The 288,358-nt window shown below is 38.2% G+C and overlaps 6 protein-coding genes across 14 annotated transcripts; 4 read left to right on the top strand and 2 right to left on the bottom strand.

Annotated features, from left to right (window-relative positions):
- Positions 1-5,434: 5,434 nt before the first annotated feature.
- Positions 5,435-20,012, bottom strand: slc22a5 (solute carrier family 22 member 5). The gene is made up of 10 exons (XM_063012119.1): positions 19,620-20,012; positions 18,133-18,236; positions 15,172-15,326; positions 14,514-14,685; positions 12,194-12,317; positions 11,664-11,761; positions 9,396-9,610; positions 7,508-7,690; positions 5,682-5,817; positions 5,435-5,507 (listed from the first exon to the last, which is right to left on the bottom strand). Exons 1-10 carry the CDS (start codon positions 20,010-20,012, stop codon positions 5,435-5,437), a joined length of 1,653 nt encoding a protein of 550 aa, XP_062868189.1.
- A 31,403-nt stretch (positions 20,013-51,415) lies between these two features.
- Positions 51,416-54,473, bottom strand: irf1b (interferon regulatory factor 1b). The gene is made up of 9 exons (XM_063011655.1): positions 54,387-54,473; positions 53,637-53,728; positions 53,415-53,514; positions 53,115-53,326; positions 52,908-53,025; positions 52,650-52,769; positions 52,500-52,525; positions 52,219-52,351; positions 51,416-51,891 (listed from the first exon to the last, which is right to left on the bottom strand). Exons 2-9 carry the CDS (start codon positions 53,721-53,723, stop codon positions 51,758-51,760), a joined length of 930 nt encoding a protein of 309 aa, XP_062867725.1. The 5' UTR covers positions 53,724-53,728; positions 54,387-54,473; the 3' UTR covers positions 51,416-51,757.
- Positions 54,474-70,626: 16,153 nt separating this feature from the next.
- On the top strand, positions 70,627-115,854 carry acsl6 (acyl-CoA synthetase long chain family member 6). The gene is made up of 22 exons (XM_063011950.1): positions 70,627-70,666; positions 70,797-70,823; positions 83,485-83,705; positions 87,275-87,383; positions 87,712-87,776; positions 88,971-89,072; positions 89,181-89,280; positions 89,364-89,542; positions 94,107-94,139; positions 96,134-96,185; positions 97,729-97,802; positions 97,933-98,010; positions 98,688-98,822; positions 106,175-106,309; positions 106,473-106,568; positions 106,673-106,745; positions 110,539-110,627; positions 110,826-110,942; positions 111,260-111,403; positions 114,780-114,881; positions 114,968-115,039; positions 115,145-115,854. The coding sequence occupies exons 3-22, from the start codon at positions 83,502-83,504 to the stop codon at positions 115,283-115,285; spliced, it is 2,100 nt and encodes a 699-aa protein (XP_062868020.1). The 5' UTR covers positions 70,627-70,666; positions 70,797-70,823; positions 83,485-83,501; the 3' UTR covers positions 115,286-115,854.
- Positions 115,855-121,700: 5,846 nt separating this feature from the next.
- On the top strand, positions 121,701-132,220 carry LOC134330606 (uncharacterized). 2 transcript variants are annotated; one of them, XM_063011803.1, is made up of 11 exons: positions 121,701-121,897; positions 122,153-122,228; positions 123,650-123,701; positions 127,459-127,504; positions 127,611-127,724; positions 127,878-128,006; positions 128,282-128,360; positions 129,681-129,733; positions 129,828-129,913; positions 130,107-130,388; positions 132,014-132,220. In XM_063011803.1, exons 1-11 carry the CDS (start codon positions 121,771-121,773, stop codon positions 132,056-132,058), a joined length of 1,089 nt encoding a protein of 362 aa, XP_062867873.1. In that variant the 5' UTR covers positions 121,701-121,770; the 3' UTR covers positions 132,059-132,220. The 2 variants fall into 2 exon arrangements, with proteins under 2 accessions (XP_062867873.1, XP_062867874.1); XM_063011804.1 differs by lacking the exon at positions 130,107-130,388.
- A 2,783-nt stretch (positions 132,221-135,003) lies between these two features.
- Positions 135,004-188,808, top strand: fnip1 (folliculin interacting protein 1). 2 transcript variants are annotated; one of them, XM_063011414.1, is made up of 18 exons: positions 135,004-135,181; positions 144,442-144,571; positions 147,363-147,485; positions 147,814-147,917; positions 148,060-148,134; positions 148,211-148,302; positions 151,511-151,594; positions 152,910-152,981; positions 166,945-167,080; positions 167,482-167,683; positions 168,902-168,987; positions 171,937-172,083; positions 172,378-172,547; positions 176,266-177,595; positions 181,360-181,525; positions 183,804-184,001; positions 185,804-185,919; positions 187,521-188,808. In XM_063011414.1, exons 1-18 carry the CDS (start codon positions 135,093-135,095, stop codon positions 187,597-187,599), a joined length of 3,399 nt encoding a protein of 1,132 aa, XP_062867484.1. In that variant the 5' UTR covers positions 135,004-135,092; the 3' UTR covers positions 187,600-188,808. The 2 variants fall into 2 exon arrangements, with proteins under 2 accessions (XP_062867484.1, XP_062867486.1); XM_063011416.1 differs by lacking the exon at positions 151,511-151,594.
- A 12,192-nt stretch (positions 188,809-201,000) lies between these two features.
- Positions 201,001-283,437, top strand: rapgef6 (Rap guanine nucleotide exchange factor (GEF) 6). 7 transcript variants are annotated; one of them, XM_063012239.1, is made up of 26 exons: positions 201,001-201,461; positions 211,686-211,814; positions 242,035-242,166; positions 242,413-242,593; positions 244,154-244,290; positions 244,729-244,887; positions 245,285-245,437; positions 246,816-246,980; positions 247,206-247,313; positions 250,265-250,468; positions 250,709-250,817; positions 251,007-251,250; positions 257,494-257,651; positions 259,223-259,237; positions 261,344-261,584; positions 263,054-263,434; positions 265,019-265,230; positions 265,989-266,112; positions 268,938-268,961; positions 271,885-272,102; positions 272,813-272,980; positions 273,997-274,122; positions 275,832-276,045; positions 276,270-276,670; positions 277,028-277,294; positions 281,436-283,437. In XM_063012239.1, the coding sequence occupies exons 2-26, from the start codon at positions 211,812-211,814 to the stop codon at positions 281,456-281,458; spliced, it is 4,167 nt and encodes a 1,388-aa protein (XP_062868309.1). In that variant the 5' UTR covers positions 201,001-201,461; positions 211,686-211,811; the 3' UTR covers positions 281,459-283,437. The 7 variants fall into 7 exon arrangements, with proteins under 7 accessions (XP_062868309.1, XP_062868310.1, XP_062868305.1 ...); XM_063012240.1 differs by lacking the exons at positions 201,001-201,461; positions 211,686-211,814 and adding an exon at positions 224,908-225,678; XM_063012235.1 differs by lacking the exons at positions 201,001-201,461; positions 211,686-211,814 and adding an exon at positions 230,136-230,219.
- Positions 283,438-288,358: the final 4,921 nt, after the last annotated feature.

Below are 288,358 nucleotides of genomic sequence, written 5' to 3'. Positions count from 1 at the left end.
ATTAATAAATAAAATTAAATTTGTAGTTTATCTCTGCCTGTGAGTCCTCCTTTCTCCCACATTACAGAAAGGTGCGAAGAGTTATGGACTGAGCAGAGCCCCAACCACTCGCGGACGTGCTACGCCACCAAGGAGTGGCGTTGGGCAGGCATGAGGTGGCCCTTAACGAGTTGGCACAGCGGATAGCAGCGCTCACCCGGCATCCGCCAATCTCGGAGCCCAGCCCGAATCCCGTGACCCACTCTCCGCGACACCCCCATCCCTCCCCCCGAAAGATTTTCGGGGGACGCGAGGAGGTGTCGCGGCTTTCTCCTTCAGTGTGCACTAGCGTTCGAACTGCAACCCTCTCGTTATCCCACTGAGCGTTCTAAAGTCGCCTACATCATATCTCTGTTAACTGGTAGGGCACTAGAGTGGGCTACTGCCCTTTGGGAGCAGAATGCCCCCGAGTGCTCCTCTGAAAGCTCTTTTAAGGAAGCCCTTAAGGAGACCTTTTTTCACCCTTCGGGGGGCCGCGAGGCGGGCCCACGCCTACTCGAGCTCACCCAAGGTAGTCGATCAGTAGCGGATTATGTTATTGAGTTTCGAACGCTAGCAGCAGAGTGTGGTTGGGATGAGGGAGCCCTTACCTCCATTTTTCATCGTGGTCTCTCAGGTAGGGTTAAGGACGAGCTGGCTACTAGGGACCCCCCTACTACGCTTAAGGCCTTTTACACGCTGGCGACGTCCATCGACACTCGCCTTCGCCAGCGTGCGCGAGAACGGAGTACCTGTCCTCCATTTGTTCGCGCGCAGGCCCCTCCTAGAGTCTCTCCACCCGAACCGGATCCCGAACCCATGCAGCTTGGGTCGACGGGACCTGATGCCCTTCCGGCATCAGGCTCATCCTCCCGACCCAGACAACCTTTAAAAAGGTAGGCCGCTCTCGTGCCAGGGAGACGAGAGAGGGCCTAACTAACATCCCTACTCAGGGCCTGTTCCTATCGGCCCGGTTGTCTTGGGGTTCGGGAAACACAAACCTTAGGGTTTGTGTGGATTCGGGGGCGGTAGAGAGCTTTATGGACATCAATCTGGTACGCAGGCTGGGGATAGAGGTCCAACCGCTAACCAAGCCGGTCTCGGTCCATGCTGTAGATGGCCGAGCCGTAGCGGGCAGCCCGGTTACCCATCGGACGCAACCCTTAACGTTGCGTCTAGATGACCACGAGGAACGGATCACCTTTTTAGTGACTCACGTTCCTCACCTCCAGGTGGTCTTGGGGCATTCGTGGCTGCAAAGACACAACCCCCAGATCGACTGGGCCTCCGGGTCAATCTTCATCTGGGGAACACGGTGCCGAGGTTCGTGCTTGCTTCAGGCTGGCGCGAATCCCGACCCGCCAGTACCCAAAATGGAAACCCCGGATCTGGCCACAGTTCCTCCTGTGTACCATGATTTACGGGAGGTTTTTAGCAAGTCCCGGGCGCAGGACTTGCCCCCCCACAGACTGTTTGACTGCGCCATTAATTTGTTGCCCGGCACTACTCCCCCTAGAGGGCGCCTTTTCTCGCTCTCTGGCCCAGAAAAGGTAGCTATGGAGGAGTATGTGCCTTTAAACAGGGGTTCATCCGTCCTTCGTCCTCCCCAGCCGGGGCAGGGTTCTTTTTTGTGAACAAGAAGGACGGTACTTTGCGCCCCTGTGTCGACTACCGCGGTCTGAATGCCATAACGATCAAGGATCGGTACCCGCTGCCGCTGATGGCCACGGCTTTCGAAGCCCTTCAGCGAGCATCTATTTTTACGAAGCTCGATTTACGCAGCGCGTACAATTTGATCCGGATCCGGCAGGGGGATGAATGAAAGACTGCGTTCATTACGCCCACTGGCCACTATGAGTATCTGGTGATGCCATTCGGGTTAATAAATGCCCCCGCAGTCTTCCAGAGGTTTATCAACGAGGTCTTGCGGGAGACTCTTGATAAATTCGTCTACGTTTATCTAGACGATATCCTTATCTTTAGTCGGTCCATCGACGAGCACATAGGGCATAGAAGTCTGTCTTTCACTCCCCCACGGTTTCGTTCCTGGGGTTTGTAGTGTCAGAGGGCACCCTTCGCATGGACCCGGCTAAAGTTGTTGCTGTGGAGAAGTGGCCAACTTAAAGTTCTGTATGCCAGATGCAAAGGTTTTTGGGCTTTGCTAATTTTTTCCGGCGTTTCATTCAGAACTTTAGCTCTGTCGCTGCACCGTTAACGGCCCTTACTGGTAAGGGTTCTTTCAAGTGGTCGGTGCAGGCCCAACAAGCTTTTGACAAGCTAAAAGCTCTCTTGACAACTGCTCCAGTTTTGCAGTTGCCTGACCCTGAGGAAGCCTTCGTGGTCGAAGTGGACACCTCAGAGATTGGGGTAGGGGCAATCTTGTCCCAGAGAGTGGGGCCAGGAAAGAAGCTGCATCCGTGTGCCTTCTTTTCGCACCGCCTGAGCGGAATTACCCGGTCGGAGACAGGGAACTTCTAGCCATTAAGTTGGCTTTAGAGGAGTGGCGACACTGGCTCGAGGGGGCCAAACATCCTTTTCTTGTCTGGACAGATCACAAAAATGTGTCATTTATCCAGCAAGTTAAGAGGATGAATTCTCGTCAGGCCCGGTGGTCCTTATTTTTTGGTAGATTCCACTTCGTATAGACCGGGATCCAAAAACACTAAACCGGATGCCCTGTCTAGACAGTGGGAACCGACTAGGCCGGAGACCGGACCTGATCCCGTGATCCCCTCGACCCAGATAGCTGACCATTTGGTGGCCGGGGATGGAGAACCAGGTACGTGACTTTGTCCGTGCCTGCTCTGTGTGCGCTCTGAATAAGAGTCCCAGAGAGCGCCCGAGGGGCCTTCTCCATCCGTTGCCGATACCTACAAGACCGTGGTCTTAACTGAACTTGCATCTTTTTCTCTTGTTTCAGATCGGTGTGCTTCAGCTACTGCGACCGTAAGCTTGTCGCGCGCCGATTGATATCTACGCTAGCCTACCGCTGTGCTGGGGCTGTTATTCAGCGGAGGTTTTTCTCCCGCACCTGCTCACCGTAGCGCCTTCAGCGTCTACGTGCTTTTGTTAACCCGTGCCGTGTTGGCGCGGTAGTAACGCTCCCGGTTCTCACCTGAAAGACCGGGGTTCGCGTCCGCTCTTTTGATTTTCCCTTTTGTCAATTTTTGGTTTGCTGCGTAAGCAGCTTCCATCGGAGGTTCCGATCGGTTTTTTGGTTTCTCTTTTTATTTCTCTGTTTATTTTTCTGTTTGTTATTAATAAATAAAATTTAATTTGTAGTTTATCTCTGCCTGTGAGTCCTCCTTTCTCCCACATTACACACCTCACATTAAATATCCTCCTGAGCTGTTACACAATGCATAAGCGGCACCCTAACTACAACGCCAAATCAGAAAAAAGTTGGGACAGCATGGAAAATGCAACTAATAAAAAAACACTTACATTTCTTACATTTACTTTGACTTTAATTTGATTGCAGACTGGATGAACCTGAGATATTTTATGTTATGTCTGCTCAACTTCCTTTCATTTATTAATAAACATCCATTCCTGCCTTTCAGGCCTGCAACACATTCCAAAAAAAGTTGGGACAGTAAAGCATTTATTACTTTGTAATGTTGCCATTCCTTTTCACCAAACGTTTTGGCACCGAGGGGACCAAGCAATTTAATGTTTCAGCTTTTATTTTGGTTCATTCTTCATGCAAACACGTCTTAAGATGTGCAACAGTACAGGGTCGTCGTTGTCGCGTTTTTTGTTTCAAAATTCTCCACACATTCTCTATTGGGGACAGGTCAGGACTGCAGGCAGACCAGTCCAGTACCCGTACCCTCTTCTTCCACAGCCATGCCTTTGTAATGTGTGCAGCATGTGGTTTTGCACTGTCTTGTTGAAAAATGCATGGACGTCCCTGGAAAAGATGACGTCTTGAATGCAGCATATGTTGCTCTAAAATCTCAATGTACTTTTCTACAATAAAGCTGCCATCACAAAGGTTTAAATTACCTTTGCCAAGGGCACTGACACAGCCTCACACCATGACAGACCCTGGCTTTTGGACTTGTTGCTAATAACAGTCCTTTTCGTCTTTGGTCCGGAGCACACCGCATCTAGTTTTTCCAAAAAAGACCTGGAATGCTGATTCATCTGACCCCAAGACACATTTCCACTGTGTGATGGTCCATCCTAGATGCTTTCGAGCCAAAAGAAGTCAACACCACTTTTGGACATGGTTAACATAAGGCTTCTTTTATGCACAGTAAAGTTTTAAGTGGCATTTGTGCATGTAACTCTGTATTGTAGTGCTTGACAAAGGTTTGCCAAAGTAATCCCTTGCCTATGTGGTTATATCAAAGTAAATGTAAGGAACACTGCATTTTTATTTTATTTGCATTTTCCATACTGACCCAACTTTTTCTGCTCTGGGGTTGTACACCCAAACTAGCATAGGATGGCATTATGTAGATGTATGTGTGGTCCACTCTGAAAACAGGGATGTCACACCACCCCTGGGGCAATTTGTTCTCCCAGGGCGGTTCTAAAATGCTGCAACACCAAGTATGTAGAAAGAGCTAAGTGTGCTGGTCTCATTAGCCAGCGGAAAACTAGACCTAACCAAACCTGGCACCTTTGTTCCAGAAAAAGACGGTTTACTAGACAGAAAAACTGGCAAATCTGTGAAACAGAAATTGTTATATATAAAATAACTCCAACCTGAAGCCAGTTAATGCTAATAAGGTGCAGATAACTTAAAAAAATTAAAAAGAACAAACACATAAATTATCTGCGTCTTTATGCCCCCTTTGCTGGAATGCAGAAGGACTCTGTAGCGTGGCTCAGCTGCTAAATGAGTTTAGCAAAAAGCCAAATTAAGAGATGTGTCATTCTGCATGTTTTTACACAGCAAAGTTAGATTAGATCATTTAGATAATTTATTGTATTAAAGACTTTTAGATCATGTTGAATACAGAATTAATTCAGTGCAGTACATGAAACTAACATAATGTCCAATTTTATTTAGGTTAGTTTTTGTAAGGAGTTACAAAGTTTTGGGTTTTTCATGTCCACAGAATAAACATTTTAAAGAAAGCAACTAAAAGTTAGGCAGTTAAATAGGTGGCATTATAAATAATTTATTGTGAGAATTATTTTTCATAATTTATATACTGTAGTACAATTTTATGCTTTTTCTATGAAAACAGTTACTTTTAACAAAATCATGATCTAAACTTTTTAGGCTCCAAAACTAAACATTAAATGAAGCTATATTTTAAGTGCAAATACTACTATGTAAGATGACTAAATGATGTACAAATGCAGGATTAAAATAATTAGCTATCAATAATTTATAGTATTTTTTTCACAATGCAGTGTGCACACCAAAGCACACAAATGTTACTACAGTAAATACTTATTAGAATTCAGTCCCTCGTTCTTCTTCACCTTTGAAACAGGCAAGATCGAAACACTGGCATCTCTTTTTACAACTGGAAGACAAACAACATGTGTTATTTAAAAAAAAAAAAAAAGTGCAAAAAGAAACTAAAAAGAAACTTCAATCACGTTTCTGTATAAAGCTTAACTTGTATTATGTAACTCATGAGGTTTAGAAGTTAATGGATTATGCACAGTTTTTTGCCGTGTAAAGCATTAAAGCTTACCTAGTGACTTTCTGCATGTGATTAATGGTCTCAGGCAAAGGCATACCAAAGCTCTCTGGAATCAGGAGGCTTAGCAACCCAGACAGAACACTTAGTGTTCCTATTAGAATGTAAGGCAGGGCTCTATAATATCCTCCTGTCACGGTAAAAGAAAATAGAAAAAGTAAATCCTGATGTGGTCATACTGGCTTGTGTATAATGCATTTTTATTTTAGATTTTTGTTAGCTCATGCTGGAGGTTTACTTCTATTTAAGGATAGTCACAATTACACAATTAACTTATAAAATACAGCTTTCAAATGCTATTTCATTTTAAACAACCAACAACTGATATGAATTAGGAGCAGATTCAGCACCAGCAAGTGATACTTAATGAGGACAAATTAACTCCCTTTCATATGCACAAATGTGGCACAACAACAGTATTACATCAGTAACAGTATCAACATCAGTAACTCCAGAGTAAATATGTTTAGCCATTAGTCTATTAGAAAACCAACTGCCGTGGCTATGTTTCTTTTACTTTTTCTAATATTTTTTTAGGTTATTTAGACACATTACACAATGTCTTAACATTATATTAGAAAAATGGATTCTTCTCACTGTACATGTGGTCAGTGTAAACAATTGCTCTTTTTTTGGAAGAATCTTAATTTTCTAGTTGCTTTAAGTTTCTTCATTATTGGCCTGATAGTGGAAATTAGCATTTTTAAAATGTTTAGCTATTTACTTTTCTAATTTGTAACTTAGTCAACTTGTTGCACATCACTGCACTGGTCTTTTTAATAGTAAACACTGAGTAACAGAATTAGGTTTTTACTCATCAAAAAGTCATGGCTGATCATTTGGGCATTCATAATCGATCAGAGAGCACTTGGGTGGCACAGTGCTAGCCCATTACTACTGGGATCCAGTGCTTGAATCCCTAGCAGTGCTATCAGACAGTGGTGATTCTAGAGAAACCAGGCCCAGCTTAAAGTGGTAAAAAAATAAAATCAAAAAGATGTGATTGTCACAATCTGGGATTTTTATTAATTTGACTAAGTACTTTATATTTAATTCTAATCATTTTCATCAGAAACCAATTTCTGTAAAAACCAATGCAGTATGTTCAAAATGTGTATACAATTGTGAAAACCTAAATGTTAAGAATATATAAGTAAGTATACCCCTTGTTTCATATTTGGCGTTTTAGTCTGTTATTATAGGCTTATTTGCTAAGTCTTAATTAATTTTGCTCAATGTGATAAAGAATTTTGTCAAGTGGAAGGAACCAAAATTTCTGGCAGGTAAGTTGGGCAGTTATTGTATATAGCAATATTAGGGGTTACCACAGATATTTGTTTGGGTTAAAATTAGGAACTTATCTCAGTTTCCTACACTTTTAACACATCCCACTGCATCACGGTTAAAATTTTCTACCAAAGGGTAACAATTTCAACCAAGAACTTCATGAATCGTGTTAACCTATTAAGAGCTGTGATCCCTGCCCCTGAAGCATCTCTACAACATAATGCTACCACCAAAATTTACAATAAAGCCGGTGTTACTGGCTAATGTGCCTTGTTAACTTTAAGCCAAAAATTCACTTACAAATAGAACTTAAAAGTTCATACTTTAGTTTCAGAGCACAAAAGTTATTGTCACTTCCTTGTGAAGTTTTCAAAAAGTTTTTACCTACAGCTATTTCAAAATGGTATTTAATGTTATTTAGTTTTACCTTAAATATGCTTACTTCAGTTAATAGTGATAGTCTTTACAGTAGTCATTCTAACATGTGCCCTTTTATTAACAATATCCAAATAAAGAAAAAAAACTTTACTGACCCAGATAGATGAAATACGGTGCAAATATGCTGCCCAGTCTTGATGCCATAGAACAAGTTCCCACAGCTGTGTTTCTTAAGACAGTAGGGTACAGCTCAGCAGTAAAAGCATACACAATTGCAAAGGCTATGGTCACTCCAAACTTTCCTAGCATTTCCAGTGAAATTGCAACATAATTCATATCTGTGACAGCAAAAAAAAAAAAACACATTCAAAACATTATTACAAATGTCAAATTTTACCCTGGAAATGCAAATGAGCTACTTAAACATATAATGTTTTGTTTCTACATTGAGATTGCTGCATTTGTTTCATTCTGTTGTTTAAAATAATCTCATACAATTTGAAAACATCTTGTTATATCTTGTTCATACTTTCAGTGGGTATTTTTTAAGCTGCACCTAACATATGAAGAAACCTAGTGGGTAAAGATTCACTAAATGTACCTCAGCTGTAGCTTTGTGCACTTTGTCGCCCATATACAGAGACCCATATACAATCAGTTACCTGATTCAGTCATTATGTGTTCAGTCATTACAATAAGTTATTATGTGGGTTATGCTCCAATCATAGCACCTTAATAATACTTACATTGTAATGTATTGATAGTGTAGTGTGTAAAGATTCACTAAATGTAGCTCAGCTGTTGCTATGTGCACTTTGTCGCCCATATACAAAGACCCATATACAATCAGTATACACCGATCAGCCATGACATTAAAACCACCTCCTTTGTACTTTGTAGTTCTCCAATTACTGACTGTAGTCCATCTGTTTCTCTGCATGCTTTGTTAGCCGCCCTTCACCCTGTTCTTCAATGGTCAGGACTCTCCCAGGACCACTACAGAGTAGGTATTTGGGTGGTGGGTCATTCTCAGCACTGCAGTAACACTGACATGGAGGTGGTGTGTTAGTGTGTGTTGTGCTGGTATTAATGGATAAGACACAGCAATGCTGATGGAGTTTTTAAACACTGAGAATAGTCCACCAACCAAAAATATATCAGCCAACAGCACCCTGTGGGCAGCGTCCTGAGGCCACTGATGAAGGTCTAGAAGATGACCAACTCAAACAGCAGCAACAGATGAGCAATTGCCTCTGACTTTACATCTACAAGGTGGACCAACTAGGTAGGAGTGTCTAATAGAGTGCACAGCGAGTGGACACGGTATTTAAAAACTCCAGCAGCGCTGCTGTGTCTTATCCACTCATACCAGCACTAACACACCACCACCATGTCATTGTCACTGCAGGGTCCTGATCATTAAAGAACAGGATGAAAGCAGGCTAAAAATATATGTAGAGAAACAGATGGACTACAGTCAGTAATTGTAGAACTACAAAGTGCTTTTATATGGTAAGTGGAGCTGATAAAATGAACAGTGAGTGTAGAAACCAGGTGGTGGTTTTAATGTTATGGCTGATCAGTGTATACAACCTGATTCGGTCATTATGTGTTCAGTCATTACAATTTACAAGTTATCATGTGGGCTGTGCTTCAATCGTAGCACTTTAACAATACTTACATTAATGTTTTGATATTGTAGTGTGTTTTTATATACATATGTCTGTATAAGGTGCAACAGGGTTGTCTGGCTTTTTAACCACTTTAATGTTAATTATGAGAGGTATTTAGAGGTTCAACAAACATCTAAAGCATATATAGGGGTGACAAAGTGTACAGAGCAACACCCAACACTTTTATAACCACAAAGTAATTATGTATGACAGGTGTAGCTCATGAAATAGCCAAAATTTGTGAATACTGCATAGAATTTGTGCATACTGCATACCTAATAAAGTGACTGGTGAGTGCATTTTCTAATGCTACATTTGCAATGATTGTTCAACAACTTTCAACAATTTAAAAGATTTAAATAATTCTCACATTCAGGTACTAGGTGAACAAAAAGCAGCACCACTCCCCCCAGAGAAAGAGTGGAGAAGAGACACAACCTTCTAGGCCAGTAGCAAAACATGAACCAGGAAATAATATAAGCAGGCACTTCCACAGCTGCTGAAAGGAAGCAATTAAGATAGGAGTTCCCATGCAGGTTGGAGGTGTTCAAAGATAAGGCAAAGTATCCTATAGAGAGTGTCGTCCTAGAATAAGGGAAGAACAAAGTTATGTATATGTAACATATAGGGTTTTGTCTATGCAATGTAGACCTAAAGTATACTGATCGTTTTTATAGCTTGTGTAATTAAGCAATTTTGGTCACTCCTCAGGAGAGTGTGTGAGTGGTGTTTGTTATTCTTCATTTTAAATCAATCGGTGTTGCTTTGGGTGTAAGCTTTGGTTCTTTGTCTTAATTAAAGACAATTCATTTCTAAACTTTAAACTTTATATTTTTTAACTCTTTCTACATGTAACGAAAGTACCCATCCTCTGATCACACATACCTAAGGCTCATCCCACAGTTTCCTCCTCCAGGGACATCTTGCACAGCATTGCACCCTTCCATGTGCTGTTATTCGGCCCTTTCCATGTTCCTACTTCCACTTTCTTTTCTTGCAAATACTGATATAGTTTCTTTCTTGGTCATATAGTTTGTTTTCATGTTCCTTAGTTTAGAAATTAACATAGCAATTAGCCTGGATTTTAATTCAGTGTTTGTTACTTGGTTTGCTCTTTTAGTTAACTCTTAGTCTTGCCTGTTTATTGGTGTGTATGATCAGTGTTTCTCTCCTGTTTTTGCACTAGTTACTGCACTGGCACTTAACACCTTAATCTTAGTTAGCATATCCTTGGTATTAGCATTAATAGCATTTACTAGTATCATCTGTTGGCGGGTTTTTTACTGTTAATGTTTTGCACCACACACAGTAAATAAATATGTTGTACTACTGTTCTACAATCTGTCTAAGCATCTTTACTCCAGAATGCTGGGCCCAGAACTGTCAACAGCCCCAGCCCCATTAAATCAAGCACTGGATTGTGAACAGAGACAACTGTGTTTCAGCATCTTTTAATCCAGGCAGGTCTAGACGACATCTGTGCAGCTCTGTTGCACAGTTGATTGGGTGTTGCTCAGAAACAAGGCTCCAAAGGCCATTCTCTCTGAACCAATCACTGTTTTACTGTTCAGTGTAAATTTATTTATTTGCTTATTTCTGATAAGCCCTTAGATAGTGGCAGCTAATCTCTGTTAGCTTCCCTGTGACTATCATTAAAGTAACTTTTTAATTATAATAACACATTTTTTATTTCATGCATTTTAGGTTCAGGAGATGGCTTAACTTTTTAAAGCTGATCCATGCTTTTGCTTTCCATGTGGTATATTTGTGGACAAAATGATAGATTTAGCATTCACAAAGCAAGGATTTACAAACTAGAAAGCTGCATTAGACACTGTTAAAAGCTTTCAGAGGCACTTTTCAGAGAAATAATGTAGAGAATCTCTCCTCAATTATCAGGTTCATCTATAATTCTGTTTTAAGTTTGTAAACATGTCTAAAAAGCTGAGTTTAAGACTAATAAATAATTCAATTAGATATTGAACAGAACTAGGCTATTCTGGACTATGAAGAACACGCTAATCACTTCTATTATTATATCTGTCTCTTTTAGTCAACTTTCTGTTGTTTAAAATCTTTATTTAGCCTTATTTTTGCTCTAAATTATAAATGTATCCCTTTAATTTTTTATTTACCTTGTCTTGCTTTAGTTCTTTCATTTGCTTTTGTTCCTGATTTGCAATTTCAGTTGTTAGCATTTAAGTTTCGCCTAACTATGCCTATTTATCAGTGTTAACTAGAGGTGGAAAGAGTACTAAAATATTGTACTCAAGTAAATGTACTATTACTTTGATGAATTTTTAATTAAGTACGAGTAAAATTACTAGTCTAATAATCTACTCAAGTAAAAAGTAACTCATTTAAAATTAACTCAGAGTAAACGTTACTTAGTTACTTTTTAACAGAAGGAGGGGTGTCTCCCCTGTGTAATGAAAACAAGACAAGTGGATATAAATCTCACAATAGTTGTTTTTAATTAAAATATAATACTGTAGAAAAAAAACATGGTGATACAACATTTAAAACATTTAGGGATGTGTAATGTGTCATTTTAGTACAGACCATCAGGGGCATAGACATGGTCTTTCTTTCTGTATTTGGTCTCAATATTTATATAAATACATAGATGGACACTTACCAGACTAGACACAGCAGTATTGTAATTGTACGGATGTTGCTGGTCCTCACCAGATCACAGAAGTTATGAGACTCCCCCCCTGCAGTTTTCTCCCCAGACTACAAAGCACATGAAGTGTGTTTTAATGCACTGCAATAAACTCAAACCAAGTACAGGGTACCACCTGATGATTACAGCTAACAAAACACACTTTAGATAAACACTGACTTTGTGACTTTGTTTATTTAGAAAGTTTAATAATAACATTGCTGGCTTATTTTCTGGATGTAACACATAGAAAGATTTGACTGTTATTTGACAAGAAAAAAGATTTGACTGAAGTGTTATTAGAGAATTCAGATAACTTTTACATTCACATTTTGTAAGCATAAACAAAGCATTGATAAACAATCATGAGACACAGCAAAAAGAGCAAAAAGAGAAGTAATTTAGAAGTAATTCAGAGTAGTTTTAGGTGCTTAAGTTCAAACAATGCAGTTACAGCTCACTAAGTAACATTATTGTGCTTTTAGAATAACGATATATCTAACCTGGATTGGAAAAATGATTTCTGGGGCTTGGATCCCATTTATCCTGGCAGCGTGTCTCAGTATAGACTCAGCTTCTTCTACTCGTCCCTGAGAAAGCAGCCACCTTGGAGACTCTGGAATAAACCTGTATTGAAAAAAACATCAAATAAATTATGTTAAACATGTCAAATAAATTTCTTATGTTTCTTATGGTTTATTAGAAGCATTTAAAAAGACAACTGAAAAACCCAAATAGTCCATCGTTTCATAACTGCTCTCTGTTGTTAAATACCTTAGTCAATTTTATAAACATCTACAGGCACTGACTTCTTTTTTGTCAGTGATAGTTCTTGACATCACAAAAAAGATGGTGAGTTTACACAAAATGTTATCATAATACAATAAATTGCATTTGTTTTTTTGTAAGAAAAACCTGTAGTGCAGTGCTGTCCAAAATACTATTCTGCAAACAGTTTAGTTTTGCACTGTTCCATAAACAAATAAAAGTAATTTAATGCAAACCATTGTAGTGATCAGTGTGCAGTTCTATTCAAAGATTTGTGCACACCTGGCCAAATAACATACAACCCCATTTCAAGATGGGATATTTTGTAAAATGCAATAAAAACAAGAATGAGTGTTTTGTTAATTTTCTTGACAATTTATTTAATTAAGTACTAAGAAATGGCTATGTTTTGGTTGTTTTGGCAAAAAAAGAAGACTCTGAACAATATGAGTAAAACATTAATAGAATATTCAAGTTACATTGTTTTCAAACTTTTCACAAAAAGCTTGTGAGGGTATAATAACTGGGCATAAAGGAGAATTCACCAAAGGCTTAGTCTTTGCAAGCAAAGATCGGTCCTAGTTCATCACTTTGAGCCAGACTTTGTGAAAGAATTGTCACTCATATCAAAACAAACATTTTTTAAGACAAGATTGCAAACAGTTCAGATCTTTTACCCTCTTTTTTACAATATCAGACCGTGTTGCATTAGAAATATTGAATGTCATTAAAGTAAGCCAAAGCTCATCTCAGATAGACTGTACGACTGGAAACGTGTTGTGGTCTAGCTTTTTTTTTAGAACAAAGGATGTCTAGACTGTTAACAGCAAAAAGTGCAAAAGCCAACATCAGTCATGGTATGGGTGTATTAGTGCCCACAGCAAGGGTAACTTGCATTTATGTTGAAAGTTACACTGATACAGCACCATATATTAGAAAAACATGTTGTCATCAAGGTCACATCTTATCCCTGAAAGTCCATGGATATTTAGCTAAACAATGCCAGACCTGTTTTAACACACTCTACAACAGAGTGACTTTGTAGACACAGAGTGTGTGTGCTTGACTGGTCTGCCTGCAGTCTAGATCTGTCTTCTATTGAAAATGTATGAACAGGAGAGTTAGACAATTAGACAAAAAAACACAGACTGTTGAGGAGCTGAAGTCTTATATCAAGCAAAATGTGTTCTTAGTTCCCAAACAGCTAAATAGTGTAATTCTTATTAAAAGGTGATGTAATAGTTGGATGCAAACCTCTACAAACAATCTCAACTTTTTTCAGTGTGTTGCAGGCATTAAATTCTAAATTAGTTTATTTTTACAAAATACAGTTAAGTTTGTTAGAGAAAACATCTGATTTCTTTCATTTATACTTTCGTCAGATAAATGTTTACTTCCCAATATATCAATGGTATATCAATGGTACCCATTGCTTGGGCACTTTCTCTCTAACCATGACAGATGTTGGCTTTTGCAGCTTTTGGTGACAAATGTCTTAATGGCCCTCTTCGTCACTGGCATGGAAAACTCAACTTGTATTTTTCCAGAAAGCAAGCTGAAACATGGACTCATCTGACCACAGCATGCATTTCCATTGTCTTTCGATTCAGCCGAGATGAGTTTGGGTCCAGATAGCTTGGTGGCATTTCTGCATATAACTGTTGTATTGCTTTCTCTTTACATAACAGAGTTTCAGGTTGCATCTCTGCATGACAGTTACAATAATATGTTTGATGGTAAAAGACCTCACTTTGTATTTTTTTTTTTTAAATGTTCCCCTTGAACTGATTAACAAATGTTTTGGTACAAAATGGTGAGCCAATACCTTAACCTGCAAAAACTGAGCCTTTGGTGGATCCTCCTTTAATACCCAAAAATTCTCACCTTGCTGCTAATTACTCTATTAATAATTGTTGCAGTAGCAACTTTTGACTTTTTCCATCAAGTATTGAATACTGTTTTGTTACTTTTGGTAACAAAAATGTATTTAAAAAATCAATAATAAGTGCATATAAAAAATTGTTGCTGACCACATATGAAATGTGATGCACCTACCACCAAAGTGGGACGTAGAAAAAACCAGGTATGGTAAGGGTGAGCAGTAGCATCCTCCAGTCTCTTATGAAGTAGGCCACAAGAGGAAGCACCATATAACCAATAGAGAAGAAAATGCACACTCCAACGGTTGAATAGAGGATGCGCACGCGAACGCTGAAAATCTCCATTCCTTGTGACAAAAGTAATTTGTTAATAAAGCTGCAGCTTTTACCTAAAGCCAAGATATGTACATAGAATTCATGTTTGAGTTTTAAAAAAGCTCTGTGTATGGCCAAAACTCTACACGTGTATGGCCAAAACTCCAAAAAAAACTATTTGTCATTCTGAATATGTACTTTCTTAGAATAATGTACTGTATAATGGAGTAATTACAGCAACATATACTGTGTAGCATTTAAGTAAAAAAATTAAACAGTGCTTCTTCACATTAGACAACTTCATTCCTGACTAGACATTACACATTCCTGGCTAGTGCAAGCTTTCTTAACCCCAGTCCTAGTGCCACTCTGAACTCTGGTTTTACCAGCTATAAAAAGACTTTATTTTGGGCTATTATTATAAACTTTATACAAGTAATATTTAGGTGTAAGACCACCAACTGTCCAGAGCAATAATTCTATAACAGAGATGAGAATCCACAGTGTCCCTTGCATACCTAAAACAAATGCAGCCACATAGTTCGAAATCTGTCCCAGCCCAACAACAAAGAAAAGTGAGCAGAATGTAATCCAATGTTGTGAGAAGACTTGAATTAGGGTGAAAATTGTCTGAACTGCCATGGTTGAAAACAGAACAATTTTCCTTCCAAACCTGTTAAAGAGTGAAACAAAAGTAAAAGTAAAAGTATTAAAAATTGTATTTGGTATATGTAAAAACCTGGTCTTTAAAATGTTTATTCATGTTTAGGTTAGCTAAAAACTACATAATACACAATATATATTCTGCATGATTTGTCTATTTGATGTGCAGCCTGTTAAAAACAAAACACATGCTCTGTTCCCTCATACAATAAAAAATGATAAAAGCTCCTTTACTAATCCCATAGTTTTTCAACAGTAATTAAAATCAGTGATAGAGATACAAGAATGTCATATCTTTCACTCAAATAGCAAACATGGCATTGTTGTGGCTTAAACTTGCAACCTTCAAATGATAGGGTGAGTGCTTTTTGCTACATCTTTGGGAGGCACATGTAAACATTTGTATTATCCTACAGCAGTTACAAAAACATCTGTAAGATCCAGCTGCAACTTTGCACATTGTGTGCCATCACATCTTATAGTTGTGTGGCCCTGAAATAAACACTAAATTAAATGAAATGTACTCTTATGCTCTCACTTTTACACATAAACTAAGAAGACATTTAGCCATATACAGTGTATCACAAAAGTGAGTACACCCCTCACATTTCTGCAAATATTTTATTATAACTTTTCATGGGACAACACTATAGAAATTAAACTTGGATATAACTTAGAGTAGTCAGTGTACTAGTGTCGTTGTCCCTCCCTGGTGTCATGTGTCAAGGTCCCAGGTGTAAATGGGGAGCAGGGCTGTTAAATTTGGTGTTTTGGGTACAATTCTCTCATACTGGCCACTGGATATTCAACATGGCACCTCATGGCAAAGAACTCTCTGAGGATGTGAGAAATAGAATTGTTGCTCTCCACAAAGATGGCCTAGGCTATAAGAAGATTGCTAACACCCTGAAACTGAGCTACAGCATGGTGGCCAAGGTCATACAGCGGTTTTCCAGGACAGGTTCCACTCGGAACAGGCTTCGCCAGGGTCGACCAAAGAAGTTGAGTCCACGTGTTCGGCGTCATATCCAGAGGTTGGCTTTAAAAAATAGACACATGAGTGCTGCCAGCATTGCTGCAGAGGTTGAAGACGTGGGAGGTCAGCCTGTCAGTGCTCAGACCATACGCCGCACACTGCATCAACTCGGTCTGCATGGTCGTCATCCCAGAAGGAAGCTGACGCACAAGAAAGCCCGCAAACAGTTTGCTGAAGACAAGCAGTCCAAGAACATGGATTACTGGAATGCCCTGTGGTCTGACGAGACCAAGATAAACTTGTTTGGCTCAGATGGTGTCCAGCATGTGTGGCGGCGCCCTGGTGAGAAGTACCAAGACAACTGTATCTTGCCTACAGTCAAGCATGGTGGTGGTAGCATCATGGTCTTGGGCTGCATGAGTGTTGCTGGCACTGGGGAGCTGCAGTTCATTGAGGGAAACATGAATTCCAACATGTACTGTGACATTCTGAAACAGAGCATGATCCCCTCCCTTCGAAAACTGGGCCTCATGGCAGTTTTCCAACAGGATAACGACCTCAAACACAACCTCCAAGATGACAACTGCCTTGCTGAGGAAGCTGAAGGTAAAGGTGATGGACTAAACCCAATTGAGCACCTGTGGCGCATCCTCAAGTGGAAGGTGGAGGAGTTCAAGGTGTCTAACATCCACCAGCTCCGTGATGTCATCATGGAGGAGTGGAAGAGGATTCCAGTAGCAACCTGTGCAGCTCTGGTGAATTCCATGCCCAGGAGGGTTAAGGCAGTGCTGGATAATAATGGTGGTCACACAAAATATTGACACTTTGGGCACAATTTGGACATGTTCACTGTGGGGTGTACTCACTTATGTTGCCAGCCATTTAGACATTAATGGCTGTGTGTTGAGTTATTTTTAGAAGACAGTAAATCTACACTGCTATACAAGTTGTACACTGACTACTCTAAGTTACAGTATATCCAAGTTTAATTTCTATAGTGTTGTCCCATGAAAAGTTATAATAAAATATTTGCAGAAATGTGAGGGGTGTACTCACTTTTGTGATACACTGTATATTAAAGTTTGTTTTACAGACCTTTTTGTTATTCACACCTACTTACAGCTTTGAGCAATAAAGGGTACTCTGGCAAATGCTTGGTATGAAGGGAAACCGAGTTAACAGGATGAGAACTGATACCGGCACAATGGGAGAACATGACTCAGACATTGTTTTGTGATTAATAATGTTAGTTGTTAGTACTTGTGGTCATTTTTATAATATTTAAAAAGACATACTATGCTTTTAGACTTTTCTTTATTAGAACTTTTTGACTCTGTCCCTATTTGCCACATATTTTTGTATTTGTATCTTTTCACTCTGGTCAAAAATCTGTTTATTCTGTCAGCTGGTGAATTTTTATCAGTCTGTCAGCTGTTATTACCACTGGTTGGAGCCACGTGCAATACTGTACATGATTTTGCACCCTGTTTTGACACTTAATTGTAGCTAAATAAATTAATAAATAAAATGAATCTACTTGTTTGAACACCCACAACATAAAATTAAATAACTATAATTTAAAACTACATTTGAAAACAAAATTCATCATCACAGTTCCACAGTATTACTGTTATTATGCCCTAGTTCTTACTGTCTATATCACTATTCTTATAGTTCTTACTATACTATATCATATCTTATATAATTTTGTCGTTGAGTTACTACTTCGTGACACAATTTGTGATGTCATGTTCCACTAACAAAGTTTAGGTTTAATCCTTCAAATCAAATAAGACTGAGCTGTAATTTGTTATACTGTGTTGTTTCTTAATAATATCACCTGTCAGACAGTTGTCCAGAGATTAAGGATCCAAACAGAACACCAAAGAAGAAGAGAGAGGAGGTCAAAGGTGCTTTCCAATCATCTGAGCACACAAGATCCCACTGTCATTGAACAAGACAACAGGATAATTATTGCTTAGAAATTTATTGACACTTTAGCTGGTCAAATTGCATTATTATACACTGTATCTCCAAAAAATTTCCTTGAATAAAATAAAGAAGCTTAGCCAGTCAGATAGCAAGTAAGGTTAAATCAAATACAGGGTCAAGCATGCACATTATGGTCATGGCATTGCACATTATGCAAGAGATGATAGTCATTGGCCCTGTGCTAAACCTGTTAAGTTAAACCTGTTGCCGTTTCCTCTCAACATTTTCTTTGTAAGAGAATGTGTTGCAGACACACACCAAAAGGTATTTTTAAATAGGCTGTCCAACAAGCCTGGTGCCAAGTCATGACTAGGTGTCCATATACTTTTGGCCTTATAGTATAGTACTATAATATAGTACTGTAAAGTCAACAATTAGACTAACAAATGTAAACAAAAAAAATAACTACAAACACATTATGACAAACTGACTGGACACCAGTACTTTGTCTGGTAGAGATAAAGGTACAATTGTATAACATTGTATTACATTGACAATGGTCATAAGATTGACATAAGATCACAGCCATTTCCTTATATTTACTTCTGCAGTCAGAATTTAATCATTGATCATTGCTCTACATATCGCTGTCTGTAGAGGGGAACTTTAGAGGTTGCCTCATGTGCAGTTTTTCCTTGTTGAACTTTTGCATACTTTTTCCAGCAGTCTCAGTTGTTATTTACATTGAATACATACCAATCTTGCAAAGGACTGCATTGCCACTGTAGGGGCTGTCTGCCAACTGCTCCGTAAATTAAGTGATGTAACAGCACCTGAGACTAATGCTGCTAATAAAGTACTAAAAATCATGTACTAATTAGCATGGTATAGGGCACTGGTCAGGTTTAAAGGTCTGAAAACACAGGTTTGTTATATAATTATTTTAAAACTTACCTTGTTTGTTTTGTTTAAAATAATTAAATTATGTTTTTGGTTGGTTCATTTTAGGTGATTAAAGCATAACGTGTGCAGCTTCTTGTAAAATACCTGATTAAGGGATCAGGGACATTTTTTTATTTTTGAGTATATTAGTGTGCCAAATATCCAGCCTGTAATTACACAACATCTCAATAAATCCAAAATGTTTGCAAGCACAATGTTCGTTTTGTGCAGGGCACTCTGAACTTGCAATACACACTGCACGTTTGATTATTATTAAATATTTGCTTCAGGAGATAACAACCCACACCAAAGAGCCAGACATTGTCATTGACTTTTATGTGGAGAAAAACTAAAGTCTGTTCATTACACACTGACTGTTAATCTACTGACCTGGATACCATTAAATTCGAAACTCAATGCTAAAGTCTGTTACTGTTATTCTACCTAACGTACCTCGGTGACGATAGTAGACAGATATGTTTTGCGGTCGTATTCCCATCCATCCTTACAGCTCTCTGTTCCTATAAAAGATACGTTCACATCAACCCATGGCACCAAACCTCGATCTGAGTAACTTTTTATTATGTCTAATTTGTATCGCGTGCATCTGCTAAAACGTGTGGTTCCGTCCTCGAGCGGAATAGAGACGTTCCTCCATTCAGCAGTGATATTCACACTATCCGGAATGTGACAATGATGAGGCGGTGTGTCACCCAGGAAAACAATGGATAAGCCGGTGAAACCGTTCGGGATAATGCTCGAGCACAGTAAAAAGAAGACGGTCTTTTGAAAACGACCCCAGTCGCCGAGGAACGCTGTGTTTTCGTCGTACTTTGTAAGCGACATAGCGCGGTAAGAAAAGCTACAAAAAATAGCCGTCAGGGATGTGAGACCCACGTTCTACAGCTCGTTGTTCATATAGTGAGAAACACGCCAGGGGGAGCAAAGGGGGAATAAACGTGTATCAGCGTGTAATCACGAGGAACAGCGTGTTTCAAACTACTCGTTAAACGTGACGCAAGTTTTAACTCATTTAATTAATCACTGTTATTACCCTGTTTCAAATCCGTTAGAATTAGTAAACTCAAAAATGAAAAAGTTACAAACTTCAACTGTGTACTTGTGTACAGTCATCATTTTTGACGTATCAAATCAAATAAAAAAAACATTTCACATTTCTTATCATCATCAATAATAATAATAACAACAACAACAACAACAACAACAACAACAACAACAACAATAATAATAATAATAATAATAATAATAATAAATTCTCTGCTTTCGGCTGTTCCCGTTAGGGGTCGCCACATCGATCATTCGTCTCCATCCTGCCCTGTCATGAGCATCCTCCTCTTGTTAGTCCAGACCCTGTATGTCCTTCCTCATCGTATCAATAATAATAATAATACAACCCCAAATCTGGGACAATATGGACAATGCAAATAACAAAAAACACAGTGTTTCTTAGATTTACTTTGACTTTTATTTCATTGCAGAAAGTATGAATTTCAGGCCTGCAACTGTTATTTAGGGTTAGTAATGACACACATACAGTTGCATTTGGAAATATACAACCCATCTTACCTCAAAATGTATTTAAATAAAAATTTAAGTAATTTAAGTCTCAGAAATCAGTGACAGAATATTAATGCATGCAGGTAACTTTGATAACATACATTGACTGGAATTAAAATAATTGTAAAAAATAATATTAATTTTTTGTATCCTTGATTTTTAGGCTGCGGCACGGTGGGTAGCACTGCTGCCTCACAGCAAGAAGGTCCTGGGTCCTTTCTGTGCAGAGTTTGCATGTTCTCCCCGTGTCTGCGTGGGTTTCCTCCAGTTTCCTCCCACAGTCCAAAAACATGCAGTCAGGTTAATTGGAGACACTGAATTGCCCTATAGGTGAATGTGTGTGTGTCTGCCCTGTGATGGACTGGCGCCCCATCCAGGGTGTTACTGTGTGCCTTACACCCATTAAAAAGCTGGGGTCATCCGTGACCCTAATTGGATGAGCGGTTAAGAAAGTGAGTGAGTGAGCGCGATTTTTAGGCCTCTTTTCCATTGTATAATACAGTACACATTCAAATCCAGAACTTTCCATGCCATACTTACTGTGCTAATATCCATTCCAATTGCACAAGTTTAATGGTAAGTAAGAGGATTTTACTGAAGGTGAGGCTGTGACGGCATTCTCCACTTAACTCTTGATAGACAATATGCCACAGTAACTGTAAAGAATTAATGACAATTTTTGGTTTGTGTTTTATTTATTCTTTCATTGTCTGTTTTATCACCCCTTTATACTGGTTATGGTTGCAGTGAGTCTGATTAATTGAGCAAAAGGCATGAAACACCGTGAGGAAACCAATGCAAACTCCATACAGAATGGACCCTGGCTGCCCGGCTGGGAAATAAGACCTAGGTGCATTTTGAGTGTGTTGATAGAAGTCTTTGAACATCTGTTGAGATAACATGGTTGACAGTTGACCACTAGTGTCTGCTAACAGCCTAGCAGCTCCTGTTTACAACCTAAAGAAGGAAAATATGCACACCAAAATGGACTCATCAGATCTGCTTAAGAGAAAAATTGTTTAATTATTAAAATTCTAACTAAATATGTGAATACAAAAATAGATTTTTGCCACACAATTCCTTTAATCCTGGGTCTGTGTATGTATATGTGTCTGACAAAGTAAATATTCCATTACGAGCGATGTGCTTACATTAACAGTTACTGCATTCAGCAGACACTTTTATCCAAAGCGACTTACAGTTATGACCAAATAATAATTGTAGCAATTAAGGGTTAAGGCCCTTGCTTTCGAGCCCAACAGTGGCAACCTGTCAGTGGTGGTGCTTGAACCACAACCTTCTGATTACTAGTCCAGTACCTTAGCCACTAAGCTACCAATACCACATCAACAATGATGAACAAAAATAAATTATTTCAAAAGATATGTCTAAAAACTAATATAAACCAAAACGTTATTTGCCTAAATATTTGAACCAAAGCTATTTGGGTTCAAATATCCATCCATGGTATTCTGTCCTTGCACTCAGTGATTTCAGCCCTTTAGGTTGTGTGGCTTTTCAACCACAGTATTGTTCTTCCTTGGTTAAGTCTCCCACAAAATTAATTATTCCCTTAAAAATATCAAATATTTGGGTACCTGGTACCTCTGTGACAAGGCGCTCATTACACTGCGACAGTGTGACTCACTCAAAAAGTCAGTCCAGCAGAGCTTAACCAGGACAAACTGCTAATCTGTGATCAGGGGGGCATCCACTATTTGAGAAGGTTATCACTGCTGTCAGGCTAGTTGCAGATGCACCCGTTGTGTGAGCGCATGGCCACCTAAGTCCTCTGATGTTCACTGGGGACAATGTTGGTTTATGTACCTGTGGGGCAAACGTTCCCTTTTTTGGTGATCATGTAGAGTGTGATACAATAATTTTGTGAAGCAGCACTGTCGCCTCACAGCAAGAATGTCCTGGGTTTCATTCCCAGGTGGAGCAGTCTGGGTGCTTTCTGTGCATGTTCTCCCCATGCGTGTAGGTTTTCTCCAGGTGCACCGGTTTTCTTCTCACAATTCAAAGATATTCAGTTAGATAATTGAAGATACAAAATTGTCCTAGGTGTGAATGTGTGTATGAGTGTGTTTGCCCTGTGACTGACGACCTGTCCAGGGTGTTTTTGCCCAGAGAATTGGACCCATCTCAACCCAGAATTGGATGAATCGGTGGTAAAACAGACAATGAATGAATGAATAAATGAATGAATTCTAAATACACACAATTCCCTGTTTACCTTGTACTCATAAATCTGAAAAAAAAAAAATTGTATTTATAAGCATATGCGAAGTTATATGTTTAATAAAAAGTATATTTACTAACGTTTCTTTGTTTCTTTGCAAATTACACATGTTGGTGAAGGTTAGCATTCCTAGCATTCTTTAGGACATAACTAATAGAAAACAAAAGAAATACAGAGCCATGACAAACACCTTTGTAATCTCGGTAAATTATACACAATTTACCAGGAAAATGAAAAAAATTGAAAAACTATTCTAAAATGCTCATTTTCATTTTTCACGTGTTTGGATAATTTTACATTAGATTTTAGATCTCATTTTCCTGTACACTTTGCTACCCTCTGCTGGCTGCACAAATACGCCAGATTCACATGTATTGTACTTTGTTGAAGTGAGAATAATGATTTTCACCACATTAGAAAATCACTTATGGTGCAAAGTAAACGTACTTTGAAAGGTTGCATTGATTGTAGGTATAAGCAATACCAATATGTTGTATTTTTAAATAATATTTTGCAGTCAGGGGTAAATGCTGCTTTGTGATTATGACAGATGTGTAAATGAGTAAATATTGGATTTAAAATGTATGTATTTTTGGAGCATTGACTTTTATGTGAGTTTAAATAACGTAGTACTAAATTTATAAAATTAATGCTCTTAAACCCAGACATGTGATTTTAACACAACAATATTTTATTTACAAGATTGATAATGTGGTTTATATTGTTTACTGTTATTTTCTTTATTCATTCACGAGTAAGTGCATAAAATGTCTGTATATATTTATTGGTTTTGCTGCTAGTTAGGTTATAATGTATAAAATATTTGACATAAAGACGAAAAACTGTGCCAACAACACCGCTCCCTACCCAGTGTAGTACTGCTGTCATAGATTCCACGAATACTGAAAGGACAGGACGTACCTGGTGCGTCATTGCTTTCTTTTAAGTGTGCTCTGAAATAGCAAAGTGAAAGTAAAAGCCCTTGTGTAAAAATATTTCGCAAATCATTTTACGCGGAACCTAAAAGTGTATTGTGGTGGATTTCAACAAACATGGTTTTACTAAAAGTTACTAAGCTAAGAGATTTAGGTAAGTAATATTTTTATAGCCTGAATAACGGGTGTTGAACTTCTTGTAGTATAACACAGCATGTCTTTGTGATGTTTCTAGGCTACGTTTGCCTTGTGTTGACAAAATGTTCTGTAGAATGGCAAATACTTAATTGGCTTCAAAGAAAATACTTAATTTTGACATAGCTTGTAGAAATTATAGTTCGTTACAACGCGAAAGTAAATGCCTGAGACAATTCTTCTCGATCTTTGTGTTGTGAGAATGAAGTTACACCAGTGCATTTGTATAAGCTCTATAGCCTACTTGTATTATTCATCTAGTTTTCACTAACAGTCGCACTGGATAAATACAATACATTAATTAATTAATGTTCATAAAATGATCTGCAGGACGATTATAGAACTAGGGTTGTTTGTAAGTTTGTCTATAAATATGGTTTTAGTCAAAAAGCTTTAGATGCAGCAGTTCCTATCACATTTATGCAGCCCTCTGTTTAACAAAACCCATTAAAACACAAACACACACTTTTATCCGAATTAAAGTTGTACAATTTGGCCGGCAGATGGCGCTAGACGCTATGCTTGCATTTATTTGTAGCCTGGGAGGGACTGCGATTAATCATATATTAATATATATATACAGTATATATATATATATATATATATATATATATATATATATATATATATATATATATATATATATATAGAGAGAGAGAGAGAGAGAGAGAGAGAGAGAGAGAGAGAGAGTATATATATGAATAAAATTGTTGAGGTTGCCCACTTTTTTTTTTGCACTGGAGCCCATGAACTGCTAGTTACGCCACTGCACACGCTTACACCTAGGTCAATTTCTAGTAGCTCTAGTTGGACTGACTGCATGTATTTGGACTTGTGGGAGGAAACTAGAGCACCCGCAGACACAGGTCCACACAGTAAAGACCCCGGCCGCCTGGCTGAGGAATCGATTCTTCTTGCTGCGAGGCGACAGCGCTACCCACAGCGTGGCGCCACTATGCCGCTCGGATTGCAATTTAGACATACAACCCCTGGCAAAAATTATGGAATCACCAGTCTCTGAGGATGTTCCTTCAGTTGTTTAATTTTGTAGAAAAAAAGCAGATCACAGATATGACAAAAAACTAAAGGCATTTCAAATGGCAACTTTCTGGCTTTAAGAAACACTAAAAGAAATCAAGAAAAATTATTGTGGTAGCCAGTAACAGTTAGATTTTTAGAACAAGCACAGGGAATAAATTATGGAATCACTCAATTCTGAGGAAAAAATTATGGAATCACCCTGCAAATTTTCATTACAAACACTAACACCTGCATCAGATTAGTTAGTATGCAGGTAAAAAGCAGTGATCACACCTTGGAGAGCTGTTGCAACAAGTGGACTGACATGAATCATCGCTCCAACACCAGAGATGTCAATTGAAACAAAGGAGAGGATTATCAAACTCCTTAAAGAGGGTAAATCATCACGCAGTGTTGCACAAGATGTTGGTTGTTCACAGTCAGCTGTGTCTAAAACCTGGACCAAGTACAAACAACATGGGAAGGTGGTTAAAGGCAAGCATACTGGTAGACCAAGGAAGACATCAAAGCGTCAAGACAGAAAACTTAAAGCAATATGCCTTGAAAACAGAAAATGTACAACAAAACAAATGAGGAACAAATGGCAGGAAACTGGAGTCAACGTCTGTGACCGAACTGTAAGAAACCGCCTAAAGGAAATGGGATTTACATACAGAAAAGCTAAAAGAAAGCCATCACTAACACCTAAACAGAAAAAAACAAGGTTACAATGGGCTAAGGAAAGGCAATCGTGGACTGTGGATGACTGGATGAAAGTCATATTCAGTGATGAATCTCGAATCTGCATTGGGCAAGGTGATGATGCTGGAACTTTTTTTTGGTGCCGTTCCAATGAGATTTATGCAGACGACTGTCTGAAGAAAACATGCAAATTTCCACAGTCATTGATGATATGGGGCTGCATGTCAGGTAAAGGCACTGGGGAGATGGCTGTCATTACATCTTCAATAAATGCACAGGTTTACATTGACATTTTGGACACTTTTCTTATCCCATCTATCGAAAGGATGTTTGGGGATGATGAAATCATTTTTCAAGATGATAATGCATCTTGCCATAGAGCAAAATCTGTGAAAACATTCCTTGAAGAAAGACACATATGGTCAATGTCATGGCCTGCAAACAGTCTGGATCTCAATCCAGTTGAAAATCTGTGGTGGAAGTTAAAGAAAATGGTCCATGACAAGGCTCCAACCTGCAAAGCTGATCTGGCAACAGCAATCAGAGAAAGCTGGAGCCAGATTGATGAAGAGTACTGTTTGTCACTCATTAAGTCAATGCCTCAGAGACTGCAAGCAGTTATAAAAGCCAGAGGTGGTGCAACAAAGTACTAGTGATGTGTTGGAGTGTTATTTTGTTTGTCATGATTCCATAATTTTTTCCTCAGAATTGAGTGATTCCATAATTTATTCCCTGTGCTTGTTCTAAAAATCTAACTGTTACTGGCTACCACAATAATTTTTCTTGATTTCTTTTAGTGTTTCTTAAAGCCAGAAAGTTGCCATTTGAAATGCCTTTAGTTTTTTGTCATGTCTGTGATCTGCTTTTTTTCTACAAAATTAAACAACTGAAGGAACATCCTCAGGGACTGGTGATTCCATAATTTTTGACAGGGGTTGTAGTATTATGCAAAAGTGTGGACGCCTCTAATTCCCTGTTTCCTTCATTTTCTGACAATTGACAATTTCTTTTTGGGAACAATAAAACCTATTTATGGCATATTCAGCCAATTTTAGCGCATTATATTTGCTAGTTTTAACAAATAGAAAAAACTGTTAAATGTGTTTTAAACTTGTGCACATGCCATATTTTATGTTTTCGTGACATGTTTAACTAAGCAAAAATGTGCATTTGGTAAAATAGGTTCTGGTAGAGTATATCTAGCCTTACAAAATTAATAAAACATAGTATTAGCAGCGTATCAGCAGTGTACACACTTTGTAAAGTACTCTATTTTTATACATTTTGAAAAGTGCATTTTAAAAACTACATTTATATTTTTAAAAAATCATTTTAATAACATAATAAACATTTTATTATTCTGTCACTTTTGTGAATACAGAAAATAAAAGCACCTTTTGGCAGTTTGGTGTAGGAATTTACTACGAATTATAGGTTTTGTCAAATGTTAAATCCATTAACATTAAAACTACAATAATAAAATGTAAAGTTTTGCTTCAGAACATTCTGCCAGGATTCTGCCACACTAAACATGACAGAAAACTGACCTCAGTCGTATTCATTCAAGTGTACCAGAATTATTCAAATTGCTTTAGTAGCATGATGTCTGTAATAGAATTAGTGGATACACTCCTCAAATTAAAGGCAAAACAGAAATTTAACTATCCCATTGCATCATAATATACTTACAAAAAGCATAATTAGTGTAATTAGTGTACAGGCCTTTAAACATTTCAACGTTTATCAGCTTTGCAATGAATTACTATTTAAGTTATAAAGCATATTTAATATTCTACATCACTTGAGTCCATCCTTTTTTGTTAATTAACATAAAGTCAAAATAACTCAAGACAGGTGCTTGACCTAGCCAATCATTAATTTCATTAAAAATTCATAAAGCAATTCATAAAGAATTTTACAATTGCATATTTATCTGAATATTCAATCAGACTCTAATTAACTAGGAATTAGGGATGCTATACTAAGGAAAATGGTCTAAAATTTACCATTAGCTAAAGCTAATCAAATATTACTGTAAAACTAAAACTAATTATTTATCATTATTAAACTAGCCCATAGTTCTGATTCTAGCATGAATACATTTAATTGTCCTATTTGTAACAGCCAATTAACTACACAATAATTAGTTAATTGTCTGTTTAATTCCCTGTCTCTTCTTAAAATGTAACTTTTCACTTAGAAAAAAAGTCTTTAAAAGTTTTAACAGCTGGTAAACAGAAATGCAGTTGTTTGTTTAAGTTGGTGAAATGCACGTCTTCCAAAGTTTGTGCATTTACATGCACCTAATTTTCAGCAAAAAAGTTTTTTACTGGGCTCCTATACCGTGGATTCAAATAGTATTCAGATCCCCTGACTTTTTGCACCATTTATTGCGTTGTGGATTTTAACGTTTCACTGTAGGAATGGTATCAGCCAGGTGATGTGCAGTGCATTTTTTTCAGACAGTGTTTGCTCTGCCCTTGAGAACAGAGAATCTTTTTGTTCGGGTTGCCTTGTTGCTCATGAGTCCTTTACATGCCATTTAGCAAACTCCAAGCATATATGCATTAAAATTATTATTAAAATGATTGAGGCCACTGTGGGTTGTTTCTGCAATGCCTTACTTCGATTAAGTTGAATAACTCTGGTCTACCCCTTGAAATGTAAGGCATGGCGACTGTAAAAGGTGCTTTGGGTTTATCCAGTGTACAATAGACCATTTGTTGAATGAGATATGGGAATTCCAGCGCTGTAAGTACAGTAGATAATGTAAAATATACCTGAACTATAAAGGATATAAAACAAATGCCAGTACGTCAATGGTGGTATCGATAATGTGGGTTGCTCATTGTGGATGGATGGGTTACTGTAATAGTCATAAATGAATTAACACCACAAGATGGCACTAAATGCCTTTGCTATCTCGCCTACAAAGCGCTTAAACGGCTGGTTTGTTGTGGTAGCCATTTTGAGCGCAACATGCTTCCCATACTAGTTGTTTAACGTTTATTTTGATTCTACTGTGGTTCCCAAACTGTGGTTAAGCTTACTCATATGGTAATCCAGACGAACATTTTCTCTATTATTGTTGTTGTTGTTAATAAAATAATAACAATAATGATGATATTAGATTAGATTAGATTTAATTTTAATACCACTGTGCAGAGTAACGGATACAGAACCAATATAATACAGTTACATTTTACATCATGTATTTTATTTAACATTGCATTAAAGGAAACTGATGCCAATAAGAATAATGCCAGCTTCTTTAGAATAGACACCAATGGTCAACAAACATGGCTGGGCATGTTTGTAATTGCTCACTGTGCATACAGGCGTTGTGTGTAAGTGTTTGGTAGGTGTATTTCCTTGAGAGAACTTAAAAGGAAGTTGGATATTTTAGATTATGCGATACTTGGTCTCAAAAGTTTGTAGGAGCTACATCAATAAATTGCTTGATTTATTGTCAATGAATCCTTATATATATATATATATATATATATATATTAGGGCTGTCGAAGTTAACGCGATAATAACGCATTAACGCGACCTCAATTTAACGCGATTAAAAAAATTAGTGCCATTAACGCAAATTCTAGTTCATGTTGACACTTGACTGGTAGAACAAACGTTTTAATGTCGGACTTGCCACCGTTTTTCATTTGCGGTTTGTTAACATAATGTAACCGATCGTGGTAGTGATGCACTTGCATAATAAAGAAATAAATACACGCTATATTCACAAGTTGTCGGGAGCAGAACACTTTATTACACTTAATTAACTTCTTCTTCTGTACCGAATACCGGAAAGCTGAGTCGAGCACGTTAGTTCATGAACTATGGAAGCCCCAAAGGGTCAAAACACACTCACTTCGTGTAGAAACGTCCATCAAACCATCGTCACGATACAACCACAGACAAGTCTGATACAATAACTACGCCTTATCCCACCTAAAGCACCGCTGATCTACAATGTTTGCTGATGGAGAAATTCTAACCTACAATCTGACATTTACTGCCTAGTATGTGAGTGAATAAAACTCCCTTACAGTTTTCTCTTGTCCCAGCAGTTTTTAACATAAGTACATTTAGCATAAAATGTGTTCACCATTTTAATTGTAACATTTCACTTAAAAATCCTTGTTTTCTATAACATTTACACAGATTTTTTTAAATGCGATTAATCGCGATTAACTATATGAAATTCTGAGATTAATCGCGATTAAAAATTTTAATCGTTTGACAGCCCTAATATATATATATATATATACAGTGTATCACAAAAGTGAGTACACCCCTCACATTTCTGCAAATATTTCATTATATCTTTTCATGGGACAACACTATAGACATGAAACTTGGATATAACTTAGAGTAGTCAGTGTACAGCTTGTATAGCAGTGTAGATTTACTGTCTTCTGAAAATGACTCAACACACAGCCATTAATGTCTAAATAGCTGGCAACATAAGTGAGTACACCCCACAGTGAACATGTCCAAATTGTGCCCAAATGTGTCGTTGTCCCTCCCTGGTGTCATGTGTCAAGGTCCCAGGTGTAAATGGGGAGCAGGGCTGTTAAATTTGGTGTTTTGGGTACAATTCTCTCATACTGGCCACTGGATATTCAACATGGCACCTCATGGCAAAGAACTCTCTGAGAATGTGAGAAATAGAATTGTTGCTCTCCACAAAGATGGCCTGGGCTATAAGAAGATTGCTAACACCCTGAAACTGAGCTACAGCATGGTGGCCAAGGTCATACAGCGGTTTTCCAGGACAGGTTCCACTCGCAACAGGCTTCGCCAGGGTCGACCAAAGAAGTTGAGTCCACGTGTTCGGCGTCATATCCAGAGGTTGGCTTTAAAAAATAGACACATGAGTGCTGCCAGCATTGCTGCAGAGGTTGAAGACGTGGGAGGTCAGCCTGTCAGTGCTCAGACCATACGCCGCACACTGCATCAACTCTGTCTGCATGGTCGTCATCCCAGAAGGAAGCTGACGCACAAGAAAGCCCGCAAACAGTTTGCTGAAGACAAGCAGTCCAAGAACATGGATTACTGGAATGCCCTGTGGTCTGACGAGACCAAGATAAACTTGTTTGGCTCAGATGGTGTCCAGCATGTGTGGCGGCGCCCTGGTGAGAAGTACCAAGACAACTGTATCTTGCCTACAGTCAAGCATGGTGGTGGTAGCATCATGGTCTTGGGCTGCATGAGTTTTGCTTGCACTGGGGAGCTGCAGTTCATTGAGGGAAACATGAATTCCAACATGTACTGTGACATTCTGAAACAGAGCATGATCCCCTCCCTTCGAAAACTGGGCCTCATGGCAGTTTTCCAACAGGATAACAACCCCAAACACAACCTCCAAGATGACAACTGCCTTGCTGAGGAAGCTGAAGGTAAAGGTGATGGACTAAACCCAATTGAGCATCTCTGGCGCATCCTCAAGTGGAAGGTGGAGGAGTTCAAGGTGTCTAACATCCACCAGCTCCGTGATGTCATCATGGAGGAGTGGAAGAGGATTTCAGTAGCAACCTGTGCAGCTCTGGTGAATTCCATGCCCAGGAGGGTTAAGGCAGTGCTGGATAATAATGGTGGTCACACAAAATATTGACACTTTGGGCACAATTTGGACATGTTCACTGTGGGGTGTACTCACTTATGTTGCCAGCCATTTAGACATTAATGGCTGTGTGTTGAGTTATTTTCAGAAGACAGTAAATCTACATTGCTATACAAGTTGTACACTGACTACTCTAAGTTATATCCAAGTTTTATTTCTATAGTGTTGTCCCATGAAAAGATATAATAAAATATTTGCAGAAATGTGAGGGGTGTACTCACTTTTGTGATACACTGTATATTGATTGAAACACATTACATAAACTGATGATTAGGGCACACTGTTTTAATACATAGCCTGTACAAATATATATATATATATATATGTATGTATGTATGTATGTGTGTATATACAGTGTATCACAAAAGTGAGTACACCCCTCACATTTCTGCAGATATTTAAGTATATCTTTTCATGGGACAACACTGACAAAATGACACTTTGACACAATGAAAAGTAGTCTGTGTGCAGCTTATATAACAGTGTAAATTTATTCTTCCCTCAAAATAACTCAATATACAGCCATTAATGTCTTAACCGCCGGCAACAAAAGTGAGTACACCCCTAAGAGACTACACCCCTAAATGTCCAAATTGAGCACTGCTTGTCATTTTCCCTCCAAAATGTCATGTGACTCGTTAGTGTTACTAGGTCTCAGGTGTGCATAGGGAGCAGGTGTGTTCAATTTAGTAGTACAGCCCTCACACTCTCTCATACTGGTCACTGAAAGTTCCAACATGGCACCTCATGGCAAAGAACTCTCTGAGGATCTTAAAAGACGAATTGTTGCGCTACATGAAGATGGCCAAGGCTACAAGAAGATTGCCAACACCCTGAAACTGAGCTGCAGCACAGTGGCCAAGATCATCCAGCGTTTTAAAAGAGCAGGGTCCACTCAGAACAGACCTCGCGTTGGTCGTCCAAAGAAGCTGAGTGCACGTGCTCAGCGTCACATCCAACTGCTGTCTTTGAAAGATAGGCGCAGGAGTGCTGTCAGCATTGCTGCAGAGATTGAAAAGGTGGGGGGTCAGCCTGTCAGTGCTCAGACCATACGCCGCACACTACATCAAATTGGTCTGCATGGCTGTCACCCCAGAAGGAAGCCTCTTCTAAAGTCTCTACACAAGAAAGCCCGCAAACAGTTTGCTGAAGACATGTCAACAAAGGACATGGATTACTGGAACCATGTCCTATGGTCTGATGAGACCAAGATTAATTTGTTTGGTTCAGATGGTCTCAAGCATGTGTGGCGGCAATCAGGTGAGGAGTACAAAGATAAGTGTGTCATGCCTACAGTCAAGCATGGTGGTGGGAATGCCATGGTCTGGAGCTGCATGGGTGCAGCAGGTGTTGGGGAGTTACATTTCATTGAGGGACACATGAACTCCAATATGTACTGTGAAATACTGAAGCAGAGCATGATCCCCTCCCTCCAGAAGCTGGGTCGCATGGCAGTGTTCCAGCATGATAATGACCCCAAACACACCTCTAAGACGACCACTGCTTTATTGAAGAGGCTGAGGGTAAAGGTGATGGACTGGCCAAGCATGTCTCCAGACCTAAACCCAATAGAACATCTTTGGGGCATCCTCAAGCGGAAGGTGGAGGAGCGCAAAGTCTCGAATATCCGCCAGCTCCGTGATGTCGTCATGGAGGAGTGGAAAAGCATTCCAGTGGCAACCTGTGAAGCTCTGGTAAACTCCATGCCCAGGAGAGTTAAGGCAGTTCTGGGAAATAATGGTGGCCACACAAAATATTGACACTTCAGGAACTTTCACTAAGGGGTGCACTCACTTTTGTTGCCGGTGGTTTAGACATTAATGGCTGTATATTGAGTTATTTTGAGGGAAGAATAAATTTACACTGTTATATAAGCTGCACACAGACTACTTTTCATTGTGTCAAAGTGTCATTTTGTCAGTGTTGTCCCATGAAAATATATACTTAAATATCTGCAGAAATGTGAGGGGTGTACTCACTTTTGTGATACACTGTATATATATATATATATATATATATATGTATGTATGTGTGTGTGTGTGTGTGTATATATATATATATATATATTGGTACAGGCTATGTATTAAAACAGTGTGCCCTAATCATCAGTTTATGTAATGTGTTTCAATCAATCCGTAAATAATGACAATGCTGCACAACTGACCAAAAATATTTTGGGATATCAAAACGTGTTGCCTTTAATTTGAATTGAATTTGTACATAATTTACATTTAAAACAAATCACAATATAGCTTATAATTACTTGTTTTTTCAATAATTGTGTTGGTATTGTGTTAAAATTACTTCGAAATTCAAGGTTTTTGGATTTACTGTCTTTAGCTTAGGGTTTTGCACCACATAAATATTAAATATGTGACCTTGGAGCAATTCCATATGCCCATCCACAAATATGAAAAAAGTCCTTTTGAAATGTTTTGGATTGTACAGATAAACATATCTGGTGGTATGACCAGGAATGTTTAATAGATTTGTGAGATGAAAAAAAAAATCCTTACAGACAATGGCTGTAGGTGAAAATAAAATCCAGAACCAAGTACCCCCCTTTCTTTTTGCTATTTTAAATTGTAAAAAAAATTCCTAACATATGAGATACCAAAAAAAAAAGAAATTTATAAAATGTTATGAATACAATATATATCATGTTATGAAATAAAAAAAATTAAGTACACCGTAGTTGTAATTTGATGTCATTAAAAACATAAACACTAATTTAACAGTACATTTAGATTTAACAATAATAAACATACAAGTTTATTTTTTAAACCAAAAATCAGAGGACACTATGGGGTTGATTCATTCTTTTCCTTCCCAAGTTCTGAAATTTTTTTTGTTGTGGCGATCATACGATTATTTTACTGATTGTTGTTGTTAGGTATGTTGTAATTGCTAATTCTGTAATTTTGTTTATATATATATATATATATATATACACACATATATACATATATACAGTACATACATATACAGGGGTTGGACAAAATAACTGAAACACCTGTCATTTTAGTGTGGGAGGTTTCATGGCTAAATTGGACCAGTCTGGTGGCCAATCTTCATTAATTGCACATTGCACCAGTAAGAGCAGAGTGTGAAGGTTCAATTAGCAGGGTAAGAGCACAGTTTTGCTCAAAATATTGCAATGCACACAACATTATGGGTGACATACCAGAGTTCAAAAGAGGACAAATTGTTGGTGCACGTCTTGCTGGCGCATCTGTGACCAAGACAGCAAGTCTTTGTGATGTATCAAGAGCCACGGTATCCAGGGTAATGTCAGCATACCACCAAGAAGGACAAACCACATCCAACAGGATTAACTGTGGACGCAAGAGGAAGCTGTCTGAAAGGGATGTTCGGGTGCTAACCCGGATTGTATCCAAAAAACATAAAACCACGGCTGCCCAAATCACGGCAGAATTAAATGTGCACCTCAACTCTCCTGTTTCCACCAGAACTGTCCGTCGGGAGCTCCACACGGTCAATATACACGGCCAGGCTGCTATAGCCAAACCTTTGGTCACTCGTGCCAATGCCAAACGTCGGTTTCAATGGTGCAAGGAGCGCAAATCTTGGGCTGTGGACAATGTGAAACATGTATTGTTCTCTGATGAGTCCACCTTTACTGTTTTCCCCACATCCGGGAGAGTTACGGTGTGGAGAAGCCCCAAAGAAGCGTACCACCCAGACTGTTGCATGCCCAGAGTGAAGCATGGGGGTGGATCAGTGATGGTTTGGGCTGCCATATCATGGCATTCCCTTGGCCCAATACTTGTGCTAGATGGGCGCGTCACTGCCAAGGACTACCGAACCATTCTGGAGGACCATGTGCATCCAATGGTTCAAACATTGTATCCTGAAGGCGGTGCTGTGTATCAGGATGACAATGCACCAATACACACAGCAAGACTGGTGAAAGATTGGTTTGATGAACATGAAAGTGAAGTTGAACATCTCCCATGGCCTGCACAGTCACCAGATCTAAATATTATTGAGCCACTTTGGGGTGTTTTGGAGAAGCGAGTCAGGAAACGTTTTCCTCCACCAGCATCACGTAGTGACCTGGCCACTATCCTGCAAGAAGAATGGCTTAAAATCCCTCTGACCACTGTGCAGGACTTGTATATGTCATTTCCAAGACGAATTGACGCTGTATTGGCCGCAAAAGGAGGCCCTACACCATACTAATAAATTATTGTGGTCTAAAACCAGGTGTTTCAGTTATTTTGTCCAACCCCTGTATATATATATATAAAAGAAAATGTTACATAGAAAAGCTTTCATTATAAATGATTTGGCCATTTATTTGGAAGATTTTTTTATTACAGTTACAAATCATGTTGTAATGTTCTCAGGAACAAAATTATTAAGCAATACTTAAATACAAAAAAATGTAAAAATTCCTGTCAGTGTAACTTGTTTGATAATAAGCTAATGAAAAGTTCATAGAATCGTATATAGTACGCCAACGTAACCTCACCTTTCTTAAGGAATGAAATACTCTAGCCACCCTTGTTCCTTTGAAAAACCCATCAGGTTTCTTTGCCCCTGTTTAATTGTATTAACATAGTACAATATTAGCTTTATATCACATTTCCAGTGTAATTGTTAATGCTGACCTGCAAAGCCAGTTTTATATAATTTTTTCCACAGGTGCACATTTTCATAATGTGTCTACAGGTCCAGGTGTTTCTGATTTATATTTATTTTATACGTCCAACCACCCTGAGGCCATAATTATGTCAATATAGGAGATGAAATGCTTAAAATAAGACCACAAAAGATTTTTAAGCTTTTATTTTTGGGTCTATTGTCTATCATTCCATCTAGTCTATCTAGTGCTTCCAATTTCCTATGTACTACTATGTACTTGAGCAGAGCTTAAGAGTGCATCCTGACAAATAATTCACCTTATTAACATATAACTCTACATGTACGATAGCAGTAAAAGCTTTCTGATCTGGGTCAAGACTGTCCTGGTATAAGTGACATGGTATGTAAGGGAAAACTAAATTAAAGTTGAAAATTCTATTGTCAGTATACAGCTAAATACAAAGGTTTTGGTTTTTTTATCATGACAAGTAACAAAATGGTGCAATAGTATGTATTAAAATAGATATAGCCACTATTTTACCAAAAGTATGTGGGCATTTGAGAGTCAGTGCTTGAGTTGAAGGTGACCCTAAGATCTAGCACATAACACAAACACACTCACAGCTAGGGGGAGTTTTTCAAGATCTCGTATTAATTAATTAATAAATCTGACTGCATGTCTTTGGATTTTGGGTGGAAACAGGAGCCCTCGGAGGAAACCCATGCAGACACGAGAAGAGCATGCAATCTCCACATAGAAAGGACCTAGACCACTCCACATGGGAATTGCATCCAGGACCTTTTTGCTGTAAGGCGGCAGTGCTACCCACCTTTTTGGAAGGTGGGATAAAGCCAGAGAACCTGGTTGAAACTTACATGGAATCCCACACTTTTACTAAGTTTTAAAAAACATGTTATTTACAAAAGCATATGGTACACATACAGTAGCCTTCCGGGTACAAACTCCTAGTTTAAAACTCAGTTTCATTATGAGGAACTGCTGATTGATTTGTCTTTATGTGGTTTAGGGAATGCATGTGATCTGAAAATAATGGTTAGTATAGTTGGTGCTTGGTTTTGAAACAAACTTAGTTTCAACCACCAAAGTGCAAAACTCTAGTGGGATAACATTACTCTAAACATTAAAAAACAAAGCAATCATCTTTATAGACATGTTATATTTATGCTGTGAATCACCAGTAAAAAGTTCAAAACAGGCACATATACACTAAAGTATGTGCACACCCCTTCAGGTGTTTGGGTCTTTCAGGAAAACAGGTGTAGAAAATCAGTTATAACAAAGAAATAATATGCTTTCAAATTTGTGCCAACAGTTTGGGTAAGGCTTTCCTGTTTCGGCATGACTGTGTCCCAGTGTACAATGCAATGCCCATAAAGATATGTTTTTTTTAGTATGGTGTAGAGGATTTCCAGTGCTCTGCCCTGACCTTATCCCCACTAAAAATCTTGATGAATTTGAATGTCAATTGTAAGCCAAGCTTTTTTGTCCAAACATCATTACCTAATTTTTCAGTTGTTCTTTTGAACAAATGGGCATACGTTCCCACAGACACACTCCAAAATCTTGTGAAAAGCCTTCCAAGAAAAGTAAAGGCTGTTATAGCTTTAAAGGGGTTTACTTTTTATTATTTGTCCATGGTTTTGGAATTGGCTGTCCAACAAGCATACATTCCTTGCAAAATATACATATTAAAGATATAAAATATGTATATTTGGGGGTATCACCACAGTGACAAAAATGTTTTTTTCCTCCAAAGTATACTATCAAGCTCAGACTGGCGTGCAGAGTCAAAATAATGAATCCAGGGACGCTGGGTGCTTTCCAACTCAATTCAGGGAGTTTCTTGTAAATGCCTGCGTTTCTCCTCAGTGGCGACTCCGACTGGTCATGGTGCAGTACTGCTGCTTGCAAAAAGTCACGTGATTTACAAGAAATTCTATCGGTGTTTAGAGCAGCTACTTGTCTGGGAGCAGCATGTGAATCTCTGACAATAGGAAGGGAAGTGTTATACAGCTGCGGTTACTGACCTAAAATAGATCAGAAGCAGGTCACTGATCCAGTCTTAGATTGCACTTAGTTTTGTGCAACTTTGATTTATGTATTATATATATCTATATATATATATAGAGAGAGAGAGAGCAGGTTGTCTGACTTCAAATATGTTTAAATATTCTTCTGTAAATCTTACTGATGCAATTTTGAATGTATTGTTTTCTTTATGATTTCAAACTGTCTAGGCCCGGACGCTTACTGTCCAAACAAACCCAAACCATGATTCTCTGTCCACCATACTTCACAGTTGGTGTAATGTTTTGGTGTCAGCATACAATATTTGTATTCCAATCCCTTTACTGCTTTTGTATTATCTGTCAACAAAACATCCAGTCTTTTGTAAACTTTACATGTGCAGCAGTTTTTGTTTGTAAGTTAATTTAAGAGCAGTGTGTTTCTTTGCGCTGTCATTTTATTAACACCACTTGTTTTCAGCATATTGTAAAATTGGAAATAGCAAAGGTACTTGTTAAGTACCAGTTCAACATACATGCTTTAGTAGCCTTCTCAAGCTTCATGCATTTCTACCGCTTCAGGTCATCTTCTGATGTCCTCTCAAGTTTGTTTTGATTAGCGCAGGCTTTAAGTATACCAGTCTTCCTTGTGTTGAGCTGACTTGAAGCGCTTTTCAAGAGACCCACACCACCAAAGCATTAGCTTAGAGATTCCGGCTTGAATAGAAATTATTAATTAATGTGTTCTATACAAATATGAATTGTAGCATTATTTGTAGATTACTAGCTCCGGTAAAGATATGGCCATGTTTATACAATAATCATGTAGAAATCAAGATCATTCTGAATGGTTTACAAAGTTTTAAAAGACGAAAAAGATGCATCATATGAGCAGCAAGTTGCAAATACTGTACATGCCTTAAAAATAAGGAGGTCAAAGGAAGTAAGTGAAATGTCGTGATATGGCATACTACTGAAATAATAATTAACTTAACCTGTTGATAGCCTTGCACTGCTAAACCATACAGACAGTTGCACAAACATCATCAGTCAGCACCTATAGACTGTTGTATGTAATTTTAGGTACAATTTTGTCATGTGTGTATATACTTTAATTTGACTGTACACAGTAAAATTGTAGCTTTGTGTTTTAGTTAGCATTATCGCTGTCCCAGATTTCTATGAGGCCGTTGTAATTAACTGCCCTTTCTTTTTATCAGCATGGCCACAACAATTGGCAAAAACTTTTATTGTGGGCTGCATACATGTAGTTGACTGCTTAATATTGCAAACCAAAAAAAAAAATTTAATTGTGCGTTGACTTTGTGTTACAGGCCGCAGTGTGAGAACCCTTTTGTAAAGTTTCAAAGGCATGTAAAGGGTAAATATGCATTAAACACTATATGGCAAAAAGTATGTGCCTACTCATCCTTTTCTGAGTTTAGGTGTTTCAGCATCATTCACTTCTAACACATGTATAATATCAGTTATATAAAATAAATCATGCGTCTAACTTTATAACAACAGTTTGGGAACAGCCCTATACTGTTCCAGCATGACTGGGCCACTTCCATATTAATTAGGTGACCAGTGTCTTTAATGATCTATTTTAGTATTTGTAATATTTCTCTTAAGGAAGTTACCAAAGGACTGATCCTGTTCACATTCAGTCATATGGCGTACTGTGTGGACACACAAGCGCTTCCTTTTTATCTTCCATATCACACTAACACAAAGGCATTATGGTCATTGAATGTGCACTTTCAGCTGCACCAATTGCTAAGCAAGCTTATTGACTAAAGCTCTGTCATCCATCTACAAATAATGAACTCTTTTGAAAAGTTGTCATAAAAAACTTTTGTATGTATGTATGCTTGGATGTGAACTGTGTAATCATATAACGCAATCATGTTTCTTACAGTTAATAACAACAACTTAGAATAGTTGTTATGCCAATAAGGCATAGTATTACATTTAGCTAGATTAACCTGGGTTTATGGATAATCAAATTTAATGTTATTTACAACAAATTTTTTTGTAAATTTTATTTTTAAGGTTGTTTTTAAAATGTCACAAGCTGCTGTCAGACAAGATGTCAGTTGTGAATGTGACAAATAAATGAACGAAAAATCTTACTTAAACCTTAAGGCTTTTCAAATAGCTAAATTCTATTCTTATGCGACATGTGAAAACCAATCAAACTTGCTACTTTTTTGCTTAGAAAGAGAAGATTCCAATAATGAAACTAATTCTGAAAAATCTTTACATACCAGGGGAAACATCATGCTTATCAGATTGGGCAAGTGGAATGCTGGTCAGAACTGTTTAGAAACATTAAAACTCCAGGATTTATGTTAGAAGGCAAAGATCTAGCAATTCAAGTTAGTGCATGAAGGTGGATTGTGTGAGAGACGTAGTTGAAGAGAAACATTCCTGAGTTTCCTGTAAATACAGCAGTGTCTGAGCGAGACTTCTCTTTATTCTACTAGGCCATGTAATATGCATGAAATACTGTCATATAGAAAGTTTTGGAGTTCTGCATATCCTCTGCATATTTTAAGGTTTTTTCTTTGCCAGCTTTAGTCACTGGTTGCTGATTATTTCATATTAAGGTGCAGTGTTGTACTGCATATTTACAAAAAACACCAAATTCTACCAAATACTTGTGGACACTTGGATCATGGGCTTGTTGTTTGAATCTACGTATATGTGACTTTGAGCCTCAGAGAAAGGAAAAAACATATGCAACAAGTTGCATTGCTTATTTGTTTGATTGCTTTTAATGAAAGGCCAGATAGGTTGTGCTACAAGTTTTATGCTTTTAGTAACCTGGCTTGGCTTCAACAATCTGGTATTCCTGTCTTTGTTTTTATCTATGGCTGTCTATTTCAGTTGTAACACATTACAACAATGGTCTAGTGCCAGGGTGTGTTTTGCATACAGGTTTGACGTGAAAGCTTTTAATGCCAAACTAAGCAACAATCAAAAAAATTGTTGGCAATGCCGGGTGATCAAACCAGAAAGTCAACTTCACCTTCATTTACAGTAAGAGGAGAGCCATTATCGGTGGAATGGTTCTATGCCTCTTGTCTTAAGTCTATTTTTTGTTTTGATTTTTATTTATTTGTTTTTGTTTTGATTTTTTCCTTATTTTTTATTTGATGTGTAATGTTTACAAATGGAATACTGTGCATGGGATTAATGCTACTATTTAACTTAATATTAACCACTGCTTGAATTATTGCACTTTTTCATTATAGTGAGGCTCTCTTTCTCTCTGGGTTGTAATAATGTGATGCCAGAATTTGTATATGAAAATAAGGCTTGATGCCTTTTGCATTTAAACCAGGTCAGATCCACTAACATACTCTAGTACCAAATCTGGCTTTCTAAATGTGATTTGTAGAAAAATAGGCCAAACATTCTTAACCATGTCTTACCATAGCCTTAAGTAGATAGTTTTATAATTAAAGTTTAAAGTGTTAAAGATTTATAGCTTTTAAGGTTTTCTAAGGTTTTTGAAGATGCCAGTTTAAGTTGATGAATTTGCAGCCATTGTTTACAATTACATTATGACAGTGGAAAATATGGCATCAGAATAAAGTGAAAGGGGTCAGTGCACGGGATTTGACTAATCATGGTATAGATACATTTATAGATACATTTATATAACTATTAAGCAAAGAAAAATGTGACACCATCAGAAGACTTATACATAAAGTCCTCTTTAACATAAGACAGAATTTGCAGAGTGTCTTGACATTAACATTGAGTTTGGGTTTGTGAACACTCATTGTTACCAGCTATTTAAATATATTAATTATATGCTTAAATCTATGTGGTGACACAAATGTGGGTATATTTCCTGTTCCAGCACTGTGTCACTGTGCACAAACAAGGTCTATGAATACATGATTTGACAAGTTTGTTGTGCAGGAACACCAGTGTCCTAATCTTAACCTTGTGTACAAGTTTGGAATTAATTTGAATGTCAAAGCTAAAGATCTACCATTCACAAATACCCTTTCCTAACTGGCACAAATGTTCATGAATTCATTTAAAGACTTTGTGAAAAGTCTTTTCAGAACAATTAAGACTTATAGGGAAACTCCAAATTATTGGCCACGGTTTTGGAAGGGGATGTCCAACAAGCATCAGGTGGCCATGTAGTGTATAATCAAACAATAAAGTAATACTCTTGTTGTCAAAAATGGGCCAATGACAGTGTGATGGGCCACACCTGACATCTCTTTACACTGTTAGCAGACAGCAAATAGTAGCATTTTATGTTTTAAGATGAATGTGGGTGTAATAATTAAAGGGATTTGCTGGTATCATGGCATTCTGGTCTTAAAATGTCACTTTAAATAGCACTCAAGCTAAATTAAATAGCACTCAAGCTAAATAGCAAATAGTTTATTGTATGGTACAATAAACAGAACTTTTAGCTGTGACATTTATTTAAAGTAGTTACTTGTTTTTTTGTACAAAGGTAATAAAAGCAACATGGTTATTAAATATAGAATAAACAACAAAACTCATAATTTTGAATGTAAAAGTAAATGCTGTTCTATTTCACTTTTTCTATTTCTATTTGCACATTTTTAGATGTATAGCAGGTATGTGTGTATACTAACTTAAACACACTGGTGTCTACTAGGTATGATCATTGTTTTATCTTTTGTTGGTGTCCTCAGTGCCTATCACATAAGGATGGTAAAATCCCCACCACAACTCACAAGCAGAGCTCATTTTCACGTGATAACTTTCAGGGAGTTACCAGTGTGGTTTTCTTTTTTTCAGTCTTTGTTAGCTTGGTGGTTTAGCAATACTAATATTTAGTAAGGAGCTTACTTGTTTAGCTAGGACATGGTATGTAATAGAGAGCTATATAGACAGCTTGACTGAAAAATATGAACTTGTTGGTTGTTTTTTTTAGTTAATTGCAGTACTTTTTTTAAAATAATTTATGTATTCTAGCTGACTTTAAGCCAACAAAAACCGTTTGGAAAGAACCCTGCATTACACTAGGTGTTTTTTAAAATGTGGATGACTGAATACGTTTGTATATTAATGTTTTTTCGTGTTGTAGTTATAGAATGTATCTATAGTGTATGTATGTATATATGTATGTATATTGATTGTTTGTTTATTAGGGTTTTAACATCATGTTTTACATGCTTTGGTTACATTCATGACAGAAACGGTAGTTACTCATTACACAAGGTTCATCAGTTCACAAGGTTATATCGAACACAGTCATGGACAATTTAGTGTCTCCAATTCACCTTGCAAGTCTTTGGACTGTGGGAGGAAACCGGAGCACTCGGAGTAAACCCATGCAGATGCGGGGAGTCCCTTCACACAGAAGGGACCCGGACCGCCCCACCTGGGGATTGAACCCAGGACCTTCTTGCTGTGAGGCGACAGACACACACACAAATACACACACACATGACATGACATCACAAAACCCTCTACAGCACTGAAAGTCAATAATCTAAGTTTCTGGACAAAGAATTATGTGCTTTAATCATTCAGCCACAGAACGCTTGCTGAAATCAATGAAATCCCAATACTGCCTCAACATGTCCCTTACAAGTGAATGTACTTTGATCTTTTTGTACTTCTTTCAAATATGTAAACTGGTATTGGGAATCCACCCCCCTTTCTTCAATGACATACGCAGTTTAGTGCACAATTTTGCAATTTAGTTACTATTAGTTGTAAGAAGTAAGAAGTTTATTTTAACTCATAACACACAGTTTTACAGGTGTCCCATCATTATAAGTGGCAAAAGCAGTCAAAATATATTTAAGATTAAGATTCCTTTATTGATTAAGAAACCAAGAAGCAACCTTCTTTACTGATTAGGGAATTTATTTGGAAATGCAAGTGAAACATTTAAAATATTTTTTGGTAGGCTGTGATTGAGACACTTACAATCCAAACACCAAATACACTTACAACAGCCTTAAGGGTTTTTTTAGTTTCCGTTAAGCCATTTCAACTAGATAAATTTTCAGCTACTATTCTCTTAGTCCTGGAAATGGATAGGGCAATGGTTACACTGTATGTTGTTCATGGTGTATTAGATTTATTTCTCACTATGCTTGAACTGTTGTTTTTTGAAGTATCTCTCCATATTTCATGTGAAATACCTGTAGTTAAGAGGCTGTTCTCCAAAATCTGTAGAAAACCAACTGCATTCATTCTACACTTTACCTCCCATAGAATTCCAGTGAATAAAAGACAGGCATTCTTTATCATGCATGGCTGTGTAACTGGCATTCTTTTCCTTATAGGTAGTTGTTGTTTTTTTCCTTGTCAGACATACCGCTGCTGATTATGATCAAAAATGTTAACTTTTATGTCAGTAGATCACACTTGCCTTGCTCAACTAACTTTTTGTTGATGCCTTCTTTAGCATATGCCAGACAAGCTGAATGGTGTTATTAGTTACTTATGAGTTGGTTTTGCATGTTTAAAAAAAAACTTTTGGATTTAAGCAGCATTTAATTTACTTTCGAAAAGAAAGCTTTTATTTGTAACATTTGTAAATGTTTTATTATATCAACTTTCTTGTTTTTGTCATCAATAATCCCTAAATTCCTTACATTTCTAATTTAATGCTTGAAACAGTTGGGATGAGGCCATGTAAAGTTAGGAAATTTGTGGGATTGTCAAAAACACCTGTTCTGGAACTTTGGTAACAGATGTCGTCATGATTGGGTGTAAAATGAGCATTAACAAAAGGCTTAGTTGTTTACGAGAATGAATGGGTTGAGATTTGTTACTATGCAAACTGCGTGAGTGAATTGTTCAACAGCTGTGAATTGCACAACTGCAAGGAGTTCAGGGGTTTTAAAATTTACAATATATAACATTAGTTAAAGATTTAGATAATCTGAAAACCAAATTCAAATGCTTATGAACTTCTATCCCTCAGGCAGCACTACATTCTGCTACTCGAAGCAGAAGACAAATATCAACGACATTCAGAGACTTCTCTGGGTTTGATCTAAAATAAACAGACAGAAATGGGAACCGTCTGATGGATCTACCAGTGCACATCTGTGAAGGCACAGTTTTTCTACAGTTTTCCTCCCAATATTTTTTTTATTGGGGTTGTAGAATTCTTGTGTCAATTATAAAGTTTTGTTTGTTTGTTTTATTCTGTACATTTGTCAATACATACATTTTAATTGTGATTATAGTGGCTTCCTAGAAACTCTGCATTTGGCCTAAAAAGATTACTCCCATGGTTACCTTCCTGCTGAACTGCTCATACTCCCACGGTTACCTACCTGCTGAACATTGTTGGGAAGGAGCAGAAATACATGGGTTTGATAAAGAACAGTGTTTAGTGTGAAAATCAAACAAATTATGCAAAATCCCTTCTCTCTCATCTTTTGTAAAAGTAACAGGGAGTAACAATTAGAAAAGACTGTCCCTACAAAACAAGACTAAGGTAAGTACAAATACTCCTTTAGTAATAGGCTTAGTTGTACTGCATTCCTACTAATAGTGATAAGAAATAAGTCCTCCGGCTCTGTTACAGCAGATTAAAGATTATCATTGTAGCACTGTATACTGTTGTTTTCACTATTTTGTATTTCGCTTTTTACAGTACAGTTACAAAACAAGTCTATTACAGTTATCTGATATTTATGTGTGCCTCGTATGACTATAACCTACTCAATGATGTTATTTTTATTGTGCTTTTAATGCAACCTAAATGATTATCGTGTTACTACTGATATATTTTACTTTTGTGCATTTAAAATGTTTTAATATTGCATGCTTTTAATTATTTTTTCTTATTATTGCTATTCTTTTACGAGTATTATTTATTTTTAAATTATTTATTTCTTTTATTTTCTATGCTGTTGTAGTGTTGTGGCTATTATAACAATTTGATTTTCATTCCAATTAATAAATTTAATTAAAATCTTAAGCTGTCAACTTGATTCATTTGCATTTAGTACTTAGATACTAGTACTTAGATGGTTGTTGCTCAGTGTATGATTTTGGTCAGTGGGCAGAGCATCTTAAGTCTCTGTTTAAAGAAGCTTCACTTCAAATTTAAATTATTTCATTTAAATGTAATATAAATTTAAACATGTACATAAACATCAAGAGTAAAGTTGCATCTTGGATATAGCTCTAATCACATCAAAATACAGCTGAAACCCACAAGACTGTTTCTTTGAGTAACAGAGCTTTCTATAATAAACATCATGCGTAAAAACTGCCAAATCAGGTATGCAGACCAGATGTGCTGTCGTGACCCCTACATACAAGAGCAGCCGGAAAAAATATGGTAAATATGCTAGTTATGCTGTAATTAAGTATTTTGTATTGTGTTCAATAAATTACAATACACATACACTATATTGTCAAAAGTATTCGCTTGTCTGCCTTCACACACATATAAACTTGAGTGTTTCTCATCCCATTCTTAATCCATAGGGTTTAATATGATGTCGGCCCACCCTTTGCAGCTATAACAGCTTCAACTCTTCTGGGAAGGCTTTCCACAAGGTTTAGGAGTGTGTTTATGGGAATTTTTGACCATTATTCCAGAAGCGCATTTGTGAGGTCAGACACTGATGTTGGACGAGAAGACCTGGCTCACAGTCTCCTCTCTAATGCATCCCAAAGGTCTTCTATAAGGTTGAGGTCAGGCCAGTCAAGTTCTTCCTCACCAAACTCGCTCATCCATGTCTTTATGGACTTTGCACAGTCTATGGACTTTATGGACACTGGTGCACAGTCATGTTGGAACAGGAAGGGGCCATCCCCAAACTGTTCCCACAAAGTTGGGAGCATGAAATTGTCCAAAATCTCTTGGTATACTGAAGCATTAAGAATTCCTTTCACTGCAAAACAACCCCACACCATAATCCCCCCTCCACCAAACTTTACACTTGGCACAATGCAGTCAGACAAGTACCGTTCTCCTGGCAACCGCCAAACCCAGACTCGTCCATCAGCTTGAGTGATTTGTCACTCCGGATAACACGTCTCCACTGCTCTAGAGTCCAGTGGTGGCGTGCTTTACACCACTGCATCCGGCGCTTTGCATTGTGCTTGGTGATGTAAGGCTTGGATGCAGCTGCTCGGCCATGGAAACCCATTCCATGAAGCTCTCTGTGCACTGTTCTAGAGCTAATCTGAAGGCCACATGAAGTTTGGAGGTCTGTAGCGATTGACAGAAAGTTGGTGACCTCTGCACACTATGCGCCTCAGCATCCACGCTCTGTCATTTTACGTGGCCTACCACTTCGTGGCTGAGTTGCTGTCGTTCCCAATCGCTTCCACTTTGTTATAATACCACTGACAGTTGACTGTGGAATATTTGGTAGTGCTTGGTTTTATACACCTGTGGCCATGGAAGTGATTGGAACACCTGAATTCAATGATTTGGATGGGTGAGTGAATACTTTTGGCAATATAGTGTACAATGCAGTGGACTGGCAATGTAGTGGACTGTTTCTAAGTACTTTTTGCAAGTTTATTGCAAGAAAATTCTATTGGTCAGAAATTGTATTTAAATAAAGATTATACTTCTCTATATAATGTGTACAACCCTGTTGCAATGGCAACAGCTAAAATCAGAAGATTTTGGGACATTATGGAAAATACAAATTTTAAAAAATACAGTGTTTCCTACATTTACTTTATTGCAGACACTATGAACCCAAGATATTTCATGTTTTGTCAACTTAATTTTATTTATGAATATACATTCATTTCTACATTCAGGCCTACAAACACATTCCAAGAAAAGTTGGGACGAGGGCAATTTACATCTAGTAATCAGGTAAACACATGTGATTTCAAACAGGTTATTTTACAAGGTGATTGTAATTATGATTTGGAACAAAAGCAATATCCATGAAAGGTGTTGAAGGAGTCTTGAAGGAGCAAAGATGAGCAGAGGATTTCCAGTTTGTGAACAAATGTATGAGAAAATTATTTAAATGTTTTTAAAAATGTTCTTTGAAAAGATTGGAAGGCTTTTGCACATATCTTCCTTTACAGGGCATAATATCATTAAACAATTCAAGGAGTCTGGAGGAATTTCAGTGAGTAGGGGAAGAGCTCAAACCTAATCAGAACACCTGTGATCTTCAAACCTTCAGATGGCACCGTATCAAAAATCATCATTTATCAAGAGCTGATATAACCACATGGGTAAATAATTACTATGCAAACAAAGTCTTATGTCTAGAAGCAGCGTCGAGTTCTCTGGGCTAAGAGGCATCTGGGATGGATCATTGTGTTGTGAAACGTGTTGTGACTCTTTGATGGAAACATGTTTTAGATGGAAACGTTACAAAGTGGTACAAAGCTTTACCGTAACTTTTTTGGTATGTGTTGAAGGCCTGAAATGCAGAAATGGATTATAATTAACAAAATAAATGTAGTTGACCAGACAAAACATGAAATATCTTGCATTCATTTTATGTCAAATTAAGACAGTGTCACTTATTCAACAAGCCAAAACAGAAGCCACCTTACTGGATAACACATTAAAGTTTCCACCAGACCAACATGACATAAATAATTGGTGTACTTTAATAACTGGTTTAGTTAAAGATTGATGTGATGTGCACCCAGCTACAGTAGGATGCTGTTAAGAAAACAGTAATATTGTTTAAACAACAAAAATGATTTACAAGTAAGTTTAGATGTTGTGAATCAGAACAACTATCACAGAAAACTACAAAGTGTGAATAACCACACCAGTAACTATTGATTATAAACAGAATGAGTGGGTTCACCCTCTTTGCCGTAATCCAGTGCACTTTGGTCATGAAATCAGGGAGGGTTTCAGGCTGCCAAACCAAAATGTATCTGTAATGGCGACTACTGAAAGCAATAGAATTTTTAGAACATAGATAAATGTCTGGCACCACTAGTCCTATTTCATTAAATTTAGTACAGTGTGTGTTTTACAGTACAAAACTTGTAAAATAGGCTTAACTTTTAAACAAAAAGCTATGCCTTTTAAAATAAATACTTTTGCCATTTTGGACTACTGAAAAGCAAGTAAACACATTAGCCATGTCAACTGCTTTTCAAGTTGATTGATTTGCAGCTATTGTTTACCTTTTATAAATATGGCTATACCAAATACTATGTATCACAAAAGTGAGTACACCCCTCACATTTCTGCAGATATTTAAGTATATCTTTTCATGGGACAACACTGACAAAATGACACTTTGACACAATGAAAAGTAGTCTGTGTGCAGCTTATATAACAGTGTAAATTTATTCTTCCCTCAAAATAACTCAATATACAGCCATTAATGTCTAAACCACCGGCAACAAAAGTGAGTACACCCCTAAATGTCCAAATTAAGCACTGCTTGTCATTTTCCCTCCAAAATGTCATGTGACTTGTTAGTGTTACTAGGTCTCAGGTGTGCATAGGGAGCAGGTGTGTTCAATTTAGTAGTACAGCTCTCACACTCTCTCATACTGGTCACTGAAAGTTCCAACATGGCACCTCATGGCAAAGAACTCTCTGAGGATCTTAAAAGACGAATTGTTGCGCTACATGAAGATGGCCAAGGCTACAAGAAGGTTGCCAACACCCTGAAACTGAGCTGCAGCACAGTGGCCAAGATCATCCAGCATTTTAAAAGAGCAGGGTCCACTCAGAACAGACCTCGCGTTGGTCGTCCAAAGAAGCTGAGTGCACGTGCTCAGCGTCACATCCAACTGCTGTCTTTGAAAGATAGGCGCAGGAGTGCTGTCAGCATTGCTGCAAAGATTGAAAAGGTGGGGGGTCAGCCTGTCAGTGCTCAGACCATACACCGCACACTACATCAAATTGGTCTGCATGGCTGTCACCCCAGAAGGAAGCCTCTTCTGAAGTCTCTACACAAGAAAGCCTGCAAACAGTTTGCTGAAGACATGTCAACAAAGGACATGGATTACTGGAACCATGTCCTATGGTCTGATGAGACCAAGATTAATTTGTTTGGTTCAGATGGTCTCAAGCATGTGTGGCGGCAATCAGGTGAGGAGTACAAAGATAAGTGTGTCATGCCTACAGTCAAGCATGGTGGTGGGAATGCCATGGTCTGGGGCTGCATGAGTGCAGCAGGTGTTGGGGAGTTACATTTCATTGAGGGACACATGAACTCCAATATGTACTATGAAATACTGAAGCAGAGCATGATCCCCTCCCTCCGGAAACTGGGTCGCAGGGCAGTGTTCCAGCATGATAATGACCCCAAACACACCTCTAAGACGACCACTGCTTTATTGAAGAGGCTGAGGGTAAAGGTGATGGACTGGCCAAGCATGTCTCCAGACCTAAACCCAATAGAACATCTTTGGGGCATCCTCAAGCGGAAGGTGGAGGAGCGCAAAGTCTCGAATATCCGCCAGCTCCGTGATGTCGTCATGGAGGAGTGAAAAAGCATTCCAGTGGCAACCTGTGAAGCTCTGGTAAACTCCATGCCCAGGAGAGTTAAGGCAGTTCTGGGAAATAATGGTGGCCACACAAAATATTGACACTTCAGGAACTTTCACTAAGGGGTGTACTCACTTTTGTTGCCGATGGTTTAGACATTAATGGCTGTATATTGAGTTATTTTGAGGGAAGAATAAATTTACACTGTTATATAAGCTGCACAGAGACTTCTTTTCATTGTGTCAAAGTGTCATTTTGTCAGTGTTGTCCCATGAAAAGATATACTTAAATATCTGCAGAAATGTGAGGGGTGTACTCACTTTTGTGATACTGTACTTTATTCAAATTGTTATGCTGATTATATGATTTGTAACAAAAAAACATCAACATTAAAATTAATTAATGCTAAATAGAAGCATTTCCACTAGTGGCCTTTGCCCCACTATTTTTTTTATATAATATAATTAAGTAGGATGGCACAGTGGTGCATTGGGTAGTGCTGTCAGCTCACAGCAAGAAAGCTCTGAGTTTGATTCTGTGGCTGGCTGGCCAGGGTCCTCTCTGTTTAGAGTTTGCCTGTTCTCTCTGTGTCTGTATGGGTTTTAATCCACAAGTCCAAAGACTTGCAGTCATGCCAATTTGACCTGCCCTAAGTGTGAATGTGTGTGTGTGTGCATGTGTCTGCCCTGTGATGGACTGGTGACCTGTCCAGGGTTTTGTCTACCTTTCACCCAGTAAATCAGACCCACCTTGAACCTGACCAGGATAAAGCAGTGGTAAAACAGACAATTAATGATTGAACATAATGAGCAATATGTCTTTTTTCATTATTTTATTAAAAACTAAATATTTACACAATATATACATACAAGAGCTTTTACCCAAGACATAATAAAGAGCTTAGAATAGTCCATTTTAAATGTTATACAGTTTTGAAGAGAGATAATGCATTAAAACCCTGATGTTTAGATAACGGAATTTGTCAAAAGTCACATTAAACATGGTCATACTTATAATTCAAAGAACCATTTAAAACATAATATCTATTTGTGCACTCTTGTCTGTCCATAAAACAAAATCAGCAGGGGTCCAGATGTTAGGTTTTCCATACCAGCCTTTGGGCAATTAGAGCTTGTGCTCAGGGAAGGAGGCTGTCTTTTGGACCTAAAGTCCGAGGTAAAGTTAAAATATACAGGTAGATCGACCACGAAGTAACTCTCAAAGGAGACAGCTGATTTGTGGAAGGCCAGTTGTGTGCTGGTTGTTATTCCATGCATCTGTGTAGCTGAGCAGGTCTTCGCTGGGCAGGCCAGGGATCAGTTCGGTATAAAAACGTAGCTCGAGCTCCTCTCCTAAAAGAAAGCAACATAAAAATTAATATCAGGGCAGCTGAACTGCATAGGCCAAATACTTTATCTGCTTTTAACTCTCCTATCAGTCAACATTATAATTTTATACATGCAAGTTAAAAGATTGCATGAAGTATATGTAAACTAATAGTGCTATGGAGATGCTTTGTATTTTTGTGTTTTTGTTTTACAAGTTCATAATTCCATGTAGAATAGATTCATAAATTTTGAGTATTTAATTTTGGTATATAAATCCACATGCTAAGAAAAAAACTAGCTATATATGCTTTATTTATGAAGCTACCTTTACAATGCCACATTTTTATTTACCTGAGTTGTCACTCCATTGACTCGCTGGACTGTGGTATGATTCTGTCATGGTTACTTCATTGCCCAGGAACCCCTTTCCACTGCTATTGCTTTGTAGCCACTGTAAACTGTCAAGCTCCAATTGTTGTGTGAGCTGCAGAAGCAAAACAAAAAATTTGCTGTTGAGTTTTGCTTACATTTTGCCTAATGTTTACAAATCAGTTGCAGAAATAAGTCAGGGTATTCCTGAGAATGAAAAAGCACAACAGAACATTTTTATACATAATTAAAGTTAGACTCACCTCAACAATAGCTTTTTCCTCATAGTCTGTGAATTGCAGAAAAAAAGAGGAAAAAAAACAATAAATACAAATTGCCACTTTAATGTGAAATAAGTAAATGAAATCCTTCATATTTTAAAAAAAGTTAAATTAAAAAAGAGTGTATGTTACCTGTCGTGTGAAGTGGTGAAACCTGGAACCTGCCAGAGTAGAGATCGTTTGTGCTGTCAGGGCCAATTTCTTCTTCATAACCGGAGCAGTCAGGAACATCAAAAGTAGGGCTTGCTGTGTCTTTGAAAAAAAAAACACAACAAATATATTACAAATTCATGACATCTATAAACACTTAACTTTTAAAAAACTTCTGCAAACTATAGTTACAATGTAGGTAAAAGAACTGAGCATTGTGCAGTAACTATAATAACTTACTCAGATTTTCAGTGCTGTCTACGGTATTTTCCTGAGTGATTCTGTCTTCATGGTCATGAGTGTAAAGATGTTCTTCAGTTGATGTCTCGTCTGCATCAATTTTTTTTACTTTTGGTACCTATCAGAAATTAAACACACATTTTAACTTTACAGTCTATAAATTTAAGTGTGTCCTTTTCATTCTTTATTTTGGTAGGCTCGCCTCACCTTTCTCCTCCTTCTTCCATCCTGACTCTTTGATGACCTCTTGGCCTTGTTTTTGACAACCTGAAGCATACGGTAGACACGCACGGCTGCACATCCTTTGTTGATACTTTTGTCCTTTACTTCTTCAATGTCCGGCAGTGAATTCATGGCACAGCGGAAGTTGGCTTTCCATGTTTTGGGGTCTGGCTCACTAATTCCTGGCTTGAATTTGCCTGCAAGTAGAACATTGTGTGATGCCATTGTAAAAGGCTGTTATCTTATTAAACACGGAATGATATTAACTTTTTCTTAATTCCTTACCTGTGTGTATTGCCCACTGTTTGAACAGACATGCATCCTTGTCCATCTCCCATCCATGGCGTGCAGCATGCTTCCAGGGAATGGAGAACATCTTTTTCTCCTGAACAACAAGCCAGAGACATGTTACATTGTCTTCTGTTTAGATGAATAAGTATACATGTAAATATTTTACATTTACTTAGTTGGTGTATAGCAAGTTGTGTAGTTGTGCATCAGCCTTACCTTGTCAACCCAAACAAGTCCAGCGATTGTGTTGGAGTCAATCTTGCTCTCCAGCCAGGGTCGCATGCGCATTCTTGACACCGGCATGTTTCCTGGATAAACACAATTAGAAATTTCAGCTCTTAGAGTTTTTCATTTTTGGTTTTTGCAGTGTCACTTGTACCTGCACAATAAGTTCATTGAAACCTCTGTAAACTTCCTGTCTTCGCATTTAAGCGGTACTCTATGACAGTCTAGCTCTTTGCGTGGCAAAAAAAAACAACAACCACAATTTGCAGAATTTTTTGCGCATTTTGCAAGATTTACATAATTAAACAGGGACAGTGATAGCTCAGTGGTTAAGGTACTGGACTAGTAAACAGAAGGTTGCCGGTTCAAGCCCCGCCACCACCAAGTTGCCACTGTTGGGTCCCTGAGCAAGGCCCTTAACCCTCAATTGCTCATTGTGTTCCACTCATTGTGTAAGTCGCTTTGGATAAAAGCGTCTGCTAAATGCTGAAAATGTAAATGTAAACAAACAGACGTGCGCTCATACATTTACGTTACAAATAAATGTAAACTCTGAAAGCACACTTCAAAACAGAGAAGCGTGCATAAAGTACGCAAAAAGATATGTATCAACAAAACATTAATCAAACAAATAAAAAGTACATTTTTGAAATATTATTAAGATCCGCATATTATAAAATCATTTGCTGTGCAATGTTGCAAGAAATACATAATTTAAAATCTTTAAGCGATAACACTTACTTTTGGTACGTTTGTATTATCCAAAAGAGAAAACGGCAATAGATGAGCGTTATTCCTGTCTATTTGATGAAAACCCGAACAGTCAAGGTTAGACACTGCTGGATCACATGCGTAGTCTGCTTTTATACAGCGCTTCGAAGAGAGGCGGGGGCTTTCCCAAAACAATATTTTGGCTGGTTTTATCGCATGCGCAGTAGGGCAGAAGTAAGGCGCGCTCAAACTTAAGTGGCCTGATTTCCGAGAAATCATGCTGCTGTGAGCTATGCAGGTTGGCTACGTGATACATAACTGTGAGGGCAATGCTGTGGTTTCTGACTGTCATTGCATCGCACATATGCACACAGACACAAACACACATATGCAGTCGTGCATGGGGCTCCAAACAACAGCAATGTAAACATGTATGAGTTTGTAGCGGTTGCTTGTTCTAGTGCGTATGTAGCGATTGTCAGTTATAATCAATGTTTATAAATATACATGGTGATAACTGATGTACCTTATATTTGTAAATCAATAGGGTAAACCAAACAAAACACGCATTAAGCGCTATTAAACACCATTAAAATATATTATTTTATAATATATATTATAAATGTTATATATGAAGCATAACTTATGTGCGATAGTACACTTATTTTTCCAGACATTTTATTAACATATATGCAAAACGTAAACAAGTATCAAAGCAGGGGTGCATAACACTCCGGTTTTGTTTTGTGTATTAATCTATCACATCAACGATTTTTTTTATTAAGGGTGTCAGAGCACTGAAATCATCCACAAGAGTTGCACACCCCTGTCTTCAGCGACTCCATCACGTGGCTCAGGGCATATTACAGAATCCGGCAGTGTAAGAAACCATTGGCTTTCCGGGAAATAGTAATCTGTTTCAACTATAGAGGGAGCTCTTGAGTCCCAAATATGGGATTTTCTTTAAACCGAAGTGTTTATAAGAAGTCACAATGGCACGCCATGAATCTTTTAATGGTGTCGCCTGCTCGTCTGTTTTTCAGGAGGCCATGATGAAGTGAACAAAAATGTGAGCGAGCGGGTTATATATATCAAACTTAATCTGCACACCTATTAAACAAACACAACAGTAACCAAACTGTTTCAGCAAGTGTAAAATTAATCTAAGTAGTTCCTGTTTAGAAATCACTCAGTTTAGCAGCGCTGTTTTCGGTTTACATACATCATGATTCGACTAGTGGTTGCCAGATTGGTTACATTTGTGTTCATTTTAAATTTTAAACTTGCGGTTATTGTAATGTAAATGACAAGCAAACATAAAGGAACTCTGGACTGTTTAACAGTGCAAAAATAATAAATAGAGGTAAAAAAAAAGAACTAGAAATCAAACGAGACAATGGCTTTACATTGTTAACCAATATGTGATTATTAGACGTAGTAGTCTTAATGGCAGGCAATTAAAATAATCCAGTAGGTCAATAAATTTGTTTAAAATCTATTGTATGTGTATATGTAATTAATTGTAAGAGGATTAAGTCAAGTAAAGCATAGCAACAGACTACTGTTGGGAAGTTCTAGCTTAGATTTCTAATTGCTTTGAGTAATATTTATACTATCACTATATTTGCCGTGTTTTGATTGGCAAATAGGTTGGCATTCTCTTTCCAAAACTGCATGGTATATAATGATAGTATATATTAGTAGTAAGCAAACAATCACTGAGTACTCCTGGCCAGGGACCAAGCATACTGAATTGGGCAGTTGTGTGGGCCAGGTAACACTGACTGGTCAAACAGAATCACCACCAGTGTGAGACAATAGAATTGCCATTTTTAAAACCACCCTGCAATTGATTTTACTATGGCAATGTAATAAAAAAACATTTAAAAAAAAACATAAACAAGAAAACAAACATTAAACATCACAACAACCACAGCAGGGCAAATCTAAAATCCACCTGTTATTGCTACTTCTATTGTTTACAGATACTCCTTCTACTGTCAAAGATAGTGATCAAATGATCAATGCCTGCACAGAGACTGGGGATAATAGGGATCAGTGCGTGACTCTCTGCATTCCATACTGAGCATCATGTAAACTCGCTCCATGCAGGTGAAATACAGCAGTTGGCACTGCCCATGTATCAGTTCTTCTCGGTCCGGAGTGGAGGTCAGCAGCAGTAGAAAGGAAGCAAATTGCAGTCAGGTGATTGGTTATGACTAGATTGGCAGGTAACACAGATTTAAAAAGTACCGTACCTGTGAAGTGTAAAATGACCTTTAACGTTGTTTTATTATCTTTATCTAATCTATATAATAACATAATAATATTGGCAAAATTAAAAACACTTTAAAGTATTATGTATTATTGTAATTAATTAACATTTAAAAAAAAAGTTTATGCTAAATGTTAGGGATCGTTAGGTGGTTTGTTTAAATATTAATAAGCTATTCTATTTATTAAAATTTCATTAACCTTAAACTTTAACCTTTCATTAAACTTATATAATCCTTACAACTTAAAAACAACTTTATATACACACATCCCTATATAACACAGATTAAAATATGATTTGTGCAGTGATTTAGATTTAAAATCCTTTATTTTACTTCTTCCATTGCACAATCAATTGGTAATAAAATATAATAAACCTCAATCTATTAATTAAAAATGTGTTTCGGGATAATTTGCAGGAAAATCTTAACATCCATATCCGTGATCCACATTAACAAATTAATCAAATGTGTGTGCTGACATTTATAACATTCTTAACAATTAAAAGAATTGCATGGCCAGGTAAAATAAAGCTTTGATATAGCCGTGCCGGTACAGAACATTTTCCATCCAATCTGGCAACCATATGTAGAATCCGAAGGGATATGGGAGGGGCCTTACTCTGGACATTTTGGTGCGTAAGCCACTGGGTTTTCCCAAGCGTTCCTGGTGATATTCCCCACTATCCCGTGTCTCCTTTCAAAACAATGAACTCCTGCAAAAAATAAAATATAAAAAAATCCCATTACGCAATAGTAAGTAAAATCGGGCTATATTTCGTGGACTTTATCCACTCGCACTACACAAAAATGTCATAGAAAAACTAAAGCTTTAAACTGTTAAACTCAAAAACACCTTACATTATAGCGGTTTTGGTAATGGTAATATTATATATACAGTGTATCACAAAAGTGAGTACACCCCTCACATTTCTGCAAATATTTCATTATATCTTTTCATGGGACAACACTATAGACATGAAACTTGGATATAACTTAGAGTAGTCAGTGTACAGCTTGTATAGCAGTGTAGATTTACTGTCTTCTGAAAATAACTCAACACACAGCCATTAATGTCTAAATAGCTGGCAACATAAGTGAGTACACCCCACAGTGAACATGTCCAAATTGTGCCCAAATGTGTCGTTGTCCCTCCCTGGTGTCATGTGTCAAGGTCCCAGGTGTAAATGGGGAGCAGGGCTGTTAAATTTGGTGTTTTGGGTACAATTCTCTCATACTGGCCACTGGATATTCAACATGGCACCTCATGGCCAAGAACTCTCTGAGGATGTGAGAAATAGAATTGTTGCTCTCCACAAAGATGGCCTGGGCTATAAGAAGATTGCTAACACCCTGAAACTAAGCTACAGCATGGTGGCCAAGGTCATACAGCGGTTTTCCAGGACAGGTTCCACTCGGAACAGGCTTCGCCAGGGTCGACCAAAGAAGTTGAGTCCACGTGTTCGGCGTCATATCCAGAGGTTGGCTTTAAAAAATAGACACATGAGTGCTGCCACCATTGCTGCAGAGGTTGAAGACGTGGGAGGTCAGCCTGTCAGTGCTCAGACCATACGCCGCACACTGCATCAACTCGGTCTGCATGGTCGTCATCCCAGAAGGAAGCTGACGCACAAGAAAGCCCGCAAACAGTTTGCTGAAGACAAGCAGTCCAAGAACATGGATTACTGGAATGCCCTGTGGTCTGACGAGACCAAGATAAACTTGTTTGGCTCAGATGGTGTCCAGCATGTGTGGCGGCGCCCTGGTGAGAAGTACCAAGACAACTGTATCTTGCCTACAGTCAAGCCTGGTGGTGGTAGCATCATGGTCTTGGGCTGCATGAGTGTTGCTGGCACTGGGGAGCTGCAGTTCATTGAGGGAAACATGAATTCCAACATGTACTGTGACATTCTGAAACAGAGCATGATCCCCTCCCTTTGAAAACTGGGCCTCATGGCAGTTTTCCAACAGGATAACGACCCCAAACACAACCTCCAAGATGACAACTGCCTTGCTGAGGAAGCTGAAGGTAAAGGTGATGGACTAAACCAAATTGAGCACCTGTGGCGCATCCTCAAGTGGAAGGTGGAGGAGTTCAAGGTGTCTAACATCCACCAGCTCCGTGATGTCATCATGGAGGAGTGGAAGAGGATTCCAGTAGCAACCTGTGCAGCTCTGGTGAATTCCATGCCCAGGAGGGTTAAGGCAGTGCTGGATAATAATGGTGGTCACACAAAATATTGACACTTTGGGCACAATTTGGACATGTTCACTGTGGGGTGTACTCACTTATGTTGCCAGCCATTTAGACATTAATGGCTGTGTGTTGAGTTATTTTCAGAAGACAGTAAATCTACACTGCTATACAAGTTGTACACTGACTACTCTAAGTTATATCCAAGTTTTATTTCTATAGTGTTGTCCCATGAAAAGATATAATAAAATATTTGCAGAAATGTGAGGGGTGTACTCACTTTTGTGATACACTATATAATATATATATATATATATATATATATATATATATATATATATATATATATATATATATACTGTATATATATACAGTATATATATATATATATATATATATATATATATATATATATATATATATATATACAGTATATATATATATATATATATATATATATGATACAACTATTTTTGCATGCTTTGAATATGCAGTGTGTGAAGACACTAAATGCCAAAGGTGCATTTGCTATTTATTAAACAACAACTCAGCTTAAAAAAGTATTATAGTGATATACTGTGTAAAATTTAATGAAAATATGCAAAGCAACTTTGATAATATTTTCAGTTTTTTAAAGAAAAACATCTATTTATTTTGACAAATGTCCATAAGCACTATTATTTAACCTCCAGCTTCAGTCCTTTTGCCTTGATAACCTCTAATAAACAATTTCAGTAGGTGCTAACAAGCTTCTGAGATCTCTCTTGTATGATCTTTGCTCATTCTTCTTGCGCAAAAGCTTTCAGGTAATTGAGGTTTGATGGTCTTTGTTCTGTGACTGCTTGCTTTAAAAGGTTTTTCATAGAATTTAAATCTAAACACTGACAGGGGCACTTCTGGATTTTCTAGGACTGTTTCCTTAACCAAGCTTTGGTTGACTTCAAAGGATGTTAGGGATCATTGTCTTGTTGAAAAGTCCAACTATTACAAAGGTTCATTTTCACAAAAGAAGGCAGAACATTGCTACTTATAATGGCTTGGTATTTCTGTGAATCTATAATGTCAGTGACATGGTCAAAATGACCAGTTCCTGCTGCAAAAAAACATCTTCATATCTTTACTGACCCACCTCAATGCCTGGTAGTGCATGGGATAGTATTGTTCTGGTCAAAAGCCTTGCCATTCTTGTCAGACAATGCGCTGATCTATGTGGCCAAATAGTTTCAGTCTGATTTATCACTCAATGGAACTGTGTCCCTGAACTCTGCAGGCCTATCCCAATTACTTCTGGAGACCCTTCCTGTATTTCGTGGTCAATACTAGTGTGCATTGTGGAGTCCAAGTTTGTTAAGGGATCTTTTTAAGGTGGCCATTCTTACATTTGTCTCAGCATTTATCAGGTCATACTTTAAATCTTTTGCATTAACACATGTTTTTTTCTTCATTGTCTTTGTAAAACTGCTAATGCCTCTTTTCACATGGGGCATATAGTCTGTGTGGCTCTCCTTAGCTAGAACGTGGGTGGTGCAAGAGGCAGTGAATCTATAGTGGGGGAATTGGTAATATCTAGATTGGGTGAAAAGGAGGTAATGCTTTAAAAAAAGTATTGATATAATCAATTTACTGTTTATTTGTGTTATTACTGTTATTATGTTAACTTGCTGTTGCAGCTGTTGGCCACAGACAATTACCTTATCTTCCTGACAGACTTTTTTGCACAGGTAGTCCAGCTCCTCCAGGATGGACAGTCATATGTGCCATTGCAAGGTTTGCTGTCTCCCAGCAGAGTCTCAAGAGCATAGAGGACATGGGCCACTACACGACGAGAGCTGGAAAGGGCCACAGACCGGTATCTGCTCTGTTGGGCGAGTAGTCACAGGAGGAACGCTGCCAGAGCACTATAAAATTACCACTTGGGGCTACTTGTGTGCATGATTTTGACAAAACTATCAGAAACAGACTCCATGAGGGTGGCATGGGGGTACCATGCAGCTTGATTGCCATTTGCCAGAGAAGAAAACCAGAATTGGCAGGTCTGCTATTGGTACCCTGTTTTCTTCACAGATAAGAGCAGGTTTACACAGGAGTACATAATCCATCATAACTGGTTTGGCGATCTGGGAAGGCAGATCCCTCGAAGTTCGCACAAACCTCTAGTACAGAACCCTGGGTTCATCCTGGTTCAAAACAATGCCTGGCCTCATGTGGATGACAAATGTATTGATGGAATGTTTTTTTGGAATGTGTTGCAGGTCTGAAATGCAGGAATGGAGGTATATTAACAAATGAAATAAAGTTGAGCAGACAAAACATGATATATCTTGGGTTCAAACTGTCTGCAATCAAGTAAAAGTCAAACTAAATGTAAGGAACACTGCATTTTAATTTTATTTGCATTTTCCATACTGTCCCAACGTTTTCTGATTTGGGGTTGTACTTGCCATGTCTGAATTGATTTGGCTGTATGCTTCAGGTCACTAACATGTTGAAAGACGAACTGTCACCCCATTCTATGCTTGCAGGACGTTTTCTTTAAACGTTTTCTTTTATTGTTGTCCCTACAATAGGCTGCATTTATCTTCCCCTCAACTGTCCCTGAGAAATACCAGTCTCCTTGTCAATGCCACTGTGTAGCAACCCCATAGTATGATAATGCCACCACCATGTTTCATTGTAGCGATGTTACTAGCCATGTGATATACAGTGTCTGTTTTTCAGTGGACACAGAGTATACTTATAGACCCAGGTATGTGCCTTATTAACTGCAGTTAAAGGCTTTATATACACCTAGGTTGAAGTTGTTAAAACTTATGTTTATCCCCTCCATAGATTCCATGTCAACAAACTACAGTTTTAAGCAAATTATCCATCAATCCAGCTTCTGATAGGCTTATTGTCATCTTTTGAGTTGATTGGAGGTGTAACTGGAGCAGTATTTTAAGGCCTACCCTCAAAGTGTACTGCCTCTTTGGTTGATATCAACAACAATAAATAAATAAAGAAATAATTGTGGACCTCCACGAAGCCCTGAAGCCAAATACAAAATGTAAAGACAACTGAAAAGTATGTGTAAGCAAAAAGGCCTACAAACCTGACTCAGTTACAACAGTTCTTTTAGGAGAAATGGAACAAAATTCCAGCAACTTATTATGAAGTTGTGGAGGGCTACTCGAAACCTTTGCCCAAGTTAAACAATTTAAAGGCAACGCTACCAAATACTAATCACGTGTTGCAACGGCCAGTAAAATGTGTACTACATCTTTAAGATATGCCCACGTGACGTGTGCAGGCTTGCGGTTCTGTTGCACAGCAGAGTATTTGTGCTTTGCAGGATGAAGGCCACTGGACCTAAGTCTTCTTTTGTTTTACCTTTTATTTCTACAAGTAACTTCATTAAAGAGTTTTGTATAGTTTTTTTTATTTATGAACTAACTAGTAAAGCTGTGAGACCTTTTACAGACAAGTGAGTACGAGTTGTTCTTCTCCATGTGCCTCGTGTGTCCTCCGCCTATTTCTCATTCCAAACCTCTCTACTTTCACTAATTCACTAACGCATTAGATGAACTTACTTTTTATTTTTTTTATTTTACACTTATAGCTAATAATGTATCGTAATGGCAGAGATAATGGATTAATAAAGTATACCCTTAATTATATAAACCGTAGTCTGTGTATTGTTATATAAAGCCAAGTGCAGCTATTGTGACCAAGGTTAAGGAACTTAATTACGTACACTTGGGAGGGCAAAAGAGACATCTGCTCTGTTCTGCTCTCCTGACAATTCTAATCTCTTCTTTAACATTTTCTCCTTTTTAGGCTGTTCGAATTGTGATTGCGGTTTGTACGAATTCCGAATCAATTTTTCCCAATAGGAATAATGTAAATAGGACTAATCATTTCCAGACCCCATATGCTTTCTTTGTAAACCCTTGTAATAATACGTAATGTGTAAAATGATACATACAAATTTTTAAATCAGTAAATGTGTATAAAATAAATAAAAATTAAACTTAACTTTAGCTGTACTGAGAAGAGCTGAGGATATAAATGGAAGGTGGAGAGGAGGAGGGATAGAGGGATATTAGAAACACTGTCACCATCCAGTTGTTTTTCATTAATCCAGACTAACAAAAGCTCTTCCCTTTTTTGATTTATAGGTGACCTGTTCACACCAGAAACAGTGACACTTTTTGTCACACTAGCCCCTTTTATTTCCTATATTTTTCAACATAGTCTATCTTAAGAGATGAGCTCCACTTTAAAACTTGGCAGTGAGTTCTTTTGTTCAGTTGTTGTTCTGACTGCTTTCATTTTAGGGTTGGTTGAATCACTAATCTTTTTGGACCCAAGATTACACTTGTTTTATGGAGCTTGTATAAATGATGCTTAGCAAATGAGAGCCATACATAAGACTTGGATTAAGTTGTGATGGACTGTGTGGTTTGGTTCGAATTCTGGGGCAAATGCAGAGTCGAATTGTGTTTTAAAAGGGTTGAAAAAATAATGAGTTGTTCAAATAGAGGCAGATGAATGTTAGGGTTTTACTGTATTTATGTTTTTTACATTGGTATATTAGGGGATTATATTATTCGGCCAAGGTAGAACAATACTGTAAATAAAAAGTCACTAACAAAAAAGGGGATGAATCACAAATGATTAAGACAAAGTAATAAGTGAAATACACAAAAACATTTGAATTATGCACAAAAGTTTTTTTTTTCTGTTAAGGCTTGGGACCCTAACCTATCTTATGTATCTAACTTTACATTCTTACTCTCATTTGTTTATTACAGCACATTTATTAGCCCTTAATTCTGGGCTGAAAAAAATGACCAGACCACATCAGATGTCCTGATGTTGTGGACCATCCCACCAACTCCTGGTTGAAAGCTATACTGCATGATGTCACAGTCATCTGCAGAGACTCCAACGATGATGAATACAATGTCTGTAAACCCACTATTAGCTTTAATTTTTTAATTTACTGAGCTCTGCTATTACAGTGAACTATTACAATACATACACTAAATCACCAGAAGTATGTGGAGGTATGTTGGACTTCTCATTCCAAATCCATGGGCATAAAAATGAGGGGGCAACAATGTCAACCTGGCAGTGTTGGGGCTTGAAACACCAATCTTCTGATCACTAGTCCAGAACCATCAACATTTCAATTGATCCTTAGTATTCAAGTGTCTTTATGGAGCTCCTTTCATGCAATGTTCTATAAGAAAAGTCCATGTAATTCTGTTTTTAAGTATTATTGTTTTTCCACAAAATTGGAGACATGTAATTCATTTTATATAATTGAATGTATGCATCTGTTAGCAATTGGTGTGGCTAAAACACCTGTTGTTAATTAGAAGTGGAGTCTACATACTTTTGTCAATTTGGTGTTTGTTATACTTGCAATATACACTGACCAAGCACTTTATTAGGTACACCTATATATTTTCTACATGTATTAATATCATACATATGCATTTTGAGGATATAAAATTACTGACTGTAGCCCATTTATTGCACTGTACACTTTGTCACTCCCTGTACCCAATTTATCAATCAAAAGCGACCCCTCATAGGACCACCCCTAACCAGTGATGTCTGAGCAATGGACTATTCATAACAGTGCATCTGGTAAGTGGAGGTCCAATGGTTGTTCCTTTGGGTTGATAAATGGGGTAAAGGCAATGACAACTTTAGGTTTAACTTCTGCTTTTTCTTTTTGCAAACATTATCCAACATATTTGTGAACTTTTTTGTTATTTTTTAAATTCATTTGTAAATTTTTAATTTATTTAAATATTAAGTATTATTTTTACTCCTTAAAGTAATTCATGCACATGGAGAAACACCACCACCCACAAGTCTATGTTCTTAATTTGCAATTAACCATCTGCTTTGACAGCCCAGTGACTACAGACTGACCAGAAAAGCTGCTCATTGTCATTACTTTCTTGTACTTACTACTGTTTTAAACAAAAACATTTTCTATGGCTTTACACTATTGTGTCTGCTGCAAGCCATTATCCACCAGTACTCACACACAGAAAAAATAAGGTAACATTTCCAGTGTAACAGGTAGTAAATAATAAAAATCAAATAAAAATATTAAATATGTGCACCATTGGCTTATTGTTTTGTCCTCTTCCTTTTTGTTTATTTAAAGAGACGTTGAATTGGCTTGACAGGGTAAATTTACACAATTTTATAAACAAAACCAACAATATCAACATTGTGATATTGCACCACATTTAAGCATTTAACCAAACTGCAACTCACATCCAGTTTACCAAATGTAATTAGTCATTTTAGCTAATGGAACACAGCCCTGTGGTATATAAATCTCACCCCTTTAAACCTTACCATCAAAGTCAGGCCGTCATTTTACAGTTATGCCACAATCTCTCACCCCTTTAAACCTTACCATCAAAGTCAGGCCGTCATTTTACAGTTATGCCACAATCTAAATATTAAAAGTATTTGTTTTTTAATTTATGTAATAATGAAAACAGCTTAAATGCATTTCTAAGGCTTAATTTACTGACAAAAGTAAAATGACCAGACAGCACTGCATGGCAAATGTCATTGCAAGTTTAGACACATGGGATTGTCACCACAGTCTACCACTGCATAAACAAATGCAAACTGAAAATACATCAATTCTACACAAAGACAGTAAAGCATGTGCTGTGGACAGATCAGTCCAAGTTTCAGCCTGTCTTCATAAAGTTCACTTTGTATTATTGAATCTTCTGTTTAATCAAGTAAAATCATTCAGCCTGATAAATATGCTACAACAGAATAGGAAAGAATGCCATGACAAAGTTATTGTTTTTACCATCACTTATTGTTAAGGCCCTACCTAATTCACAGCCATGAAAATTGTCTCACGGATTGTGAAATGAGCTATTTTCTTGTAATATGCAATTTGCCATGAAATTCCAAATTTAAGGTTTGTGTTTAGCGATTTCATTTCATTCATTTCATTTTCAGCATTTAGCAGACGCTTTTATCCAAAGCGACTTACACAATGAGCAATTGAGGGTTAAGGGCCTTGCTCAGGGACCCAACAGTGGCAACTTGGTGGCGGTGGGGCTTGAACCGGCAACCTTCTGTTTACTAGTCCATTACCTTAACCACTGAGCTATCACTGGCCCGATTTAACATTATTGAGTAATATGAGGTGCAATATGAGGGGTTTCTAGCAATCATACTGCAATTTAATTAGTGTAACAGACTTTTCTGTGGTGTCGTGTGCTGACAATGTTTGATGTGTGTGTGTTTACATATTGAATGCATTTTGTCCCTTTTAAGGATTCCAAAATCAATAGAAAAGTGTACTTCTCTACACACGTGATTATCTCTCTGTAGTCTGTGCTGTGACTCAAAAGAACAAGCCAGTACAGTATTATGCTCCTGAAGGTTTGTTTATGTTTCAAAACATGAAATATCTTTGGTTTATAGGGTCTGCAATAGAATAAAATTCAATGGAGATGTAAAAAAAAAACTGCATTTTTTATTTGCCTTTTTAAAAATATTTTCTAAATAGGGGTTGTAGAAAGTTATGTAACTTTCTAGTTATGCATGGCTTTTAACTTTAAAGTGAAAGAAAACCACTAATTAACCAATGTGACTATGAATTTGTGCTCATTATGTCCAACGACCACTTGTTGAAACAAGCATTTGACAAATAACTCACTACTACTCTTGGAGCTGTAGAAAAATGAATATGTTTATTAAGGCTTTCACATACTGAGCTGGCTCCGAAAGCAACTAAGGAACACATAAGAATCTGCAGGCTTGTACCCAACTCTCCGTTTATCAGTTACAGTGGTGTTCAAAAAAATAGCAGTCCAACACCATTAACCTGATAAATCACTGTTTTTAGTAGAAATGCTATTTCTACATAGTAAAAAATTTACTTGAAAGTGTAGTAGAGTAATGAAAACAAAACAAACCCAACAATTAGGACATGCATGCCGCTCATTCTGAGTAATCGAAGCATTGATTGAAAGGGGGTTGTTAAAAATAATAGCAGTGAGGAGTTCAATTGGTGAAGTCATTCATTCTGCAGAAGAACGGGTGTCAAATGTGGCCCTTATTTAAGGTAGGAGGGTGGCAAATGTTGCACAGGTTGGTCATAGCACATTTCCTTTTGAAATACTGGGTAAAATGGGTTGTTCCAGACATTGTTCTGATGAACAGCGAGCTTTGATTAAAACGTTGATTATAGAGGGAAAAAACATACAGAGAAGTGCAGTGAATTATAGGCTGCTCAGCTAAAATGATCTCAAATGCCTTGAAGTGACAACCAAAACCTAAAAGACGCAGAAGGAAGCGTGGAACTACTGTTCGAAAGGATCGAAGAATAGCCAAAATGGCAAATACTCAGCCAGTGATCACCTCCAGAAAGATCAAGGAACATCTGAAGTTACCAGTGAGTACAGAAGATGATTAAGTGAAGCCAATTTACCAGCAAGAACTCCTTTCAAAGTCCCGTTGTTAAGAAAAAGACGTGTCCTGAATGGGTTAACATTTGCCAAGGAACACATTGACTGGTCCAAAGAGAAATGGCTCAACATTTTGTGGACTGGTGAAAGCAAAATTTTTCTTTTTCGGTCTAGTGGCCGTAGACAGTATGTCAGACGATCCCCGAGCACTGAATTCAAGCCACAGTACACTGTGAAGACAGTAAAGCTTGGTGGTACAAAATGATGATATGGGGATGTTTTTCATACCATGGTGTTACGCCTATTTATCACATACGAGGGATCATGGATCAGTTTAAATATATCAGAATACTTGAGGAGATCATGTTGCCCTATGTCGAAGAAGAAATGTCCTTAAAATGGGTGTTTCAACATGACAATGACCCAAAACATCTTGGTTACAGACAAACAAGATTGAGGTAATGGAGTAGCCAGCACAATCCCCTGACTTCAATCCCATAGAGAACTTGTGGACTGACATCTGAAGCACGTTTTTTTGAGGCAAAACCCAAAATTGCAGAAGAACTGTGGAATGTAGTCTAATCATGCTGGACTGGAATACCTGTTCAGAGGTGCCAGAAGTTGGTCGACTCCATGCAACACAGATCTCGGAAACAATTGTTATGCCACTAAATATTAGTTCAGTAATTTAAAGTAAAGTGAAACCTCTAACATTTTTTCATGTTATAGATACATTTTTTGAGTTTTTAAAGAAAAATGCTGGCACTGCTATTTTTTTGAACAGTCTAATATTCATTTTTCTTAATTTTCTGTAAAGGATGAACACAAACAGGCAAAATTTTGTTTATGTTTTGATTTAGAATTGAAAGTGTAGTATTTTCAGGGCATTTGCATTTATGGAAATAAAAGTTATTATAATGATTTTGTGCTTTATTTGCTTTTTTAAAATCACTGCTATTTTTTTGAACACCACTGTACATACCATTATTTTATATTTATCATCAAACCTATCAAACCATGTTTTATGGACCTCACATTGTGTCATGTCATGTAAGACCAAGACAGTGCCTTCCCCAAACTGTTGCGACAAATTGAAAACATTTTATTAATTGATTTTATACACCTGTTAACAATGAGTGTGGCTGAAACACAAGAAATAAGTGGGAAGGATGTACACATTATATTGTTTATACAGTACATTCACTGCCTGGCCAAAAAAAGGTCACCCCCTGTATTTAACTAAGCAAATAGGTAAGAGCCTCCCATTGGATAATTACTGCATTGGTGAATATGTTTCAGCTGGCAACAAGTTATTTAACCCTAACTGATGCAGTGAGTAGCTTCTCATTTGTTAAACAACCATTTCGAAAGACACATCCTGTGGTCGTGGAAAAGATGTTAATCTGTTTCAGAAGAGTCAAATTATTGGCATGCATCAAGCAGAGAAAACATCTAAGGAGACTGCTGAAACTACTAAAATCGGGTTAGAACTGTCCAACGCATTATTAAAAAGTGGAAGGACAGTGGGGTAACATCATCTTCGAGGAAGGAATGTGGTCGGAAAAAAATCTTGAATGATCGTGATTGGCGATCACTTAAACGTTTGGTGAAATCAAATGGTAGAAAAGTACAGTACAACTGGGATATGTTTAATAGTGAAAGTAAGAGTATTTCCACACACACAATGTGAAGGGAACTCAAGGGATTGGGACTAAACAGCTGTGTAGCCTTAAGAAAACCACTTGTCAGTGAGGCTAACCGGCAAAAACAGCTTCAATTTGCTAGGGAGTATAAAGATTGGACTCTGGAGCAATGGAAGAAGGTCATGTGGTCTGATGAGTCCAGATTTACCCTGTTCCAGAATGATGGGCGCATCAGGGTAAGAAGAGAGGTGGCTGAAGTGATGCACCCATCATGCCTAGTGCCTACCGTACAAGCCTGTAAAGGCAGTGCTATGATCTGGGGTTGCTGCAGTTGGTCAGGTCTAGGTTCAGCAACGTTATGTGCCCAAAGAATGAGTTTAGCTGACTACCTGAATATACTGAACGACCAGATTATTGCATCAATGGATTTTTTTCTTCCCTGATGGCACGGGCATATTCCAAGATGACAATGCCAGGATTCATCGGGCTCAAATTGTGAAAGAGTGGTTCAGGGAGCATGAGACATCATTTTCACACATGGATTGGCCACCACAGAGTCCAGACCTGAACCCCATTGAGAATCTTTGGGATGTGCTGGAGAAGACTTTGCGCAGTGGTCCAAATCTCCCATCATCAATACAAGATCTTGCAGAAGCTTGTGGAAATTATGCCACAGCGAATGCGTGCCGTAATCAAAGCTAAAAGCGGTCCAATGAAATATTAGAGTGTGTGACCTTTTTTTTGGCCAGGCAGTGTATAATGACAATTAGGAAACAGAATATTAAGGACAGCAAATTGAATTACTTCATGTATTTGTAGAATAGCACATTTTAGAATTAGTCCCTTGGCCCTAATGCTTTTTATTTAAAGATGGATACTTGCCAATGCTGCACATTGCTTATCTTAGCAAATCTTACAGACCTAAACGAAGATAAATAGATAACAAACAACAAAAATAGATAACAAAATAACCTTATTCTGAAATATATTATACAGTAACACAACCTAGCTCAAATTCGTATTCCTAATGTACACCTTGTATAAAATATAAATGTCATGTTTATGTAGGCTACAAGATTTCTTTAATCATTAAGTATTTTCAGGTTTACACTATGTCAAACATTTACCTGATTAAGGGTGCTCGAGTAAAACACGCCAGCCCATTGCTGCTGAGATCTGGAGTTTGAATTTTAGCTGTGCTATTGGCCTGCTTGGGCACCTACACAGACATGATTGGTTATGTCTGAGAGAGAGCAGGCCAAAGGGATTCCTTCATACTGCTGCAATTACAGTCCCTGGTTGGTCATTAGCACCTGCACAGAGACTGTGGATAATGGAGACCAGTATGTGACTTTTTGTACTGATCCATGTGAAAACTAGCAGTTTTCTACTGCACCCGTGTCGGAGGGGCGTGAGTTAGGTATGGTCCTTGGTGGTCAGTGTAAGGGTCTGCACCCGAAGAGCAGAGATACAACCTGCTATTTCTTTACAGAGAAAAAGGGGGAAAATGCATACACAGAATTAAAACATTCACCTGAACGTAGAAATGGCGAAGTGCGTATTTCCCAATCCCTGTTTTAACCTTCACATCACCCCACCCATCCTCCCAACCGAAGTAGCTCTTTCTCTATTGGTCGGAAGAGGGAATCATCTGGTTAGCTTCCAGCCTCAGCTTTTTTTCCCGGCTTAACCGAGAGGGAATGAGGAGAGCCATCGCTGCACTCGAGAGCTGCAGAGTTTTGTTGGGGTAGGCCTGATGTCCTCTGTAATCTCTTTGCTATCAGTTGCGCAGTTTTTTCTCGACTCGAACTAAAAGATACATGCTGCTGAAAGATTCTGCTTTCTCAATGACACAGCCATGCTCGCTTTTGCTCTAGTGGCAGGTTCTGTCTGGATTCTATTAGGTGAGTTTCTTTTCTCATGATGTAATGTACAGTGGTATTTTAGAGGATACCGCCGCTAAAATACTTATTCTAGAAACACCTAGATTAGTTTACATTTATTTGGTCACAAATGACTAGATGCTATTTTGTAATCAAAATAAAATGAAGGAGGTGGGCTTATACTGTAGCAGTGACATTGCAGGTAAACGGAGATGGCTAACATTGCTGCGTTTACGCTTTTATTTGATTTATATAAACACTGTGCTTATTTCGACGTTTAAACTGTTAATTCAGCACCGCATGTGTTTATTCAGCACTACGTTAAGGTATTGCAGTGAACAACGGCACTATTTAGAAGAGAATAATGGTTTAAATACAAATTAACAGATTTAAAACTCCATACATTACACGACTGTGCTTTGCACACGCTGTTTTAGTCAGATATAACTAGTTTCATAGGCATAAATTAGTATATTGCTTACTTTATGAAACCCTTAAACTGTGTAACTGAGACTTATTATCACGGAATTAACAATAGGATTTTAAAAAGATCGCTGCCGTTAAATTATGTACGTGAGTGAAGATCTTATGACTCGGCCAAATGCGCTTTAATCGCAAAAATCGTGTTAAATGTTGGAAATATGGCGTGTTTGAATGACATTTAACGCCGCATGCCGGTCCTAAGGAGGCGGGAGATGCTGTGTACGTCACGAGTCCAACGAAGTGGATTGTGATTGGTGGAGCTGTCCTCGCATTGGGGTTCTGAAACTGCGCATACGGAATACCTGCTTTCTGTGCTTTTAGTTAGGAGCCATTCAAGTTCATATTCTATTCTATATACTCTAAAGTTCAGATTCTATTGTTTTTCTAACAAACGAATAGCAACCAGCAACCACAATTATTCATACTCACTTAAACACACACGCACACATACACACACCCCATGCCAAACTGCACCAAATCAATAATGCAAGCAAGTAGAACTAGAATTGGAGACCTTAACTTTTTCCATCATCAATAATTAAGAGCTCAAGCACTGTGTAATCCATCCAATGCAATCCCAAATAATGAGCAGTTGCCATTCCCAACTAGTGCTGGTAATGCACTATCCCAGAGCTGGTTATTTTCCTCCTGCCTAACTAAAACTAAATTATGTCTAAGCATTAGTGCGTTTGAATGAGTGTGTTACATCCTGTGTAAAAAAAATCTACCAAAAGATAAACTGACAGAAAATTGTATTTTATTAGATATCAAAACTACTTTGACAAACTAAAAACTTATCAGTTATAAGCGATCAGCTATATTACAAGATATCAGTTATAATATACTCATTTTTATACATGCACTATATGGGCAAAAAATTTGGACACCTAACTCTGAGCTGGTTGGACTTCCTATTTAAAAACCTTAAGCACAAACAGGGAGTTGGCACCTATTTGTGGCTGTAAGAGCCTCTACTTACCTATGAGGATTTCCACAGGAATTTTGATTGTGTCTGATGGAATTTGTGTCCTGTTAGTCAAAAGAGCCTTACTCAGTGTTTCAGTTTATCCAAAAAGTGTTCACTGGGCATGGCCACTGGAGTTCATTCACACCAACCTGTTAGACCATTTCTTTATGAAAATTCTTATGTTGGAACAGAAAAGGGCCTTCTCCAAGCTGTTGTATCAATGCAATTTATTAATATAATTAATTTTATACACCTTTTAGCAGGAGTTGTGGCTAACAAAAAATAAGAGGGGTGTACACATATCTTGGTAGTATAGCATTTTCACTGAGTGGTACTTATTGGTACCATTCATAGTAAACCTTCACATTTCATAAGAAAGCAGATTACATATTTACATATTAATATAATTAAATAGAAAACAATTATTTTAATAGTTGTTTGAAGAGTTTGCACAGCACAAAAGACACAACAAAGATTTTCAGCAATGCCTTTGTGTTTGCAGATTTGCAAGTCAAAAATATCACCTGAGTGTCGGTTGTACATGCTGCTAGTGGTATGCCACTCCCTGAGGGCAACAAAAGCACATGCTTACATTGTATGTAGCTACATATATTAACATAGGACAAGCTGCATCAGAAGGGTGCAGAAGCAAGGTAGTCATTGCTTCCTATTTAAAATAAGCTTTCAGTCCTCTCATTTGAATGGCAGTTGTTCTTAACCTTTTTGTCAGCTTGGCTGCAAGGGGTACAATGGTAGCCAAAAGCCAGAATGTCCTATTGGCTGCAGTTTTAAATCCCTTACTCTATTATAATATGATAAAAACCAATTACTGTAAGGCTTTTAACTCCTATAGTACTTACTGACATCTTGAAGTCAGTTCCCCTTTTACTTTAGAGGTTTGGTGGATTATAAACATTTAGAAACCACTATTGCTTAGTAAGCAGTTTGTTCCAAACCAAATGTGCTGACTAGACAGTGAGGATCCATCATAAACATTTTATTAGTCTGGAGTTGTGTGCTTATTTTACCATTTGTTAGTCTTTTCAGTTTGTATAATTTAAATCATATTTGTGTTTATATATAAACATGAATTAATGTATGTTTATTTCATGAATGATATATAATTTTGTTGGCAGGTTTATGTGCATATCTGATGTCTAAGTGTAGGTGTATAGTTGATAACGTCTGTAAGCCAAGACCAGTGTATCATGTATTAAAGGATAGAGAGAGCAGCATGGATTATAAAAAAAGGGAGGGGGATGAGGGAGCTGTGTCTGCCGAGGGTGGTGTGATACGGTGGCCAGCCAGGCCCAAAATAGATTTTTTGAGTTGGTTTTCAGCAATCCTTATAAGCTGTTATCTCCCAGAGATCCTTCCATGTTTGTTGAAGACTATTTCTACTGCTTACACACACTCATGCAATTTTCATCCAGCTATCGTACTGTAGGTGGCCATTATTTACAGCATTTTGGGATTTGTGTGTTTTTTATTGCAGATTTGTATTGTGATTAATTATATTATGTTTGCTGTCTGTGTGTAATTATAAAGAAATATGGCATCTTATAGGCACTGATGACAATTTTTAAAGACAGTTAAATTTGTGCTATTTTATAAAGACAGCTTTAAGTAAAGATATCTGTATCAGTTAATGTCAATGAGTTAGATTTGTATGCTGTAAAAACTGTGGTAATGGTAAACTACAGCAGCAGTTCTTCATTTGTATACTTGACTAATAGGCCATAATCCCCACAGTAGCAGAGCCTAATTGCTCCTGATGCGTTGCAGATAGAAACATTAGACAGGTCAGGAGAGGTGTATCGTTATGAAAATCCTCCCCTTTTGAAATCTGAAGGCACCACCCCCATAGCTGGCAATGACCAATCTCATGCATCCCCTTTTTTGCCAGGCTTCAGAGAAAGAACTGAATAAAAGGTTATTTGAGAGGATCAGTAGATTTTGTCTTAGTGTTAATATCTTAGCGGTACTATTTGGGAAGGACCATATCAGCTTGTGGTGTGTAAGGATTGTTACTTGTCCACTATTTAAGTAATTAATCCAGTTGTAGGAGCCAGTGAGATTCTGGCCAATCCTTTTGCCCTATAGTAACCCCATAGAACAGCTGATTGCGTCAGCACTGCAGATACTGACTTCACTTCACCAGGTGTGGCGTTGGCTCTGTCTGTGCTAGTGAAGCATTTGAAAGTCTATATATAAAATACAGACTCTTTTAATAATTTACACTGCTGGTAAAGATGAGTAGAAAGATTATAAAATTCAGCTTTTGGTGATGTATGTTAATCACACTGACAAAAAAAATCCAACCTTAGTTTGAAGTCATTTTTTTCCAAGAAAGAAATAATATTATTTTAAACAAAACCACATGTGCCACAATTATTTGCACCCCTGCATTTAACACTTTGTACAACCTCTATTTGCCAATGAAACAGCACTACCTCCTACATAGCATCTTATAAGGTTTGAGATTAAAGAGCAGGGAATGTGAGAATTGTCCTATGTAAAGAATCCCCCCAGACCCATGGTCCTAGATCCTTTCTTATGCATACATACCTCACAGGTTTTCTAAAGGTTTTTCGATTAATGACTATAGGGGACTTTTTCATTTTTTGTTTCTAAAGGCAGACTGATTTAAATTGTCTGGTATTTTTTTGGAATTACTTAACAGTGGACATCAGGTTCCTTTCAGTTTGGTTATCCTTATTAAATGCTTCATCCAACTGGAGTGTTTGTTGCCAAAATGCTATTTTTTTGTTTTATCTGAAAGAACATATCCACATAACATGAACATGTTAGATAACAGAAAAGCATTTTTCATGACACGCCTTCCAAATCATGTGTTGGCATGAAAGGGGCATCTGATGGTAGTTTTTAGATGTGGTCACCCCAAAATACAAATTCTTTCTGTAACTCTCCAACTGTGTTACTGGTTTGGGGGTTGCCTCTTTTACCATTAAAGGTTTTTTGAAGTATTGTAAAGGATTTTTCTCATTTTTTAGTGCCAAATGATGAACATATTATAATATTTTTTATCCATATTTTACCAAAAGTACTAATAATTGTAGAAGAGACTAAAGATCATATTTACTGCTTCTTTCAACATCAATAAATTACATATATTTGCGTTTTTCTTGTTTATCTTTTTCTTTATTTATATGACAGAATTCATGTTGAAATTGACACACATTTACTTGACATTAAAAAATCTTTAAATCTTACAGTGGATTTAGAAAGTATTTAGCCCCCTTAATTTTTTGTACATGTTTTTGTGTAGTTGATTTTAATTTAAATAAATATAATTGTTTTTAGCCATCATCCATGATTAAGTGAAATCGTGTTTTTAGAGGTTTTCAAAAATGAATATATTTACAAATTAATATAACTACAAATCACAAATCCCTTATTGAATAATTTGTAAAAAGTCAATTTGGTAGCAGTTACAGCTGCAGGCCTTCTTGGATACATCTCTACAGGCTTTGCACACCTGGATTTGGGCAGTTTATCCTATTTTTCATGGCCGATCCTCTCAATATATAATAAATTGCATGACGAGTGTCTGTGAACTGCCACCTTCAGTTTTCTTCACAGATGTTTGACAGGGTTTAAGTTGGGACTTTGGCTGGGCTACCTTCAGAGACTTGCCCCCAAAGCCTCTTGAGTGTTGTTTTGTTGCATGCTTTATGTCACTGTGATGTTAACAGAAATATTGCCCCAGTCAGAGTTTGTGTGAACTCTGAAGGAGGTTTTTTAAGAATGTTACTATATTTGGCTGCATTAATTTATAACTCAGTTCTTACCAGTCCTCTACTACTATGTTTTACCATAGGGATGGTATTAGCCATGTGAAGTGCAGTTAATGCATAGGTCTTTCTTACCTCCCTGACCAAGTTCCTTCTTGCCCAGATGCAAAATGTGGCTGGATGGCAAATTCAAATGTTTGTTGGAAGGTTCACGGTTCAAAGCACTTGACATTGGTTTATATCATTGCCACACTTTGATCATGGAGTTCCACAGTTTCTTGTTCTTCATGGGTTGTTTTTGTGCTGATAATGCAGCTTAAAATGTGGCCCCTTATAGACCAAGATGTGTGCCTTTCCATATTATGTCTAATTAATTCATATTAGCAAACAACATATAATTTTAAACTTACTAGAGCATTGTTTATCGTAAAACATGCTAAAGAGAAAGCATATGGGCATGGATGATTTGATGAATTTTTCTTCTCACAATTTTCAGACATTATTTTAGAAATGTAACAAATTGTAATAAAGAGCTATACAAGAGCTCTTAATATACGAGCTTGTTGGGCATCGCATTCCAAAAGAATGGACAGTAATACGGAACTGCCCTCCCCACCCCCACAGCTAGAATAGCCTCCACTTTTTTCGAAAGGCATTCCACAAGATTGAGTCTCTGGGATTTTGTCTATGTTCAGTTAAAAGAGCATTCACTAAGGTCATCACTAATGTTGGATGTAAAGTCTGACTTTACAATTATTTTCATTGCTCACTGAAGTTCCTCTACATCAGATTTATTAAACCATGTACTTATGAATTTTGTTTCCACATACTCATACAATGTAGCTAGCATTTTTCAGTTCCCTTTAGACTAGTGATCAGTTCGTAATACTGGAAAAAAGTGAACTAATGTTACATAACTTTTTAGTTGCTGTTCTTTTTTTCTTTGAGCAGTATTAACTTATTTATACCTGTCTTGCTCCCTGTTTCTTAATTTTCTTGATTTTTTTTTACTTTTCATATTCTGATGAGTAGGCCTGTTGCATAAGACAATGCTAGACTAAAACATACACTGATCAGCCATAACATTAAAACCACCTCAGGGCTCTAGAGTGCGACCAAGTTGGTCGCACCAGCCGTTCGATGGAAAAAAGTGTCCGCGACTCTCACATTAGGTCCATATCGCGGACTTGCACACACACATATACACACACCCGCACGTGCAAACTCGAAAAACACACGATGCAATTTTGATGTTTAAAAATATGTATTACTTCATGTAGATCAGTGGTGTCCAAACTTTTTTCTAGGAGGGCCAGATTTGATAATGTGAAAGTGCCCGAGGGCCAACAGTCCCTGATGACATTTTAAACAATAAAATATGCAGGCTGCTCAGGTGGCACAGCGGTAAAGTACGCTAGCTCACCAGAGATGGGGTTTCAAATACATCATATCGAATCTCAGCTCTGCCTTTCCGACTAGGCTGGGTGGCTGTATGAACAACGATTGGCTGTTGTTCAGGGTTAGAGGGTAAGAAAGTCGGATCATAGGTCCTTATAACTGGTGCAACTGTGGCCCCTGCTAGCTGACTGATGGCGCCTACACAGGGCTGAGGAATAATGCTGATGGGGGTGTGGCCCTCCATACACAGTGCCCGTCAAGTGTATGAACTCGACTCGTGCAGGTGAAAAATGCACTATCTGTACTGACTGTGCGTACCGGAGGGGGGCGCAAGTCAGTTGAGAGGCGTCCTCAGTCAGCAGTGAAGGGTCGAATCAATATAGAGGACGCAGTCAGGGTAATTGGACACGACTAGACTGGGGGATAAAAAAATGGGGGGAAAAATATAAATAAAAAAAACAATAATATATGCATATAATATGCTGTTATTTAGTCATTTTATTTTCACACAGCGAACAACAACCAAATATAAGCATTCAGGTGCCAAACATGGTTTGGGTTTAAACTATAACAATGCATGGCTACCTTTGGAGTATTTTCTGGCATAAATAACCATAAGACAAAACAGAAAAAAAGACGTTCATATTGAACAATCCTTGACATTTTGCTTAAGTTATCTGGCTAACTCAGAAATCATGCTTTTCAAAATATTTTGATCTAATATTGTGCATCAATAAAACATCAAAACGATCTATTAAGCCGCTCAGGTGGCGCAGCGGTAAAAAGAAACGCGCTGCAACCAGGGCTGGATTCTGAGAACGTGGTATCGAATCCAGCCTTGCTTTACCGGTTCGAAGCTGAGTGGCTATATGAGCAACGATTGGCCGGTTGCTCATATGGGGGTATGGGGGGTGGGACAAAGAACCGGATGTGGGTCTCTCTCTGTCAGAATGCGATTGCGTTCTCTGCCGGCTGATTGGAGGCGCTTACACAGAGATGGGAGAGGGTGCCCTTAGGGTGTGTCTCTCCGCATGCAACGCTAGGTGGTGCCAAACTCGTCAATGTGTGGGTGGCAAAGATGCATCTGGCTGCTGCTCGTGTTTCGGAGGGGATACGGGTTAGCTTCAATCACCTCCGTCAGGGCAGGGTTCGGCATAGACAGAGAGGAAGCACGATGCTAATTGAACAATTGGATGCGCTAAAAGGGGAGAAAAAGGGGGAAAAAAAAACAAAAAACAAAAAAAAAACTATCTATTAAGAAAACCTTTTAATACTGTAATGTGCAGAAACATGACTGGGAAATCCTGTTCTAAATTACCATTTAAATACCTATAAATACCTGAAACAATCAAGTTACCAGACATTATCTTTACTTTGTAAATCAAGTTATTTACTGCTATAAAAAGTATAATTGTGTTAATAAATACAGTCCGTGTAAACGCTTAGTTCATATAAATATCAGATACAAATGTGTTTTTAAAAAACTACAAACATCACAAATATAAATAATTTTTACAACCATGTGATTGAATAACCTGAATAAACTGTAGAGATGAAACATCACACAGCAAACGAGTTTCACTTCTTTCTCTAACAGTACCGGAGGGGGAGGCGGGGAGATACGCGGTTTGATAGACAGGTCCAGCAGCCAATGGAAATACTCGTTAAAGAGATTGCGTGATTTCATTCATCTTTTAATTAATCATTTTGATATTCGCTGCTATGGACAGACAGAGATTTATACCCACAATCCACACGTGTAAAAAAGTGAAAACCGCTAAAAGTGTTTTTAATCAAACAGCGACGATACATTTTTTTTTCTGTTTGACTGTGCTGGCGGGCCACAAGTAATGCAATTTAAGACAGAAGATGCGGGCCATATAAAATCCGGGCCGGACTTTGGACATGCCTGATGTAGATAATACATCCAACTAACTTTACTGCAGTCTGAGACGATTCTATGAACACATGATATAAACTCGTGGTTCACTTTAGTAAATCGTAAGCGGTTCTTGCTTTTGATGTAGATGAGAGCAGAAAACGTTACAGAGCCAAGCAGAGACAAAAGTTCATCAGTTACTAAGTTGGTTAGTTCAGGATCATCTGCTCTGACTGACTAAACTTTTAGCTCCACAGGCAGAACGAGTCTGACTCGGTTACCGCTCTGTGGTAATAGCAGTGTAATTAAGCCTGAGCTTTATGAGGTAAGCGAGTCACACAAAATGTTCCAGTAACTGGTGTTTATTTAAAACCGCAACATTCATTATAACAGTAAAAGAGATAACTGTGAAAAGAAACTTACGATTCGCATCTTATGAATCGACTCATGACTCACTTATAACGACACTGTGAACAGAGCATCTCCCACACCTTTCTTAAAGACACACACACGTTCTATAACAGCACTCATTGTTTAGTCACCGATTTATCTTCACAGTTAGCCGTATTTTTAATCTGGATAACATTAAACGTGCATTTGTGCGTGGTCAGCAAGACTAATCAAACGTGTCTCCTGTGGATGAAAAATGAATTGCTTTAGTTTTAAAAGTAAAAAAAAAAAAATCTCATAATGCCACGCCCCCTGGACAGGCACTCGCGCTCCCCCAGACAGGTATTGGTGCGCTCCCCCAGACAGGTATTGGCGCCCCCCCCCCCTTTCTTGTTTGTTTGTTAAGATTTTAACGTCATGTTTTTTACACTTTGGTTACATTCATCACAAGAACAATAGTTATTCATTCCACAAGGTTCATCATTTCACACAGTCATGGACAATTTAGTGTCTCCAATTCACCTCACTTGCATGTCTTAGGACTGTGGGAGGAAACTGGAGCATCCGGAGGAAACCCACACAGTCACGGGGAGAACATGCAAACTCCACACAGAAAGGACCCGGACCGCCCCACCTGGGGATCAAACCCAGGACCTTCTTGCTGTGAGATGACAGTGCTACCCACTTAGCCACCGTGCCCCCCCCCTTTCTTGTAGACTTCAAATAAAGAACTTTATATTGACCAGATTGTTAGTTATTTACAAGTCAATATTGCCTATATAGACAGCGAATAAATTTTTTTTTTTTTTAAACCTGTAAAACTGCAGTGTTAAATGCGATGTGGTTGAAAATTTGGGTGCACCTAACTTTTGTGCTGGTGCACCTAAGAAAAAAGTTAGGCGCACCAGTGCAACCAGTGCAAAAAGTTAGTTTAGAGCCTTGCACCTCCTTGTTTCTACACTCACTGTCTATTTTATCAGCTCCACTTACCATATAGAAGAACTCTGTAGTTCTACAATTACTGACTGTAGTCCATCTGTTTCTCTACATACGTTTTTAGCCTGCTTTCACCCTGTTCTTCAATGGTCAGGACCCCCACAGGACCACCACAGAGCAGGTATCATTTAGGTGGTGAATGATTCTCAGCACTGCAGTGACACTGACATGGTGGTGGTGTGTTAGTGTGTGCTGTGCTGGTATGAGTTGATCAGACACAGCAGCGCTGCTGGAGTTTTTAAATACCATGTCCACTCACTGTCCAATCTATTAGACACTACTGCCTAGTTGGTTCACCTTGTAGATGTACGGTTAGAGACGATCGCTCATCTATTGCTGCTGTTTGAGTTGGTCATCTTCTAGACCTTCATCAGTGGTCACAGGACGCTGCCTACAGGGCGCTGTTGGCTCTATATTTTTGGTTAGAGGACTATTCTCAGTCCAGCAGTGACAGTGTGGTGTTTATAAACTCCAGCAGCGCTGCTGTGTCTGATCTACTCGTACCAGCACAACACACACTAACACACCACCACCATGTCATTGTTACTGCAGTGCTTAGAATAACCCACCACCTGAATAATACCTGCTCTGTGGGGGTCCTAACCATTAAAGAACAGCATGAAAGGGGGCTAACAAAGCATGCAGAGAAACATGGACTACAGTCAGTAATTGTAGAACTACAAAGTGCTTCTATATGGTAAGTGAAGCCGATAAAATGGACAATGTGTGTAGAAACAAGGAGGTGGTTTTAATGCTATGGCTGATCGGTGTATATAAGTCTTGCATTTTTAGGAAGGCTTTCCAAATATATTGGATTTATGATTTATGATTAGTTATCTAGAATCCTGGCAATGTTAAGAGCCTCAAGCAGGTCTGTACAGCTTGCATTGTTTGTATTTTCTTTCAGAGAGGAAGAGTAAATAAGTATTATTAGAGTAAGTATTAAGGGTTAGAAATAAATTAGCATTTAGATCTTTAATTAATTAATTACCTTATTATTTAAATAAATGCATTATTTTATTCATTCGTTGATCCCAAACAGTAAATCAATAAATCAATTTATTGCATGGTATCACACATATTACTCTTGTATGAAAACAGTTTAGAGTTGCCAGTCTACATTATGCATGTTTTGATAGTAAAAAATGAAAAACCTACAAGCTTTTCACATGGACATTGTGAGAAAATACCTCACAGTGCTCACAGTCAGTGACCATGTTAAGGATCAATCCCAGGCCTCCAGGAACAAAGTAGTGTGTGACACCCACAATACTTTCTATGCCTTCATGACATATGGTTTTATCCATTTACAAATGTACGTATGTACAAAATAAGAATTAGTTTGCCAAAGAGACATTTAACCATTGTAGATGGTGCTCTTGAATGCATTTAATCCAAATACATAATCACAGACATGTTTTCTAACTGAAGTGTTAGTGTTTCTAAAAACACATCTGCCTTAGACTACAAATGTCTACCTACACACCAACTTCTGTACGATTTCATCTTACACTTAAATGCACACTCCAGTACTATACCAATAGACTTTATTCTAAACCTACACCATAAAGTTCAGTCATGCTTCTATCTGTGAAGTCCCTTCATTAATCTAAAAATGCTGGCTCTGCCTGTAAACGGGTTTTTAAATATTTACATTTGACATTGTGATTTATTGTTAGAAACTCCACAGGCCCAAGTACAGCAATTGGTCAGCCAGTATAACTCCTTTCAGACAATCCTACTTGATTAAAAACAGTTCTGACCGGCTGCAGGTAAATGCAGGTGGTTAGGATCTTGAACAGATACAATGCATATAAGACACAAGTGTAAATGGTTTCAAACTTATCATATCATATTAAAGTAGCTACAGTGTTTTACTTCCAGGTTTTAAACTGTGTTTATAGGAATCTAGGAAGCAGGGTAGATTTTTAAGTCAAATGAGAGATGAAGTTCTGCCATGGAACTACCCAAGGTAAACCACACTGACCTAAACAAACTGCCATAGTAACAATGGAGAGCTTTAGAATAATGTCAATTTATGTCCCTTGGTCGTCCCTCCAGAGCCCAGATGGTAAACACTACCATTCCTTTGTTAACCTTTCAGGAAAGAAAATGTTTTACATCCCTGACCAAGGCCATTTTTGCCCAGTTTGTTCTTTGAACTTAATGGCTTATTGTTCTGACAATGAAGTGTAAATTGTGGGCCATTTTAGATCCAGGTTTGTGCCTTTCCAAACTATGTCCAGTAAATTCAAATTGTAACAGCTGCCCATATATTGAGCTGCCCTGACCACAATTTGGAGTGCTACAGCACGGGACCTGAATACTTTTGTGAATAAAAGATTTTAGATTTTATTTAATTATTTTTTATATTATTGAAGTGTAAAATGTCAGTGATATTTATTTAAAATCTACTGTAAGTTTTTACAGTTAAGTTGGTGACACACAACAGGCTGATTTACAGCGGCTAAATTATTTATAAAATATAAAATAATAAATTGCATTCAGATAATTAAACCTGGGTTTAATCTTTACCTCTTTCTTTCCATGTCCACCCGGGGTTTAGTTTTGATTATTTCAGTCTTCTCCCACCTTTATAAAATATGCAGAAGGTGGATTGGCTGATGAAAAATGCCTTTAGATGTAAGTAAAAGAAAGTGACCTAATGGTCCATACTAATTAAATATAATTAAATATAAAAAATAGTACACAACTGCAACACACTTAAAAAGTTAGGGAAGAGACAAAAAAGATGAAGGTTATACTGGTCCTTTTTAGTCTTTTCTTAATTCTTTTGTTGTCTCCACTATTTAGAGCTAAGTTCTACACTGATGGAGAGGATGCAAATGCAGGAGCTGCTGCTTGGATTGCAACTGCCTGAACTGGACAGGCTGACACAGCTGCTTCACTCAGTGCCAGCATCAGCATTGGTTGGTCTTGGTGCTTTGACTGCCATCTTCACCTACTGGCTAGCAACACGCCCGCGTGCCATCAAGCCTCCATGTGACCTTCAACACCAATCTGAAGAAGTTGAAGTAAGTTTTTTGCATGTGGATATCCTTTTTTGCATATGCATATAAACAAAAAAATCTTATGAGTTTATTTTATTATGTGCCCAAAAATATTGGCACCTTGTGACATTGAATTTCAAAATCATGCACTATTATATAAAGTGCCCCCACACTATGATAGCCTTCATTGTTCTATTTAGGCCTTCCACAAGATTGTGGAGTGTGTTTGCCAAAAAGGTCCCATTTGTGTTTAGCAAACTCCAGGTACTTACATTAGTGGTTAGATTGCTTTACTCTGGCAAGCCTTCCAAATAATCACTTGGCATGTTGGTAATTTTTAATGGTAGTTTTAGAGACTTGGTGACCCCAAGGTGTTTTAAAACTCTCCAACAGTGATGCTTGGGGATTTTTACTGTCTTATTGTGGAAGGAAGCAAAATAAACTTTGATCAGGAAAGTTCCAGTCACAGTCCCAACTGACTGGAACTTTTTAATGATTGCCATTATTGCAGACATGTTTCCCTTATTTGAAAGTTTGTAGACACCTTTAAAAAATTCAGTTACATTGCATTTTTTTAAGAATTACTAGGGGTGCCAATAGATGTGGTTTTGCTAAAAACACTACTTCTTTATAAAAAATAAAAAAAATCACCAAATAGTAAATTAATTGTAATACTTATCAGCCTGGTGTATCTGCAGTTACAGTGCCTTGCAAAAGTATTCAGCCCCCTTGAACTTTTCAACCTTTTGCCACATTTCAGGCTTCAAACATAACGATATGAAATTGTAATTTTTTGTGAAGAATCAACAACAAGTGGGACACAATCGTGAAGTGGAACGAAATGTATTGGATATTTTAAACTTTTTTTAGAAATAAAAAACTGAAAAGTGGGGCGTGCAATATTATTCAGCCCCCTTGCGTTAATACTTTGTAGCGCCACCTTTTGCTGCGATTACAGCTGCAAGTCGCTTGGGGTATGTCTCTATCAGTTTTGCACATCGAGAGACAGAAATTTTTGCCCATTCTTCCTTGCAAAACAGCTCGAGCTCAGTGAGGTTGGATGGAGAGCGTTTGTGAACAGCAGTTTTCAGCTCTTTCCACAGATTCTCGATGGGATTCAGGTCTGGACTTTGACTTGGCCATTCTAACACCTGGACACGTTTATTTGTGAACCATTCCATTGTAGATTTTGCTTTATGTTTTGGATCATTGTCTTGTTGGAAGATAAATCTCCGTCCCAGTCTCAGGTCTTTTGCAGACTGCAACAGGTTTTCTTCCAGAATGGTCCTGTATTTGGCTCCATCCATCTTCCCATCAATTTTAACCATCTTCCCTGTCCCTGCTGAAGAAAAGCAGGCCCAAACCATGATGCTGCCACCACCATGTTTGACAGTGGGGATGGTGTGTTCAGGGTGATGAGCTGTGTTGCTTTTACGCCAAACATAACGTTTTGCATTGTGGCCAAAAAGTTCGATTTTGGTTTCATCTGACCAGAGCACCTTCTTCCACATGTTTGGTGTGTCTCCCAGGTGACTTTTTATAGATATCTTTGAGAAATGGCTTTCTTCTTGCCACTCTTCCATAAAGGCCAGATTTGTGCAGTGTACGACTGATTGTGTCCTATGGACAGAGTCTCCCACCTCAGCTGTAGATCTCTGCAGTTCATTCAGAGTGATCATGGGCCTCTTGGCTGCATCTCTGATCAGTCTTCTCCTTGTTTGAGCTGAAAGTTTAGAGGGACGGCCGGGTCTTGGTAGATTTGCAGTGGTCTGATACTCCTTCCATTTCAATATGATCGCTTGCACAGTGCTCCTTGAGATGTTCCAAATCCGGCTTTAAACTTCTCCACAACAGTATCTCGGACCTGCCTGGTGTGTTCCTTGGTCTTCATGATGCTCTCTGCGCTTTAAACAGAACTCTGAGACTGTCACAGAGCAGGTGCATTTATACGGAGACTTGATTACACACAGGTGGATTCTATTTATCACCATCAGTCATTTAGGTCAACATTGGATCATTCAGAGATCCTCACTGAACTTCTGGAGTGAGTATGCTGCACTGAAAGTAAAGGGGCTGAATAATATTGCACGCCCCACTTTTTAGTTTTTTATTTCTAAAAAAAGTTTAAAATATCCAATAAATTTCGTTCTACTTCACGATTGTGTCCCACTTGTTGTTGATTCTTCACAAAAAATTACAATTTCATATCGTTATGTTTGAAGCCTGAAATGTGGCAAAAGGTTGAAAAGTTCAAGGGGGCTGAATACTTTTGCAAGGCACTGTAGAATCAGAAATACTGAACCCCATCACACTAAAATAGTTTTATGGTAATATTTAAAGCATTGAATGAAAATATACAACAAGAAGTCTCTATAAACAGAGAAGGAATATATTTGATACAATCAGTTTTGATCTCGTTCTCCATGTTCACTATTATTCAACCTTTACGCTCAGCACTTGGTGGAACACTTGGTGGTGTTGCCTTGATAAGCTCTGATATACAATTTTAGTAAGTGCTAACAAGCTTTTGACACGTCTCTTGTGGAATATTTGCTTATCCTTCTCATGGAAATCATGCAAGGTTTGATTCCTTTAGTGCTGCAACTGCTTTATTTAAATCCCACCAAAGATTTTCTATGGGATTCAAATCTGGAGACTGTGAAGGCCACTCTAGGATATTCCAGAACTGATTTCTTAACTAAGCTTTGGTTGACTTGGAAATGTGCTTGGGATTATTTTCTTGCTGGAAAGTCCAATTATTACCAAGGTTAAATTTTTACCACAGGCATCCCTTGCTTCAAATGCCTCCACAGAGGATTTCTGTGAATTCATATTGTCAGTAACAATTGTCAAGATAACCATTACCTACAGCAGAAATACACATCATAAGTGACCCACCTCCATGCTTGACCATGGGGATAGTATTCTTCTAGTCATAAGCCTCACCTTTCTAGCACAAAAAAAACCTGATACATATGGCCAAACAGCTTCAGTTTTGATTAGTCATTTTATAGAACTCAACTCTGCAGGCCTATCCCAACTCCTTCTGGCATATTGCTGTGGACGCTTCTTGCACCACTGGTCATGAACTCCTTGGCTGTTAAATGATCTTGGAACTTCCAGGCAGTACTCCCAATGATGTCTCTAGGAATGTTCAAGGTCTTGGAAATGTTCTTATACCACTAGCCTTTTAGTGCACTAAAATGATCTCCTCTTTCATTTTGTGTGTCAGCTCTTTAGTTCTTACTATGGTTGCAGCACACTTTGAACACTTGAATTTATGTTTTTTTCTAGCTTTTTCTATTTTTGGATATTTGTATTATTGTTTCAGAATATTCAACAACAAAGTGATGTAAAAGACTGACCTCTTATTACTGGAAGTCTGACAAGCAAAAATATTTGAAATTAGGAAATGGGTAAATATTTTTCATATCACTGTATGACAGCAACAAGAATCTTAACACTAATTTTGTGCTTGTCCTGCAAAATTATATATATGACTGGACACTAAGAATATCTAACGGGATTGATTCATTTATTAGGTTATGTAAAACTGCTAACCCTTTAATTTTCTTACTTTTCTTTTTTTGGAGGGTGGTGGCCATCGATCGATGATACCTGACAGTCCCAAGCTTCTTACACACTACCATGAAGACGCCAAAACCTTGTATGAGGCTTTCCAGCGAGGGCTGCGTATAACGGGTGTGTATGACAGGCTGGTTTATCTCATACTCTCATTTCACTTTCTGATCTCCAGGGTCTGTAACTAAAATTAGATGTGTATATTAACACAAAGGGCAGTGTACTAAAAATGCAATAAAATATCCAAGAAAAAAGTTTGTGAACCCTTTGGAATTACTGACATTTCTCCATTAATTTCTCTAATGACACAATTTGTCACTTGTGTGTCCTTACCATAAAGAAATTGTTTAGCAATGAACAGATCCACTAAGCAAAGTGTGAGTTAAGTAGCACAAACATGTTATCATGAAGCAAGGTCTAAATCTAATGTGATCTGTTGTTTCATCAGGTGATGGACCATTCTTAGGTTACCGCCTCCCAAATCAACCCTACAAATGGCTGTCTTATCGAGAGGTAAGTGTATATTGAATATTTGAAACTCATGGTTTAAAATATTAATTATAATTAATTTATATACACTGTTGAGTCACATTATTATGACCACCAGCCAACAGTTGTATGCAGCACAAACAGCAGACGGACTGGGAGTGACTCAGTAAGGTCCAATTCCAATTGAAGTCTTTTCTGCAGATGCACCTTTCTACCTTTTTTAGCAGAGGTGCAGTGACCATTCATCTGCTTCAAACCCCTATACGCAGTAGGGTTTGCTGAACTGTTGTTTTAGACACACGTCTGATAGCCCCCTGGTTCATTTTGCCAGTGAGCTGCTCCCCTGTAGTGTGTCGGTCCGGATACAAAAAAGAAAAGGATACAAAATTGAAAATGATGCCAGGACATGAATGTTGCTGGTTTGTTATAGCCAAGTTGGTGAGGTGTGTTTTTCAATATCACTTGGCAGTTTAGGTCCCAAACCACATACTACATGTACATATTAATAGTATTTAAAATAGTATTGACACCTATGGTAATGTATTTCACACACATTTTAGCATGTTACTGTGCGGTGTGAAACACCACTAAAGATACTCATAAGCTACTGTATTTACTTCATACTTCATATAAGAACTAAAAACTGAACATGATGTTTAGGCTGGAAAAACATTAATAAAACTACCCAAAATCAATATGATTTATTCTTTAATCATGTATATACATTTAGTCTAAAATTGACTGATATTTATATTGTAACTATTGCACTATTGTTTTATACTGAACGTCTTGGGCGGCACGGTGGCTAAGTGGGTAGCACTGTCCGGGTCCTTTCTATGTGGAGTTTGCATGTTCTCCCCGTGTCTGTGTTTGTTTACTCCGGTGCTCCGGTTTCCTCCCACAGTTACAGTTACATTAAAATTCAGGTAACCTTTTTATAGCACATGAAACCTTAGACTAAGCAAACTATGCTCAGGTTACAACTTCACTGGGAAGGTTCCTGGGCCTATTATTCTATGATACACACTACTGTTCTTCAAACCATCGTTTTTATTAAATTCAGTGGCAACAGTCAATTTCTCATGAATGCTATAAAGTTTATGAATGTAGCTCACTGGATTTACCAGCAGAGAACTCTAACCCTTAAGCTATTGCTCACAAATTTAGATCAACTTATTTTTAAGCATTTACTGGATTGTATTATCGTTATGTTTTTAGGTAACAACACGTGCAGAGCATCTGGGCTCTGGGTTACTGTCTCAGGGGTGCCTACCCAATCCTGACCAGTTTATTGGAGTGTTTGCACAAAACAGGCCAGAGGTGAGAGGTCAAGAGACAACAAAGCACCAACACAGACATATGAACAATCTTTAACATGCATGTCAAAATAATTTATTATATGTTCATGTCATATTCATGTATTGTTAGTGGCTAATCTCAGAGCTGGCTTGTTACACATACTCTATGGTGGTGGTACCACTTTATGACACACTGGGACCTGATGCCATTAGACACATTATCAACACGGGTAGGACTGCATGTTATTATCTGTTTTTTATGTATTCATTTTTTTTTTCATCTGTTTTACTGTAAGCACACTTTTTTCCATAGCGGAAATCTCAACAGTAATCTGTGATAAGCCTGAAAAGGCAAAGGTGCTTGTGGAAAATGTGGAGAAGAAGGATACACTGAGCTTAAAGAGAATCATCATCATGGACCAATTTGACTTGGAGCTCGTTGAGTGGGGCAAAAAGTGTGGTGTTCACATCCAGGCCCTAAAAGATGTTGAGGTATGGAAAGTGCATTGGACAGCTAAATAATGGACATCAGTATATATAAACAATTTTACTCCTCCCTCATTAACATCTATTCTATTTTAATCTTCTACATTTATAAAATGAAACAAAGAAAAAAGTGGATTGAAGTTTATGTGTAAAATATGCAAGTAATCTGTGTCTGTTGTACACCACAGTGTAGATAACTCATATAATTAATTACTAAATTAATGTCATATGTAAATGTAAAGCCAGTTTAAAAATATATCTGTTGGGGTGGGGGGGTTAGTTACAGCCTTCGTCGGTCAGGAGTGGAGGTCAGCAGCAGTAGAGGTAGAAAATGTGATCAGATAATTGGACATGGTTACATTGGGAGGAAAATGTAAAAAATTGCAGGCATATTAGTTATTTTACTGTAAGATCATGATTTAGAGCATTTATTAAAAGTAAACATAATTATCAAACCAAAAAAGTGCTAGAGACGCTGGAATAGGCTAGATTAGAAGTAAGTTGAGTAAGCAAATTTGTAAATGAAAAAATGTGATGAAACAAAGAGATTAAGTGCTTAATAAATGTAATAATTCAAAAAAATTTTGTGTGTATTTTATATGGACCTACCCTAGCAACTCTGGAATTAATGCTGCTGTCAATCGAAAACAGTAAAAGTTTTCTAAAATTATATATATACAGGGTGAGTCAAAAGTCGCAGGACACTCTTTTATTTCAGAAACGAAAAGGAAAAATGACATATCTGAATACCCCAGCAAGTAATGGGTGAGGGGTATGGCACATGGCCGCCAACATGGCCGCCATCTTGAAAGCCGCCATATTGGATCAAGGGCAAGTTTTTCCAATGGGAAGGTGGTCATGTAGCATATCAAAGAAGACCGGAATTTTCTCAGAAATCGATTGCCTATCAGATTTGCAATATCTCTTGTGGTTCAAAAGTTATCAACACAGAAAGTTCATAATTTTTATTGTTCGTTAAAGGTAACTGAAGATGGAATTGACAAAAGAAGAGAGGATTGAGGTGATTCTGATGTCCGGGGAACACAGCTGCCATATCATAGCCGCAGACTTCAACAACCGACACCCAGAAAGACCACCAATTTCACACAGCACTGTTGCATCCCTCAGCCAAATTCTGAGAAACTGGGACTGTGGACAACAAGCCACATAGTGTTCGTCCGAAGACCGCTACCGACGAAGAAACCACAACAATGGTTTTGGCAGCCTTTGCGAAAAGTCCACGACGCAGCACGCGACGTCTCGCAGCAGAATGTGGTGTTAGCCAGTCATCCCTTGTATGGATTCTTCATACCAATAAGTGGCACCCCTTCAAGATCCAGCTGCAGCAGAAAATATCAAAGGATGACCCTGATAGACATGTCGAGTTCTGCACCTGGACATTCTGTTTAGTGACGAGGCCAATTTTTATGTCAGTGGTGACGGCTGTGGTGACGGCAGACACCACAGTCGTAGGTGATGTGAGGGTTATGATGTGGAATGGAATATAAGGAACCGGTGTAATCGGACCCCTTTTCATCGACCAGACCCTAAATGCTCAGCGCTACCTGACAATTCTACAGGAAACAGTATTCCCATCCATTCTGACCGAAGATGGCAGTTTCCTCTGTTATTTCCAACAGGATGGGGCTCCACCACACTACGGAGCAGGTGTTCGTCAGTGGCTGGATATTCAATTTCCTGGTCATAGGATTGGCCGTCGTGGTCCTATGGAATGGCCGCCCAGATCACCCGACCTCACACCACTCGACTTTTATCTCTGGGGTCATCTCAAACAAATTGTGTATGCTGAGAAAATCCGCAACAAACACCACCTTCAGCACCGCATCGTGGAGGCTTGTGACAGCATTTCTCCAGAGATTCTCATGCGGGTTCATAACAATTGGATCCAGCACCTTCAGCTCTGTGTTCAGCACCAGGGACAACACACTGAACACGTCAAATAGCTGTGCCTCACAGGGAACATTCTCGGTTGTTTTTGCAACTTTCTGTGTTGATAACTTTTGAACCACAAGAGATATTGCAAATCTAATATTGCAATCGATTTCTGAGAAAATTCTGGTCCTCTTTGATATGCTACATGACCACCTTCCCATTGGAAAACTACAGGGGTTGGACAATGAAACTGAAACACCTGTCATTTTAGTGTGGGAGGTTTCATGGCTAAATTGGACCAGTCTGGTGGCCAATCTTCATTAATTGCACATTGCACCAGTAAGAGCAGAGTGTGAAGGTTCAATTAGCAGGGTAAGAGCACAGTTTTGCTCAAAATATTGCAATGCACACAACATTATGGGTGACATACCAGAGTTCAAAAGAGGACAAATTGTTGGTGCACGTCTTGCTGGCGCATATGTGACAAAGACAGCAAGTCTTTGTGATGTATCAAGAGCCACGGTATCCAGGGTAATGTCAGCATACCACCAAGAAGGACAAACCACATCCAACAGGATTAACTGTGGACGCAAGAGGAAGCTGTCTGAAAGGGATGTTCGGGTGCTAACCCGGATTGTATCCAAAAAACATAAAACCACGGCTGCCCAAATCACGGCAGAAATAAATGTGCACCTCAACTCTCCTGTTTCCACCAGAACTGTCCGTCGGGAGCTCCACAGGGTCAATATACATGGCCGGGCTGCTATAGCCAAACCTTTGGTCACTCGTGCCAATGCCAAACGTCGGTTTCAATGGTGCAAGGAGCGCAAATCTTGGGCTGTGGACAATGTGAAACATGTATTGTTCTCTGATGAGTCCACCTTTACTGTTTTCCCCACATCCGGGAGAGTTACGGTGTGGAGAAGCCCCAAAGAAGCGTAGTGAAGCAGTGAAGCATGGGGGTGGATCAGTGATGGTTTGGGCTGCCATATCATGGCATTCCCTTGGCCCAATACTTGTGCTAGATGGGCGCGTCACTGCCAAGGACTACCGAACCATTCTGGAGGACCATGCGCATCCAATGGCGGTGCCGTGTATCAGGATGACAATGCACCAATACACACAGCAAGACTGGTGAAAGATTGGTTTGATGAACATGAAAGTGAAGTTGAACATCTCCCATGGCCTGCACAGTCACCAGATCTAAATATTATTGAGCCACTTTGGGGTGTTTTGGAGAAGCGAGTCAGGAAACGTTTTCCTCCACCAGCATCACGTAGTGACCTGGCCACTATCCTGCAAGAAGAATGGCTTAAAATCCCTCTGACCACTGTGCAGGACTTGTATATGTCATTTCCAAGACGAATTTACGCTGTATTGGCCGCAAAAGGAGGCCCTACACCAGACCTGGGCATTGTCCGGCCCGCGAGACATCCCCAACCGGCCCGCATGAGGTTCGTGGCAATTAAAAATGAGATGTAAATAAATGTACATCAAACATGCAATATAACAGGATTGATTTTGACGGGAGCGCTGTGTCTTTAAATATCCGTACGTTTCGATTTGCGTATGCGCGTGTGTGCGCGAGTGTATCAGCTTCACTGTAATGTGAACAGAACTGAGTGTGATTGACGGTGGAGTTTTTAACAAGACACGAACTTCTGAATTGTTTATTTACTAAAGTCAGATGTAACGCTGGTTAAGGATCAGAATTTAGGCTCTAAATCGCTGTTACGGTACTACACAGAAACACAAGCATATGAGCGATGTGCAGCGTCACACCTGAAGCTTCTCTAACTAAACTGCAAAAGCAACAAAGACTGTTTTATAAAGTTTAACACATCCAGAACTGAAGCAGTCAGGACCAGCTCTGTGATGTTAAACATAATATCCAACAATAACAAAGGACTGAAAAACAAATGAGGTAATTAGACTCAAAACAAAATAGTGTAAAGTTTAAAAACCTGCACATTTTGTTCACATTTGTTTTTGCATTTGTTTGTTTAAATAGTAAAATAATGTTGATGTTTTTACTCTGCATACTTCTAATTTTCTAAATGTAACATCAAAACATTAACAGCTTATTAGAACTGTACAATTCACTGCTTTTCATAAAGAGTGGACAGTTGTAGCCTAGTGGTTAAGGTACTGGACTAGTAATCAGAAGGCTGCTGGTTGCTGTTGGGCCCTTGAGCAAGTCCCATAACCCATAATTGCTCAGACTGTATACTGTAACTGTATTGTAAATCGCTTTGGATAAATGCGTCTGCTAAATGCTGAAAATGCAATGTAAATGTAAATAAAAAGATAAAATGAATATTGAGCAGAATTTAGTTCTCCTTATTGGTCCGGCCCTCCACAACAGTCCGAGTTTCTTATGTGGCCCCTTGGAAAATTTAATTGCCCACCCCTGCCCTACACCATACTAATAAATTATTGTGGTCTAAAACCAGGTGTTTCAGTTTCATTGTCCAACCCCTGTATATAAACTATATAAAACTATATAATATATAAATATATAATTTACATGTATTGTAATATGCAGTATGTTTCTCTAACAATGGCTACTGGATCAATAGAAGTGTTACTTAATTTTTTTGGCTTTGCTAACTTATTTGCTAACTTATAATGGCAGTAATACAAGTTTTGTGTGTTTTTTATGTTTTGCTTTCTGCAGGACTTAGGAAAAGAACATTACAAAAAACCAGTGGTGAGTAACCATGCAACAGTGTATTATTATGGGCAGTGGTGCAGTTTGGGATTAAAATATGAAGCTATTTCTATACTGTATCTGGCTCATGGTTTTCACCTTCATAAGGTAATTTATTACCACTGTTTAGAAAGACAAAACAAAAGTTTGTAAAGTGTGTGTAAACCGGCTGTAGAAATAGTAGGACACTGAACTAAATAAGGGAAATGTAGAAATGCAGATTGGACCCTAATAGCTGTAACTTTCAGATATATTACCACACTTGTGAATTTCACTTCCAGTGACTAGAGTTCGGCCTTTGTCTGAAGTTTGAGTCTATGCTGTATGTTTCCTTTGTTTTTTGGGTATCCCAGTTTCCTACCACCTCATAAAATAAATGTAACTGGAGTGGCAACTCTAATGTTGACATTGGCTGTGCTAATGTAAATGACCTGGATTCAGAATCTTCAAGTCAATTCAAGTCAAATTTATTTATATAGCGTTTTTTACAATGGACATTATCTCAAAGCAACTTTACAGAATACAGGACCAACAGACCAAAAACCCCTATTGAGCAAGCCGAGGGTGACAGTGGCAAGGAAAAACTCCCTTAAAATGACAGGAAGGAACCTTGAGAGGAACCAGACTTATCCTCCTTGGGTGGCCTGGAGGATACTTTAAACAGATAGGATTTACACAGATCATACAAACACAAAATTCAAGTGAACTAAAAGTTATAACTAGCAAAAAATTATTGGAGTTCTTCATTGTTCAGTCCAGTCTGTGATAAAGTCCGTTTTAAGTTTTGGACATTTTTGGTGCAAACATTGCAGGGTCCCATCCCATCTAGTAGGAGCAGCATTGTTGGCACTGCAGTCTCGACTTGCAGTCTTTATCCTCGAGAGGGTAAACAGGTTTCCGTCAGAACCACCTCGGGGTAAAACAACAGAAGGTGTAGTTACATTGTGTAATCGTTAAGAGTGAAATGTCAGTTTTACAGAGAGTAGCTTTAGACTCCGGCACCCCTAATTATTACAGCATAACTAAGTTTGCTGTTTAGTTTAAAAAGACTAATGAAAAGCCTGAGTAAATAAATATGTTTTCAATCTAGACTTGAACATCAAGACTGTGTTCGAATCTTGAACAAAGGCAGGAAGATTATTCCAAAGTTGTGGAGCTTTGTATGAAAATGCTCGTCCACCAGCCGTGATCTTTTTAATTCTAGGAACTATAAGTAACCCTGCATCTTGTGAACGAAGTGAACATGCTGGGCTGCAGTGCTCAATCAGTTCACTCAGATACTGAGGAGCCAGACCATGTAGCGCTTTATAAGTTAGTAAAAGTATTTTGTAATTAGTGCGGAATGTAATTGGCAGCCAGTGTAGAGATGATAGAACAAGAGTAATATGATCAAACTTTCTAGTTCTGGTTAGCACTCGACCTGCTGCATTTTGAACCAACTGGAGTTTGTTTATGGGTCATCCAGAGCATCCAGTGAGAAGAGCATTACAATAATCTAACCGAGAAGTTATAAACGCATGGATCAGTTTTTCAACATCATTTACAGACAGTATAATTCTTATTTTAGAGATATTACGCAAATGAAAGAAAGCAACTCTAGTAATATTATTAACGTGTGTATCAAAGAAGAGATCTTAATCTATTGTGACACACAAGTTTTTTACATCTGAGCTGGGAGTTACAGAGAAAGTGTTTAGGTTTAGCATCAGGTTAGACAACTTGTCTCTCGCAGCCTTAGATCCAACATATAGAATCTTGCTCATATAGCTCCCAGTAAAGACTCTGGACCTGCCATGACAGTAACTAGAATAAAGCAAATAGAGAAGATAAATGAATGCCGAGTAATAGACACATTTTATAGAAATGATAGAATAATTGTCTATATTCTTTTATGAAAAAAATGCTAGAAAAGGGGTAAGTAGTTATTATAATGAGTATAGTCATTTAAGCTCATATAGTTTTATTAAATAAAGTCATTTTTGTTTTGTTTGCAGCCTCCTCGACCAGATGACCTTTCAATTGTCTGTTTTACCAGTGGTACTACAGGTAAGTTGACATTAGTCTTGAATACCTCCTAAATACCCCCTAAAACATGACTATTAGGCAGAATTATTGTAATATAACATCATGAGGCAATAATATTAACACCACCATGGATCTGCATCCTGTCTGGGGTGTGTTATTACTTTGCAAGTGATTCCGGAACCATGACAACTCAGACATGAAATAAAATGAATGAAAAAGAAGAAAAAAAGAAATGCTAAATTATTTTGACACAAAAATATCCCCAGTATTTTGACAAGCAAGTACCCCCCTCCCACCCCCCACCCCCCCCAAAAAAACCCCACAGTATTACAACTTTTACACCGTACAGAAGTGTGTATTACAGCCTGTGCAAGGATTGCATGGTATCTGCCTAGGTGAAATAACAATGGTTTAGTACTTCAAACAGAAATAAAACTAAATTTGACTACAAAATTCTATTTTGTTGTTGTATCTCTTTTTAAAGATGTTTTAAAGGCTTACACATTAGCCTTGAGGCACATTGAGGAAAATCTTTCAATTCATATGCAAAATGTATGTTATAAAATTGATTGTATGTACCAGTTTGCAGTAAGTGGCTAAAATTTTGCTGTGATGTCCACATATTATGGCTATAACGTGTATGTTTATGAGAGGAGTTAAACTGCTTTATGCATTAATGCTTTAATGCAAAGTATGTAGAGACCCTACTAATATTTGGGTTTAGGTGTTTAAAACCTATTGCCAAAAGAGTCATATAAAGCAAACAATTATATAAAGCAACTTATGCTCTCAGCAAGTGTCCACTGACTACAGTAAATATAGTGATGACACTAGCACATTATATCTAATAGGTGGGATTAATGTTCTCTATGATTAAACCTTATCGGTTCTGTGTGTACAAAGCAATATGACCTTTAATTTTTTAAAAAGCCAACACATTGGAGTTTTTGTTGATTGAATAAAAGGCTTACTCTGCTTTGTTTCAAACATAAATACATTTGTGGCTACAATAACTGAACGTATTCACTGATAGGTGCTTTGTTTTAGGGTAACACCCTACCATTTTATTACCACGTTAGTGTCATTGCAGTGCTTTAGTAGGGGTCTTATGGGGGTTCATTTTGATTAACAGGGGGGGGGGGGGGGTGACAAAGTGTACGGAACAACAGATGGGGCTATAGTCAAACATTTTCAGCACAGGTTTTGACAGTGTTAAGTGTGGGTTAACTACTCCCTCTTGGTTATTTTTGTCATTGCACTCTGGTCTCATAAAAGCTTTTTCTTCCTCCTGCATCAGCACACAGAAGGCCACTGTGACCTAGTTTAAAAAACAAACACTGAATTACTTTTCCTGTTGGCAGACTTCCAAATGCCAGCTTGCCTTTATGACTAAAATTATTTTATGATGTTGACCAGGCATTCATATATAATTAATGAAATTGTGTATTATGAACCAGACTTTGTGCCGCACAGTTGTTGATGCTAATCTTGAACAGTAATAAAGTTTAAAGGTCAGAGAATTGCTGATTTGCTTGTGTTTTTTTTTTTTATTCCTAACATCCAGGAAATCCAAAGGGTGTGATGCTCACACATGGAAATGTTGTTGCTGATTTTGCTGGCTTTCTAAAAGTTACTGATGTAAGTAAAACTAATGGCCTGATAAACCCATATTTTCAAACAGGTTGATTCTAAATGACATTTCAATTGATTGTGCTAAATGAAAAAATTTTTTGACCCAGTTTAACCACATGAACTGTTTATCATGCAGAAAGTCATATTTCCGAATCAAGACGACGTCCTCATTTCCTTCCTGCCCCTCGCACACATGTTTGAGCGTCTTATTGAGGTATAGTGTGTGTGTGTGTGATTCTTTAAAAAGCAGCTTTTGCTCTGCACAACACTGTAGCCTATTTGTCTCCAAATATTGCATGGAGATGAAATTAAAACAGCAAGCTCCATGCCCATCAGGTTTGTTTTGTTTGATTCTCCCCACTCAATCTCACTGTGCCACAATTTCCAGTAATATGACTGAAATAAAAAAAAAATTGGCATTGATATTTTAATTTCACTACTTGAACAGTAAAGTGTTATGCATGTTATATTTACTTAATTATGTTCAGAAAGCACATAAATAAAGCTGGGTGGCACAGTGACTCAGTAAGTAGCACTTTCGGTTTCCTCCCACAAGTTCAAAAACATGCAGTCAGTCCGACTGGTGTTTGTGTGTGTGTGTGTTTGCCCTTAAATAACTTTAGGATATTTAAAATATTGACTCTTTTTCTACCGTATCTAAACAGTCAACAGCTGACATTAGCTTGCAGCTCAATTTTTCTAGGAAGAATTTGCTGGCTATTAATAAGTAGCCATGTATAAATCAAAAAATTATCAGACAATCTAAACTATGCTTCTACAGCAAACTATTTCAGTAATAATTATTTCATGCAAAGACTCGTTTTTTAAACATTAAATGAGCTGTTTGGTTGTGTAAAAGTATTAAAACTATGTTTGCATGTGTTTCTGAAGGCAGTGGTGTACTGCCATGGAGGAAGGATTGGCTTTTTCCAGGGTGACATCCGTCTCCTTTCAGATGACATGAAGGCTCTGCGGCCTACAATCTTTCCTGTGGTGCCTCGACTGCTTAACCGCATGTATGACAAGGTAAGAGTTACACCTTACATTAACAGCTACAGCCACAAGGACATTTGTGTGTTTGCTTGGTTTGAAAAGTGTGATTGGTTTGGGCAAAAAATTGACTCAGTGTTTAATTTTATAGCTTAATGTTTTTAATAAACTTTCACTTTCGATGGGATCCAAATTACTACAAAAAATGTATGCTTTTGTGAATGGAAGTGTATAGTGCTTTGTAAGACTTTAGCTATTTACAGAATGAGCAGCTGATTATTTTACATGTACCTGTAGATGAAAGCTAAGCCAACTATTATTTATTCACCTTATTAATTCATCACCAAAAACAGAAATATATAATAAAATTCAGTTCCAAGTTAATTCAAAACACATTAGCATTGAACTCTATTTTTGACTTTTCATACTCTGCCATCGATCACCAATAACAAATCTAGGAGCCAAGGCAGCAAAAATCCTTAAATCAGTTGTACAGTTATGCAATATGCTTCAGATGTTACAGGTTGGCAGCACTTACAAAACACAGGAGACATGTACACTATATTGCCAAAAGTAATAAATCACCCATCCAAATCATTGAATTCAGGTGTTCCAATCACTTCCATGTCCACAGGTGTATAAAACCAAGCACCTAGGCATGCAGACTGCTTCTACAAACATTTGTGAAAGAATGGGTCACTCTCAGGAGCTCAGTGGATTCCAGCGTGGTACCATGATAGGATGCCACCTGTGCAACAAGTCCAGTCGTGAAATTTCCCCGCTACTAAATATTCCACAGTCAACTGTCAGTGGTATTATAACAAAGTGTAAGCAATTGGGAATGACAGCAACTCAGCCACAAAGTGGTAGGCAATGTAAAATGACAAAGCAGGGTCAGGGGATGCTGAGGCGCATAGTGTGCAGAGGTCGCCAACTTTCAATCGCTACAGACCTCCAAACTTCATGTGGCCTTCAGATTAGCTCAAGAACAGTGCGTAGAGAGCCTAATGGAATGGGTTTCCATGGCCGAGCAGCTGCATCCAAGCCTTACATCACCAAGCGCAATGCAAAGCGTTGGATGCAGTGCTGTAAAGCACGCTGCCACTGGACTCTAGAGCAGTGGAGACATGTTCTCTGGAGTGACGAATCACACTTATTCGTCTGGCAATCCGATGGTTGAGTCTGGGCTTGGCGGTTGCCAGGAGAACGGTACTTGTCTGACTGCATTGTGCCAAGTGTAAAGTTTGGTGGAGGGGGGATTATGGTGTGGGGCTGTTTTTCAGGAGTTGGGCTCGGCCCCTCAGTTCCAGTGAAAGGAACTCTTAATGCTTCAGCATACCAAGAGATTTTGGACAATTTCATGTTTGTGGGAACAGTTTGGGGATGGCCCCTTCCTGTTCCAACATGACTGTGCACCAGTGCACAAAGCAAGGTCCATAAAGACATGGATGAGCGGGTTTGGTGTGGAAGAACTTGACTGGCCTGTCCTGACCTCAACCCAACAGAACATCTTTGGGATAAATTAGAGCGGAGACTGCGAGCCAGACCTTCTCGTCCAACATCAGTGTCTGACCTCACAAATGCGCTTCTGGAAGAATGGTCAAAAATTCCCATAAACACACTCCAAAACCTTTTGGAAAGCCTTTCCAGAAGAGTTGAAGCTGTTATAGCTGCAAAGGGTGGGCCAACATCATATTAAACCCTATGGATTAAGAATGGGATGTCACTCAAGTTCATATGTGTGTGAAGGCAGACGAGCGAATACTTTTGGCAATATACAGTGGGGCCAAAAAGTATTTAGTCAGCCACTGATTGTGCAAGTTCTCCTACTTAGAAAGATGAGAGAGGTCTGTAATTTTCCTCATAGGTACACTTCAACTATGAGAGACAAAATGAGAAAAAAAAAATCCAGGAAATCACATTGTAGGATTTTTAAAGAATTTATTTGTAAATTATGGTGGAAAATAAGTATTTGGTCATTCACAAACAAGCAAGATTTCTGGCTCTCACAGACCTGTAACTTCTTCTTTAAGAAGCTCTTCTGTCCTCCACTCGTTACCTGTATTAATGGCACCTGTTTGACCTCGTTATCTATATAAAAGACACCTGTCCACAGCCTCAAACAGTCAGACTCCAAACTCAACCATGGCCAAGACCAAAGAGCTGTTGAAGGACACCAGGAAGAAAATTATAGACCTGGACCAGGCTGGGAAGAGGTTGGTGTGAATAAATCAACTGTGGGAGCAATTGTAAGAAAATGGAAGACATATAAGACCATTGATAATCTTCCTTGATCTGGGGCCCCACGCAAGATCTCATCCCGTGGGGTCAAAATGATCATGAGAACGGTGAGCAAAAATCCCAGAACTACACGGAGGGACCTGATGAATGACCTGCAGAGAGCTGGGACCAAAGTAACAAAGGCTACCATCAGTAACACACTACGCCGAGAGGGACTCAAATCCTGCAGTGCCAGGCGTGTCCCCCTGCTTAAGCCAGTACATGTCCAGGCCCGTCTTAAGTTTGCCAGAGAGCATATGGATGATCCAGAAGAGGATTGGGAGAATATCATGTGGTCAGATGAAACCAAAATGGAACTTTTTGGTAAAAACTCAACTCGTCGTGTTTGGAGGAAGAAGAATGCTGAGTTGCATCCAGAGAACACCATACCTACTGTGAAGCATGGGGGTGGAAACATCATGCTTTGGGGCTGTTTTTCTGCAAAGGGGACAGGACGACTGATCCGTGTTAAGGGAAGAATGAACGGGGCCATGTATCGTGAGATTTTAAGCCAAAACCTCCTTCCATCAGTGAGAGCATTGAAGATGGAACGTGGCTGGGTCTTCCAGCATGACAATGATCCCAAACACACCGCTCGGGCAACGAAGGAGTGGCTCCGTAAAAAGCATTTCAAGGTCCTGGAGTGGCCTAGCAAGTCTCCAGACCTCAACCCCATAGAAAATTTGTGGAGGGAGTTGAAAGTCCGTGTTGCCCAGCGACAGCCCCAAAACATCACTGCTCTAGAGGAGATCTGCATGGAGGAATGGGCCAAAATACCAGCTACATTGTGTGCAAACCTGGTGAAGACTTACAGGAAACGTTTGACCTCTGTCATTGCCAACAAAGGTTATGTTACAAAGTATTGAGTGGAACTTTTGATATTGACCAAATACTTATTTTCCACCATAATTTACAAATAAATTCTTTAAAAATCCTACAATGTGATTTCCTGGATTTTTTTTTCCTCATTTTGTCTCTCATAGTTGAAGTGTACCTATGATGAAAATTACAGACCTCTCTCATCTTGCTAAGTAGGAGAACTTGCACAATCAGTGGCTGACTAAATACTTTTTGGCCCCACTGTAGTATTTACCACTGCCTTACTCACTTTCTTAAATAAGATACTTGGCCTATTTTACATTCTACCCTTTGTCTTGATACAAACTAAGCCTTTGTTTGTCTGGCAGCATCTTAACGATTTTGCCCATTACCCAGAAGCTGTGTTGTGCCGTGTCATCATCAATCAATATAAAGACACATACTGCACAGTTGCATGGTGCACTCTTCCACTATTTGTCCTTCTAAAGTTGTGAAAGATTTTCCTTAGTGCATAGTTTTACAAACCCCATTTCTGGAAAAATTTTGTAAAATTTAATAAAAACAATAGGCTGTAACATGTTATTTTCTTTTGAACTTTATTTAACTGACAAAAGTACAAGGAAATGGCTTTTAATGTTTATTATAAATATAAACAATTTGTGTATTTGATAACCCCAAGCCCATCTCAGATAAAAACAGTGCTGTGATCAGATGAATACACGTTAAAGATTGTTTTTAGGAAATACAGACAAAAGGAACCATCTGGACAGTTATCAGCAAAAGGTGCAAAAGCCCACATCTGTTGGACTGGTGAGCAGGTGAAGTCTTGTATCAAGCAAGAATGGGCAAAACTGCAGTAATCAGTATCCACACTTCCCAAATGATTAAAAAGTGTAAATTATAAGAAAAGTAATGTAACACATTAGTAAGCATGTCTCTGTCATGACTTTTTTAATATCTATTTTGAATTCACCCCCTTTTCTCCCAATTACGCTTAGCCAGTTCACTGCTGGGGACCCCAACAGTGTCCAAGGAGGGGGTGTCTTGACTGACACACACTCCCTCCGATGTGTGTGCAGTTTTTCTTACTAATCCCTTCTTATTCACTCACACTTTGATCCTGGCATGCCTGTCCTGACTTTTTTGTGCATGTTGCAAGCACCACATTCTAAATGTTTATATTTACAAACTACAGTTATGCTGGTTAGTGAAAACATTGGAAATCTTTTCTTTCTACTTTTCTCAGGCAAATACACATTCAAAACAATGTTTTATTTATTGCATTTTTACAAAGTGTCCCCAGTCAAATTTACTTGTATAGCACTTTTTACAATAGACATTGTCTTAAAGCAACTTTACAGTATCCAGGACCAACAGACCAAAACCCCTGTTATGCAAACCAAGGGCAACAGTAGCAAGGAAAAACTCCTTTAAAATTACAGAAAAAAACCTTTAGAGGAACCAGACTCAGCAGGAACCCACCCTCCTTGGGTGGCCTCGAAAATAATTTGAAATAAGTCTGTAATGTGGTAGACCTGCCTCATCAACATAGACATGGACAGAGTAGCATACACAGTCCTTTTTATAGATCTGATCAACAGGTCTCATGTATATGGGTAACCTATAGGATAAAACATGCTTTTTATGCTATATTGTATCATGGCAAGGTGCTCAGGTGGGGCAGCAGTCTGTTACGCGAGCCCACACTAAGGTTCGAATCTCACCAGTGCTATCAGACACAGATATGATCGGCTATGTCTCTGGGAGGAATATGTCAGAAGCCCTGCAATGACACCCAGTCTAGTGATTCCAAGTTACCCGTTACAACCCTGACCAGGTTTAATTTTTATTATTATGCTACTTACATTTCACAACACACCTTTCTCATTTGACTTCAAAAGGGCAAGAGTAGGACAAAGGTCATCTGCTAAAACTCAGTCTAGTGGCAGATCAGCCATCTATAGCTGTCCTGTATCTCAGCTTCACTAAACCCTTTTATCATATGAATTAGCACCAGGAATCCAAAGCTTTGTACACACCTCGGATATGTAGTTTTTATACAAAACAGACTCTGCAACAGCTAATTATTCAGCAGTTTACCACTGACTTATGCTTCACAGTGAAACACAACCTGAATCTTCAGTTTTCTGGAGTGATCTATTGCATAGCACAGTATTTACCAGTATTTACTCTTCTGACACTGTACTTGAGCACTGGGTTGGGAAAAATTGCTAAGTGTTTTAATTCTTTGGGTCTAAAACTTTTAGTAAACCTTCCTCCTATCCAAGCTTGTTTATCCACCTCCCCCTTTTGATAGCATCACATTTCTTTAGCATTTCAGGAAATGCCACTCTTTGTCAGTAACGGATAAGCTCAGTTCATCCTGTTTAAATCTTCTGGTGTGAGCTTGCTTTACTGAAATGTATCATAAATCTTTGCATTTCCCTGTAAATCCAATGTCTTTGTTGTTCTGGTCCAGAATCAGGCTCTGCATTTACTCAAACTATGAGTGAAAGTTTTAGTTTTGGCTGCAAAATCTTATGTGTACTACATTTTACATTTACATTTTCAGCATTTAGCAGACGCTTTTATCCAAAGCGACTTACACAATGAGCAATTGAGGGTTAAGGGCCTTGCTCAGGAGCCCAACAGTAGCAACTTGGTGGTAGCGGGGCTTGAACCGGCAACCTTCTGTTTACTAGTCCAGTACCTTAACCACTGAGCTATCACTGGCCCATAGCAGCATGATATTGACCAGTATAGTTTAATGTTCCATAGTCTCCCCAACTCTTTGTATCCACCTGTGTCAGCATGGGTGTTGTGCAACTGGCACAGGTGACCAGAAGGCACAGCTACTTTTGGTACCATTATTTTTTGTAGACTTGCGCCTCCTTGTGGGATCTTTTTGCCTTTGCCTGCAAGAGAATCTCAATGTCTCTAAAATGGAATGTAACAGAATCTTTGCTTGATGTTAAACAAACATAAGTCTTTAAAGTTTGCTTTTCGTTACTGTTTCTCTTAAATCTTACAAGCCACACTTTATCACATATTCATTTTGTACAGGATCTTAATGATGACAGCACACATATTACAGAGCTGTGAAGTATTTGTTCCTGCACAATTTACTGTATTTTTGCATATTTTTTACAGATTTCAGATCATAAAACCATTTTAATATTAGGCAGAGATAACCAAAGTAAACAAAAAAATTTAAACAGTGATTTTATTTTTGAAGGGAAAATGCTATTAGTCCCTACCCTATCAGCCAGTCTCCAAATTCAATTAACAACTGAATTTCAGTAGCCACACCAGGCTTGATTACTAACTGTTAAATCTAAACATCAATTAAATAGATACTGTCTGGCAGTGTGAACTGGGCTAGAAGGTCTTAAAAAGTGGCACATGGTGTCATGTTCTTAAGAGACTCAAATAAAGATACAAAAAATGTCATTGAAATCCACCAATCTTAAAAGGGTTACAAAACCATTGCTACGGCTTCTAGCAAACCACAGTGTGAGCCATTATTCCAGAGATGGGCACTCAAGTTAGCAACTTAGTTGAGTTGCACCGTCTCATAAATGTAGACTTCAGACTTCCTACTGACTCTCTGACTTGACTTGGACTCTAACCTAAAGACTCGTGACATGACTTGGACTTGTATTTTGTGATTTGTAAACATCTCTGCATTATTACAAATATTACTACTAAGTACAAAACTTGGAACAGAGGTAAACTTTCCCAGGAGTGGATGGCCTACCAAAATTTCACCAAGAATGCATCAATGACTCATCCTGGAGGTAACAAAAGAACAAAAACATACATCCAAAGAACTGCGACCTTACTTTGCTCAGTTAAAGTCAATGTACCCATCTTTTCTTGCAAAGACTAAGCCTTTGGTGGATCCTCCTTTTATAGCCAATCATGATACCCTCATTATTTGCTATATCTGGTTATTGTGAAATGAAATGGTAAACAATGTAATGTAATTTATACAATTTTCACTCTTACTGTGTTGCAAACAGCAAGTTCAATTTGAATTACAATCAAAGTGGTCAGCCAAAACATTCAAAGTCATTTCTTTGTACTTTAGTCAGTTCAAAAGAATTAAGAGAATTAACAAACCAGATTTGTTTTTGTATCATTTTACAAAGTGTCCCAACTTTTTGGGAGTTTTTAAATTTAAGGTGGATAAATGCACTGTAACTATAATAAAAACATGGTTAAAAATGTGTTACCTCTGACTGTCCATCTGTAGCATTGTAAAGTTGGTTCTTTCTTGATTGTTTTAGATCTTCAGTCAGGCAAATAGTCCTGTAAAACGCTGGCTCCTTAATTTTGCTGCGAAGAGAAAAGGTGCAGAGGTCATTGGTGGCATAATCCGTAGCGACAGTATATGGGATAAGATCTTCTTTCACAGGATTCAGGTATGTTTTTCCTTATATGTATTGTTTACATCCATTCAGCAACCTGAAACACTATGACATTATAAAATGATGGTTTGGCCAGACATATAATGCACATCTGGGTTTGGAGAATTTTAACTGCATTGTGTACTTAATCAGATAAATTGGAGTGTTTTCTTTACAGGCCAGTTTGGGTGGAAAACTTCGCATGATAATAACTGGTGCAGCTCCCACCTCTCCCACAGTACTAAGCTTCCTGAGAGCTGCGCTGGGTTGTCAGGTGAGAACTCAAGTTACACATACAGAAAGACACAAAACACTTTATCTTTTTTATTGGTTTTCTTTTGGTATATTTGTGGGTGGTGTATGAATCTCTGTGTTCAGGTGTATGAAGCTTACGGACAGACAGAATGCACTGCTGGCTGCACTTACACCACCCCTGGAGACTGGACTTCAGGTAAACTTGGCCACCTTGTTGGATCTCATAAGTTATACCATAATTATTATTTTTATTATATCTGCATGACCAAAACATAGAATGAAATCTAATGATGTTTAAATAATTTACAATTCCCAGAATTTACCACTGAATGCCTGGATTGTTTTAGAATTAGGCTTAACATTTACTTAATTTCCCTCTGGGTTTTTTTATGTGAAAGTGTTTTTTGCATCATTTCTCACCAGAGACAGCACATCACCTAATTCACATGCAAAACCTAGTGCAGATATTTTTATCATCAAAAGAAATCACTATTGAATGTGCATAACCTTTGAGTCCTCGGACAGCATGGCATAAGAAACCATCATTCTGCTGTGATAATTATAGCCACATGGGCTCTGGGGTACTTCAGTAAACTGTTGGCATTTAACACAGTCTGCTGCTGCCACAATAACTGCAGCCTGGAACTCGCAAAGAAGAAGCCAAGCATCAGTGCTATGGCGGCAAATTCTCTGTGCCTTAGCTCATCAAGATGAGCTTTTGACTGAAAGACTGCAGCCAAAGACACAGCAAAAGATGCAAAAGCCAACATCTGTCATGATATGGTGGTGCATCAGTGCCAGTGGCATGGGCAACTTAAATATTTGTAAAAAATACCTTTGGTTCAGAGGTGTATATTGGGATTCTTAAGAGAAAATGCTGCCATCAAGGCAACAGCTTTTCCCAGATAGTCTATGGTTATTTCAGCCAAACAATATCTGGCCTCATTCTGCACTAAAACAGTGTGGGTTCATAGAAACAGAGTGTGTGTGCTTAACTGGCCTGCCTGCAGTTGAAGAGAAGAATAAATTTTTTTCCAAAATGCCCCAACTGTTTTGGAAATATGTTTTAGACATACAATTATTACAATAATTACAATTATTAAATACATTTCTACAGTTAATGATTAGATGTTACAGTTCAGCTTAATGGATCAGTTTTACCGTGTCTTGTTTATTTAATATAATAAGATAAGATAAGATGCCTTTATTGTCATTGCACAGTGTACAACGAAATTGAGTAGCAATCCGACGGTGCTTACACACACAATAAGTAAAAAATATAAGCAAAAATTATATACATATACACAATACACACATGTATGTATGCCTAAAAATCTTAAATATAAAGTATAAAAACTAAACTATAATTATTAAAAAGGACAAAAGACATTGTTTACAGCAGTGAGGTAGCAGTGGGGTATTGCACATGCCCTGAGTAGCTTAAGAGAATATTGCACAGAATATATATTTAGCTCTAAAAAAAACAGTAGTGCAGACATAATAAATATAAATATAAATACGGTCAGAGTAGAATGAAACATTGTGCCATTTTTAAAGGAGTCCAGTGTTTGATGTTGTTTTTCAGTTTACTTGTGTAGTGATTTATAAGAGTCAGTTGTTATTGTGTGGTTTGGGAGTGTTTAGTTCCCGTATGGCCCTGGGGTAAAAACTGTTTTTTAGTCTGTTTGTCCGGGCTGTGATGGACATGAAGCGTTTTCCAGAGGGCAGCAGGTCGAACAGATGATGTCCAGGGTGAGATGGATCTCTCAGTATGTTGGTTGCTCTGCTGAGGCAGCGAGAGCTGAAAAGGTCCTCCAGGCTGGGCAGTGGGCAGCCGATGATCTTCTGGGCAGTGTTGATGACCCTCTGAAGAGATCTCTTATCTGCCGCTGAGCAGCTACTGTACCATGTGGAGATGCAGTATGTCAGCACACTCTCAATGGCGGAGCGGTAGTAGGACACCAGCAGTTTCTCCTGAAGGTTGTTTTTCCTGAGAATTCTCAGGAAGTAGAGTCTCTGCTGTGCCTTCTTCACTACTGCCATGGTGTTGGTGGTCCAGGAGATGTCTTCAGAGATGTATGTGCCCAGAAATCTGAAGGAAGGGACAATTTCCATGCAGTCTCCATTAATGATCAGAGGTGCGGGGTCTGCACGGTTTTTCCTAAAGTCAATTATTAGTTCTTTTGTTTTTGATGAGTTCAGGGTGAGATTGTTCTGTAAACACCACTCAGACAGTCCTTGAACTTCACCCCTGTATGCGGTATCGTCTCCTCCCGAGATAAGTCCAACTACAGTTGTGTCATCCGCGAACTTGATGATTGTGTTGCTGGAGTGGGTGGGGTCGTAAGTGTATAGAGCATAGAGAAGTGGGCTTAGCACGCATCCCTGAGGAGCACCAGTGCTAAGTGTGATGCTGGAAGAATGAAGGTGGCCTAATCTAACAGACTAAGTGCGGTTTGTCAGAAAGTCCTTAATCCAGAGGCAGGTGGGTTGAGAAAGTCCAAGATCTGCAAGTCTGATCACCAGTCTGCTTGGTATGACTGTGTTGAAAGCAGAACTAAAGTCTATGAAGAGCATCCTCACATAGCTCCCCTGGTGTTCCAGGTGAGTGAGTGCTGTGTGAAGAGCAGTGGTGATGGCATCTTCGGTGGATCTTTTAGCTTTGTAGGCAAACTGGTGTGGATCAAAGGCAGGTGAGAGACTGGCTCTGATGTGATGTAGAACCAGTTTCTCAAAGCACTTCATTATGACTGGAGTGAGTGCCACCGGGCGATAGTCATTATGGTCGCTGATGTTTGTCCTTTTGGGCAGTGGTACGATGGTGGCAGACTTCAGACAACTTGGTATGATGGATTGGGATAGGGACAGGTTGAAGATTTTGGTGAAGACCACAGAGAGCTGGTCTGCACATACCTTCAGCACCTTTCCTGTCACACCATCTGGACCAGCAGCTTTCCTGGGGTTCACTGCTCTCAGCACACGTCTCACCTCATAATTTAATTTAATTCAATTTATGTAAAGTTTAAAAATAGTTAATTGTTGAACTGTATTAGCTAATTAAATTGATCAAAAATTCATCTATCATTTGTATAACACATAAACAAGATTATTATTTAGTGTAAAATGTTAGTAGTGTGTCAATGTAGTGCCATCAAAAGAGTTTTGTAGCTTCAATAGCACTATGGCTGTGTGTTTGCATAAAGCCATGTGTTTTTGTTTGTCTAAGGTAATAGGAGATGCAGGAATAGAGTCAGTGTTTGTCTTTCCCTGTTCCAGCTGGAATAGTACTGAGAGTTAAACCCCGTACTCCAGAGGTCCAGGAAGATGAAAATAATGAAAAGGGAAAAAAATCAGCTTAAAACTGACATACTGCAGTGTTTTGTGCCAGGTGTTTTTGTCTTTGTTGATAAGGTTTGCTTATGACTACTTAATGATAAATTGTTCAGTTGAGATATAAGCCATAATATGTTCCATTTAAAGTGCCATTTTACTCCTGTCATTTTACCTGTCCCACCCACAGTCCATCATAGAATATTTTATATTTCACCAGTCACAAGTACCAAATGTCAAAAGTATTGCATCGTACCAAATGTGGTGAATATAGCCTATATAACCTATATCGTACCACATGTCGTATATATAGCCTATATAGGTTCTTTTCCCCCACAGACCTTCCACAAATCTATAGTATAGTCACCCTGCTATGGTGCAAAGCTATGATAAATAAAATTTAACATTCATTTAAAAGTTACTTTAAATTTTAGTACCCTAATTCCAAAAAAAGTTGATGTTTTACTTTATCAACTGTACTGACCTTTTTAAAGATATGCTATTTTCTAATTTGATGCATGCGACACTTTCCAGAAAGTTTGGACAGGAGAAATATAAGAGTATGTGGAATGTTTAAATAAACCTGTTTTGACAATGTTAGTTTGTCTGCATTTATCTGCTAACTAAATACTTTTTTCCATACTCTTTGGTGTTCATAGGTCATGTGGGTGCACCACTACCATGCAACCTCATTAAACTTGTGGATGTGCCAGAGAAAAACTACTTCGCCTCAAAAGGAGAGGGGGAGGTATATAAAATGATGCAATACTATGTTAATAATGTGATTTTATATTACCAAAATTATATACATATCTGTAATTTTGAGACATTCGACTATTTAAGTGATGATTGAAATGCTATCATTTAATAAATACTTTTTTGCTTTTATTTAAAATTTGTCATTTATATTCTTCCTCAAACACATTGTTATTATTATTATTTGCAGGTATGTGTTAAGGGCCCAAACGTTTTTAAAGGCTATCTAAAAGACCCAGATAAGACAGCAGAGACATTGGATGCTAACGAGTGGCTCCACACAGGAGACATTGGGAAATGGTTACCGGTGTGTATGTCATGCATATCATAACAATCATGCTGAACTATTCTAATGACTACTTTAGTTACATATCTAAAAAACATCATTATATTTTATTGTTATAATTAAAAAGCAAACCTGATTTATAATGTATAATAATATTGGATAAACAAAATATTGTGATTATAAAAATACAGTCTTAAAAATAGTTTTAAATAATACTTGCAGGATGTGACTGTTTAGACAGATCTGTGACTAATTATTATTCATCTTCACAATCCTGCATTACATTGGTAGCAAACTTAATCTGACTGTTTACATACTTTCCACAATTGTCTTGTCAGAATGGCACATTAAGGATCATTGACAGGAAGAAGCACATTTTTAAGCTGGCACAGGGTGAGTACATTTCCCCTGAGAAGATTGAGAACATCTATATTCGCAGCGAGCCAGTGTCTCAGCTTTATGTTCATGGAGACAGCCTACAGGTTGGTATTCTGCTGGTGGAGAATTGTTACTAGTAAATTCTCTTAAATGTTTATTTAACTGACAACAGTAGACAAAAAAAAGTGTTTTCACTAATCTAATTTGCATTTTGTAAATAGAAACACAATTAGCAATTTAATGCCTGCAACTCCAAAAAAGTTGGGAAATATGCAAAATAAGTGTGAAAAGTTTATAGAATATTTAAGGTAGAGCAATAAACTGATAACATGTGAAGGAATCATGGTAGGGTATAAAAAGAGGATTGACTAAAAAATCTTTCCAGTATAGAACCAATGATTGGTCGCAGCTCACAACTTTCCTGCAATTCTTTCCTAAACTTTGGCACAATCAGTTTTAAAAAAAATTTCACAAACATTGCAAAAAAATAGTCTACTGTTCATAATATTGAGAAACAAATTAGGAAATCTGGAGAGATTCTTGTGTAGGGCAAATTCAATAAACCACTGTTGAATGTGCGAGACTCTTGAGCTCTCAGACGGCATTGCACAATGCCAGGGGCTCGGAAGTACTTCAGAAAACCATTGCACTCTCTCTCAGTCCGCCACTGCATCAGGATGCTAAAACTCTATTAAACAAAGAAAGAGCTGTACATCATTTTTATGTACAAATGCCACCAAGTTCTCTGGGCCCGGGCTTATCTCAGTTGGTCTGAAAGACAATGGGAACATTTGCTGTGGTCAGATGAGGCCATGGTTTAGCTTGTTTTCAGGAAAGATGGACATTGGGTTCTCTGTGCCAAAGATGAAGAGGACCATCCAGACTGTTAACAAGGCAACATGTGTCATTGTTTGGGGGTGCATTAGTGGCCATGGCATGGGTGGCTTGAGTGGTACCAGCGTGGCTTCGTAGACACAGAATGCACATGCTTGACTGGCCTGCCTGCAGCTCAGATGCATCTCTAATTGAAAATGTATAGTGCAGCATGAAGAAAAATCAGATGACGGTGACCCCGAACTTCTGATATGAAGTCTCATATCAATCAAGAATGGATAAACATTTCACACAATTATTGTCCCAGTCCCCAAACCATTAAAACGTCTTATTAATAGAAAAGGTGATGGAACACAGTGGTGAACATGCCTCGAAGTAAAATTTAATGTGGCTGCAGAAACAAAACTACAATTCAACAGATTTTTGGGGGGAAAAAACAAAGGACTTTTTGCTATGATTTTAAAGACATGTTGCATGTAGCAGAAATGTGTATTTATTCAAATAAGAACATATACAGGTCCTTCTCAAAAAATTAGCATATTGTGATAAAGTTCATTATTTTCCATAATGTAATGATAAAAATTAAACTTTCATATATTTTAGATTCATTGCACACCAACTGAAATATTTCAGGTCTTTTATTGTTTTAATACTGATGATTTTGGCATACAGCTCATGAAAACCCAAAATTCCTATCTCAAGGTTCTCTAAACGAGCTATTAACCTAATCATCTGAATCAACGAATTAACTCTAAACACCTGCAAAAGATTCCTGAGGCTTTTAAAAACTCCCAGCCTGGTTCATTACTCAAAACTGCAATCATGGGTAAGACTGCCGACCTGACTGCTGTCCAGAAGGCCATCATTGACACCCTCAAGCAAGAGGGTAAGACACAGAAATAAATTTCTGAACGAATAGGCTGTTCCCAGAGTGCTGTATCAAGGCACCTCAGTGGGAAGTCTGTGGGAAGGAAAAAGTGTGGCAGAAAACGCTGCTCAACGAGAAGAGGTGACCGGACCCTGAGGAAGATTGTGGAGAAGGGCCGATTCCAGACCTTGGGGGACCTGCGGAAGCAGTGGACTGAGTCTGGAGTAGAAACATCCAGAGCCACCGTGCACAGGCGTGTGCAGGAAATGGGCTACAGGTGCCGCATTCCCCAGGTCAAGCCACTTTTGAACCAGAAACAGCGGCAGAAGCGCCTGACCTGGGCTACAGAGAAGCAGCACTGGACTGTTGCTCAGTGGTCCAAAGTACTGTTTTCGGATGAAAGCAAATTTTGCATGTCATTCGGAAATCAAGGTGCCAGAGTCTGGAGGAAGACTGGGGAGAAGGAAATGCCAAAATGCCTGAAGTCCAGTGTCAAGTACCCACAGTCAGTGATGGTCTGGGGTGCCATGTCAGCTGCTGGTGTTGGTCCACTGTGTTTTATCAAGGGCAGGGTCAATGCAGCTAGCTATCAGGAGATTTTGGAGCACTTCATGCTTCCATCTGCTGAAAAGCTTTATGGAGATGAAGATTTCATTTTTCAGCACGACCTGGCACCTGCTCACAGTGCCAAAACCACTGGTGAATGGTTTACTGACCATGGTATTACTGTGCTCAATTGGCCTGCCAACTCTCCTGACCTGAACCCCATAGAGAATCTGTGGGATATTGTGAAGAGAAAGTTGAGAGACACAAGACCCAACACTCTGGATGAGCTTAAGGCCGCTATCGAAGCATCCTGGGCCTCCATAACACCTCAGCAGTGCCACAGGCTGATTGCCTCCATGCCACGCCGCATTGAAGCAGTCATTTCTGCAAAAGGATTCCCGACCAAGTATTGAGTGCATAACTGAACATAATTATTTGAAGGTTGACTTTTTTTGTATTAAAAACACTTTTCTTTTATTGGTCGGATGAAATATGCTAATTTTTTGAGATAGGAATTTTGGGTTTTCATGAGCTGTATGCCAAAATCATCAGTATTAAAACAATAAAAGACCTGAAATATTTCAGTTGGTGTGCAATGAATCTAAAATATATGAAAGTTTAATTTTTATCATTACATTATGGAAAATAATGAACTTTATCACAATATGCTAATTTTTTGAGAAGAACCTGTATGTCAGAAAGCAGGAAAGGTGTGGTTAACGTTACAGCTAGGAGAATTTAAAATCTTGTTTATACACAATACAGTTGGAAGGAGCAAAAAAATCAAGGGTCAGCAAAAATTAAATTGTTCTATCTCTTTTACTTGAAAAAGGTAAAAAATTAAACTGGTATCAGTTTTATGGTGGGTCTTTTACATTTATGGTCTACTTTTTGACTGACTGATGATTATTAAGCATATCCTGTACTGAGATTAATGTAATTAAAATATTGGACAACTGATGAAAACTTCTTATTCTAATTTCTTAGTGACTCCAACTAGCTTTGTTGAATTTAGCATAACTGATGTTGTTGCTTTGTTGTGCTTATTATTGCACATAAAAGTGTAACTTTTCTAGTAATAATACAATTAGCAGAAATTTACTTAAAATTGTCCTCTTACTTGCATTTACATTTAAACTCATTCCTGGCAGGTAATTAACCAACTAAAATGTGTGTAAAACTATCGTCATATGAACAGAATTTATAAATTTTTAAAACAACGTTTTTTTCAGTCTTGTCTCGTTGGAATAGTGGTTCCAGATGCTGAGGTGTTGCCTTCATGGGCACAAAAAAAGGGTTTAGAGGGTTGCTACAATGATCTGTGCAAGAATGTGGTAAGTTCTGTTACAACAAAATTATGGTTATTTTTAATCATAATTCAAAAAGTAATAGTATCACATTACACGTAATTATTTTAAAGGAACTGAAGAAGGCCATCTTGGATGACATGGTGCGTTTGGGCAAAGCCAGCGGCCTCCACTCATTTGAGCAAGTGAGTGTGTAAACAATTGTTTTTTTTTCACTGAGTAAAAAAAATAGAAGAAAATATCAGACTACAAAATGCATTCATAACCAGACAGTGTTTTTTCATCTCCAGGTAAAAGACATCTACATTCACAATGAGATGTTCTCCATACAAAACGGATTGCTGACCCCGACGTTAAAAGCCAAAAGGCCAGAGCTTAAAGAATATTTCAAGCTGCAGATAGAACAGCTGTACAATAACATTTCCATGTAAACGTTTTCCATTGATAAATGGGGCCTATTAAGTAAAAAAACATTTGTTTTTAAATTTCCTTGTTTAAATTTTTAGCTGAGACAAAAGCATGCAAAATGAGCCATGCATGCAAGCTGGAGTGTCTAAGTAGCAGACTTAAAGAAGAACAGCCCTTTTTTGGCCGAGGATATTAATAGGTGGTGCCTTTGGGAAAAGTGTCATAGCTTAAACCAAATTTGTCTCCTCCAAAAAGCAGTATGAGCACCAGCTAGAGTGCATGTTTTGTTTATTTATTTATAACAGACTGACCAAGCAATATTGTTCTCTTAATTGCTATTTATCTAAAATTCCATTTTAATTGAAATCATAAGACAACAAAACAGCCCTTTCTGAACAAGTAACAATGCATGCTGTTTAAAAATACACACATACATGCACACACGTACACAACTAATATTTATTAATCAGTGGTGGTAGAACGCTGTTATACAGAGAGTAAATTTTCCCATTTGATGCAAATGGACATTTTGGAGTTTTAAGCATAATGGCCCTTATTTATCAAAGTTGTGTATGGTCTAGATTGATTGTAAAGCGGGCATCGGTAATTTCATCTCAATTTAATTATTTACATTTATTCTTTTTTGCTTGTGTGTGTGATTAACCTTACATCAAGTTTGAGTGCATGGAAAGTTGAGGCTAATAGTATGATCAATTACTTGAAAAACTTGATTTATATTTCAATTAATACAATCATTTTAATACAATCAGTAATATCAGTAAAACAGAATTTTAAAATAAAGTCAATTGTTCAAACTGTTTTAAATGTCAGATGTCAATTTAGTTTTTTACTTAGAGCGGCACAGTGGTAGCACTGTTGCCTCACAGCAGGAATGTCCTGGGTTTGATTGATGGAGTGGTCTGGGTCAGGTTAATTAGAGCTACTAAAATTGTCCTAGATAAGTGTGCGTGTGTGTCCTGTGATGAAATGGAGTGTTTTCTACTTTCTGCCCAGTTAATCGGACCCACCGGGACCCTGCATAAGATAAAAAGGTGGTAAAACAGACAGTGAATGAATGAATGAGTGAATGGATGAATAAATATTTGAATGAATGAATATTTTTTAACTTTTAATTTGGAAATGAGAAGGAAAATGCTGAAAAGCTAAAACTTTTAATTTATTAGTTTTTTATTTGAATAGTTAAGAATGAATAGAAAAATGTAAAATCATGGCATTTGGCAGCTTTGTAGTATTTAAAAGCAGAATTTTTTAATAATAAAGAATTTTTTAAAATGTGCTTGCACATAAATAATTATTTAATAACTTTTCACAGATTTTTAAGGAGGACAACTAATTGTCCTTTTTTTGCACTATCGAAGTATCTTTATTTGCAGCAACTAGGACACTAGCACCTATAACCCTAATTGTTTAAAATTACTCTCTTTACATACTGGTTTTATTCCTTTATTTCTTTCATATTTAGTGATTGGTACTTTTTTTTCATAATTTATTGGCTTCCTCTCACTAAAGCTTCATAAATTACAGTGTGGCATGTAAATGATGATAAATAGGGGAATAATTGTGGCAAATAATTTAAGTTTACAGGCACATGCTTAAAATGAATAAAACGTAAATTATGGTAATTTGATACCATAGAGTGGTTTCATGAACCACTTTCTATGTTTCTCTGAACCTCTTTGTTTCACAACTTTGATGAGTAAGAACCATTGTCTTTACAGTTCATCTGTCCTTAATCCAAAAGTTATGACAATGTTGATGTATTTATTGATGAAAACATAATTCAAGTATATTTAAGCAAAGGTTTGAATTTTGTGTATAGTTAGAAAAGGGTATTACTTTTAAAATAAACTGTACCATGATACTGATAAGGGAAAATAAAAAAATAATGATCTCTGTTTTTCTGTTCACTATTTTATTAATTACTACAAAACACAAATATACACATACAGTTTCAGGTAGACATAATATTAAAAATAGATAGAATTCTAATTATGGTAAAGGTGAAAAGTAACTTCAAAGCAGGAACCTGTAAAATTTTAAATTTGTATAAAATGGTATACTAAAACATAATATAACTTAAAAAACCTAAGAGAAGCAAAAATAAGATATGTTAACCCTAAAGATAAAATTATTAGTATAATAATTGTTAATTGTTTTAGGTCTGAAAAAATACAACCCTAAAACAGAAAAAGTTGGGTCAGAGCGCAAAAAAGGGCAATGGCGCAAGCCTAAGCTGAACACCCGTGATCCCTCAGACAGCACTGCATCAAGAACCGTCATTCATAAATAGCTGAAATAACCACATGGACAAGGGATTACTTTGGCAAACCTAAGTTACATTCACAAATGTGCAAAATGTAGTGTTGCAAAAAAGTTATGTTATGTTGACCATGTCCAAAAGTGCCATCAGGTTATCTGGGCTCTAGGGCATCTGGGATGGACCATCACACAATAAAATCATATTGTAGTCAGACAAATCAGTATTTTAGATATTTTTTGGAAAAATGCTGTACACATTACAAAGGCATGGCTGCAAAAAAGGAGGGTACAGGTACTGGACTGGTCTGCCTGCAGTCCTGACCTTTGCCCAACAGAGAATGTGTGGAAAATTTTGAAACGAAAAATGTAACAATGACATCCCAATGCTAATGCTCAACTTAAGACAAGGAAGATTGTGACGAAATGACACCTGAAACACTTGATCACTTGGTATTCTCACATTTTTAACATTTTTAAATGTTTTGAGAAGGAATGCCAACACTACAAAGTGGTAAATGCTTTACCTTCCCAACCTTGGAATGTGTTGCAGGCCTAAAATGCAGAAAAAGAAGTAACATTAACAAAACATGAAATATTTTTATACTGTATGCTATAAAAACAAGTTAAATGTAAAATGTTTTATTTGCATTTTTCATATTGTTCCAGCTTATTTGTCACATTACTGGAGCAGAGACACTGCACTACACGCAATCACCAGGAAACAAAAAAAGCAGAGATAAAGACTCAAGTAGAAGAAAAAAAGCATTTGGGTGCAACACTACAAGCTATTTAATCCACTGCCAATTTACAACTCAAACACTCACCAAAGAAAGATGACATGCCACCCACAGGAAACCTTGAAAATGAGAGATGCCTGTGATAGCTACAAAATCTAAAAAGCAGCTACCGTTTGCTGACTGACTGAAAATCAGAGGAGAAAAACACTAGCACTAGCAGGTGGGCACGTACCGCAGGTGGGAAAGTAACTGGCACCTTAGTTATTTAACTGATAATTTAAATGTAATTGAAAATTAATACAGAGCACTGCCTCTGCCAGCACTACTGAATCTAAACAGTACTAAAACAAAACTTTTTATGTATATGTAAGATAGACTAAAAGCTCTCAAGAAGCAGCACAATGTGTTAGAATTAAAGAAAATTTAGGATGAAATGGGAAACAATTTTTTCCCAATAAAGTCATATCTAATTACCTGATCATATTTGTCCTTTACTGCCGCAAACCATTACTATTGACTGAGGATAACTGTCGATCACAACATAGTGATTTTTATTGTGCATGCACTGATCCCCATAATAATTATTATTATTAGTGTAGTCTAGTCTAGTTGTTCCAATTTCCCCTACTGTAATACCTTTACTGCATGTCTGTTGGATGAATGGCTAGGATGATCGGCCAGCTACAAGTTTGGCTCAATATCTCAGTGGTGCTGGACTTAATAATGGACCACAAAACACCCATTCACAGGTGTGCGACTAAAAAGCTGTTTGATTATTTTCATCTAATTTCCATGTATTTTGGTGTGCTGAAAACGAAAAAAATATTGAAAAAAATCCTGGACGTCAGGATTTGCCACAAAAATTCAAAATTATCTTCAAATTTAGTAAATTTTTCTCAATTTTTGGTATTTTTTGATCATAGGGTTTTTAACCAAATTTAAAGTCAAAATTACTAATAATTAATTGACATCAGTGCATTCAAGATTTACAATGCCAAAAAAATATAACTTTCAAAGAAATGAACTTTCACAGTGAGCTAATGAAACCAGCATCAACATGTTGCAAGCTGAACGCGCAGGCTCCGACATGCCCGGGCTTGATTCAATAGTTTTTTCTTGGTTCTCGCCTGTTCACACTTTTTTATCTCAGTTCGTGTTAGCTCGTCATTATTCAACCGTGTTTCTTAAAATTAGCATTATGGCTCAGCGGAAGTGTATTAATTCACCTGACAGTTTCTGTTACATTTGTGGTGAATATACAGTGTTGAAGCAACAGCTGAATGTTACAGACTTTGTGAAAAAAGTATACTTCGCATACTTCGGACTAAAGCTTGGAGATCAAGATAAAGCTTGGGCGCCTCATAAAGTGTGCAAACGGTGTGTTGAGGACCTCCGAAATTGGTTCAAGGGTAAGAAAAAAGCTTTCCGTTATGGGATTCCTATGGTATGGCGAGAGCAATAGAACCATAGTGACGATTGTTACTTTTGTTCATGCGATGTGAAAGGGTATAATTCAAAATGGAAGCATTCCATTTCATATCCCAATCTTCACTCAGCAATTCGTCCCATCCCCCATGGCACAGATATACCAGTACCCAAGGCCCCTGCTACCTTGGAAGAGATAACTAGCTCCGATGAAGATGGAGTCATACCTGAACCAGATGATGAATCAAGTTCTGACTTTGAAGATGATACAAGACCAAAATTGTTTTCCCAGAAGGAGATGAATGATTTGGTAAGAGACTTGAATCTTCCCAAAGATGCCGCTGAGTTACTCGGATCAAGGCTCAAAAGCAGGAATTTATTGTTGCCAGGAGTGTCTTTTTCATGGTTCAGACATCGTGAAAAGGAGTTCGTTCCTTACTTTGCCCAGGAATATCTTACTATCTTCTAATCAGTTGGTTTATTGCATCGATGTCGAAGGTTTGATGGGTCAATTCAAAATCCAATATGATTCAGCGCAATGGCGTCTTTTTATAGATTCTTCAAAAAGAAGTCTCAAAGCAGTTTTACTCCACAACGGCGGTTTTTGTGCTTCCATCCCTGTAGGTCATTCCGTACACCTCAAGGAAACCTACGAGAACTTGGAATTGGTTCTTCGTAAACTTAAATATGAAGACCACGGTTGGCAAGTGTGCAGGGATTTGAAAGTCTTGTGCATGCTGCTCGGGCAACAAGCTGGGTATACCAAATACCCTTGTTTTCTGTGTCTATGGGACAGTCGAGACCGACAAAATCACTGGACCAAGAAGAGTTGCCAGCCGAGGGTGCTCACAGTTGGTGAAAAAAATGTCCCCCGAGAAACTTTGGTACCTCCCGATAAAGTTCTTCTACCACCTCTTCACATAAAATTGGGATTGATGAAGCAATTCGTAAAATCCCTTCCAAGAGATGGAGAATGCTTCAAATACTTGGTCATCAAGTTTCCAGGCCTCTCGGAGGCAAAATTGAAGGAAGATGTGTTCGTCTGACCAGACATTAGAAGGCTTATAGCTGATCAAGAGTTTATCAATACCATGACAGATCCTCAAAAAGAAGGGTGGATTGCATTTACAGAAGTCATAAAGAAATTTTTAGGCAATAACAAAGATCCTGACTACAAAAAGATCGTCGGACGAATGCTGAAAGCATTTCAAGCTTTAGGTTGCCTGATGAGTTTGAAAGTGCATTTCCTCCACTCCCACCTTGACAACTTTCCTGAAAATTTGGGAGCTGTGAGTGAAGAGCAAGGTGAACGATTCCACCAGGACATTAAAGAGATGGAAAGAAGATACCAGGGAAGATGGAGCATTACAATGATGGCAGACTACTGTTGGACGCTTCAGAGAGACATTCCAGATGCTACTCACAAGCGTAAATGTTCCAAGAGGAGCCTCACAGGGAAGAAGAATCGATTTTGGTGTGTGTTAGTGAGCTCATTCCAGTTGAAAAAATGATTTTCATGAAAAATTTGTAATAAAAAATTAATTTTATAAGTCTACTTTCATTTATTTTGAGGTATTGCCTTATTTAACAGAGTTACCTAAATTGTCAGAAAATGTGATGTCCTATGACAAAACGGAGATCATTTTCGGATTCAGCGCACCCAAAAACATAAAGATTACGTGGAATAACCAAAACAGCTCTTGAAAAAAATTTTTTTGCAGACCTGTGATTATTATTATTATTATTATTATTATTATTATTATTATTAAGAAAAAGAAGATTAATTAGCTTAATATAGATGCAGGAAACACATTTAGACATGAAAGAACAAGTCAAAACTTGAATAAAGGGTCTTGCATTATGTTTTTTGGTGGTGAGTTTAAGCTTTAATAAGGTAAAGAAAATAAGATTTCGCATTTCCATGTTACTTCCAGAGGGCTTTATAATTCAGACCTAGAGCGCGTGCAGACCGGAAATGTAGCTCGTTAAGCCGTTACCTCAGGTGTGCAGTGCTTTGAAGCTGTAGGTGGATAAAACGACATCTAGTAAAAAAAACTTTATTTTTGATGATGGGTCGCCTTAAACATTGTATGCGCGCAAGTAAAATTAAAGCGGTCGTAGGAAGAGGAAAAAGAAAAGTCGGAACTTATAACTGTGTAAAGAATCGCAGCATGACTCCATTAAGAACCTCGAGTGAGTGCGTAAGCTAAGCTTTACTTTTGCTACCTACAGAAAACGAGCTAGCTAGCAGCCTTAAACTTGCGTGAAATAGTATACCGAAATTGCTTCGTCTGTTGCAATTTATATCTACACAAAACAAGCAAAATGTAATAATATAGAATTAAATAATTATAATTTAATTAAATACTATATATAAAAACTTAGTCAGCCTCTCAAACTGATACTCGTAAAGTGGTCGCTTACACTTCGCTTTATTTGATTCCATAGATAGGCAGTCACATCTTAAAAATCTTCGCACTTGTTTGCTGTCTCCTGTTAATGAATCTGATTACACCTTGGGCAGGTAAGAAACAATAATTACCAATACTTGTACACACACGTGTACACACACACACACACACACACACACACACACACACACACACACACACACACACACACACACACACACACACACACACACACACACACACACACACACACACACACACACACACACACACACACACACACACACACACACACACACACACACACACACACACACACACAAAGAGAAAGAGAAAGAGAAGAAAGAGACAGCTCTGGAAATGTTTGACCCGTCAGTTATTAGTTTTTTGGGTAACTCCCCCCCGGGCAATAAATCTATTGTGATTACGGCCTTGTATGTACAAACATTGTTACTTAAAACATATATTTGCCAATTGTATTGAAAATGACAACTGGTCAAAATAGCAAAAAGATGCAGTGTTTCAGACCTTGAATGATGCAAACTAAACTTCTTTATATTTATTTTAAAAGAAATATAAAAATTAAAATATTGTAATTTAGAAAAATTAAGTGGTCCTTTTCAATAATTTTATTACACTAAAACATATTGGGAGTATTGTCCATAGGGTTCCAACTTACAGTGCAACAGCAAACCTACCTGTTGGAAAGGCCAAAATGTTTACAGACATTAGCAATTTCATTAGAACAACAAAAAAAATCCCAGTGTTACTGCAAAAGACTTACAGGATGACCTGATGAATGCTGGGACAAATGTGTCGATGACAGCCAGAAGATTAGTTTACAGCCTTTATGGCTGGACTTCACAATGCATGCCACTTTTGACCAAGAAGCACAGAAGGGGGGACTGAAATATGGCAAAAGGCATTTGGATAGGTTTTAAGAGTTCTGAGTCACAATTCTATGGACTAACAAAGCAAAACTGTCACTATTTGGCCATATGGACCAGCGGTATGTCTGGTGCAGGGCTTATTACCAGAGAAATGTGGGCAGTTTTGACCATGTGACAGGCATCATGGATTCATATTGCATTTTAACGAGCAATGTAATGCTTTAAGGAGTAATGTTATGCTATATGTGGTAAAACTGAAACGGTGGTAACTGGACTTATCAGCAGTACAGTCATATCATGGAGTGGCCTTCTTGGTCTCTACATTTATATCCCAGTAAAAATATTTGGTGGGATTTAAAGAGAGCAACAAGAAAGCCATCAAACCTCAATGAGCTGGAAGCTTTTGCATGAGAGGTGTCAAAAGCTTGTTAGCACTTACTGAAATTGCTTTTTAGAAGTTATCAAGGCGAAAGGATGTTCCTCCAAGTACTGAGGCTGAGAGCTCAATAGTAGTGCACACAGACGTTTGCACATAGATATATGTCATGTTTCAATATTCGAATATGTATGTGTATGTACACATATGAAAAGAAAATAATGTCTGTTAGGTTTTTAATTTTTAATTTTTCTTTGTAAATTTGGAGAGTGTTAAAAACTAGAGGAGGAAGCATCAGTTCCAGAACAGCTGTATGTAAGGTAAAAAAAAACTTCTATTCTTACTTATTTTACTCTCCATACACTTTAAGTGACATACAATATTTGACTGATAATTTTTTTATTACATCACATCAATGTGCCTCTTTGCTTTGTGATGGTTGGCTGCACAGAAGGGAAAGCTATCTCAAATGCCCTCTGTCTCGTGTCACTTGTAGCAGACTAGCCCTTGATAATGCAATTAATTATATAAAAATAAATTAAACACAAACAGAATAGTTATTTTACACTGCCCGGCCAAAAAAAAGGTCACACACTCTAATATTTCGTAGGACCGCCTTTAGCTTTTATTACGGCACACATTCGCTGTGGCATCGTTTCCACAAGCTTCTGCAATGTCACAACATTTATTTCTGTCCAGAGTTGCATTAATTTTTCCCCAAGATCTTGTATTGATGATGGGAGATTTGGACCACTGCGCAAAGTCTTCTCCAGCACATCCCAAAGATTCTCAATGGGGTTCAGGTCTGGACTCTGTGGTGGCCAATCCATGTGTGAAAATGATGTCTCATGCTCCCTGAACCACTCTTTCACAATTTGAGCCCGATGAATCCTGGCATTGTCATCTTGGAATATGCCCGTGCCATCAGGGAAGAAAAAATCCATTGATAGAATAACCTGGTCGTTCAGTATATTCAGGTAGTCAGCTGACCTCATTCTTTGGGCACATAACGTTGCTGAACCTAGACCTGACCAACTGCAGCAACCCCAGATCATAGCACTGCCCCCACAGGCTTGTACGGTAGGCACTAGGCATGATGGGTGCATCACTTCAGCCGCCTCTCTTCTTACTCTGATGCACCCATCACTCTGGAACAGGGTAAATCTGGACTCTTCAGACCACATGACCTCCTTCCATTGCTCCAGAGTCCAATCCTTATGCTCCCTAGCAAATTGAAGCTGTCTTTGCTGGTTATGCCAAGATCACACTACACGACTTTCTGATTTGCCGGGTTGCTGTACAGTTCACACTACACGACTGATCGGTGATAGGGGCTTTCACACACTACACGATCCATCACCAACTGGAATTGCAGACGAGCTTCTCTGATCTCCCAAACTACGTTTTTTTTTTTTTTTTTTTTTTTTTTTTACAAAAACAAACACGAGAAGTGACGAGAGGTTTAATGATACCATGTCCAAACATGCACGTCAACAAGTAGCAAGTGATCAAAGTTTGTGCGCTGATGTGCAGTGTAAAATCAAGGAGGAAAAATAAATGAATCTAAGTGGATTTGGCAACGCGAACAGCATGGATTGTTCTGTAGTAAGTTGGAGGTTAATTAATATTTTGCAATGCAGTGTTGGTGTTATGTTTTGTAGAGAACGATCAAGTCATAAATACTGTAAAACGTGTGTGCTGATGTATTCTAATATAGGGTGTCCCAAAATTCACGCAAGAAGTAATTTTGATAGAGAACACAGGTTTTTAATTAAAAATTGTTAATTTTTAATTGATTCATAAAGTATACAGTATAGGGTTATGTATGGAATAGCATATCGGGTAAATGGCCTCCACGGCTTTGCTGGCACATACGCACTCTTTTGTCGAAATAAAGTTAAATCACTATTCTGACCATATTTTGTACGAAAATTGCGAACTGTAGCTGCCAAACCTTCATTATTTTTAAAATATTGCTCAACAGTGAAAACGCGTTGTTCTTTCGTGTAGCACTCCATTTTTAATAACCCTGAACTGTGAGCTGTCACGCTGTCTTTTTTTTCGTTGGCAACACTTTACCGCACAAATGGCACCAAATTCAAATCTTGCATGAATTTTGGGACACCATTTATAAACTATATTATCCCCCTGTCCCACCTGTTTACACTCCTCTCCTACACTTCCCCTCACACCATATCTTGTGTTCTCATTGGCTGTTCGACATAGCACTCATTGCCAGTTGTGCAACTCAGATCAGATATCTGACATGCTAGAAATCTCGATCTGAGCGCTCGGCGAGCCGTTAGGATCGAGTTGTTGAGTAGTTCACACATAGCGATTGAGAGCCGAGTTTTGATCGCCGAGCGAACGCCGAGTTGCTCCCGAGCCGGCAAATCTAGCGCTGACCAGTCGCCGAGTGAAAATCAGGGCAAAAATCGTGTAGTGTGAACTAGGCATTAGCCTAACTGACAAGTGGTTTTCTTAAGGCTACACAGCTGTTTAGTCCCAATCCCTTGAGTTCCCTTCACATTGTGCATGTGGAAATGCTCTTACTTTCACTATTAAACATATCCCTGAGTTCTACTGTAGTTTTTCTACCATTTGATTTCACCAAACGTTTAGATCATTCAAGATTTTTTTTCCGACCACATTCCTTCCTCGAAGATGATGTTTCCCCACTGTCCTTCCACTTTTTAATAATGCGTTGGACAGTTCTTAACCCGATTTTAGTAGTTTCAGCAGTCTCCTTAGATGTTTTCTCTGCTTGATGCATGCCAATAATTTGACCCTTCTGAAACGGATTAACATCTTTTCCACGACCGCAGGATGTGTCTTTTGACATGGTTGTTTAACAAATGAGAAGCTACTCACTGCATCAGTGAGGCTTAAATAACTTGCTAGCTGAGACATAATCACCCATGCAGTAATTATCTAATGTGAGGCTCTTACCTATTTGCTTAGTTAAATCCAGGTGGTGACCTTTTTTTTGGCCGGGCAGTGTATTATGTTCAAATGTTACATGCACTTTAGATTCTGGGGACCAATGATCAATCTTTGCATGTCTGTTAGGAGTTTAGCAGGATCTCTGGTTGGTCCCCCCCACCCCAAAAACATGCAGAGATGGTTTGGTTGCTCTAAATTACTCCTAGGTAGGTAGGTGAATGGGTGAGTACGTAACCCCCAGCACATCACCTTTAGCGGTAAAAGTAAATGTTCTTGTTTTATTAAGCTTTAGTAGAATTTTAATAATGGTTTTACTTCTACAAACCTCAATTTAGTAAACTTGGAAAAGTATCTGTCATTACGACAACAGTAATTAGTAAATTCTCTTTGACCAGTGACTGTGTTCAATGTTTTTCTTTTAAACATAACTTATATGTTTAACTATACATATACAACATGTATAACTATATACTCATTTTTAAATTGAGGTCAGTTCAAATCTAAATCTGTCATTTTTTGGATGAAATTACTAGTTTTTTTATTTTATGAATCACTTGTTTAGTTCACCCTTTATGTTTGTTCTGGTTTGCCTTCAAACTAGAAATGTTTTGCTTTAGCTTAAGTAATAGATTTTCTATCATCAGCTAAAGAATTATGTTCCATTTTGATTGAGATAGGGAAGATGTGCATGTCTGCTTCAACACTTGAAGTGTGTTCTCAGCAGTCTCAAGAAGCCTTTGAGCCTTTCTTTTTTTTGCAAATCAAATTCTAACATTTAACAATGAAGAATGGCTTTAAGTCTCTCAAAAAAAGTCTAAGACCTCTTTGTTAAATTATGACATTTCCTCAAATTTAAAATTCAGATATTCTATAAAAAAAAGAGAAACTTTAAATTCAATTACCAACTGTATGTTGATTTGGGTAGAATGTTGTTGAGCTGAAGCGTAATTGGACAGTGATATTAGTAAATTGTGATTTTTCATATTAAAAACTAGTTCAGATTAACCTAAAATGTAGTCGTTTTAAGTAAATAATTTTTGTGGATAAATAGAATAGTCTCTGTCTGTTGGCCCTGCTTACCAGTAAAAAATACGCTTTTGTCATTTACCTTAAAATTGTGCCTATTTTCACCAGGACCTAGTAACCCACAGTGACAAGGACCCCAGCCAAGATAGCACAAGTTGGGTTTGGAGTTCTTTATCCTAAGTGTTTTGATTATTTTGTCAATTTCAGCTTCTAAATGGACCTAACAAATTTTAAAGCTGTACTTTCCTGTCACAATTTAGGTATGATTATGCCATCTGGTGTTTCCAGTTTTTTGCTGGATTGTATGGATTCAGATTTGGAAGCAGATGTTACACTTCCTTCCATTGAGACACTTCGCAAAGCTGATACTTATGGTATGTGTTGTTGGCCTGGCCTCACTGATAGCAAGTTTTTAACAATAAAATAATTGTTTTGCAATGATAACTGTAAAGGTTTTAATTTTGGTTACTTTTATATAAACTAAAAATTTAAATGGACAAACAATTTGTGCCCCCCTTTTATTTCAGTTGAAGCAACAGGTTTGGTAACTGAAGATGAAATGCTGCACCACCTCGTCAAGAACTCAACACTGCTTGATCTGAGTCATGCTGCAAATTTAACTATGCAACAACCTCCAAACCTGTCCTCAATTCTGGGTATTGTCGTATACTAACATTTTTACACAGTGTGATGTTATTAAAAGCTTCTCACAAAGCTTTTTGCCTTAATGCAATATTTAGTTTATTTCTTAGCAATGTTTTCATTCTATTTTTAATATCAAATTTAAAAATTTATATCCAGTAATGTTGAAATGGTTTTGTCTAAATATCTAACATTATAGCAAAATACCTTTAAATGCCTTAAAATTCTCTTGATTGTAAATATTTGCATACATTTTGTTTTATGTTCTTTATTTCTATGCTCCTTATAGAACTCTCACCTATTCTTGATAAAAGAGCTGCAGATGAGTCATTTTTTCTGTCCTCTCCTCAGCCTGTATCACCTCTTTGGTAAAGTAATGCTTTAACTATATACTTTTAATGGCATTAAAATCTTTTAGAATGACCATCAGTTTGGGTATTTTTATATACTGCTCAAAATTAATTAAGGGAGCACTTTATCATTACGGTATAACACCGAGTCAGTTAAACTTCAGGGATATCAGTCTGTCCAATTAAGAAGCATTAGCAATTTGGAATCGGTTTCACCTGCTTTGGTACAAATGAAAGAGACAACAGGTACACTGGATAGGCAACAGCAATACAACCTCCAAAAAGGGAATGGTGTTACATGTTGTGGACACAGACAATTATTCACTCCTTATCCTTCCTATGTGATTTTTCTCTAGTTTTTGCTGGTGTCCTTGTCACTACTGGTAGCGGTACCTGCATCCCATTCAGGTTGCACAGATAGTCCAGGTACCTCAGGATGGCACATCTATATGTGCCATCACAAGAAGATTTGCTGTGTCTCCCAGCACACTCAAGAGCCTGGAGGAGATACCACGACACAGCTATTACTCAAGAAGAGCTGAACAGGGCTGTAGAAAGGCATCAGCCTAATAGCATGACTGGTTTGGCGGTGGGTCTGGGAAAAAACCTCGCACCAACCTCCAACCAGCGGCACCCTGACTGCTGTTCGGTACAGGAATAAAATCCTCCGAGCCATTGTCAGACCTTATGCTGCTGTAGTAAGCCCTGGGTTCCTCTAGGTGCCGAATAATGCCTAGCCTTTTGTGGCCAGAGTGTGTACGCAGTTCCTGGATGATGCCATTGACTGGTTGACTGGCCCTCACATTCCCCAGACCTCTGAAATCCAGTTAAAACCTCTGGCGTTATTCATCAGTGCATATGATGCCGCCAAGTAGTTCCACAGAATATCCAGGAGCTCACTGATGCCCTGTTCCAGATCGGAGAGGCCGTCTCATCACAAACATGCCCAGACATTGTCGATAGTGCATATAGGCATATGGTGACCACACACACTACTGAGTCACATTATGAGTGGCTGTAAAGAAATTTACACAAAATTAGAGTTTTTTACTTTGATTTTCTGTATGATTTTAAATCCAGGTCTCATTGGGTTAATTATTTTGGTTTTCATTAATCATTGTTACATAATTTTGTTCTCAGCAAATTACAAACTTTATATCAGATTTTTAATGTAAATTTTTTTGTTAATCAAGATCTGAAATGTTATTTAAGTGTTCCCTTAATTTTTTGTGCTGTGCATATGTGTTTGTATGTTATCCATTCCCAGAGGACTGAAAACATGTACTGCTTTTGTTCTTTTCTTTTATTTTTCTAACCAATCTTTTGCTCTATCCATAGCTCATCACCTGTGGTTGGACCCTGGAAACATTTTACATCAAAAAATATATTAGGTGTTCTTCTCTGTCAATATGTTATTTTAAATATTCATGTTACTGCAAAATGATGTATGTCACAAAAAATGCTGTGAACTTGTGCTACCCTCAGGAGGTGAGGAGAAAGCTGCTGAAACTGATGAAAAGACTCCTGTGACTAAAAGAGCTGTGCTGTTCTCTCCTGTTATAAAGAAAAAGGTAATTCGTTTTTTTCTATGCAATATAGAATATAACGTAAAACCTTGTAGACATTGCTCTATTAAGAAAACAGTCAAATAAAATATGTAAACCCCAATTAATAATTATAATGACAAACTTTTTTATTTTTCAATTATGTGTGTGTCTCTTATTCTGGATCTTAAGTCTGGATCTAATTATAATATTCTTAAAGCCTCTTACAGGAAGGTACAAGGCCATAAAGTGCAAAAAGGTGACTTTCAGTAGTATTATTAACACACAAGATGTATTAGAGGTTGAATCTGGTAAGGGAGAGCCTCATAGCCAAGCAGATGATCACTGTGAACTGAGGGGGAGCGTCATGAGTGAACACACAGGACCCCTGAAGCCTTTCACAGAGATGGGAAAGTTTTTTGACTTTACAGAAGAATTTCAGAAGGAAGATTTTTTCCAAAAACTGAAACAGACCTACACCTTTCAGTTCCCTGCCAAACTGGTAAATCGTTTACCTTTATTGAAAAAATATTCTTGTTTTTCCAGTAGAAAATGGTACAATGTCAACATTTTTTTTAATGTTACCTGTACAGAACTTTATGGTACTTAGGGGCTAATACTATTTTAGTGCTATCAATTTTTTTTTTAAATCAACATTTTATTTCCCAAACTGCACAAAACACAAACAGGAATCTAATTATTATTGTCATATGTGACAAAGGCTTTGCCGTTGGAAAACTTATTTAAATCTTTGCTGCTGATGTGGCATATCTATTTTAAGCAGATAACAAAATGTTCAAACTTTTTACTGCCTTCTGGGTCCTTATTATAAATTACCATAGATACTTTGTATTGACATTGACAACCTTGTTGTTTACCAAAAAGTGATGTAATTTAAGACTTTTCTTATTAGTCATGGCAAAAAATGCACAACTTTTCCCAGAAAACTGTTGCAATTACAAATGCTTTAGAATAAACATTTATTAAAATTGTAAAAAATAATTAGTCATGTGATCTTTGTAATTGAACTTATCTTTGGCAAGTGACAGTTGCTGCAATACAGAAATCACACAACCAGTTTAAATGGAGAAAAATTCTCAATCTGTGTTTCTAGAATTGTCAAAATCGTGAACAACCTTAAGGTTACAAGTCCATCTTCAGAGAACCAAATGTTCCTGTGTCCAACATCATTAAGAAAATTTAGAGCCAATGGCACTGTAGCTGACCTCCCTGGACATGGACATAAGAGAAAATTGGATGGAAGATTGCTATAAAGGATTCTTTAAATAGTGGACAAAGAACTTTAATAAACTCCAAACACTTTCAAGCTAACTTGCAATTACAGAATACAACAGTGTCAGCTTGCGTGTCAGACTACCCGTCATTATCTGAATGATATAAGACACAATGCTGGGGGACCCAGGAGACTGATGTTTGACAGAACTCACCTGAAGAAGCCACAGTCGTTCTGGAAGAATGTCCTGAGTATGAATGTGATCAAAATAGATTTTGGTAATGCACAACATTTTATCATTTACAGTTGGGACATGTTTACCTGTGTCCATAACTTTTCCGATTAATAAGACTTTTTAATGGTTTGGGAACTGAGGACACTAATTGTTGTGGTTTCAAAAGTACAAATTTTCTCCTTTGCTCTCCTGCTTAATATGAGACCATTCCTGGAGTCATGTGTGGAATGATTGAAGATTTAACTTTTATTTCTTAGCTTTTGCTGCTGCTGCTACATTCGACATCGCAATAAAACTCAAACATGTAGCACAAAACTACTGTTACCAAATTGTTCATTTAAACAAGGAATGCCCCAAGTCCATGACTTTTAATGCAACCAGATAGTCATTGCAGTAAAGGTGTAAAAGTTGGAACTAGTACTAGAACCCAAAGTTATGTCAGCTCCTCTTTAGAGAGTACATGGATATCTAGTGGAAAAACAACGTTGACTTGCAACACAGTATATCTTATGAATTAGACCTAAACTTGTGAACTAGGTGTCACAAGCAATGCAAAGTCTAAATTTAATATGGTAGTGATCTGTTAGAAGTAAATTTTTAGAAAAAAAAATGTACGTTCCATTGCTAAGTTACATATGTTCTCTTTTATTTCCTTTAGATTTCCTTCAAAGACTTGCCAGGAGCTGAGGAGCTGAGGATCTGATAATTAATGTAGAAGAAAATTGTGTGCTTATCAAATGTAACTGAAAAAAGCAATTAGTATCTGTGTTAAACACTGCATGCATAAGGCCTGGCAGTGAACCAGAACTACCTATATGGTTAAACAAAGTGGAATAAATAAAAATGTATAAATGAAAATACAAAACCATTTATTTTGACCGATATTAATTATTAAAATGTCAAGTTTTTTTTGACATCCATTTTAATCCACCACTAGACAGCTCCATTATTTGGGTGGCAGCACAGAAATAAAATACATAAGCCAATGGAAATATCATAGTAAGATGAGATTGGTTACAAGCTAGATCCATGAGGTTCTTTACATAAAAAGAATCACTTTAGTTAATAATAAATACCATCAAATATGCTGTTAAAAGTTAATACTGGAACATAAAAATAGTCTATGGAGTCTGTGAATTGTATTTATTTGTGCCATGAAGGGGTCTTTGGCTACTAAAAATATGAATTGCTGCTCTACAAGTGTAAGCGAGTCTCTGTGGAAAGTATTTAACAATTTCCTCTACGTTTTACATGTCGCACTTAATTGTTTAAGATCCTTATAAAAAATGCAATATAAAAGAAAAAAAGAAAACCGAGAAAATCTGTAGATTTTTGGCACACTCCTGTTTAATATTCTTTAATTCAGCCATGCTGAGGAGCAGTTAAGCCTAAACTGCCCATTTTAAGTTCAGAATCTTAAGGTATTAAACTCAAGACTGACTAGGCAACTTAAAAATACAATTTTTTTTCTTTTAGGCCATTTAGCAGTGGACTCTAGCATTGGATCATGTCTTGCTGCATTAACAAATTTGCACGCACAGTGGGGCGATAGGCTTTTAAAGGATGGCCTGGTGTCAAAAGGGGCAGCAAAGAAGCCACTTCTCTCCAAGACAAACATCAAGGACAGACTGACATTCTGCAGAAATTACAGAAATTGGATTGCAGAGTACCGCGGGCAAGTTAATTTTCTGATAAAGCCCCCTTCAAACTGTTTGGGAACATCAGGAAAAATGATTGTACTGGGAACAGTAAATCATTCTGAGACCATTCATGTGCGGGGTTGCTTTTCATCCAAGGAAGTGGGCTTACAATTCCTAAACACTTCCATGAATAAAGAATAGTATCAAAACATCTTTAAAGAGCAGCTTCTCCCAATGATTCAGGAACAATTTGGTGATGAACAGTGCTTTTCCAGCAGGATGGAGCACTATGTCACAAGGCAAAGGTAATAACTAAGTGGCTCTGTGAACAAAAATTCTGGGTCCATGGTCAGGATTTTCCCCAGATCTCAACCTCATTAAGAACCTGTGGTCAATCAAAAACACGAATTGTGATGAACTCCAAACACTGATTAGGCAAGAATGAGTTGCCATCAGTCAGGATTTGGCCCAGAAGCTGATCTTCAGCATGCCAGGGTGAATTGCAGAAGTCTAGAAAAAGAATAGTCAACACTGTAAATATTGAGTCTTTGCTTAAACTTCATTTATGTCAATTACAGTTAAAACTTATTAACTACTTATAATTTTACTTCACTATGCCATAAAAACATCTGACAAAAAGATCTAAAAACACTTAAGCAGCAGACTGTGAAAACCAAAAATTGTCTCAAAAAGTCAAGTCTCAAAACTTTTGGCCATGACTGTAATCACATATAATTATACTTAGAGAGCTAATGATCTTGAACCTTATTTCATTGGACCACATAGCCAACTAGTAATCCCTCTCATCTCTGTAAAATAAATGCAAAAGATGACTCCATAAAGATTTGGGATAAATAACCAATTCATGAATCCCTTAAAAGGTTGTTTTTTTACTTTTAAATTATTGACAGAGAAAACAGATTATTTTAGGGCCAGACATACATGTGAACATTTAAATGAGTTTGACTTAAAAAATCAGTTTAGAAGTCATTAACAAAGAGAAACAGTTGTTACAGAATTTGTTTAATAACAGGAATAAACTGTGACTTTACAGCAGGGTTGTCCAGTGTCATTCACAAGGAGCCACTGTGGCTGCAGGTTTTTATACCAGCCATGCTCGAGCTATACACTTGAACCATTTAAATACTGATTAGGTATGTCAACAGAAGCTCCTGCTTTATAGGATAGGTGCTAAGTGCCTTCAACCCACCATGAACCTTATTTAGTTCATAGTGTCTATACACTGCTTATTCAAAACATTACTGATAGTTTTATTATTTGTCATTGAGGTTTCTGTATAATCAAATATATCGGATTTTAGAAATACATGTCATCAAGAAGTCTTTTCCCTGTAAGTCTATTTCACCAAGCAAAACTGCAACAACTTAATGTTGGTTTGCAACAATAAAAAATGTAAATAATAGAAAAGGCCTCTGTCCCAACGTTTTTGAGTGTGTTGCAGGGATTAAATTCAAAATTAGCTTATTTTTGCTGGAGTCTATCCCGGGTGAAAGGCACACAGTAACACCCTGGACGGGGCACCAGTCTATCGCAGGGCACACACACACACACATTCACCTATAGGGCAATTCAGTGTATCCAATTAACCTGACTGCATGTTTTTGGACTGTGGGAGGAAACCCAGGCAAACACGGGGAGAACATGGAAACTCCGCACAAAAAGGACCCGGACCGCCCCGCCTGGGAATTGAACCCAGGACCTTCTTGCTGTAAGGCGACAGTGCCCTTAAGTTCTCACATTTAAATGTTTCTTTAAAGCTAAAAAGCTTTGTAAATTACGCGTTTAAGAGTGTTTCTACTAAATTAGCCAGCTTGAGCGTTTAGATATTTTTTGTGCTTACGGCCCCCTGAAGTTTAAGCCCAAAACATAAACAGGGCAGGCCTATTGATCACGTGGTGAAATGCCAAAAATATCAGCCAATCAAAACAAACAGCAGCGGACTCACCGTTCTAAGCAGCTCGTGTGACTAATTCCCGTCATATGACTAGGCCACAAATGGCGTCGTCTCTGTCGAGTGGAGCATGTTTCTGGAATTAAGCACAATAGGAGTTTTAATGCCAAAATAGCTGGTCCAATATGCCACCTACCCTGTTCCAAAAACTATTCAACAAAAGAAATGCTTTTTCGCCTCTGCCGAAATGTCAGAAGGATGAGCCCGCGTTCAGGTACGTGTCATTGTTTGCTGGTTAAACCCCTGTCCCGCACTATCACAGAGGCGATACTATAGCTATGAGCTAATTAGTAATGCCGTTTTAAATGTGTCAGTGATGGCTAGGAGTTTGACAAACCATTATCTACAGCTGTGTACTGTTTCACATCTAGTAATAAACTGTTGGTTATTATACAATGTAGAGTTTAGCGTGTTTGGAACGTATTATAACCTGCGCTACTGATTGTAAACAACTGAAGCGTCTCCCAAGTAACTAACATGATACGGCATGCTGTCGTTGAGTTGAAGTAATTAAATTTAGAAATGTGCCGTAAAACTCATTTGTAATGATTCGCAAGGATTTGGGGGCTAATCTAGAAAACTGCGGATGCTGTTTTCCCAATAGTTTAATTGTATAATGCATTTACGCAGAAAAATCTATTATTAAATACATCATGTACTGTACTTATATATGTACTGCGAAGCTATACATGTTTAATCCATTGTATGGATCCATTGTAATCCATTGTATGTGAAATGTCACATTTTAAATTCCCTGACGACACACTTTCATTAACTTTTTACTAAAATAATTAAGAATTTCTTTTTAGTGTCATTTTCCTCTTGGTTGGCTTGATTTGGGCGGAGCTAAATTGGGAGAAGGTAAGGTCGTCATCCTATGGTCGAATCAAGATTTAAAATTAGGTTTCTGTCAGCTACCCTTAAATCACAATAAAAGCTGAACAAACTTGTTGTTTTCAAATGTATCTATCCTTTATTACATGCTTGTTATTTATCAGTATTTTAGAGGCTCAGTAATGATGCATAATAAATTCCCTATTTAAAAATCATATATTGAAAATGTTACTGCTTTATGATTTTAGTAGTTTGGAGATGTATTTTTCCCTTTTGACTTAAAATTGAGGTTGCATACTCTTGATAAAATATTACTGGAGTTGCTCTGATGGCAGAGGTGCAGAATTCTGCACAACACTGGTGTTCTAATAAACACGTTGTGTAAAGCTCATGCATGTGCGTTAAAGGTATCAAACGCTATCAAAAGTCAGAATGGAAGTGATGTGGTCTTGGTTATTTATTTATGATATATTATTATTATATACTGCTTTAAACTGACATCCAAATAATTCATTTTGTATTATCAGAATTATTTTTCTAGCTGCTATCTATTTTCTACTTAGGTGTAACTTTGAATGCCTAATTTTAAGTTCACATATTGGAAGTTTCTTAAGATACAAACTTTGAATGCCTAATTTTAAGTTCACATATTGGAGGTTTCTTAAGATACAAACTGCCCTTCACATCTTGATATTGTAAGTTTAATCAAATTTAATCAAATTTGTTTAATCAAATTTAAGCCTTGATTTAGGTTGGGGTGGTTCAGTGAAACCATGTTAACATGTCACTTTATTCGAATTTAAGTCAGAAATATTTAAACAAGCCATATCAGTGAAGTGAACATCACAGCTGCAAAGTTACCTGGAAGAATCACCATGCAGTTATTGTTCACAAGCTAGAATGATTCACTATGGCAGAAAATTAAGGTGCTGCTCATATTTCTTTGAGGGAGACCCAGTGCAGCAAATTACATTTCATTCAGCCAAAGGCATTTGTTTGTCCTGATGGTCTGACTTTATCCTTAACATGAATGATGTCACTTTTGTGTAGTTTGAGTTAGGGATGCAAATTTTGCCAATTTCTAACCAATACCAATCAAGCTGATAGTGTCCAATCAAATATAAACTTTTATATCAACAAGGCCTAATGATGATGTATTAAATAAACAAACAGTGTAACATAGTGAATGAAATAGTAAGATGAACACTGCAAGCAGAACAAGGTTATCATTCAGAATGTAGATTTTAAAGTGTAGCTGTTGGCAAACAAGTAATTTCAAGCACAAACTAATCATGCTGATCATAATAAGCTTGTATATTAAAGCTTTTTATGACAATATTTTTATGTTATTATACAATACATTCTACATATCTTACTGTTTACACTGGTACATGATGCATAATATTCACATCATTTTTGTTAACAAATAAAATTGCACACATCTGTATGTGCAGTCTCCATACTGACACAAACCAACCTCTGTTTGTGATTTTAATATTAATGTTTTTTCGTTTATTATCTAGATCATATAAATACATACATTTTTCTGTTTGGATAAGAACAGCAACAAACATCATCTTAGATAATTTTGTATAGCTGCCATTTTTATTGAACCACTGAGACCCAAACAGAAAATGGTCGCCAGGAGTTGGAATCGACTTGGTGTCTTGGAATCGGTGGCACTGCTATCTAGTTTGGGCATTACGTGACCAAAAGGCTATAAAATTACCCCCGGCCAAGCATTTAGATGGTAATTATAGCTCATCAATAGTCTCGTGAGCCAGCCTGGAAGCTTTAGCTTCTGTGTTCCATTCAGCTCTATTTAAAGTTGTCCTGATATTTCTTGGAACACTAGCTTGATATAATAAAGTTTAGAGTGTCTCCTATAGGCAATCCTGAAGGTTGCATGCAAAGTTAGGGACAGAGCTCTTTTAAAAAAAACATATTTATTTTATTGATTGGTTGGAAGAACTTGCTAATTAATATCCTAGTTAACTAATACTCTGGCATCATTTTATTTGTGTGCAATGCTGTAAATGTTTTAATACAGATTTTCTAATAAGGGAATAAGGCACTTTTCCACAAATTCACAAAAAGTAGGTACTTATACTAAATGTGTAAATGTGCAAGTCTGTTGAATAATGCTGCAACTTGACAAAAAAAAACAAAAAAGTTTATAGATTCTTTGGGGAGTTAAATATTTCCAATTGCAACTGTCCATTGAACTCTGGGGAAAAAATTTAGACCAAGCACTTCTTAAATAAACTTTCCTACCTGTACGGCAGACATTTAATTCTAGGTTTTGTTAAATTCCAACACAGGCACGCCTTATTGTACTGTAATAAGGTGCTGATTAATGATCACCTGAACCAAATCTTTTTAACACGAAAAATGTGTGACCACATTATTTAAATATCAGTTAATAATCATAGGATGACGAAGTGATAGCTGGGGTAAAGGCTGGGGGCTTGCAAAAGGATTGAACTGTAGTAATGTCATAAACCTGGAGAGGCATATATTCATAAGGGTGTCATGTTTGGGTATAAAAAGGGGATACACCAAAAGCACATTCTTTGCAAGCAAAGCAAATATTTTTCAAATATCTTGGGTCTTTTAATAACTACCATAGATAATACTGTAAAAAGATTCAGGGAATACATTTTTTATTCTTTGTGTATAGGTGTATAAACATTTAAAAATTTTGTTTATAGCTATTAGAAAGTTTAACATACTATTGATAAATTCAGCTGGCAGAACTGCATGTTGTATGTCTATCTTTTATTAAACATTATGATGTTTATGTATGAGCTCTAAATGTTAGTTAATACTACATATTAATTTGCTGTTCCAAGTATAATGTGAAAAGCATCATGCTGGGCTGCTCAACTATGTGTCCCATGTTTTTGTAAATAATCTGTCATGTTGACTGCTGACCAATATGTCAGCGGATTGATACAAAAATGACTGCTGATTAGGGGTGGGCGATATAATATCGTTCACGATAGTACCGGTATAGTTGTACATTTGATATGATTTTTGCCATATTGCGATATTGTTAGCAAATGCACGTCACTCGCTGTCAAGTGCGTAACAGTGAAATAATGGCGACCAGTGCAGAGAGTAGTACCGGAGTTAGCACTGAGGACGAACTAGTCCCTAAAAGGGGAGCTACATCACTAGTGTGGAAGTTTTTCGGATACAGACTCCAAACAAAAGACTGTAATTTGCAAAACGTGCAAAAATATTGTGACAAATTTATTTCACCACCTAAAGCAAAAGCACCCGCGTGAGTACGAGGAGTGTGTCACTGTGTGAGTCCGAGAATGATGCGAGGCCAAAAACTGTGTCAGTGAACGAACGTAGAATACACAGGTTACCATCTGAGAACGTTTAAAACACAACAGCTCTAAGCGGAACGCTTTCCTTCGCGTATGAGCATGGAAACAATGAGTCAATGAGTCAGAAACGACTCTTTTCAGACGAATTATTCATTGGAATCGAATCAGAAAACTGTGCGCTTATCTATGGTAAAGATTCATTCATTTTGCTTACTTTGTGGGCAAAACAACTCCAGTTCAAGAGATTCAGATGTATAAACCAATCGGAGCTTTCTAATTTAAATTTTGGGCAGAATCTCTCTCTCCATTGGTTGTTGTATAATTGACAGATTACCAGTTTCAGCTTTTAACCGCGACAGCTGAGCGAATAAATGAAGTTTAATCTAAGATGGTTTTCATTAGTTAGGTGGATAAACACAGTTAAATATGGATTTTTATATTCTGGAAATATACAAGATGGCCTCCAGGTGCTGTTATGATATTATACTGCTGTGTGGTTGATCTGGGTCGCGGTGCTGCTGTTTACCGTGCTCTTTCATTTTGCAATGATAGCAAAGCATCATCAAATATTAAACGTTTTTGGATTTTTTCGATGCTCATTTATTTGAAGTAAAACGGACAACATAAATGTGATTTTGAGATTCTGCTGGTTGGTTCAATATAAATATTGTCTATATGAATACTAATACAGCCTGTAATAATACAAAATAGAAACACTGTAAATCAGTCAGAAATGATCAGAACTACAATATTTTGTGTTTTTAAGATAACTTATAAACAATATAAGGTAAAATACGGGCAGTGGCCTGCCATTGTACTTTAAGTTTACATTATATCGTATCGTATATCGCCACTTCTCGAAAACATATCGAGATATTAGTTTTTTAGCCATATCGCCCAGCCCTACTGGAAGTGATGCTTAATTTAATGTACATTTAGTAACATTTGTACCTTAGATTTCCTGACTGTCTGCAAAACAAAAGTGTTTTAAAAAATACACTTTTTAAAAAAGTGTTCTTATATATCGCTAGTGAATATCGTTATCGCAAAAATATCCCAAAATATTGTGATATTATTTAAAGGCCATATTGCCCACCCCTACTGCTGATAACACAGTTCTTTTTTAGATGTGTACATATCAAAACAAACCTAATATCATGGATCAGTTTTCCTTGATAGCAAATTAGTGAAATATTGAAGTGTTAAACAGTGTTACTGTGTGAGGGAAGGCCTTTTAGAGGGGAGGAGTGTTTTTAAGGTCAGCTTTGGGTCAGGAGATAGATTGGCCACATTCATAGTGGAGTACTTTAACACTCGTCCTCAGATTCACTGTTTTGTCAAGTAGTGTTGCATCCTAACAGAGATGTGTTTGTGTAGTCCAGCCCGAATTGTAGGTTACATGACACTCTCATTTAGTTTTGAGAAATTAGTTCAGTACTATTCTTGGCGGCATTCGCTCAGATGAGAGAAGGTGAGTGCACGGCCAAGCAAGAAACGAGTTTAGTCTCTCAGATCAACAGAAATGCCCAGGTAATCAACCAAGCTTTGTTTTTGCTGCCCAAATGTGTTTTTAATGCTTTCATGAGTGTGGCTTGTTTTAGAAGCACATGCAGATTAGTACTAGGACAGCTTTGTTGCTTTTGGATTAATAATCATTTGTAGCTTTGATTTAGTGCCCAGACTAAAATAACATTTTTGAATGTTTTTATGTAGGTTAATTCTTGATTTTACTGTGACTAATGTAGGGTGGTGTTTTTGAGCTTCTGGATGGGGAGTTTTTTTTTTTTTTTTTTTTTTTTTTTTTTTTAAAGTCAAAGCTTTTGCATAGCATTAACTCAATCCAGGGGGTCAAATTTTTGTACAAGACTTTTGTATTTGAACAAGGTAACACTTTAGGTAACATTGGGTTTACTTGACAAATTTGTAATATTTAAGAAAGTTTAAAAGCCAGACACATATAATTTTTATTTAAGAAATAGATGTCAGACCTGCTTGACATCCTTAACACTGAACCCTAACAAAGTACACCTTAATTTAACAATGAAATAAAAAGCTGTCAAATACTACATGCTCGTGCATGCCTGAGTAATGCTGGGGTAAAATGTTAATGCCCACCATGACACCATGTCCCCAGCTCTTTTTTTCTTGCTTAGTTTGACGCAGGGCCCAGAAATAACACCAGCTGTTCTATTCCCCATGCCTGTGCCCAGTACAATGAAGCAGAGATGGTTTCATAAACACAGATTCCCAAAAAATGGACTTGAGCCTGATTTTACCAGCTTGCAATTAATAGGCTGTTTGTCCACAACAATAATTCACCCCCTACATTATATTGCCGATCTTAAAATCTACTTCTAGTCTGTATGTATATTTATTTGCTTCATTTGTTATTTGTTGTATTAACACCAAAAGTTATGAGGGGAGATAATTTTAAATCTGTATTTTAAATGTTGAACTGGTTTTGCTCACAGTCTTGTTAATGTTTATCTTTGTGTGAACAAGGGATGCATCAATACCATTTTTTTCCCAACCGAGTACAAGTACATGTATTTTTGTACTTGCCGATACCGATACCGATACCAATACCTATTTAGAATACCGTTTTTTTTTTTAAACAAAAACACACGTGAGAAGTGACGAGAAGTTTAATGATACCACGTCCAAAAATGCACGTCAACAAGTAGCGAGTGATCAAAGTGTTTGTGCACTGATGTGATGAAATCAAGGAGGAAAAATAAATGAATCTGAGTGGATTTGGCAACACGAATAGCATGGATTGTTCTGTAGTGAGTTGGAGGTTAATAAATATTTTTGCAGTGTTGGTGTTTTGTTGTTATGTTTTGTAGAGAACGATCAGGTCAGAAATACTGTAAAACGTGTGTGTGTGCCGGTGTATTCTGATATACACTATATTATCCCCCTGTCCCACCTGTTTACACTCCTCTCCTGCGTTTCCCCTCACACCGTATCCTGCGTTCTCATTGGCTGTTCGACATAGCACTCATTCCCAGTAGCACATCTCAGATCAGATATCTGACGTGCTAGAAAACTCAATCCGGTCGCCGAGCGCTCAGTGAGCCGGTCGGATCGAGTTGTTGGATAGTTCACACTTAGCGATCGAGAGCCGAGTTTTGACCGCTGAGTGAACGCCGAGTTTCTCCCGAGCCGGCAAATCTAGCGCCGACCAGTCGCCGAGCGAAAATCAGGGCAAAAATCGTGTAGTGTGCACTAGGCATAACGCAGCAACGTGCAGGTATCGGATGTTTAGTATCGGAGTCTCGTTTGCGAGTACAAGTACAAGTTGATGAGCGTGGTATCGGGCAAATACCCGATACCAGTATCGGTACTCATGCATCTCTAGTGTAAACACCTTTCATTGTTAAACGCAACTTCCAGGTTCACTACATTAATTAATAAGCATTTGTGACCTGATATGTGTTTTATACACTGTTGAGTTACATTATTCTGACCACCAGCTAATATCCAGAGTAACTGTAGACGGGCTGGGAGTGACTTAGTAAGTTCCTGATAGGTTGTCACAGGTATCTGGAGCCATGCTGACTGCAGTGCATCCCACAGCTGCTGGAGGGTGCATGGGGGAGGATCCAATAAGTGAACACAATGATCGAGGTGGTCCAACAGATGTTCATTGGGTTAAAGTCTGGAGAATTAGCAGGCCAGGGTAGTACTTGGTTACAGGGTAGTGTTGGACATTTCTAGCCATGTGACATGTTGCATTGTTTTGCTGGAAGGTCCCATCCGCCCCAGGGAAAACAATCAGCATGTTATGAGTGTATGTGATCTGCAAGGATGGATTCATACCCAAATCGGTGTAGAGTGCATTCCACATGGATGCATGGGCCCAGAGAATGCCACGAAAACATTCCCTAGACCAGACCTGGGCACACACATCCGGCCCGCGAGACATCCCCAACCGGCCCGCATGAGGTTCGTGGCAATTAAAAATTAGATGTAAATAAATGTACATCAAACATGCAATATAACAGGATTGATTTTGACGATTTGCGTATGCGCGTGTGTGCGCGAGTGTATCAGCTTCACTGTAATGCGAACAGAACTGAGTGTGATTGACGGTGGAGTTTTTAACAAGACACGAACTACTGAATTGTTTTTTTTACTAAAGTCAGATGTAACGCTGGTTAAGGATCAGAATTTAGGCTCTAAATCGCTATTGCGGTACTAAACAGAAATACAAGCATATGAACGATGTGGAGCGTCACACCTGAAGCTTCTCTAACTAAACTGCAAAAGCAATAAAGACTGTTTTATAAAGTTTAACACGTCAGGACCAGCTCAGTGATTTTAAAAATAATATTAAACAATAACAAAGGACTGAAAAACAAATGAGGTAATTAGACTCAAAACAAAATAGTGTAAAGTTTAAAAACCTGCACATTTTGTTCACATTTGTTTTTGCGTTTGTTTGTTTAAATAGTAAAATAATGTTGATGTTTTTACTCTGCATACTTCTAATTTTCTAAATGTAACATCATAACATTAACAGCTTATTAGAACTGTACAATTCACTGCTTTTCATAAAGAGTGGACGGTTGTAGCCTAGTGGTTAAGGTACTGGACTAGTAATCAGAAGGCTGCTGGTTCAAGCCCCACCACTGCCAGGTTGCTGCTGTTGGGCCCTTGAGCAAGTCCCATAATCCTTAATTGCTCAGACTGTATACTGTAACTGTATTGTAAATCGCTTTGGATAAATGTGTCTGATAAATGCTGAAAATGTAATGTAAATAAAAGGATAAAATGAATATTGAGCAGAATTAAGTTCACCTTATTGGTCCGGCCCTCCACAACAGTCCGAGTTTCTTATGTGGCCCCTTGGAAAATTTCATTGCCGACCCCTGCCCTAGACCATAATGCTGCCACCTCCAGTTTGCATCCCTAGTTATCATTTAACTAGTTGATTATAAGCATCCCTACTTAAAAACTAAATATTTAAAGATTTAATTTATTAAAATTCCTTACCAAAAAGTTAACAACTTCACTAGCTTATTACACTGCAAAATCTGATCACTGACTCGTACTAACTCAGAGGTTTTCCATAATTAGATTATTGATTTGCATGTAAACCTAGTAAGAGGATATTGCCATAATCTGTTTTCTTGCAGATTTCTGATTATTCTGTAGATTATACTAATGATTAGCCTGATCATGTCCTTGATTACCTTGTCTATAGCTATCATTCATGTGGTTAAGTGGGGGAAGGGAAATGAGTGTTTGTTTAAAGCAAAGATGTCATGGATGCATACATGTTTCTGTCCTGCTGCAGCTGGCCTTCCCCCGAACTGGAACCCAGCCAGATTCGTCTTATTGTCTACCAAGACTGTGAGAGACGTGGTCGAAATATCCTTTTCGACTCTAACACCAAAAAGAGGGGCATGGAGTTAGCCTTGAATACGGTAAGCTTGCGTACTGCATTTGTTTAGGCGTGTCTTTCTTTGTCTAGCATTGGGCAGAGGTCCTGACTTCTTTAAACCAGAGTTCTTATCTTCAATAATAATAATAGCATCAGCTGACGCTGAATGTGTAAGCATTCTTCAGTGCTTGCATGACTGGTGGCACACATTCCCTTTCTCAAGTCTCCAACTCATTTGTCACTAGCTGTCATGCTGCTGCAGACTCGCTTGTGTGCATACACACGTACGCATATATATACAGGTCCTTCTCAAAAAATTAGCATATTGTGATAAAGTTCATTATTTTCCATAATGTAATGATAAAAATTAAACTTTCATATATTTTAGATTCATTGCACACCAACTGAAATATTTCAGGTCTTTTATTGTTTTAATACTGATGATTTTGGCATACAGCTCATGAAAACCCAAAATTCCTATCTCAAAAAATTAGCATATTTCATCCGACCAATAAAAGAAAAGTGTTTTTAATAAAAAAAAAGTCAACCTTCAAATAATTATGTTCAGTTATGCACTCAATACTTGGTCGGGAATCCTTTTGCAGAAATGACTGCTTCAATGCGGCGTGGCATGGAGGCAATCAGCCTGTGGCACTGCTGAGGTGTTATGGAGGCCCAGGATGCTTCGATAGCGGCCTTAAGCTCATCCAGAGTGTTGGGTCTTGTGTCTCTCAACTTTCTCTTCACAATATCCCACAGATTCTCTATGGGGTTCAGGTCAGGAGAGTTGGCAGGCCAATTGAGCACAGTAATACCATGGTCAGTAAACCATTCACCAGTGGTTTTGGCACTGTGAGCAGGTGCCAGGTCGTGCTGAAAAATGAAATCTTCATCTCCATAAAGCTTTTCAGCAGATGGAAGCATGAAGTGCTCCAAAATCTCCTGATAGCTAGCTGCATTGACCCTGCCCTTGATAAAACACAGTGTACCAACACCAGCAGCTGACATGGCACCCCAGACCATCACTGACTGTGGGTACTTGACACTGGACTTCAGGCATTTTGGCATTTCCTTCTCCCCAGTCTTCCTCCAGACTCTGGCACCTTGATTTCCGAAAACAGTACTGTGGACCACTGAGCAACAGTCCAGTGCTGCTTCTCTGTAGCCCAGGTCAGGCGCTTCTGCCGCTGTTTCTGGTTCAAAAGTGGCTTGACCTGGGGAATGCGGCACCTGTAGCCCATTTCCTGCACACGCCTGTGCACGGTGGCTCTGGATGTTTCTACTCCAGACTCAGTCCACTGCTTCCGCAGGTCCCCCAAGGTCTGGAATCGGCCCTTCTCCACAATCTTCCTCAGGGTCCGGTCACCTCTTCTCGTTGTGCAGCGTTTTCTGCCACACTTTTTCCTTCCCACAGACTTCCCACTGAGGTGCCTTGATACAGCACTCTGGGAACAGCCTATTCGTTCAGAAATTTCTTTCTGTGTCTTACCCTCTTGCTTGAGGGTGTCAATGATGGCCTTCTGGACAGCAGTCAGGTCGGCAGTCTTACCCATGAATGCAGTTTTGAGTAATGAACCAGGCTGGGAGTTTTTAAAAGCCTCAGGAATCTTTTGCAGGTGTTTAGAGTTAATTCGTTGATTCAGATGATTAGGTTAATAGCTCATTTAGAGAACCTTTTCATGATATGCTGATTTTTTGAGATAGGAATTTTGGGTTTTCATGAGCTGTATGCCAAAATCATCAGTATTAAAACAATAAAAGACCTGAAATATTTCAGTTAGTGTGCAATGAATCTAAAATATATGAAAGTTTAATTTTTATCATTACATTATGGAAAATAATGAACTTTATCACAATATGCTAATTTTTTTAGAAGGACCTGTATATGTATGTATATGTATATATAAAACTGTTTAATGCAGGCTTAATTCACCTGCTTTATTTATATATATATATATATATATATATATATATATATATATATATATATATATATATATATATATATATATATATATAAATAATATAAATAATATAAATAGTAATAATCATTAAGCACGTCTTAGTTAAAACACTAAAGTTCTGTTTATTCCGGATTTGGGTGTGAGGAATCTTGCAGCTTAGACCTAATGTTGTTGCTATCACATGATGTGTTTTGGCAAAGGATCTTGTTTCCTCAGAGTGAGAGAGTGAGCAAGTAAGAGAGAATGCAGTAGAGAGAGCAGGGCAGTGCAAACCGCTCCAGCTCACGAGTTACTGAGGAAGTCATATGACTGTGGCTCACATGCTCAGCTGCTTTTATGTTAATTTGTGTCCAGATGCTTGTTCAACAAGAGCCATTAACAAAGAAGAGAAAATAGTCACCCATCCGAATAGCCTTGCAACTCGTGCCCTGGTGTAAAAGTGGTCAGCTGAATAAAAACTTTCTACAACCCATATTTTGGTATATTTTAACACTAATTTAAATATATGAAACTAAGTGATTTTATTTGTTGCCTATATGTGGAAATTTTGATTTGTCAGTTGTCATTTAATTACTGCAGATATTTACAGATTTTTCTGTTTTTTATTTTGTTCACCAGTTTACAATGCAAAATTAACCATAAACAATGCAGCAAAGTGAATGCTATCTGTGTATATTTAGGCAGTGCACTATGCATTTTGTCGAGTGCACATGAGTGTGTTTTGGTACAAAAGATGTTAGGTATACTGTTTGCTGTTTTTGTGTGTGTTTGCTTGTTAATTATAATGACTATAAAGCATTAAAACATTAACAAAACAGGCCAAGAATGTGTATGTTTGTGCTAACCTGGAGGTTTGTATAATGTTTTCAGAAGACATGTGGTGAGTCACAAGCTAAAATGTGCTGTCAGCTGAGATCGACGTGTGGTAGCGCCAGTTCTCTGGACAGCACTTCTTCATGTGCCTCAGAGCCCAAGGAACATAACCGGTTTCAGGTTGGCAAGTCACAGTATCTTAATTGTTGGTTTAATAACCCAAAATCTGATTTTGGGAAAAATAGTTTTAGTTGGGGATAGCTACAATTATGAGATTGAGCTCATTTTTGCCATACTATCTCTTTACAAATTGTAGAATTTATGTGTTTAAGTAAAATGAAGATTTGTTTGTCAAAAACATCATGTGCTGAGAATGGTTCACCACCCAATTATAGGGTAGGGTCCTATGGGGGTGGGGGGTCCTCTTTTGATTGCTAAATTAGGTCCAGTGTTTAGAGTAAGAGCTGGGACATTATTACATTATTCTTTTTAATTGTTTCCCATTAAGGGTGCATCACGGTACTCTTCAGATTCCAACATGTTGGGTGAGATGATGTTTGGATCGGTTGCAATGAGTTACAAAGGTTCTACACTGAAAATTCACCAGATCAGGTGAGTCTGTAAAAGCACTGAAGAGGAAGAGCGTTGGCTGATGGAGAATTGAGTATAGTCATATTGACTGATTGTGTACTAAAAAGGCAAATGTATGCTTTCTTTTTTCCCCACTTTCTTTTACTCTCTCTGTGCGAGACAGATCCCCTCCACAACTGATGTTAAGCAAAGTGTTTACAGCACGTACAGGCAGCAGTGTCTACGGCAGCCTCAACACGTAAGCTTTCCTCATACATTTATTCTAACACTGTCTCCTGCTGGACATCTAATATTATTTTCTTGTTTTTTGGCAGGCTGCAGGACAGCTTGGAGTTTATCAATCAAGACTCCAACAGTCTTAGGCCAGAGCAGAACACTGTGGTCAACGGCTTTCTGGGAAACATAGGTAATCTTGTAGCACAGCAAGCTTTTGACACACACTAACCCTGACAATTAAATAAAAGCTCCTTTAATGTGTACACAGGTTTAAACTTTTTAATTCTTATTAATGAAATGCTGCCTCAAAACTCTGCTAGATTCCAAAATACAACATTTTACTATATTTATTTTTTGTTACCGGATGATTTTTTCACCTACTTTATTTCTATTTTAAATATTATCATTTATCTGATTAAATTTATATAACTGTCTGTCTGTCTGCATCTGTTAATAACCACATTTTAGTGTCTCATGTCTACTTTTCATGTCCACTTTTTATGTCTACTTTTTCTCTTTGTTTATTTCTTTTTTTGCTCTCACTTAAAAAATAGAGCAGTGTGCAGGATTTCAACAACTTTAAGGCTCTTTAAGTGTCATGCTAAAATTTCCTGCCTTTTATGCATTCGAAAAGTCAGTGGTCATTGTAGAGCTTCCACATTTAATAACGAAATCAAAACAACAAAAGAGCATAGAAAACAAACCTAAGCACCATTTTATTATGGTCATTAAAAACCTCAAATTCACACTCGTAGTGTCTGTCGTCAGAGCACTTGTAGTCACGCTGTAGATGTGCTGTAGTATTGTGGACTTAAAATGTTTACATTTTTGAATTATCAGTTAATATTTGTTTAATAAAATCATTTGTGATCCTAAACTTTTATAGAATATTATTTTGTGAGTTAAATTAACAAACAGCCTAATACATTATTGGAAGTTTTTTTACACCATTTGAAAGAGTATCCAGATTAGGGCCAACTGGACAAAAATTAGGTAATTGTTTTATTTTATAATGATTGAAATGCACAAATCTAATTAAAGCTTTTACTTTGGAAATGTAATATGTTTGTTTTTTCTTCAATAAATGCTTTTTGAAGTAAAAGGTTTCTGTAAGACACAAAATAGTATAAAGATCTGGATTATGGCATCTAACCTTTATAGACAATAGCAAGTTATTTAGCCTGGTCTGTACAATTACCTGATATTTATTCAAAACTAAAGTGAGATTATTAAAAACTCGCCTGTCATGCTAAACTAGCATTAACTACTTATTATTATTTATATGACAGAAAAGGTTGACTTTACCTATTAGATTGATAAGCCTCATGCTAACATCTGTTTCACATTTGTTTAGCATTATCCGTTTGCTAAATTTTGACTAAATAGTTCAACTGGGATATGTGGCTTGGAAAAAATGTGTGTTTTGTAAATCTAGCAAATGTCTTGGTAAAAGATAAAGATTAAGTGCAAATCCACTTTAAACTGAAATTTGTTACAACTTGAAACATTAAGTGACATTGAGCAAAAATGTCAGATATGAACCTACGTTTTTTTATTCTGCCATCTTCCTTTGTTCTTTCAGCTTATATAATAATAGTAAAAACATCCCCTCTGGCAGGTTTTTTGTTGGATCCAGTTTTGATGCACACATCTACAGGGGTTGGACAATGAAACTGAAACACCTGGTTTTAGACCACAATAATTTATTAGTATGGTGTAGGGCCTCCTTTTGCGGCCAATACAGCGTCAATTCGTCTTGGAAATGACATATACAAGTCCTGCACAGTGGTCAGAGGGATTTTAAGCCATTCTTCTTGCAGGATAGTGGCCAGGTCACTACGTGATGCTGGTGGAGGAAAACGTTTCCTGACTCGCTTCTCCAAAACACCCCAAAGTGGCTCAATAATATTTAGATCTGGTGACTGTGCAGGCCATGGGAGATGTTCAACTTCACTTTCATGTTCATCAAACCAATCTTTCACCAGTCTTGCTGTGTGTATTGGTGCATTGTCATCCTGATACACGGCACCGCCTTCAGGATCCAATGTTTGAACCATTGGATGCACATGGTCCTCCAGAATGGTTCGGTAGTCCTTGGCAGTGACGCGCCCATCTAGCACAAGTATTGGGCCAAGGGAATGCCATGATATGGCAGCCCAAACCATCACTGATCCACCCCCATGCTTCACTCTGGGCATGCAACAGTCTGGGTGGTATGCTTCCTTGGGGCTTCTCCACACCGTAACTCTCCCGGATGTGGGGAAAACAGTAAAGGTGGACTCATCAGAGAACAATACATGTTTCACATTGTCCACAGCCCAAGATTTGCGCTCCTTGCACCATTGAAACCGACGTTTGGCATTGGCACGAGTGACCAAAGGTTTGGCTATAGCAGCCCGGCCATGTATATCGACCCTGTGGAGCTCCCGACGGACAGTTCTGGTGGAAACAGGAGAGTCGAGGTGCACATTTAATTCTGCCGTGATTTGGGCAGCCGTGGTTTTATGTTTTTTGGATACAATCCGGGTTAGCACCCGAACATCCCTTTCAGACAGCTTCCTCTTGCGTCCACAGTTAATCCTGTTGGATGTGGTTTGTCCTTCTTGGTGGTATGCTGACATTACCCTGGATACCGTGGCTCTTGATACATCACAAAGACTTGCTGTCTTGGTCACAGATGCGCCAGCAAGACGTGCACCAACAATTTGTCCTCTTTTGAACTCTGGTATGTCACCCATAATGTTGTGTGCATTGCAATATTTTGAGCAAAACTGTGCTCTTACCCTGCTAATTGAACCTCCACACTCTGCTCTTACTGGTGCAATGTGCAATTAATGAAGATTGGCCACCAGACTGGTCCAATTTAGCCATGAAACCTCCCACACTAAAATGACAGGTGTTTCAGTTTCATTGTCCAACCCCTGTACATTTAAATGTTCTTTATCAGTGTAGGTCTTTGCATATCCTGGTAAAGTCTTGTTCCTTTAATAAATGTTACCTGCTCAATACATGCAGAATGCTGCTTGTGTTGCAACTTTGGACAGCAAATTTTCATGAACAACTTTTTAAAAAGCCCCATTCTGTGTGTGTTCAGTAGTGGTATAAGTGCCATGCCCACAGAAATTACAGCAAATTAAAATCAAAAAATTTTTATGTAGTAAATACAAAAAATGCAGTGCTGGCTGGAATGGCTGTGTGTATGTTCTGTGTGGGATTGCGCTACTTTGCGCTCAAAATCAAACCTATTTGCTGTTTTGTTGTTTCAGTTGCCTTTTTTTACTTTTATATTCTTGTCTTTCTTTTTGCTTGACTAACCTGATTGTGTGTGTCTCTCCTCCTCTTGTTCATCCCACATCGCCCCATCCCTTTCTCTTATCCGTGACCGTTATCCTGCACAGGTTTCTCTCAGCTCTGCAGCCCACGTCGGGCCTTCTCTGAGCAGGGCCCACTTCGTCTCATCAAGAGTGCCTCTTTCTTTTCAGGTTGGCGTTGCATTTGGGCTTAGTTTAGGACTAGATGTGTTTGTGTTTGGGTGTGTATAGTCTGCATGACTTCTGCATGTGCATGTTGGACATTGGACAATATTGTTGTGTGCTTCAAACTCAAGCTTCAAAGTTTGCTTTTAGTAGCTCTTAATTTATCATTTTTAAGGTATATACTTTGTATTGTTGTTTTTTTGTTGTTGTTGTTGTTGTTGTTACTTTATTTTTTCAACAATAAAACTATTGTGACTATACAGACACAGTTTGTTGCAGAAAAAAAAGCAAAGACGCATGGTGTCATTGAGAAGCACCCAGGTCACATAAGAGCTAATACAGTGCCAATATGGCTCTACCTTTTAGTCCCTTCTAAATACAACAAGTCAGTAATGTGTATTTTACTGATTTGTGTATTTGGAGGAAAATCAATTTATTGAAATCAATAAAATGTAAAAAAAAATATTTATTTATTAATTTATCGGTGTTTTTTATTTATAATTTTTTTTTAAATAAATTTAATTATATATTTTTTATTTACAAGTTAAAGTACAATTTGCCAGCTTATACATTTTGTTTTCTTTCTACAGCCCTAGTGGATAACATTACCTTAGCCAATATCATATCATATAGCCAATTCACCTCCTGCATGTTTCAGGAGATGAGGGTGGACCTTAGGGCTACACAGAGGAGACATGATAAACTTCACAGAAAGTAATCACTGTGAGGGCTTTGTGGAAGCCACACTTGCTGTTGCTGCTTTATATTTTCATTTTACTTACTCATTATTCTTACATAAACAGCACTCTGGAAAAATATTATTAGCTTTGTAATTACTGTTTGTAAGTTTCTTACTATGTTTTTTAGCATAGTATAGTTCACACTTCTTTCATTTTACCCTTAATTTTAATAATAATTGTTCATGACATTTTGTTGAAGCGAAGGCCATTTGTTTCTACTAAGCATGTGTACTGCATTGAACATGGTATGATGATGATGCATCCATCCGGTAGAAAGTGTAAATCATGACATTAAAAGCTCATTTAACATAAATATCCATGCACAAAGATCTCTTACCCAGACAAGATGGTCATGAATGTTACAGTACTTAATGAACACATGCCGGGAAGTCTTAGCCTGTTTGAACAGTACTTAAGTTACACGTGGCTGTTGAATTAAACTGACTGTCAGTGTGAGAATCTGCACTGTGCTGTCAAATGGTAAATTGGCTTTTTGGTGCAGAGAAAAGGTGGTGGGTGATAAAGCCCTTGTGCTGTGAAACTTATGTTAACTTTCTGTTAAACGTTCTTACTCTTTATAGGTCACAGTAACCCTATGGACATGCCTGGTCGGGGTTTTTATGATGAGAGAGACAGTGGCATTGCAAGATCAGGTATGTCTCAATTTGTGAAGGTGTATTAATACTTTTGGCTGTTACTATAAAAGTAGACATTAGCTGAAGCAAAAAGTGTATGTAACACTTAAATTAAAATTCCGGACTTTTATAGCCATATGTACAAAATCATAATATATTAGATAAAATGTAATGGTTTTATTTTGAAAGATTCTGATTTTAATTATTTTAATCTGCATTACATATCCACAAATAGCATCATGAATTATGACCACAGGTGTTTAAACTTAAGTGTTAAGGGTGTTAAGATTGTGTGTGTGTATGTATATGTATATATGTATATGTGTATATGTACAGTGTATCACAAAAGTGAGTACACCCCTCACATTTCTGCAGATATTTAAGTATATCTTTTCATAGGACAACACTGACAAAATGACACTTTGACACAATGAAAAGTAGTCTGTGTGCAGCTTATATAAGAGTGTAAATTTATTATTTCCTCAAAATAACTCAATATACAGCCATTAATGTGTTGTACCATGAAAAGATATACTTAAATATCTGCAGAAATGTGAGGGGTGTACTCACTTTTGTGATACACTGTATATGTATGTGTGTGTGTGTGTGTGTATATATATATATATATATATATATATATATATATATATATATATATATATACACACTCCTGATCAAAATCTTAAGACCAGTTAAAAAATTGCAAGAATTTGCATTTTGCACTATTGGATCTTAAGAAGGTTCCAAGTAGAGCTTCACAATGCTAAAAAAAGAAATGGGTGCAAGAGACAAAAACTTTTAAGCAGCCAATTTATTGAAAACTGCATTTACACTCAAACATGCTTTTTTCAGCTGATCAAAAGTTTAAGACCACAGCCTTTAAAAGCCAAAATGTGTGCAGAAATTTGGATTCCATGTCATTTTCTGTCAAGTATTTACACTGTCAAGACCTCCTGATGGCAAAAGTAAAAAAGCTCACTGACTTTGAACGTGGTAGGATTGTTGAGCTTCACAAGCAAGGCCTCTCACAACGTGCCATCGCTGCTGAGATTGGATGCAGTAAGACAGTCATTTTGCATTTATTAAAAGACCCTTTGGGTTATGGAACAAAAAAGTCAAGTGGTAGACCCAAAAACATTTCACCAGCGCTGAGCCGCAGGATCCGATTGGCTGTCCGTCAAGACACGGGACAATCCTCGACCCAAATTAAGGCCATTACTGGTGCTGACTGCAGCTCAATAACCATCAGACGGCATCTGCGAGGGAAGGGCTTCAGAAACAAAAAACGTCTTCAAAGGCCACGTCTTCTTCAACGCCAGAAAATTGCCCGTTTGGACTTTGCAAGGGAGCACCAAACATGGGACATTGAAAGGTGGAAGAAAGTTTTATTCTCTGATGAGAAAAATTTTTACCTTGACGGTCCTGATGGCTTCCAACGTTACTGGCATGACAAGGAGATCCCACCTGAGATGTTTTCTACGCGGCACAGTGGGGGGGCGCCATCATGATTTGGGGTGCTTTTTCCTTCAATGGAACAATGGAGCTTCAGGTTGTGCAGGGGCATCAAACAGCAGCTGGCTTTGTGGAGATGTTGCAGCGGGCATCCCTCATGACTGAGGGCCCTCGTCTGTGTGGTAACGACTGGGTTTTTCAACAGGACAATGCTGTAGTTCACAATGCCCGCCTGACAAAGGACTTCTTCCAAGAGAATAACGTCACTCTTTTGGACCATCCTGCGTGTTCCCCTGATCTAAATCTGAATGAGAACATTTGGGGATGGATGGCAAGGGAAGTTTACAAAAATGGACATCAGTTCCAGACAGTGGATGCCCTTTGTGAAGCCATCTTCAACACTTGGAGCAACGTTCCCACTAGCCTCCTGAATACACTTGCATCAAGCATGCCTAAACGATTGTTTGAAGTGATCAACAAGAATGGTGGAGCTATTCATTACTGAGTCCTTTTTTTGACACTTTGATTTCTGTTTTGAGGGGGTTTTCGGGTTTTTTTGAGCTATGGTCTTAAACTTTTGATCAGCTGATGAACAGCCTATTTCAGTTAAATTGTTGTTTTCAATAAATTGCCTGCTCAAAAGTTTTTGTCTCTTGCGCCCATTTCTTCTTTTAGCATTGTGAAGCTCTACTTAGAACCTTCTTAAGATCCAGTAGTGCAAAATGCAAATTCTTGCAATTTTTTAACTGGTCTTAAGATTTTGATCAGGAGTGTGTATATATATATATATATATATATATATATATATATATATATATATATATATATATATATACTGTGTATATATATATATATATATATATATATATATATATATATAGTATATACAGTATATACAGTACAGGCCAAAAGTTTGGACACACCAGCCAAACGTTTGGACACACCTTCTCTTCAATGTTTTTTCTTGATTATTTTTATTTTCTACATTGTAGATTAATACTGAAGACATCCAAACTATGAAGAATTATGTAGTGAACCAAAAAGTGTTAAACAAACCAGAATATGTTTTGTATTTTACCAACTCTACCTCTGCACAACCCAACTGATGGTCTCAAACACATTAAAAAAGCAACAAATTCAAAAAATTCACTCTAGACAAGGCACAAACATTCATTGAAAACCATTCCAGGTGGAAACCTAATAAAGCTGGTTGAGAAAATTTCAAAGAGTGTGCAAATCTGTCATTAAAGCAAAAGATGGCTACTTTGAAGAATCTAAAATATAAAACATATTCTGGTTTGTTTAACACTTTTTTGTTTACTACATAATTCCATATGTGTTCCTTCATAGTTTGGATGTCTTTAGTATTAATCTACAATGTAGAAAATTAAAAAAAAAAATTAAGAAAAACCACAGGAATGAGAAGGTGTGTCCAAACTTTTGGCCTGTACTGTATATATACAGTGTATCACAAAAGTGAGTACACCCCTCACATTTCTGCAGATATTTAAGTATATCTTTTCATGGGACAACACTGACAAAATGACACTTTGACACAATGAAAAGTAGTCTGTGTGCAGCTTATATAACAGTGTAAATTTATTCTTCCCTCAAAATAACTCAATATACAGCCATTAATGTCTAAACCACCGGCAACAAAAGTGAGTACACCCCTTAGTGAAAGTTCCTGAAGTGTCAATATTTTGTGTGGCCACCATTATTTCCCAGAACTGCCTTAACTCTCCTGGGCATGGAGTTTACCAGAGCTTCACAGGTTGCCACTGGAATGCTTTTCCACTCCTCCATGACGACATCTCGGAGCTGGCGGATATTCAAGACTTTGCGCTCCTCCACCTTCCGCTTGAGGATGCCCCAAAGATGTTCTATTGGGTTTAGGTCTGGAGACATGCTTGGCCAGTCAATCACCTTTACCCTCAGCCTCTTCAATAAAGCAGTGGTCGTCTTAGAGGTGTGTTTGGGGTCATTATCATGCTGGAACACTGCCCTGTGACCCAGTTTCCGGAGGGAGGGGATCATGCTCTGCTTCAGTATTTCACAGTACATATTGGAGTTCATGTGTCCCTCAATGAAATGTAACTCCCCAACACCTGCTGCACCCATGCAGCCCCAGACCATGGCATTCCCACCACCATGCTTGACTGTAGGCATGACACACTTATCTTTGTACTCCTCACCTGATTGCCGCCACACATGCTTGAGACCATCTGAACCAAACAAATTAATCTTGGTCTCATCAGACCATAGGACATGGTTCCAGTAATCCATGTCCTTTGTTGACATGTCTTCAGCAAACTGTTTGCGGGCTTTCTTGTGTAGTGACAGCCATGCAGACCAATTTGATGTAGTGTGCGGCGTATGGTCTGAGCACTGACAGGCTGACCCCCCACCTTTTCAATCTCTGCAGCAATGCTGACAGCACTCCTGCGCCTATCTTTCAAAGACAGCAGTTGGATGTGACGCTGAGCACGTGCACTCAGCTTCTTTGGACGACCAACGCGAGGTCTGTTCTGAGTGGACCCTGCTCTTTTAAAACGCTGGATGATCTTGGCCACTGTGCTGCAGCTCAGTTTCAGGGTGTTGGCAATCTTCTTGTAGCCTTGGCCATCTTCATGTAGCGCAACAATTCGTCTTTTAAGATCCTCAGAGAGTTCTTTGCCATGAGGTGCCATGTTGGAACTTTCAGTGACCAGTATGAGAGAGTGTGAGAGCTGTACTACTAAACTGAACACACCTGCTCCCTATGCACACCTGAGACCTAGTAACACTAACAAATCACATGACATTTTGGAGGGAAAATGACAAGCAGTGCTCAATTTGGACATTTAGGGGTGTAGTCTCTTAGGGGTGTACTCACTTTTGTTGCCGGTGGTTTAGACATTAATGGCTGTATATTGAGTTATTTTGAGGGAAGAATAAATTTACACTGTTATATAAGCTGCACACAGACTACTTTTCATTGTGTCAAAGTGTCGTTTTGTCAGTGTTGTCCCATGAAAAGATATACTTAAATATCTGCAGAAATGTGAGGGGTGTACTCACTTTTGTGATACACTGTATATACACTTCAACTATGAGAGACAAAATGAGAAAAAAAAAATCCAGGAAATCACATTGTAGGATTTTTAAAGAATTTATTCGTAAATTATGGTGGAAAATAAGTATTTGGTCAAGATAGATGATAGATAGATAGATACTTTATTGATCCCGAAGGAAATTAAAGCCCCAGTAGCATAATACAACAAATAATTAACAGTACAAAACAAAACAAAAGCAAACAGAAAAGTAAAAATAGAACAGAGTCTTTCTTGTGATTAACATAAAATGAATAACTGGTAACTGTAATGATGCATGAGGTATATTGCTAGTGTAAAAATTGAATAGTAATTAAATTATTAAATTATTAAATAGTAAAGTGACATGTGACAATATTGCACAATGTGGCCAATATAGCCAAATATATACATACACATATACATACATATTCACACATGCAAATACATACACATATATACTCATGTACATATATGCAAATACCTACACACATATATACATACATATATATATATATATATATATATATATATATATATATATATATATATATATATATATATATATATATATATATATATACACACCTGCACATGCACACAAGTGCATACGAGTACGTACACACATGGCTACACTAGAAACCCTCAGTCTTTAGCTACAGTCAGCCGTCCCTACCTGGTGGAGTTGTAGAGCCTAATGGCTCTGGGTACGACTTTCTAAGCCTGTCCGTGGAGCAGCTCTGAGACAGCAGCCTGTCACTAAACATGCTCCTCTGTTTAATAATCACTGTATACAGTGGGTGACTGACATTGTCCATGATAGAATAGAGTTTACACAGTGTCCTCTTTTCTGCCACTGTTACCAGTGGTTCCAGTTCAATAACAAACAAGCAAGATTTCTGGCTCTCACAGACCTGTAACTTTTTCTTTAAGAAGCTCTTCTGTCCTCCACTCATTACCTGTATTAATGGCACCTGTTTGACCTTGTTATCTGTATAAAAGACACCTGTCCACAGCCTCAAACAGTCAGACTCCAAACTCAACCATGGCCAAGACCAAAGAGCTGTCGAAGGACACCAGGAAGAAAATTGTAGACCTGCACCAGGCTGGGAAGAGTGAATCTACAATAGGCAAGCAGGTTGGTGTGAATCAATCAACTGTGGGAGCAATTGTAAGAAAATGGAAGACATACAAGACCATTGATAATCTCCCTTGGGGTCAAGATCTCATCCCGTGGGGTCAAAATGATCATGAGAACGGTGAGCAAAACTCCCAGAACTACACGGAGGGACCTGATGAATGACCTGCAGAGAGCTGGGACCAAGTAACAAAGGCTACCATCAGTAAACACACTACGCCGAGAGGGACTCTCATCCTGCAGTGCCAGGCGTGTCCCCCTGCTTAAGCCATTACATGTCCAGGCCCGTCTGAAGTTTGTCAGAGAGCATATGGATGATCCAGAAGAGGATTGGGAGAATATCATGTGGTCAGATGAAACCAAAATGGAACTTTTTGGTAAAAACTCAACTCGTCGTGTTTGGAGGAAGAAGAAGAACCCAAGAACACCATACCTACTGTGAAGCATGGGGGTGGAAACATCATGCTTTGGGGCTGTTTTTCTGCAAAGGGGACAGGACGACTGATCCGTGTTAAGGGAAGAATGTATCCATGTATCGTGAGATTTTAAGCCAAAACCTCCTTCCATCAGTGAGAGCATTGAAGATGGAACGTGGCTGGGTCTTCCAGCATGACAATGATCCTAAACACACCGCTCGGGCAATGAAGGAGTGGCTCCGTAAAAAGCATTTCAAGGTCCTGGAGTGGCCTAGCCAGTCTCCAGACCTCAACCCCATAGAAAATTTGTGCAGTCCGTGTTGCCCAGCGACAGCCCCAAAACATCACTGCTCTAGAGGAGATCTGCATGGAGGAATGGGCCAAAATACATATTGCTACAGTGTGTGCAAACCTGGTGAAGACTTAAAGAAAACGTTTGACCTCTGTCATTGCCAACAAAGGTCCTGTTACAAAGTATTGAGTTGAACTTTTGTTATTGACCAAATACTTATTTTCCACCATAATTTACAAATAAATTCTTTAAAAATCCTACAATGTGATTTCCTGGATTTCTTTTTCTCATTTTGTCTCTCATAGTTGAAGTGTACCTATGATGAAAATTACAGACCTCTCTCATCTTTCTAAGTAGGAGAACTTGCACAATCAGTGGCTGACTAAATACTTTTTGGCCCCACTGTATGTATATATATATATATATATATATATATATATATATATATATATATATATATATATATATATATATATATATATATATACAGTGTATCACGAAAGTGAGTACACCCCTCACATTTCTGCAAATATTTCATTATATCTTTTCATGGGACAACACTATAGACATGAAACTTGGATATAACTAAGAGTAGTCAGTGTACAACTTGTATAGCAGTGTAGATTTACTGTCTTCTGAAAATAACTCAACACACAGCCATTAATGTCTAAATAGCTGGCAACATAAGTGAGTACACCCCACAGTGAACATGTCCAAATTGTGCCTAAAGTGTCAATATTTTGTGTGACCACCATTATTATCACTGCCTTAACCCTCCTGGGCATGGAATTCACCAGAGCTGCACAGGTTGCTACTGGAATCCTCTTCCACTCCTCCGTGATGACATCACGGAGCTGGTGGATGTTAGACACCTTAAACTCCTCCACCTTCCACTTGAGGATGCGCCACAGGTGCTCAATTGGGTTTAGTCCATCACCTTTACCTTCAGCTTCCTCAGCAAGGCAGTTGTCATCTTGGAGGTTGTGTTTGGGGTCGTTATCCTGTTGGAAAACTGCCATGAGGCCCAGTTTTCGAAGGGAGGGGATCATGCTCTGTTTCAGAATGTCACAGTACATGTTGGAATTCATGTTTCCCTCAATGAACTGCAGCTCCCCAGTGCCAGCAACACTCATGCAGCCCAAGACCATGATGCTACCACCACCATGCTTGACTGTAGGCAAGATACAGTTGTCTTGGTACTTCTCACCAGGGCGCCGCCACACATGCTGGACACCATCTGAGCCAAACAAGTTTATCTTGGTCTCGTCAGACCACAGGGCATTCCAGTAATCCATGTTCTTGGACTGCTTGTCTTCAGCAAACTGTTTGCGGGCTTTCTTGTGCGTCAGCTTCCTTCTGGGATGACGACCATGCAGACCGAGTTGATGCAGTGTGCGGCGTATGGTCTGAGCACTGACAGGCTGACCTCCCACGTCTTCAACCTCTGCAGCAATGCTGGCAGCACTCATGTGTCTATTTTTTAAAGCCAACCTCTGGATATGACGCCGAACACGTGGACTCAACTTCTTTGGTCGACCCTGGCGAAGCCTGTTCCGAGTGGAACCTGTCCTGGAAAACCGCTGTATGACCTTGGCCACCATGCTGTAGCTCAGTTTCAGGGTGTTAGCAATCTTCTTATAGCCCAGGCCATCTTTGTGGAGAGCAACAATTATATTTCTCACATCCTCAGAGAGTTCTTTGCCATGAGGTGCCATGTTCAATATCCAGTGGCCAGTATGAGAGAATTGTACCCAAAACACCAAATTTAACAGCCCTGCTCCCCATTTACACCTGGGACCTTGACACATGACACCAGGGAGGGACAACGACACATTTGGGCACAATTTGGACATGTTCACTGTGGGGTGTACTCACTTATGTTGCCAGCTATTTAGACATTAATGGCTGTGTGTTGAGTTATTTTCAGAAGACAGTAAATCTACACTGCTATACAAGCTGTACACTGACTACTCTAAGTTATATCCAAGTTTCATGTCTATAGTGTTGTCCCATGAAAAGATATAATGAAATATTTGCAGAAATGTGAGGGGTGTACTCACTTTCGTGATACACTGTATATATATATATACAGTATCACAAAAGTGAGTACACCCCTCACATTTCTGCAGATATTTAAGTATATCTTTTCATGGGACAACAATGACACAATGAAAAGTAGTCTGTGTGCAGCTTATATAACAGTGTAATTTTATTCTTCCCTCAAAATAACTCAATATACAGCCATTAATGTCTAAACCACCGGCAACAAAAGTGAGTACACCCCTTAGTGAAAGTTCCTGAAGTGTCAATATTTTGTGTGGCCACCATTATTTCCCAGAACTGCCTTAACTCTCCTGGGCATGGAGTTTACCAGAGCTTCACAGGTTGCCACTGGAATGCTTTTCCACTCCTCCATGACGACATCACGGAGCTGGCGGATATTCGAGACTTTGCGCTCCTCCACCTTCCGCTTGAGGATGCCCCAAAGATGTTCTATTGGGTTTAGGTCTGGAGACATGCTTGGCCAGTCCATCACCTTTACCATCAGCCTCTTCAATAAAGCAGTGGTCGTCTTAGAGGTGTGTTTGGGGTCATTATCATGCTGGAACACTGCCCTGCGACCCAGTTTCCGGAGGAAGGGGATCATGCTCTGCTTCAGTATTTCACAGTACATATTGGAGTTCATGTGTCCCTCAATGAAATGTAACTCCCCAACACCTGCTGCACTCATGCAGCCCCAGACCATGGCATTCCCACCACCATGCTTGACTGTAGGCATGACACACTTATCTTTGTACTCCTCACCTGATTGCTGCCACACATGCTTGAGACCATCTGAACCAAACAAATTAATCTTGGTCTCATCAGACCATAGGACATGGTTCCAGTAATCCATGTCCTTTGTTGACATGTCTTCAGCAAACTGTTTGCGGGCTTTCTTGTGTAGAGACCTAAGAAGAGGCTTCCTTCTGGGGTGACAGCCATGCAGACCAATTTCATGTAGTGTGTGGCGTATGGTCTGAGCACTGACGGGCTGACCCCCCCACCTTTTCAATCTCTGCAGCAATGCTGACAGCACTCCTGCGCCTATCTTTCAAAGACAGCAGTTGGATGTGACGCTGAGCACGTGCACTCAGCTTCTTTGGACGACCAACGCGAGGTCTGTTCTGAGTGGACCCTGCTCTTTTAAAACGCTGGATGATCTTGGCCACTGTGCTGCAGCTCAGTTTCAGGGTGTTGGCAATCTTCTTGTTGCCTTGGCCATCTTCATGTAGCGCAACAATTCGTCTTTTAAGATCCTCAGAGAGTTCTTTGCCATGAGGTGCCATGTTGGAACTTTCAGTGACCAGTATGAGAGAGTGTGAGAGCTGTACTACTAAATTGAACACACCTGCTCCCTATGCACACCTGAGACCTAGTAACACTAACGAGTCACATGACATTTTGGAGGGAAAATGACAAGCAGTGCTCAATTTGGACATTTAGGGGTGTAGTCTCTTAGGGGTGTACTCACTTTTGTTGCCGGTGGTTTAGACATTAATGGCTGTATATTGAGTTATTTTGAGGGAAGAATAAATTTACACTTATATAAGCTGCACACAGACTACTTTTCATTGTGTCAAAGTGTCATTTTGTCAGTGTTGTCCCATGAAAAGATATACTTAAATATCTGCAGAAATGTGAGGGGTGTACTCACTTTTGTGATACACTGTGTATATATATATATATATATATATACAGTGTATCACGAAAGTGAGTACACCCCTCACATTTCTGCAAATATTTCATTATATCTTTTCATGGGACAACACTATAGACATGAAACTTGGATATAACTTAGAGTAGTCAGTGTACAGCTTGTATAGCAGTGTAGATTTACTGTCTTCTGAAAATAACTCAACACACAGCCATTAATGTCTAAATAGCTGGCAACATAAGTGAGTACACCCCACAGTGAACATGTCCAAATTGTGCCCAAATGTGTCGTTGTCCCTCCCTGGTGTCATGTGTCAAGGTCCCAGGTGTAAATGGGGAGCAGGGCTGTTAAATTTGGTGTTTTGGGTACAATTCTCTCATACTGGCCACTGGATATTCAACATGGCACCTCATGGCAAAGAACTCTCTGAGGATGTGAGAAATATAATTGTTGCTCTCCACAAAGATGGCCTGGGCTATAAGAAGATTGCTAACACCCTGAAACTGAGCTACAGCATGGTGGCCAAGGTCATACAGCGGTTTTCCAGGACAGGTTCCACTCGGAACAGGCTTCGCCAGGGTCGACCAAAGAAGTTGAGTCCACGTGTTCGGCGTCATATCCAGAGGTTGGCTTTAAAAAATAGACACATGAGTGCTGCCAGCATTGCTGCAGAGGTTGAAGACGTGGGAGGTCAGCCTGTCAGTGCTCAGACCATACACCGCATACTGCATCAACTCGGTCTGCATGGTCGTCATCCCAGAAGGAAGCTGACGCACAAGAAAGCCCGCAAACAGTTTGCTGAAGACAAGCAGTCCAAGAACATGGATTACTGGAATGCCCTGTGGTCTGACGAGACCAAGATAAACTTGTTTGGCTCAGATGGTGTCCAGCATGTGTGGCGGCGCCCTGGTGAGAAGTACCAAGACAACTGTATCTTGCCTACAGTCAAGCATGGTGGTGGTAGCATCATGGTCTTGGGCTGCATGAGTGTTGCTGGCACTGGGGAGCTGCAGTTCATTGAGGGAAACATGAATTCCAACATGTACTGTGACATTCTGAAACAGAGCATGATCCCCTCCCTTCGAAAACTGGGCCTCATGGCAGTTTTCCAACAGGATAACGACCCCAAACACAACCTCCAAGATGACAACTGCCTTGCTGAGGAAGCTGAAGGTAAAGGTGATGGACTAAACCCAATTGAGCACCTGTGGCGCATCCTCAAGTGGAAGGTGGAGGAGTTTAAGGTGTCTAACATCCACCAGCTCCGTGATGTCATCACGGAGGAGTGGAAGAGGATTCCAGTAGCAACCTGTGCAGCTCTGGTGAATTCCATGCCCAGGAGGGTTAAGGCAGTGATAATAATGGTGGTCACACAAAATATTGACACTTTAGGCACAATTTGGACATGTTCACTGTGGGGTGTACTCACTTATGTTGCCAGCTATTTAGACATTAATGGCTGTGTGTTGAGTTATTTTCAGAAGACAGTAAATCTACACTGCTATACAAGTTGTACACTGACTACTCTTAGTTATATCCAAGTTTCATGTCTATAGTGTTGTCCCATGAAAAGATATAATGAAATATTTGCAGAAATGTGAGGGGTGTACTCACTTTCGTGATACACTGTATATATATATGTGTGTGTGTGTGTGTGTGTGTGTGTGTGTGTGTGTGTGTGTGTATTTGTGTGCTCAGCTACACTTACCATACAGATAACCTTTTAGGATATACATGTAAAATTATTTTTTTAATCTTGAATTTGTCTTAAATTTTGTTTGTGGTTGGTGCTTTGTTAAAACACCCAGATTACGTTTTTAGGCCAGTGACAGTGTCTTATGTCCTTATATTTAATGTTGCTTCATAGGATCCATATTTTACTTTATCCTCCATGAATATTTATTATCAGTGAGTTCTCTAAACATGGTTTAAATAAAACCAATGCTTGTGTGCACATTTTAGATACACAGCTGTGCTTCTTTTTTGTGTTTTGTGTGTCATGTAGGACCAAAGATGATTGGTGTAGTTTATTGCTTATTGTTTACTGTATAATTGTTGTTCCTGCTAATTTAGGTCAACGTGCAAGTTTCTTTTTTCTCCTTGTAACCTTTTTCATTTTTAGTCTAAAACATTATTAGTCTAGCAACCCAACTGCCCAGATAATGTTTGGGTGGTGGATAATTTTTAGCACTGTAGTGACACTCACATTGTAATGAGAAACTGGAAATTACAAACTAGGAATGCAAATTTTGCCAATTTTGTAATTTTGATTCTGTTGTTTGTTAACTAGTTAACCATTAGCATCCATAGTTTAAACGTACTATCCTCTTTATTGGAAACACATATCTTTCCTCTAGTTTTTATCAGTGGACAGTTTCTGATTAGAGGGTGCTGTTGGCTTTGTATTTTCAGTGAAACAGTTGTAGACATTGAGGTGTTTAAAATCACAACAACACTGCTGCATTTTATGCACTCATTATAACACACGCTACCATGTTATTACCATGTTAATGCATAGCAGTGCTAAAAACCACTCATATAACCACTCGAATAACATCTGTCAGCCGGGGACCCTTTTTATTGTTAAACAGGGTGCTGAGTTTGGTAAAAACGATTAGTCGACTAGTCAACGATTATTTATGTCATACCCTCCATCTCTGCCTTAACATAACAAAACCCTGTTATGTTATTTAAGTTCCAATATCAAATTAAAATAATGACCCATGAAACATGAATATGAAACTTAAGCTTGATAGTTTAATTAAATATATTTGACACATTAATACACAATCACAATAAAAAAAATCAATGAAATAAGAAAGCTTTGGACAGCATTAGAAAGTGTTATGTTTCAGAAGTTATCACTCTGGAAATCAAAAACATATATAACATGTGGTTGAGAAACATGTAAATGCTGTCTGTGAAGACAGCCATTTGAGGGGTGCACGAATCTCTTCTCATCCACACTCCATTGCTTAGTGCTATTAATAGAAAGAGCAAAAGAGAAAGCTGTATTAATTATCACAAACTGAAGGCTATGTATCATAGTTTATTACAAATAGTGTACTGGCTATGCCAACTAAACCACAACAGGTTAAATATCTTAACTGAATTATCTGCTGAGCTAACTAGCTATCATTAAGTGGAGGAGGCTTATTATTTAGAATGAATGCTCTCATTAACGAGAGCAAAAAATATGGAAGACGAGACAGGGTAACGTATGGAAGACGAGACAGGATAACGTTAACTATAATGTTAAGTTATATAACGTTACTCATATAAATTACTGATTAACTATTTCACTTAATGAGTTAGCTAGCAAACAAACCTGAAAAATGGCGATCTCTTAGATAGTTTTCCGACAAGTACTCTAGCATTAACAAACATTAACTACGTTGGTTACGCAGTGTAAAAACTTACCGGAATAACGCTGGTCATCACGGCTGCAGGGTGCTGGCGTTTCACCGTGTTGCTGGCGTGAAACCATAACTCTGCTTTGTAGTGTCTGCGTCCAGCTCGTTTCTTTGGGTTATTTTGGCTAAAATACTTTAGAAAGTTTCAGTCTCTTTATCTTCGCCTCTGTCTTCATAAACTTCCCGCTGCGCCATGGAAGCGATGCTGCGCCCCCTGCAGTCCCTTTAGTGCATTGCAATAATAACAATGAAATTCCACGTCGACAAATTTTTATAGTCGACGTTATCGATTACGTCGACTAATCGTTGCAGCCCTAGAATCATATAATGGTGCTTTCCTAAATGCATTCTTATACTAAGTTACACAAAGTTTTAATTAAAAGACCATTGCAATTATTTGGTAAATTGTCCCAAAATAGTAGGAAACCTACTGCAATTATACAGTGTCTATAAATTAAACAATTTTAATATTTTTATTATATTTTTCTCTGTTCTTTTCCAGCATCTCTAAGTAGTCTACTGATCACACCATTCCCATCTCCGGGCTCCTCTCTCAGTAGTAGCTGTGCCAGTAGCTACCAGCGCCGCTGGTTACGTAGTCAGACTACAAGCTTGGAGAATGGAGTCTTTCCTCGATGGTGCGAATACACAATGGAACCACATTCTTGCTCATAGATGTACCTGCTTGCACTTTCCTTTAGCATGCCTGTCAGGGGACATACTTGTTTATCTTTTTTAAAACATAGAAATGTACATAGAAAATTATTTGTGTTCTTTTGCAAATAAACCAAAATGTGATTGTTAGCTTACATTATAAATGCCTGATATGTCTGTCATTAAAACATTTAGTTACCTGTTTCTTTTTCTGAAAGCTTATACAGGTCCACTGTGCTTAAAAACAAATAAGTTGTGGAATTCCCATTAGATGCAATTCATTTGTGAAGCATCTGGCAGAATAATAACAGCTAGACCATACCTGACTTGACTATGTACACACTAAGCCCTGATGTTTTTAATTCTGTGTGTATGGGTGTTACAGGTCTGTGGAGGAAAGCTTTAACATGTCTGATGAGAGTTGCGGCCCAAGCTTGGGTGTAGCAAGAAAAAAGAAGATAGCCATTGGGGTAATCTTCGTCCTGTCGCCCAACAAAGAGGAGAATGTCAAGTTTCAGGAGTTTTTCTTCTCCCACTTCCCTCTCTTTGAGAGCCATATGAACAAACTGAAAAGTGCCATTGAACAGGTAATGCATTTGCAATTCATTTTTAGAATATTTGGAGAGAGTTTAGAGAGTAAAAGGGGTTGTTTATTTTATAATTGGCACTACTATTTACTAAATGTAAGTGATGCTGATCCATTAACTGTCTTCTCTCTCTAAACACCCATTGTGTGTGTGTTTAATGTGTATTATAATTGTATATTATGTTATTATGTGGAACATCACTAATTCTGCTGACTACTTTCAGTCTTTCTTTATTTGACAGAAATGTGTACTTTAACACTAAGCACAGAATTAAAAAAAAATACAAGTCTGGTTCCTTTTAGTCTTAAAATTGCATGTATACACACTGCAAAGTCACTCAAGGTGTGGTTGGAGGACCACCAGATCCTAAGTCCCTGTCATGGCCAGCCCCTATTAAAAACATCTGAAATGTGATCAGTAGGAGAATGGTCACAAGCCATTAAAGATAAGCTGCTGAAATGTATACACTACAATTTGCATTAAATCACCTAACTGCAGTGTGAAGGACTGGTGGAGAGCATGCCAAATTGCATGAAAAGTGTGATTGAAAATCACATTATTCCACCAAATACTGATTTCTGAAGGTAAATTATGCTTCTGTTACTGGCAGTATTCTTTATGGTCATTTATAAAATGGAACACCTGCATAAAATGTTTATGCACAGTGAACCTCTGCAAAATAAAACAGCTGTTTAACATCTCTGAATACTCAAGTAGGCTGTTTGTTCATAACTTTGTAAACAGAACCTCCATAATCAACCTGGTATTTCATTGTTTTCTTTTTTTATTTATATATATTTTTAATTTGAATAACCCAAATAAGTACACTTTGCAAGGTTTGCATCACATTATATTAAATATATTTATAATGCTCTGCATTTACAAACAGCACTATTTTAACAGTTTATGGTTAACAGTACGTGTCCAGTATAACCACCCAGTCTGTTTTTCCTATCTGAATCACACTTGTATTGTTTAGGGTGTACAAACAGGATAATTAGTGTGTGAGAGTGTGTGTGATTCTGCAGAGCAGTTCTGATTTGGTGCTAAACAGAACTGGAAAAAGCCTAATGCTAAATAATTGTGACATTATAGAATAGGTAGCTCTGACCGTGCATTTCAATAGGCTGAACTAAACTCCGCTGACAGTCACTTATTAACTTCTCAATTTTGCCAAACATTTATTTACAGTGGCTGTTTTGTTTTTCTGTCTTAAAGGCAATGAAGATGAGCCGACGATCAGCTGATGTCAGTCAAAGAGTCCTGGCCCACAACCGCATAGTGGACAGCCTCAATGAATTTAGGTAAACGCAGCTTGGAAGTTTAGTGTGCAGGGCACACAGCCATGTATTTTTTTTTCAATGTCGTCTTGGCAAGTGAAGCATAAGGGCGCAGGGTTATGAGGTTGTGAGTCTCGTTGCTTGCATTTCTGTGTTTAGACATACAGCTGGCTAATCACGACCCCCCAAATAGCCTGTTGAGAGTTTTACTGAGCATTTAGTCAACTCTTGTTATGCAAGCTGGACAGCAATCAGAAAGCATGTGCTGTCTGAGCTCAAGTGACATGCCAAATCAGTCCTCAGTAAAAAAAAAAAAAAACTGCTTTGTAACCACTGCTGATTTGAGCCTTTTTAAATAACAGACAGATGTATAGGACCACGAATACTGTGGCAAAATGTACAAGATTACATTTGTAACTTTTGTTAAGTGCAGGCACTGATGTTGAAGAAGGTCTGGTTTTCAATCAGTGTTCCAGTTTATCCAAATGTTGGTTCACATCACACTTGTCCATGTCTGTTACCTTTCATGTTACCTATGAAGCACAAATGTTAATGTAAACTCGCTTTTCTCTGGAAAGGTTGATATGTTGAGCTAGCTTTCTGGTAAAACCCACCAGCCTCTCCTCAAATTAGATTTTGATTGATCAGCCAAGGTGAGTATGCATAGGCATTTGCACTTGTGTACATCATACCTTTGAACTTCTTTTAGCTAAGCCTCTCAAAAAGTAGCAAAATGTGATAGAGGATATCAAGTTTATATTTATCTTCAGCTTTGCTGTTGGACCAAACCTGATTTAAGTAAGCTAATCCCTCGTACAGATCCAGTCACTCTAACGCTAAATAAAATGTAATCCAAAAATGGAAGAACAGTTATTTGGCTTGGGTGGGGTGATATCGCTGATGGATTGTCAGTGTGGGGGTCTCCTGGCTCTCCCAGCACACTGCATATCAACAGTCATATGCCTGCTGGATTGTTGCCACAGCAATCTAATCTACTGCAGTGATGGGCTCTACCAGAATAGTAAATATTCACAAGGCAGAGATTTGTACATGATACGAAGGCATCAGTTGTGTACCCTCATAGAAATCAGATATACATTATATGGCTAAAAGTATTTGGACACGTGATCCAGAGCATTTTGAACCCATTCCCAAAAACAAATGGTATTAAAATAGAATTACATCTGTGATCTTTCCAGCTATAACAACAGCCACTCTTTTATGAAGGCTTTTCACAAGACTTTGAAGTATTTTTGTGGGGAATTTATGCCCATTCAGTCAAAAAACAAAAACATTTGTATGGCTGGGTACTGATGTTGGTCAAGAACGCATCAATTGGTGTTCCAGTTTATTCCAAAGCTATTCAGAGGCTCTGTGTAGGTCACTGGATTTTCTTTAAACCAAGCTTTTATTCATGTCTTTATAGAGCTTCTTTTGTGCACAGAAGCACAGTAATGCTGGAACAAAAATTTATTTATTACACCTGTTAGTAATTGTTGAGGCTGAATTCAAAATAGATTTAAAAATTAGAATGTGTACTAAAATATTTTTGTTTTTAAAATGTATTTGTAACCCCACCTGAAATTCAGATTAAGTTTTATATATTTGGCTGTTGTTTAAAAAATCTGACATGTAGACTTTTTTATATCGTATGTGTAATTTTTTAATGTATGAGGGTTCTTCAAAAAGCTTCTGCACTTTTTTAAACTCTATTTTTTAAGAATTTTAAAAACAAATTACATCACTTTTCTACATAGTTGCCTTCCTTTGCGATGCATTTTTTTCAGCGTCGTATCATTTTAAAGCCATCAGCAAAAATGTTTTTGATTGAGCGTGTAGCAACTGATGCACTGCTGCTTTCACATCATCATCACATGAAAATCTTCAGACACGACCAATTACTACTCCTTCCGCCCTCACCGTTTCCTATGAAAATATAAATGTACGGGAACTTGTTGACATGATATCTGCTTATAAGCACCCAGAATCACAAATGTCTGATTTTGTTTTACACAATTCAGTGAACTTTGTGTTATGTTTTATAGCTGTACAGTTGCAATCGGAAATATTCAACCCTCTCACCTTAAAGATGTTGTAGTGCTGTATTTAAAATCAAATGAAAATATGCTAAGAGTCGTAGAAGTCTCAGTAAACAAAGCAATTTCAATACGTTTACATGATTTTGAGTTGAAATAAAAAAAAACATTATTTCGGCAATGTCAGTGTAAACTGTTATTCAACCACAAGCCTCAGTACTTGGTGAAACATCCTCTTCCATTGATAACCTTTAATAAGCTAATTCAGCAAGTGCTAACAAGCTTTTGACATGTATACTGTGGAATCTTCCAGCTTCCAGCTCATTAAGGTTTCAGGACTTTTGTGTAATGACTGCTTTCTTTAAATCCCACTAAAGATTTTCTGTGGGATTTCAATATGTAAACTAAATAGGCCACATCTGTTTATTTTAGGAATAATTTCTTAATCAAGCATCTAATGACTTGGAAATGTGCTTGGGATCATCATCTTGTTGGAAAGTCCAATTATCACCAAGGTTAAATTTCACCATGAATGCCTTGGTATTTCTGTGAATCCATGATACAAATGTCATGCTGTCAAGATTGTCAGTACCTGCACCTGAAAGACATCTACACATCATAACTGATGCACCTCCATGCTTGACCATGGGAATAGTATACTTCTAGTCATAAGCCTTGCCTTTCTTTCACCAGACAAAACGTTGATTAATTTTGCCAACAGTTCTAGTTTACTAAAATACTGCATTGTTAATTTTCTTTGTTTATTTGCTGTATTATTCAGCTAAAAAATCTATCTCTGCAGAAAAGTTTGGTCATGAATTCTTATTTTCTTTGTTGTTAATGGTAACGTTTTTCTAATTAATTTTTATTAGTTGTAGTTTCATGTAGCACAACACACCTAATTTTTTTTCTCTTTTTTATGTGTACATCTATGCAGGACAACCATCTGCAACCTGTACACCATGCCACGCATGCCTGAGCCTGTCTGGCTTACCATGATGTCTGGTGCTGTTGAGAAGAACCAGCTTTGTGGCCACTTTATGCGTGAGCTTGCTTTACTGATGGAACAAGCTTCTAAAAATCAGTTGAGTATCTGTTTTCTATTTCAGAATTAGAGGTAGTTTTGATGCTGTTTAAACTGTTTCAAAGATTCATTAGTCATACTGGATTATCTTAGTTGAAATGGTTTATTAACTTAACACTCACATAAAACAAAATGGGACTGACAAAAAAACTTTAAAAAAAAAAAACGTAACAAAAAAAAAACTGAAAATGTATAAAACAGCACTAGTATGGATAGCAAAACACTGGCATGGAGACAAAGTAGCCAATAATAACATTTGTATTTTTTTATTTTTCGGTATTAATTTCTCTTTAGGTTTTTTCCGGCTCTTCTCACAGCTGTGCTTACTAACCATCTAGCCTGGGTGCCTACAGTCATGCCTAATGGCCAGCCACCAATCAAGATCTTTCTGGAGAAACATTCCTCAAAAAGTGTGGACATGCTGGCAAAGACACATCCGTACAATCCTCTATGGGCTCAACTTGGTAAATAAATGTCTGTGTATTGTAGAGATTGTAGAAAGGCAAGAATTCACTTAGCTTCAGTTAAGCCTCAACCCCTAGTCTGAGTTACATTATCTTGCCACTTCATACGGCTCTACATTAACTGGTTGATATATCCAAAATATTTTAGTTTTTATTCTTCTGCTTTTCTGTAAATGCTTTGTTTACAGTTATATATTGTTTACCTCAACACTCATTTCTCTACATGCTTTACACACCGGAATTCTGACAAACCACCTAATATGCTGGATAACAGCTCTGACTTGGCTAGGCATGGACTATGGACATGGATAGAATAGGACCTCAGCTTTCCTCCAGGCTGCATCGTAAAAGGCGATCAAAGGAGGCGCCCTGTTTACTGTGCGGTGCAACCCGTGTCCATGGAGAAGGGAGTCCTGGTGTTTGAGGGGAATGGCAGCTGCGGCTGTCATGTTCCCAACACAGCACTTCGGTCCTGAATTCGTGTAGACGGGAGGTTGAAGTGGCCCACTTCAATCAATCGGTTGGTCGGGTCTAGCCCTGACCCCTGTGGTTGTAGTCCTAGAGACTCCCAGAGGATCAGAAGGCGTCGGCTTTGGGTCAGTTGGATGGTGTTATAACATCAAATGTCCATCTGAGTATATCACCCCTATAGCCCTGATGAGCATCCGCTGGAGATCCGCGGCTCTGCTTATCCCCTAGTTGGGCTCCGAGGAGGGTGGGGCATAGGGTTGATGAACATGAAATTAATTACAATATGGAGAAGACCACAGCAAAAAGAAAACTGATCGACTTAGAACTGAATAAGAGCACCGACAGGAACTCTCATGTATAAGAACACTGGCAACGCTTCATCATCTTAGAATCAACAGAACCTGACTACCCACTGACCAAATTGTCCCCCTTTGCCATCCACAAGGGTATACTGGGCATGGCAGGCACAGTGAAAAACTTTAAAAAGTTGAAATCAGGTCAAGTTTTAGTTGAGTGTGAGAAGAGAATACAATCAGAAAACCTACTACGCACAACAGAACTAGCAGGATGCCCTGTAAAAGTCATACCGCACCCATACCTCAACTCCAGTAAGGGTGTTATACAGGTCAGGGAACTAGAAGACATGGATGATAAGGACATAACCAAAGAACTGATGTGCCAAGGTGTAACACATCTCCTCCCTGCTTTTATTTCAAACTTTTTAAAATACAGAACTTTCAGAGTAAAGGTCAACGGGACATATTCAGATATACATACGCAAGAAATGGGCGTCCCACAAGGAAGTATTTTATCCGTTACCCTTTTTAATATTAAAATAAACAGTATCATCAAGGCAATCGACCCGGATGTAATGGCATGTCTATATGTGGACGATCTCTGTATATGCTATAAGGGCAGATATATGGCAACCGTAACAAGAAAACTGCAATTAGCCATAAATAGTATACAGTCGTGGGCAATACAAAATGGCTTCAAAATATCAAAGGAAAATACCACTTTTACCCACTTCTGTAAAATCAGAAACATGTATCCAGAACCTGAACTCTCCTTTTTAGATGGAGAAGCCATAAAACGGGGAAAAGAGGCCAAGTTCCTTGGAATCTTACTGGACCAGAAACTAACTTTTAGATCTCAAATCAGCTACCAAAAACAAAGGTGCCAGAAACCTCTGAACATTCTCAAACCGCTCGCAAACACAAAGTGGGGAGCAAATCGAGACCTACTCCTGAACCTGCATAAGACCCTTGTCCTCTCTAGATTAGACTATGGAAGCATAGTGTATGGAGCAGCCAGAAAGTCTTACTTACGAACTCTAGACACATGTCATCATCAAGGACTGAGAGTGGCACTGGGAGCATTCTGGACCTCCCCAGTGCAAAGTCTATATATTGAAGCAGGCGAACTCCCATTGCACTGGAGATGGAAGTGCCAAGCACTCTGGTACATACTCAAACTAAGAGAGAACACAAGCAACCCAGCCTTCAATACAGTCTTCAAGAGAAACCTCTCTGCAGCTTACGATCTGAAACCAAGCCAGATCAGACCTGTGGGATAAAGACTACGATGGGATCTAGAAAACTTTCAGAAAAGAGCAATGCTAAATGATACACAAAGGAAAACCTTTCCCCCATGTGACCTTGGAAGTCCTTGCATCTCAGAAACCTTCACAAATTTCCCCAAGCAAACTACGAGCCCTGAAATAGCACAAAGTATATTCAAGGAATATAAAAGGCTACTTGTTTATTTACACAGATGGGTCAAAGACACCTACTCACACAGCCTTTTACTCCAAGACCAAAAAACAATGCATAAATATCCCCCCACACATCTCCATTTTTACTGCCGAAGCACAAGCAATTCTAATGGCTATAACATATTTCCAGAGATCAAGTCACCAGAAGGCTATCATATGCACAGATTCAAAGTCCTGTATTCAAGCCATCAAATCACTAAATATTGACCACCCCATCATTGAAGAAATACTGAATGAACTGAAAACACTGGAAGAATCAAACAAAATTCTGAGGTTTTGTTGGATGCCAGGCCACAAGGGTATTAGGGGAAATGAGGAAGCAGATACCATAGCCAAAAGAGCAGCAGAAGAACCAGTCACACCAATGTACATCCCACCAACAGACTTAAGACCCCTCATAAAGAGCTATGTACAAGAAAAATGGCAGGAGAACTGGGACTTACAAGAAAATAACAAACTCGGGGAAATTCAACAAAATGTACAACCATACAAAATGAACTATACCGAGAAGAGGGGGGACCAAGTAGCCCTCACACGATGCAGAATAGGACACTCAAGACTTACACACGGAAAGAATGGGTCGCTCTCAGGAGCTCAATGAATTCCATTGTGGCACCGTGATAGGATTCCACCTTTGCAACAAGTCCAGTCGTGAAATTTCCTCTCTACTAAATGTTCCACAGTCAACTGTCAGCGGTATTATAACAAAGTGGAAGCAATTGGGAATGACAGCAACTCAGCCACGTAGTGGTAGCCATGTAATATGACAGAGCGGGGTCAGCGGATGCTGAGGTGCATAGTGTGCAGAGGTCGCCAACTTTATGCAGAGTCAATTGCTACAGACCTCCAAACTTCATGTGGCCTTTAGATTAGCTCAAGAACAGTGCGTAAAGAGCTTCATGGAATGGGTTTCCATGGCCGAGCAGCTGCATTCAAGCCTTGCATCACCAAGCGCAATGCAAAGTGTCTGATGCAGTGGTGTAAAGCACGCCGCCACTTGACTCTAGAGCAGTGGAGATGTGTTCTCTGGAGTGACGAATCACACTTCATGAGTCTGGGTTTGGCGGTTGCCAGGAGAACGGTACTTGTCTGACTGCATTGTGCTAAGTGTAAAGTTTGGTGAAGGGGGGATTATGGCGTGGGGCTGTTTTTTAGGAGTTGGGCTCGGCCCCCTAGTTTCAGTGAAAAACTCTTAATGCTTCAGCTTACCAAGAGATTTTGGACAATTTCCTGCTCCCAACTTTGTGGGAACAGTTTGGGGATGGCCCCTTCTGCACACCAGGTGACTGCAGGTGGCCCCTTCTGCAGGTGACTGCACACCACTGCTGATACTTTAAATGGTTTTTCATGGCAAACTATTTTAATAAGATACATGATAGTTGATTTTTTTCCCCCTCTATATTAATTTGACAGGCTTAAAAGTGAAAACAATAAGTTATTCCTAATGACAACATCTGTCTTCATTCTTTTTAGGTGATTTATATGGTGCAATCGGCTCTCCGGTGCGGCTTTCACGTACAGTGGTAGTTGGACGGCGCCAGGAGTTCGTTCAGCGGCTCCTCTATGTTCTCACCTATTTCATCCGCTGCTCTGAACTGCTGGAGACAACCACAAGTGGGAACGGCACTGATGAGCCAGATGAAGAGGCTATTGATGTGCCTGGTACACTTATTACTACCTCACTGCGCCGTGGAGAGGTTGAGGAGTCTGAATACGTGCTTGTTACTGTGCATAAACACAACCAGGAGGGAAGTGAAACAGACATTACAGGTATGGAGGAGGAGCAGCAGCACACAAAGCATGTTGTACCAGTCATCAAGGCTGAGGATCTGAATGATGATCAGATTTGCCAGGAAGCTGGCAAGCCATTAGTTAACCCGTTAACAGAGACTCTGGTAAATGTGGGCACCACCTCACACATAAAAAGTGCCCCTTTGTTAAATGCACAAGAACAGTTAGAGAGGCGTGATTCTGTTGTGGAGCCAAGCAGTTTGCCAATAAAGATTATTCGGTCTCCGGGGATCCCGCTGGAGAAGAAACCACCTGATAAGATCATGTCAATTCTTCTGGGTGAGGAAGAGGAGACCAGCAAAGTAACTTTCCTTATTGGTGAGTCAATGTCACCAGAATCAGACACGGAAAGCCAGCGGTGCAAGGTTGAAGATGAGATTAGGAAGCACAAGATGCCTTTTTCGGAGAAACAAAAGCAGCAGTGTTGCAGTGAGCTGCCTAAACCACCGTTACTGGACCAAATCGAGAACAAGAAAGCTGCAACCTTAGTGAACATCACTAGAAGTCCTTCTTGTTTTAACCCTGGGGACCAAGAGACGAGCATTGACCTTTTTGATGAGTATTTTAATGAGAGTAACCCTGTGGAAACACGGACTATCGATGACGTCTCCGATATGGTGTTGCCCATGACTAAGATTGGTGCTGAAAAACTTCAAAAAGTGCAAGAGACTCAGTTTAGTCGGACAAAGGTTTGTGAGCAAAGGGAAAGTGAGCAGTGCCAGTGTAGCAAAAACATTGCCACCACAGGTGGCTGTACAAATTGTTCTGATGAGCAGGACAAAGGCATTGGGATTTCACTTCATTTACCGTACCAAGGAGAGGAGGGAGAGTTGAAAAAGGCACCTTTGCTAAATGAGTGGGAGATTCCACGTAATGAGAGCTCGGACAGCGCACTGGGAGACAGTGAAAGTGAGGATGCAGGGCAGGACCTTACCAAACAGGAGCAAGATGCACAATCCTTTAGTGAAGAACAAAGTGAATGGCAAGAGGAACTGGAGGTGTCCTTTCCTGGGTAAGTAAATACAAGTGAATCTTACATGGAAATCATTCAAGGAAATACCCTCTTATTTACGAGGCACTGATGTTTGCATATGACCTAATTAGTTTTAAAAAATTTCAGTGGGATTGAGGTCAGAGATTTGTGCAAGCCTCGGAGGTTCCTCCACACCAAACTACTCAAACCATCTCTTTATGGACCTTGCTTTGTGCTCAGAAGCATGTTGTGCTGGAACACAAAAGGGTCTTTAAACTGTTGCCACAAATATATGTTTTAATATTTTTTATATAATTTTAATATTATTTTATATTTATACACCTGAATTTTATAATTTATGCAAATTCTATAATTGGCATTCTATTAACTTTTCAAACCCCATTTCCAAAAGTTGGGCTACTTTCTAAAATGCAAGAAAACTGAAATCTACTGTTAAAGATAAACTAATTTATTTCACTTAAACCTTTATTTTACAGGCAACAGGACAAAGAAAAGATTTTCAGTGTTTTCACTATAAACAAATTTAGAAATTGATGTTTGCAACAAAACACTTAAAAAAGGACAGAGCCATGTTACCCACTGGGTCACATCACTTTTTCTTTTAATTATAATTTTTGATTGTTTAAAAAATTATTGTTGTGATACAAATTGTTGCAGTTTTGCAAGTGGATAATTTGCACATTCTTATTGTATACAAGGCTTGAGCTGCTCAACAGTCCGTGTTCACTGATGTCTGATTCTCCTCTTCATGATTCGCCATACATTTAAAAAAAATATATAAATTGTATTAATTTTGCAAACAACAAAGGCCATGAATTACACACACAGTAATCAAAAGATAACTGTAAAATGCAGAAAAGGAACAAATAATATATAAATAAATAAAAAACAAAAATAAAGTACAGTGCTTTTTACTTACCACTATGTAACATGCATAACATCAAAAATTGTAAACTGACTATTGTATTTAACCCCAACCCACCCTAAAATGCAATTATCAAGTCCCTCGCTAATAACCTAGAGACCCAACAAAGTTAATTATAAAAAGAAAAAAACATAAAAATTGAACATACAAGCATAGACATTCACTTTACCTGATACCTGACAAAAACAAAAGAAGGACAATTCTATTTCACTGTGTCTGCAAGAGATGACACCACTTAAAAACATTTTCAGCCTTAAAGATAATCTCCCTCAAGCTGTGAGGTAAGTCAGTCAGTAATGGGGACCAGATCTTATCAAAGTGACTGTCGTTTCCTCTCAACCTTGCTGTTAATCTCTCTAGGGGTAAAACTCTGAAAATATCCCTGTACCACTGTGTTACTGTTGGGGGTTTATCTCTTACCCACTCCTTCAGAATACACTTTCTAGCAAGCAGCAATAACTTTTCACGTAACTTCTTCATACTAATATCTTTGGTGGGCAGATTTAATATAAAAAATCCTGGGTCCTTACTTATTCTAGTTGAATAAGAATGTAGCAAAAAAACTGCTGCTGAGGAATGTCAAATTGTTGCTGAATTTGGACATTAAAGCATTTTTCTGATCTCCGATCACTTTTACTCCTCTGTCATACCAGTAGTCAAACATGCTATTTTAGACAAAAGGTGGAAAATCATCATTTCTAATTAGCGGTGTTAGTGCCCGCAAATGATTACCTTCTCCCATATACTTTATGATTTCTCGCCAAATGCTAAAAGTACTAAATAAAATGGGATTTTGTATGGGATGCTAAGTTCAGGGAGTCTCTAATCTGAGGTACTGTATGTTTCTTAATAAAGAAAAAGATGACACACCACTCATCCACACAGGGCTCTGAGCATAAATGACACTGTAACCATTCTCAAACCAAACGCATATGGCATGCCCAATTATAAAACCTTAGATTTGGTACAGCTAGATCCCCCTGCTTTGCTGGTAGCTGAAGAACTAAAATTTTTAACCTAGGTTTTTTGCTGTGCCAGATAAACCTTATAAATGCTCTTTCTAGATCAGTTAACGTTTTCCTATATAACCAAAGCGGTAGCATTGGCATAGGGTAGAGGATCCTAGGAAGAACATTTATTTTGATCAGACTAATTCTCCCCATCCATGATGAGCAGGTCATTCCAACGATCCAAATCACCTTTAAGTGACCGAATTATAGGGGTAAAATAGGTTTCCATAAATTCTGCAAATTTGTTGACACCCTTATCCCCAAATAAGAAAACCCGATGCGGACCATTTACACGGGAAGGTTGCAAGCTAATTAATATTGGGAAAATTTCCCATAGGCTTCTGATTTACTATAATTGATTTTGTAACCTGAGATCACACTGAATGAATCTATGACGGACAGGAGAGCTGGGACTAAAACCTCTGGGTTTGTAAGAAACAGGAGAATATCATCAGCATATAAAGTAGGGGTGGGTTTATAAAATCGATTTTTCGATTCGAATCGATCTTTATTTGAACGATCCGATATCGATTCATATAAACGCGAGATCGATATTTTAAATACGCCCCTTTTTACGGTGCACACGGAAATCTGTTACCCCCTTTAATTTCGCGTGACCAGCCAGTGTTTTTTCATGTAACGAGATCTGACCTGCACATCAGTTTAGCATGGCAGAAGCTCAAGTTATGACCACTACACAACTTTTTGTTCTGATTTTCGCTCTGGCGACGGGTCGGTGCTGGATTCGGGAGGAACTCGGTGTTCGCTCTGCGATCAAAACTCGGCTCTCAATCAATGTGAGAAACAGCGAGGGGAAACACAGGGGAGAGGTTGGAAACAGGTGGAGAGCAATATAGTTTCTATCAGAATACATCAGCACACGTGAGTTTTACAGTATTTCTGACCTGATCGTTCTCTACAAAACAAAATATTTATTAACCTCCAACTCACTACAGAACGATTCATGCTGCTCATGTTGCCAAATCCACTCAGATTCATTTATTTCATCAGCGCACAAACTTTGATCGCTCGCTACTTGTTGATGTGCATGTTTGGACGTGGTATCATTAAACCTTTCATCACTTCTCACGTGTGTTTTCGTGACAAAACGTAGTTTTGGAGACCAGAGAAGCTCGCCTGTGATTCCCCCTGGTGATAGATGGTGTAGTGTAAAACCCCCCATCGCCGATCAGTCGTGTAGTGTGAACATTACAGCGACCAGGTGTTAATCAGTGTCGTGTAGTGTAAACTTGGCATAAGCTGTTCAACAGCCAGGTGTATGTTTACATTACATTTACAATGTTGTAGCGGGTCAGATATATAAAATAATAATAAAAAATGAATGTTACTGTTTTGGATTAATTATTTATGTAAACAAAATACACAAATATTTTTAATAATGAGTGTTTTTTTGTACAATTATCACATTCATTCTCTGAACATCTGTACATATTTAAACAAAACCTGTTAATGTAACTCAAATATGCCTAAATGTGTTGAATCGAAATTGAATCGAAAATCGAAGATCGAATCGGGACCTTGTGAATCGGAATCGAATCGATCCAGGATAGTTACTGCCAGGGGCTCTAGCACAAGTGCGAAAATTAGAGGGGAGAGGGGACACCCTTGCCTGGTACCCCGCTGTGATGGGAATGAACGCAGGCCTTGGGGGAAGAATAAAGAATCTGCACCCACTTAATAAAGTTTCTTCCCAACCCAAAACGATCCAGGACATCAAACATTCTTCCTATTGTTCCCAGCAGTTAAAATGCCATTTTAAGTCATTAAACATAATTTAAGTGAATGTTTGTTCATTGTTTTTTTTTTTGTTTGCTTTGTTTTGACAGGGTGGATTTGGTTGAAAATTACTCTAAACCAAGCATTGCAAACTTTGGAAGATCACTGTTTGGTGGCTACTGTCCTACTTACGTCCCTGACTTTGTTCTACATGGAGTTCCCAATGACAGCAAGCTGAGACACAGTCTTGCATCTGATTTGGCCCATGCAGTTCAGGTGAATTATTTTATTACTGGCTTTAATGGGTGTGTTCGAAAAGCTAGGGAGCTCTCTACATAGGCAGCATTTTACGTCATCCTGTGCGCGCTCCCGAGAAGGAGGCTGTTCGAAATCCTAGATGCCTTAATATCCTCACTACTAAGGCATCTTAACATTTCAATGGTATTTTGACTCAAGAACAAGTGAGCATCCGACGCTGCCTCAGTGATCAAGGCAATCCCAGCATTCATTGCGGGTCGGGTGCTCTTCTTTCACAGAAAAATAAACATGGCTGACTGTGCGGACAAACGAAGGGAGTTATTTTCGTAAATTAACGTAATTAACGTAAATAAAATATAACTGATTTTTAACTTGTATAAACTTGTACCGTTCGAATAACCTGCCTCAAATAAAATTCTCTCTACTGAGGCGGCTGCCTATGTAGACAGTAAGACAGCAAGGTAGCTCCCTAGGTTTTCGAACACACCCCAATGTCTTACTTTCCTGACAAGCTTACAGGAGCTAAAGAAACAGCAAGCAAACAGTGTCGGATTGGTGACTACACCTATTAAGTTCATTGCCTAGGCTTCTTGAATTTTTTTGTTGGTGTTAAACTTACATTTTTAACAGAACATTAAAAGCCTGCTTTAATAGAAGTGTTTTATTAATAAAAAAAAATGTAAACATATGTTGCGACATTTAAATAAGTAGTATATGGTAAAACATAAATAACATATTGACACATGTACCGTGCATTCTCAAAGTATTCCAAAGGCAAAAACTGATCTGATATTACAAATGTATAAGACTTTATTCAGTAATTTGTAGAAACTCATTTGACAGCAGCTATAGCTCGAGGTCTTCTTGGATATGTCTCTACAACTTCTGCATTTAGCAGACTTCCATAGTAAACATTACCTTACTCTAGTTTAAGTAGACACCAGTACAAGAACACAAATCTGCTGAAACCCTGTTAGAACCAAAGTTATTATTATTATTATTTTTTTTTTTTTTTTTTTTTTTTTTTATTTGGTCAGTTTATTCAATTCTTCATTTGTATTTGGCAGCATTTATTCATCTCTTGGTGCTGCCACTACCATTTATTACTATAGATAGGATATCAGGTGATCTGCAGTACCTGTTTTTTGGCAGACATAGTGCTTGTTTTTCTGCCCAAACAGTTTAGTTTTCCTCTCATCAGATCAGAGAACCTTTTTTGCTTGTTACCAGAGTCCTTTATATGCTGTTAAACAAACTTCAATCAGGCTGTCTTAAGCCTTTTACTTAACAGTGTGTTCATTCTTGCCACTCTGTCTTAAAGGTTTTATTTTTTTTGGAGTGCTGCAACGATAATTGTCAATGTAACAGGTTTTTCCATCTCTGCACAGTATTTTTGGAGCTCTTTTAGTCACCATTGGGTTATTGCTTTCCTGACCAAAACCCTTCTTGCCAGAATGCCCAATATGGCTGGACAGCCAGTGCTAATGTTCACGGTTTTGCCATGTGTGTGTGCTGTTTCTAAAGTGTTAGGGCCAATGTTGTCATGAAAAAAGTCAAAGCCTTTAATATGGTTTAATATTCTTTCTCTGATCTATGTTTTGTTTCAGTTAGATCCACTGACTGTTTCTTGAACTTCATGGCTTTGTTTTGACAATGTAGTGTAAATGGTGGGTCCTTTTAAACCAAGGTTCAAATTGTATCAAGTGGACTTGAATGAAGTTGTAGACACTTCTCAAGCTTTTTTAAAGCATTCAGTAGCATTCAATATACAATTTGGAGTGCCACAGCAAAGAAATACTGTGAATAAAAGATTAAATTTTTTGATTTTTTTTTTTACATTTTCAAAAAACTTTGAAAACACTTGTTTTTATTGTTATTGAGTGATTTGGTGGTTACAACTGTATGACTTCAACATTATACTTAATAACAAGCATAAACATAAAATGTTTTAAGTCTTGCTTTTTCAATTATTGTGACAATTTTCAATTCTCTTGGAGCTGATCAAGTTTTACCACAAATAATGCTGTAATCAAAAATATTAACAGTAAAAAATAAATGACGACTTGCTAAAAAAGATGGTAGCATGTGTTGCTCCAAAATGCCCAAATGTTCCCCCATCTTTTGAACTTTTTTTTCTGCTGGCATCAAATGAGCAATGTGTGTATAATTACAAAAATTAAGTTAATAAGATAAAACAATCATTTACTTGTCTTTAATGGTTTATCATGACTTGCCCCATCTTGTGTTGGGTTTATATGTTGATTATTATAAAACATGTCTTTTCTTTATCTTACAGCATCCTGTGTTGGATGAGCCTATTGCTGAGTCAGTCTGCATTATCGCAGATACAGACAGGTGGACGGTGCAGGTAGCCAGCAGCCAGAGACGTGCCACAGAGAACAAGCTCGGCCAAGAAGTGCTTGTTTCAAACATTGTGTCCAGCCTGTTGAACTCCACATACCAGCTTTACCGTCTTAACATGTCCCCCAACTTTGTGAGTGAAACACCTGCACCCCCCATCTTTCCTTCATCTATTCTCTCTTTGCTAGCGCTCTTGCTTTAATTTAGCTACCAGTTCCAGAAATGCTTTGACCGTTAATTCAATCACAGTTAACTCACTAGGCAGCTGTTTAGGTCAAATATCAGCTTTTCTTCAACCAGCCAAAAAACAGCCATGGCAATGTAAAGCTGGCTTGACTGTGGAAAGTGTCACCCATGCTCCAGCAGCTTCTAATTCATTTGTCCTTTGAAAGCTGTTTATATGTGCACAGAGTCAATCATAAACACTAATGATAAATAAAAAGGACACAAAGTTTTACAGTTTATACAACTAGTAGTTTCAACCCCATGACCAGTTAGATAATGTTCTAATTATACTGGTTTAACCACACCTTATATTAATCTACATCCTGGTTCTCCCAGTTTTGGCCAACATAAATATGCTATACTGACAAATCCATCCTTAATTTGTTAGACCTGTTTAACAGCACCCAACAGCCTTTATTCTTTTTAACTGCATAATAACTCAGACTGTGCAGTTTTACATCTGTAAGCTACTGTGGATTCAGAAATAATTCAGAACACTTGAGGTTTTGCACACTTTGTGTTTTGGATTCAATACTGAATGGTTATAATAGCCATCACCTAAAATCACCCATAATGATAGGATTTGGCTGGGCCACTCAAGGACATTCAGTGTTCCTGTTACTGAAAAGCACCTCCATAGCATGATGCTTCTGCAGCGCTCGTTTTTCCAAAGACAATGTCTAGAGATCAGTTGTCAACAAGAGTCTTTTACATGTTGTTTAGCAAATGGCTCTTCCATCTCTTGACTTGTGTTCTTTTAGAGTGACAGTAAGGTTCTTTCTTACCTCCCTGATCAAGACCCTTCTTACCTGGATGCAAAAAGACAAGAGTCTGAATACTCAAAATGTACTCTATAACTTATTTTTCACTTAATAGCATTTTTATTTAATATTTTTTAGTGGTGCTTCTTGATTTTGTTGTGGCTTGTTACCTTTTGTAGTTTAGACCCTTTCTATTAAGTACTTTTAAAAAGAAAGGAAATATATAAATTTAGGATTAGGATTAGCCCAGATGTCATCTTAGTTTTACATGACCGACTACTGCTTTAGTGTTAGTTTGTTGCATAACAACAATCAATCTGTTGGACTACATTGTTGAAAAAATGTTTAGATTAAACACAGATGTGTTAAACAATATTGCTTTATTCTTTTATTAACTTGTAACATATGGTTTTATTCAAGCTTAGCTTGGTGGCATGGTGGCTCTGTGGGTAGCACTGTCACCTCACAGCAAAAAGGTCCTGGGTTTGATTCCTAGGTGGAGAGGCTTGGTCCTGAGTTTGCATGTTCTCCCCGTGTCTGCACAGGTTTCCTCCGGGAGCTCCAGTTTTCTCCCACAGTCCAAAGACATACAGTCAGGCTAATTGTAGATACAAAATTGTCTGTGACTGAGTTTGGCTTTTATTATTAGTTATATTTGTCATAGCATTATTGTCATCAAACTCTAAAGGTAGTAGTCATTTATTAGAAAGGCTGTTAATGATTTGTCTAAACAGTCCATGTTATTTTATGACAGACAGGTTATTAGGTGATAGTTTGCAGGTCCTACACAACACTAAAAAAATTTGTTAGTGTAGTTTGTGTGGGGACATTTATACAAAACTTCAGTCAAACTTCAGTCATTTAAACAACCCGTCGACTAACCAACTTCTAAAATATATAACAGTGGATTATTTTCTTAACAATTTCCTTCTACTCTCTTTGCTTTCAGTGCATAATGCACTTAGAGGATCGACTTCAGGAGCTCTACTTCAAGAGTAAAATGCTTGCAGAGTATCTTAAAGGACAGACCAGAGTGCATGTCAAAGAGCTGGGCATGGTTCTAGGGTAAGGCTTTCATCTTCTCCACGTTTTATGATGTTACAGACTCATTCTATAATAGAGTTCTTTTTTTGCCTCAAACATCTACACACAATCACCAATAATTACGAAGTAAAAACAGGGTTTAGAATATATGCAATTTTATTTTACTGACAAAAATGGTTTATTTAGGGGTTACATATCTCTCCACACCCCTAGCCTAATACTTGGTTAATGCACCTTTGGCAGCAATTACAGCTTCAAAGACGTCTTGGGAAAGAAGCTACGAGCTTGGCACACTTGTTTTGGGCATTTTTGCCCATTCCTCTTGGCATTTTCTTGCAAGCTCCGTCAGGTTGGATGGGGAGCGTCGGTACACAGCCATTTTCAGCTCCTTCCACAGATGTTCGATTTGTTTCAGGTCTGGGCTTTGGCTGGGCCACTTACGGACATTCACAGCCACTCCTTTGTTCTCTTGGCTGTGTGCTTCGGGTTGTTGTCATGTTAAAAGATAAACCTTCACCCCAGTCTGAGGTCCAGAGCAGGTTTTCTTCAAGGATCTTGATGTACTTAACTGCATTCATCTTTTTATCTATCAGGACTAGTCGCCCCAGTCCTGCTGCTTCATTGTAGGGATGGCATTAGCCAGGTGATGAGTGGTGCCTGGTTTCCTCCAGATCTGACGCTTGGTATTCAGGCCAAAAAGTTCAATTTTATTTTCATCAGACCAGAGAATCTTGTTTCTCGTGGTTTGAGAGTCCCCTAGGTGTCTTTTGGCAAACTCCAAGCGAGATGTCATGTGCCTTTTACTAAAGAGTGGCTTCCGCTTGGCCACTCTACCATAAAGGCGTGATTTGTGGAGTGCTGCCTGGATGGTTGATCTTCTGATAGGTTCTCCCATCTCCACAAGGATACACTGGAGTTCTGTCAGTGACCTTCTGGTTCCTGCTCACCTCCCTGGCCAAAGCCTGTCTTCCCCGATCACTCAGTTTGGCGGGGCGGCCAGGTCTAGGAAGATTTTTGGTGGTTCCAAATTTCTTCCATTTACGAATGATGGTGGCCACTGTGCTCTTTGAGATGTGTAAAGCTGCAGCAATTTTTCTGTACCCTTCTCCAGATCTATGCTTTGACACAATCCTGTTTCTGAAATCTGAAGATAATTCCTTTGACCCCATGGCTTGGAGTTTGCTCTGATATCCACGGTCAACTGTGGGAGCTTATATAGGCAGGTGTTGGCAATTCCCAATCATGTCCAATCAATTAAATTTACCACAGATGGACTTCAATTAAATTGTAGAAACATCTCAAGCAGTATCAGTGAAAACTAAATGCACCTCAACTCACCTTTGGGTGTCATATCAAAGGGTGTGCACACTTGTGTACAAATTATATTTTACCTTTGGATTTTTAATAAATTAGCACAAATGTCTAAAACCTGCTTTCACTTTGTCATTGTGGACTATTTTGTGTAATTGTTTGTGACAAAAAATGAACTCAGTCCATTATAGAAGAAGTCTGTAAAGTAATAAAACGTGGAGAAGGTTTGACTGTATTTTATATTTCCTGTCTAAAACAGCCTTATTGTTTTATTTCTGATGCTTACTGTTTATGGTTATTCCTTCTCACAGGATCGAGTCCAGTGATTTGCCCCTCTTAGCAGCTATTGCAAGCACACACTCTCCATATGTGGCCCAGATTTTGCTGTAGAGGACAATGGAAGATATATGGACATTTTTCCAGTGCTCTTCTGGCAGGGGCAGTTAAGCCACTGGATTAAAAAATCTTGACAGTCCAGATGTATAAAGAGTCATTGAGATTCAAAGACTTAAGATTTTAAGTGAATCTTCAGGCAACCTACCTGAAGTCAGTGTGCTGCACAGTTTGACTCTTTTGTTGAATGAAGAAAATGTTAAATCGTTAAAATGAGGCATCCATTTTTTAAGACTACGTTGATTGTATTTTTATAAAGAGGCTATATTTGTTTTGGGTGATTGTCCTGGCATAAAAGAAACTCAATTATGACTTTTGAATGGATAGTGTGAAAATTAAATGAGGTTTGCAATGTGGGTATGATAAATTATATCTATAAGCTCATATTCAATATTAAATGCTCAATCAACAATTTTATATTTGTTTACACTATGGTAATTATTCTCACTAAAATGTTATAGCAGACAGAGAAAGAGGTGGAGAAAGTCTAACAGCACTACCTCAAACAATTGCGAATGATTAGTGTAGCTAATAAGTGTTTTTACGTAATGTCTGTGTATATATATATATATACGCTGTTTAAAAGGATTTTTACATTCTACTTATATAGCATAAAGAAATGACTTTTTCTTACAGCTATGTGGCCACCATACTGTTTACTGCAGAGGACATAAAATGGCCAACATACTTTGTCTGGTCGTGCTTGGCATGCAAAAAACATCAAACAAGTATGATCTCATTGACCATAGAAAAGGAATCAATTTTATAAAAGTATTAATACATGTATTAATTTTTTACTTCTTTGAATCACCTGGTGTGTAATATTTAGTAACATTTCTGTCTTGAAGCAATGCTGTGCATCTGAGTCTTAATGGACGTGTAACCTGGAAAGAGCAATTGCTTTGTATATGTTATTTTACAGGTTAAAATAGTAAATAGTAAAAAGATGCAAGACCTAGAAATATGTTTATTGTTGCATTAGAAAATTCTTTCAATTTTGTCTTTTTGAATGTATATTTATATCAAATTGTTACTTTCTATATGATCACACTTAAATTATTTAGCCCAGCATGTCTTGGTTGATGTATATTGTATATATTGCTGAGTTTTTCACCATGCTCTGGTACATATCTTTCATCATGACCATTACCCTTTTATTCTTTCCCAATTTTATGGGAATATTGTGCAATAAATGTCTATGTTACACTTGTGTTTTTCTTGCCAACCCTTTAAACATGGCTATAAAATCCATAATTTCAATGCTGGTCAAGGAGGACCACAGATGAGCATGCTTTCTACAGTATTTGTAAAGCTTTCTGGCTCTTCTCTTCACCATTTAGAGGCATACATAGAGCTACAGTAGGAGAAGCTGTTGTAGTGACGACCAGCCTGTTTGTCTACAAAATAACACTGAGGGTGCATATTTTGGGCATAGTTTTAAATTGTATACTGCCCCAGTATATACTCCATAAAGCCAGTAATTTATATCATACAACCCTAAATCAGAAACAAGCTGTGACAGTAAGGAAAATGCAAATTAAAAAATGTGGTATTACATTTAATTACCTTTATTTCATTGCAGACAGTTTGAACCCAAGATATTTTATGTTTTGTCTGGTCAACTTCATTTCATTTGTTAATATACCTTTTTTTTGGAATGTGTTGCAGGCCTGACATGCAGGATGCATGTCAGGCCTGCAACACATTCCAAAAAAAATTTTGGGATGGGGGTAATTTAGGGCTTGTAATGAGGTGAAAAAACTAAATGATGTCATTTCAAACAGGTGATGTCAACAGGTGATTGTAATCATGGTTTGGTACAAAAGCAGCATCTAGGAAAGGAGAAAGGAGAAGGAAAGAGTCTTTGATGAGCAAAGATTGCCATAGCATCTCCAGTTTGTCAACAAATGTGTGAGAAAATAATTAAAATGTTTAAAAACAATGTACTTCAAAGAAAGATTAGAAGGGATTTGAATATTTCTCCCTCTACAGTGCATAATATCATTAAAAAATTCAACGAAAGGCCAATGGCGCTAGCTTAAGCTGAACGCCTGTGATCTTCGATCCCTCAGACGGCACTGCATCAAGAACCGCCACTCAACAATAGCTGATATAACCACATGGGCAAGGGATTTATTTGGCAAACCTTTGTCAAGCACTATACTACGAAGCACAAATGCCACTTAAAACTTTACTGTACAAAAACGAAGCCTTATGTTAACCATGTTCAGAAGCTGTGTCGGCTTCTCTGGGCTCATACGCATCTAGGATGGACCATCACACAGTGGAAATGTGCATTGTTCTGGACCAACGATGAAAAGGACCATCCAGACTGTTATCAGCAACAAATCCAAAAGCCAGGTTCTGTTATGGTATGGGGCGGTGTCAGTGACCTTGGCAAAGGTCATTTACACTTATGTGTTGGCAGAATTAATGCAGAAAAGTACATTGAGATCTCAGAGCAACATACAGTAGTGTTAAAAAAAATAGCAGTCCAACACCATTAACCTGATAAATCACTGTTTTTAGTAGAAATGCTATTTCTACATAGCAAAAAATTGACTTGAAAGTGTAGTAGAGTAATGAAAACAAAACAAACCCAACAATTAGGACATGCATCCCACTCATTCTGAGTAATCGAAGCATTGATTGAAAGGGGGTTGTTCAAAATAATAGCAGTGAGGAGTTCAATTGGTGAAGTCATTCATTCTGCAGAAGAACGGGTGTCAATTTTGGCCCTTATTTAATGTAGGAGGGTGGCAAATGTTGCACAGGTTGGTCATAGCACATTTCCTTTTGAAATACTGGGGAAAATGAGTTGTTCCAGACATTGTTCTGATGAACAGCGTACTTTGATTAAAAAGTTGATTGTAGAGAGAAAAAACAGAGAAGTGCAGCAAATTATAGCCTGCTCAGCTAAAATGATCTCAAATGCCTTGAAGTGAAAACCAAAACCTGAAAGATACGGAAGAAAGCATGGAACTACTGTTCAATTGGATCGAAGATTAGCCAAAATAGCAAATACTCAGTCAATGATCACCTCCAGAAAGATCAAGGAACATCTAAATTTACCAGTGAGTACAGAAGATGATTAAATGAAGCCAAATAACCAGCAAGAACTCCTTGCAAAGTCCCGTTGTTAAGAAAAAGACGTTTCCTGAATGGGTTAACATTTGCCAAGGAACACATTGACTGGTCCAAAGAGAAATGGCTCAACATTTTGTGGACTGGTGAAAGCAAAATTGTTCTATTTGGGTCTAGTGGCCGTAGACAGTATGTCAGACGACCCCCAAGCACTGAATTCAAGCCAAAGTTCACTGTGAAGACAGTAAAGCATGGTGGTACAAAATGATATGGGGATGTTTTTTATACCATGGTGTTGCGCCTATTTATTGCATACGAGGGATCATGGATCAGTTTAAATATATCAGAATACTTGAGGAGATCATGTTGCCCTATGTTGAAGAAGAAATGTCCTTAAAATGGGTGTTTTAACATGACAATGACCCAAAACATCTTGGTTACAGACAAACAAGATTGAGGTAATAGAGTGGCCAGCCCAATCCCCTGACTTCAATCCCATAGAGAACTTGTGTTCTGGTATCTGAAACGTGTTTTTTTGAGGCAAAACCCAAAATTGCAGAAGAACTGTGGAATGTAGTCTAATCATCCTGGACTGGAATACCTGTTCAGAGGTGCCAGAAGTTGGTTGACTCCATGCAACACAGATCTCGGAAACAATTGTTATGCCACTAAATATTAGTTCAGTAATTTAAAGTAAAGTGAAACCTCAAACATTTCTTCATGTTATAGATACATATTTTGAGTTTTTAAAGAAAAATGCTGGCACTGCTATTATTTTGAACAGCCTAATATTCATTTTTCTTCATTTTCTGTAAAGGATTGACACAAACTGACTAAATTTTGTTAATGTTTTGATTTAGAATTGAAAGTGTAGTATTTTCAGTGCGTTTGCATTTATGGAAATAAAAGTTATTATAATGATTTTGTGCTTTATTCGCTTTTTTAAAATCACTGCTATTTTTTTGAACACCACTGTATGCTGCCTTTAAGACATCATCTTTTCCAGAGATGTCCATGCATTTTTTAACAAGACAATGCAAAACCACATGCTGCACATATTACAAAGGCATGGCTGCAGAAGAATAGAGTACGGGTACTGGACTGGCCTTCCTACAGTCCTGACCTGTCCCCAATAGAGAATGTGTGGAGAATTTTGAAACAAAAAATGCAACAGCGACAACCCCGTACTGTTGGACATCTTAAGATGTCTTTGCAGGAAGAATGGGACAAAATAAAACCTGAAACACTAAATTGATTGGTATCCTCGGTGCCAAAACGTCTTTTAAGTGTGGTGAAAAGAAATTGCAACATTACAGAGTGGTAAGGCCTGTGTTGCATGAGTTGCAGTCCTGAAATGCTGGAATGGATGTTTATTAATAAATAAAATAAAGTTGACCAGACAAAACATGAAATATATCAGGTTCATCCTGTCTGCAATGAAATGAAAGTCAAAGTAAATGTAAGAAACTGTTTTTTTTTAATTATTATTTGCATTTTCCATGCTGTCCCAACTTTTCTGATTTGAGGTTGTACTATTGTACATGATGTGGGATCATGAATATAAAAAGGTTCTGTACCATAGAAAACTATTTTTTGAGAGAATCTAAAACGCTTATCGTTAAAAACAAAGCTTAATGTGACAATGTATTAAAGACACAGGAACACCAAACGTCTCTTAATTATTACTGCTCATAAGTTCTCTCCACTAATGACATTCCTTACTCGTTGTTTCAGTACAATAAGTCACGTTAATCTTTGTGCACCGCCACACTCCATAGGAAATAATGACAGCTAGTGCAAAAGCGCTCATGTGAATGCACACTTACTGAACTGGCTAAGGAATACAGTATTCCAAGATTAAGCATCTCCATGTTTAAGAAGGAAACCATAAAGAAGTTAAGGTAAAGTGCAGGTTTTTTTGTATTTTTATATAACTGTTTTGCATATAATTGTATTTAAGTTTTTTTTTTTATTGTATTTGTGTTATTTTTTGTGTATAAGTGTCATTTTCATTAAAATTTTCTGCATTTAGCAGATGCTTTTATCCAGAGCAACTTACAGAAGTGCTTCCATAGTGAACACCCAGCAACAATTTTTGGTTCCCAGAACGTTCCGGGAACGTTAGTTTTTGGTTCCCAGAACGTTCTGGGAACAGATCATTTTGGTTGCCCTTTGGTTCCCCAGGAAAGTTTTCTTTACGGAAATAGAACGTTCCCGTTTGGTTGTGCATTATAGTTGTGGGAACGTTCCCCTAACGTTCCCGTAACCTTAAAATTATTGAAACCTTAAGGGAACCTTGTACTAACCTTTAAATTATTGAAAACTTTAGACAACCTTGCAATAACACTCCGGTAACACCGGCAGCCCGTGTCGGCTCTGACTCTTTTTAAATGACTGCCCAGAATCGGGCCAAATACACTGGCCCAAATCCGGGTGCCAGATCTCCGCCGACTCTCCCATAACTGGGCCGGAATAGCCCCGGAAACACTACGATACTATTTATTTACCGTTTTCTTCTCCTTTCACATCCTCATAGAAAAAATAGTAGATTTATGCTACAGATTAACTACAGATGCTACAGATTAACTACAGATTGTGCAGTAGAAAGTATTTTATTAAGATAATTGCAGCAAGTAGTATAATAATAATAATCAGAATATTATAAATAAGACCAATTACAAAAGTGAACCAAAATGACAGCTATATGAATACTATACATAGAAAATAACATATAATTGCATATAAGAATAATAATTATAAAAGTAAACTATATATACAGTGTATCACAAAAGTGAGTACACCCCTCACATTTCTGCAAATATTTTATTATATCTTTTCATGGGACAACTCTATAGAAATGAAACTTGGATATAACTTAGAGTAGTCAGTGTACAACTTGTATAGCAGTGTAGATTTACTGTCTTCTGAAAATAACTTAACACACAGCCATTAATGTCTAAATGGCTGGCAACATAAGTGAGTACACCCCACAGTGAACATGTCCAAATTGTGCCCAAAGTGTCAATATTTTGTGAGACCACCATTATTATCCAGCACTGCCTTAACCCTCCTGGGCATGGAATTCACCTGAGCTGCACAGGTTGCTACTGGAATCCTCTTCCACTCCTCCATGATGACATCACGGAGCTGGTGGATGTTAGTCAGTTTTCGAAGGGAGGGGATCATGCTCTGTTTCAGAATGTGACAGTACATGTTGGAATTGATGTTTCCCTCAATGAACTGCAGCTCCCCAGTGCCAGCAACACTCATGCAGCCCAAGACCATGATGCTACCACCACCATGCTTGACTGTAGGCAAGATACAGTTGTCTTGGTACTTCTCACCAGGGTGCCGCCACACATGCTGGACACCATCTGAGCCAAACAAGTTTATCTTGGTCTCGTCAGACCACAGGGCATTCCAGTAATCCATGTTCTTGGACTGCTTGTCTTCAGCAAACTGTTTGCGGGCTTTCTTGTGCGTCAGCTTCCTTCTGGGATGACGACCATGCAGACCGAGTTGATGCAGTGTGCGGCGTATGGTCTGAGCACTGACAGGCTGACCTCCCACGTCTTCAACCTCTGCAGCAATGCTGGCAGCACTCGTGTGTCTATTTTTTAAAACCAACCTCTGGATATGACGCCGAACACGTGGACTCAACTTCTTTGGTCGACCCTGGCGAAGCCTGTTCCGAGTGGAACCTGTCCTGGAAAACCGCTGTATGACCTTGGCCACCATGCTGTAGCTCAGTTTCAGGGTGTTAGCAATCTTCTTATAGCCCAGGCCATCTTTGTGGAGAGCAACAATTCTATTTCTCACATCCTCAGAGAGTTCTTTGCCATGAGGTGCCATGTTGAATATCCAGTGGCCAGTATGAGAGAATTGTACCCAAAACACCAAATTTAACAGCCCTGCTCCCCATTTACACCTGGGACCTTGACACATGACACCAGGGAGGGACAACGACACATTTGGGCACAATTTGGACATGTTTACTGTGGGGTGTATTCACTTATGTTGCCAGCTATTTAGACATTAATGGCTGTGTGTTGAGTTATTTTCAGAAGACAGTAAATCTACACTGCTATACAAGCTGTACACTGACTACTCTAAGTTATATCCAAGTTTCATGTCTATAGTGTTGTCCCATGAAAAGATATAATAAAATATTTGCAGAAATGTGAGGGGTGTACTCACTTTTGTGATACACTGTATATATACAGGGGTTGGACAAAATAACTGAAACACCTGTCATTTTAGTGTGGGAGGTTTCATGGCTAAATTGGACCAGTCTGGTGGCCAATCTTCATTAATTGCACATTGCACCAGTAAGAGCAGAGTGTGAAGGTTCAATTAGCAGGGTAAGAGCACAGTTTTGCTCAAAATATTGCAATGCACACAACATTATGGGTGACATACCAGAGTTCAAAAGAGGACAAATTGTTGGTGCACGTCTTGCTGGCGCATCTGTGACCAAGACAGCAAGTCTTTGTGATGTATCAAGAGCCACGGTATCCAGGGTAATGTCAGCATACCACCAAGAAGGACAAACCACATCCAACAGGATTAACTGTGGACGCAAGAGGAAGCTGTCTGAAAGGGATGTTCGGGTGCTAACCCGGATTGTATCCAAAAAACATAAAACCACGGCTGCCCAAATCACGGCAGAATTAAATGTGCACCTCAACTCTCCTGTTTCCACCAGAACTGTCCGTCGGGAGCAGTATAGTATATTTGCTATAGCCAAACCTTTGGTCACTCGTGCCAATGCCAAACGTCGGTTTCAATGGTGCAAGGAGCGCAAATCTTGGGCTGTGGACAATGTGACAATGTATTGTTCTCTGATGAGTCCACCTTTACTGTTTTCCCCACATCCGGGAGAGTTACGGTGTGGAGAAGCCCCAAAGAAGCGTACCACCCAGACTGTTGCATGCCCAGAGTGAAGCATGGGGGTTGATCAGTGATGGTTTGGGCTGCCATATCATGGCATTCCCTTGGCCCAATACTTGTGCTAGATGGGCGCGTCACTGCCAAGGACTACCGAACCATTCTGGAGGACCATGTGCATCCAATGGCGGTGCCGTGTATCAGGATGACAATGCACCAATACACACAGCAAGACTGGTGAAAGATTGGTTTGATGAACATGAAAGTGAAGTTGAACATCTCCCATGGCCTGCACAGTCACCAGATCTAAATATTATTGAGCCACTTTGGGGTGTTTTGGAGAAGCGAGTCAGGAAACGTTTTCCTCCACCAGCATCACGTAGTGACCTGGCCACTATCCTGCAAGAAGAATGGCTTAAAATCCCTCTGACCACTGTGCAGGACTTGTATATGTCATTTCCAAGACGAATTGACGCTCTATTGGCCGCAAAAGGAGGCCCTACACCATACTAATAAATTATTGTGGTCTAAAACCAGGTGTTTCAGTTATTTTGTCCAACCCCTGTATATATATACAATATAAAGAAGTACTGTTTGTTTGTTTATTAGGATTTTAACATCATGTTTTACACTTTGGTTACATTCATGACAGGAACGGTAGTTACTCATAACACAAGATTCATCAGTTCTCAAGGTTATATCAAACACAGTCATGAACAATTTAGTGTCTCCAATTCACCTCACTTGCATGTCTTTGGACTGTGGGAGGGAGCCGGAGCATCCGGATGAAACCTACGCGGACATGGGGAGAACATGCAAACAACACAGAAATGACCCAGACCGCCCCACCTGGGGATCGAACCCAGAACCTTCTTGCTGGATCTTGTGACCTTGGCTGATGATCTACACCGGCTGTTAGATGCTGCAGAGTAGTGTTCATAGTTTTCACTCATGTATGAGAGGTGAATAAGCAAATGTGGCTCAGTGATGGTAGTGGACACTTGAATATCTACAAAAAATACAAGGGACAATCTTTGGGTTATAAAATTATATACGATCAGCCATAACATTAAAACCACCTCTTTGTATGTATACTCTTTTTCTATCAGCTCCACTAACCATATAGTTTACTAACCATTTACTGACTTTCCCTATGGGATTAATAAAGTTATCTATCTATAGGTGCACTTTGTAGCTCTACAGTTCCACTGTCGTCCATCAGTTACTCTGCATACTTTGTTAGCCCCCTTTTACCTTATTCTTCAATAGTCAGGACCTCCACATGACCACCTCAGAGCAGGTATTATTTAGGTGGTGGATCATTCTCAGCACTGCAGTGACACTGACGTGGTTGGTGGTGTGTTACTGTGTGTTGTGCTTATATGACTGGATCAGACACAGCATCGCTGCTGGAGTTTTCAAATACCGTGTCCACTCACTGTCCACTCTTAAATTATACACACCTGCTTTGTTGGTCTACCTTGTGGATGTAGTCAGAGATGGTAGGTCGTCTGTTGCTTATTATTGTATTACTATTATTGTTGTTGTTGTTCTTGTTGCTTATTGTAGCTTTTAAGTTTACGTTATCCACAGTATTCAATGAACTTTAATTATTTAGCAGCTGTTGTCTAATGCTAGAAACTGTTAGCCTTTTAGCTAACGTTACCTGAAGTGTTTCAGTTCAGACTACCAGTTAACCTGAAACTCACTAGATAACATTACCATAAACAGTTTCCATTTCCAAATTGTTCTCTATCTTAATCCAAAACTCATTAATATACTTTCTGCTTACATTTTACTAAGTAAAAAGTTGTTAAGATTAAATGTTTATTTACCTCACACGAACGAACGAGTCCTCTTCTTCAACGGCTCGCGTCGCACTGTTGCTATGGTGACGCTCGTTCTGCCGCCGCTGAATCAGAGACTGGACGCTGGGCCACAGCCGGACAACCAGCGTCGGCGCGCACGCGTTTCTACGAGCACCAGCCAAACCCAGCTGTGGTAACAACTGGGCCGGATCTGGCTACATTGATTCTGGCCGATTCTGACACTCGGCCGACTGTGCCGATAGAAAAGTGGGAACTGGGCCAGATGATTGTGCTAGCTGGGTTAACTTAGAAACCTTCCGGGAACGTTACTGGAACGATACTTTATACACATAAGAAATAAAACCTTATACAAGCTTTACCTAACGTTCTCTGTTAGTTCTCATAAAACCATGAGAGAACGTTAGGTTTCATAGTTTTATAGTTGGTACTTGTAAGTAAAGGTTGATCTACATGGACCGTCCCAAGCAAAAGGCTGTTTTTTTGGTAAGTTCCTACCAAAAAACTTTAAAGATCATAAGAAAACCTTCCGGGAACGTTACTGGAACGTTACTTTAAACACATAAGAAAGAAAACCTTAAGGCAACTTTTAGATAACGTTCTCTGTTAGTTTTCATAAAAACATGAGAGAACGTTAGGTTTCATAGTTCCCGGAACGTTCCGGGAACAGCGCAAATTTTTTTAACGAAAATAGAACGTTCCCATAACGTTATGGGATGGTTCCCTAAAAATAACCATAGGGGAACCAAAATCTAACGTTACGGGAACGTTCTGTGTTAGCTGGGCATTACCTTACTCTAGTGTCAAAAACAACCCCATTATTTTACATTAGCCTAAAATATATGCAGTTCCACAGGATCATGGAACGTAACAGGTTTCCCATACATCCTTATGGTAAAAAAATACCTTGAAACTCAACGCCTTTTAAACTCAACGCCACTCCCAGAACCAATTGACGTTGAGTTTTAAGGTACCACTGTGGTCTGATTACCGTAGAGAACTATAGTGAATCTGTCCCCAGGTGTCACTGTTCTGCGGTGTTACGAACGATCGACTTCATCGGGTTTTTTTAAAAATATTTTTCAATAGACCGATTTTTTACGCGACCCAGGCAACACAAAAATGCATTTTCTCTGCGACCCATTTTTTTTTGTCTCGCGACCCACCTTAGGGTCGATCCAGGGTTTGAAAAACTGGACTAGATCAAATTTTTTTGTTCATCAATCGCATCCTGGTGTAGTGCTCATGATTATTCTTCGTGTTACTCATAGTGACGAAATTCTAAAAACATTCTGTGAATCGTGGGCGTTCCCCAAGAATTCCCCCTTAAAGTTAAGAGTAGATCTTAATAAAAATAAATGTTATTCACGAAGCATCTTAACCCCCAAAGAATAGATCAGTTTTCTCAAACCATAGTACGCGTACCACTGATGGAACGCAGTCTCCCTCTGGTGGTACGCAAGGGGAACCTACTAAAATTGAAAAAAAAAAATCGAAGAACGAGAAAAAGATCTTTAAACCTTAAGATGATAGATAAAATGAATAAGCTAAGGTAGCTAAAATGATGTATGGCTGAAAAACCTTACAATCGCTGCTAAACAGGAACGATTAAAAAAGAAAGGATAAGGAGGACAAAATTTCCAGCTCAGTAGGTGGAACAACAGCAATGGTGACCTAATACTAATTAGCCTTCTCAGCTCAGTGAACTGTGATGTGCATTATAGCATATTATTTTATATTAAAGCTAAACAGGGTAGGTCTATACGGTATTAGTGTCGGAAATAATGGTGGTACTTAGAAAATCAAACATGGTACTTGGTGTAAAAAGTTTCATGAAGCATTTGATTAGATCGTGTAGTAATAAATAATGTTTGTGGTTAAGCTTATCACAATGCGCTCAAATCTTCTACCCAGTTCAAAAATTCCATTACGACAGAAATGAAAGTCATCACAAATTAGAAAATGGGAATGTCATCACAATTTGGTAAATGGGAAACTGTCAGCAGTGATGATTTGGGTCTTTTACAGCCTTCCTTTAGCAGAGTGATCACGCAAACTATTTCAAAATATCACATCGTGTTGCAGTTTGTTTCGTCTTAATAACTGAAAGAGCCATTTTCTCCAGAGAATATCAAAAAGATTAGGGATAAAAATTACCAGCGTAATTACGTAAACTGTAAATAAAATAATGCAAATAAATATGCCTGTGTGATTAGGGTAAAATAGGCTTATAACATAATTAAAAGTGATTTTGTTCGTGTGTGTGTGTGTGTGTGTGTGTATGTGTGTGTGTGATGCAAACCCAATTAGAATAAACCAAATTACACAAAGACTCAGAAAATATCTGAATAATTGGGAAACTGAAACTAAAGTCCAGAGTAAAATGCAGTGCTATTTGGCCCTAAACAGGCACTACAGTACAGCAGATCATCTGAGCACAGTATCCGACCCTAAATTAAGAAACAACTTGACGAGGTACATACTGAGTGCACAAGACCTGGCCGTGGAGACGGGGCGACACACCCGGTCCTGGCTGCCCCAGGAGGAGAGGTTGTGCCAGCACTGCACTCTCAGTACAGTAGAGACGGAGCTGCACTTCCTCACCCAGTGTACCAAGTACCACCACGTCCGCTCCCAATTCTTCCCCAAATTTAGCATCATCATCCCCAACTTTTACCTTCCTCCCAGACCCCGACAAACTGCCCCACCTACTGGGGGAGCACAATCAGAGCTGCACACTAGCAGCACTCTATACACACACACCTGCCACCAGGTGAGGGACAGTGGGTGATCATGTCCCATACACACACACACACACACACACACACACACACAAACCGATCGTTATTACTAACTCATTACTGTAAATATTATAATTTTTATTATTATTCTGCACTGTTTTTATTAATATTTTATTCTATTTTATATTTTTGCACATGTAACTGTTTTGTATATATTTGTTCTTTCTTATTGTTATTTTTATTATTTCTCTGTAACTTGCTTTGGCAATACGAATGTCCTTATTTGTCATGCCAATAAAGCTTCTTTTGAGTTTGAGTGTGTGTGTGTGTGTGTGTTGGGGAGTGGCAACCAATCACAAAAAAGAATGCGTCATACCTAGCAACCGTTGTCAGCCCCGCCTCCTCATTGAGATGAAAAGTTTTCTTTTCTATACTCAGTTGCTCTGAGATTTGATCTAAATCGATCTTAAGCTAAAACTGCTCGCTAGAAGTTTTTAAAGTAAAATTAGAAGTTCTCCGATAGGATTTTTAGATGCTTTATGGCGCTTTATGTTTCACACAACTTTTTTGTTTACAATAATAGATTTTCATGTACAGATAAAGTATTTCATTGGTCTTACTGATGGTTTTAATATTCACATAACAACGTTCCTCCAGGAGCAGAGTCAGCAACACAGAACACAATATACACAGTACAAATATATATTAAAAAAAAAACAGAACAATAAATACATGGACCTACAATAAATACAATGAATGTTTTCAAACGTAAAAAGAATACAGTGCCAAAAAGCAGAAACCCATACTGAGATGTATTGAGACTGATCTCAGTATGGGCTTCTGTAATGTTCTGTCGTGTTCTTCTGTAATGTTTGGTTCTAGGAGAAAGTAATCGAACAGCCCTTCAGATGATGACGATGGGGAATCCTCCTCTCAGGGGAAATGGCAGGGGAAGTCGACGATGGCAAGTCGGCAGTAAATGGTAGCATTGGTTTAGCGAATTAGCACAAACGCGTAGTTTAGGCAGAAATATAACAGATTAGCCAGGTTTTAAAAATCAACAATGTCGATAAATAAACGACGGTTTGATTGTGTTTACATGAGACGTGACGTTTCGATACCCGAGAAGTTGATTACGCCATGGACTTGCTTCCTTCTTTTGGACGTTTTACTCGAACCGACTTTTAGTACACGGAGCTAGTAACTTTGTTTTTCTTTTAGCTTCGTGTGGGAAACTTTAGAAGTGTGTGGTAACTTTATAAGGTTCTTCTACTGAATTTTGTAGTCAAGCTCAAAGCCTCCACCCCAGAGCAGATCAGAGGTAGGTAATGTGATGCGATGTGATTTGTGACTCAGCTGATGCGTTTAACATGTAACCCTTAAGCTATTGCTAACTTGCTAAGTATGAAAACTAATCTGATTATTGACTTTAACAAGCTTTAAATTTTGGAATTTAGATGGCTATTTGAAACACACCTTCAAGTGTTTGCTGATATAGTTTTAAACTGTAGTATTTAATTTGCTGAATGAGGTAGAGCTGAAGTAAAATTGTCATGAAACTCGTAATTTGAATCTATGCTTAGTATACTTAGTAACATCTCTAAAAAACAATGTATTATTGTTATACTTTATAGTCCCCGGGATGAAAACTATTACCTACTATACCTTATTATTTTTATAGTATAATATATATATTCATTATCATTTATCATTATTATTCATTAACTCTTTTATGTTTAGATTTATTTCAGCAAATAAACAGTGATTGTTGTAAATGTTCTGGATGACAATATGGATAGTGTTTCTCCAGAACATCCTGTCTTTTGTTTGAGTTTTTAGGTTAGGTGTTAAAGTGACTTCTTAAAAAGCTAGACTTTTTGAGGACTAGCTATTGAATAGTCATGTCAAAATCCACAGTTCCCCTTTCCATAAGGCTGTTTGTCAGCCAGCACCTTAAATTGACATCTTACAATTTTACCTGTAGAAAGTAATTGTAATGTTTATTTTGAACATTTTATTTGTAAATACTTGCCCAGTACCTCTGCATTGTGTCTTCTTTATTGATCATGGGCCTACATTATTCCCGTGGTGTGGACCTACTATATTAAAGCCATAGTTTTGGTTTGTTTCTGGTTAAGTATCAGGTATTGGCCATTTTGTGATCAAACCTAAGTGATTGTATGACCATATGAGAGGAATAACATTATTTTAGCCATGTAGCATTAGTTCACAAATATTACAACAAGCTACTTGTTGTTGGTTTAAACTGTAAATAAAGTATGTGGTTAAAAATGTAAATCCAATTTGGTGCTTGATTTTACAAGACTGATGTTGGCGAACAACCTTGGTTTTCCTATTTGTACTAGAAGTTATATTTGCTTATAAAGCTTTCAAAATATGGTCAACGTGGTAATTATGTTTTAATCTCGATCCGACCCAACTAGCATGTTGTTGTTGTGCATTCTCAATATTTGCACCCTTCTTCTGCACAGTCCTCTAAAGGCAACACACCTTCTTCACAAAGTCTGAAGCACAGCATTTTCAAGACGTGCTCTCAAAGTGAGCACAACATCAACATTGTGCTGATGTAGTTTAGCCTGGTAAATGTCATCTTTGCCATTGTTCCATCTTTAATTGCATAGAAATATATACTAGTCCACAACACAACTGTATTTACTTTCTTGCTCCCGCCTGAGACACATCTGACCAATAAGCAGAGTGAATGTTCCCACAGGGTTTGTTGTAATGCATGTTGGTGCACTAGGACTTTTCTGTGTGAAAAAGCGAACCAAGAGAAGGACTCCAAGTTAATAAACTCATCAGAAATATTTGGATATAGTTGGAAAAAACTGAAACATAAAGTATAAAACTGGTCATTATTTTTGCACTAATTATTTTTAGATTTATTTAAGCAAATAAACAGTAATTGTGCTTTTGATGTTCTGAAGTTTGTTCCCTTTAGAGAATTATTTACTTTTCTTTACACTGTAGGGGTACAATTATTCTGTGTAGAATGCCATTGCCTGTAATGAGGATTTACATTTCATTGTTTAATAATGAACCGTGCTGCCTAAAGACTCAAACAGAAGGACGACAATATGGATAGTGTTTCTCCAGAACATCCTGTCTTTTGTTTGAGTCTTCACGCATATTAATGGATAGTTTATTATTCCTCTATTTGTGTCCATCCATCTTGTTGCTGGCTGTCCTCTTCTTTTTTTTACCTTCAATTATTTTAAGCATAATTGTCTCTGAACTGGTTCTTTTCATAATGTGTCTAAAATAAGAGAACTTTAGTTTGGTTAACTGGGCTTTGAGTGAGAAGTTAGGGTCGTCCTTTAATTTGTCTTGTCTTGCCATCCAAGATACTCTTAAAACTCGTTGCCACCACCAAAGTTTATAGGCATTGATATTGTTCCTGTCCTGGTTCTTAATTGTCTCTCTTTCACTCTAGTAAATATGCTCTTTCTCTATGTCTCTTTTATTTTCTGCTCCTGATCTAAGATAGACAGTTCTTGGCTTGTGTACAGGTCTAAATTTCAGCTGGATTTAATCTTTTATACATTACTTTTCATGTGTGAGCACATACTCTGCCGAATCTCTTATACTGGTTTGCAAAAAACGTGCTCATTAAAGTCAGAACAATAAAGAGATCCAAATTTGTAATAAAAAAAGTTAGATCCCTTCATTGTTGTGACTAATGAATAATTATCAAATCTATTGTTTGTATAAATTACTTTTGCTGATCAACAGTTTAGATGAGCACAAAGAACTATTCAGCTTTTTATGGTTTCATTTGCCTGTGAACTATTACTTTTTTGCTTTGCTTAAGAATTTTGTCCTTGCAAACCATAACATCCCTTTTTTCTCCATTGTGAAAATGTGTTAAATTAGTACAACCATATTCAACCAGCACTAAACACTAATTGTATACCCATTAAGTTTGTCTGTGTGGTAGGTGTAGCTTATATAATAATCAATAAAAGTATGTTCCAGATAGGTGTACATTTTTAAGTTCTCGATGAGTGTCTAGAGTCTAGAGTACATGCCAATAAGGTTTTTGTACCGCTAAACTAGTCTATTTTTGTGAGATTTTGATTACTAAGTCAGTAATGTGTTTTAAAGGCCGCCGAAGAAGATTAGTGTGTTTGTTATTCAGAATAATTTCGAAATAAATTAGCACATTGTTGGATTACACATGGAGGTGCCATCCGCACCGATCACCTGAACCCGTTTGGTAAAAAGATGAGGTTGGTACTGCACATGTGTCAGAGGGGCATCAAGTTTTTGATCCTCTTCAGTCAGGATTGGAAGACTGCAGAAGCCGAAGTGAATTACGGTTTGGTAATTGGAACTTTTTTTCTTCCAACGTGAAATTGTATTCATGTCTTGTTTTCACTGTTGTTGTTTTTTTCCATTGTATGTTAATGTTTGTGTGAAGAAGCATTAACATACATGTATATATTACTGTGGATATTTTTGGGGAGGTGGGATTGCTGGTGATTGATGTTGTAGAATGTAATAGATTTATGTAGTAGAACATAGGTAAAATAAATCTAGCACTGTGCAAAAGGGTCCATTATTTTGATCAAGCTTTAAATGGTGCATTCAATATTTTGTGTAGATTTTGCTACAGCACAGAATATCTGTGTCTGATTCTAAAATGTGCCTTTTGTACCAGTGTGAGAGACTGCACTCACTTGCGATGGTAGAATGTGAAATGTATTAGAAAAATTTTCATTGTTGCTATTAGTAGATTGGAGAGTTTTAGCCGTTAGTAGATTAATGCTCAAGCTGTCTGGGATGTTCCAGAACTCATGTTATAATATTATATTGTGTAGCTTAATGTAAGTGTTATCCAGATTATGCATGAATATTATTTAAAAAGATAGATGGCTTCAAATGGTAATATTAATCAAACATAATCTATATTGGGAAGATGAAAATTAACAAATTAATATTGTTAAACAGGGCAAATCTATTGATAATTAGTGTGAAGGAGAGGTGATTTGGAATTGTGACAGTTATTTGGAATTTTGATATTGAACTTATCTTTTATGTGTGATTTAAAAAAAATGAGCATAATAATAAAGTTCACACTTTTCACACTTTTGCCATAGCTATGATGGAATTATTATCAAAACTGTAAATTTTAAGAATGAGTTAAGAAAGTCCCTAATCTAATTCAGAGTCTCTGTTTTTGGCCAATACTGGTTTTTAAGACTGGACTGGTATTGGTGTGTTTTCCTTTTCAATCTACTGACATTTTCTGCTCTACATACGTGTCTGTTGACTGACATGATGCTCATTATCCACATGAACTTGGGAAACAAACTTGTCTAAAGCCTGTTGCCTTGAAGGACTTGCGTGGACTGTAAAGACATATAGAATCAGGTGACCAGAGTTTGGTACTGTGTAAAAAAAGTACAAAATTGTGGTGGGCACATTCATCAAATAGTTAATTGGTTGGAAAAAGGTACTTTAAAGAGTATGTAAATGTATAACAACTATGCATGTAGTGTGCAAGTATTCTAAAATAATCTAATCAGAAATATGCACGTCTTTAAAGATTATGTGTTTTTTGGCAAAGATATGGCTTTGTTTTGTATATTATTTATGTAGATGGATATATACAGTTGTAATCTGAAAAATAAAATCCCCAATAAAATACGCAAATAAGGATGTTCTGCAGAGTTAGGTCTTTATCAGTTGAAAATAAACAGCAAACAACTGCAAATAAACAAAGAAAATAAATGATGTAGTAATATAAAGTAGCAGGATATTTTGTTACTAATGCCATTTACAATTATTCAACCTTTCAAACAATTATGAACTCAATAATGACCCATAATTTGCTACAGATGTGCTGTATTACACATATATTTATTGACATCAGTTATCCAGATGGTTAAAATATTTTTGATGTGTGTCTGTGGTGTTATGTGTACAGGCCTGTTTTCAGCGCTTTATGGGGGCGAGGTCGGTGGGTGGTGTGGAATGCGGAATTCCCGGCTGAACAGTTACTACAGCTATGCATTCTTTAAGCAGCTGGAGCCAAAGAGCAGAGCCTGGCAGGAAATGAGTGTGCTCTGCTTCAATTCTGCAGGGTACATGGATACTAGTAATCAGAACAGAAGAAAATCCAAAAATGTCCTAAAATGTTTTGAGTACTTACGTGTTTTTCTCAAGTTTTGTGTTTCCAGTTTAGTCTGTGATTTCTTGGAACTTTTTGGACTTACTGTGTTTGGAATTTTGTGGACGTCAGACTTTAAGGCAAAAGCACGGGTGCTTTAGATGTTTCTAAATTCCCAGCAGCCGGTTAGGTGACATTGCTTTGGACTCCTGATAAAAAGAAAGAAAGAAAGCAGTGGTGTTTGCAGATATGTTTGGAATGAGCTGTGCCATTGTTACCAAGGAAGTTATACTTTGTGAAAGGATTATGAACTAAGAACAGTTGTTTAAGAACAGTTTGTTTGACTCGCAGACGACACCTCTTGTGAGGAGTTTGCTTGTCAAGTCACAGAGTAAGTGATGCCAGTATTTTACTCCTGTTTTTTGTTTGTGGTGCTGTTTTTGACTGTTGATGTATGCTTGTCCTCTGTTGGGTTTAAAACACGGCTGACATAACATGGTCCTGCAGCCTAAGTTCATACATAAAGGGGTGTGTTGCACACAAAATTAAATTGTGAACATTACAGAATTACATATGCTATTCTAAACCTATCCTATAGCTTATAACTCTCCTAGTTTGTAAAGGGTAATTTATCTTTGTGTCCAGCTGTTGGTCACTGCTTTAGAAATATAACACACAATCATGCTAATTTAAATAAGCACACAACTGCATGTCGATACTAGTGGTTTATGGTTTTTGGAACTTCTGTGTTAACAGCCTTCTTGTTGCTATGAAAGTCTGGTTCTTAAAGCAGAAATGGACCTCTGTTGCTCTGATTCTTTGCTGTTTGTATATGGAACTTTGACTTGGCTGTTTCACTTCTCCAATTGCTGTGCAGTCAGTTTTACATGCTTGTGGCTAGTTTTAGCTTGTTCTTCATTTTAAGCAGAAAATTTGACAGACAAAACTGATCATATTTCATGTACAGATTTAACCAAGGAGTTATTTTTGAACCAGTACTTTCCAACATTAAAATTAGGAAAGGTAATTCAGTTACAAAGCCCCTATGTCGAAAGAACAACATAATCACAGATAAACAGGCAAAATGAAAGATAAAACATACAAAAAACTTTTAAGTAAGAACAAGTAAAATAGTATTTTTAAACACATTTAGCACACATCCTTGCATAATGTAAGTAGTAATGTTGTAATGTGTTCACCTGGCATGGGATTGGCAGTGGGTTTAGATTACAGAATCATGTCTGTCTGCTGTGCCACTAATGGCTGGCAGGGGACATAGACGTGCACAGATGGCTGTCTGTGGCGGTCTCTTTAATCAGACGGCCTCTGCTTTTTCTTTGGCAGTCCTTGAGAAACCACCCTGGACTGGAACATTGTTTCCAGTGGTGGTGTGACTGAACCCCTTTAAACTAAGCATCACAGATAAATCCATGCTGGATGGAAAGAGCTTTTCTCTGTCTTTCTTTTCTGAAAACAGGAGTTGTCACACACCGATGGACTGTGCATGGCCATCAGAGTTTTCCAAAATAAGCCTAGGCTTATGTTCCTTGTCTATCTGTTTGATCGCCTCTCTGATTTGTGCTGCAGATTTTCTTGATCATTTTGCTTCTTTCATTTATTTCTGTTATTTTGGCCACCTGTAATTTTGTAGTTTTATTTGGTTTGTGGCTCGTTAGCCACATAATTGTTCTGCCTTGATCAGGAATCCTGTGTATTGGGTTTATCCTTCCTGTTCTTGCAGTGACAGGGCTATACCTGACGCCTCACTGGCATAGCATGACCTGCCCCTTTTCAAATTTATTAATGATCAACGTGATTCCTGGGGACCAAGATGTAATCTTAATGCCATTTTCCTCTAGGTGCTAATGTAAATCTGAGTAAATGATTATGTGTGGTCTTTTAATGAACTTCCATCTTGTCCAGAGTGTCCACTCTGTTTTGCATGACACCTGACCCACTGTGAGCCTGACTGAATAAATAAATGTATTACTGATCCATGCTTACTGGCACACACCACTAAACACAACAGCAACCTGAGCAAATTCTAATATGCAAATATAAATGTTTTGTTTGTTGTACGTTTGTTGTGACTATATACAGTGTATCACAAAAGTGAGTACACCCCTCACATTTCTGCAGATATTTAAGTATATCTTTTCATGGGACAACACTGACAAAATGACACTTTGACACAATGAAAAGTAGTCTGTGTGCAGCTTATATAACAGTGTAAATTTATTCTTCCCTCAAAATAACTCAATATACAGCCATTAATGTCTAAACCACCGGCAACAAAAGTGAGTACACCCCTTAGTGAAAGTTCCTGAAGTGTCAATATTTTGTGTGGCCACCATTATTTCCCAGAACTGCCTTAACTCTCCTGGGCATGGAGTTTACCAGAGCTTCACAGGTTGCCACTGGAATGCTTTTCCACTCCTCCATGACGACATCACGGAGCTGGCGGATATTCGAGACTTTGCGCTCCTCCACCTTCCGCTTGAGGATGCCCCAAAGATGTTCTATTGGGTTTAGGTCTGGAGACATGCTTGGCCAGTCCATCACCTTTACCCTCAGCCTCTTCAATAAAGCAGTGGTCGTCTTAGAGGTGTGTTTGGGGTCATTATCATGCTGGAACACTGCCCTGCGACCCAGTTTCCAGAGGGAGGGGATCATACTCTGCTCAGTATTTCACAGTACATATTGGAGTTCATGTGTCCCTCAATGAAATGTAACTCCCCAACACCTGCTGCACTCATGCAGCCCCAGACCATGGCATTCCCACCACCATGCTTGACTGTAGGCATGACACACTTATCTTTGTACTCCTCACCTGATTGCCGCCACACATGCTTGAGACCATCTGAACCAAACAAATTAATCTTGGTCTCATCAGACCATAGGACCTGGTTCCAGTAATCCATGTCCTTTGTTGACATGTCTTCAGCAAACTGTTTGCGGGCTTTCTTGAGTAGAGACTTCAGAAGAGGCTTCCTTCTGGGGTGACAGCCATGCAGACCAATTTGATGTAGTGTGCGGCGTATGGTCTGAGCACTGACAGACTGACCCCCCACCTTTTCAATCTCTGCAGCAATGCTGACAGCACTCCTGCGCCTATCTTTCAAAGACAGCAGTTGGATGTGACGCTGAGCACGTGCACTCAGCTTCTTTGGACGACCAACGCGAGGTCTGTTCTGAGTGGACCCTGCTCTTTTAAAACGCTGGATGATCTTGGCCACTGTGCTGCAGCTCAGTTTCAGGGTGTTGGCAATCTTCTTGTAGCCTTGGCCATCTTCATGTAGCGCAACAATTCGTCTTTTAAGATCCTCAGAGAGTTCTTTGCCATGAGGTGCCATGTTGGAACTTTCAGTGACCAGTATGAGAGAGTGTGAGAGCTGTACTACTAAATTGAACACACCTGCTCCCTATGCACACCTGAGACCTAGTAACACTAACAAATCACATGACATTTTGCAGGGAAAATGACAAGCAGTGCTCAATTTGGACATTTAGGGGTGTAGTCTCTTAGGGGTGTACTCACTTTTGTTGCCGGTGGTTTAGACATTAATGGCTGTATATTGAGTTATTTTGAGGGAAGAATAAATTTACACTGTTATATAAGCTGCACACAGACTACTTTTCATTGTGTCAAAGTGTCATTTTGTCAGTGTTGTCCCATGAAAAGATATACTTAAATATCTGCAGAAATGTGAGGGGTGTACTCACTTTTGTGATACACTGTATTTATATTTGGTTTGTGACGTTTTTAAATGTGCTTTAGTGTAAATATGACTGTGCATGTGAATATCTCCGCACACACAAGCTTTCCATCCACATACTTTTGAAATTTGGAATTCAGTCATAAAAAAATGATGTGGAATCAATCTGCTAGCAAAATAAATCCATCGTGAAAACAATGCTGGATTTAGTTTTTTAGCATTTTTTAAAACTTTGTTCCACACATGTAAATGTGTGTTTACTTAAACATAATTTAAGCTTTATGTTACCATACCTCTATTCATTATGATTAGCATGTTTATTTAGCACTTGTGAACTGTTGGCTATTGGCTTGGTAATCTACATTCTAAAAGTTGCACCCATTCTACTCACAGTGTTTATATTTATCTTACCGTTCTACATGCTGTTTTACTGCCAAATTCAATGTGTTACACTGTTTATTTAATAAGACAGTGGTGGCATGGTGGTTAAGCTACTGGTCTGCTGTCACTGTTGGGCACTTAAGCCAGGCTGTCAACCCTCAGTTGCTTGCATTGTATTCAGTTGCTTTGGATAAAATCTGTCTGCTAAATGCTGTAAATTTAATGAAGCATGTGTGGCTTAAAATGAAACTGATGTGTTTTACATTTTGATGATACAAGCTATAAGCTTGTCAGTTATCAATCAAATGAAATGAGCACCTCCCTAAACCTGATACAAGTTATTAAGCAATTTATAGATATTTAAATAGATACTTTATTCATCACGAAAGGAAATGATTGAAATTGCATGAAATGTATGAAAGTTTCATTAAAGTTCAGCTGTTTCATTTTAATAATAGCATGTGTATGCTTGGGTGTGGGTGTATGTTTGTGTGTGTGTGTAATTGTGTGTGTGTGTGCTTACATACATCTTTCCTTGCCACTGTTGAACAGCACAGGTGCAGCCCAGGCTTGAACTGTAGCTGCTGTGTATTGGTGCAGAGGTTGTTGTGTTGTTGTAGGCACTGTGTTGTGTAGTTGGGATTTTGTAAAAGCTGGTGAAAAATGTTGGTTTGAAGTGTCAGGAATTTTCCATGTTATAGTGTGGGTGTGAAATCCAGAAACAAGCCATGTTCACATAGCAGATGATTTCACTTCACTTTGCTTTGTTTCTTGTTAAACTAACTACTGCTTTCACTGCCTTTCTGCCTTTACTGAGAATGACCTTTAACCACTCGACATTTGATTGAATTTGAATTCATGCTTGTGTCGCAAAGCTCTGAGCTTTGCGTTCTTACTGACATTACTTGTAAACCTTCCCCAAATTAAAATTGCCAAATCAGTTTTTAAAAGCATGGAACTTGTGGGGTAAATCTTTAATAAAATGTTAATTCTATATAGTTCTGCATAGTTCTGGTTTAATCTGATTAAGATCCAAACACAACAACTACTTATTCACGAGAATGTTTTTGCTTTTCTAACAGGAAATTGTAACCGCAGGTCTGCTGCCTGAGTGTGTCTCTTAAAAAGGAAAAAGACTTTAATAGCAGACGGCGTTAGTCACATTTGCATCTCACATTTTGGTTGCTTTTCTTTCGGATGCTCTGTTAACACATTCTCCATGAATCTACTGCGCTTGCAGCGGCTTTCTGTGATATGGAAAAGTTGGATGTTCAACGACAGTTCAGAGACCCTTTCTGATTCTGGTGCCTTGCAGGTGGTGGATGTGAAGGATGCAGAGGACGGGGCTTTAAATCGACATTCACGCCACAGTGATCAGTTAGCTGACCCGCAAGTATTGCGAGATCCAGTCAGTCACCGCCAGGAGCCAGCTAACTCACCCATGGTAAGTGTCCAGTGCTTGATTGATTTTGTATTTTTTTCAATGGTTAATTTAGCCTGGATGTGTTTGCTCAGATGTGTTTTACTTGCTCACAAACATTTCAGCTTTCTTTTTTTGTTCTTCGGCCTCTTGTGTTTTCATAACAACTTTAATCCAGCTAAATCAGAAGCACCTTGTTTACTACTTTCTTCCCTACATTTTCACTTGACAGAAAGGAAACCCCCTGTAGTCAGTATAAAATCTGTCCACAGTTGCTTGTCAGATAGACAGCCACTGTAGGCCAGTGTACTAAGATTGTGTCCATATTCAGGTGCAGTTTAAATATACACTGTGTAAAAGTCAAAACATGTTCATGGCAAGATGCACATTGTGCTGCTCTCCTTCATGCATATATACAAATAAGGGAGGTTCCTCCAACAGGGAGTCACAGAACAGGTGGAGCATGTTACGTATTTTGCTTGATTTACTTTGGTTTGGACGATTAGCTGGGTCGTTTTAAAATACTTTTTCCTCCTTCAAAAGCCAGATGTAAACAACCAGCTGCAATATTTCTTTGAGCGGTTGCTTTAGTACATTGAACCATAAGGAAAGATGCAAATGTATTCAGTGTTGAATAAGGGTCGAACAAGCCATAAGTAAACATAGAAAATGTTTCAACTACACACACATCAGTTTTTGATATATAATATATAATATGTGATTATAATATGGGCATACTGCACACTCTAGAATAATTGCTATCATGTTGGTAATCAATGTTATTGAAAGGTTTGTGGGTTATTAGGTCAGTCCCACACTGAAAGTATACCACAACTGTAACCTTTAATTAAAGTAGAATATTTCTATTGAAGTTATATTACACCAGCACTGGATATGGGCATATTTGTGCAGGGGTATTAAAAATGTACACGAAGGTGCAGTCATTATGTTTTAAATATACACAGCGTTAATAAGTGTGTGCAGGGGTTTATAGCTTTAGCAAAGGTTAGTAATGTTTGAAAGGTTAATGCTGTGTGCAAAAGTTATTACTACTTGCTAATGTTATCACTGTATGCAGGAGGTTGTAATCACTGTGCAGGGGATTATAACTGTGTGCAGGGGAATTATGACTGTGCGGGGGGGGTATTACTGTTTAAAAGGTTAATGCTGTGTTCAAAGGTTATTACTACTTGCTGAAGTTATCATTGTATGCAGGGGGTTGTAATCACTGTGCAGGGGGATTATAACTGTGTGCAGGTAAATTATGACTGTGTGTGGGGGGTTATTACTGTTTAAAAGTTAATGCCATGTGCAGAAGTTATTACTGATTGTTGATGTAATCACTGTGCAGAGGGAGTATAAATATGTGCAGGGGAATTATGACTGTGTGTGGGGGGTGTTAAAACTGTGCAGAGGAATTATAGCTGTGTGCAGGGGGTTATCCCTGTCTGCTGGAGTATTATAACTGTGTCCAAAAGTTATTACTGTTTGTTGGTGTTATAACTGTGTTGGGGGTTGTAACTGTGCAGGAGTTATAAATGTGTACAGGGGTTATAACTGTTTAGGGTGTTATAACTGCTTAGGGGGTTATAACTGTTTGCTGAAGTATTATATTGTATGCAGGGGGTTATAACTATGTGCTGGAGTATTATATTGTGTGCACGGGTTATAACTGTGTTCTGTAGTATTATAACTGTGCAGGGAGTTAAAACTGTGTGCTGGGAGTTATAGCTGTGCTGGGAGTTATAACTGTGTGCAGGGAGTTATAACAAAGTGCTGATGTTAACTGTGTGCAGGAAGTTAGAACTGTGCTGGGAGTTAGAACTGTGTGCAGGGGTTATAAGTGTGTGTCTGTGGGGTAGTTGAACTGTTTTCAGGTTATTACTGTGAGCAGTGTGTGTGGTTTATGCAGAACAATAAGCAAAGGTGAGACTTTATATTTAGTTACTTTTGATATTTTTATAATAAACATTAGTTAAGGACGATACATTAATGTAGTTTTTGTTAACTGTGTTTTTTTCTTTTCTTTTTGAACTGGTGCACCAAGTCAGAGAATGATGTCACTGATGTTCATTATATTTTTATTTTCATTGTGTAGCATACAAATTAATATGTTTTTAGTTTTGGTTCTTATTTTCAGACAATAAAACTTCATAGTTAAGAACTCAAAATCGATTTACATTTTTTACTGTATTTTCATAGTGTAGCCTGTGTAGTTACCAGACAGACTTGTGTTATTGCTAATGTTCACATCTACAAACTGTTTTCTGGAATATTGCAATAAAGCAGTGTGATCTGTTAATTTTTTTAGCCTTGACGTATCTACCAAAGTACTAATTTTTTTTAGTGTTTATTTTCCAGTGACTAACTTACTTGTATTTGTAAATATAAAAAATTTAGAATCATATGCCTGCAACATGTTTGAAAACAAAGGCAAGCTGTTGTATTGTGTGAAGAAACAGGCCTGGCATTGTGTTGCTGAAATAATCATGGCCTTCCTGGGAAATGATGTTGCATTAATGGCAGCATGTGTGTCTCTAAAATTACAATATAGACCACTGTGTCAATGATTCCTTTACACACATGCGGGTCACCCATTCTGTGGGCACTGATGCATCCCCATACCCTGACAGATGTTAGCTTTCACACCTATAGCTTTTTTCTTTGTTTAATAGTTTCATGTTGCATTTTGGGGGGGGGCTTTGTATAATTGTAGTTCATAATGATAATGCAGAAATTTTATTTATTTTAATAATTTCCATTATCCTACCTCATACAGTGTTTCCTTAAAAAATCAGTGTGAACTGTGAGTCTGCTTTTGCCTGACGACAGTAAGCATCAGGTTCCATATTTGTTACTGCCAGTCATAATAGCTAATACCAATACCAAAAACGGTAGTTACTTTGAGTGCTTGTTTTATTGAGATCGGGGAGCAATGGAAAGAGAAGCATAAAAATTAAACAATGTGCTTGAGTTTTGATTTTGGATGCATAAATGCGTTGATCTCCGGGAGCAGGTCGTTAAAACATTTCAAAACTCGCCCCGACTCAGCCAGCGGATCTCAGTAAAGCACATCTTCAGCTCAGACAAGAATTCCTGAAACTGCCTGTAGTTAAGAGAATTAGCTTTAATGAAATTAACACAGGACACGAGGATTTTCAAAACGAAATCCCACAGTGGCTGCGGTCACTCATGTCTCTATTGATGCGCCAATCACTCCCCTCATGCTTGGAGCGCCACCCGTTGGATCGCTGCCGTATAATCTACTATCTATAATCTCCTTTGTTATTTTTTCCCCCGTTATAATACTGTGAGTTCGAAGATGAACAGGGGCCAGACAACATGTATTGCTGCTGTGGTTAAAGGGGCCGGTCAAATTAAAGCATCGGGCCGTAGTTTGATGACCCCTGGTGTAAGGTGACAACAATTTATCACAGTAGCAGGGCTCAAAGGCAGAGCACATTTAACTGTGATTTCTTGCCTTGTCCTATACAGACTGTTATTTCTGCAGATTCAACCGAATCTTTTTACAATATTATGTATGGTAGATGGTGAAATGCCTTAATTATTAGCAATTTTGCATTAATACTTTTTTGAACAAATTGACTTTTTTTTTTAAAGTTTGGCACAATGTACTGAGCCATGTCCCACATTCACTTGCAAAGACTGAGCCTTCCTTTTCTACCCAATCATGATGCCCTTACCTGTTACCAATTCACCTGTTTAATGTGAAATGTTTTAAAATGGTTTAACTTAAATAATTCTGAAAAATTTAAACTCTTATTTTGCCCCGTTCAAACTTTTTTGGAGTGTGTTGTAAGCAATAAAATTGTTTATATTTACAAAATAAAAGACTTTTTATTGCATTTTATAGAATGTTCCAGCTTTTTCCCATTTATTTTTCTACCTAAAGCACTTTTTTGAACAATTTAATGTTGCAGTTCTTGGTGATCTATCTTAAACTATTTGAAATTCACCATTATATAGTGGAAAGGATTGTTTTAGTCCAACACTCAGATCGGTTAATGCTCAGAGATTAAATGCTCAGATCGGTTAATGCTCAGTTTAGGTAAGGCCTTTTCCTATTCCAGCGTTAATATGGCCCAGTGGTTTGTAAAAAACATGAAAAATACCTTGGTTTAAAGATACTCTAGTGGCCTGTACAGAGCCTTGACCTCAGTCCCACTGAACAGCTGTGTAATAAACTGGAACATCAGACTTTCTTGACCATCATCAGTGCCCAGCCATACAAATGCGCTTTAGACTGAATAAATTCCCACAGACATATTTCAAAGTCTTGAAAGAAGCCTTCTCAAAGGAGTGGCTGTTATTTTAATAAAAATTAGTTTTTGAAAGGGGGTGACCAACAAGCTCATTGTCAGGTGTCCAAATACTTTTGACCATATAGTGTACAAGCATAGTAGTGGAGGGTGATGATTTGGGCTTGTTTAGCAGCCACTGGGCCTGGGTAATTTGCAGCCATTAAGACATTAACTCCACTTAATAGCAGTATGTTCTGAAACTGAAAACGTTCAAACTTACTAAACTAAATTTTAGTTTATTGTTGCTAAAGCAGGTTCTACAGCTTACTGGATTACATGGTGTACTTATTTCCCCCACCTGGTTTCTGAATGTTGGTTTGCTTTTTAGAAGAAATGACTGCATTTTCCACCAATGACTGGATTTTATTGTTGTCATGTGATGTTATTTGTTTGTTTGTAGATCCTGATGAATACCACATGATTAAAAAAAACTAGAATTAGAAGAGAGTGGGCTTTGTTTTTTTTTGTGACTGTAGTTTTAAATGTGTTCTGGCACAGGCAGTGTTTCTACAAATGTCTAGTTGTAGATATGTCACAGAAATCATATAACTAAATATACACGGACTTAATAACCTGATCTAAATTACAACTGGAATTCCTGCCTAACTATGATTTTAAATACTGGACTATACTCTTTACGTCAGAACATGAATAATCAAATATCAACTAAAATCCTACATTGATTAAATAATTTGTGTGCTTGTAAACATAATGTTTGTAGCTTCCCTCGTGTAGCTTCCCTCACTGTAACCATCAACCACTGCCTCTGGTAAGTGCCAAGGTTTAGACAAACCAAATAGCAAGTGTCCTTTTTTGTGATCTGGCTTTTGCATGTGCAGGACTTCAGCATCCAAGAGTCAATGGTGTGCATAAAAAGAGCAGGACAAACATCACCGCCCCCAACCACACACACACACAAGCGTGTGCAGCACATGCACAGGATGCACATCCTGTCTGTCAGTCTCTTGCAGACAGACGTACTGCTATTGTTGTATATCCTAAGTGCTCACTTCTGTAGACCGCAAATCAACAAGCCTTTCGAAAGTGCTTTCACCTTTTGTAATCTAAGCCTTGGTTGTTGTTCATACCACTTGAAATAGATGTGGATGATTTAATTTGTTTAAAGAAATTAAATGAAGAAAACTATTTCTACACAAGGTGTATGTAACCCACATTAAAAAGGGAAATTAAAAAATAAATAAATAAAGTGTTAAGCATTTCTTATATAAATATACCATTATGACTTGTTAAAACATATGTACAGGTGTAGTTCATTAAAAGTTCACACATTTCATTGATTCAGAATCAACTGAAAATGACTGATAATAATTTAATGAATAAATAAGGAGTATGCCTTTTATGGGAATTCGGTGACGCTTCCCCTTTAAGAAATGGCTGCTACATTAGAGCCGGTGAATTCCCGGATTGAACGGAGGGAAAGTGCGGAAAAAAGTGGAGTAACACAGCTGAAAAGTAGTGTCTGTGATTATTATTTTCTATTTTCTCGTTAACGCAGCCAGTTTATTGTTACATGCTGATATTTGTCTGTTTCTTTGGGAAAGTTATAATAACAGTTTCTTAATCGGACAGCTCCGGTGAATAATAGGAGTTTTCTAAGTTGAAAGAGAGGCTTTTGTAATGTGTGAGTGGTGCGCATGCAAGCTGATGTAAACATGATGGCGAGCCAGACCCACGGACTTCATTCTTAAAGGCAAGAACTCGTTTTTCCCGCGTGCGCGGGAGGATTTCATCATCTACTGTTAAATTCCACCGGTTTGGATTATAAAGAGTTGCTACCAGAGCGGTAGGATTATGGAGACATTTCTTTTTTTTTCTGAATAGGAAACGAACTGAGATCTGAGAATAAAGTGAAAGAACTGAACTAAGATTTGAACATATTCGGAGCTGAAAGTAAACACAATTTAAGTATAGTATATTTTGCAATGCACCTTATGTATATGATTTTGTTATATAATTGTATTTCTCTAAAGTTTGAATTAAAATATTGAACTGTGTCGAAACTCTAAAGAAAAGATACTGTTTATTGGCAATATAGATTAGTTTAATTCTAGACCGGTCTAACATAAAATAGATAAAGGAGCTATTTTGTTATACATTCTACAGAAATAATCTTTAATTTAAGTAAAGAAATAAGGGAAACTGTGAGCTATATTCATATATTAATGTATTTTGTTATATATTGTGTTATATATTGCTGAATTCACATGTTGGAGCACTGTTTTGCTGTTTACTTCTAGTAAAGTGCTAATATTTGCATAAAGAAATCTGGTCTCTGGCTTAGTTTTGTATGTTCACCCCACTCCAATAGAACCTAGAACTGGTCCAGTAGCTTATATAATATTACATTATTTACTTCAGGTGTTACAATTTGGCGAGCCAGCCAGGAGTGGCCGACATATAGGACTAACAACCAGAGATCAGATAGCATTTTATTGACTCATGATGGAAGTTATTCAGACCTTAGGTGTTAAAATTCCGAATTCACTGCTAGTTAGTGGTTTGACAGATACAGAAACTGACGAAGAACTTTATGACTTGCTAAAACAGCATGGTTCTATTAAAAGAAAAATTCCAGTGAACATGCCCCATTCTAATGTAGGCCAGCAAGCCATCATAGAATATACATATGGTACAGCCCTACAGTCACTCTCACCCTTATTGCCACACAAACTTACTAGTAAGACACAGACTGATGTTATTTACCACATCGAGGCTTTAGCAAATGTGTACACACCTGCAGTCAGCCAGTCAGCCAGAAAAAAGTATCTTGCAGGTTTGGAGGAAATCGCCAAACTAAGTGGCAAAGACTTTGTAGACGTCCTGAGAGAAGAGCTGTCCCATATCAGTGAGACTGTTAGTCAAGGAAACTCAGAAAATCACGATGAAGACGCAACTAACTTCAATGACGTTCAGGGTAGCGCTCATGAGACAGTAGCGCAAAGAAGCCCTCAGCCTAGCGCTTTCTTCCCCCATGCTCATACTCCTGAATTTAATCCAGCACTGTCTCAACGAGTCCTACAAGAAAAGACACAGCCCAATATGAGCCTTAGTGATCTCTGCCCACCTGAGTTGCAGAAGGTTGTCGTTGAACACATAGTTAAGCATGAAGACTTGACAACACAAGCACATGTTTATTTGAGACTGCGACCTTTCTCTGGACGCAGCCCCCGTCCAAACAATGAAGTAGACTATGAAACATGGCGTTCCAGTGCAGACTTCTTACTGAAAGACTCACAACAGTCAGACCTGCACAAATCGCGAAAAATACTTGAAAGCCTTTTATCACCTGCTGTTGACATAGTGAAACATCTGACACCTCATTCATCTCCATCGATGTACTTGGACATTTTAGATTCAGCTTTTGGAACAGTTGAAGATGGTGATGATCTCTATGCCAAGTTTCTTAACACACTGCAAAACTACGGTGAGAAATCCTCAGCGTTTCTCCAGCGACTGCGAGTAATGCTGAACACCACCTTCAGGAGAGGAGGTGTAAAATCGACTGACATGGACAACCAACTTTTAAAACAGTTTTGCAGGGGCTGTTGGGACGATACCCTGATAACTGAACTAAAGCTAGAGCAGAGGAAACACAGCCCGCCCACCTTTGCAGAGCTACTGTTGATGGTTCGGACTGGAGAAGACAAACGTGATTCCAAAGCATCTCGCATGAAGCAGTACCTTAGTGCTTCCAGGCAGAAGGTGTCCTCACACTTCCAAGGAGCCATTGCTCAGTGTGCTGAAGAATCTGACACATTTCCTCAAATGCATTATGAGCCACAGTCTGAAATACAAGATTTGAAAAGACAAGTAGCTGCATTGCAGTCTCAGCTTTTACAAATGAAACATAAAGACAGTAAACCTAATTCAAAGAAAACATCCTTCGGGTCCGATACAACCAAGTCCCTAGCCAAAGACGCTGGGCCACAAAAAGCTCAGCCTAACAACTGTGATGTGAAGAATGATCATATTAACAAACCAAGACCCTGGTACTGTTTCAGATGCGGTGAAGATGGACATATAAAGCCCCAATGTGAAGCTGAGCCAAACTTTTTTGGTAGCCACAAAAAGGAAACTACTAATAGAAAGGCAACAAGAGTGGGAAAGAAGGCATGGTCCTTCAGTACCCGATCATTTAAACTAACATCAGTCACTATTGAGGGACAGATAGGGGCTGAAAAGCAGAAAGAGTGTCCCAAAAGAAAATGGCGTGCCACATCAACATTTTCACAAACGAAACAACAAACGGCAACTCTACCAAAAGGGCTGATTGGAGCCAAAACTACTGCACAAGTCATTATAGCAGGAAAATACTGTAATTGCTTATTGGACACAGGTTCACAAGTGACGACAATCCCAAACTCATTTTACAAGCAGAATCTATCACACCTACCTATCGAGCCTCTAAACGACTTGCTCGAAGTGGAAGCTGCCAATGGCCAAGATGTCCCCTACTTAGGATACACCAAAATAAGCATTACATTTCCCAGGAGTTCCCTTGGTCAGGACATTGAGGTCCCCACTTTGGCCTTGATTGTGCCTGACATGCGCTCAACTTTGTCATCTGTTTTAATAGGCACCAATACTTTAAATGTGCTGTATGAACAGTACTTAAAAACTAAGCCCCAGGACTACCAGTCACTACCATATGGGTACAGAGTTGTCCTTAACACCCTTGAACTGAGACGGAGGATTGACTCCAGCCTTGGGGTTGTGAGACTATTTGGTAGGACTCCTAAGACTATTGGCCCTGGTCAGACAGAGGTTGTGAAAGGATCTGTCAGTTGCGAAGTGCTGAACATAGGGAAGTGGGTGATGCTTGAGACGCCAAAGACGTTTTCCCTACCGGGTGGTATAATGGTTACAAATAGTCTGGTAAACCTCCCATCCAAACCGCCTCATTGCTTACCAGTGATCCTCAAAAATGAATCAAATCATGACATCACCATCTCCCCAAAGACTGTGATAGCTGAGGTGAATGCTATTGAGAGGGTTCAGCCCATTACAGCTAACAAATCTATTCCTCTCACCATACCCGACCAAAGAACAAAGATCAATTTTAACTTTGGAGACTCTCCGATACCTAACGAGTGGAAGGAACGGATAAGAGAAAAGTTGGATTCAATGCCGAATGTGTTCGCCCAGCACGAACTTGACTTTGGGCGCACTGACAAGATAAAACATCGTATAAAACTCAGTGATGAAACGCCATTCAAGCACAAAGCAAGACCCATACACCCACAGGACATTGAAGACGTGCGCAAACACCTTCAAGAGCTCCTTGACGCAAAAATCATCCGTGAATCTGAGTCACCTTTCTCCTCTCCGATCGTAGTTGTCAGGAAAAAGAATGGTGATGTCAGGCTTTGTGTAGACTACAGAAAGCTCAATCTCCAGACAGTAAAGGACTCATATGCTCTACCCAATTTAGAAGAGTCATTCTCAGCCTTAAATGGATCCAAGTGGTTTTCTGTCCTTGATCTTAAGTCCGGGTTCTACCAGATTGATATGGAAGAGTCAGACAAACACAAAACTGGCTTTGTTTGCCCTCTTGGTTTTTTTGAATTCAACAGGATGCCACAGGGGATAACTAATGCCCCTAGTACATTTCAAAGACTTATAGAGCGGTGCATGGGAGAACTAAACCTGAAACAAGCCCTTGTTTTCATAGATGACCTTATAGTTTTCTCTCCAACTCTGGAGGAGCATGAGGAAAGGCTGATGAATGTGCTCAAAAGACTGGAGGAGTTTGGTTTAAAGTTGTCTCCTGACAAATGCATGTTCTTCCAGACTTCTGTCAGATACCTAGGTCACATTGTATCAGAAAAAGGCGTTGAAACAGACCCAGAAAAGATTACTGCTCTTAAAACCTGGCCAAAGCCAAACAACCTGAAAGATCTGAGAACCTTCTTAGGTTTCTGTGGTTACTACCGCAGGTTTATAAAAGATTACTCAAAGATAGTGAAACCCCTCAATGCTCTTACTGCTGGGTATCCGCCCATGCAGAAGTGTAGTGACTCTAGGGCCAACACAAAGTATCATAATCCTAAAGATATTTTTGGAGACAGGTGGGCATCTGATTGTCAGGAAGCATTTGAAACTGTTGTTGATAAGTTGACAACTGCCCCTGTCCTTGGATTTGCTGACCCCAAGATACCCTACATTCTGCATACAGATGCAAGCACAGTTGGGTTAGGTGCTGCCCTATATCAGGAACAGCAAGGACCGAAACGAGTCATTGCCTATGCCAGTCGTGGCTTATCACAATGTGAGGCTAGATACCCAGCACACAAACTGGAATTCCTTGCACTTAAATGGGCAGTAACAGAGAAATTCCAGGACTATTTGTATGGAAGCTCATTCCTTGTTGTAACTGACAGTAACCCATTAACCTACATACTTACCTCTGCAAAACTTGATGCTACAAGCTACAGGTGGCTATCTGCTTTGTCAACATTCAACTTCCAGCTCCAGTATAGAGCGGGGAAGCAAAATCAAGATGCAGACGGGCTTTCCAGACGACCACACAGTGGACTGACCAATGACATTGTATCGCAAAAGGAGATGGAAAGAATAAAACAGTTTGCACAGAAACATTTGCCGGAAACTGAATATTCCAACTTGCTGGCAGAGAGCACAGTTAAAGCTGTATGTGAAAAACACTTGGTCCATCATATTGTTGATGATGCGCCTGTGGGGATAACACCGGTCACCACTTTCGTCCTGTCTCTTTCCCATCACTCGGAGGCTATACCATCAAGCTTTGGGGATGAAGATCAGTGTGGGGGTCTCCCTATCATTCCACATCTTACAGCTGCCGAGCTGATAATAAAACAAAGGGCCGATGCAAGTATCCGAGAGGTAATACATCAGATGGAATCTGGAGAGAAAACCCCACCAACAGTGAGAAAAGAACTTCCTGAGCTTTGCTTAATGCTAAGGGAATGGAATCGTCTGGAACTAGTAGGCGGCATTTTGTACCGAAGGAGACAGGAAAATGGACGAGTTTCTCACCAGCTTGTTCTACCAGAGGAACTGAGATCCTTGGTCCTAAAGAGCCTACACGATGATGTTGGCCACATGGGCATAGAGCGCACAATAGACCTTGTCAGAGCACGATTCTATTGGCCCAAGATGTCTGTCGATGTGGAGAACAAGATTAGAACTTGTGGTCGCTGCATACGGCGAAAGTCTTTGCCCGTCAAAGCCGCACCACTTGTCAATATCACAGCTACAAGACCACTTGAACTTGTCTGCATGGATTTTCTCACAGTAGAACCAGACTCAAGTAATACCAAGGACATTTTGGTCATCACTGACCATTTCACAAAATATGCAGTAGCCATTCCGACTCCAAACCAAAAGGCTAAAACAGTGGCCAAGTGCCTATGGGACCACTTTCTTGTACACTACGGTATCCCTGAAAGGCTTCATAGTGATCAGGGTCCTGACTTTGAGTCCCGAACAATAAAAGAACTGTGTGACATTATTGGCACTCAAAAAATAAGAACCACCCCCTATCATCCAAGAGGGAATCCCGTTGAACGTTTCAATAGAACCCTGCTAAACATGCTGGGGACACTTGAAAACAAGAAGAAGGGTCAGTGGCATCATTACGTTAAGCCACTAGTACATGCATACAATTGTACCAAACATGAGGTAACAGGATTTACCCCTTACGAGTTGATGTTTGGGCGACAGCCTAGATTACCAATTGATCTAGCCTTTGGCTTGCCAGTCCATCACCAATCAGGGTCACATTCTCAGTATGTCCAGAACCTGAAATCTCATCTTGAGACAAGCTACCGGGTTGCTGCAGAAAATGCACAGAAAATGGCAGAGCGCAACAAAGTGAGATTTGATAGGCATGTGGTTGAATCCAATTTGAGAGAAGGCGACAGAGTTTTGGTGAGAAATGTCCGTCTGCGAGGCAAGCATAAGCTAGCTGACAGGTGGGAACCAGATGTGTATATTGTTTTAAAGCAATGTGGAGATGTCCCAGTATATACTGTCACACCTGAAGCTAGAAAAGGTCCGCAGAGGACCCTTCATCGAGATCTTTTGCTGCCCTGTGGTTTTCTCCCCTTAACCATAGTAGAAGCTGACACAACAAAGGTTCCAAGGCGACCAAGGACTCGACAATACCATAGAGAAGACAGCTCAGACGAAGCTGATTGGAGCGAATCTCAGCCCGACTCTGGGGGATACTACCATGAGAGCTATATAAATTTAGGGGTGGAGACTCTAGGCTTCAACCACACTTCCAAGCCCTTGGAACAAGTTCCGGATAGAGTTGGTTCAGAACTTCCCAAAGTAGTGACCGCTGTTGAGCCAGATCCTCCAGACGAAACTGGGTTTTTCCCTCAAGTTGCTCCAGAGGGAACTTGTGATTTAAACACATTTGATCCTAGGGAAAATAACTCACTAACATCTGAGGTGGATGTCTTACCCGCTGAACAGGACCCTGGAAATCTTCCTGAAGAGAATGTTAATGATGTCCCTTCTCTTACCCAGACCACTGAAGAAAAGAGTGAAAGTGGCGTTGTGAGAGAGCAAACTGAAACCAGGATTGGAGAGTTTTTGAGAAGATCCACCAGAGATAGAAAGGCCACTGAACGGCTAACCTACTCTGAGTTAGGGAATCCATTAATTACAGTAGTCCAATCTTTGTTTCAAAGTTTGAGTGAAGCAGTTGCAGATTCACTTGCCAAACCTAACTTTGTAGAACAACACAGAACTTTTACAGTATAGATCTAATAAGATGCACGAGGACGTACAAAGAGTAAGGCAGGGGGGATGTAACCCACATTAAAAAGGGAAATTAAAAAATAAATAAATAAAGTGTTAAGCATTTCTTATATAAATATACCATTATGACTTGTTAAAACATATGTACAGGTGTAGTTCATTAAAAGTTCACACATTTCATTGATTCAGAATCAACTGAAAATGACTGATAATAATTTAATGAATAAATAAGGAGTATGCCTTTTATGGGAATTCGGTGACGCTTCCCCTTTAAGAAATGGCTGCTACATTAGAGCCGGTGAATTCCCGGATTGAACGGAGGGAAAGTGCGGAAAAAAGTGGAGTAACACAGCTGAAAAGTAGTGTCTGTGATTATTATTTTCTATTTTCTCGTTAACGCAGCCAGTTTATTGTTACATGCTGATATTTGTCTGTTTCTTTGGGAAAGTTATAATAACAGTTTCTTAATCGGACAGCTCCGGTGAATAATAGGAGTTTTCTAAGTTGAAAGAGAGGCTTTTGTAATGTGTGAGTGGTGCGCATGCAAGCTGATGTAAACATGATGGCGAGCCAGACCCACGGACTTCATTCTTAAAGGCAAGAACTCGTTTTTCCCGCGTGCGCGGGAGGATTTCATCATCTACTGTTAAATTCCACCGGTTTGGATTATAAAGAGTTGCTACCAGAGCGGTAGGATTATGGAGACATTTCTTTTTTTTTCTGAATAGGAAACGAACTGAGATCTGAGAATAAAGTGAAAGAACTGAACTAAGATTTGAACATATTCGGAGCTGAAAGTAAACACAATTTAAGTATAGTATATTTTGCAATGCACCTTATGTATATGATTTTGTTATATAATTGTATTTCTCTAAAGTTTGAATTAAAATATTGAACTGTGTCGAAACTCTAAAGAAAAGATACTGTTTATTGGCAATATAGATTAGTTTAATTCTAGACCGGTCTAACATAAAATAGATAAAGGAGCTATTTTGTTATACATTCTACAGAAATAATCTTTAATTTAAGTAAAGAAATAAGGGAAACTGTGAGCTATATTCATATATTAATGTATTTTGTTATATATTGTGTTATATATTGCTGAATTCACATGTTGGAGCACTGTTTTGCTGTTTACTTCTAGTAAAGTGCTAATATTTGCATAAAGAAATCTGGTCTCTGGCTTAGTTTTGTATGTTCACCCCACTCCAATAGAACCTAGAACTGGTCCAGTAGCTTATATAATATTACATTATTTACTTCAGGTGTTACATGTACATAATCGTAACTCTTTGAAATAACTTAATATGAAATGTATCATTTAATATTGAACATGTAAATTACTGGTGCTGGTCATAAAATTAGAATATCATGAAAAAGTTGATTTATTTCAGTAATTCCATTCAAAAAGTGAAACTTGTATCGGAAAAAATTTTGTTAAAACACATAAAGAATAACAATGATGACTGGACAGTCTCCTTTAGGTTTTTTTGTGTCGTCATTTATGGCAAGTCACCGAAGCCCTGAAGCACTTCTGCAATGGTGCAATGCTGTGTTAATTCTAGATATATTTTAGAAAGTTCCACTTTTGACTCATCCATTTACTAAACGTCTTGGATGACTAAAAGTCTTGGATGACATCAAGGTTTGGGTTTTTTTCTCTTTTTGTTTTTTTGCAAAATGTTCCTTTTGTTAACAGCATTTTTTTTTACTATGCAGCATTAAAATTTTACCGTACAAAATTAAATGGCCAATTTATTAATTTATGTATTTATTCATCAATATATTAATTTATTTATCTTTAGTAACATCTTATTTATCTTTCATAACATCTTTAGTAACAGATGGACTAGTCGGACCTCAGTACACATTTCAAATTTGCTTCTTTCCAATTTAGACAAAATTGAGCCAGGAAAAGTCTGTCACATTTCTGGATGTTGTTGATATTTGAGTCCTGCATATTCTTAGTAGAGTTACATGGCTTCACTCTACAAAGTTAATTAGTTAAATAATGTAATGAAAATTATGCTTGCAAGGCTAGAATGTTTATACTCTACTCTTATACGCTTTCTCTTTTACATTAATTTATAACTCGGGGCAATGTGGTTCAGTCAGTCCACTGACGTGTTTTTTGCAGAAGACGAAACCGGAGTATACAAAGTAAACCCATGCAGATACTGGAAAAATATATTCTGTAGACACCAGTCACAGACACCAGTCACAGATCTCTTTAAATAAAGTGGTGTTAAAAAAAATAGCTGTGATTTTAAAAAAGTGAATAAAGCACAAAATCATTATAATAACTTTTATTTCCATAAATGCAAATGCACTGAAAACACTACACTTTCAATTCTAAATCAAAACATTAACAAAATGTAGCCAGTTTGTGTTCATCCTTTACAGAAAGTTAAGAAAAATTAACATTAGGCTGTTCAAAATAATAGCAGTGCCAGCATTTTTCTTTAAAAACTCAAAAAATTTATAAACTGCAAATGTTAGAGGTTTCACTTTACTTGAAATTACTGAACTAATATTTAGTGGCATAACAACTGTTTCCGAGATCTGTGTTGCATGGAGTCGACCAACTTCTGGCACCTCTGAACAGGTATTCCAGTCCAGGATGATCAGACTACATTCCACAGTTCTGCAATTTTGGGTTTTTCCTCAAACAAACGCATTTCAGATGTCAGTCCACAAGTTCTCTATGGGATTGAGGTCAGGGGATTGGGCTGGCCACTCTGTTACCTTAATCTTGTTTGTCTGTAACCAAGATGTTTTGGGTCATTGTCATGTTGAAACACCCATTTTAAGGACATTTCTTCTTCGACATAGGGCAACATGATCTCCTCAAGTATTCTGATATATTTAAACTGATCCATGATCCCTCGTATGTGATAAATAGACGTAACACCATGGTATGAAAAACATCCCCATATCATCATTTTGTACCACCATGCTTTACTGTCTTCACAGTGTACTTTGGCTTGAATTCAGTGCTCGGGGGTCGTCTGACATACTGTCTATGGCCATTAGACCCAAAAAGAACAATTTTGCTTTAATCAGTCCACAAAATGTTGAGCCATTTCTCTTTGGACCAGTCAATGTGTTCCTTGGCAAATGTTAACCCATTCAGGACACGTCTTTTTCTTAACAATGGGACTTTACAAGGAGTTCTTGCTGGTAAATTGGCTTCACTTAATCATCTTCTGTACTTACTGGTAACTTCAGATGTTCCTTGATCTTTCTGAAGGTGATCACTGGCTGAACCTTTGCCATTTTGGCTATTCTTTGTATATTCTCTGTATCCATTCGAACAGTAGTTCCACGCTTCCTTCTGCGTCTTTCAGGTTTTGGTTTTCACTTCAAGGCATTGAGATCATTTTAGCCGAGCAGCCTATAATCTGCTGCACTTCTCTGTATGTTTTTCCCTCTACAATCAACTTTTTAATCAAAGTACGCTGTTCATTAGAACAATGTCTGGAACAACCCATTTTACCCAGTATTTCAGAAGGAAATGCACTATGACCAACATGTGCAACATTTGCCACCCTCCTAAATTAAATAAGGGCCAAAACTGACACTCGTTCTTCTGCAGAATGAATGACTTCACCAATTGAAATCCTCACTGCTATTGTTTTGAACAACACCCTTTCAATCAATGCTTCAATAACTCAGAATGTGCGGCATGCATGTCCTAATTGTTGGTTTTGTTTTGTTTTCATTACTCTACTACACTTTCAAGTGATTTATCAGGTTAATGATGTTGGACTTCTATTTTTTTGAACACCACTGTACCTTTTAAAATATTCTAAGCATTTCTACTCCTTAAGGAGAGAACAGATCCATACCATTAGCACCAAAGAGATATCAAATATCAAAAATTGATACTTTTTAAAATATATCTTTAAACATTTTCAAATATAGATTATATAAATGTATAAGATTTATATAAGGAAAGGGAGATTCTAGAATGCTAGAGGCTATGAACATCCCTTCCTGCTCTTTTTTTAGTTTCTCTGTGAGATGCTTTGCTTTCATAATAAAGCTTAGAAAGCTCCATGTGCTGGATTTTCATTGGCTGGTACAGAAAAAGATGATGTCATATTTCATTGCATAAAAGACATGGCAGATAGGATTCACTTCAAGTTATCACTTTAATTTAAGAAATAAAAGCAATTTCCTAGCAGCTTAAATCAGTAACATTTAAAGAGTTTCTTGCACTGTTTAGACATAATGTCATTGGTTTAACTGGGAGGCTTAATTACATTTATTAACTAAATAATTAGTAATTTTATGCTACAGTGTGCAGTGCAGATACTGTTCAATATGCACAGGTTTGTGCAAAAAGAATCCATTAACCTAGCATGCATTGTTAGATGTTGTCTACATCCTAATGCTACGTCTTTGTTGTTCCTGCTGAACGGCTTTTTATATCGAAGCTTACTGTATATACCAAGCTTTATTCTGTTTGATCAATAAAGATGCTCCCCTTTCTCTGCTTCGAGCTGGCAGCCAATAGCTCTAATGCAGCCCACCCCCACCCTGGTGCTCCCTTCATCCCTCACCACAGTTCACCCTTCTCAGTACTCAGGTGATGTCATTCTTTCTCTGCCAGGCTCCCCACCCTCTTTGTCTACCCCTCTCTCTCACTCTCTCTTTCTTTTTTTTCTCTCTTGCTATTCCCCTCTCTCTCTTTGTCTAGCTCTCTGTCTCTCTGCCAGTGGAGCATCCAATCAATGTGAGTGTTTCCTGGGGGAGCTGCTGGGGCGTTGCAGCCAGGGATGCACACTCAAAGACGGGGCACAGCAGCCCTGTGGTGAGCCAGCTCACTTCTGCTGTTTTTTCCAGAGGAGCAAGAGTGCACTTTGCTGTGTGGAGTCTAGCATCCTGGGAAAAAATGCAGGATTTCAGTGTTTCTGGTGCAGTCCAACTTCTGCAGTAAAGTTTGGCATTTGCTGCATCTGTGGAGGATTTTCTTTTTCTGAAGACTGGGTTGGATTTTCTTGCAGTTAGATACAACAGCATCCTTGAAGCCAAAATTTTGCACTTGCTTGTGTGTCTGCACATCTGCTCATTACTGATGCATCTCTGCAGTTGCAGTGGTTTAGAAAACCTGGGTTTTTTGGCCTAAAGTATTTGGCTTTTTTGTTTTTGGAATTGTTTTACTTAAGGCTATTGGCTAAATTCTCAGAGATTAAAGGGCTTCAGTTACTAAAAAAGACTGGTTATTGCTGTTTTTTTCTCTGCCTGATGAAAGAGGAAAGTTTCCCTTGCAGCTCGGGAAATGGCTTTCCTCGTCCGTTGCTATGCCAACTGCTTGCAGCCGTGGTCCTCTAAAGTAAGTGATGTAATCTTTCTATGGCCGGCTCTGTGGTGTAATGTAGAGAGGGTAATTTGTGCACGTTTTAGTCAGCCAAGGTCCTTGTTTATCAAAGGTGTGTAGCTGTAGTTCAAATAAAGTTCATGAACATTTTTTGGTATTTATTAACTTTATTAAAATGACATTAGCACAGTTTTATTTAATTAGCTCTGTATTTACGTAGGGATAGTAATAACTATTGACCCAAAAATTTGGGTTTATGATATATGATGATGCTGCTCTGTGTGTTAAATGTAAATACACATGTTGTAGGTCCAAGCATGTTGCATTATGGAATGCTCTGCAGGCTTCACATTACCAATTAATTAACTGCAGTTTGATCATCACATGTTTGGTCTCTTTTGAGTTTACTTGCCAAATGTGGAATATTTTATTTATTATAAAAGCTGTTTTAAAATAGGGTCAGTGGGTAATGCTTTTGTGTTATTAATTGGAAAACTGTGGGCTGAAATCCCAGCTCTGCAACGCAGCCTCTGTAAGGCCGTGGAGCAAGGCCCTTAACCCTCTCAGCTTCAGGTTGCTGTACAATGTCTGACCCTGCTCTCTGATCCCAGCTTCCAAACAAGCTAGAATATGTAAATAAATAATTTGTATATTATTTCTGTGTATATGACATATAAAGGCATTCCGTCTGCTCTAGATTATTTTTACAACTGTTTTAAACTATTGTGGCGCCGGCGAGTAGGAAGGAGAGCGTCGGGGCCGCGAGTGAGCTGCCCTTGGCAGTTCACCCAGTGGTTTTGGGACAGACACTCATTCATACACACAGACATTCATACAACAGACAAACATGAAAGCTGCCTATCCAGCCCTCACCGCAGCCACCACATCCCCAACACTGGGATACACGGCCACGGTGAGCACAGACAGCGTGGCCGCAAGGGCTTCTGGGTAAAGCCCGTGGCGGCCCCCTAGCGGTGACGCTACATTGCCCCCTCCCTAATGGTCAACCGACCCGGTGACTAACTCACCAGCGTTCACTGGGTGGTTCCTCGGCCGGACCGCACCCCATTACACTGCAGAGCCGCCGTTGTACCCACTGCTGCGCCTGGCTGTGCCCCCGCAGCAGCACCTGGGCTAGCGCAATCGGACAGACCGGGCATATTGGCCCACCGAGCCACCCAAACACCACAATCCCACTTCTGACACCAATGTGGCGCCGGCGAGTAGGAAGGAAGAGCGTCGGGGCTGCGAGCGAGCTGCCTTTGGCAGTTCACTCAGTGGTTTAGGACAGACACTCATTCATACACACATACATTCATACAACAGACAAACATATAAGCTGCCTATCCAGCCCTCACCGCAGCCACCACATCCCCAACACTGGGATACACGGCCACGTTGAGCACGGACAGCGTGGCCGCAAGGGCTTCTGGGTAAAGCCCGTGGCGGCCCCCTAGCGGTGACGCTACACTATATACAGTAGAGATGGAACGATCGATCGTCTATAAATCGATATCGGCCGATTTTTAATCAAAATATGCGATCGGCGATATTTCCCAGATGTAGCCGATCCGATCGTGTGATATATAAAGACCATGTTAAGCTTAACAGCTCAGTGGATTGATCCAGACTTTGAGCTACAAAGCACCAACCATCACATCACCATTCATCAACCATCGTACAGAAACCATCGTGAAAGCTCTTCACAACCTAAAATAACATAATTAATGTTGTGCATCATACATAGTTCAGGATCATCTGCTCTGACTGACAGAAAACTTTTAGCTCCACAGATGGAATGAGTCTGACTCTGTTACAGATCTGTGGTAATAGCAGTTTAATTAAGCTTTTTAATTGAGCTTTTTAATGTAAGAGAGTCACACAAAATGTTCTGTAGTAGCTGGTGTTTATTTAAAACCATGACATTAATTAATAACAGTAAACACGGAGAGATAACTGAGAAGAAAAACTTATGCTTCGCATAAAATGAATCATGAATCACTTATATCGATACTGTGAACAGAGCGTCTCTCTTAAAGGCACACACATGTCAATGCTTCTGTCACCGGTTTATCTTCACTGTTCGTCCTATTTTTAAGGTTTTTTCAGACTGAACTGTATAACATCTAACCTGCGTGTGAGCGTGGTCAGTTAGACTAATGAGATATGTCTCCCGTGGGTGAGAAATGAATTGCTTTAGTTTTAGAAGTAAAAAAATCTCGCAATGCCGCCACACCCCCTGGTCAGGCACTCGCGAACCACAGGTTGAAACCCCCCCATTGGAATCGGCTATCGGCCGATCGCTCTGAAAAGAAATTGGAGATCGAAATTGCCGTAAAAAACCCTGATCGGTACATCTCTAATATACAGGGGTTTTATACATTATTGTGTGTTGAATCTAAATTAATTACCTTTGTAATGGTTTTATTCCTTTTATCAACCATTCTAACTCCTGTTTGAGGAATTCTGAGCCTGTACCTTTATTATATACTCATGTAGATGCCCTACATAGTAACTGAAAGACCTTTGGGATTCAGCGTGTCGAAAAAAATTCCTGCACGTAAACATGTTTATGGCAAGTCAAGAAATAAATTCAAAGCAATATTAATAATTAATTATAATTAGTCATCTTGAAACTTTTTAAAAAGAAAAAATCCTGTGTTAAGGATAAGCAACTACTGTAAGAGTTTTAGATATGAAGCACATCATAGACCAGGCTTATAACTCACTGACTTACCCCCTTGTTCACTCATGTTTATATTATTGACACTAAGTGGTACTCATTCTAACTAAATTTAGACATGATAATTCTACCCACCTTTATTGTAAATTAAAAGGCAAAACGTGTCGTGATCCTGGTTCTGGCAAGAAAAAACAAGTTCAGATTAAAAAAAAAAAATTAAGTATTTAAGACTTTTAGTCTAATATAATTTTTTGTTTTCATCATATACAATGCAGCTGGTCTGGGCCAGATTAACCTTGTCACTGTACTCTGACCTTGTTTGTTTATTTATTTTTTATATTTATTTGTTCCATCATCTAGTTGTTTGTTTCCAGTAACTTATCTTGGTTGGCATAACAGATGAAGCCAGGTAGCCCTAACAGCCAAACAGTAAAAAATATATATATACTTTCATTTCAAATCAGAAGAAATTTTGTTTTTTACAAAAATTCTTAATTCCGATTTTTTGATGGAGGCATGAAAATTGTTTCTTAGTAGATTCTTAGTTGCATCAGCACTTACAGCTAATACAACCACTCACTGTAGCTTTTATAATACCTCCATCAACACAAAGTACCACTCCATTGTAGTGTATCAGAGAGCCAGGTTTAAACCCAGGACCCTGGTACTGTGTGGCATCTATATTATCTGTTGTATCCTTTTTATGAATTATTTATTGTTTTCACACATTTGCATCTGCTGAAACAGTGTTTAGAGGTTAGTTAGGATGTCTTCAAGAGTAATCAGATAAATCTGGTTACTTGTCCTTTAATGAACACCATTAAAAAATATCTATTATGCATTCTTAATGTGTTTTGGTGGGGCATTTTAATCACAGTCTAAACACTAAAACTGGGCAAAGTGACTTGGTTACACAACTGGTATTTGTACTAAAATCATACAGGGTGAAAAGTGTCGTGCATTTGTGAATATAATGTTTGTGTTTGTGAACAGAGATCCGGTTAGAAAGACTGTGTGTTATAATTTTTGTCAATTTAGCTTAATTTAGCTTAATTTAGCTTCAGCCTCAGCCTGACTGAACAGCTTTGGAATTAACTGGCACATGAGTTAAAGCTTTCTTGACCAACATCAGACATACAATTGGCTGTTGTTATAGCTGAAAAGATCACACAGCGGTCACTCTATTGTAATACCACAAGCTCATGGTTAGGTGTCCATATAATTGACCATACTGTGTGTGTGTGTGTGTGTGTATGTATGTACGTGTGATAATTCTTAAACCAACGGTTAAAAGACTTTGGCACTATTTGCATACCCACACACACACACACACACACACAGAGATACAAACTACATCAACGTAAAACTTGGGACATTCTGAAGAATTAAATCAAAGGAAATATCTGATTTGTTTTTATTCATTTATAACCTTTAAGTCTGACAAACCAGCTGACTGATCTGAAACATCAGCTGCTCAACAGTCTGTGGTTGCTGTTGTTTGATTTTCCTCTACATAATGTGCCATACATTTTCAGTAGAAGACCTGGACATTATGCAGGCCAGCAAGTACACACACTCTGTGTCAACAAATCCACACTGTTGTAGCATGAGCAGAATGAGGTCTGGCAAAGGTCTTGCTAAAATACCTATTGATTTCTTGTAAAAAAATATGTGCTTGTGTCTCTTTAAAATCTCAATACAGATCTCTGCATTAATGGTACTGTCACATACACTATATTGCCAAAAGTATTCACTCACCCATCCAAATAATTGAATTCAGGTGTTCCAATCACTTCCATGGTCACACATGTATAAAACCAAGCACCTAGGCAACTTTGTGGCAACAGTTTGGGGATGGCCCCTTCCTGTTCCAACATGACTGCACACCAAGGTCCATAAAGACATGGATGAGCGAGTTTGGTGTGGAAGAACTTGACTGGCCTGCACAGAGTCCTGACCTCAACCCGATAGAACACCTTTGGGATGAATTAGAGCAGAGACTGCGAGCCAGGCCTTCTCGTCCAACATCAGTGTCTGACCTCACAAATACGCTTTATTTTCCCATAAACACACTCCTAAACCTTGTGGAAGGCCTTCCCAGAAGAGTTAAAGTTGTTATAGCTGCAGAGGGTGGGCCGACATCATATTAAATCCTATGGATTAAGAATGGGATGTCACTCAAGTTCATATGTGTGTGAAGGCAGACGAGCGAATACTTTGGCAATATAGTGTATTCAGAGACCCCCTTGCACTGATGCAGCCCCATACCATGTACAGATACATACTAACATACAGATGTTGGCTTTGGCATCTTTCACTGTCTTTGGCACAGATCACAACGTCCATCTTTTCAGAAAACTTGCTGAAACCATCTCAGATGAGCTTCAGCAGAGAACTCAGCAACATTTCTTTATAAAATTGATGTATGGCTTTCTGTTTGCGTAATGGTGTTTCAGGTTGCATTTTATGAAACACCAGTGGACTGTATTAGGTGACAACATTTTTCCAAAGTGCTCCCAAGCCCACTGAAGCATATTATTCCCAGCAGCATGACAGTTTCTAATGCAGTGTTGTCTAAAGGCTCGAAGCATTGAGAAATGTTCTTTATGAACAATTCTCTCACTGTGTTTGGCACAAAGTGGTGAAAAGCCGCGCGATACCATGTTTTAAAAAGACTCAAATACAGATGTGAAACAAATTGATTGTAATCTGCCCGTTTGGAGAGGGTTACATATTGCTAAGGTTCAGGGGCACTCCTTGGTTTATAAATATAAATTTTGGATTAATCAGTATGTCTTAGCCCATGCCAGGCATTTGCTTTGTTACCTTCCTAAGAAGTGATTTAGAGCCGACTGTTTGTCCTATGAGACCTTTACTTTGTAGCCTTCTTTTGACAAGTAGCTTTGGAGTATCTGTGTATCAGGTGCAACAGTGTTGTTTGGCTACTGTTTATTGCAACATACTGCCCACCTTATTAGAAACACACACCCGGTTACACCGACTGAGTGTAGATGTACAATTTCAGTGTGTACAAGCTTATTATTAGTGGACAGTTTCTGATTAAAGGAAGCTTTTGGCTTGTTATTGTTGTTGGCTATATACACAATGTATACAGTGGATTCAGAAAGTATTCAGAGTCCTTGACTTTTTGCACACTTCATTGTGTGGTGGATTTGATTGTAATGGGTATAATTGCCTTTTGTATATCAGTCCACACTTAATTAGCCATAATGTCAAAGTTTTTATGGTAATAAGTTTTAAGAATTTACTCCTACTCATAAAAGTATTCAGACCCCTTGCTGTGGCATTCCAGATTGTGATTAGGTGCATTCTGTTCGCATTTATTTTCATTGAGATGTTTAGAACTAATTATATATATTTAAAATCAAATCCACAATAAAGTAAAATATGCAAAAAGTTAAGGGGTCTAAATACTTTCTGAATCTACTGTACATATACAATGTATCACAAAAGTGAGTACACCCCTCACATTTCTGCAAATATTTCATTATATCTTTTCATGGGACAACACTATAGACATGAAACTTGGATATAACTTAGAGTAGTCAGTGTACAGCTTGTATAGCAGTGTAGATTTACTGTCTTCTGAAAATAACTCAACACACAGCCATTAATGTCTAAATGGCTGGCAACATAAGTGAGTACACCCCACAGTGAACATGTCCAAATTGTGCCCAAAGTGTCAATATTTTGTGTGACCACCATTATTATCCAGCACTGCCTTAACCCTCCTGGGCATGGAATTCACCAGAGCTGCACAGGTTGCTACTGGAATCCTCTTCCACTCCTCCATGATGACATCACGGAGCTGGTGGATGTTAGACACCTTGAACTCCTCCACCTTCCACTTGAGGATGCCCCACAGGTGCTTAATTGGGTTTAGTCCATCACCTTTACCTTCAGCTTCCTCAGCAAGGCAGTTGTCATCTTGGAGGTTGTGTTTGGGGTCGTTATCCTGTTGGAAAACTGCCATGAGGCCCAGTTTTCGAAGGGAGGGGATCATGCTCTGTTTCAGAATGTCACAGTACATGTTGGAATTCATGTTTCCCTTAATGAACTGCAGCTCCCCAGTGCCAGCAACACTCATGCAGCCCAAGACCATGATGCTACCACCACCATGCTTGACTGTAGGCAAGATACAGTTGTCTTGGTACTTCTCACCAGGGCGCCACCACACATGCTGGACACCATCTGAGCCAAACAAGTTTATCTTGGTCTCGTCAGACCACAGGGCATTCCAGTAATCCATGTTCTTGGACTGCTTGTTTTCAGCCAACTGTTTGCTGGCTTTCTTGTGCGTCAGCTTCCTTCTGGGATGACGACCATGCAGACCGAGTTGATGCAGTGTGCGGTGTATGGTCTGAGCACTGAAAGGCTGACCTCCCACGTCTTCAACCTCTGCAGCAATGCTGGCAGCACTCATGTGTCTATTTTTTAAAGCCAACCTCTGGATATGACGCCGAACACGTGGACTCAACTTCTTTGGTCGACCCTGGCGAAGCCTGTTCCGAGTGGAACCTGTCCTGGAAAACCGCTGTATGACCTTGGCCACCATGCTGTAGCTCAGTTTCAGGGTGTTAGCAATCTTCTTATAGTCCAGGCCATCTTTGTGGAGAGCAACAATTCTATTTCTCACATCCTCAGAGAGTTCTTTGCCATGAGGTGCCATGTTGAGTATCCAGTGGCCAGTATGAGAGAATTGTACCCAAAACACCAAATGTAACAGCCCTGCTCCCCATTTACACCTGGGACCTTGACACATGACACCAGGGAGGGACAACGACACATTTGGGCACAATTTGGACATGTTCACTGTGGGGTGTACTCACTTATGTTGCCAGCTATTTAGACATTAATGGCTGTGTGTTGAGTTATTTTCAGAAGACAGTAAATCTACACTGCTATACAAGCTGTACACTGACTACTCTAAGTTATATCCAAGTTTCATGTCTATAGTGTTGTCCCATGAAAAGATATAATGAAATATTTGCAGAAATGTGAGGGGTATACTCACTTTTGTGATACACTGTATAACTATGTAGATTATTAACTTTGTGTTGTGCAGAGATATATTTTTATCTTGTGTTATGGCTTCCTAATTCTTTGTTTATATATTTTTTTTCCTTTTCACCCACCACAGTATTCTGGTCAGGGTTGCGGTTCGTCCATGTTCCACTAGGAAACACTGGTTGCAGGGCAGGAGAATAGGGTGCCAGTCCATCGCAGGACTTCAGCAAATTGTGTTAGATGTTCAAAATTGCAAGAAACATTTTTTTAACAAATTATTGTTTACAGTTATTTATGCTTTTATACAGTTTAAAAATATTGGAGAAGTTATTGTTTAGACCTTGACACTCCTGTTTACAGGCATATATGCATACTCAACAACTGTTCTGATCAGGTGTTCTGTGCTTAAGTGTATTCAACGCATTGTGATAACTATGTTATAGGTGAAGAAGGATAGGAAGAGGCCAGTTATTGGTCTTTAGCTTTCTGTCTTATAGTCGGTGGTGCTTCACTCACTTTATTTTACATCTTTATTCATCTTGTGGTGACCAGAATTATTTAAACTTGACCGTGTGGCTAACATTGTGGCAGGGATGTGAATATGGCTATGAAAGTGCTTAGAGATGTTTGTTTTTGTTTATTGTTTGAATCTTCATACAACTCTAGTTATAACTATTAGTTTAAATTAATTTTGTGCATGTATGATTTGTGTACAGTTTTTCCTTGCCATTGTTGCCCTTGTCTTGTTTAACAGGGGTTTTTGGTCTATCTGTCTTGTATTCTGTAAAGCTGCTTTGAGACAATGTCTATTGTAAAAAGCGATATACAAATAAATTTGACTTTACCTAAAAATTTGACCTAAATTTTTGCTGTTATGACTATGCCAATGTGTATTTTTATATTTTCTTATTGAGGGGTCAGCTTGCAACACATGAACAATCATCACACTAAACTATCAAGATTTATTGGTTTAGCACCTTTTATAGTAAACATTTTAAATAAGAATTTGTTGACAACAAGCTAGCCAGTAATTATTTGGAATCTCTGAAATCTCTGGGCTCATCTTCCCCTGCATTGTGCTGGAAAATACCATTATTGTCCTGGAAAGTCATACTATGATACCATACAATATAACAGTTGTAGGTTAAAACTATGAAAAGTATAGTATAAGTGTTGATATTAGCAAATATTTTATTTAGATTGATGAAAATGGCATGTGTTTTTGTGTAGCTGTAGACTTGCACTGATCGATTGAGGCATTTTTTCAGTTCAAGGAAGGTCCTGAATATAATGACTATGAAAAAAACATTTTTATTTTCTTAAACTATCTGTAATTTGTTGTCTCTGAAACAGTTGCAGAAGTGCTTAGCAGCGTGTTGCAGTACTATGCACATTAGGTGCTGCACATGCAAGGAGTGGGCATTATCGGTTGTTTATTACCTAGATAGACCTGTATTTTAGCCTTTTATCCATTCACAATATTGTTATGTGCTAATTCATAGCATTAATCTTAAACTAATACCTCTACTTAGTCTTCACAGTAAGCTGCTCAAAAATAAGTGGGCTTTTTCTTCTCCAGATCCTAGTTTATGTTTTAAAGACTCGTAATATTATAAACAAAGAGTGAATGTTGCAGGCCTAATGCACAGTCTATTGATTCTTCACTTCCTGTCCAGATGACATCCAAAACCTCTCAGGGTAGAGCAGCTAAAAGCTCTCAGTGTCTATTTGGCCAGTACAGCGATGCTAAGAGCTACCATTAAATAATGGATCACATTTTTGCATGTCATGTTAACGGTGGCTATGTGTTGGAACAGTGTTGTTTCATAGATAAAACACAGTTTCAACATTTCAACAAAAGACACGTTTTACCTTCTAAATAGTAAAATGATCACTAGAATAATTTCTCTTATTTGCTTAGATATATTATTAATCTTAATTAATATATAAATTATTATAAGAATTTCTTAATAATAACACTTGTATGTTATACTCACTTATCATGAAAAGCTCTTCATTATCCTAGTCTTTTTTCTGTAATAAATATTACTGTTTTTATTAAAATATTACCAAATAATTTAAAAATATATGTGGTTCACAGTTAGATCTAACAATGACTTTTGTGTGACTGTATTTAACTTTTGTAAATTGGACGCAATTATTATTACATAAACAAATTGGTAGTAATAAGTCAAGTATGATCTGAACATATCGGACCAGACCTCTTACTCTAACCAATCTATTTTTAGCTTATGTATTACAATATCATGCTTTTATAGCATCAGGTGCTAACCTTTAACTGTAGCCGTTAAAGTTGGCTCAAATCAGTTCTTCAGGGCTGGACGTGTGACACATCACTTCTTTTTAAATTAGCGTTTGGGACACAGCTTTGGTTTTTGTGTTATGGGTCAGTGCAGATTCTGAGTTGTGTGGTATCTGAAGATCAACCCAAAAAGGTAACCAGTATAACTTACTGGCAGATACACCAAGAGAATCAGAATCTATTTTATTTCATCAACCGTTGTGGTCAATGCCACTGTTAATCCGGTTCCATTGGGAAACACTGGATGTAAGGCAGGAATATACTTGTTTTAGTTTTAGGGTGTTTTTTTTTTTTTACTGTACTTGAATAATATAATTAAATTTACATATCATTAAAAGATATATTATATTTATTCCATATTGCTCTCACATATTGCTCTCAGAATATAGCATTTGGCCTTGACTTTTTCCATACAGCGAGAGCATTCGAACGTCACACTGATTGCTTAGCTATCAGCTTGATTGTTATGTTGACAGTCAAGCTGTTAGCTGATAGTATATGAAATGCTATAAAATGCACTTGTGTTATTTACAATTCACAACCATGAGAGCACTGTTGATTTTGTGACCCTTTATAAGCTTTAGTAAAAGCCAGACAAAATATTGAACTGACTGTTTTTCTAACTGTAAATGAATGGCATTGAATTGGGAAACATCTGGCAACATAAATAATGCAACTCGTGGCCTGTGCTGCTTCCTCTGCAGCTGTGATGAGTACGTGTACCCTGCAGTGATTCCCTTTGAAACCTCCAGTCATGTTCTATAGATAGCATCTGCCTGATAATTATTGTTATCTGTGCTTTTATTAAATTAATTTTGCACAACATGATGTACTTTCTGAATTCTGACTACAAGTAAAAATACTTATGGGTTTGTCTGCAGCTCATAAAACAATGTTTGTAAATAAAAAGAAGGGGTATTCTACAGTTACGTGTAATAAGTTATACACAATATAAGGGGTTTTGATAAACATACATTTTGCAGACAAATATGGATTATTTATTTTGCACCACAGTGTATGGTGACTGGTGGGGCAAAAACAGACATCTGTGGTTAGAAATAATTGACTTTTAGCAATATTGTGGGTTTTCTATGACCCATTTCTTTTGTAAATTGTTTTAAAATTTAAGGTTAATGTTATGAGAGACCCTTTAATGGACCTGCATTTTCAAAATCCTTAAAAGTCAGATAAGGCCATGCAAGCACCTTACAAACCAGTTAATTTAGATGCAAGTGCACTTGGTTATTGTAAACTAGGTAAATAAAGTGCTGCCACTGTGAGGTTTGAACTTTGCTAAGATTCTGTCTATGCCAGGCTGTGCCCACATTGACTCATTGACTGTCTTACTAAGTAAGTAATTGCATCACTGATTAAAAGTTAACATATACAAAGAAAGCACAACTAATATCAACATCAACCAAACTCTGAAATTCCATTGTCTGTGGCTTTGTGTCTGCATAGAGAAAATATAATGAGCCTACCATCCTTCTTCAATTTGCAGCGTATTATCACCCCCACTCCAAATTTAAAATAAGTCTGTAGTTTCACCTCTTGATTTTTACGCCGAAGAGCTGTATTATGGAGATGCAGTGGGTGAAAGAACATTAAACTGTTTGCATATGTGTTGCCTCAAAGTGCAACCCTGAAGGTCTTTACTGTCCAAGTAAAGAAAATTCTCAATACAAACAAACCTTTCACACCTCCAGGAGGACGATTACATTAAATTACACGATTACATCTCTGTTCTTTAGTTCTTTTAACACATATTTCTCTCATATCCTGTCTTGTTTCAACAGCTTCCTGGAGATCTTAGCAGGATGCACCTGACTGACCACCCCCATCATCAGGTGATGGCAATACCACCCAGCCAATCAGGATGCAGCATTGGCAGTGATTCTGCAAGCAGTAGCTTATCAGATATTTATCAGGTATTTACTCGTTTTATTTTTATTTATTTATTTATTTTTACCATGGAACAAACATACTTTATTTTATTTAATATTCTTTCAGAATGTTATCATGTTTTATTACAGTGCGTACATTTAGTGTGTGCATTATGAATACAGACAAAAAAACACAGAAAGAATCCACTGATATATGGCTTTAATAAAAGCCAGCCACAAAAGCAATAACAAAAGAAATGTGGGAATTAAGAACATATTTAACTACCCTAGGCCACCGAAAGTGAAATGGGGGACATGGACCTGTCCGGACTCCCAGAGGCACCTGTGGACTCAGAGGACGAGGATGAGGAAGATGAAGACATTGAGCGGGCCTCAGATCCTTTGCTTGGCAGAGATGTGGTGCGAGAGTGTCTGGAGAAAGAGCCGAGTGAACGCAATGATGAAGACATTGGTTTGTTTTTCTCCCATTTTTATTATTATTATTATTATTATTATTATTTATTAGCCTTTAAAGCCCTCGGCAGTTTAAAAATAGTTTTACTACCTTAATTTCTAGGCTTCTAACTTTGTAACTGCAAGTGACAGTCTTACAAATTGTGTTATTTTTTAAGACCCCATCTGCTAGTTAGACATACATTTATGTGTAATTACAAATGTGTGTGGCATTTAGAAGAATTATACATTGCTTTGGAATAAATGTAAAAAGTTTTAATTACCAAATACCAAAACATTTATGCTATGGCTTGGTAAAAAAAAAAAAGATTTAGTGAGGAGTTGGTAGACGTACATTTACATCAGTGTTGTTTGTCTTATGATGCCCACATTGCTGTTTGCGTGTTGCCAGTTTACATCTACAGTACTATTAATTGTTATTGCTGTTTTATTTACCTTTTTATTATGCATCTACATCAGTGGAGTGTCCAGATCTGTTAACTGAGCTGAATATCAGAATTAGTTGTAGAAACCTGGCAATCTTTTTACACTCGCTGTTTTTCTTTCTCTGTGGATGAATTTGAGTGGTAGATGGGTTGCATTAAAATTTGCAAGCCACAATGTATTCTTTTGTTCTTTACTCTAATATGTTAATGTTACATCACTTTACCCCTCATGTTAATGTTGCACCTGTGTTATCAATAACAGTAGTTCTTTCTTCTGTGGCTGTACACCAACTCATTACACCAAACTTTTTTTGTTTAGAATGATCTTGGATTGTGTATATTTAATATAAAGAAATGGTTTCCCAAGTTAAGAGACAAAGCAAAGTGCATTATGTTATCTAAAAAATACCAAAGGCTTTAACAGGAAAATACAGTAGTATAATGTATGTGTATTTCTAGCTTTGATCTAATGCAGGCTATTACTTTGCCAGCCCACTTCATTTGTTGATTGTCAAGGCATGTAAAAATGTGAATTAGTTGTTTTTTATTACCTCAGAAAGATAAATAACCAATATCTTTGTGGGCTATGTCACTGTGGTAGAAAATGTTTTCAAAACAAATCAAATTAAGTCAAAGGAGTATTCAAAACAAGTAGGGAATCCAATTACAGAGAAGCACAGATCAATCTTAGGCAATCTCACAAAACAATCTCAGGCATAATTTCACAATTTGTTCATCATCGACCACACTGCTTGGGTTACTTTTTCACTCATTAAAAAATTTAATTGCCCCCCAAACTTAAAAACTGTCTTTGTCACTTTGCAACAACTGGAAATAATAACTGGAAATTTTTATGTCACTTTGAAGGAATTTTTGCATTTTTGCAGGGTTCCACAGCATTGAAATGAGGTTCAGGTCAGGACTTTAAGACAGGGCATTAAGAAGTAGACCTGCTTTTTTTGTTTTGGATCATTGTTTTATTGTGCTTTAGCACAGTGAAGTATGGCATTTTTAAATCCCAATGATGTTGGTTATAAGGAAAGCTTATTGATCTTATTTTCTGGGAGCAAAGACATTTTTCACTTCTCACATATCATATCTTGGTCTTACTTTGGCTTTGACTTCTTTTCTAGAGCTGCTTTTGGAGTTTATGCATCAGCTACCGGCCTTTGCCAACATGACCATGTCAGTAAGACGAGAGTTGTGCACAGTCATGGTGTTTGAGATTGTGGAGCAGGCAGGCACCATAATTCTGCATGACAAGCAGGAGGTAAATGAACTTTTTACCATGTCATTTAAATGTGGCAGTTATGACTCATCAGTTACTGGACTAGTAATCAGAGGGTTGCTGGTTAAAGACCCATTACTGCTAGGTTGCTCCTGTGGGGCCTTGAGCAAAGCCCTTAACCCTCATTTGTTTGTATTGTATTCACATTTTTTAGTTGCTTTAGAAAAAGCAGCCACCAAATAACAAAAAACTGATTTCCTTATGTGTCTTTGAAAGCACAACCTTTATCTGTTCTATTATTTATCGTTTTTATCCTCCCATTCTACATTTTCAAATTCCACATCTGTATAATAGACTTGACACTTGACACTCACATGATTTTCTCTTTTGGCCCACTTATTAGTGAAGTTAGGTGGACCAGTTGCAAAGCCATAACTGTTATCCTAATTACTGGTAATACCAATTCTGTTTTGTTTCCAGCTGGACCTGTGGTACGTGATTCTGAATGGTGCAGTGGAGATTAATCACAGTGATGGTCGCACAGAAATACTCTGCATGGGAAACAGCTTTGGCATTTCCGCCTCCTTGGAGAAGCAGTGCATGAATGGAGAGGTGCGCACCAAAGGAGACGACTGCCAGGTACTGCTATTTACATATATGACATGTATATAATATATAATATTTTTCAATAGAAAGACTTTGTGTTCCTTTATTAAAGAATTATTTTTAGACCTGACAGTTTTTATATACAAATTGCAACCAAGGCCATAGTTCAGAAATTTAGATGTATATTAATGCCACAGAATGTGACAGAATCTCTGAGATTCGAGGGGCTGGTTCTTATACTGCTTAGTTGCTTACTTGCTTTAGGTTTGCAGAATTGCACTGTAATGACATCTTACAGAGCCAAATTGTGCTAGTCTATTTCAGTCAATTCTATTAAGGGCATAGGTATTTTTGTCCCAGTTCTGTCAGTGTTCTGCCTCTTGTGCAACATGCTCCACTCACACAGCTGTCTTATGTTGTTTTGGTTCAGTTGGTGTGTATTGCCCAGAGGGACTACTGGCGCATCCTCAATCATGTGGAAAAGAACACACACAAGGTAGAGGAAGAGGGTGAGATTGTTATGGTCAAGGAGCACCGTGAGCTGGACCGCAGTGGCACACGCAAGGGCCATATTGTCATTAAGGTATTTGCCTAGTTTTTTCTCACATAATTAGATATATATTTTGTACTAAGTGGTTCTTGATTGCTTTCATTATCTTTTTACTTTTCAGACTTTGGGTTGTTAAACCAATTTTTCATGTTTAAACAACTCAAATTACTGAAAGAAATGTTTTCTCTTAACCACGCGAATGTGCATTAGCAGCTGCATTAACAGTCAATATACAGTGGGGGCCAATGGTCTGAAAATGATTCTATTTGCCATTTTTCTGAAATTAAATGCAATGTTTTCATTATAAATCGTTTAATCAGTAAAATGTTGTATCCTAAAAACAACACATGAGTTTTAGAGTATTCGTTACAAGCCCTTCTTTTTATAGAATAACAGCATGCTCAGGCTAGCATCAACTCCAGACGTTTCTTACTGAATGCTTGTCTTTTTCTGTCTTCAGTGTCCTCATTATTGCACAGTTGAGATCTTTGACAGTGACCACTCCTTGATCTTCTTAGGCCTTAAATAAATAAATAGTTAATTATACATTGTTTTATAATTTTTTAAAACAAACATTTTGTTAAATTTATGGTTAGGGTTTGACCCCCACTCTAAGAACTTGACTGCATATTGGACAAAACAGTAGCATACTATTAGTGTACACTGAACCACAGATTCATATGATGTGTTTTCTGAAGGGATTTGACTGTTTCACTAAGATTTATTCTTAAGATAGGGCAAGCCGTAGCCTAGTGGTTAAGGCACAGGACTAGTAATCCAAAGGTTGCTGGTTCAAGCCCCACCACTGCTAGGTTGCTGCTGTTGGGCCCATGAGCAAGGCCCTTAACCCTCAGTTGCTCAGACTGTAACTGTACTGTAAGTCACCTTGGATAAAGGCGTCTGCTAAATGCTGAAAATGAAATGAAATGAAATTTATTCAGGTAGGCTTTATTCACCAGTATGTTTATCATAACTATGTTCTAGATGTATTTGGGCATTATATTGTTTTAAGTGGTGCATTTGCTTTGTGCCTGTTTGAATTTGTACATTGTAGTATTTTGGAAAAGAAAAAAACTGTATATGTGATTAACCCATTGCTGTTTGAGACATATCAGTATTATGCATCTAAAAAAAGCCTACTCTTTTTAATAGACGGCATCTAAAACACCAAAATTATGAGCTGAATTAGCATTGCAAAACTCCACAATTGGTAGGACCTCACTATCAACCGAATAATAAAAAAATAAAGAAATCATTGTGATGTATAATGGCACGAAACAATAGCATTCCATTCTGTTTTACTTATTAAATTTAATGTGGATCGAATCTGTAGGTTCTCACAAAAATGTAGGCATATTCCAAAGTATAAAATGTGGATATTTGTTTTAAATATGGCATGATGTTTATTAAGGGCACTCCAGAGAGGTTGATAATGCACCTGGTGGAGGAGCCTTCAGTGGTTGACCCGACCTACATTGAGGACTTCCTCCTTACCTATCGCACCTTTCTTTCCAGTCCAATGGAAGTTGGCAATAAATTACTGGAGTGGTTCAAAATGGACAGCCTCAGAGACACGGTATGTACTGTGTGTGTGTGTGCTATACGCACTTTATTTGTCCTAAAGGCCCATATTGTTCTTTTTATCTACAGTAGTTTTACCCAAATTCAAACTGGTACTGCAAGACAAATTTTGTTTGTGATTACTATAAATAATTAAATAAAAATTAAAGCGCAGGTACAATGTTCAGTCAAAGTGTAAATTGTCATTATAAAACTATTACACTTTTTGTCTTTTATGAAGGTCACACGGATAGTGTTATTATGGGTGAACAACCATTTTAATGATTTTGAAGGAAATCCTGCCATGACCCAGTTTCTTGAAGACTTTGAAAAGTTGCTGGATGAAGCGGTGAGACTTTTACCAATAAATAAACACATGTAAAAGAGCCAGTATACTCTAATCACACAGCTTATACATTTTTCTAACATACTTTTCTGTGTAGTGTTGAATTTGTTTTAGATGGGTTGTTCAAAAGTACCATCATTTCTTTTAAAATGAATTCTAACCACAATGCTAGGGTGCTAACATACAGCTCACAGCAAAAATTCATTATTTTGAGAGTGACAAATAACTTATGTCAGTACATTTCAGTGGAACTAAAATTCTTTTGTAAATAGAAAACAATAATAAATCACACCTGTCTAATAATCTGTGTGTAAAAGAATTGTTAACAAATTAACTGCTAATGACACCCTTTCTATAAAGCAGTGGTGATTTCTCTAAGATTGCCAGGGAAGCTTCCCCTAAAATGTCAGAAATTAAATGGTCAAATATGTACAGTTGTGTTAACATTTCATTGACTACAAATGCGGTAGAACACGTTCATCTCGAAGACGAGTTCGTTCAGAATCAGCTACTAAAATAACAAAGGAGATTATAGATAGTAGATTATACGGCAGCGATCCAACGGGTGGCGCTCCAAGCATGAGGGGAGTGATTGGCGCATCAATAGAGACATGAGTGACCGCAGCCACTGTGGGATTTCGTTTTGAAAATCCTCGTGTCCTGTGTTAATTTCATTCAAGCTAATTCTCTTAACTACAGGCAGTTTCAGGAATTCTTGTCTGAGCTGAAGATGTGCTTTACTGAGATCCGCTGGCTGAGTCGGGGCGAGTTTTGAAATGTTTTAACGACCTGCTCCCGGATGCATCAAAAATCAAAACTCAAGCACATTGTTAAATTTTTATGCTTCTCTTTCCATTGCTCCCCGATCTCAATAAAACATGCACTCAAAGTAACTACCGTTTTTGGGAGCATCTACATCTGTGAGCAGACTTTTTCGAAGTTGAAACACCTTAAATCTCCAACCAGATCCAGACTCACTGATCAACATTTATTAGCTATTATGACTGGCAGTAACAAATATGGAACCTGATGCTTACTGTCGTCAGGCAAAAGCAGACTCACAGTTCACACTGATTTTTTTAAGGAAACACTGTATGAGGTAGGATAATGGAAATTATTAAAATAAATAAAATTTCTGCATTATCATTATGAACTACAATTATACAAAGCCCAGACAATACATCCAGTATACATAGTAAATAGCTTTTTTGGGTGTGTTTACTATTTCACCCGCGGTCCGGCCCCCCGAAACACTGAAGAACAGTAATCTGGCCCTTCGGTTAAAAAGTTTGAGGACCCCTGGTCTATTCACTTCAACGGGACTGCATGGAAGGGTTTTTTTTCATTGCTTCGAAACTCGCCGGTCATTGGATAAATGCCACGATTTTGTCCCGCCCCCGGACGCTGAGCGTCTCTGGGGGTGAATGGAGCTGTGGGCGGGTCTGGACGCGGAGCTTCTGCAAGATGATTGGAGGATCAGTCGAAAGGCTGAATCCCGTTTTGATTGACAGCTATTTTGAGATCTACACCGTCACTTCATCACTTGGAGCTTCAGTCCCAGCGCGGATTTTGCGAGTGAAGTCGAAAGACAAACTGCAACCCATTTCTTGGTATTTGCTTTGTGAAATTACTTGACCATTTTCATTGTTCATTGTGTAAATAAAACACACTCATAGTATTTGTTTCAGTTTAACATAATTTCAACATTTTCTTGTTCGAGTTTAATATCATTTCGTTAGTTCGTTCAATCAATCATTCATACTGTTGGCTAGGTCGGAGTGAACTAGCCAGCTAGCAAGGTGCACACAATGGCAGACAATGCTAATATTGTCGACCTGATTTTGGCAAAGCCATTTAATAGTCTTCCTTACGAGGAGAAAGTTAGAATTAAACAGCAGGTAAGATCAACACCTAAGATTGATTTGGTGCAAAAAGTAAGTACAATGGGCCAAGGCCGTCTAAGCCAGGGGTTTTCAACCTGTGGGGCGCGCCCCCCCAGACAAGTACCCCGGGGTGCCTGACCGGGGGGCGTGGCATTACGAGATTTTTTTACTTCTAAAACTAAAGCAATTCATTTTTCACCCACGGGAGACATATTTCATTACTCTAACTGACCACGCTCACACGCACGTTTAATGTTATTTAGTTCCGTCTGAAAAAAACCTTCAAAATAGAGCTATCAGCGAAGATAACCGGTGTCAAAAGCAACGACCGCTGTTATAGGATTTGTTTGTGTCTTTAAGAGAGACGCTCTGTTCACAGTATCGATTATAAGTGACTCAGGAGTCAATTCATTTTAAGCGCAGCATTAGTTTCTTTTCTCAGTCATCTCTCCGTGTTTACTGTTATAATGAATGTTGCGGTTGTAAATAAACACCAACTACTACAGAACATTTTGTGTGACTCGCTTACCTTAAAAAGCTCAGGCTTAATTATACTGAGTATTACCACAGAGTCAGAGTTGTTCTGCCTGTGGAGGTAAACGTTTTCAGTCAGAGCAGATGATCCCGAACTAACCAACTTAGTAATTGATGAACTTTTGTCTATGCTCTGTGAAGTAACGTTTTCTGCTCTCATCTACATCAAAAAGCAAGAACCGCTTATGATTTACCAAAGTGAACCACAAATTTATATAATGTGTTGATAGAATTGGCTCAGATGGGGTGAACTGTATTATCTTTTTAAAATAATATTTTCAATCAGCAAAATTATATAATGTGCACAACATTAATTACGTTCTTTTAGCTTGTCAGAAGCTGGATAGATGGATGGATAGATAGAGAGACAGATAGAGAGAGAGAACTTTTAATATCCAGAGGGAAGTTCTTATATCCCACAGTTTTTACAGGTTCGCACCACCAACTACTAACAATACAGCACCCTCTAACTATACACAACATAAAAAAATGAGGCATGCAAGAGGTTATACCAACCTCTCTCTATTTTATTTTCAGAAAATGAAGGGTCATTTGCGCTTGCTGAACATCGCCTCTGCAGCGAAGGCTAAGTGGCGTCAGGTGACGCTGCAGAAAGCAAGCAGAGAGTCAGCGCTAAACTTTAGCCTGCTGGGAGGCAGTGAGAGAGGCTTTGGCATATTTATCGACAATGTGGAAGTGGACAGCAAGGCCAAAGAGGCCGGTCTTAAACGTGGAGATCAGGTTTGCATAAACACTTTGTAGAATTACAAGGATTAAATATAAATCTTTGCAAACTGTTGATCTAAACAAAAATGTTTATTAGTTCATGTTAAGGATTATCTAAGCTAGATGTAAGGCAGTAAAAAGTTTTGGGCAGAGTTTGCTATATTGTGAAGAGTGAATATGGTCCAAAACATAGAAGCATTACAATTCATGTGTGAAATCAAAATCTCTTAATATTTTCCTTTCTGTCTTTTGTAGGTAATTGAGGTTAATGGTCAAAGCTTTGAGAACATATCTTACTCCAAAGCTATGGACATTCTGAGGAACAACACTCATCTCTCTCTTACTGTCAAGACCAACATCTTTGGTATGGTTTGTTTTGAAAGAGAATTTTAAATAGAAAATAGAAAAAAAAGTAGGAATGATCTATCATTACATATAGTCTTTAAGCGTAAGGCTGAAAATAGTAGTCAGACTGGTCTAGTTCACCCAGTCATGTTTACAACATGTTTTTACATTTTTAATAATGGGATTGTTTAATAATTTCCTACTGTAGTCTTCAAAGAGCTTCAGAACCGTGTGAGGCTAGAAAAGAAAAGCGGTGGCCCCCACATTCCCAAAATTCTGGAGAAAAAGGGCAACCGCTTCTCCATTGCTGAGCTGCCAGGAGACATCGAACTTCCAACAGACAACAAGAGCCACAGAAAAATGAAGGCTAATACAGTGTCAAGTGGACGTAGCAAGATCCGTAAAATGCTGGAAAAGACCAGGTTCAGCATTCTTCCTCCCAAAACATTCAGGTATTGAGAGAGCTGGCTTTTTAGCAGTGTATGTATATTTAGTTTCCGATTATCTGTGAATAGTAAGAGTTATTTTATCTGACTATTATTACAGTCATTAGGGTTACTGTATTATATAAAATGTATCAGAAATTACTTTTGCTAATGCTGTTTAAAAACCTAAAATCATAATATACCACATTATTCTAGTCAGGACAGTGTGTCCTTCTGTCAATTTTTCTTTTGATTGGCTTCATGTTGAGAGATGAACCCAGGCAATTACAGCTTCATACTCCCAACCCCAAAATTGTTTCAGTACACATTGTTTTTATGTCATTTCTGTCCCAAAGCGACCTTTGTGGGTTTTTTCATAGTTGATGTCTGAAGTCTTGTGCTAAATTAATTCTGTGAAGGCCAGTCTTTGTGTTGGAACTGCCTAGTGCTTTGTGCTTGCTTTTGCTTAGTTACTTGTTTTCTACCTTTATATCTGCTTCAGGGGACTGTTTGGGTAAGACACACCTTCACACATTTCTTTTACCATGCTTTACACCACCCTTTCATTTTATCGCTCCACAGTTATTGGACAAAACGTTAAGCTAAGTGTCAAACTATAGACTATAGGTTCTATATAAAGGGCAACTATTTGCCTATTGTTATAAAATATAATATGCAATTTGTACATTTTCATTCAACATATTTGAACAGAAATTTTCTACAATACATTTACAGGTTGCTCAAGTTTTTTTTATGTATGGCAAGTCCAGTTTGCTATGGGATCAGGCTAATAGCTGTAACATCTATCCAAGTTCAATTTTGTTTGGACTGCTGATAAATTGCTGCTTTGTGGCAAGTTTAGTGTTGGTGGTTTGACAAAACAGATTTTATTGTTTTTCTTACCCAAAACCCTAGATTTCCGGGCAACCTTATTAATGATGACCTTTTAGCCAGTGCATGGTCTCTCATACATAATTTTTTTTTTACATTTTTCTGTATCATATTTATAAATGCTTTAAAAAGACGCAGTTTAAGACACAGCATGGTAAACATGGAAAACATTTTGCAATTAAAATCAGTACATATTTCACCACATTTTAAAGCATTACCTCTGTCATATATTTTAATTTATTTAAAAATACATGCATGAATACTCCACAATAGAAACAAAAACCAGAAAGAAACCAAAGGGCATAAGGGGTTTTGTTCAGATAAATCTATGTCAAGTACATAACAGCCATGTTGCTTCACTTCTTGTTTACATGAAGTTAAATTATGCTCAGCTTTGTTGCATTACTAAATCCATCCATTTCACATCACGAACATATGCTTTGCTTCCTGTTTCTGTACATTGTTGACTTTTGTTGCATATGAACCTCTTGCTGTCTCATCACACCACGTCACTGTCATTGTAAATGCATGGATTACACAAGCACACAAGGATCTGGCTCTTACTCAGGACCTGTTATTAATATTTTACAGTTTATAATTAACAAATAAAATTGGAAATTGTATGAACCCTATTTCTGAAAAATTCAGGACGTTTTGTAAAATGCAGTAAAAAGAGGTAAAAGAGGAATCTGTGATCTGTTAATTCCCTTGAATATTTAGTTGGCAAAAATATTTTTTAGGTTTTTATTGAACAATTTCATTGTATTTTGTAAATATAAACACAATTAGAATTTGATGCCTGCAAAACACCAAAAAAGTTGGGACAGAGGCAAAATATGAGTGAAAAGTTCATAGAAAATTCAGTTACAGCGTTCCACAATAAGCAGGTGAATTGATAACAGGTTAGGGTATCATGATTGGATATAAAAGTAGGATCCACCAAGGATTAGTCTTTACAAGCAATGATGGATCATAGGTCACAACTTTGTACCAAACGTGAGAGAATTGTCAGTAATTTCAAATAAAACATTTCTCTTTGCAAGATTGCAATTAATTTGGTCTTTCACCATCTACTAATATTGTGAAAGGATTTAGGGAATCTGGAGAGATATGTAGGGCACAGCTTGAAACCACTGTTAAATGTGTATGACCTTTGATGGCTTCTTGTGCACAGCCCTGTAAGAGTTCAGTTACTGTGATTACCGTAGCCACATAGGCTTGGGAGTACTTCAGAAAACACTCACACATTGTGAAATGCAGCCTTATAGTCTATTTTCCAAAGAGAAAGCCATAAATTGATTCTATTCATAAATTGATTCTGGACCTGAGCTCATCTCAGATCGTCTAAAAGACGTGAAATGTGTGCTATTTTAAAGAGACACATGCTGCCATCAAGGTGATGTCATTTCCTGGGACATCCATGATTATTTACATTTTCAGAATTTAGCAGATGCCTTTATCCAAAGCGACTTACAGTACTGTGACAGTATATTGTCTGAGCAATTGAGGGGTAAGGGCCTTGCTCAAAGGCCAAACAGCCGCAACCTGGCAGTGGTGGGGCGTAAACCAGCTATCTTGTGATTACTAGTCCAGTACCTTAACTGCTAGGCTACAGCTTGCCCTTATTTCAGCAAGATGCCAGGTTTCATTCTGTACATGCTACAACAGCGTGGATTTATAGACACAGAATGTGTCTGACTTGACTGGCCTTGACTGGCCTGCCTGCAGTCTGCATCTGTCACCTGTTAAAAATGTTTGATGCAGCATTAAGAGGAGAATCAGACGATGGTGACCACGGACTGTGGAGCAGCTGAAGTTTTGTGTCAATCAGAAATAGAGAAAAATTCCATCTGCAGAACTGCAACAATTAGTGTCCTCAGTTCCCAAACCATTAAAAACTAAGTAGAAAAAGGTGATGGGACACAATGATAAACATGCCTCTGTCCCAACAAAATCTTTAATTTATGTTTATTATGTTTACAAAATACAATAAAGTTGATCAGTGAAAACACTGGGGAAAAAGGTATCACTTAAATAAAGATTCACAATTATGGCTGGACGATATGGCTAAAATGTATATCACGATCTAATTCCTAATTTCGGTCGATACGATATAATTCCGATATCGATACAAATGTCAGAAAAACTGCCAGGTACACCAACATTGAAAGGCTGTACCTGCGAACCTGCGAAATTTATTTGCAAAGTCTATGAAATCTCACATAATATTTTAGAAATAATAATAATAATAATAATACAAAAAAATTCGCTTTCACCTTTTACTTGTATTCAGCATTTGTATACAGACAAAAACACGACATCATTCTCAAATAAACATAAGCTTTGACAATATATAATATAATATATTAACATATGTCTTAACCAGAGGTGGAAAGAGTACTAAAATATTGTACTCAAGTAAAAGTACTATTACTTTAATGAATTTTTACTTAAGTACGAGTAAAGTTACTAGTCTAAAAATCTACTCAAGTAAAAGGTAACTAATTTAAAATGTACTCAGAGTAAACGTTACTTAATTACTTGTTTAACAGCGGGGGGGGGGGGGGGGGGGGGCTCTTCTGTGTAATGCAAACAGGACAAGTGGATATAAATCTCACAATAGTTGTTTTTAATTCAAATATAATAGAAGAAACATGTTGATACAACATTTAAAACATTTAGGGATGTGTAATGTGTCATTTTAGTCCCATAAAACTTTTTTAAACTGTATAACCACTAGTGATGTGTCGTAGAATTATTTGAATCTATTGAACGGCCCTTTAAACTGAAATAAAGGAATCGATTCGCGCTTCTGGGAGTCGTTATGTATATACAGTATACGGCTCTTTAAAAGGAACCGAGACAAAAGATCCGACTCCCCGTTGCAGAATTCACTGCAGCAGTTTCCCAGACGCGATTTCTTTAGCGTTTATTATTTTACTCAGTAACAGATCTTATTTAAAATGTAGCGAATTACAATTCTTAATACAAAACATACTTAAGTAAAAGTAAAATTACAGGCTGTGAAATCTACTTTAAAAAGTACAAGTACACAAAAAAACTAAAAAGTACACTCACAGTAACGCGAGTAAATGTAATTCGTTACTTTCCACCTCTGGTCTTAACTAACTTTAATCCACAACATGGACTGATTATTATTTGTATGTAAACATTTTCGAACAAAAGTGCTCAACCAGGATAAAGAATATAAAAAGTGCTTAAGAGTTGCTGCAGAATTTGCAGCGGCAGATGTTGTGCTTAAAGAATACAGAAAAAAAGAGTCCAGTCTTTCCTCTCTTATCAACTATTTCTACTGCTTCTTTTTTAACTGTGGATGCTCGTTCACTCAGCTGTTGATTTGAACTCATTTAGCCGCTAATATCCACCGTGTTGTAGGTAGTGTAATCAGAGCGGTAACGCTGAGAACTGGCTTCGTGCCTGTGGCGTACGTCATCACGCACTGACGTATGCATATCGATCGAATTTGTTTAAAAATCATATCACCGTTATTGAAACATTTTCTATCGCGATATATATCGATATCGAATTATTGTCCAGCACTATTCACAATAATTAACAAATCACAGATTTAGATTTCTTCTTGTGAAATTTACAAAAAAAATCTTTTCTGGAAGCTAAATCTTTTAGCTTTTGCCTTTATCTTCTTTTCTGAAATGTCATTTAAGCAATCATAGTTAGTTGATTGTCTTCACACATAGCCATTCTTTCCAAGGAAGAGCAACCCAGGCACACACTTGTCTGCCTGCTTACGTCCTTGTGGAGCTCAGCAGTCGGTTAAATAGACATGTTGAATCCGAATCAATATTGAGATAAAAGTGTCACCTGTGTTCTTTATTATGCTGTGCTCTCAAAATGTCACTGTGTGTGTTGTAAATGAATGCTTGGCCTTCCATTGTTGAGATTTCAGACATATTCACCATTTACATGTGTTATTTAAATGTTGTGTAAATGTATGTGTGGACTACAAATACTAAAATGATTTATTATGATCCTAAACTAAAGAGTATAAAAGTTTCATTTATAGTGGCAAAAGAAGTTTGTAAGCCCTTTGGAATAACCCTTATTTACTTGAAAAATAGTCATAACATATTAATTGATTAAAATATTAATCACAATTGTACACAGCTGTACACAAATTCTGCTATTCCAATCAGTTCAGAGGAATAGGATGTAGTGGTGCTACACCTTGGAAAGAAGTCCTCCTTATTCAGAAAGTACCTATTATTGTAAATCATGTCTCAGACAAACAAATTTCTGTGTTTATCAGGTAAAATAATATAACTTTCTTCATATGATGAAAGTTATTGCTATGGTGGTACGGTGAGTAGTACTGTCACCTCACAGCAAGAAGTACCTGGGTTTTTAATTCCCCAGCCAGGTTGCCAGGTTCGTTTCTGTGTGGTTTTGCATGTTCCCCTGTGTCCGCGTGGGTTTCCTCCGGGTGCTTTGGTTTCAGGCCAATTGACTTGTTGTTTGGGTAAAATAAAATAACATTGCGTTCAAAATTAACCAAATGAACCAGAGAAACGAGAGAGAAAGAGAAAAGGGACCAAGATTTCGTAAAGGATTGTGTGTGTGTGTGTGTGTGTGTGTGAGAGAGAGAGAGAGAGAGACAGCTGTACCCTCAACACCAGACAATAAAACAGGTTAAATCAGTACTCATACATCAAAAACCTTTACCAGCTGCTGAAGGCTGAAGGCTGCTAATAAATACAACCATGCTACTGTGGGTATAGAATTACATAGTGTGGTGTTTAATCACAGTGTTGAAGACAGTGATGGATCTATAAGGGTTCCCTAAAAACAATGATTGATGTGCATAGATATGTGGACAGCCAACATATATGAAGACCTAATGTACCCAATGGTGCAAACACAGTTTCCTGATAATGTTCCTATATTTCAGGAAGATGATGCGTACTTACTGCTAAAGTAATTTAGGAGTGGTTTGATGAACAGAGGCATTAGGTGAAACTTTTTTGTGCTCTTCTTATTCAGAAACTAAAAACATGAAAATCTATAGACTTTAATCATGTATTCTAGCTGAGGTCTCTGAGACCCCAAACAGAAGTGTATGAATATAGGGGGTAAGTATAAAATTATTGTTTATTTGCAGTTTCCATAAATTAAAAAAGGTTTTGAGATACTAAGTTGATTGAAAAAAGCTAAAAGTATTTTTTGAGCTGTTAAAGAGGCTCTGGGCTCTCAGGGACACCAAACAGAACATGAGGGTTAGACATAGAAGAAAAATACAATTAATCATGTGTTAAATAACTGACATATCCCAAAGGGTTCACAAACTTTGTGCTTGATTTATGTATAAACCCAAGTAAAAGCAAATTTGTTCTTTTGTCTTAGTGATGGAGGGATAGGCCATTCTCAGGACGACAGCATCATCGGCACAAAACAATCCAGGAACAGCATGGCCATTATGCCCATTACAGCCAGTCTGTCTTCAAGTAGCCCCGATTTGCTGCAGCCAACTACCAGTGCACTAAATTTTTCAAATCCCACAGGTGAGCCATGCCACTTTCTTTATACCTTTGTTTTTATTTCTTTGTTCTTTTATTTTATGTTTCTGGGCTTTATTAGAATAAGACATGCTTTGCTCGGGGTCTGTTTTTTTTGTACATCACTTATCAAATACAGATAATAAAACAGGTTAAATCAGTACTCATACAACTGTTAGAAATTCAGCAAAATTCAGGAGCCAGGAGACCGCCAGTCTTCAGGAGTAGAGTCGTTTATTAACACATACAGATAGATGTATGGGCACAGCTTGGAAGACCGAAAAAAAATCTAACTACACATATTTTGGGAAGACTTTATATACACTAGAAATGAGGGGAGGATTAGAAAGAAAGGAGGAGGTCAGGGGGGGCAGGAATGACAATGCAGAGGGGGACTGCAAAAGGTGACCAAAAGGTTGGGGTAGTGTGAATACAAGAGACAATGAAGGATGATCGGAAAGGGGGGGGGGGGGGGGGGGGGGTACTGGAAGGGTGTTGGCTTTATGGTGGGTGATACAGGAGATAAAGGGCTTTACAGGAGATATAGGATAAGGCTGAACAAAAGGGCTTTGGCCTTTATGACACAATTAGGTGTGACTAGACAGGATTGGGTGTGTGTAGGAGACAGGGAGTGGGGTGATACAGGATGGGGGATCAACGAGGAGGGCTCACTCATTATACAAAATGTAAGAAAAGGGGGATAATTTCTCTTACATCAAAAACCTTTACTAGCTAGTAAGTAACTGTCAGCACACATTTGAAAAAATACATGTTATTAATTTACTTTTGTATTTCCAGTGGCCCATTCAGTGGCACTTTCTGAAGGCTGCTAATAAATACAACCCTGCTACTGTGGGTATAGAATTACACAGTGTGGTGTTTAATCACAGTGTTGAAGACTGGAAGATAATTGAATACTAAAAAATTATCAGTAAAATTCGGTCAACTAAATAATTCATGCACAAATAATGGGCCTCTGATCACCACATAGTTAATGGTTGACATCAGAGCCTCAGTGAAGCTCTTAACTAAAAAGTTAACTGATAATCCTTTATACACTTTAGAAACAGTAATTCTTTTTACACTTACCTATTTTTTTATGTACAGGAGGGCAGTACTTGTCCTTAATACGTGACCATTAAAGAAGGGAACTGGCTTCATATTAAACTTAGATCCTTTAATAAAAAGCAAGGTAAACAAAACATTACAAAAACAATACAAAAAAGATCATCATAATTTCATATTAAACTTAGATCCTTTAATAAAAAGCAAGGTAAACAAAACATTACAAAAATAATACAAAAAAGAACATCATAATTTCATCATAACTTCATATTAAACTTATGTGGTCCAATACAACTTCTTTTAAATTACCCCAGAGGAAAATTTGCAGCATCAACAAGTTTCTGGCTTCCAAAGGGTTTTTTATATAAAATGCCCTGTCAAAAATTACATTTTTGGCACTAAAGTAACATTGAACGCTGTTTTTAACTTGCGAATACATGCAGGCACCCTCATTTACTTGCCTGGTCCTTTTCTTTCATTTCTTCTTCTGCTTTCTTTTCCTGCTGTTCCAGCAACTGCATATTACTGTGAGTACAAGCTCTTTATCAAACTCTTTTATAGATAGGTCTTTATACCTGAGATTATTGCTATTTGTTTAAACATTTGATCAGCCATAACATTAAAACCACCTCCTTGTTTTTACTCACATTGTCTATTTTATCGGCTTCACTTATAGAAGCACTTTGTAGTTCTACAATTACTCACTGTAGTCCATCTGTTTCTCTGCATGCTTTGTTAGCCCCTCTTTCATGCTGTTCTTCAATGGTTAGGACTCTCCCAGGACCACTACAGAGTAGATATTATTTGGGTGGTGGGTCATTCTCAGCACTGCAGTGACACTGACATGGTGGTGGTGTGTTAGTGTATGTTGTGCAGGTATGAGTGGATAAGACACAGCAATGCTGATGGAGTTTTTATAGACCTCACTGTCACTGCTGGACTGAGAATAGTCCACCAACCAAAAATAGATGCGGACAACAGCGCCCTGTGGGCAGCGTCCTGTGACCACTGATGAAGGTCTAGAAGATGACCTCAAACAGTAGCAATAGATGAGCGATCTTCTCTGACTTAACATCTACAAGGTAGGAGTGTGGACAGTGAGTGGACATGGTATTTAAAAACTCCAGCAGCACTGCTGTCTGATCCACTCATACCAGCACAACACACACTAACACACCACCACCATGTCAGTGTCACTGCAGTGCTGAGAATCATCCACCATCTAAATAATACCTGCTTTGTGGTGGTTCTGTGGGCATTGAAGAACAGCATGAAAGCAAGCTACAAAAGTATGTAGAGAAACAGATGGACTACAGTCAGTAATTGTAGAACTACAAAGTGCTTCTATATGGTAAGTGGAGCTGATAAAATGGACAGTGAGTGTAGAAACGGAGGTGGTTTTAATGTTATGGCTGATCAGTGTGTATATACAGTATATATACAGTGTATCACAAAAGTGAGTACACCCCTCACATTTGTGCTCAGCGTCACATCCAACTGCTGTCTTTGAAAGATAGGCGCAGGAGTGCTGTCAGCATTGCTGCAGAGATTGAAAAGGTGGGGGGTCAGCCTGTCAGTGCTCAGACCATACGCCGCACACTACATCAAATTGGTCTGCATGGCTGTCACCCCAGAAGGAAGCCTCTTCTGAAGTCTCTACACAAGAAAGCCCGCAAACAGTTTGCTGAAGACATGTCAACAAAGGACATGGATTACTGGAACCATGTCCTATGGTCTGATGAGACCAAGATTAATTTGTTTGGTTCAGATGGTCTCAAGCATGTGTGGCGGCAATCAGGTGAGGAGTACAAAGATAAGTGTGTCATGCCTACAGTCAAGCATGGTGGTGGGAATGCCATGGTCTGGGGCTGCATGAGTGCAGCAGGTGTTGGGGAGTTACATTTCATTGAGGGACACATGAACTCCAATATGTACTGTGAAATACTGAAGCAGAGCATGATCCCCTCCCTCCGGAAACTGGGTCGCAGGGCAGTGTTCCAGCATGATAATGACCCCAAACACACCTCTAAGACGACCACTGCTTTATTGAAGAGGCTGAGGGTAAAGGTGATGGACTGGCCAAGCATGTCTCCAGACCTAAACCCAATAGAACATCTTTGGGGCATCCTCAAGCGGAAGGTGGAGGAGCGCAAAGTCTCGAATATCCGCCAGCTCCGTGATGTCGTCATGGAGGAGTGGAAAAGCATTCCAGTGGCAACCTGTGAAGCTCTGGTAAACTCCATGCCCAGGAGAGTTAAGGCAGTTCTGGGAAATAATGGTGGCCACACAAAATATTGACACTTCAGGAACTTTCACTAAGGGGTGTACTCACTTTTGTTGCCGGTGGTTTAGACATTAATGGCTGTATATTGAGTTATTTTGAGGGAAGAATAAATGTACACTGTTATATAAGCTGCACACAGACTACTTTTCATTGTGTCAAAGTGTCATTTTGTCAGTGTTGTCCCATGAAAAGATATACTTAAATATCTGCAGAAATGTGAGGGGTGTACTCACTTTTGTGATACACTGTATATATATATATATATATACTGTATATATCACCAGAATAGCCCCTCCTTTTCAACTTACCTATTTAACTTTGGTTTGCCTTTTTTTTCTTTCATAAACAGACCTTCCAGACCAAGTGATCCGTGTTTTCAAAGCAGACCAACAGAGCTGCTACATCATCATCAGTAAAGACACAACAGCCAAGGATGTTGTCTTGCATGTAGTCAACGAGTTTGGCCTTATTGCTGCTCCTGAGACCTACTCGCTGTGTGAGGTGTCAGTCAGTCCAGAAGGTGTCATTAAACAACGGCGCCTACCAGATCAGCTGTCAAAACTAGCCGATCGCATTCAGCTCAATGGCAGGTAAGATCTGAACTAGGGCTTGGTAAATTGGCCTAAACATAATATTATAATATATTTATATTATTGATGGTAGCGGTTACATTTGTTAGGACCTTAGTGGCATTTATCATTTAACCTGCTATGTTAATTTGTCAAAATGAGTTGTTGATGCATGACTGTGTAAGAACATGTTTAGACAAAATAACAAATGTTATCTATTGACTTTTTCAAAGTTAAATTAAATTACGATGCCAATGTGTAGTATGATGTTCAAAGGTGACTTATAGTGGTTTCCACTAGTATTTTAATGAGTTAGTTAAAGAAGTGTGCTGTATTTTTTTTTAGATTGTGCCAGTTAGTAAAAAATCAGGCAGTTCTTACTTTTCTGTCCATACATTTGGTGGACAAAAAGAAAATATTTACTAGATATTATACATTCAGACTGATGTATTTTTGAAGGAAATCATCATATAATGGCGTTGGTAAGTACAGTGATGGATCTATAAGGGTTCCCTAAACACAATGATTGATTTGCATAGATATGTGGACAGCAAACATATATGAAGACCTAATGTACCCAACGGTGCAAACACAGTTTCCTGATAATGTTCCTATATTTCAGGAAGGTGATGCGTACTTACTGCTAAAGTAATTTAGGTGTGGTTTGATGAACAGAGGCATTAGGTGAAACTTTTTCTTAAAGCTCTTCTTATTCACCTGGTTAAAACATAATTTAAACCTTATGTTACATTCCAAGCACAAACTGCAAAGAAGATCTGAGTTTTCCTTTTAAATAATGCTATGACATCCTTTCAAAAACAATTAGAATGTGTATAATCATAGTTAGAGAAAGACTAAAGCTGTTCTGAGGGCAAATGGGGATCCTATTTCCTATTACTTCAACTGTTTGTCAGAAACGTACAACCCCCATTTCATCAGCAGGCCCCCTCATCAGCAGCCTTTTTTTTAAATAGGTCACGGTTAATATTTAATTGACTTGTGCTTTCCTGCCAATCTCCACTAGCACCTCTCTCAGCAACCAGGATTGTTCCTGATGTTCTTTTCTAGAACTCCTGAAATACATCAATGCTATTAGTCTGTATAATTAATACAATTTAGGTTTATTTCTAACACTAAACTTCATGACTACATTATAGTTTGCTTAACAATTTAGGTTTATTTCTAACACTAAACTTCACGACTACATTATAGTTTGCTTTACCTACTATGAACCCTAGATCTTGCATAAACATACAAAAAATTGCAAGGGGCTATAAACATCAACAATGATGACTTTATTAACACTGGAGTGTGGAAACCATACTCAAAATAGCATTGCTGTTGTATAAAAATTGTTTTATACAACAGCAATGCTAACAACTATTTTGCTGCTGATACGTGTCTACTATCCGACCAACTATTCTTGGTAACCAATTAAAAATTGGTTTACAGTTTTTAAAAAATGACATGATTTGCTTTCTTTTGTTCAGGTACTACCTAAAGAACAACATGGAAACAGAGGCCCTTTGCTCAGATGAGGATGCTCAGGAACTACTCAGGGAGAGCCAAATCAGTCTTCTGCAGCTCAGCACTGTTGAAGTGGCTGCCCAGCTATCCATGCGGGACTTTGGCATCTTTCGAAATATTGAGTCTACAGAGTATGTGGACAATCTCTTCAAAATGGACAATGGCAACACAGGCCATCTAAAGCAGTTTGAGGAGCTCATCAACCAAGAAACGTTCTGGGTGGCCACTGAAATTTTGCACGAGTCCAATGCACTAAAGCGCATGAAGACCATCAAGCACTTTATTAAAATTGCACTGCACTGCCGCGAGTGCAAAAACTTCAACTCACTGTTTGCCATCATCAGGTGTGTTATTTTTGCTGTCGCTTTTGTATTGATTAGGACAACACTAGTGTGTTAGGACAAGGGCAATATAAACATTAATACATCATGTAAGATCGCCGAAAATTAAAATGCTGGTTAAAAAGCCTATTAAATATGACCTCTGTATTAGAAAATGTGATGCAATTTTTCAGCAACCAAACATACTGCAGGGAATGTTACAAAATCTGTAACATAAGATATCGTTTTAATTGACACTAGCAAAACAACATGGCAGTTAGAATGTCACACTTACGAGTTGTAAAAATGTAAACAGCAGATGTAGGTCACCTAAAAATTTACACGGTTTTCATAAGATTAATAAGATATATGCAAAACACATATAAGACTATACATTTACTTATTATGTGATTATTTTATATTTTAATCTTAATAAACTAAATTCAGCAAGCAGTACACTGATCTGAATATGGGAATATGGGCACTGAATAAGGGTATAATATAATATATATATATAATATAATAAGCTTAGAATATTTCTGTGTAGGTTCAGCTGGGAGATGTTTGCAGTAATAAATTAAAATGCAATTATATGTCATTACACAAACAGTCTATTCAAATGTAATCAAATTAGAAACCAAATCGGTCATGTTGTGTGTTTATATTTTGTGTTTAAAAATGAATAGAAAATAGTGAAAATATTACTATTACTAGTAAAACCACAAACAGCCAATAATAATGATATACACTGCCTGTCCAGACATGATTTTATTTGTTATGTCTGTGTCTTTATGCAATTTTAGAGATCTTTGTAAAAGTAAAAAATATATAGGTTAATTTCGATAACATCAGCCTTTAATTTAACCTACTTTTAATGGTTTGCAATCATCTTTTGGTGATTTACTTTATAGTTGCAGATGCTTTGCAGATATGCACACACACACTCCAACTTAGATTAAGTAGATCTTATTATTACAAATTCATAAAACTTAGTAATTATAATTTTGGAATTAGGACCTTATTTTATCCCCAGTAGTATTCCATAAAATACTAAAACTGAAGCTAAAAATATGATAATATTAATAAAACATTAATATCATAAAACAGAAAAACAAACAAACTATAAAATATACTTAAACTGTTTAAAAATTTTTGAAAATCAAATTTTACAAATCTAAATTAACACTTCTACACACTTTCTTTTTACAATTGCTGTAGAAATATTTGCAGTTTTGTAAAGTTATTAAGTGACATCTTCATTCATTTACATTCAGTTACCATTTTTTCCTGAGAAAAAAACCTTGACAGGTCATCAATCCATTGTATTTACTTATTTACTTACATTTTTACTTACTTACTCACACCTTGTGGCAACTTACAGTAGCCGCTCTATCTCCCTGCAAGGCTTAGCAGTCACACTCCAGTGAAAAGTTAATTGTTGTAGTAATTATGTTGAATAAGACTTATGATATAGAACAATACTAATTTATTTTATTAAGATATTGTTTAAACTGAATGAGCATTTTGCTAAAAATTCTAAATAACAAAAGACATGTTGCGTATGTTTGTATGTCTGTATGCATGTGTCTGGTGTCCACCTGTTTTTAGTGGTCTGAACCTCGCTCCAGTGGCCCGGCTAAGAGGCACATGGGAGAAGCTTCCCAGCAAGTACGAAAAGCTTTTTCGGGACCTGCAGGACATTTTTGACCCCTCACGAAACATGGCCAAATATCGTAACATCTTAAGCAGCCAAAGCATTCAGCCGCCAATAATCCCACTCTTTCCTGTGGTTAAGAAAGACCTTACTTTCCTGCATGAAGGTGTGTAAATAAAATAAAAAATTATATGCTCATCTTTATGCATATACACTTTGTGTTAGATCACTAACATAAAATTATTACTAACATAAAATTATTATAATCAGTTAATTAGTGGTAGCTACATTAACATTTCCTGATGACAGGTGGGTTACAAAATGAGTCTTGGTATTTATTATGTAGACATTTTTTACAATTTAATAGCAAACCAATTACAGTGAGAAATTTAAATACAAAAATAGTTCCAATGTTATTAATGCTGTCACTTCCCTCTCTTTTTTAAGTCTTACCATTTTAATACATCTTTTATTATTAGCTCAGTTTTTTCTGTCTGCTATTTCTTTTTCCCACTGTTCTTATTCTTGTCCCACTGTTTTTATTCAAGCACTGCTAGAAATGTGAATATTGGCTAAATGTGTTTAATAACACAAGGATAAATACATTTGATAGGATTTGAAATAGATGTTTGTCGCATCTGGTCTATCACACTTGCACCAGGTAATGCATTAATAGGCTATTTCTTAATAGCTCAGAAGCTTTAACCACCTTTTAATGCATAATGTAAATAAGAAGCAAATGTGCTTATAGTGATAGTCAAAATAGATTTCAAATTGATTCAAAGCCATTTGCATTCATATAATAAGCATGTTTGTTTCGAAAAAGCTAACAATCTTACATTAGAATACAACTTCAACACATGTATTTTTTTATTTCAGATAATTTTGTTAGAGATAATTTCATAATAATTTAACTGTTTGCAGGTAATGATACAAATGTGGATGGCCTAGTTAACTTTGAGAAGCTACGAATGATTGCCAAAGAGATACACAATGTTATCCGTATGACCTCCACCAACATGGACCCTGCATTGATGTTTCGCCAGAGGTTTGTGGCCACAGTATTCACCTTACAAACACGCCCAATCAGGTCACACAAACAGTTGGAATAAAAAATTTACAGATCATGACCTGAACAGGTAGACATGTTTTTTTAGAATTTTAATGTACAGTAGCCCAGGCTCTTAAGCAGCAAAGCATCCCCACACCATAACACTACCACCACTATGTTTGACTTTACTTATTGTGAATTGCTATTCTAGATTTATTACAGGACGTAACAGAACCTATTGAACTTTCTGTCCACAAAATGCTTGTTTTGTCTGAACAAAATTTTTTTTATGCACTTTAAATCATGAGCACCATTAAAAAAAGTCAGACTGCATGTTAAACTTGGTTTTTGTGGATATTTTGCATCTTGTCACAGTTTAAAGTTTAAACTTTGTTACACTATAACACTGTTGTCAGAAAGAGCTTTAATATTTAGACTGCATCATTATAAAGCAATTTTAACATGTTTATCTAGCATTTGTGATGAACTGTTTGCAGGCAGTTATTGTTTAAAATCTACAAATAGAAAGCTGAACATTGTGTATTTTCACTGTTCAACATTACTGCCACATTCACTATGTGCACTAGAGCTGACATCTCGCACAAATTGGGCAACATTCATAAACAATAAAGTATAAGGAGTTGTTGATATGATACTCTGTGATGTGTTTTACATTTTAATTGGTCACAATAAGCCTGTTGGTTATCAGTTCAAAGAAATTGGCAAAATTTGCATCCCATAAATGAAACAATTAAGTGTAAAAAAAAATTGTTAACAAGTCAGGAAAAGGCAAATACTTATTACATCACACTATGTGTGCAGTCCGAATGCTTTTGTGTGCAGCTTTGAAATCAAATCCTCCTTCTAACATAAAATTATTGCTAAAATACATGCTACTGTACAGGGTGGGCCATTCATATGGATACACCTAAATAAAATGGGAATGGTTGGTGATATTAACTTCCTGTTTGTGGCACATTAGTATATGGGAGGGGGAAAACTTTTCAAGATGGGTGGTGACCATGGCGGCCATTTTGAAGTCGGCCATTTTGGATCCAACTTTAGTTTTTTCAATGGGAAGAGGGTCATGTGACACATCAAACTTATTGAGAATTTCACAAGAAAAACAATGGTGTGCTTGGTTTTAACGTAACTTTATTCTTTCATGAGTTATTTACAAGTTTCTGACCACTTATAAAATGTGTTCAAAGTGCTGCCCATTGTGTTGGATTGTCAATGCAACCCTCTTCTCCCACTCTTCACACACTGATAGCAACACCGCAGAAGAAATGCTAGCACAGGCTTCCAGTATCCGTAGTTTCAGGTGCTGCACATCTCGTATCTTCACAGCATAGACAATTGCCTTCAGATGACCCCAAAGATAAAAGTCTAAGGGGGTCAGATCGGGAGACCTTGGGGGCCATTCAACTGGCCCACGACGACCAATCCACTTTCCAGGAAACTGTTCATCTAGGAATGCTCGGACCTGACACCCATAATGTGGTGGTGCACCATCTTGCTGGAAAAACTCAGGGAACGTGCCAGCTTCAGTGCATAAAGAGGGAAACACATCATCATGTAGCAATTTCAAATATCCAGTGGCCTTGAGGTTTCCATTGATGAAGAATGGCCCCACTATCTTTGTACCCCATATACCACACCATACCATAATTTTTTGTGTTCCAACAGTCTTGGAGGGATCTATCCAATGTGGGTTAGTGTCAGACCAATAGCGGTGGTTTTGTTTGTTAACTTCACCATTCACATAAAAGTTTGCCTCATCACTGAACAAAATGTTCTGTGTAAACTGAGGGTCCTGTTCCAATTTTTGTTTTGCCCATTCTGCAAATTCAGTGCGCCGATATGGGTCATCCTCTTTGAGATGCTGCAGCAGCTGGAGTTTGTAAGGGTGCCATTTGTGAGTAGCTAATATCCGCCGAAGGGATGTTCGACTGATGCCACTCTCCAGTGACATGCGGCGAGTGCTACGCTGTGGGCTCTTGCTGAATGAAGCTAGGACAGCCACTGATGTTTCTTCATTAGTGACAGTTTTCATGCGTCCACGTCCAACACTGAACCAGTTTCACGAAACTTGGCAAGCAGTTTGCTAACTGTAGCATGGGAGATGGGTGGTCTCGTAGGGTGTCTTGCATTGAAATCTGCTGCAATGACCCGGGTACTGCGTTCACCAGACATCAACACAATTTCTATCCGCCCCTCATGTGTTAACCTCTGCGACATGTCAATGGCTGTAAACAAAGAGAAGCTTGTAAATAACTCATGAAAGAATAAAGTTACGTTAAAACCAAGCACACCATTGTTTTTCTTGTGAAATTCTCAATAAGTTTGATGTGTCACATGACCCTCTTCCCATTGAAAAAACTAAAGTTGGATCCAAAATGGCCGCCATGGTCACCACCCATCTTGAAAAGTTTTCCCCCTCCCATATACTAATGTGCCACAAACAGGAAGTTAATATCACCAACCATTCCCATTTTATTTAGGTGTATCCATATAAATGGCCCACCCTGTACTTACTGCCCTATGACCATTCAGTTGCTTAATAGTAATTGTTTGGTGTAAGTAAATTGTGGTGTTCGGGTGCAGTTCCTTTCACTTGATAAATGTGTTTGTTCCAACTTCCATGCAGTTTTGGAGGGTATTGGTTAGCTGGAATGCTTTGCTTTTTTGGGTGTGGTTTGCTTTTCACTCTTTGCACTTTTCTATAAGTAGGCATTTGTGCGTGCTTGCGTGTGTATGTCCTTTTTCTGATTCTCTTTCTGGCACTCTCCTTTCTCTCTTTCATGACTTTTTGCTAATAGGAAGAAGAGGTGGAAGAGTTTAGGGTGAGTCTTTCTAGTGCTTCCTGCATGCCCTGTATGGATCTTTGTAATAGCATTCATCCACATTTCTTTCTTAACCCAGTTCTTATTTGGAACAGCCATTTTGGGCTATTCCATCATCATTATTATGTTGTTAGGTTAACAAACATCTTAAGTAGATTTTTTATTTTAGCATTTTTTTTTTTTTTAGCATTTCTTTGATGATAGACCCTGCTTGCATTCCTGGTTGCATCAAACTAATCTGCTGTTTTTGTATACAGTGAGGGTAAATTTCTGCACTCACTTCGCCTTATTGTTGTGGTGAAAAACAAGCTCTGCCAGTAAGGATCATAAAATCAGATAGTATTGTTATCATGCTTAATTTAAACCAAGAAAGACAACTTTAAATACTTTTCTACTTTAATTAAATTCTTTAAATACATTTTCTAAAATCTATTTTACATAATATATTGTAGAGCACAGCTATATTAATTCCTCTGCTCAGATACACATTTTCTACAACTGGACTCTTACCTCAACCTTTAGGTCTGTCTCCTGATTTGCAAATACACGTTTTGCAACATTACATATGTGGTTGCAGTAAAATTAGACTCTATATTATCATTAATTAAATTAGATTTTAGAGTATATAATGGGCTGCTACAACCAGCATACTTTAAATGAGTGGAATGTATGCAAGACTGAATAGTTACATTTAAGCCAGTGCAAATTCAGATGTACTGGTTGCATCTTTGCAACCTACCATTAGGGTCCCTGGCGCTGATGTAACATGGCAGACTCATGCATCAACTTTAAAATTGAATACCTAAACATTACCCGTAGATTGTAACTACCGTGGTTGTAACTGCCATGAGTAAGGACATGCATATATCTAACAATTGACCTCACCTTATGTGATCCTAAAATACGTTTAAACATTACAAAGTATGAAATATGAAACTTCCCACTAATTACAACCCTGTGCAGAACAGAGGCACAGCACACAGGTGGCATTTTAAAGAAAGCAAATTGGTAAAAATTTGAATTTTAGGAAGAAGTCTGTTCAAATAACGAGGACAGTACAGACCCAATTAAATGGTATACACTGCAACAGAAATAGCGGAGGTAAACATCCCATAAACAACAGCCAAAACAAACCAGAAAAGAAATTGTTTAACAACAGTTGTTGTTAAACAATTTCTTTTCTGGTTTGTTTTGTTCAGGCAAAGCTTTCTTAAAACCACACAAAAGAGTGGAGCAACTCAACAGAAAATCAACAACAAAAAACCTAACAAAACCTAAAATATGCAGGCCACAGACCTGCAGAAAAATCAAAAACAGAGCAAGAAATTCATATGAGCCTAACAATAAAAACACAGACAGTCAGAAACATGATGCACAACATGCTAAACAAGGGAAATAAGCTGCAAATCAAACAAAAAGGAAGCCTACCGACCACAGAAAAGAATTGGGCAATCAATTATTACAACCCTTTGAAATTAATTAATCAGATCAAAACTTTTTTTTATAAAATACTTTTATTCAGACAATAACTAAACATATAGCAAACTCTTCACAAGGGAAGGGCTTTTAACCTCTATTAAGAAATCACAGGATACCACTGCTGGACCAGAGAAAATCTACTCTCATCTGCTGAAACACCTATCCCACAACACACTGACTCTATTGCTTAAAAATGGAGAATATACCAACAATTTGGAAAGAAGCCATAATCATACCCATTTCAAAACCAGGAAAGGACCATACAGACTTAACTGAACTTTACCGAATAACCATCGTCCTGACCAGTTAAATGTGCAAAACCATGAAAGGAATGGTAACATGGGTGCTGAAAGAAAATAATCAAATAAGAAAATATCAGTGCATCTTTGAGAAATCTTTAGGTATCCGCAATGGATTCATCAATAAAGAACATGTAATAGCAGTCCTATTCAGTTTGGAAAAAGCCTACAGGGACGACTACCTATCGTCGACTACCCATGTTAGTATCAAACTTCCTCTCAAATGAGAAAATTGAAGTAAGAATAAACAACACCCTGTCAAAATTGCATACACAGTATTTGTTGATACTCCGGGGTAGTCTTCCCTGTAACCCCTTTCAGCATCAGGCTTTACAGCATCTCCCAAGTGATTAGACCAGACATATTATGCAGCTTATATATGGGCGATCCTTGCAGATGCAGCAGAGGAGAAATATGCCAACAATAGAAAAAAATGACAACTGACCATAACCCACATCCAGGCACTCAAAAATGAATAAAAAATGTTTTAAATGGCGCTCAGGTGGCACAGCGTAATACGTCGCTAGCACACCAGTGCTGAGATTGTGAACCCCCAGGTTTGAGTCAAAGCTCTGCTACCAGTTGGCTGGGCGCCCTCTAGCAGGCATAATTGGCTAATGCCTGCAGCAGACAAATTGGTCTCCAGTCTGCTAAACTAGGAAATGATCGGATTTAACAGAAGAGTTGGGCTGTGAAAGGAATCTGGTTGCCCAGGACGCTTGCACAGCAGTGGAGTTTAATTGCATTTTTAAAATATGAAAGTTGTTCAAAAAGTTAAGAGATAATTGCAAGAAAAAGGATAAAAAAGATAGCAACAGCACTAAACATTCCTAGAAATACAGTTACAGTATACAGGCAAGTTTAAGTTGAAGGAGCATGGGTTACACTACCTGGACAGAAATGGCGTCCACCAGATTCCTATGGAGGCAGGTTGTTAAAAATCATAAAGCCACTTTTATAAATATGGGCATTAAGACCAAAACACAGTTATTTCAAAGTATTATCATACATGTCTTATATGCAATGAATGTAGCCATAGATGCAGATATGGCAATAAAACCAAATACTACTTCTCTGTTTCATAAATCTAATGACATTTGTAAGAGGTTGATGTCTCCTAAAATATCTTCCCGTCTCTCCTCTAGGTCATTGAGCCAGGGCAGCACAAACTCTAACCTGCTGGATGTGCAGGGTGGCCATAAGAAGCGTGTACGACGCAGCTCATTGCTTAATGCCAAGAAGTTATATGAAGATGCTCAAATGGCACGCAAGGTCAGGCAATACCTGGCCCAGCTGCAGGTGGAGACGGATGAGGAAAAATTCCAAATGATGTCTTTACAATGCGAGCCGGCCTATAATACCTGTAAGATTTAGATCTTTTGTCCTTTGCAGCTTTAACATCTTGATAACTGCGTGCCTTATTCAGAAACCCTAATGACACTGATTTATTTGAATGATGTAACTTACCTCTAAAATTTTTCAATTACAAGTGGGTGCATTTGTGGTGCTGCAGTGTGGCAAGCTATCCCATCAGCCTGGTAGGGCAATCTACAGAAACATTTAGCCATGTCTGATGGAGGTAAAGCCAGATTTAGAATGAACTCTATGCTTCTGGAACAGTGACCTCTACATTGTGGTTTAGGTGCCAGCATGTGCATCGAAGGAGTTGTAAAGAAAGCAGAGTGTGTTCCTTCATGGTTAATAAAGTTCACTGTAGAAACTTAACAAGACAGTGACATCTAGGGCAATTTTAGTAGCTCTTATTGACCTGACCTGATGACTTTGGACTTGTGGGAGGAAACCAAAGCACCTGTAGGAAACCCTTGCATACACAGAGAGAGCATGCAAACTCCACACAGAAATGACACTGGCCAACCAGCTGGAAATTGAACCCAGGTCCTTGTTGCTGTGAGGTAGCGACAGCGCTACCCATTGTAGCGATAATTTAAAAGAAAATCTGAATAGGTTCAACTAATAGCCAGTTTCTGAACCAATGAGAATTTTAACTTTCATATCCCTTTTGGTGTACCTCCAACCCACTGATGAAAAGAAACATGTGTTTTGTTGCTGCAGTTTCAAAGAACTTGAATGAAAGGAGATCCGCCAAATCAGACATGTCTCCTGTGTCCATGCGCTCATCCTTGACTTCTGCCAAATCACACAACCGTGTCTCCCAAGTTCTACAGGTTCCACCAGTCAGCCTCAATCCGCTGCGCAAAAAGAGTATTGCAGCTTCACACAGTGAGTTAAACACTTACTTTTGCTTTCTATGCTCTTTATTGGCATTGTGTTTCTGTTGTTGTGCGGCATAAATGGTTTTGGTTGTTTGAAAAATTAGCCAACAATATTTCAAACAAAATGTAAATGTGCTTAATGCTCCAACTTTTTAAGCTCTGTCGAAGATTTAGTGAGAGAGATTCTCAGCTATTCTCTATTATTCCCAACCTATCTGAGAAAATTCTTAAACTGGTGTAGTAACCAGACACTGAATTGAGCAGTCCTGGGCATGTAGTTTATGAAAAAAATTCTCAAAGGCGCTCAGGTGGCACAATGGTAAAACACGCTAGCACACTGATATTTCGAACCCGTCCGTTCGAAACTTAGCTCTGCCATCCGGCAGGCTGGACACCTACATTAACAACGATTGGCTGTTGTTTAAGGGCAGGGTGCCGGAGGGGATTTACAACTACAATTACAACCTCTGTTTCTTAAAGCTCTTGGTTACCACAGAGGTCAAACATGCTAGCACAACCTTGTGTATTGATACACTAATGCAAGTTCTAATCTCAGCAGAGCCACCGACCATGGTCGGGCATCCACACAAACACAATTGGCATGTTTGTGGGAAGGTAAGGTCAGACAGGGTCCTTTCCACTGTCGCTGCAAAATGCTGTCGGAGAAGGTATGTGGTGATCTGGTCTCTCCTTGATCAGATTTAGGGTTGCACAAGCAGCACCAGATATATAGTCAGGAACTGGGAAAGACTAGATCGGAGATAAAGGAGAAAAAAAGAATGTGTTTATTTTTAGATTAGATTTATTAAAATATTTTATTGTAAAGTGAAGCTGTTTTTAAAATAGTACATATCTTTTTCTCACATTTGGTTCCTCTTTCATTATTTGTAAAGATTTTATTATAAATCCGTAAAGAGTAGAACCACTTTTTTAAACATTTTTTTTTAAATAAAAAAGTATTTTATTATACACACATAGATATTTAAGAAAGAAAATTAAATCAAGTGTCTCTGTTTTCTAAAGACTCACCACAGCCTATTAAGAAAACATCTGTTTTAGTGGATGACTGCAGTGGAAAGAGGAATAAAGCCACTATGTCTACTATCTCCTTTCGTCCTAATGCGTCTCCACAAAACTCCCCTCACAGAGGTACATACAGGCATTTCTGCCAAGTGTATCCAGAAATAATAATTGTGAAAGATTGTGTGGTTTTTTTTTTTCAAAGTGTATTAAAAAGCTTGAAGAACTAAACAAATATCTGAAAGAGTAGTACTAATATTAAAACCGATAAATAATTTGGATTCATTGTGTTGTGAATTTAGATTTGAGTATACATAACTCGATTTACTTTCTCAATAACAGTAACATAAATTAGAAAATTAATTAACAATTAAAAACTGAAATCTCTTATTCACAAAAGACTCCAAACCCTTAATTTAATACTTTATGAAAGCTATGTTGGCAAAAATTTACGATCATTTAAGCTGCAAGTTCACTTGGATACGTCTCTACAGGCTGTAATGTAATGCGGATGTAATGGTGAGCGGATGTGAAACTGCCATCTTCAGGTCTTTTCACAGATGTATGATGGTGTTTAAGTCTGTGCTACTGAAGGACATTTAGAGACTTGTCCTGTAGCCACTCTGGTATTTTTTGGTCATTTGGTTGCAGTCAGCCGTCCCTTAACTTTTTAATTTTTATTTTTTTTTATTTTTCCCCTTTTTTTCTCCCCCTTTAGCGCATCAAATTGTTCAGTTTGCATCGTGCTTCCTCTCTGTCTATGCCGAACCCTGCCCTGACCGAGGAGATCGAAGCTAACCCATATCTCCTCCGAAACATGGGCAGCAGCCGGATGCATTTTTGCCACCCACACATTGATGAGTGTGGCACCACCTAGCGTTACATGCCGCGAGACACACCCAAGGGCACTCTTCCTCATCTCTGTGCAGGCGCCTCTAATCAGCCGGCAGAGGTCGTAATCGCATTCTGACAGAGAGAGACCCACATAGATAGATAGATAGATAGATAGATAGATAGATAGATAGATAGATAGATAGATAGATAGATAGATAGATAGATACTTTATTGATCCCGAAGGAAATTAGAGTATCCGGTTCTTTGTCCCACCCCCCAACTGAGCAACCGGCCAATCGTTGCTCATACAGCCACTCAGCCTCGAACCGGTAAGGCAGAGCTGGATTCGATACGAGGTACTCAGAATACAAGCCATCCCTTAACTTTTAACAGCCTCCCTGTCCCTGCTGCTTTAAAGCTCCCACTTAGCATGAAGATACCACCATGCCACCTGTCAGAATTGTATAAACCAGGTGATGTATATTGCCTGCTTTTTACCAGACACACTCCTTGCAGTTCTGCCAAAAAAATTCAGTTTTCTACTCATTAAAGACAGTGTAAGTCTTTTACATTTAAGAGAATGTTGTATATGCTGTTTAGCAAACTTGGATGCTTTAATTGGGCTTTAAGCCTTTTACTCAAAAATAGCCATAAAGGCCTTATTAATGGAGTGATGTAGAGATGGGATAACAGAACCTTGAGTGACCATTGGGTTCTTTCTTACCTTCCTAACCAACCTTCTTGCTTTGTTGCCCTAAAGGTTGTATCAAACTTCTCCTGTTTCAGAATCCTTAATGCCTGACTCTCGGTCTGTCCTTTAAAGCCAACTACAAATAACGCTTAGACAGTAGAGAAAAAAAGTTTTAAAGATTATTGGAGAACGTTAATGTATGAATTAGTGCATTGTCTGTATATTGCAGCAAGTGTAATCAGCTTGGTGTAAAACTAGAATCATCACATTTGCTCCACCTCTGACACTAATTGTTATGTTTTGTTTCTGCTAGGCCATGGTTTGATTCAGCTGAGTAAATCGGACCAGCTGGACTCAAGCCAGAGTGAGATTTCATCACGTTCAAGCTTAATGAGTAACAGCTCTGTGGACTCCATACGTCCTGGCTCTGTTGATGAATACAGTACAAACAAAGCCACCAACCAGTCTGTGCAGTCAACCTCAGTACATACACTTACTGCTTCAGAGCACTGCCAGCCCTATACAAGGTACAGCAGCTCTCCCTGTCATCAACAGTTTGCCTTTTTGCAATAAGTGTCTATCTTTTGAACCCCTGGACTGTATACATTTAATAAAAAAATGTGCTTTAACATCCACTTATATTTTGCACTGTGTCGTGTAAAGCAGACAAACAGCGTGTAAATAAAAACAATATAAAGTTTATGGGACAGTCTTTTAGTCTTTTAGACTAATAATATGATTCTTCTCCTAGTTCATCTTCAGTAAGACACCCTGTGACCCGAGGCTCCACCTTTGCCTCCTCTACCAGCACTGATGAGCTGATGCTGCCCATTTTAGAGCCAGCTGACAGTGGTCGAGAAAGCTGGACCTCATGCTCCAGCAACTCACATGACAACTTCCAAAAGATGCTAAACCACCGCAACACACCAATTGCAGACACAATCACTGAGGTGGATGATCACGAGGCCATTAACCAGCATACTATTGACAACCAAGAACTCAGCCAGTCCAGACAGAGCTGGGCTTCTTCCAGCTCGCTGTCAGACAGGTACAGAGGAAACAACTGCACTCGCAGAGAGATGGCCAATGGGCACCAAAGCACAGACCCTGCATACAAAACAGTGACTTCAAGCACAGAGAAAGGACTTATAGGTGAGTGGCTTGTGGATTTAGTTCATTTGACTGGATGGAACAGTGTTAAATGGTGTTAGCAGATTTAATGCAAATTTTTGTTCCCTATGCCCCCATTTAGTTGATGTATTGCACATTTCTGTCAGTGTAATATAAACACATCCTCACAATGCTAATATTCATCCAAATACCAGAGTAAGCAAAAAAAAAAAAAACACTACCAACAAATCTGCTGAAGCCATTTCTTGTAGATACCGTGAATGTGTTCTAATTTCATTTAAGTGGTTGTGCTATTTTGTGAACTTTTTGCATATTCTCCATTTTTTATTTGTTTTCTGTTTTCCATTTCACTCTGTTCACCCTCACACCATTTCTCAGTGTACTGTGTAACATCACCCTGCAAGGATGACAGGTACAGGGATCCGCCTCCAACCCTGCCTGGCTACCAGGGGCTTCCTCTGAGTGATACACAGCCACGGGATAGCAGAGCTTCCAGATCAAGCCTACTAAAGCCACCTGACTATAACATGGCTTTGCAAAGGTCCAAGCTTCTGGGAGACACACAAAGACTGACAGCTGGGCAGCAAACCACCTTCACCATTCCTGCCAGTGTAGAACCTCATGCTTTAGCTGATAGTGAGGAGGGTATGTGCTCAAAGCCCGCAAACAGCATAATTTATACACAGTAGATTGCCTGCTAGGCCAATGATGATAGTCTATAATTGCTGGATTAGTAAGGTCTCCTTAATTTTTTTTGTTATATTCCTCCCAAACTACTTACTACAACTACACACTACAATTCCTCCCAAACTACAAACTACTAGTTAAATAATTATTTAAATTTCTCTAATTGTTTGCATATTGGTCACACTAAGTTTTAGATGATCAAACTATGTTTATTACATGCCAAAGATAACTCCAAGTAAACAAAGTGCTGTTTTTTTATGATTTAATTTCATTTATTAAAGAAAACATGCTTTTAAGCATACCTAACCCTATGAGAAAAAGTAATTGCCCCCTAAACTACTATATCAAATAGTTAACCAAATTCACATAACAGTTGGGTTCCGTTTCACTAGCCACACCCAGACATGATTACTGCCAGATCTGTAGAATCTAAACATCACTTAAACAAAACCTGTCTGGCAATGTGAAGCAGGCTAGAAGGTCTCAAAGATGCAGCATTCTAAAGGGATTCAAACACAGATTTAAAACAAAGTCATTGAAAACTACCAGTCAGAAAAGGGTTACAAGGCCATTTTAAGGCTGTGGGACTCCAGCCAACCACAGTAGGAGTCATTATCTTTAAATGGAGAAAACATGGAAGTGCTGAACTTCTTAAGAACTCATCAACAACTCATCCAGGAGGTCACAAAAGAACCCAGACAAACATTAAACACCAGGCAAATTTACCTCCAATTTAAGGTCAATTTACATGATTCCACAGGCGGCACGGTGGCTAAGTGGGTAGCACTGTCGCCTCACAGCAAGAAGGACCTGGGTTCGATCCCCAGGTGGGGCGGTCCGGGTCTTTTCTGTGTGGAGTTTGCATGTTCTCCCCGTGTCTGCGTGGATTTACTTTGGGTGCTCCGGTTTCCTCACACAGTCCAAAGACATGCAAGTGAGGTGAATTGGAGACACTAAATTGTCCATGACTTTGCTTGATGTGACCTTGTGAACTGATAAACCTTGTGTAATGAGTGACTACCTTTCCTGTCATGAATGTAACCAAAGTGTAAAACATGATGTTAAAATCCTAATAAACAAACAAACAAACAAACATGATTCCACAATAAAAAAGACACTAGGCAAAATGGCATGAGAGAGTTGCAAAAAACAAAAAGCCGAAAGGCTTGTCCCGCATTATCCAAAAACATCTAGATAGCCTCCAAAACTTTAAGGATTTTATTCTTTGGACTGCTTAGTGAAAGCCTGAATTTTTTGGAAGGCATAGATCCTGTTACCTGTGGTGTAAAGCTAATATTGTATTCCACTATTGGAACCTCATACCAGCAGTACAACATGGCAGTGGTGACGTGATGGTCTGGGGTTGCTTTGCCCCTGTAGGACCTGGACGACTTGTCATAATTAATTTAACCATTAATTTTTCTCTAACAGAAAACCTGAGAGAGAATATCTACCCATTAGTTTGTGGGTTATACAGCATGATAATAATCCATAGCACACAAGCAAATCCACCTCTTAATGGGCCAAAAAACAAAATGAAGGGTAAAGTCTTACTTTGAATCCAATTAAAATGCTGTGGCAAGACCATAAACCGGTTCAAAAACCCTCTAATGTTGCCACATTAAAACAATGCTGCAATTAAAGGTGGGTCAAAATTCCTTCACAGCAATGTTATTACAGATGTTTGATTGCAGTTGTTACTGCCAAGGGTGGCATTTATTAGCTTTTGGGGAAAGTTATATTTTTACACAGGTGATATACAGGGGTTGGACAAAATAACTGAAACACCTGTCATTTTAGTGTGGGAGGTTTCATGGCTAAATTGGACCAGTCTGGTGGCCAATCTTCATTAATTGCACATTGCACCAGTAAGAGCAGTGTGTGAAGTTCAATTAGCAGGGTAAGAGCACAGTTTTGCTCAAAATATTGCAATGCACACAACATTATGGGTGACATACCAGAGTTCAAAAGAGGACAAATTGTTGGTGCACGTCTTGCTGACGCATCTGTGACCAAGACAGCAAGTCTTTGTGATGTATCAAGAGCCACGGTATCCAGGGTAATGTCAGCATACCACCAAGAAGGACAAACCACATCCAACAGGATTAACTGTGGACGCAAGAGGAAGCTGTCTGAAAGGGATGTTCGGGTGCTAACCCGGATTGTATCCAAAAAACATAAAACCACGGCTGCCCAAATCATGGCAGAATTAAATGTGCACCTCAACTCTCCTGTTTCCACCAGAACTGTCCGTCGGGATCTCCACAGGGTCAATATACACGGCCGGGCTGCTATAGCCAAACCTTTGGTCACTCGTGCCAATGCCAAACGTCGGTTTCAATGGTGCAAGGAGCGCAAATCTTGGGCTGTGGACAATGTGAAACATGTATTGTTCTCTGATGAGTCCACCTTTACTGTTTTCCCCACCGTAACTTGAGAGTTACGGTGTGGAGAAGCCCCAAAGAAGCGTACCACCCAGACTGTTGCATGCCCAGAGTGAAGCATGGGGGTGGATCAGTGATGGTTTGGGCTGCCATATCATGGCATTCCCTTGGCCCAATACTTGTGCTAGATGGGCGCGTCACTGCCAAGGACTACCGAACCATTCTGGAGGACCATGTGCATCCAATGGCGGTGCCGTGTATCAGGATGACAATGCACCAATACACACAGCAAGACTGGTGAAAGATTGGTTTGATGAACATGAAAGTGAAGTTGAACATCTCCCATGGCCTGCACAGTCACCAGATCTAAATATTATTGAGCCACTTTGGGGTGTTTTGGAGAAGCGAGTCAGGAAACGTTTTCCTCCACCAGCATCACGTAGTGACCTGGCCACTATCCTGCAAGAAGAATGGCTTAAAATCCCTCTGACCACTGTGCAGGACTTGTATATGTCATTTCCAAGACGAATTGACGCTGTATTGGCCGCAAAAGGAGGCCCTACACCATACTAATAAATTATTGTGGTCTAAAACCAGGTGTTTCAGTTATTTTGTCCAACCCCTGTAGGTTTTGAATACATCTTTATCATTAATAAACAGAATGATTATTTAAAAGCTGCATTTTTTTTGTTTACTAGTGAATTCAATTTATTTCTATTATCTATTAAATTATTTGGAGGATCAGAAATATTCAAATGTAAAAAATTTGCAAAAATAAAAGAAAACTGGTGAGGGGCAAATACTTTTTCACAGCACTGTATTGTGTGTGGTGATTTTAATAGCTTGTATTAGTATGTTTTGTTCCCCTAACACATGCACCACCCTTGCACTGCTATATCCACAAACTAGCACCTACCTCCTCCGATGTGTATTTACCGACCAATTCTTTTCACCTGTTGGTGATTTTGTATCTCGTATGGAGTCACGCCATGTTTCCTGTAAATCATCCACCACTAGTGTAGGTACTACAGGTTGCAGTGAAGGTAGGCTAAATAGCATGCTGCCACCTAAACAGTGCAAGTGTATTTATTAGCAATTAGCTTATCAGCTCTTTAAGACCTGCCTTCCAGCTTCAGGCTGCTAACACTTTAATGCTGGCTGCAAACTAGCCTGTTAACTGTATCATGCTTCCTACATACAGTTACAGTTATGACAAAATATAAAAAAAATATTGGGCTCTTCCAAATAAATCCCTGAGAATTAAATGATGCAAAAACCTGTGATAATTGAAAATCATACTAATTTTCCCTGGGCCTGCTAGCTCTATCCTGTTAGCTATGTTGTTATTGTATTAACGTACTGCTCAGCAAATTTTATCCTGCATAGTATCATACTGTTAGGGACCAGTTGCAGCTCATGCTATAATTTGACGTATGCAGATCTAACCAAAATTGTGGAGGTGTTTGGTTAAATTTAAGCACAGCTCAGCTTATGAGATTCCAAGAGAATAATTATAATCATTATTATTATCATTACTTCAGTATCCTGTTTTTAGTACTGTAATTATGTACGTCTTTGTATTAATGTCATTATTTTCCGGCATAAGTAAATAAGCATATATTAAAATCATACGTTCAGAGACACGTCTTGTGTTTAGTTTTGTCATTCTTTTGTGTTCTGGTCTTCATGTGAATGTTTTGGTTTCTCTCTTGCAGATGAGCAGGTATCGGCGGTGTGACAGCCCTGAGAGGTGTGTGAGGAAAGAAGATGAAGTGTATAAAGGAAAGCCCTATAAGCTAAAACCCTTCACCTTGTTATCTTACCAAAACATCACAAGCAGTGACTCTTTGACTCGGTGCATTTACACCTCTATTTTCTTATTTTTAATATGTAATTTTTAATCGCAGACCTAATGTTTAACAAAGCTGCATGCAGTATAAAGCTTGACACGTTGGTAAATGCTTCCTTTTGTATTCTGTCCAGCTATGGCAGGAAATTCACTGCCATGGTGCCAGTGTTTAAAAGAATGTTGCTTAGGGACCAAGTGGCATTTTATTTAATTGCTGTCTGTAAACAAACAGTTTTTATATATTCATATTTGAACTTCATGTTTAACAGCAGGTAGTCTTGGTAGCTCACAGCTGCATGGTTCAGGGTTCAATACTGAGCTTCTGTTAATTTCTGTGTCAATTTAGACTTGTTCACTCTGTGTCTATGTGGGTTTCCTCTGGATACTCCGGTTTACTACCATCTCACAAAACAAACTGGTAGGGTGTGCTGTGATGTGGTAGCATCTCTATTTATTCCTAGCACCCATTTCTACCTTGACTTGGCTATCCGGATACTGAAGCTAAAAAAAATTAATAAAAGAATGTGAACATTTGATGACGGTTGGTTGGTGCAGTGGTCTTATATGCTATATGCACGAACGGATTGAGAAATAGTTAAACATTGATGCTGCAGTTGTGGCCTCTGCTGGCTGGTCGAGGCGCCTGCATGAGGGCTGGTTGAGCCACAGATGGCAGTGCGTGACTCAGCGTACGTGATAGTGCTCTCTGTAAGATCCCGTCTCTGGCAGGGTGAACAGAAGCAGTCAGTGACTGCAGTCATGTTGGAAGGGGGCGTTTGATAGCCTGCAGCTTTTCTTGGTAAAGGTGGCTGGCTGCAGTGGCAGAGAAAATGACAGTTAGGGAATTGGATATGACTACATTGAGAAAAAAAGGAATGAAATGCAAAAATATAATTAAAAAAGAATTTTGAATGTTCAATTTTATCTAAAAACGTGCAAATGCTTAAGATTTTGCCTAATGCAATTGTGTGTGACTTATTCTACCTCATAAAATGTTGAGCTTTGTTTTAAACCTAAAAAAAGAGAAATGTTATGCCTAAGTTTAATCTGTTTTATATTCTAGGTGTTTCAGAATGTTTACATAATGAAGTGCACATGGCCAGTTTATATTTTGCAATAATTACCTGCCGCCATTCCATGTATAATTTAGTTGTGAAATTCCTTATCCTGGAAGAGCATTGTTTTAAACAATTACACATGCTCTCTCCACACAATTGCTCCAACTGCTGAATGCATTGCTCTGGATGTAGAAATGTTCAAGTTAATACAACAGCTTAGCTGCTATAAAATCTGAAACGTTTGATACTTTACTGCTGCTAATTGCAGTGGCACTGTAAAATTATGATAACGGGCATAACTGAACTGAACTGTATTATTGTTCTGTACCAAACAACATGGGAGTTGTTTTTTTTATTTAAAAGAGGAAGGTGTAGCTGAAGCACCACTGCTTTGTTGCCTACATTAATGTACCTCATGCACCATCTTACTTGTAAATGTGATATTTGTTATTTTGTAAATAGTTTGAAGCAAACCTTGCTTGTCAGGTTAGAATATATGTACATGTTGGTTGTGAATTTGAAGGCCCTTTTATATCTAATTTTAATTTTTTATGTTTATATGTTGCTTCTTCTATGTATATAAATATCTGTACAGCACATCCTGTCTACGCCTTAGTTACATTTTCGAATGTGTGGACAAATTGTATTATACTAAGGGAAATAACTAGAGTATTACATTCTTCAGGCCTTTTCTTCTGACAATTTCTGGAGATATTACTGGTTTTAAATATGAATATGAATTTTTACATACTTATTTTTGCTTCGTTGTAAATCCATGGTTTTGATTATGTATAGCTGAAAGAACGTTCTATAAAGTCTGTATTTTACATATTTTGTTAAATAAAATACAAGCATTCAAATGCTCCTGCATTGTTACTTTTAAAGAGTATGCCAAAGTCCTGAAACCATTCTGCTTGTGAACAGAACCCATCTCTAATGAGTTTTGACGTTTTATTATTATAGTGAAAAGCAGTAAATGTTGCAAATTATCTTTATTCAAAGATCATAAAAATGACTCTGAACTGCAAATTTGAATTTGTGGTTGCTCCACCATTAGAAGCAACAAATTTAACAAAATTCTCCTGGTAACTGTACATAAGTCTAATCACTGAAACTGCATCCCCACCCGTTCCACCTGGGAATCGAATCCAGGACTTTCTTACCTGGAGGTGACAGCGCTTCCCACTGAGCCAGCATGCCAGCCCATCCTAGCTTCAACAGTTCCAAATGTTATTGTTTGTGAGATGTTTGCTACTCATGGAATAGTCAAAAACAACAACAAAATAAAGCCTAAAAAGAAAAGTGCACTCTACAGTAAAACAGTGGAGGATCCCTAATGTTGTGGGGCTGATTTGCTGTCTCTGGGATTGGAGACCTTTAATGTGTTACAGGAACAATGACATTAGAGGATTATCAGAGCATTTTAGAGCCAAATGTGCTCTTAAGTGTAAAAACACTAGGTTTGAGTCTAACAAAGTTGGCCCTACAGCAGAATAATAACCCAAAGCATATAACCAAAAGTATACAAGAATGGTTAAGAAGGAAAAATTGACTGGTTTAACCTGCCAGAAATGAGTCCCGATCTCAGTCCAACTGAACTTTGAAGTGAAATCTGCTGTAGGGAAAATGCACTGTTGCCAAAGGTTGTACAACCAAGTATTAGGTAAGGGCAATGGTGTATAGTAACGAAGTAATAATACGTCGTTACAGTACTAGTTTTTTGGAGTATCTGTACTTTGGAGTATAAACATTTTCGGCAACTTTTACTGCTACTCCACTACCTCTTCTAAAGAAAATATATACTACCTACAGGCTTCATATTTTTCAAAATTCTGACCACTTCAGTTTATACTAACAGCATTTACTTGTACTTCTACTTTTAATACTTAAGTACATTTAATGTCAGAAAATTACTTTTAATACTTAAGTACATTTCATGTTCTCCCCGTGTCTGCGTGGGTTTACTCCGGGTGCTCCGGTTTCCTCCCACAGTCCAAAGACATGCAAGTGAGGTGAATTGAAGATGCTAAATTGTCCATGACTGTGTTTGATGTAACCTTGTGAACTGATGAATCGTGTGTAATAAATAACTACCGTTCCTGTCATGAATGTAACCAAAGTGTAAAACATGACGTTAAAAATCCCAAATAAACAAACAAACAAACAAACTTAAGTACATTTAATGTCAGAAAATTACTTTTGATACTTAAGTACATAAAAAATCTTCTATCAGTACTTCTATCAAAGTAAATTTCTGGTAAGATACTTGTACTTTTACTCAAGTCACATGCTATGTTTTTTCTCTATTTCTCTATTATTTCTACCATTTCTCTGTGTTGACAGGTTAGCTCTGTTTTGTAAATATTAAGTTTAAATTTAAATTATTTAAGTAAGTAAGAAGGTAATAGAAGTCAAATACAAATAGACACATTATAAAACTAATGCGGGGCAGAACTGGAATATATTGAATTAAGTTTAAATTATGTTTCCAAATAATTCTAAATTCTAAATGGTATGTGATATTATTTCAAAATCTACTGAGATATTGAGAAGGACAACAATGTCTTAATTTTGTTAGCAGAGTGATAGCCAATGTAAACATTGGGTGGCTACAACATGTAGTACCCTGTTTAAAAAGGAGTTTTTGAAAATGGGTTAAATTTTAGAGGTTTTGCTGATCCAAACCCAGCTTCCTAAAACAAAATCCTTTTTAACAGAATCCTTAATCCTTTCCTAAAACATAAGTCCAAGTCTAATTAAAAAAAGGTAAATATAATACCATATGCAGTGGTTGTGATGTTGAATAATATTGAGTAACAGGTGAAGAGAAAATGTAGATGTGTCTAAGCTCCTGGTAAATGTCCTTAATATTGCTTTAAAATAAGTTTGTTGGTCATCCTATTTCGAGACCACGGGCATTAATGTAGATACTTTTTTGTTCCTTAAGCAACTATTGATACTACTGATATATTTAAATATTTGTTCATGATACAGTGTGGCACTGGTTTCCTGTAAAAATCCAAGGATACTGCTTGACTTTAACAGTAAGACTGATGTTTTTACAGGGGTGGCTGTGTTCAATTAGCTAAACTGCAGTATTAATAAAAAAAATCATGCCTGATTCTCACACTTTTGAAGGCTGTCACTTCTCACCTTAGCCATTTTAGTTTTTATACAGAGAAATAAACCAGTGGATGACATTGTGAACATGGAACTACATTACATCTGGACTTAAGAGGGACATACAGGTCCTTCTCAAAAAATTAGCATATTGTGATAAAGTTCATTATTTTCCATAATGTAATGATAAAAATTAAACTTTCATATATTTTAGATTCATTGCACACCAACTGAAATATTTCAGGTCTTTTATTGTTTTAATACTGATGATTTTGGCATACAGCTCATGAAAACCCAAAATCTCAAAAAATTAGCATATCATGAAAAGGTTCTCTAAACGAGCTATTAACCTAATCATCTGAATCAACGAATTAACTCTAAACACCTGCAAAAGATTCCTGAGGCTTTTAAAAACTCCCAGCCTGGTTCATTACTCAAAACTGCAATCATGGGTAAGACTGCCGACCTGACTGCTGTCCAGAAGGCCATCATTGACACCCTCAAGCAAGAGGGTAAGACACAGAAAGAAATTTCTGAACGAATAGGCTGTTCCCAGAGTGCTGTATCAAGGCACCTCAGTGGGAAGTCTGTGGGAAGGAAAAAGTGTGGCAGAAAACGCTGCACAACGAGAAGAGGTGACCGGACCCTGAGGAAGATTGTGGAGAAGGGCCGATTCCAGACCTTGGGGGACCTGCGGAAGCAGTGGACTGAGTCTGGAGTAGAAACATCCAGAGCCACCGTGCACAGGCGTGTGCAGGAAATGGGCTACAGGTGCCGCATTCCCCAGGTCAAGCCACTTTTGAACCAGAAATAGCGGCAGAAGCGCCTGACCTGGGCTACAGAGAAGCAGCACTGGACTGTTGCTCAGTGGTCCAAAGTACTGTTTTCGGAAATCAAGGTGCCAGAGTCTGGAGGAAGACTGGGGAGAAGGAAATGCCAAAATGCCTGAAGTCCAGTGTCAAGTACCCACAGTCAGTGATGGTCTGGGGTGCCATGTCAGCTGCTGGTGTTGGTCCACTGTGTTTTATCAAGGGCAGGGTCAATGCAGCTAGCTATCAGGAGATTTTGGAGCACTTCATGCTTCCATCTGCTGAAAAGCTTTATGGAGATGAAGATTTCATTTTTCAGCACGACCTGGCACCTGCTCACAGTGCCAAAACCACTGGTGAATGGTTTACTGACCATGGTATTACTGTGCTCAATTGGCCTGCCAACTCTCCTGACCTGAACCCCATAGAGAATCTGTGGGATATTGTGAAGAGAAAGTTGAGAGACACAAGACCCAACACTCTGGATGAGCTTAAGGCCGCTATCGAAGCATCCTGGGCCTCCATAACACCTCAGCAGTGCCACAGGCTGATTGCCTCCATGCCACGCCGCATTGAAGCAGTCATTTCTGCAAAAGGATTCCCGACCAAGTATTGAGTGCATAACTGAACATAATTATTTGAAGGTTGACTTTTTTTGTATTAAAAACACTTTTCTTTTATTGGTCGGATGAAATATGCTAATTTTTTGAGATAGGAATTTTGGGTTTTCATGAGCTGTATGCCAAAATCATCAGTATTAAAACAATAAAAGACCTGAAATATTTCAGTTGGTGTGCAATGAATCTAAAATATATGAAAGTTTAATTTTTATCATTACATTATGGAAAATAATGAACTTTATCACAATATGCTAATTTTTTGAGAAGGACCTGTATGCCAGGATCCTCTTTGTTGGTTTTAGCTCAGTATTTAACCCAGTCATACTTTGCTAAGTAAATATCAGACAGTCCATCTTTAAATGGATCTATAACTTCCTCACTATCCAGGAACAGTAAGCAGGACATTATCTCTTAAATTTTTAGTCTCTAAGTAGAGAAGCACATTTTCGTAATACATAAGTGAAACTAAAGTTTGCAAATGACTCAACTCTTATAGACCTAATCCCAAACAATGATTTATTTACCAAAGTATCTATCATGAAAAAGTAAAGTCTTACAGCATGCCACTAAGAGCCTGGATCTCACTGCTACAAATCTGTGGAATTCTCATAACTTTCTTAATTGGTTTTGAACTATAATGAGCTGCTCCAGTACATAATCTAATCTTAAATCCAGTAAGACAGCACAGGAGCCCAGCAGTCTACCAGGTCTATCATAGGCTCTATGTTCCTTGGTTGCCACTGGGTCTACTGAGCTTTTCATCCCTGGAACCCACTCCTCCGATACCAGCATGTGAGCACCAGAGCCTTAGTCTCTTTGACTCTTGAGCTTTAGAGTCACCACCATATCCATATCCCTCTTGTGTACACTCTGCAAAATATCCTTCTCAGTGAGCTTGCTAAGTAGCATGATTTTGTGTTTTAGTTCAAGCAGGACAAATCTAGAGATTTTCTTGTGAACTCACATTTATAGGAGCCTACTTAGATAATGGGTCAGCAGCAGAAGGTTTACTACAGCTATAGTCAGATGAGTCAGAAGCACAATATTCTATCACCCTGACCTGAATGAGTTCTCCAGCTTGTTTGTTGTTTGGTGAGTTTTCCATGAGCCTTAAGTTCCTCCACAGTTTTAAATGAATATTTGGTCTTTTTTCTTTCCTGCTCATGGTTCTTTGTGCCACTG

The sequence above is a fragment of the Trichomycterus rosablanca genome, chromosome 16 (genome assembly GCF_030014385.1).
Source record: "Trichomycterus rosablanca isolate fTriRos1 chromosome 16, fTriRos1.hap1, whole genome shotgun sequence".
Lineage (NCBI taxonomy): Eukaryota > Metazoa > Chordata > Actinopteri > Siluriformes > Trichomycteridae > Trichomycterus > Trichomycterus rosablanca.
The sequence above is the reverse complement of the archived record's forward strand: the minus strand, read 5'-3'. Positions and strand labels throughout refer to the sequence as shown.

What these genes read in the sequence shown, in the direction of transcription:
- LOC134330606 (XM_063011803.1), top strand. Translation starts at nt 121,771, where the DNA reads ATGATGGGTCGCCTTAAACATTGTATGCGCGCAAGTAAAATTAAAGCG. An exon ending in TACATCAAAAAATATATTAG is followed by an intron (nt 129,734 to 129,827) that starts GTGTTCTTCTCT and finishes TGCTACCCTCAG; the next exon opens with GAGGTGAGGAGAAAGCTGCT. An exon ending in TTCAGTTCCCTGCCAAACTG is followed by an intron (nt 130,389 to 132,013) that starts GTAAATCGTTTA and finishes TATTTCCTTTAG; the next exon opens with ATTTCCTTCAAAGACTTGCC.
- fnip1 (XM_063011414.1), top strand. Translation starts at nt 135,093, where the DNA reads ATGCCACCTACCCTGTTCCAAAAACTATTCAACAAAAGAAATGCTTTT. An exon ending in AGGAACATAACCGGTTTCAG is followed by an intron (nt 147,486 to 147,813) that starts GTTGGCAAGTCA and finishes TTTCCCATTAAG; the next exon opens with GGTGCATCACGGTACTCTTC. An exon ending in CTGGAGGTGTCCTTTCCTGG is followed by an intron (nt 177,596 to 181,359) that starts GTAAGTAAATAC and finishes TTGTTTTGACAG; the next exon opens with GGTGGATTTGGTTGAAAATT.
- slc22a5 (XM_063012119.1), bottom strand. Translation starts at nt 20,012, where the DNA reads ATGTCGCTTACAAAGTACGACGAAAACACAGCGTTCCTCGGCGACTGG. An exon ending in TCTGGACAACTGTCTGACAG is followed by an intron (nt 15,327 to 18,132) that starts GTGATATTATTA and finishes ACTCTTTAACAG; the next exon opens with GTTTGGAAGGAAAATTGTTC. An exon ending in AAATCATTTTTCCAATCCAG is followed by an intron (nt 11,762 to 12,193) that starts GTTAGATATATC and finishes TGTGCTTTGTAG; the next exon opens with TCTGGGGAGAAAACTGCAGG.
- irf1b (XM_063011655.1), bottom strand. Translation starts at nt 53,723, where the DNA reads ATGCCGGTGTCAAGAATGCGCATGCGACCCTGGCTGGAGAGCAAGATT. An exon ending in ACAGTGGGCAATACACACAG is followed by an intron (nt 53,327 to 53,414) that starts GTAAGGAATTAA and finishes TTCTACTTGCAG; the next exon opens with GCAAATTCAAGCCAGGAATT. An exon ending in AGACAGCACTGAAAATCTGA is followed by an intron (nt 52,770 to 52,907) that starts GTAAGTTATTAT and finishes TTTTTTTCAAAG; the next exon opens with ACACAGCAAGCCCTACTTTT.
- rapgef6 (XM_063012235.1), top strand. Translation starts at nt 230,166, where the DNA reads ATGGCTTTCCTCGTCCGTTGCTATGCCAACTGCTTGCAGCCGTGGTCC. An exon ending in ACGCAATGATGAAGACATTG is followed by an intron (nt 242,594 to 244,153) that starts GTTTGTTTTTCT and finishes CTTCTTTTCTAG; the next exon opens with AGCTGCTTTTGGAGTTTATG. An exon ending in AAAAGTTGCTGGATGAAGCG is followed by an intron (nt 247,314 to 250,264) that starts GTGAGACTTTTA and finishes TTTTATTTTCAG; the next exon opens with AAAATGAAGGGTCATTTGCG.
- acsl6 (XM_063011950.1), top strand. Translation starts at nt 83,502, where the DNA reads ATGGAGAGGATGCAAATGCAGGAGCTGCTGCTTGGATTGCAACTGCCT. An exon ending in TGTTTGAGCGTCTTATTGAG is followed by an intron (nt 98,011 to 98,687) that starts GTATAGTGTGTG and finishes GTGTTTCTGAAG; the next exon opens with GCAGTGGTGTACTGCCATGG. An exon ending in CCCTGGAGACTGGACTTCAG is followed by an intron (nt 106,746 to 110,538) that starts GTAAACTTGGCC and finishes TGGTGTTCATAG; the next exon opens with GTCATGTGGGTGCACCACTA.